General features: G+C 42.5%; 8 protein-coding genes and 1 pseudogene across 14 annotated transcripts; 2 read left to right on the forward strand and 7 right to left on the reverse strand.

Annotated features, from left to right (window-relative positions):
- Window positions 1-32,128: 32,128 nt before the first annotated feature.
- On the reverse strand, window positions 32,129-40,182 carry egln3 (egl-9 family hypoxia-inducible factor 3). Its single transcript, XM_014194431.3, has 5 exons — window positions 39,537-40,182; window positions 34,327-34,446; window positions 33,741-33,877; window positions 33,563-33,636; window positions 32,129-33,382 (listed from the first exon to the last, which is right to left on the reverse strand). The coding sequence occupies exons 1-5, from the start codon at window positions 39,900-39,902 to the stop codon at window positions 33,348-33,350; spliced, it is 732 nt and encodes a 243-aa protein (XP_014049906.1). The 5' UTR covers window positions 39,903-40,182; the 3' UTR covers window positions 32,129-33,347.
- Window positions 40,183-90,039: 49,857 nt separating this feature from the next.
- On the reverse strand, window positions 90,040-94,921 carry eapp (e2f-associated phosphoprotein). The gene is made up of 6 exons (XM_014194442.3): window positions 94,732-94,921; window positions 94,096-94,283; window positions 93,229-93,339; window positions 92,964-93,081; window positions 90,758-90,883; window positions 90,040-90,600 (listed from the first exon to the last, which is right to left on the reverse strand). Exons 1-6 carry the CDS (start codon window positions 94,800-94,802, stop codon window positions 90,288-90,290), a joined length of 927 nt encoding a protein of 308 aa, XP_014049917.2. The 5' UTR covers window positions 94,803-94,921; the 3' UTR covers window positions 90,040-90,287.
- A 199-nt stretch (window positions 94,922-95,120) lies between these two features.
- LOC106602024 (sorting nexin-6) lies at window positions 95,121-116,494 on the reverse strand. 2 transcript variants are annotated; one of them, XM_014194473.3, is made up of 14 exons: window positions 116,433-116,494; window positions 116,237-116,287; window positions 108,455-108,559; window positions 107,720-107,830; window positions 107,299-107,420; window positions 106,958-107,081; window positions 99,257-99,352; window positions 98,646-98,751; window positions 97,681-97,756; window positions 97,524-97,563; window positions 97,224-97,310; window positions 96,910-97,069; window positions 96,470-96,555; window positions 95,121-96,207 (listed from the first exon to the last, which is right to left on the reverse strand). In XM_014194473.3, exons 1-14 carry the CDS (start codon window positions 116,436-116,438, stop codon window positions 96,154-96,156), a joined length of 1,224 nt encoding a protein of 407 aa, XP_014049948.1. In that variant the 5' UTR covers window positions 116,439-116,494; the 3' UTR covers window positions 95,121-96,153. The 2 variants fall into 2 exon arrangements, with proteins under 2 accessions (XP_014049948.1, XP_045573612.1); XM_045717656.1 differs by lacking the exons at window positions 116,237-116,287; window positions 116,433-116,494 and adding an exon at window positions 115,187-115,292.
- Window positions 116,495-122,862: 6,368 nt separating this feature from the next.
- Window positions 122,863-126,316, reverse strand: LOC106602033 (cofilin-2). Its single transcript, XM_014194484.3, has 4 exons — window positions 126,160-126,316; window positions 124,664-124,971; window positions 124,409-124,485; window positions 122,863-124,018 (listed from the first exon to the last, which is right to left on the reverse strand). The coding sequence occupies exons 1-4, from the start codon at window positions 126,160-126,162 to the stop codon at window positions 123,906-123,908; spliced, it is 501 nt and encodes a 166-aa protein (XP_014049959.1). The 5' UTR covers window positions 126,163-126,316; the 3' UTR covers window positions 122,863-123,905.
- A 205-nt stretch (window positions 126,317-126,521) lies between these two features.
- Window positions 126,522-173,242, reverse strand: LOC106602003 (bromodomain adjacent to zinc finger domain protein 1A). Of its 3 annotated transcripts, none has more exons than XM_014194462.3 (26): window positions 173,102-173,242; window positions 172,636-172,785; window positions 170,828-171,106; window positions 161,423-161,563; window positions 161,111-161,209; window positions 160,841-160,928; window positions 160,537-160,671; window positions 160,187-160,259; window positions 158,301-158,446; window positions 158,068-158,163; window positions 155,189-155,327; window positions 154,857-155,003; window positions 154,574-154,669; window positions 153,708-153,932; window positions 153,218-153,586; window positions 152,382-152,978; window positions 151,180-151,352; window positions 146,664-146,809; window positions 143,624-143,790; window positions 143,066-143,140; window positions 140,406-140,653; window positions 132,708-132,898; window positions 132,245-132,585; window positions 129,788-129,966; window positions 127,808-127,895; window positions 126,522-127,624 (listed from the first exon to the last, which is right to left on the reverse strand). In XM_014194462.3, the coding sequence occupies exons 2-26, from the start codon at window positions 172,746-172,748 to the stop codon at window positions 127,452-127,454; spliced, it is 4,524 nt and encodes a 1,507-aa protein (XP_014049937.2). In that variant the 5' UTR covers window positions 172,749-172,785; window positions 173,102-173,242; the 3' UTR covers window positions 126,522-127,451. The 3 variants fall into 3 exon arrangements, with proteins under 3 accessions (XP_014049937.2, XP_014049923.2, XP_014049931.2); XM_014194448.3 differs by having other exon boundaries at window positions 129,788-129,969; XM_014194456.3 differs by having other exon boundaries at window positions 129,788-129,969; window positions 172,636-172,781; window positions 173,102-173,239.
- A 1,362-nt stretch (window positions 173,243-174,604) lies between these two features.
- LOC106602748 (uncharacterized) lies at window positions 174,605-177,294 on the reverse strand (annotated as a pseudogene).
- An 8,683-nt stretch (window positions 177,295-185,977) lies between these two features.
- On the forward strand, window positions 185,978-197,544 carry LOC106602043 (signal recognition particle subunit SRP54). Of its 3 annotated transcripts, none has more exons than XM_014194520.3 (17): window positions 185,978-186,002; window positions 186,441-186,551; window positions 186,639-186,736; window positions 186,897-186,988; window positions 187,098-187,182; window positions 187,810-187,914; window positions 188,027-188,093; window positions 188,190-188,247; window positions 188,375-188,525; window positions 188,721-188,869; window positions 188,996-189,096; window positions 189,206-189,292; window positions 189,456-189,529; window positions 191,167-191,275; window positions 196,114-196,284; window positions 196,573-196,668; window positions 196,980-197,544. In XM_014194520.3, the coding sequence occupies exons 3-17, from the start codon at window positions 186,659-186,661 to the stop codon at window positions 197,069-197,071; spliced, it is 1,515 nt and encodes a 504-aa protein (XP_014049995.1). In that variant the 5' UTR covers window positions 185,978-186,002; window positions 186,441-186,551; window positions 186,639-186,658; the 3' UTR covers window positions 197,072-197,544. The 3 variants fall into 3 exon arrangements, with proteins under 3 accessions (XP_014049995.1, XP_014049969.1, XP_014049981.1); XM_014194494.2 differs by having other exon boundaries at window positions 185,982-186,136; XM_014194506.3 differs by having other exon boundaries at window positions 185,999-186,136; window positions 186,446-186,551.
- Window positions 197,545-198,390: 846 nt separating this feature from the next.
- Window positions 198,391-225,941, forward strand: LOC106602077 (Sec23 homolog A, COPII coat complex component). Of its 2 annotated transcripts, XM_045717665.2 has the most exons (19): window positions 198,391-198,714; window positions 199,449-199,468; window positions 199,948-200,183; window positions 200,478-200,622; window positions 200,905-201,221; window positions 201,339-201,483; window positions 202,578-202,736; window positions 203,026-203,141; window positions 203,434-203,557; window positions 206,803-206,883; window positions 211,163-211,252; window positions 215,619-215,725; window positions 216,515-216,668; window positions 216,816-216,893; window positions 218,526-218,687; window positions 223,472-223,558; window positions 224,144-224,299; window positions 224,388-224,453; window positions 224,980-225,941. In XM_045717665.2, exons 3-19 carry the CDS (start codon window positions 199,963-199,965, stop codon window positions 225,067-225,069), a joined length of 2,298 nt encoding a protein of 765 aa, XP_045573621.1. In that variant the 5' UTR covers window positions 198,391-198,714; window positions 199,449-199,468; window positions 199,948-199,962; the 3' UTR covers window positions 225,070-225,941. The 2 variants fall into 2 exon arrangements, with proteins under 2 accessions (XP_045573621.1, XP_014050031.1); XM_014194556.3 differs by lacking the exon at window positions 199,449-199,468 and having other exon boundaries at window positions 198,393-198,714.
- Window positions 211,743-214,733, reverse strand: LOC106602099 (adenosine receptor A3). The gene is made up of 3 exons (XM_014194567.3): window positions 214,040-214,733; window positions 213,120-213,273; window positions 211,743-212,487 (listed from the first exon to the last, which is right to left on the reverse strand). Exons 1-3 carry the CDS (start codon window positions 214,731-214,733, stop codon window positions 212,211-212,213), a joined length of 1,125 nt encoding a protein of 374 aa, XP_014050042.3. The 3' UTR covers window positions 211,743-212,210.
- Window positions 225,942-271,651: the final 45,710 nt, after the last annotated feature.

A 271,651-nucleotide genomic window follows, 5' to 3' on the forward strand; every position in this document is an offset into this window, starting at 1 on the left:
TGATTGATCACATCGTTATATGATTCAGCAGAGGGTCAATCAGAGTGCAGCTAGTACTGTTTGTTGAAACATACAGTATGATGTTAGCTCACCCACGGACAGACAATACTGTGATAATGACCGAAAGACTGTTTAACAACAAGACAAATGAAGCGACTATCATCACATGGAATAACACTCACACACACATCATTATCTTGGACAGACAATCTGACTATCTTGTCAATGTCACTGTGGTGTAATACCAGTTTAAAGCTGAAACTGTCTTTCAAACTAGCTATATCCTCTACAATGTTTTTGTCTCATTTTGTTTGACCATTAGGCCTATCATGCCTAGAGAGAAATGCAGCTAGTGGAAATGCATTGAAAACACTGACGTCTTATTGAATGCCATAGTTATCCGGAGATACTGTATGTTTGATCCGAGTAATGAGACAACCAGACTAAGCGGCAGAAAATAAATGTGTAGAACATTTTAAACACTTTCCCCAGTTATTGCCGACAAGGCCTGTCTAGAAAAAGGATGCCCATGTCATCAACTGTCTCTCCATTGGTGATTTTGTAATGAGCATAATCTGTTGATATCATTTTTCATATTAAATGTGATAAATTACTAACGACATCTGTAATAAATGCAGTAAATGGTATGAACATTTTGAGTGCTTCTTTTATCTCAACTGGTGTTTCGAAAATCTGGAAACAGTTTTTTAGGTGTTACACCTGGTAAATGAAAAGGCCCCCTATGAGAACAGCAAGACTGATGTTGGCCCCATGATCATTTGAATGTGAGACCCCTGGCTTAAAGGTTGTTTAATACTGAACCCGTTTTGATATACAAATGCATGGGCAGAGGATCGTTGTAAATATATTTGTTGAATCTATCAATTGACAGCCATATCCCTTGATTAGCACCATGTTGCAAAGCTATATGGACAATGAGTCTGTCAATCTGTTCTCTATGATATTTGTCGGTCTGTATGTCAAGCACAAACTGCTGCCCATCTGTCAATCTTCCTGCCATGATTTCAGGCAGCGGTGAGGAGAAGAGGTCATATCATAGCAGAAGCCCGAAAAGGCAATCCAGCCCATTTTAAATATTTTACACTATTTTAAATGAGGGTTATGAATGATAGATCACAGGGCAGAGAGAAACTATGAACCTGAAGATTCTCTAATGACCTCAAGCTGTCCATCTCAGAACTCATCCAACCAGTCCAGGCTTCTGATTCTGATTTAGAATCTCACAGTGTTCTGTTTGTACACTAGAAAGATCACCCATTAGACTGATAGAGCAACCCTTTCAACGAGCAGAGAAAATCACTGCACAAACAGGAGAGGCTTAAAACGAAGTTCATTTTCATTAGTTTCATTACAATTTCATTGCTTTGCCCTTGGTTACATTTTGTATATTTCGGTCAAAGTTATGAAACTCTCCTTGCATTATTCACAACCATCAAGGAAAATTGCACACACGCATAAAACATGAACCCATAACTATCAGGGCCGACTCCAGGCATAAGCGACATAAGCATTTATTTTTTATTTTTTATTATAACTCAGTCGGGGTCTCAACTTACTGTTGAGAGTTAGAATAGTAGAAAATGTGGTTGTGCATCAGCAGTTGTTCTCTTGTTATGTCAGTCACTGATAGTCACTCAATTACCCATGTCAGGTAACCCTTTCTAGATTGTTAAGTTAGTCTATCTATAATAATCACGGCCAAGTACCGACCGGGCACGCAGATATCATTAACATGGCATAAGTCGTGGCAAAAACTGTAGAATTGCAGGAAATTAGCTTTAAAACCAAATCTCACTTACGGGCCCCCAAAAGTCTGAAACAGGTGGAAACATGTATCAAATTGTTTGAATTTGATTTCTGAAAATAAATACTCAAACACTGTTGGTGCCAGTTTACAATATGCAATTTATATGGTAGGCTAGTTACCCTAGATGTATTTCATTATACTTTTTAGAACACTCAGTTAGCTCATTTGAGAGCTTAAAGGGCAATTTCACCCCTTTTCAACCAAATTGTCATTATCTCCAGCACAATACCAGTGTCTACATGTGTGAAAAATGTGTACATACACTATACTGTAAGTAAGACCAACACTAGACAATTCAATCAATATTGGTAATACAGGGATAATTTATATATTTCAGTAAATTCATGCATCTCACAGAATGAATGTTTGAATTAATGCAGGTCTACTGTTGAGATTATTTTTATTGCATTCTTTCAGCGCACGTAGGGGGTAATTCAGACCAGTTACGTGCACGTAAGTTTAACTTTATTCCCTTTTTATGCAGTTCTCTCTCTACCCGTATTCTGACCGTGAATTTAAGCATGAGGTAACGCATGTGACAGCCAGCTATTCATTTCTTTGGGGTGGAGATCATAGAAATGGAGGTATGGCAGAGTTGTGTCTCCAGACATGCCGTATTCTGACCTTTACTTAATCCCCTCATAATTCCTCCACCTTTACGTACAAGGAAACCATGAATAAAGTTGAGCACCTGTCGGTTTCAAGTGGAAAAACATCTACTATTTCCAATAGAAATAACACAATTTTACATGTGCTGGAATCTATAAATTGATAGGAGCTAGGTAAATGAGTAATCTGTTTGGAAAAGGAAATTGTCAATACAAATAGAAATTGTTTTAGATGATTTTTCCTTATGATCCCTGGAGACGAATGTGAAACCAGCCATATGGAAGCAAACTGAAAATCATATCAACATGGCATGTATTTCAGCCCCTTTTACACAGTGATGTAGGCTATAAATAGCTGTGCCGTTATTCCAAATTTTAATTGTATGTCCTCATAATTTGTGGGGATGAAATTTGGAGCACCAAGCTTCTGTAGCCCCGAACCTGGTAACAAAGTTTATTTATGTGCTGTTTTACCCACTTTATGTGTATAACAAAGATATAAACGGAACATGCAACAATTTCAACGACTTTACTGAGTTACAGTTCATATAAGGAAATTAGTCAATTTAAATAAATTCATTACACCCTAATCTATGGATTTCACATGACTGGGCAGGGGTGCAACCATGGGTGGGCCTGGGAGGGCATAGGCCCACCCACTGGGAGGGCATAGGCCCACTCACTGGGGAGCCAGGTCCAGCAAATCAGAATAAGTTTTTAGAATAAGGGCTTTATTACAGACAGAAATACTCATTGGTTTCATCAGCTGTCCGGGTGGCTGTTCTCTGACGATCCCGCAGGTGAAGAAGCCCAATGTGGAGGACCTGGGATGGCGTGGTAACACGTGGTCTGCTGGCTGTGAGGCCGGTTGAACATACTGCAAAATTCTCTAAAACGAAGTTGGAGGCGGCATATGGTAGAGACATTAACAGTCAATTATCTGGCAACAGCTCTGTTTGACATTCCTGCAGTCAACATGCCAGTTGCACACTCCCTCATAACTTGAGACATCTGTGGCATTGTGTGACAAAACTGCACATTTTAGAGTGGCCTTTTATTGTCCCCAGCACAAGGTGCACCTGTGTAATGATCATGCTGTTTATTCAGCTTCTTGATATGCCACACCTGTCAGGTAGATGGATTATCTTGGCAAAGGAGAAATGCTCACTAACAGGGATGTAAACAAATTTGTGCACAACAAATTGAGTGAAATAAGCTTTTTGTGCGTATGCAACATTTCTGGGATCTTTTATTTCAGCTCATGTTTTTGTTCAGTATACTGTATTCTAGTCATGGCTCATCCTATATACAGTAACTACTGCTGTTTACACCTTTTCTATTCATATACTGTCCATATTGTCTATACACACCATTTTATATATATTTATATTCCAGACGCTGACATTGCTCGTTCTGATATTTCTTTATATTTTACTTTTTGGATTATGTGTGTATTGTTTTGTATTGCTCGGCACTGTTGGAGCTAGAAACAAAAGCCTTTCACTGCACCTGCGATAATGTCTTCAAATCTGTGTATGCGACCAATAACCTGTGATTTGATTTTGATTTGATTATTATGAGCGGTCCTCCCCTCAGCAGCCTCCAGTGGTACGGGTCAGGGTGTGCTTATGGCTAGGGTCATGGTTGAACCAGGGTGTGGACATGAAGCTAGGATTAGGTAAGGAGAATGATGTATGTTACCCACCTTTGTTCCCAAGAGATTTCTCCCATCGTTCCCCGGCATCAGAAATAGCTCAGTCTCAAGAAAATTTAATATTTTCAGGTTGTAGGTTATAATTAATCTTGATAGAAGGGTGATACACATTCAGAGGCCTTTTCTCATTTGGGAAAAAGTCCATCCTCTGTCCTCTCTCCTCTGTGAACCCGAAACCAATAAGTGGTCGGTCAAATGGTCGAGGAGTGTGTTAATTCGTTAGTAAGTAAACGGAAGACGGTCCTCCCCTCCTCGATAGCGTCCTTTTGGCGAGAAACCACAAGTGTATCCTACCGCAGAATAGTTTTGATATCTGCCACACCCCTTTGAATCAGCTGTTTTCTCTCTTATTTTGGGATCCACCCATGTAAACTGATGCGCGAGTGGAGAAGGAGCTTCTCATTTCATAGAAGCTAATTTTCATCCTGTTTAATCTCCCTGCTGCCTCTCCTCGATTACCTTTGACCTTTCTCAAAAGAATGTGAGAGAGGACAGAGGACGCAGGAGTTGAGCAAATCTAATTGAGAAAAGGCCACAGTGTCTATAAAATCCTCCAAATCCACCACTGGGTGGCACCAAATTCTTCTTCTGAGCTTACCCATCTGAGTACCCGACACCTGCAAGTAATGTTTGGAATCAAACTCAAAATCATTGTCCATTAATCCCAACTCGAGGAGAGAGAGGATAGCCTCAGCCGGTCTAGGGTCTGGGTATTTTTGGAAGACTTGTCTAACTGCTTTCAGGCCTAACTGTGTCAATGTTGGCATACAATGAATCTTGTCGTATGAAGAGAAATTATAGATAAAACGTCTCGGTGCTCGTCGTGAACATAACACAACAGGTTGGAAATTGTAAATTCAACAATGAGTGTTTTGGAAGGAATCAGTGGCAAACTGCAAGCGTTGCAAGCAATCACTAGCCTGCTATTCAGTGGAGTGGGTGTGTGGTCCAAGTCTGGGTTTAAGGGTCTCTTTTCCAAGCTTAAAGGGATAAATATTCACATGAAACAACATGGGCCAGAAAAGGTTGAATTCAGCGAATTCAGGTTGAATTAGTTATTTACATCTTTGTTAATTTACCGTAAAAACATTTGTATTCATTGTGGACGGGCTCCCTGTTTGAAAGGGGAAACTCTTTTGACGCAATGCAGGTGAGCGTCACAGTTATTACCTCAGCTTAAGGACAGAGAATAAGACAGCTGGCTGTTTCAACCCCTGGGCAAAACGCAGGACAGAGGAGATATGCACTGTGGCGGGGGGTTGTGGATCAAATTAGTTTGTTAAAAGAGGTGAGTTTGGGTTTTGCATTGTAGGCTAAGATAATGTTGGCACAAGCATGTTAAGACAACAACGGAGCTATGACGGTTTGTTTAGGCTAATATTAGCGTAAAAGGTTGAATACTTTGGCCATGCTGTCAATCCAGCATGACTTCTGCAGCGTTCAAAACAACTGGAAACTCGGAACTGGGAAATCTCAGACTTCAGTGAGTTAAAAAACTCGCTCCAACTGGGAAAAATACGTTTTGAAAGGTCATCCAACTCGGACTTCCAAGTCGGGAACTCAGGCCTCTTTCTAGAGCTCCGACCTGAAGATCACTGATGTCATTATTCTACCTTGTTTTTTTTTCGAGTTCCTAGTTGTCTTGAAAGCACCATCAACCAGAGAATGTCAGACTTTGATGACAAAATTTTCCCTCAAGAAGGACCGCCGCGCCACCTTCCTGTTCAAATGAGCACAGCACAACAAGGTGAGTCCAAAAATGTATTGGATGCTGTTGCATAAATGATCAAATCAAATCAAAAATTCAAATCAAATTTATTTATATAGCCCTTCGTACATCAGCTGATATCTCAAAGTGCTGTACAGAAACCCAGCCTAAAACCCCAAACAGCAAGCAAAGCATGTGAAAGAAGCACGGTGGCTAGGAAAAACTCCCTAGGAAAAACTCCCTAGAAAGGCCAAAAACCTAGGAAGAAACCTAGAGAGGAACCAGGCTATGAGGCGTGGCCAGTCCTCTTCTGGCTGTGCAGGGTGGATATTATAACAGAACATGGTCAAGATGTTAAAATGTTCATAAATGACCAGCATGGTCAAATAATAATAATCATAGTAGTTGTCGAGGGTGCAACAAGCACGTCCGGTGAACAGGTCAGGGTTCCATAGCCGCAGGCAGAACAGTTGAAACTGGAGCAGCAGCACGGCCAGGTGGACTGGGGACAGCAAGGAGTCATCATACCAGGTAGTCCTGAGGCATGGTCCTAGGGCTCAGGTCCTCCGAGAGAAACACAGAAAGAGAGAAAGAGAGAAAGAGAGAATTAGAGAGAGCATATTTAAATTCACACAGGACACCGGATAAGACAAGAGAAATACTCCAGATGTAACAGACTGACCCTAGCCCCCCGACACATAAACTACTGCAGCATAAATACTGGAGGCTGAGACAGGAGGGATCAGAAGACACTGTGGCCCCATCCGATGATACCCCCGGACAGGGCCAAACAGGCAGGATATAACCCCACCCACTTTGCCAAAGCACAGCCCCCACACCACTAGAGGGATGTCTCCAACCACCAACTTACCGTCCTAAGACAAGGCCGAGTATAGCCCACAACGATCTCCGCCATGGCACAACCCAAGGGGGGGCGCCAACCCAGACAGGAAGACCACGTCAGTGACTCAACCCACTCAAGTGACGCACCCCTCCCATGGACGGCATGGAAGAACACCAGTAAGCCAGTGACTCAGCCCCTGTAAAAGGGTTAGAGGCAGAGAATCCCAGTGGAAAGAGGGGAACCGGCAAGGCAGAGACAGCAAGGGCGGTTCGTTGCTCCAGCCTTTCCGTTCACCTTCACACTCCTGGGCCAGACTATACTTAATTAATCATAGGACCTACTGAAGAGATATGTCTTCAGTAAAGACTTAAAGGTTGAGACTGAGTCTGCGTCTCTCACATTGGTAGGCAGACCATTCCATAAAAATGGAGCTCTATAGGAGAAAGCCCTACCTCCAGCCGTTTGCTTAGAAATTCTAGGGAATGATGTAATATGCCAGGGAGATATGTATACTGTAGCTAAGAGAATAATAGTAAGTGTATGTTGTGTAGTAAGCCCATGTGCCTGATGATAATTTGATCCCTTTCCCCCTCATAATTTAGCCTACTGTTCTGACTTGGTGGTGCACATGTAGCGTATAAACTGTTTTAGAGAAATATATTCATTGAATATTGTAAGATCTTTCTTTGTCTGCTTATATGCCCCCTTTATTTACAATGCATTCGGAAAGTATTCAGACCCCATGACTTTTTCCACATTTTGTTACATCGCAGCCTTATTCTAAAAAATGGATGAAAATGGATGACATTTTTTCCTCATCAATCTACACACAATACCCTATAATGACAAAGGAAAAACAGGTTTGTATCAATTCTTTTATAAAAAAATGAAAGAAACTGAAATATCACATTTGCATATGTATTCAGACCCTTTACTCAGTACTTTGTTGAAGCATCTTCGGCAGTGATTACAGCCTCAAGTCTTCTTGGGTATGACGCTACAAGCTTGGCACACCTGTATTTGGGGAGTTCTCCTATAATTCTCTGCAGAACCTCTAAAGCTCTGTCAGGTTGGATGGGGAGCCACTCTGTCAGGTTGGCTGGGCCACTCAAGGACTTTGAGAGACTTGTCCCGAAGACACGTTGTCTTGGCTGTGTGCTTAGGGTCATTGTCCTATTGGAATGTGAACCGTCGCCCCCCTTGGAGGTCCCTAGCTCTCTGGAGCAGGTTTTCATCAAGGATCTCTCTGTACTTTCCCTCGATCCTGACTAGTCTCCCAGTCCCTGCCGCTGAAAAACATCCCCACAGCATGATGATGCCACCACCATGCTTCACAGAAAGGATGGTGCCAGGTTTCCTCAAGACGTGACGCTTGGCATTCAGGCCAAAGAGTACAATCTTAATTTCATCAAACCAGAGAATCTTGTTTCTCATGGTGTGATTCCTTTAGGTGCCTTTTGTCAAACTCCTAGCGGGCTGTCATGTGCCTTTTACTGAGGAGTGGCTTCCGTCTGGCCATTCTACCATAAAGGCTTGATTGTTGGAGTGCTGCAGAGAGGGTTGTCCTTCTGGAAGGTTCTATCATTTCCACAAAGGAACTCTGGAGCTCGGTAAAAGGGGTCATTGGGTTCTTGGTCACCTCCCTGACCAAGGCCATTCCCCGCCGATTGCTCAGTTTGGCCGGGTGGCCAGCTCTACGAAGAATCTTGGTGGTTCCAAACTTCTTCCATTTAAGAATGATGGAGGCCGCTGTGTTCTTGGGGACCTTCAATACTGCAGAAATGTTTTGGTACCCTTTCCTCAGATCTGTGCCTCGACACAATCCTGTCTCTGAGCCCTACGGACATTTCCTTTGACCTCACGGCTTGGTTTTTGCTCTGACATGCACTGTTAACTGTGGCACCTTATATAGACAGGTGTGTGCCTTTCCAAATCATGTCCAATCAATTGAATTTACCACAGGTGAACTCCAATCAAGTTGTAGAAACATCTCAAGGATGATCACCTGAGATCAATGTTGAGTCTCATAGCAAAGGGTCTGAATACTTACGTAAATAAGGTATTTCTGTTTTCTAAAAACCTGTTTTCGCTTTGTCATTATGGGGTATTGTGTGTAGATTGGTGAGGGCAAAAATGTATTTAATCCATTTTAGAATAAGGCTGTAACGTAACAAATGTGGAAAAAGTGATGGGGTACACTTTTCAAATGCACTGTATCCTATGGTCCTGACTTGGTGTACAGAGAGAATACTGTAAGAACGGCCCATGTTCTGAATTCTGTAGCTGTATATTTCAAAAGTGCTGAATAAATAGTTATATTCACGATGTCCGTCCTAGCTTGCTCATTAATGTCTTAATAGAAATTACGGATTGCCTCTTATCCGCTAGTCGTCCCCTTATGCCATAGTTTGTACATCTCAATTGTCAGTAGAAACCACATTTGTTTAAGCAAGTCAGCCATATCAGCTATGTTTTTTTTTAAGGCAGTAAATGAAGCTGATGATCTGTTTTGCTGCCAGACAAGGCTTCACTGATAGCCTGGTGTAGCAGTGGTAAGGATCCACTCCAGTTGGAACAACTTTATATAGGCCCTAACAGTTTGTGGGCACCGTTTGTCATCATTATAATGCAATTAATGTATTGTTTAGTGTAGTGGCTTTGTTGGCATGCATCTAAAAATATATATATATATATATATTTTTTGCCCCACCAAGATTTACATGCTAAAATCGCCACTGTCTTAAGAACACATTCTTATTTTCAATGACGGCCTAGGAACGGTGGGTTAACTGCCTTGTTCAGGGGCAGAACGACAGATTTTTACCTTGTCAGCTCAGGGATTCAAACTTGCAACCTTACGGTTAACTAGTCCAACGCTCTAACCACTTGCTTTACATTGTACTCCACGAGGAGCCTGCCTGTTATGCGAATGCAGTAAGAAGCCAAGGTAAGTTGCTAGCTAGCATTAAACTTATCTTATAAAAAACAATCAATCAATCATAATCACTAGTTAACTACACATGGTTGATGATATTACTAGTTTATCTAGCTTGTCCTGCGTTGCATATAATCACTTAGGTACACGTTGCTCCAACCATAAACATCAATGCCTTTCTTAAAATCAATACACAAGTATATATTTTTAAACCTGCATATTTAGTTAATATTGCCTGCTAACATGAATTTCTTTTAACTAGGGAAAATGTGTCACTTCTCTTGCAAACAGAGTCAGGGTATATGCAGCAGTTTGGGCCGCCTGGCTCGTTGCGAACTGTGAAGACTGTTTCTTCCTAACAAAGACAGTCGACTTCGCCAAACGGGGGATGATTTAACAAAAGCGCATTAGCGAAAAAAGCACAATCGTTGCACGACGGTACCTAACCATAAACATCAATGCCTTTCTTAAAATCAATACACAGAAGTATATATTTTTAAACCTGCATATTTAGCTAAAAGAAATCCAGGTTAGCAGGCAATATTAACCAGGTGAAATTGTGTCATTTCGCGTTCATTGCACGCAGAGTCAGGGTATATGCAACAGTTTGGGCCGCCTGGCTCGTTGCGAACTAATTTGCCAGAATTTTACGTAATTATGACATAACATTTAAGGTTGTGCAATGTAACAGGAATAACGTTTTGTTTTCGCGATGATAGTTTCCGGATTCGACCATATTAATGACCTAAGGCTCGTGTTTCTGTGTGTTATTGTGTTATAATAAAGTCTATGATTTGATAGAGCAGTCTGACTGAGGGATGGTAGGCAGCAGCAGGCTCGTAAGCATTCATTCAAAATAGCACTTTTGTGCGTTTTGCCAGAAGCCCTTCGCAATGCATTGCGCTGTTTATGACTTCAAGCCTGTCAACTCCCAAGATTAGACTGGTGTAACCGATGTGAAATGGCTAGCTAGTTAGCCGGGTGCGTGCTAATAGCGTTTCAAACGTCACTCGCTCTGAGACTTGGAGTAGTTGTTTCCCCTTGCTCTACATGGGTAACGCTGCTTCGAGAGTGGCTTTTGTCGATGTGTTCCTGGTTCAAGCCCAGGTAGGAGCGAGGAGAGGGACGGAAGCTATACTGTTACACTGGCAATACTAAAGTGCCTATAAGAACATCCAATAGTCAAAGGTATATGAAATACAAATCAATCGTATAGAGAGAAATAGTCCTATAATTCCTATAATAACTACAACCTAAAACATCTTACCTGGGTATATTGAAGACTCATGTTAAAAGGAACCACCAGTTTTCATATGTTCTCATGTTCTGAGCAAGGAACTTAAACGTTAGCTTTTTTACATGGCACATATTGCACTTTTACTTTCTTCTCCAACACTTTGTTTTTGCATTATTTAAACCAAATTGAACATGTTTCATTATTCATTTGAGGCTAAATAGATTTTATTGATGTATTATATTAAGTTAAAATAAGTGTTCATTCAGTATTGTTGTAATTGTCATTATTACAAATAAATTGCGAAAAATCGGCCGGTTAATCGGCACCGGCTTTTTTTTGGCCCTCCAATAATCGGTATCAGTATCGGCGTTGAAAAATCATAATCGGTCGACCTCTAGCACTCACGTCTGTAGCCATGAAGTGCTTTGAAAGGTTGGTAATGGCTCACATCAACACCATTATCCCAGAAACCCTAGACCCACTCCAATTTGCATACCGCCCAAACAGATCCACAGATGATGCAATCTCTATTGCCTCCACACTGCCCCTTCCCACCTGGACAAAAGGAAAACTAATGTGAGAATGCTATTCATTGACTACAGCTCAGCGTTCAACACCATAGTACCCTCAAAGCTCATCATTAAGCTAAGAATCCTGGGACTAAACACCTCCCTCTGCAAATGGATCCTGGACTTCCTGACGGGCCGCCCCCAGGTGGTGAGGGTAGGTAGCAACACATCTGCCACGCTGATCCTCAACACTGGAGCTCCCCAGGGGTGCGTGCTCAGTCCCCTCCTGTACTCCCTGTTCACCCACAACTCTATGGCCAGGCATGACTCCAACACCATCATTAAGTTTGCAGATGACACAACAGTGGTAGGCCTGATCACCGACAACGACGAGACAGCCTATAGGGAGGAAGTCAGAGACCTGGCCGGGTGGTACCAAAATAACAACCTATCCCTCAACATAACCAAGACTAAGGAGATTATTGTGGACTACAGGAAAAGGTGGACCGAGCACGCCCCCATTCTCATCGACGGGGCTGTAGTGGAGCAGGTTGAGAGCTTCAAATTCCTTGGTGTCCACATCAACAACAAACTAGAATGGTTCAAACACACCAAGACAGTTGTGAAGAGGGCACGACAAAGCCTATTCCCCCTCAGGAAACTAAAAAGATTTGGCATGGGTCCTGAGATCCTCAAAAGGTTCTACAGCTGCAACATCGAGAGCATCCTGACCGGTTGCATCACTGCCTGGTACGGCAATTGCTCGGCCTCTGACCGCAAGGCACTACAGAGGGTAGTGCGTACGGCCCAGTACATCACTGGGGCTAAGCTTCCTGCCATCCAGGACCTCTATACCAGGCGGTGTCAGAGGAAGGCCCTAAGAATTGTCAAAGACCCCAGCCACCCCAGTCATAGACTGTTCTCTCTACTACCGCATGGCAAGCGGTACCGGAGTGCCAAGTCTAAGACAAAAAGGTTTCTCAAAAGTTTTTACCCACAAGCCATAAGACTCCTGAACAGGTAATCAAATGGCTACCCAGACTATTTGCATTGTGTGCCCCCCCAACCCCTCTTTTTACGCTGCTGCTACTCTCTGTTTGTCATATATGCATAGCCACTTTAACTACACATTCATGTACATACTACCTCAATTGGGCCGACCAACCAGTGCTCACGCACATTGGCTAACCGGGCTATCTGCATTGTGTCCCACCCACCACCCCCTCTTTTACGCTACTGCTACTCTCTGTTCATTAAATATGCATAGTCACTTTAACCATATCTACATGTACATACTACCTCAATCAGCCTGATTAACCGGTGTCTGTATGGAGCCTCGCTACTTTTATAGCCTCGCTACTGTATATAGCCTGTCTTTTTACTGTTGTTTTATTTCTTTACCTACCTATTGTTCACCTAATACCTTTTTTGCACTATTGGTTAGAGCCTGTAAGTAAGCATTTCACTGTAAGGTCTACACCTGTTGTATTCAGCGCACGTGACAAATAAACTTTGATTTGATTTGATTAAGGGCTCAAGCCTTTCGTACGCACTTCTCATTAGTTGGTTTTCAGAGTTACACTACCGTTCAAAAGTTTGGGGTCACTTAGAAATGTCCTTGTTTTTGAAAGAAAAGCAAATTTTTTGTCTATTAAAATAACATCACATTGATCAGAAATACAGTGTAGACATTGTTGATGTTGTAAATGACTATTGTAGCTGGAAACGGCGAATTCTTCATGGAATATCTACATAGACGTACAGAGGCCCATTATCAGCAACCATCACTGCTGTGTTCCAATGGCACGTTGTGCTAGCTAATCCAAGTTTATCATTTTAAAAGGCTATCTGATCATTAGAAAACCCTTTTGCAATTATGTTAGCACAGCTGAAAACTGTTGTTTTGATTAAAGAAGCAATAAAACTGGCCTTCTTTAGCCTCTCCAGCGTCTCATCCCGTCAGCGGGATCAAAATCCAGCGAAAAATCATATCGCCAATTAGCATTAAAAAAAATCATAATAAAAAAAAAATATATATATATATATATATATATATATATATATATATATATATTTTTTTTTTTATAGATACACCTCTCCTGAATCGACCCACGTCGTCCGATTTCAAAAAGGTTTTACAGGAAAAGCAAATCATTAGATTATGTTAGATGAGTCCATCGTAAAAAGCAGCTTCATAGCCATTTTCCGACCAACCACTTGCATCACATATAATCAAAAAACAGCTAAATGCAGCACTAACCTTTTACAAACTTCATCAGATGACACACCTAGGACATCATGTTATACAATGCATGCATTCTTTTGTTCAATAAAGGTCATATTTATATATAAAAACAGCATTTTACATCGGCGTCTGACGTCGACTAAATAATTTCCCCTCAAATGCGTCCCGGTAAACAATGCTACAATTCCCTAAATTACTATCCGATAACGATTTTTTTAATTTATATTGTCAATCTAACATTTATAGATGAATATCTCTTGAGAACACCTGTCATACCAGATTTTAAATTAACTTTACTGGGTAATCACACTTTGCGATAAAAGGAGATGCGATACTCAGAAAATGAGCTAATATACAGAGCTCGGCGCCATCTTGGAACAATCGCATGTCACATCTCATCTTGTATAATATTGTCAATAATCGCCTACCTTTAGTTGTCTTCATCAGAAAGCATCCCAGGTCCACAACAGATGTATTTTCGGTCGAAAAAGTCCATACTTCACGTTCCATTAGCCTGCTGTTGGTAGCGCGTCCTAGGGCTCTCTCCAAGCGCAGGGCTGAAGTTCCGGATAAAATGAGATTCTCCCGCCTGTAGGTTCGTTCAAACATGTCAAACGTTGTAAAACATTAATCTTCAGGGCCTGTAACACCAAGAGAGCCAATAAGATTCGAGGGGGATGATTTCATTGCCTTTAAAACCGTTTCCAAAGGTGGGGGTAGACATGGCCGCCGGCGTCATAATGGTGATGGCCCATCCCCTGTGACCAATTTCCAATGACTCTCATTCACTGAGTTTCGACTGTATAAGGCTCAAACCACTGTGAAAAGACTGGCGACATCTAGTGGAAGCAATAGGAAGTGCTCACTGAACCATGGTTAACGGTGTGATTTATAGGGAAAGATGAGAAGTCGAGTCCACAATTCTGAATTCCACTTCCTGTTTCAATCGGTCTCGGGGTTTTGACTGCCATTTGAGTTCTGTTATACTCACAGACACCATTCAAACAGTTTTAGAAACTTTAGGGTGTTTTCTATCCATATATAATAAGTATATGCATGCCCTAGCTTCTGAGTTTGATTAGTAGGCCGTTGAAAATGGGAACGATTTTTTTTCAAAATGCGCTGTGGCGCCCCCTATCCTAGGGTATCCTCAAGAGGCTTAGACTAGTTGAGTATCTGGAGCATCAGCATTTGTGGATTCGATTACAGGCTCAAAATGACCAGAAACAAATAACTTTCTTCTGAAACTCGTCAGTCTATTCTTGTTCTGAGAAATGAAGGCTATTGCATGCGAGAAATTGCCAAGAAACTGAAGATCTCGTACAAGGCTGTATACTACTCCCTTCACAGAACAGCACAAACTGGCTCTAACTAGAATAGAAAGAGAAGTGGGAGGCCCCAGTGCACAACTGAGCAAGAGGGCAAGTACATTAGAGGGTCTAGTTTGAGAAACAGACCCCTCACATGTCCTCAACTGACAGCTTCATTAAATAGTACCCGCAAAACACCAGTCTTAAAGTCAAGAAGGCCAGCATCCTGGAGTCGCCTATTAACTGTTGACGTTGAGACTGGTGTAACGGTGATCTGTGCGACTGAGCGCACAGATCCCTCACCCCCCAAACCCAACTCAGGGGAGCGGCCTAGGGCGATCATAGCGTGCTTTCATCCTTACTAAGACAAGGAAAGTGCAATGTGCTGGGCGAGGGAGCATCAACCAACAGTTCTGTGGCAAAGATATACAATTCTACCCAGACCTGAGTGCCAATCTCTTGAAGAAAATAGCTGAATTCAAGGACATCAAAACCTCTCTACAAAAAGGGGATAACGTTTCAGCTCCTACACCCTTCACATCTTCATTTATTTTATGAGGGAGAGACCCTAGTTTTTGACACACTGGCCGAGGCTAAAGCATTCTATGTCCGGCGCCTAGAGTAAAGTTGATAGAGGAAGCGGCCCAGCTGGCTAGCCATGGCGGGAGGAATATGTGGCTGGCTACTTTGCGAGCTGGCAACGGACTGATTTTCATGACATCCACTTGGATATTACTTTTCACATGAAAACAATGTTGTTTTTCTCATTCCGGGAGCACCCGATGACATCTTTATTTAATTTTGTTTTATTTGACTGAGATTAGTGGCAACGTTAGCTAATACATCATAATCAGATTGGCTGGAAAGCGGGAGCTGGCTGGACACACTTGACTGTTTACAATCTAGCTGGCTAGTTAACGCCACATTTAAAATATTAAAATATTTATATATATTCATACATGGCAACAAGATGAATGCTTAACTCTAGGAGCACACAAGGATATCTGTATTACATCTATACTTGGCTGAGAAGACTTTCAGAACATTGGCCTGACTTGCTAGCTTGGCTAGCTACGCCCATCAAAACCCGGAGTGCTCAAGCACTGACTGGGATACTTGAATATGGCGGTGGATTTACAGTGAGGGAAAAAAGTATTTGATCCTCTGCTGATTTTGTACGTTTGCCCACTGACAAAGAAATGATCAGTCTATAATTTTAATGGTAGGTTTATTTGAATAGTGAGAGACAGAATAACAACAAAAAAATCAAGAAAAACGCATGTCAAAAATGATATAAATTGATTTGCATTTTAATGAGGGAAATAAGTATTTGACCCCCCTCTCAATCAGAAATATTTCTGGCTCCCAGGTGTCTTTTATACAGGTAACGAGCTGAGATTAGGAGCACACTCTTAAAGGGAGTGATTGTGAGGTGCATTCCCTGCTGTAGTCTTTGTGGTCATGCTGCGCCTGAGTATCATTTTTACTCCTGTCACGACTTCTGCCGAAGTCAATGCCCCTCCTTGCTCGGGTGGTGCTCGGCAGTCGACGTCACCGGTCTTCTAGCCATCATCGATCAGTTTTTCATTTTCCATTGGTTTTGTCTTGTCTTCCTACACACCTGTTTCCAATCCAATTAAATCATGTTGTGTATTTAACCCTCTGTTTCCCCTCATGTCCTTGTCGGTGATTGTTTGTGATGTTATGTTACGTGGGTTTGTGTATCGGTGTGCGACGGGTATACTTTACCCATTTATTTTGTACTTTGGTTTTGAAGTTGTTTTTTTAATTAAATACTCCATATTAACCAATTTGGTTTCTCCTGCGCCTGACTTCCCTGCTACCTACATACACGAACATGACAACTCCCTGTGGTTGTGGACACAGTTGCGTGGTGAGGCTGCGGGAGCGTGGCGTGGAGTGCGCCCCTAACACAACCCATGGGCTGAATTCTTGACCAACAAAAGCATATTATTTGGCTATGGCTATTTCACTATGGGAAAGGGGCCACAATACATGTCATGTTAATATTTGCTTCCATATGGCTAGTTTCCAGTGGTGGAAAAAGTACTAAATTCTCATACTTGAGTAAAAGTAAAGATACCTTAGTAGAAAGTGACTAATGTAAAAGTGAAAGTCATCCAGTGAAATAATACTTCTGTAAAAGTCCAAAAGTATTTGGTTTTAAATATACTTAAGTATCAAAAGTAAATGTAGTTGCTAAAATATACTTAAGTATCAAACGTAAAAGTATGAATAATAAAAAATTCCTTATATTAAGCAAACCAGTTGGCACAATTGCTTGTGTTTTTTAAATTTACGGATAGCCAGGGTCACACTCCAACACTCAGACATAATTTACAAGGAAAGCATTTGTGTTTAGTGAGTCCGCCAGATCAGAGTCAGTAGGGATGACCATGGATGTTCTCTTGATAAGTGTGCGAATTGGAAAAAATGTTGCCCTGCTAAGCATTCAAAATGTAACGAGTACTTTTGGGTGTCAGGGAAAATGTATGTAATTTTCTTTAGGAATGTAGTGAAGTAAAAGTAAACTTGTCAAAAACATGAATAGTAAAGTAAAGTACAGATACCCCCAAAAAAACAACTACCACTGCTGGTTTCACATTCATGTCCAGGGATCATAATGAAAAATCTTCTTCTTCTCAAACAATTGCTATGTGTATTTACAACCCTGTTCTCCAAGCGGATGACCATTTTACCTAGCTCCTATCAATAGCTCGTAACTATTTGCATAAAAATAATATTCTATTGGTAAAAAGAAAGTTGATGCTTTTTCCACTTAGAACTGGCAGGTTTGCTTGACCTTATTCATGGTTTCCTCCTGTGTAAAGGTAGTGGAATTATGAGGGAATTAAGTCAAGATCAGAATACAGTTTATCTATAGAAACACCTCAGCCACACCTTCAATTCTTAAAACTTTGCTGGGAACTAACAGCAGGTGAATAGCATGCTATTCTCATTGGCCCCGATTCCGACTCGAGTTATTAAGCACCATTAAATAGAACTTTATTCCCTTTTTATGCACTTTTCTCTTTATGCATATTCTGACCTTGAACGTAAGCATGAGAATAGCATGCTATTCACCCCGCTATTCATTAGGGGTGAGGATCTAAGAAATTAAGGTGTGGCTGAGGTATGTATTCTGACCTTGACTTAATCTGTTGGCCAGCAAGTGGGAGGGTTTTCATTAGTTGAATTATATTTATTCAGCAAGCGCAAGGGAACCACACTTGCAAAACCTGTTATGCACCTTCATAAGGTAAGTCTGATTACCAACTACTGAGAAGTGCATAGGAAAGGTGTGTATAAGAAAGGCGTAATGTCCTAAGTTGGAATCGGGCCCATTCTTAAATTATAGGTCAGAATAGGCATAGAGAGGAAAGTGCACAAAACGGGAGTAACATTCCATTTAGGCGTGCTTAAATCGGGTCGGAATCAGGGCCTAAATTTGTTTACAAACTTGAAGGTCTGACATAATTCTGAGATTGGGATTTAGAAAGGAGTCAATATACTCTGCCTCAACATGACTCACTTCCACAATCTGAAACAATTGGTCGACTGGTGGGAACGTCAAGAGGGGTCGTCCATATACTGTATTTTACTTAACAGATAAAACTTTCTGGCTCTGGGCAGGTCAGGACCATAAAGATACATTTTTTTGTTTAGAGGATATGCACTTTTCTTTATATAATTTCTCTACAATTTCCCAAATCCTTCTCTGGGTTTTCAGCTGTAAGGAATGTGGTAAAGGCATATAGGGGCCGATTCCAACTTAGAAATGAACGCCTTTCCTACACACGCTTTCCTACGCATTTCTCAGTATTTGGTATTCAGACTACCCTTAATCAGTTGCGTTAGCTCTGCTGCTGAAAACCCTCCCACTTGCTGGCCAACAGATTTTCTCATGGAGTTTTCATCATTCAATATGATTTTCAGTAAAGATATCTTCAGCCATACTGTCACAAGCATCGATGAAAGGTGACCAAACCACAGCGGGTATAGTGCTCATCTTCATGTATTTATTTAAAGAGAGTGAACACTTAAACAAAATAACAAACGACAAGCAACAGTTCTGTAAGGTACATAGACTATACAGAAAGCAACCACCCACAAACCCAAAGGAAAAAACAGGCTGCCTAAGTATGGCTTCCAATCAGAGACAACGAAAAACACCTGCCTCTGATTGGAAACCATACTCGGCCAAACACGGAAAAAGAAACATAGAAATAGAAAACTAGAACCAAAATTCCCTAGAACCAAAAAAAAACAAAACACACAAAAGAAACACCCTCTGCCACGCCCTGACCATACTACAATAACAAATGACCCTTTTACTGGTCAGGACGTGACACATACCTTTAAATGCGGTGTACCTTTTAGTTTGAATTTTGGCAATAGACTAGAGAGAATAGGTTTCAGAAAATTAGGTGATCAATGAAAGAAAATAAATACATTCCATATTCATCGCTGTTTCAGCACCAAAAATATTCTGATTTTGTAGATTATTTAGGTTTAGGAAAGTATTTATGAATCACAAAAAAAATAGTTTGGAGAGCCTTTACACACGAAAGAAAGAAAACGGATTAATTCTGAAAATGGCCACATTCAGTTCTTCAACCCATGGTAATGTTGGAATATTAGTGTACATAGAATTGTAATAGGGAGGATAGTCTATTCGTGTATTATTCCCGGCACTAACCATGGAACTGTATTTGTATTTGTATTTATTATGGATCCCCATTAGTTCCTGCCAAGGCAGCAGCTACTCTTCCTGGGGTCCAGCAAAGTTAAGGCAGTTTATACTATTTTAAAAACAGATTTCACAACACACTGTGTGCCCTCAGGCCCCTACTCCACCACTACCACATATCTACAGTACAAAATCCATCTGTACGTGTGTGTATAGTGTGTGTGTTATCGTGCATGTGTCTGTGCTCATGTTTGTGTTGCCTCACAGTCCCCGCTGTTCCATAAGGTGTATTTTTATCTGGGGTTTTTTTGTCTAATTTTATTGCTGGCATCAGTTACTTGATGTGGAATAGAGTTCCATGTAGTCATGGCTCTATGTAGTGCTGTGCACCTCCCATAGTCTGTTCTGGACTTAGGTACTGTGAAGAGACCTCTTGTGGCATGTGGGGTGTGCATGGGTGTCCGAGCTGTGCGCCAGTAGTTCAAACAGACAGCTCGGTGCATTCAACATGTCAATACCTCTCATAAATACAATAAGTGATGAAGTTAATCTCGCCTCCATTTTGAGCCAGGAGAGATTGCCATGCATATTATTAATATTAGCTCTCTGTGTACATCCTAGGGCCAGCTGTGCTCCCCTGTTCTGAGCCAATTGCAATTTTCCTAAGTCCATTTTTGTGGCACCTGACCACACGACTGAACAGTAGTCCAGGTGCGACAAAACTAGGGCCTGTAGGACCTGCCTTGTTGATAGTGCTGTTAAGAAGGTAGAGCAGCGCTTTACTATGGACAGACTTCTCCCCATCATAGCTACTGTTGTATCAATATACACTGCTCAAAAAAATAAACACAATGTAACTCCAAGTCAATCACACATCTGTGAAATCAAACTGTCCACTTAGGAAGCAACACTGATTGACAATAAATTTCACATGCTGTTGTGCAAATGGAATAGACAACAGGTGGAAATTTCTGCTGCCTGCAACATCCTCCAGCATGACCGGTTTGGTGGTGGGTCAGTCATGGTGTGGGGTGGCATTTCTTTGGGGGGGGGGCGCACAGCCCTCCATGTGCTCGCCAGAGGTAGCCTGACTGCCATTAGGTACCGAGATGAGATCCTCAGACCCCTTGTGAGACCATATGCTGGTGCGGTTGGCCCTGGGTTCCTCCTAATGCAAGACAATGCTAGACCTCATGTGGCTGGAGTGTGTCAGCAGTTCCTGGAAGGCATTGATGCTATGGACTGGCCCGCCCGTTCCCCAGACCTGAATCCAATTGAGCACATCTGGGACATCATGTCTCGCTCCATCCACCAACGCCACGTTGCACCACAGACTGTCCAGGAGTTGGTGGATGCTTAAGTCCAGTTCTGGGAGGAGATCCCTCAGGAGACCATCCGCCACCTCATCAGGAGCATGCCCAGGCGTTGTAGGGAGGTCATACAGGCACGTGGAGGCCACACACACTACTGAGCCTCATTTTGACTTGTTTTAAGGACATTACATCAAAGTTGGATCAGCCTGTAGTGTGGTTTTCCACTTTAATTTTGAGTGTGACTCCAAATCCAGACCTCCATGGGTTGATAAATTGGATTTCCATTGATTATTTTTGTGTGATTTTGTTGTCAGCACATTCATCTATGTAAAGAAAAAAGTATTTAATAAGATTATTTCATTCATTCAGATCTAGGATGTGTTATTTTAGTGTTCCCTTTATTTTTTTGAGCAGTGTATTTTGACCATGTGTAAGGGCTGTCGTGGGAGAGAGTAGACCAAGGTGCAGTGGAGTTAGTGTTCATCATTGAATATTTAATCACAGAAAGAACACTATACAAACAAAACAAGAACACTGACAGCCAAACAGTCCTGTCAGGTGCAAACACTAACAGAAACAATTACCCACAAAACCCCAACGGAAAAACATGCACTTATGTGTGACTCCCAATCAACCACAACGAACTTCAGCTGTGCCTGATTGGGATCCACACACGGCCCAAAACAAAGAAATACAAAAACATAGAAAAAGAACATAGAACGCCCACCCAATGTAACACCCTGGCCTAACCAAAATAAAGAACAAAAAACCCCTCTCTATGGCCAGGGTGTTACACCATGACAGTTTACAATCCAGGGTTACTCCAAGCAGTTTAGTCACCTCAACTTGCTCAATTTCCAGATGATTTATTACAAGATTTAGTTTAGGTTTAGGGTTTAGTGAATGATTTGTCCCAAATACAATGCTTTTAGTTTTAGAAATATTTAGGACTAACTTATTCCTTGCCACGCACTCTGAAACTAACTGCAGCTCAACTGTGTGATGACACGGCCAAGTATTACACCATGTGTTGGGTTCAAACTGTTACGGCTTGGTCTGTGCTCCGCTCTATAACTATTTAATTAGCCTACATGCATTTCTTTATATTATCAACTGTTACTAATGATCCTCAGCAACAACCACACAGCCGTGACAGCGTTTACAGGGGAAGCAAATGAAGGCAAACTAAACAATGTAATTAAATGGAATGATAATGTAGGCTATACCAACCGAAGGGAACTGACAGTAAATTGGCAATTGAATATGTGTGGTTATTAGGATTACTGAGGGTTGATACTGATAGTGTCTAATATTTAACATGCTAGAAATAGGAGACAGAGAAAGTCGGGGGTAGCCTACAATTAAGACATTCGAGAGTGCCCATCCCTGCAAATGAAAAGGCTGTGCAATTTAAATTCTGCATAATGGCCCAGCATTTTATAAACTTTACTGTGGGAAAGTTGATATGTTGATACGTTTCAGTTTGCTGCCATATGACTGGTTTCACATTTGTCTCTAGTGATTATGAGGTCAAATATAGCTTTAAAGGTCCTGCTCTTTCTCAAGACTCTTCCTCTTTCTCAATTTTCAAACAACAATGGACTGGTTTCACATTCGTTTCCAGGGATCATAAGGAAAAATCATCTAAAACAATTTCTATTTGTATTTACAATTTCCTTTTCCAAACAGATTACTCATTTACCTAGCTCCTATCAATTTATAGATTCCAGCGCATGGAAAATTGTGTTATTTTGGAAATAGTAGATGTTTTACCACTTGAAACCGACAGGTGCTATGTGTATTTACAATCCCGTCCTCATTTATCTAGGTTTTATCAATAGCTCTTATCAATTTATAAATTACAGTACATGGAGATTCTATCTGAAAAAATAAAGTCAATGCTTTTTCCTCTTGGAACCGATAGGTGTTTAGCACCATAACCCGTGGTGTAAAGTACTTAAGTAAAATACTTTTAAGTATTACTTAATACTTATCTGTACTGTATTTTACTACTTATATTTTTGACAACTTTTACTTTTACTTCACTACATTCCTGTCACGCACTGATCTGTTTCACCTGTCCCTGTGATTGTCTCCACCCCCTCCAGGTGTCGCTTATTTTCCCCAGTGTATTTCTCCCTGTGTTTCCTGTCTCTCTGTGCCAGTTCGTCTTGTGTTTAGTCAAGTCAACCAGCGTGTTTTTCCCCATATTCCTTTTCTATTCTCTTTTGCTAGTCCTCCTGGTTTTGACCACTGCCTGACCCTGGACTACTTTCCCACCTGCCTGATCATCCTGCCTGCCCTGACCTTGAATCTTCCTGCCCTTCGGTACCTATTGGACTCTGAACTGGTTTTGACCTTTAGCCTGTACACAACCATTCTCTTGCCTACCCCTTTTGGATTAATAAACATTGTAAGACTCCAACCATCTGCCTCCTGTGTCTGCATCTGTGTCTCGCCTTGTGCCTTGATACATTCCTTAAGAAATAATGTACTTTTTACTCCATACATTATCCCCGACACCCAAAAGTACTTGTTACATTTTGAATGCTTAGCAGGACAGGAAAATTGTCCAATTCTGTCAGGCGGTGGGTTTAGCTGGTGCATGAAGTCAGGCGCAGGAGAGCAGAGATGAGTGAACAACGCACTTTACTTAATAAATAGCACAAAGTAAACATACCAATGTGCGAACAATAACGGTTGGCACAAAACACGGGTGAACACAGCACCCGGAAAAAAACTGCCGGAAACATACCAACCTGAACAATAAACAATCACACACAAAGACATGGGGGAAACAGAGGGTTAAATACATGACCAGTAATTGGGAAATGAAAACCAGGTGTGTGGGAAACAAAGACAAAACCAATGGAAAATGAAAAGTGGATCGGCGATGGCTAGAAGACCAGTGACGTCGACCGCCGAGCGCCGCCCGAACAAGGAGAGGAACCGACTTTGGCGGAAGTTGTGACAAATTCACGCACTTATCAATTGAACATCCCTGGTAATCCCTACTGCCTCTGATCTGGCGGACTCACTAAACACAAATGCTTAGTTTGTAAATTATGTCTGAGTGTTGGAGTGTCCCCCTGGCTATCGATAAATAAAACAAATACTAAAATTGTGCCGTCTGGTTGGATTAATATAAGTAATTTTAAATGATTTATACTTTTGATACTTAAGTATAATTTTGCAATTATATTTACTTTTGATACTTAAGTATATTTAAAACCAAATACTTTTAGACTTTTACTGAAGTTGTATTTTACTGGGTGACTAACTTTTAATTGGGTCATTTTCTATTACTGTATCTTTACTTCTACTCAAGTATGACTATTGGGAACTTTTTACACCACTGACCATACCCCACAATCCCACATACACGTCACACAATATTCAAAATGAAATCATAGTGCTCATGAGTGGGGCGTCCACAGCTAGAGTTGAAGTTGGAAGTTTACATACACGTAGGTTGGAGTCATTAAAACTTGTTTTTCAACCACTCCACAAATTTGTTGTTAACAAACTATAGTTTTGGCAAGTCGGTTAGGACATCTACTTTGTGCATGACACAAGTAATTTTTCCAACAATTGTTTACAGACAGATTATTCACTGTATCACAATTCCAGTGGGTCAGAAATGTAGGTCTTTGAGGGCCGTCGTGGAATCGGCTTGAGGGGGAATATACAGGGCTGGGACTATAACCGAAAATAATTATCTTGGGAGGTAATACGATCGACACTTTGTATTCAGGACAAAAAGTTAATTGCTTTGCCAAATTTCTTGCAGTATTACTTTAGTGCCTTGTTGCAAACAGAAAGCATGTTTAGGAATATTTTTATTCTGTATTTTCACTCTGTCAATTAGGTTAATATTGTGGAGTAACTACAATGCTGTTGATCCATCCTCAGTTTTCTCCTATCACAGCCAATAAACTATGTAACTGTTTTAAAGTCACCATTGGCCTCATGGTGAAATCCCTGAGCGGTTTCCTTCCTCTCCTGCAACTGAGTTAGAAGGACGCCTGTATCTTTGTAGTGACTGGGTGTATTGATGTACCATCCAAAGTGTAATTAATTACTTCACCATGCTCAAAGGGATATTCAATGTCTGCTTTCTTTTTACCCGTCTACCAAGGTAAAAAATATCTGTCATTCTGCCCCCGAGCAAGTCAATTAACCCACTGTTCCCCGGGCTCCGAAGACGTCAATTATGGCAGCCCCCCGCACCTCTCTGATTCAGAGGGGTTGGGTTAAATGCAGAAGACACATTTCAGTTGAAAGCATTCAGTTGCACAACTGACTAGGTATCCACCTTTCGAAAATAGGTGCCCTTCTTTGAAAGGCATTGGAAAACCTCCCTGGTCTTTGTAGTTGAAATGCACTGCTCAACTGAGGGACCTTACAGATTTTTTTACCTTTATTTAACTAGGTAAGTCAGTTAAGAACAAATTCTTATTTACAATGACAGCCTACCAGGGAACAGTGGATTAACTGCCTTGTTCAAGGGCAGAACAACAGATTTTTACCTTGTCAGCTCAGTGATTTGACCCAGCAACCTTTCAGTTACTGGCCAACGCTCTAACCACTAGGCTACCTGCCAATTGTATGTGTGGGGTACAGAGATAAGGTAGTCATTCAAAAATCATGTTAAACACTATTATTGCACATAGATTGAGTCCATGCAACATATTATGTGACTTGTTAAGCACAGTTTTACTACTGAACTTATTTTGGTTTGCCATAACAAAGGGGTTGAATACTTATTGACTAAAGAAATTTCAGCTTTTCATTTGTAATTAATTTGTACACATTTCTAGAAACATAATTCCACTTTGATATTACGGGGTATTGTGTGTTGGCCAGTGACAAAAAAATCAAAAAATCTATTCAGGCTGTAAAACAACAAAATGTGGAAAAAGTCAAGATGTGCGAATACTTTCTCAAGGCACTGTAGGCTACAGATTTTGCCCCAGCCTGTCACTTCAAAAGCACTCAATCAATGGTCTCGGAGTCTCTGCATTTGAACTTTGTGTTTATTGTGGTATAGCGTGATATCAGCAGAATTCAATATAATTACAATGCAAGAAACCCCCAAAATTGTGGCCCCTCACCGATTTTAACTGCCCCCTTAGTCACTTTATCCTGGCACCAGGTCTGGCTTGGAACTATACGGTTCTACCCGCATTTTTGTAAAAAAAAAAATGTTATTGACATAGCCTTGTTTTGTTCAATGTTCTCTACATACGGTATATAGTACTCTGTGGCTGCCTATATAGTCCCAAGCTCTCGATTTACTCACAGGTGGTATAGGTACTAAATCAATCTGGTCTAAACCCTACATTGGGGGTCGAGCTTTACATGGGGTCGAGTGAGGCGGGGTGTCTTTCAAGATTCCCAGTTCAAAGTCAACATTTTCCAATGAGCCCACGGCTGGAGCGCAAGGAGTTGTTAAGAGGCTAGGGCCAAGGCTGGAGTTAGAGCCAACATACTTGCTGTGACTATCTGCAGGGTTAGGGTTAGCATTAAGGGTCTGGAGTGAGCTAGATTCCCCTGAGTGGTAAAGATGAAGTGATGGCGCCGTAGGGGAAGGTTGCCGTTTCATCGGCTCTTAACCAACCATGCTATTTTGTTTGTTTTTGTAACTTGTTTTGTACATAATGTTGCTACTACCGTCTCTTATGACCGAAAAGAGCTTCTGGACATCAGAAGTTCGATTGCTCACATCAAACTGGACAAGGAGTTCTTCTTCAATGAGACGGGAGACGGGAGGGATATAATACAGACACCCGACCAGGCCCAGATGCCTGTTATTCGCTGGAGAAGGAAACCTTGTGAGAATCAGGCGACGAATGGCCCTTGCCTTCCGTCCTGCTAGCTAACGTTAAATCGCTGTAAAATAATTAGAACAAACTGAAAGCATGTTAATCCTACCAACGGGACATAAAAAATTGTAATATCTTATGTTTCACCGAGTCGTGGCTGAACGACGACATTAAGAACATATAGCTGGCGGGTTATACACTCTATCAGCAGGACAGAACAGCAGCCGAAGACACGGGGCAGGGGGCCTATGCATTTATGTAAACAACATCTGGTGCACGATATCTAAGGAGTCTCAAGCCATTGCTCCCCTGAGGTAGAGTATCTCATGATAACCTGTAGACCACACTATCTACCTAGAGATTTTTCATCTGTATTTTTCGTAGCTGTCTACATACCACCACAGACCGATGCTGGCACTAAAACCGCACTCAATGAGCTGTATACCGCCATAAGCAAACAGGAAAACGCTCATCCACAGGCGGCACTCCTAGTGGCCGGGGACTTTAATGTAGGGAAACTTAAATCAGTTTTACCTAACTTCTATCAGCATGTTAAATGTGCAACCAGAGGGAAAAAAACTCTGGACCACCTTTACGCCACACACAGAGACGCATACAAAGCTCTCCCTCGCCCTCCATTTGGTAAATCTGACCATAATTCTATCCTCCTGATTACTGTTTACAAGCACAAATTAAAGCAGGAAGCACCAGTGACTCAGCCTATAAAAAAAGTGGTCAGATGAAGCAGATGCTAAACTATAGGACTGTTTTGCTAGCACGGACTAGAATATTTTCCAGGATTCTTCCGATGGCATTGAGGAGTACACCAGATCAGCCATTGGCTTTATCAATAAGTGCATTGAGGACGTCGTCCCCACAGTGATTGTACATACATACCCCAACCAGAAGCCATGGATTACAGGCAACATTCGCACTGAGCTAAAGGGTAGAGCTACCGCTTTCAAGGAGCGGGACTCTAACCCGGAAGCTTATGAGAAATCTTGCTATGCCCTCCGATGAACCATCAAACAGGCAAAGCATCAATACAGTACTAAGATCGAATCATACTACACCGGCTCCGACGCTCGTTGGATGTGGCAGGGTCTGCAAACTATTACAGACTACAAAGGGAAGCACAGCCCAGAGCTGACCAGTGACACGAGCCTACCAGACGAGCTAAATAACTTCTATGCTCGCTTCGAGGCAAGTAACACTGAAACATGCATGAGAGCATCAGCTGTTCCGGACGACTGTGTGATCACGCTCTCCACAGCCGATGTGAGTAAGACCTTTAAACAGGCCGCAGGGCCAGACGGATTACCAGGACGTGTACTCTGAGCATGTGCTGACCAACTGGCAAGTGTCTTCACTGACATTTTCAACCTCTCCCTGTCTGAGTCCGTAATACCAACATGTTTCAAGCAGACCACCATAGGCCCTGTGCCCAAGAACACTAAGGTAACCTGCCTAAATGACTACCGACCCATAGCACTCACGTCTGTAGACATGAAATGCTTTGAAAGGCTGGTCATGGCTCACATCAACACCATTATCCCAGAAACCCTAAACGCACTCTAATTTGCATACCGCCCCAACAAATCCACAGATGATGCAATCTCCATTGCACTCCACACTGCCCTTTCACACCTGGACAAAAGGAACACCTATGTGAGAATGCTATTCATTGACTACAGCTCAGCGTTCAACACCATAGTGCCCTCAAAGCTCATCACTAAGCTAAGGACCCTGGGACTAAACACCTCCCTCTGCAACTGGATCCTGGACTTCCTGACGGGCCGCCCCAGGTGGTAAGGGTAGGTAACAACACATCCGCAACGCTGATCCTCAACACGGGGGCCCCTCAGGGGTGCGTGCTCAATCCCCTCCTGTACTCTCTGTTCACTCATGACTGCATGGCCAGGCACAACTCCAACACCATCATTAAATTTGCTGATGGCACAACAGTGGTAGGCCTGATCACCGACAACGTTGAGACAGCCTATAGGTAGGAGGTCAGAGACCTGACCGTGTGGTGCAAGGACAACAACCTCTCCCTCAACGTGATCAAGACAAAGGAGATGATTGTGGACTACAGGAAAAGGAGGACCGAGCAAGCCTCCATACTCAACAACGTGGCTGTAGTGAAGCAGGTTGAGAGCTTCAAGTTCCTTGGCGTCCACATCACCAACAAACTAACATGGTCCAAGCACATCAAGACCCCCCCCCCCCCCCCCCCCCGGAACGCTGCTGCTACTCTGTTATTATCTATGCATAGTCACTTTAATAACTCTACCTACATGTACCTCAATTACCTCACACATTGACTCTGTACCAGTACCCCCTGTACATAGCCCCGCTATTGTTATTTACTGCTGCTCTTTAATCATTTGTTATTCTTATCTCTTACTTTTTTTAGGTATTTTCTTAAAACTGCATTGTTGGTTAAGGGCTTGTAAGTAAGCATTTCACTGTGTCTACACCTCATGTGACAAATAACATTTGATTTGATTTGACAGTGCTCACTAAGGGGTTCTGGTCAGGACTATCTGCAGGGTTATGATCAAGTGCCTGGAGTGATCTAGTTTCCCCTGAGTTGTTAAGGTTAGGATTAGGGTGAGGGACACGGTTCACTAAGGGGTTCTGGTAGGAGTCAGAGCTGAGGGCCAGTTTGGTGCTGAGGAGTAAGAGGCAGGGCAAGTGTTAAGTTCAAAGTCTATGTTAGGGTTAGGCTCAGCCAAATGATTGGGTTTAAGAGGATGCAATGTCATGTCTATGGTCATTGGAAGGCTTGTGACTTTGGTCAGGGTCTGAGACCCCATGGCAAGGCCCAGGACAGGGGTCTAAGATAGAGTCAGAGACCAGAACCACTTCAGTAACAGGGACTGAGACAGAGACAGAGCCATGCTGGAATGGTACCGTTCCGGTTCTCCCACCTCCACCTGTACCGTCTGCCTCACCACCAGCTTCAATAGCACTGCATCATAACTGGTTCCAGGGGTGTGCTGTTTGTGCTGTTTGTTTAACCCCTGGTCTAGATGCCACTGTGGCAGGGTTGGTCTCAGGGGTAAATGGTGTACCTTAGTGAGGCCCTGCTGTGTTGGCTATAGCTGGGGGCTGGGGGCCAATGGCGCTACCAGACTCCCTCACTCTGGAGAAGAATTTCCAACCAGTGATTTTAGTGTAGTAATGGAGGAGGGGGTCAGCTTCTGTTTACATCTGGACCTTCCCCAGACAATAGGCGTATCCATGGCCTGTAGATCAACAGAAGTCAGTTATCTAGGGCAACAGAAATCACTGAGTCATAGTGTTCATTCAAAATGTGAATGTTGGTTTGCATCCATTGTTCTGTATTGAGTTTTACCTACTGGAAGGTCTCAGGGTTAGGTGACCATGGTTTGTATAAATGTGGTGAGCTTAGTCACCTGTCTGACCATGCCTGTCGGAAAAGAAGTGGAAGCTATGACTCAACAATCAACAATCTAAATGCTGTATGGCTTGTAACAATTTAAAGAGATTCTCTGGTACTTTTGTATACTTTTTAGCCAGTAGTTCTGAAAGTAGCACTTATGAGCCAAAAGTGGTCCCCTAAAATTGCATACTATGTCACATATGCGCAGATATGTGCACCACGTCATTGCTCTCTCGCTCTCTCTATGCTGTGTCCACTGAACCGTTGGGCCGGCTGAGAGGCTGAAGCCTAAAGCTCATTGGCCAGAACTCGAATTGCTAGGGTCGCCAAAGTACCAGAGCATGTCTTTAAAATATCCCTTAGCTACTTTCTGCCCTGTTGGCTGTACTGATAACCTATACTGTCTGTGTTGTCTATTTGTTAACTCACCCTCTGGTGGGAGGTCAGCCAGTGGCTGGAAACAGTTATTCCAGGCCATACTAGCTCATAGTCAAAGAAGTAAAAAATACTGCCCTTTTAAAGTATCCAGAGGGGGGGAAAGGAGGGGGAAGAGGAGCAGGGGAGGGAAAGGGAGAAACAGATATACCCTACACCTCAAATCTAAAACTATAACCCCAACCCTAACCTCAACATCGTATCCATACCCCAGATTCATCTTTAACCCTAGCTTCATGTCCACACCCAGGTTCAACCCTAACCCTAGCCAAACGCCTAACCCTTACACTCACCATAACCCTACACTCTTAGAAAAATGGGTTCCAAAACAGTTATTCAGCTGTCCTCATAGAACCCTTTTTGGTTCCAGGTAGAACCCTCTATGGAAAGGTTGTACATGGAACCCAAAAGGGTTCTACCTGGAACCAAAAAAAGGTTATCCTATGGGGACAGGCGACAAACCCTTTCAGGTTCTAGAACCATCATTAAATTTGCCGATGACACAACAGTGGTAGGCCTGATCACCGACAACAACGAGACAGCCTATAGGGAGGAGGTCAGAGACCGGGCCGTGTGGTACCAGGACAACAACCTCTCCCTCAACGTGATCAAGACAAAGGAGATGATTGTGGGCTACAGGAAAAAGAGGACCATGCACGCCCACATTCTCATCGATGGGGCTGCAGTGGAGCAGGTTGAAAGCTTCAAGTTCCTTGGTGTCCACATCACCAACAAACTAATATGGTCCAAGCACACCATGACAGTCGTGAAGAGGGCACAACAAAAGCTATTCCTCCTCAGGAGACTGAAAAGATTTGACATGGGTCCTCAGATCAGCTGCACCATTGAAAGCATCCTGACTGGTTGCATCACTGCCTGGTATGGCAACTGCTCGGCCTCCAACCGCAAGGCACTACAGAGGATAGTGCGAACGGCAGTACATCACTGGGGCCAAGCTTCCTGCCAACCAGAACCTCTATACCAGGCGGTGTCAGAGAAAGGCCCTAAAAATTGTCAAAGACTCCAGCCACCTTAGTCATAGACTGTTCTCTCTGCTACCGCACAGCAAGCGGTACCGGAGCGCCAAGTCTAGGTCCAAGAGGCTTCTAAACAGCTTCTACCCCCAAGCCATAAGACTCCTGAACATCTAGTCAAATGGCTACCCAGACTATTCGCATTGCCCCCCCCCCCCCCCGCCACTCTGTTGTCATCGATGCATAGTCACTTTAATTAACTCTACCTACATGTACATACTACCTCAACTAACCGGCACCCCCTGTATATATTTTTTTACTGCTGCTCTTTAATTACTTGTTACTTTTAGCTCTTATTCGTAGTTTTTGAAACTGCACTGTCAGTTAGGGGCTCGTAAGTAAGCATTTCACTGTAAGGTCTACACCTGTTGTATTCAGTGCATGTGACTAATACAATTTGACTTGAAAGCACCTTTTTTCTAGGAGTGTAAGCTTAAGATACAAATATAGAACAGTGACAATATTCAGGTGAAAAAATATTTTATTTTGTTTGAAACAAACATTTACAAAACCACTCTTATTCACCATACTGTAGGCTATATCCACCAGCATACAAGCTGATTTTAAGCACTAACATCGTTTAAAGCCAACAATACAGTGCTGTAGATCTGTGAAGCGTTGAAAGTTGCATCAATCATTGATTTCTTCTCACAAGGTGTATACAGAAGCTTCTCAAACAACCTGCAGTTATTGTCGAAGACATCTGCTCAGAGAGACCAATAATGACAGAAGTGCTGGGAGTCACTCATAACTACTCTCAACTAGTTTATAACTATTGTTGACATGTAGTAAATTGGTAAGGATTTGGATGATCTAAAACCCTCTGTCAAAAGGGCATGTGGTCAAAAGTCATGTACCACATAGGAAGTAGGTCACCATTTGAGATGCACCCTTGAGTACTCCAGATATTATTACCAACTTAAAACAAGATATACGATATGACAATGTCTTTGAGCCACAACAGGTGGCCATTTTGATTTTGTGCTTTTCAACATGACACTGTCAGCTCAATTCATCTTTACATGCACACATTTTAATTACAGATGAGCCAAATTGTATAATTAAAACTTGAGTAATACATTTTATATTATTTGCAACAAGAACAAATCTAGGGGGAAAATGTATTGGACCCGTGCCTGTAAAAGAGTCTATAGAAGTGGCCTATTTTAGAATGTTGGGCGTTGTCTAAAGCCTCTACAGTAGGTGAAAAACATTTTGAAAATCCAACAAGAAAAAGTTAAAAAGTCCCACCCCCAAACATGTGATATCATTGAAAAGCCCAGAATGTCCTCTCAAAGTTACAGCAGGACTTAACACAGTGGCATGTACGGCCTCAGAGATACAGATCAACAACTACTGTCCATTAGAGTGGACAAAAATGAATTGCTGGGTCTCAGGAGGATGAAGACATTTCAAGAAGTAGTACAGTGTTACTTGGGTTGATCCAGGACACTTGGGTTTAAAAACAGTAATGAGTACCCTGGTTATTGAAAGAGCAGCAAATAATTTAATAGAAAAATAATGTACAACGCCATCAAGCACACGTCTTTGTAGCTTTTAGAAGAGATACCAAAATCCAAACAGTGATTAGATCAAAGTGTGAAAACTCTCAGTCAGCACGAAGGATTTGGGATTCATTGTTCTATTGCGTCACACAAGATGGAGTCTCAAAAGTTCACAGTTTACAGGGTGCTTCTGTCCTGGTCCTGAGTGGAGGCTGAAACAGACAGATGAATGCCATTAATGATTAGGATACAAGTTGTAACCTAACGTCAGTACTATATAACTACAATTTATTACTGCACAGGAATAAGAGCAACTTAATGTAAAGCGTTAGCAGAGGTTTTTGTTTACACATAGATGTAACGTAGTTAATTGATCCAATGGAGAAATGTACCTGTTAAGTCTCTGAACCGTCTCTTTGCCTCTGCTCTTTCTTCTGAATCAAAATACCACACTGTTATAGCATATCTGAAACATAGCAAAATTCAAAATGATTAATACATAATTACATTGCATCTTTATCATTTTATGAAAACATGTATAATAATAACAGTGTGATGCATCAAACAGACCTTGTTGCATATGACGGGAGCACCGCGTGTGGATTCCTTCTATCTGACCAGAAGAACAACAGTCTGTCAAACAGGGGCTCGACATCTGCAACGTAGGATTTGCCCTCAGGAAAAATCCTAAGAATTCCTCCATGCTCCTGCAAAATAACAAATACATATTGTTGACTTCAGCTTTACAGAATAAGAAGTAAAGCTATAAGAGGCTTGGTATGTATTTTACAAAGATCAGAAGCCAAAGGGGGTCTTCCAACAAATGGTGGGCGTACTATTTTTATGGCAATATCTCACATTTACATAGTCTAAAAATAAACCATGCTTAAATATAATGACAATCGTTCATTATGTTATAGCGGAAAAACAATCGAAAAATACAAGAGTGACTTTCTTGAAAATGGCATTTAAAATGATTGGCGTTGATTGCACCTAAATTATTTTATAATAGGTGACAATAAATACATGTAATAAGAATGTGTAAGAAATTGATATGTGTAATACATATTCAATAAATATGTTTAAAATATATGTAGTTCATTTAATGATCATTTAATGATTATGGAATGCATATGTAATGAATGTGTTACTCCACCTCTGCCTTCCAGTTCTTGTTCAGGTAGTAGATACAGGTGACACAGCGACCATCAGCGTTGGGATTGTCCACATGTTTCACATATCCGGTCCCATTTCCTGGATAGCACGCCACCATCGCCTGAAATAGACAAACACAAAACATAAATTCTCAGTCCATTCCATATTATATTTAGTATACTCGCTAATAATCATTAGATAATATGTAACAAACAGACTGTAGTGTACCCTACTACAGAAGCCTTCGTGTGGGAAAGTATTTGTGTATTTTTCAGTGGCCTTGGAATATTCTAAGAACACAGAAATAGCTTCTGCATTTCAGAGACAAAAATAGAACAAGAACAGATTTATGGGTAAATACCTTGGTTGCAAAAATTTCCTGTAAGCATTGCGTGGAGAGGGTGCGTTGTGGTTTCAGAAGGACTGGCCTACGTGCATTCAGTTAGCAGTCCAAGGAAGCACAATTAACCAAACTCTGGTCATTTATCTTGTGATAAGAAAGCCAAGGAAAGCCCTCAAAGCAATGCTAATGAAGATGCTTGCGGTCAAGAGGCCAAGAGTGGACACATTGGATCAGATAGAAGGTTTGCTAGAGGCTACATTTTGTCAAATGATATTTGATTTTGGCAACTTGCGATATTTTGCATGTGTGATACAGTGCAGATGCAAAGGAACAGGATTGGATCCAAATATTTTGTTGAAACATGATAAGATCACAATCAGATATTGGGATTCCACAATATGCGGCAGGTAGCTTAGCGGTTAGAGCATTGGGCCAGTAAGCGAAAGGTTGTTAGTTTGAATCCCCGAGCCAACGAAAAAAAAATAATAATAATCTGCCGATCTCTCCTTGAGGATGGAACTTAACCCTAACATTTCCATTTCACCAAACAATATAAGCAACTCTTATTTGACCTTGTGGTTGTACAGCCCTATTCTTTCAGCCTAACAAAACAGCTGTACCTTCCAAACCCTCAGGAAACAGGAGGTCCTGTTCGTGCCTATAGAGGTTTGACCTTTGACCCTCACATTACAGAAAAAGGTCACTGGAGTCAGACTGTCTATACATTGAATTCAGCCACTGCGTTGCCTAACAAGTGACTTCCCTGAAGCTGGTGTGACAAGCACAGCGGTGGCTAAAAAAAACCTATGCATTTCCTTTCCAGTTGCTAGGATACAATGCAAAGGGACAAATCTGTGGTCTCATTTCAGGGAAAATTACATTTACAATCAACCTTTACACATGCATCATATAAATCAAACTTTTCTCTCTCCTTTGATTACTGAATGAATGATGCATGCATACACCTACGTAATAAATCTGCAATAAAATCATTCTTTAGAAGAAACATCACAAGGGCCTTATCTGATCAAGTGATCCTTTAGTTTATTTGCACAGCGTCATATCTTAGCACGTGCTGAGGAAAGGAGTGTTATGACGCAGCCCGTGTTTACTGTCCACAGTGGGGGAACGTATGCACGTACGCACAGTGTTGTCAACGAACAGTGAAAACACGTGAAACAAGAGAGAAAGGAAGAGAGCGAGGAAGAGGAAGTCCACACACAGAGCAAAGCTGGCAGGCTGCCAGGATGTTGAAGGTTTAATGACAGAGCTACGTGTGGAACGTGAGCCAGCAGACTCCACATGTAGTACTGCTAGGTCTACCTACCTCTCCCCCCCCCCCCCCCCGCTCTTCCCCTCCCTCTATACATCCATTGACTTAGATCTATAAATCCTTTTAGAGATGTCAGATTTTTTTTTCTCTTCTTATTAATTTCAAATCAAGGTAAACAACAGCTAGCTTTTGTAGTTACTTTTTATAATCAGTCCATCTGATCAATGGGTTGTCTACATAAGGTTGGGAGCAGGATCCAGGCATGTGCGAAAGAGAGAAGGGTGGTGGGATGTAAAGTGTCCCGACCCCCCCCCCCCCCCCCCATCTCAGTCCCCAGCATCTATGCTGCAATAGTCTGGGGGGCTAGGGTCAGTGCTGGGGGGCTAGGGTCAGTCTGTCCTATCTGGTGTAATTATCTTGTATTATATGTGGGGTCATGTGTGAACTTAGAAATTAGAGGTGACATACCTCTCTCGGTCTGTCGGTGTCTGTCTGATTGGCTAGGTCCGCTACGCTATGAATCCACACACTATTACAGAGACTTTGATATTACCGGCCGCAATTGATATGGGGAAAACAATGTGTGGGGAATCAGAGGCACAGAAACTCACATTAATATCTTTCTCAGACAACACTGTTAAAACAAATAATGTATGATATTGCTAGCAATCAAGATGAAACTGACTGAACACCTCAAACTCCCCAGCTTATGCTCTCCAAATGGATGTTAGCTGTGAGGAGCGAGATTGCCATGCATTGACTTTTGTTCGCTATACATGTCACGGGATGCTATTCACAAGGACATATTGTTATTTCTCATGATTCCCAAGAATGAAACGGCATATGGGATGTTCAGTGTGTTGCGTGGCTATATTGTGATAAAACTGATTCCATATGGGATCGAACGGTGGGCTTTTGCACAGATGGGCTCTATCGGTCACGGGGACGGTGGGTAGGCCAAAGGGACTAAAAGAAAATACCCTGCAGTCTCCCTCTGAGCATTAATGCCTGACATGGGAACTCTGAAATCTCAGACTTCCGAGCGTTCAATACAACTGGGAGCTCGGAAAGAAAACGAGCTCCGACTGGGAAAGATCGGTTTGAACCATCATCTAACTCGGAATTCCAACTTTGGAACCCAGGCCTCTTTCTGGAGCTCAGATTTTCCGACCTAAAGATCACTGAAATCATGATTTGATATCTTATTTTTCCAAGTTCCCAGTTGTCTTGAAAGCACCATAAAACTTATGGTAGGCTACCCTTCGCCAGCGCATATCTGTGTGAACCTGGATTCAGTACACTCGTCTGCATTAAAACCAAATATCGATCCAGGTTGGATGTGACAGCTGAGATGAGGTGCGCACTGTGGACCACACCCCCTGACTGAGAAGCTTCGACGCGACATGCATCAAGCACACCCATCTCATTAGTGGTGGTGAGATAAGATACATTATGTTAGACACATTTGCAATTGACTGCCCCCACATTAAAAGTATGTGATTGTGAGTTGAGAAGACAATCAGAAATACTGTTAGAATGTTTTTCAATTCACTGCCATAGCCCCAAATAAAAAAGTAAACATTGGCTGTTAATTATATAACTATTTTCACATGGGTGGGGTTGCGAGAATTTTCAGATATCAAAATGGGGTCTTGGCCCAAAAAAATTTGCGAACTCTGTCTTAGAGACACACAATTATTATAAATGCATGAGGATAAAAAGGGGAGTAGTAAATACACAAAATGGTGGTTATCCAAAGTTCACTGACAACATTTAAATCAAAGACAGTACAGTATGAAGATGGGCTAAAACTGCTTCTCCGATAGAAATCCCCGATCACACTTGTAGGGGATGTCAGCTAAGCTCATGCGTAGTAGAAACACATCATCGGGTCTAATGGTCGTCTCATGCCGAACTGCGGAGGCCGTAAAAATAAAAAGGCCCTCCATCGATAGTTATTTTTGTACGAAAATGAAAACATGTCAGTTTGTCACTTTCACAAGTTTGGAGTAGTAAGATGTTCAACTACTTATGGCATTGGCTCAAATCTAGGTTTTGCCTTTAGATTTAAAGAATTAATAACTTAAGGAAGAATGTCTCACTTCTCTCATTTACTTCTCAAACCCCGGCCTGGCCTGTTTTGCAAGCGTTCCTGGATGTCTTGCGATGTTGTGCCTCTGGGTTTAGAAACTCTGTGATAAAGTTCTTGTCACTTGCCAGCCAGCCAACTTCAGCTAACTCAGACACATCAAACATTCATTTTTGTCAAAAACATACATACATGCATACATACATACAGGCCATTAAATCAAAGGCACTCCTTCGAGATAGATAGATAGATAGATAGATAGATAGATAGATAGATAGATAGATAGATAGATAGATAGATAGATAGATAGATAGATAGATAGATAGATAGATAGATAGATATTGTGCCTTTGATTTAATGGCCTGCACATGCGCAGTTCGGTGCAACACAATCGTTAGGCTCGATTATGAGTTTCTATGCATGAGCTTAGCTAGCCAAGTCGATTTCTATTGGAGAAGCAGTTTTTGCGTATCTTCAAACTGTACTGTCTTTGACTTATCCAGCCTGCGTAGCAACCATTTTGTTTAGACCTGATGACCAGTCCTTTTGCATAGCAACATGACCAACTATATCTTCTGGTGGAAGAATGACATTTTAATGAATCAAAATAAAATTGTAATGAATCAAAATAAAATTGTAATTAATCAAAATAACGTTAATGAAAATATATAATTAATTGTTATTTTAGAATGTAGGTAACAGTTTTTATAAAAGCAGTAAGACACAAGGTAGTGCTGTATCATGAATACAGTCACAGGTAAATGGGTTGACTGGTCCATCGCCTCGGGCCACACAACGCCATTTACCTGCGACTGTATTCATGATACAGCACTGCCTCCGGTGCCTTAATGCTTAATTATACCATGGCATTGTTGAACACCAGTTTCTGATTGGCTTGAAGGGCATTCTAGAGCGTGCATTATTTACCTATAATGCATGGTAATATTCAATGGTTATGAAGTTCATTCTTACATGTTCTATGTTTGAGCTGCTTTTGAAAGCAAAAGTCAAATTGAAAACATTATTGGGGTTGTTGAATTCGATTTTCATAATAACAAGCTATGAGGATGGTTTCTTAGCTAGCAAGTCTGGTCAATGGTTACGTCCAAGGCAACTAACGTTACTGTAGCTATCTAGTAAACTTCCTAACTAGCTACTTCAGTTGGTGTTAAACACATTTGCTGCTAGAAATGTGTTCAATCACAGCCGTGGTATAAGCGGGATAGTCTCGGTGCTCCATGCGTTCTCTGTTAAAAAAAGCAACTCGGTCGAAGGTTAGTGCCACTCCGCTACTCGTCGTGGGACACACCTTCCACAGTGTGCATTATTTTCCATTTAATGCATAGCCCCTCGTTGATTATCCCTTAAATATCGTTCAACATTCACAGCTCTAGCTACTATATTAACATAATCAAATAGAATATAAGGACAAAGTGATCACAATTTTTTTCCACCTTCAAACCACGGAAATACACGCAATTTATGCACAATTGTCGCACAACTTACCTTTGATCTTTCTCGAATAATACTTTTCCCAAGTCGGCCGATGCAATGAGAAACCAACTTATCGATTAATGTAAGGAGGATGTTAATAGCCTCGCACCCCCTTTCAACTCCACTGACCCAGGCTATCTTGTCACCCCGAATGTTCCTTTTGGAAATCCCACAACTCCGGCCAGGACCAGCCAGCTGTCCGTCCTGTAGAACTCCAGAGTTGTGCAGCTCTTTCACTTGGTCCAAAACAAAGTGTCCAACCTGGTCTCCAAGAAAGTTATCCACGTAAAAGAATCCTTGGTCAAGTAGGGACGGGACAATCAGGTCCAGGGCTAACCGCTCCAAGTCTGTGTCCAATGCATGTTGCAGAAGAGGCATTTTCGCAATTTATGAAGAATTTAACACTATGCTTCTAAAGTTATGTTACTGAAACTGCCACGATAGTATGTGTCAGTGCGTTAGGCTCACTGATATATATGTTTCAATAATTCAGCCTTTCTCACTCTGCAGAAACGACTACAATATATTCTTAAGAGACGCAATTTCACAAGAGTTCTGTTCTGTTCTGTTCTGTTCTGTAGCAAATCTAAACTCACACCAAAGTGTAAAGAAGCAGCGAATGAGAGGCACCTGCATATAAATACGGAACGTGCTGGATGTGTTGTTGCACTAGAGGGGCGGAGGCAAGGACTTTCATTAATTGATATAACCTTCTGCATAGTTCACGCTTTCAATTTGTCGTTTTCATTAGGGATGATAAAATACAAATGTTTACAATTATTTTGGGGGTAATTGACCTCTGCAATTTATTAAAAAAAATAACACATGTTTATTTCTGTGCAAGTGTGATGCCGCCATTGATGACTCCACCAGGCGCATGTAGCCCTCGAAGCCGCTTGATCGCTGCACGTCCTCTCCGCAGACAAAGATTTTTCTAACTAACCCAAGATAGACCAAAGCCGGTAGCTTCCAAGAGGAGCAAATTAATCATAACCGGCAGAACAAGCAAAGAGATGGCAGAGCCATGCACGAGCTTGCGAGATCCTATTGGCGAGTTCTAATCTAGATTTGCATATTTCCGTTAGGGAACGCCTACTCTGTGAAGTGTGTGCAATAACTCAATTCGCCCTTGTAGTCCTTTTAAACAACGCATTTTTTTATTTTATTACTTTGGCTCATGGTAAAGTCTACACAACTTTATCCACTCTGTCCTGTTCCTAATAGATTCTAGTTTTGGGAACAGGAACATTTATTGAGCGCAAATGTTCGGCTTCCTCTCATCACCATATTTGGTGGTGAGTAGAAACGCCAAGAGGATGCTTCAGATTTATACATCCTGTGAAACATCTGGCTCATTGTTCTAGCTGTGCTACAGAAGTTAACATGACCATAGTTCATGAGCCGGGGGGGGGGTCGGTCGGGTCGACGATGTCTCATGGTAACTTATTTAAATGTTTATGTCCCTAGAGTTGGAAAATGTGTGATAGCAGTGCAGCAATTGTAACTTTCTGTGTATAACTCTTCTTTCATCCCTCCATCCATAAAATGTTATATGACAAACAATGTCAGTATACAACAAGTTATTGCTTACTTATATCCTTTAATCATATATCATTGGAAAGCTTAGAGTCACAGCTATCCATTAGACACATTTTCAGAATGTTCAGGTCAACAGAACTTTGACCTCTAGGGTAGGCTACATATCAGAATTACCTGTATTAATGGCTGATACATTTTATGTGGTTCTAAAAGGTCATGAAATTAGCTTTCAAATTATATTTAATATAACCAACTTTGAAAGCACCAGCTACAAATATTGTTTAAAAATATCTAATTCTGTGCCTTGACATTAGAATGTTGGAAGCTTAGCCATATAATTCCATGTAATGGCATACTACAATTTAGAGCTGGAATGATAAACCGAAAATCACTGACTCCAACATTGCCTTCCTCTAACCGAAGCATTTTGCTTATGTCGGTCATTTCCGGTGATTTGGTACACAACGTTCCTGGAGATTGTTCTAAAATCATTATTTGGTCAACAGTAACAGCCTATGCATTATGTTGATTCCTGCTATGAAAGTATCTGCCTGTCCCTGTTTTGCTATCGGCTACTGACACTCTCTCCCTCTCCCCACTGTGCGCAAGGAGGAGGGAGAGATGCATTCTGAGAAGCACAAGCATGACCATTGATCAAAATGCTATTGAGGGAAAAATACAGTTTTAAAAGCAAATACTGTTGTTCTAGTTACAGAAAGGAGAGTCACAGCTTTAAGTGAGTACAGTTGAAGTCGGAAGTTTACATTGGAGTCATTAAAACTCGTTTTTCAACCACTCCACACATTTCTTGTTAACAAACTATAGTTTTGGCAAGTTGGTTAGGACATCTACTTTGTGCATGACACAAGTCATTTTTCCAACAATTGTTTACAGACAGATTATTTCACTTATAATTCACTGTATCACAATTCCAGTGGGCCAGAAGTTTACATATACTAAGTTGACTGTGCCTTTAAACAGATTGGAAAATTACAGAAAATGATGTCATGGCTTTAGAAGCTTCTGATAGGCTAATTGACATCATTTGTACCTGTGGATGTATTTCAAGGCCTACCTTCAAACTCAGTGCCTCTTTGCTTGACATCATGGGAAAATCAAAAGAAATCAGCCAAGACCTCAGAAAAAAATTGTAGACCTCCACAAGTCTGGTTCATCCTTGGGAGCAATTTCCAAATGCCTGAAGGTACCATGTTCATCTGTACAAACAATAGTACGCAAGTATTAACACCATGGGACCACACAGCCGTCATACCGCTCAGGAAGGAGATGCGTTCTGTCTCCTAGAGATGAATGTACTTTGGTGCGAAATGTGCAAATCAATCCCAGAACAACAGCAAAAGACCTTGTGAAGATGCTGGAGGAAACCGGTACAAAAGTATCTATATCCACAATAAAACAAGTCCTATATCGATAACCTGAAAGGCCACTATGCAAGAAAGAAGCCACTGCTCCAAAACCGCCATTAAAAAAGCCAGACTACGGTTTGCAACTGCACATGGGGACAAAGATCGTACTTTTTGGAGAAATGTCCTCTCGTCTGATGAAACAAAAATAGAACTGTTTGGCCATAATCACCATCGTTATGTTTGGAGGATAAAGGGGGAGGCTTGCAAGCCGAAGAACACCATCCCAACGATGAAGCACGGGGTTGGCAGCATCATGTTGTGGGGGTGCTTTGCTGCAGGAGGACTGGTGCACTTCACAAAATATATGGCATCATGAAGATGGAAAATTATGTGGATATATTGAAGCAACATCTCAAGACATCAGTCAGGAAGTTAAAGCTTGGGCGCAAATGGGTCTTCCAAATGGACAATGACCCCAAGCATACTTCCAATGTTGTGGCAAAATGGCTTAAAGACCACAAAGTCAAGGTATTGGAGTGGCCATCACAAAACCCTGACCTCAATCCTATAGAAAATTTGTGGGCAGAAGTGAAAAAGCGTGTACGAGCAAGGAGGCCTACAAACCTGACTCAGTTACACCAGCTCTGTCAGGAGGAATGAGCCAAAATTCACCCAACTTATTGGGGGAAGCTTGTGGAAGGCTACCCGAAACGTTTGACCCAAGTTAAACAATTTAAAGGCAATGCTACCAAATACTAATTGAGTGTATGTAAACTTCTGACCCACTGGGAATGTGATGAAAGAAATAAAAGCTGAAATAAATAATTCTCTCTACTATTATTCTGACATTTCACATTTTTAAATAAAGTGGTGATCCTAACTGACCTAAGACAGGGAATATTTACTAGGATTAAATGTCAGGAACTGTGAAAAACTGAGTTTAAATGTATTTGGTTAAGGTGTATGTAAACTTCCGACTTCAACTGTATATCATGTATTTCTCACCTTTTAATATTGAGTTCATGGCACCACTTTACAACCGGAGTAGTTGTAGCCTAGGTCCATCACTGAAATGTTTGTGTAGGACATTAACTTACATTTACTGATACATTTACAAATTAGCCTACATGGCTATCTAGCAACAATATCATATTTGGAGTTAGCAATCTAGCTAAATGTTTTGAGTTTGCACTTCCTCAGGTGGTGAATAGCCTATAGGCCAATATGCATAAAGATGTCTGCAAATTCTCTGAAGAGCCACAAATAAATCTCACAATGCTGGATCCTATTTTGACAGATTGCACATCAAAATATCAATCATGCATTTCCTGGATATGATACAGTAGATTAAATAACTCACTTTTTGAATCATAGGCTACCATCTCAGTTTTCTTACTTGGCACTGGAAAAAATGTGTCTAGAGCCCTGCCGCGAATGTAATGTAATTGTCCATTAAACATTTTTTGTTGCTATCGAGCAAAATAGTTACATTTATCGCAATATGACCTTTTGTCCATATCGCCCAGCTCAAGCACCTCTTTTATGAATTCCCTGCCGGTGACTGTTATCAGCACCTCACAACCCTGAGCTGCACACTCCACCCCTTCACCCACGACCAGAGCCTGAGAGTCTAGGGAGTACCATAAACCTGCCTCTCAAACTCTCTTTTTCCTGCATGACCTGCTGGACATCTGCCAAACCTCTTGACTATACAGGTCACTCAATACTTGCAGTCTCCCTCAGTCAGTGGCAGAGAGCAACATCTCTGTCTCTGCCCATCAACAACTGATCTCATTTATATCTCTGGACTTGTGGGATGGTATGCATGCCCAAAAACCACTACCTTTCCAACTTTCATGTGTGTTAACTCTTGGACTGCTTTATTCCCCTCTAACCAGGGGCGGTGTCAGTGGGTCAAAAACCAGTAAAATACGTTGAGCCGGGTCGCTCTCTTTCAATCTCCCCCCAAAATAATTTCTTGCAATTTGTTGCTGATTTATAGTTATTACAATAAAATGGGTCAATTTATCGCAATATGCATTTTTGTCCATATCACCCATCTCTACTACAATGTATTTCATACTGGTATTGGCCACGCGAAATTGCCCAATATGGAGACCATATTGGGCATATGGATATATGTATCTACACATAAAACCCTGCTCTGGCTAGGTGTGCAATGTGGTGCCTCTAGTTACAATCCCAAATCATAACTGCCCCATGGCTAAGCTCCCAACATTATAATGTCAATGGCACAATATGGGCGATTGTTTTTATAATAGTGCTGGTTCTTTCAAAGTTGGTTATATTATATGTTATTTGAAAGGTAATGTCATGACCTTTTAGAACCACTTGTCAAACAAAGCTTAAAAAGCATCAGGGTTTCCTTTTTAAAGCCATTTATACAGGTAATTCTGATATGTACCCTAGAGGTCACAGGTCAAAGTTCTGTTGACCTGAACATTCCGAAAATGTGTCTGATGGATAGCTGTGAATCTAAGCTTTCCAGTGATATATGATTAAAAGGGTATAAGGGAGCAAGAACTTGTTGTATACTGACACTGTTTGTTATGGGGAAATATTAATTGGATGGAGGGATGAAATAAAGAGTGATAACACACAGAAATCTACCATTGCTGCACTGCTATCACACATTTTCCAACTATAGACCTTCAAGAAATCGCTGAGACATCGTTGGCCCAAGTGAGCTTGACAGCCCAGATTTTGGAGTCTGGCTCATGTCAATGTGATTGACAAACTCTGACTGTTTCAATGATGTATATAAATCATTGGACTGTTCCCATTCCCATGAAAAAATCATGAATAATAGTGCCTGTATTATTAGGCATATTATTAGTTATTAGTATTGAACTATTAATATGAGACCAAAGACAGAGCAGGTCAATTGAATCAAATAGATGAAATAATAGATTATAGTTTTTTTCACCCGTTGCCCTTGTAGGGAATAGGTTCCCTTTCAGTCAGTCAATAGGTATAACATACTATGGGGAGTCAACAAACAATCATATTCACTTGAAGAAAACTGAAATCAAGTCCAACCGGCCAATGGATGCCGAGCGCACCCTCAGAAGCCCTGCATTCCTGGCTATAATACAGGGGCTCGCATTAATTTCCTAAATTCTTTACTTGTCAGCTCGCCTGAAGGAAGAACGTGTCATGCAATTTACAAACTTTTGAAGAACACGAAGACTACGAGATTTGGCTTGGACTTAGGTGTCTGTTATTGGGGAGAGAGTACTCGTCTCCCTACATGTTGCGAGTTTTGGGTCTTGGTATCGTTTTTTGTGTTTGCTAAAAGCTAACTACTTTCTCCTCTGCTTGTGTAGCTAATGCTGCCTTGCTTGGGTAGGATTTATGTTTGATAAAAACCCCAAAAATGTTCTGCTCTGCTTGTGTAGCCAGGGCTTCCTTGCTCGAGTAAAATGGCCAGTGGTAAATTCAAAAAGGCTAACCAGGCTGAGGATGTGTCGGCCTTGTCGTTAAATGGGGTCACAATGCTGCAGATGTATCATATCGATGTGCTGCAGGAGCTGAATAAGACTTCTCAACAAAATCCGTGCTTCGGCTGATTTTGTGCAGCGTCTGTTCCGCTGTACTATCCTGGCTGTGGGGAAAAGTATGGAGGTGACGGTAGTGGCTTAGCGGGTCTCTCCTCCCTAAGCATTTGCTGTGGTAACAGTGCTCCCAAGTGGCTTGGTCAATGGGGGAAAGTTACTGGTTGTCAAAGTCCCTGAACCCGGTGTGGGCCGTGGTGTTCAGTGGTATTGAAAGTGCGGTATCCTCCAGGTGTGGGCATAATAAAACAATTCCTTCCCCAAATTCAGACACATGGTTGTCAAGAGTGGTGGCTATGAAAACAAACATGACATAACAAAATAATTATCCCAGTCCTCAGGATGGTCTCTGCTCCTTCAGGAGATAATGTATGGGAGACTGGCAGCGTGTTCCGTCCATTGGAGAGCATGCACAGTTTCACAATGGGTGATGAGGACGGTGATGAGGCGGTACGGTCTGCAGTTCGCTGTGCGTCTTCCTCCTTTTCGTTGCGTCATTACATCAATGGTCCCCGAGGTCCTAACACCTGTCTTGAGAGAGGAGATTTCCTCTCTTCGTCAAAAGCTGGCTATTCGGATGGTCCCTGTGTCAGAAGGACAGAGCGGTTGGTACAGCTGGTACTTCTTAGTTCCCAAGAGCGATGGAACGTTGTGTCCCATCCTGGGCTTGCGTATTTTCAACAAGCACCTCAAGGTTTGCAAGTTCAAAATGCTGACACTTGGCCGGTTTTTGCAGTCGGTGCGTCCCAGCGATTGGTTCATGTCCATAGATCTGAAGGATTTATTTTTTCATGTGGCTATTTATCTTCCCCACAGAAAGTTTATGAGGTTTCCTTTAGAATGTGTGGCCTACAAGTTTCTGGTCCTGCCTCTAGGCCTCTCCCTATCGACCCGCACCTTTTCTATGGTGGTAGAGACAGCTTTGGCAACATTGTGGTGCAAGGGGATCAGTGGCATATCTGGACGATTGGCTGGTTGTAGTGGAGTCAAGGGACAGGTGGAGCTCCACACTGCCACGCGGGTTTCTTATTAGGTCTCTGGGGGGGGTTCATAGTGAATCACAAGAAAAGTTGTTTGTCTCCTGCACAGCACATTCCGTTTCGGGGTCTCATTCTGGACTCGGTTCTGTTTTTTTCCCAACAGAGGAGGGTCGCAACATTTAGGCTCTGTCTGGCACAGTTTCAACTGCGGCACTCGGTGCCTTTTTGCTTGTGCCAGTGATGTTTTTGATCTGATGGCCTCTATGATAGCTGTGGTGCCTCTGGGACTTCTGTTGGTGTGTCTGTTTCAGCGCTGGGTGATTGCTATGGATCTGGACGCATTTCGCCATTGCCATTGGTTGCTCAAGGTATCCCTATCGTTCCTAAGGGCGTTGACTCCTTGGAGGGACCCGCAACTGCTTTTGCAGGGGGTTTTCATGGGCAGATTGATCACGACAGTCGCATCATTACTAGAATGGCGTCGGAGGGGATGGCTGCCGTTTTACAGGCTTCTAGCCAATTGTGCTATTTTCTGAGTTTTTTCGCAATGTTTGTAACTTATTTTGTAAATAATGTTGATGCTACCGTCTCTTAGCGATTACTCACCTCGAACTGGACAAAGATTTTTTCTTTAATAAATCTGACGCAAAGGTTATAATGTTGCTCCCAGACAAACCCTAAATCCCCGTCATTTGCATGAAAAAAATGAGGAAATACAGGGGGCACAGATCAGGGTGCCTTGTGAGAATTCGTCGGTAAGTGGGTAACCCGCCTCTACCGTCCGTTCTATTGGCCAAATTGCAATCACTGGAGAATAAACTGGATGAGCTCCGTTCGAGACTATCCTACCAACAGGACATTAAAAACTGTAATAGTCGTGGCTGTCGTGACTGAACGACGACGCGGATAATATACAGTTGGCTGGGTTTTCCGTGTATCGGCAGGACAGAACAGCTACATCTGGTAAGACGAGGGGTGGGGGTGTGTGTCCATTTGTCAATAACAGCTGGTGCGTGATGTCTAATATTAAGGTAGTCTCAAGGTATTGCTCGCCTGAGGTAGAGTACCTCACGATAAGCTGTAGACCACACTATCTAACAAGAGAGTTTTATCTATATTTGTTGCAGCTGTCTATTTACCACCATAGACTGACGCTGGCATAAAGACTGCACTCAACAAGCTGTATAAGGCCATAAGCAAACAAGAAAATGCTCATCCAGAAGAGGCACACCTAGTGGCCCGGGGACTTTAATGCAGGCAAACTTAAATCCGTTTTACCTCATTTCTACCAGCATGTCACATGTGCAACCAGAGGGAAAAAAAAGTCTAGACCACCTGTACTGCACACACAAAGACACATACAAAGCTCTCCCTCACCCTCCATTTGGCAAATCTGACCATAATTCTATCTTCCTGATTCCTGTTTACAAGCAAAAACTAAAGCAGGAAGTACTAGTGACTCGCTCAATACAGAAGTGGTCAGATGACGCGGATGCTACGCTACAGGATTGTTTTCCTAGCACAGACTGGAATATGTTCCGGGATTCATCCAATGGCATTGAAGAGTGTACCACTTCAGTCATCGGCTTCATCAATAAATGCATCGACAACATCATCCCCACAGTTACCGTACGTACATATCTCTACCAGAATCATGGATTACAGGCAACATCTACACCAAGCTAAAGGCTAGAGCTGCTGCTTTCAAGGAGTGGGACACTAATCCGGACGCTTTTAAGAAATCCCGCTATGCCCTCAGACGAACCATCAAAGACGCAAATCGTAAATACAGGACTAAGATTGAAACACTGGCTCTGACGCTCGTCAGAAGAGGCAGGGCTTGCAAACTATTACGGACTGTAAAGGGAAACCCAGGTGTGAGCTGCCCAGTGACGCTAGCCTACGAGATGTGCTAAATGCCTTTTATGCTCACTTCGAGGCAAGCAACACTGAAGCATGCATGAGAGTGCCAGCTGTTCCAGACGACTGTGTGATCATGCTCTCCGTAGCCGATGTAAGCACGACTTTTAAACAAGTCAACATTCACAAGGCCGCGGGGCCAGATGGATTACCAGGACGTGTACTCAGAGCATGAACGGACCAACTGGCAAGTGTCTTCACTGACATTTTCAACCTCTCCCTGACCGAGTCTGTAATACCTATATGTTTTAAGCAGACCACCATAGTCCCTGTATCCAAGAAAGAGAAGGTAACGTGCCTAAATGACTACCACCCCGTAGCACTCACATCGGTAGACATGAAGTGTTTTGAAAGGTTGGTCATGGCTCACATCAACACCATCTCCCCGGAAACGCTAGACCCACTCCAATTCGCATACCACCCCAACAGATCCACAGATGACGCAATCTCAATCACACTCCACGCTGCCCTTTCCCACTTGGATGAAAGGAACACCTACGTGAGAATGCTTTTCATTGACTACAGCTCAGCGTTCAACACCATAGTGCCCACAAAGCTCTTTACTAAGCTAAGGACCCTAAGACTAAACACCTCCCTCCGCAACTGGATCCTGGACTTCCTGACGGGCTGCCCCCAGGTGGAAAGGGTAGGCAACAACACATCTGCCACGCTGATCCTCAACACGGGGGCCCCTCGGGGGTGCGTACTCCCTGTTCACCCACGACTGCGTGGCCAAGCATGACTGCAACACCTTCATTAAGTTTGCTGATAACACAATGGTGGTAAGCCTGATCACCAACAGCCTATAGGGAGGAGGTCAGAGACCTCGCAGTCTGGTGCCAGGACAACAACCTCTCCCTCAACGTGAGCAAGACAAAGGAGATGATTGTGGACTACAGGAAAAGGAGGGTCGAACACGCCTCCATTCACATCGACTTTTTTAACCTTTATTTAACTAAGTCTGTTAAGAACACATTCTTATTTACAATGATGACCTACCAAAAGGCAAAAGGCCTGCTGCGGTATAGGTGCTAGGATTAAAAATAAAAATAAAAATATAGGACAAAACACACATAACAACAAGAGAGACACCACAACACTACATTAAGAGAGACCGAAGACAAAAACACATCATGGCAGCAACACATGACAACACAGAACTCATGACAACAACACGGTATCAACACAACATGGCAGCAGCACAACATGGTAGCGGCACAAAACATGGTACAAACATTATTGGGCACAGACAATAGCACAAAGGGCAAGAAGGTAGAGACAACAATACATCATGTGAAGCAGCTACAAGTGTCAGTAAGAATGTCCATGATTGAGTCTTTGAATGAAGAGATAGAGATTAAACTGTCCATTTTTATTGTTTTCTACAGCTCGTTCCAGTCGCTAGCTGCAGCAAACTGAAAAGAGGAGCGACCCAGGGATGTGTGTGCTTTGGGGACCTTTATCAGATTGTGACTGGCAGAATGGGTGTTGTATGTGGAGGATGAGGGTTCCAGTAGGTATCTCAGATAGTGGGGAGTGAGGCCTAAGAGGGTTTTATAAATAAGCATCAACCAGTGGGTCTTTTGCGACTGGTATACAGAGATGACCAGTTTACAGAGGAGTATAGAGTGCAGTAATGTGTCCTATAAGGAGCAGTGGTAGCAAAGCTGATGGTCGAATGGTAAAGAACATCTAGCCGCTCGAGAGCACCCTTACCTGCCGATCTATAAATTTAGTGTCTGTAATCTAGCATGGGTCTGAATCAGGGTTAGTTTGGCAGCTGGGGTGAAAGAGGAGTAAATAAATAAAAAAATAACAAAAATAAAGGATGCACCATGGCTGCCTTCCAAGCAATGGGAACCTCCCCAGGGAGGAGAGACAGGTTCAAAAGGTCAGAGATAGACTCAGAGCGATGATAAGGGCTGCAACCTTAACCCAGATGTTTTTTGGGGGTCAAGTTTAAGGATCTCCTTTGACACCTCAGACGCAGTGACCGCCTGCAGGGAGAAACTTTGTAGCGGGGTAGGAGAAGGAATATCGGGGCTAGTCGCATTAGAAGGGCTGGGAGCTGAGGAAATGTTGGACAGGCAAGGAGGCATGGCTGAGTCAAATAGGAATCCTGACTTAATGAAGTGGTGATTAAAGACGGGGCTGTAGTGGAGCGGGTCGAGTTCCTTGGTGTCCACATCACCAAAAAACTATCATGGTCCAAACACACCAAGAAAGTTGTGAAGTTGGCACAACACGTCCCCAGATCCTCAAAGAGTTCTACAGCTCACCATCGAGAGCATCCTGACCGCCTGCATCACCCCCTGGTATGGCAACTGCTCGGCATCTGACCGTAGGCACTACAGAGGGTAGTGCGTACGGCCCAGTACATCACTGGGGCCAAGCTTCCTGCCATCCAGGACCTACAGTATATACTAGGCGGTGTCAGTAGAATGCCCAAAAAATTGTCAAAGACTCCAGTCACCCGTCATAGACTGTTCTCTCTGCTACCACACGGCAAGTGGTACCGGAGCACCAAGTCTAGGTCCAAAAGGCTCCTTAACAGCTACTTCCTCCAAGCCGTAAGACTGCTGAACAATTAATCAAATGGCCCCCCCTTTGTTTTGACACTGCTGCTACTCGCTGTTTATTATCTAGGCATAGTCACTTTACCCCTACCTACATGTACAAATTACCTCGACTAACCTGTGCCTCCACACATTGACTCGGTACCAGTACCTCCTGTATATAGCCTCATTATTGTTATTTTATTGTGTTACTTTTTTTAGTTTATTTAGTAAATATTTTCTTAACTATATTTTCTTAAAACTGCATTGTTGGTTAAGGTAAGTAAGCATTTCACGGTAAGGTCTACACCTGTTGCATTCGGTGCATGTGACAAATTAAAATGGATTTGATTTGATCAATTACCTAGAGCTACTGACTGTTTTGATATCGCGGAGGCGTTTCCTTCCAATGTTGGAGGGGCAGCATGTGTTGAAAAGGTCCGACAACAGGATAGGGGGGACGTGGTCTCTCTCTCTCCTAAACCTGTCCCATTATCTGCTCGTATGGAGCAGTGAGCGTTTACTGTCGCTCAGGGTGACTTATCTTCTAGGATCTCTCAATGTGGGTGCAGAACTACTTTCCAGGGGGAGTCCTGAAATGTCACATATGAAGTGTTCCAAAAACACATTTTCACATGTTAAATGTCACGTGAAGTGTTCCAAAAACACACTTTCACATGATTTCACATGTGAAATGTCACATTGGAAGTGTTCCAAAAAAACACAAATCATGTGATTTTACACATGTGAAATAATGTGGTTCAACATGTGATAACATGAATCTACACAGTTAGCCATTGTTGTTAATTTTGTGGAAAATGTTTGTCATTTTATGGTAAATGTCTACATTAATAGACATTTATGTACATTTATGACATTTATGTATTAGTTAATAGACATTAATAGACATTTATGTATTAGTGTTTTGCTATATATTTACTGTAAATCGCCATGCACTTGGGTAGGCTACTTTTTGGCCAGTCCTGCAAATTAACTTGGCATGCCTCACTTCCATTTAATCTTATAGGATACTTTAGATGTGCTTATTATTTTATAGCAAGTTACCGGCTACTGAGTTGCTTTTAATATGTTTCTAGAGCTGAACTGTATTTTGTCAGTAAATATACAACAACGAACCATATTCAGGAAGTACAAAGAAATTCCAATTCTAATTCAATACATTTTCAATGCTTTTGAATACCGGAAAATTACGAAGTGGAATTTGGTTTACTTTCTGAATTGACAAGAATTTAAATGAAATTGACCTCCACAGTGGTTAGCCCACTTGGGACACAACCACACCTGGGATGTGAACTCACCACAGGAGGTTGGTGGCACTTTAATTGGGGAGGACAGGCTCCTGGTAATGGCTAGAGCGGAATAGGTGGAATATGTGGAATTCCATTCACTCCATTCCAGCCACTATTATGAGCCGTTCTCCCCTCAGCAGCTTCCACTGGAACTCACAACCTCTTAGATGACAGCGACCTGAATTTTCTGCTTTGCCACCTGGTCTGTGGCCATGACAGAGATTGACCACAAATGTATTGGCAAGAATATATTTCTGCACTTTGCTAAAAGTTGCCCAGAATCAAGTCAATAATTGTGCGATTATCTGACAACACCAATGAAAAAGTAGCAGTGCTCAGGGGCACTTGACAGGTCTAGATCTCAAGCGTAAACAAGTGATAGCATTGTCAGAGGTGTTACTGATAGAATAATTTGTATGTTTAAGATAATGACTACCCTGAAACCATATAATTGTATGAAATGTGTTAGAGTCATAATTCAATAATGTGTGTGACTAGGCCATTGTGTTACTATTTCGCAATATGAGCTGGGTATAATTGAGACACTCAAGGCCAACTGAACTGTCGACTTGTGAGAACTCTGAAACCATTAACAGGAAAGGGGCCTCCCCAACCTAGATAGGGGAGTAACTGTTAGAAATGGCTAGACTTGCAGAAGATAATGAGAAACTATGTGTTAGTATTGTGGAAAAATACAGCCCACCTAAAGAGAGGTGGAGTTGCTACTGATGTGAGTTCATTTGTGTGTGTGTATGTTATAAAAGGATTGTGTTGTCATTTTGAAGTCAGAGTACTCTCTGAATAAAGTATTGATCTATTGCAGAATCTGAGACTTTGTCTAATTCTTTATTAAACCGGAGATTTACGACCTCTGGGGAAAGCTTGAGTGATAGTTGAGTTCAACCATTGGGATAAGAATTCTCGTGACAGTTACTGCGTTACAGGACAGTGTTATTCCCTGGGGTACAAAAAGGTCAAAGGTACCTTCAGATGTAAACATAGATACTGTAAACATTATGATACTGGTCGGTACCTTTTAGGGTACATGTGCGGACAATCTAGTATAATGGTAAATTTTTCTACTCAATATATTCATGCTGCGTTCGTAACCATGTGGGATGTGTGAATTTACAGTGTGAAGTTCTAAATACCAGTTGGATGCATTCACGCGCTTTGAACACGTTCGCTGATTGGCTCATGGCCAATTAGGTGCATAAACCATAAATTAAAAGTACAGCTATCATGCTTGTAAGCAAATTATAGCGTTCAAACCCATATTAATAGATTGCTTTTTATTAATACAATTTTCTTAATGTTTCGAAAATTCTGTTATAAAGATAATTTCCTTAGTAGGGGATGTCAGAGGTCAGCATGTGGGAGAAGTGGGAGCTCAGGATGATAGACGAGTTTCCCACTAGTAATTACCAGTTGGAGGGCCGTTTAAGTGGATTTTTCCCAGTTGTATGTGGTTACGAACGCAGGGTTATGCTGTGTTCATGTGCTAGTTGAACTAGGAAATGTCCGACTTGCTAACTGGTTGTGGTTAAACACGTGCCGCGTTCAACGAATTAGTAAGTTCTGACTAGCATGTGAAAGTGTCTATTCTAGTGATGTTTTGTTTGATACCGGAGCTCGAGGCATGCAAAATCATTAAACAGCTAACTTCAAAGCAGTGTGCTGATGCGTGTATCACTTTATCAGAAGTACGTAATCAATGACATCCAAAGCTTTGTTTGATCCCGTGCTTTTTCAAACTGTGTGTTGCAAAATGCGAGATCCCACTGATTTCGCTGTGGTTCCGGTGCGTTCTTCGATTTCAAGCTGCTTTCAAACACTGACCTCTACTGGAAACCGTACTTACAAATATAGTTAGGATTCTGTACATGTGGTTTCACCTGACCGTTAGTTAGCGGGTAGAAGTAGGGAACTGTGGAACATACAGGGATGTGAGGGTATGAGGTTGAATCCTGTTGACGGCACACTATTTTGAAAATTGTTTAATGTAAATGGCCACTTTCTGCACTGTTGTTCAAATAATTTGTTATATTTAGTATAGTATACACTTCTGTCTTAAGCATCTTAAATAATGCCATTGATTCTGTTTTTGAAAAATATTCAACTTGAAGGCCAAAAAGGGAAGCATGATGTAAGATACTGATGCCCACCTTCCTCCAGTGTCACACCCTGACCTGTTTCACCTGTCCTTGTGATTGTCTCCACCCCCTCCAGGTGTCGCTTATTATCCCGGTGTATATATCCCTGTGTTTCCTGTCTCTCTGTGCCAGTTTGCCTTGTTTTCCAACACAACCAGCGGTTTTCCTTGCGCCTATTTTTTCCCAGTCTCTTTTGGTTCTAGTCCTCCTGGTTTCGACCCTTGTCTGTCCTGACTGTCTTTAAGCCTGCCTATCCCCTTGTACTGTTTGGACTCTGATCTGGTGACTGAACCCCTGCCTGGCCTGACCTCGAGACTGCCCTTCTCTGGTACTGTTTTGGACTCTGACCCGGTTTATGAACTCTCGCCTGTCCCTGACCTACCTTTTTCCTACCCGTTGGATTAATAAATATTGGAGCTCAACCATCTGCTTCCTGTGTCTGCATTTGGGTCTCGCCTTGGATCCTTATATCCAAACGTGACGCTTGGCATTCAGGCCAAAGAGTTCAATCTTTGTTTCATCAGACTAGAGAATCTTGTTTCTCATGGTCTAAGAGTCCTTTAGATGCCTTTTGGCAAACTCCAAGCGGGCTGTCATGTGCCTTTTACTGAGGAGTGGCTTCCATAAAGGACTGATTGGTGGAGTGATGCAGAGAGGGTTGTCCTTCTGGAAGGTTCTCCCATCTCGACAGAAGAGCTCTGGAGCTCTATACAAGTGACCATCGGGTGTTCTCATTTCCAGCGCCAACAGAGATGGCCGCCTTGCTTCGCGTTACTAGGAAAGTATGCAGTATTTTGTTTTTTTTATGTGTTATTTCTTACATTGTTACCCCAGGAAATCTTAGGTTTTATTACATATAGTCGGGAGGAACAATTGGATATAAGAGCAACGTCAACTGACCAACATTACGACCAGGAATATGACTTTCCTGAAGCGGATCCTCTGTTTGGCCCACCACCCAGGACAATGGATCAGATCCCAGCCGGCGACCCAAAACAATAGCACCGCAGAAGAAGCGGTCTTCTGGTCAGGCTCCGTAGACGGGCACATCGCGCACCGCTCCCGAGCATACTACTCGCCAATGTCCAGTCTCTTGACAACAAGGTAGACGAAATCCGAGCAAGGGTTGCCTTCCAGAGAGACATTAGAGACTGTAACGTTCTTTGTTTCACGGAAACATGGCTCACTCGAGACACGCTATCGGAGTCGGTACAGCCACCTGGTTTCTTCACTCATCGCGCCGACAGAAACAAGCATCTCTCTGGTAAGAAGAAGGGTATGCCTTATGATTAACGAGACGTGGTGTGATCATAACAACATACAGGAACTCAAGTCCTTTTGTTCACCTGACTTAGAATTCCTCACAATCAAATGCCGACCGCATTATCTACCAAGAGAATTCTCTTCGATCATAATCACAGTCGTGTATATTCCCCCCCCAAGCAGAAACATCGACGGCCCTGAAAGAACTTCATTCGACTCTATGTAAACTGGAAACCACATATCCTGAGGCTGCATTTATTGTAGCTGGGGATTTCAACAAGGCTAATCTGAAAACAAGGCTCCCTAAATTCTATCAGCATATCGATTGCGCTACCCGGGCTGGCAAAACCCTGGATCATTGTTATTCTAACTTCCGCGATGCATATAAGGCCCTCCCTCGCCCTCCTTTCAGAAAAGCTGACCACAACTCCATTTTGATGCTCCCAGCCTATAGACAGAAACTAAAACAGGAAGCACCCACGCTCAGGTCTGTTCAACGCTGGTCCGACCAATCAGATTCCACGCTTCAGGATTGCTTCGATCACATGGACTGGGATATGTTCCGCATAGCGTCGAACAACAACATTGATGAATACGCTGATTCGGTGAGCAAGTTTATTAGCGAGTGCATCGGTGATGTTGTACCCACAGCGTCTATTAAAACATTCCCCAACCAGAAACCGTGGATTGATGGCAGCATTCGTGCAAAACTGAAAGCGCAAACCACTGCTTTTAATCCGGAAACATGGCCGAATACAAACAGTGTAGCTATTCCCTCCGCAAGGCAATCAAACAAACTAAGCGCCAGTATAGAGACAAAGTAGAGTCGCAATTCAACGGCTCAGACACGAGAGGTATGTGGCAGGGTCTACAGTCAATCACGGACTACAAAAGAAAAACCAGCCCCGTCGCAGACCACAATGTCTTGCTCCAAGACAGACTAAACAACTTCTTTGCTCGCTTTGAGGACAATACAGTGCCATTGACACGGCCCGCTACCAAAACCTGCAGGCTTTCTTTCACTGCAACCAACGTGAGTAAAACATTGAAACGTGTTAACCCTCACAAGGCCGCAGGCCCAGACGGCATCCCCAGCTGCGTCCTCAGAGCATGTACAGACCAGCTGGCTGGTGTGGTTACGGACATATTCAATCAATCCTTATCCCACTCTGCTGTTCCCACATGCTTCAAGAGGGCCACCATTGTTCCTGTTCCCAAGAAAGCTAAGGTAACTGAGTTAAATGACTACCGCCCCGTAGCACTCACTTCCGTCATCATGAAGTGCTATGAGAGACTAGTCAAGGACCATATCACCTCCACCCTACCTGACACCCTAGACCCACTCCAATTTGCTTACCGCCCCAATAGGTCCACAGACGATGCAATCGCAATCACACTGCACACTGCCCTAACCCATCTGTACAAGAGGAATACCTATATAAGAATGCTGTTCATCGACTACAGCTCAGCATTTAACACCATAATACCCTCCAAACTCGTCATTAAGCTCCCTGGGTCTCGACCCCGCCCTGTGCAACTGGGTCCTGGACTTCCTGACGGGCCGCCCCCAGGTGGTGAGGGTAGGTAACAGCATCTCCACCCCGCTGATCCTCAACACTGGGGCCACACAAGGGTGCGTTCTCAGCCCTCTCCTGTACTCCCTGTTCACCCACGACTGCGTGGCCATGCTCGCCTCCAACTCAATCATCAAGTTTGCAGACGACACTACAGTGGTAGGCTTGATTACCAACAATGACGAGACGGCCTACAGGGAGGAAGTGAGAGCCCTCGGAGTGTGGTGTCAGGAAAATAACCTCACACTCAGTGTCAACAAAACAAAGGAAATGATCGTGGACTTCAGGAAACAGCAGAGGGAGCAGCCCCCTATCCACATCGATGGGACAGTAGTAGAGAGGGTCACATCACGGACAAACTGAAATGGTCCACCCACACAGACAGCATGGTGAAGAAGGCGCAGCAGCGCCTCTTCAACCTCAGGAGGCTGAAGAAATTCAGCTTGTCACCTAAAACGCTCACAAACTTTTACAGATGTACAATCGAGAGCATCCTGTCGGGCTGTATCACCGCCTGGTACGGCAACTGCTCCGCCCATAACCGTAAGGCTCTCCAGAGGGTAGTGAGGTCTGCACAACGCATCACCGGGGGCAAACTACCTGCCCTCCAGGACACCTACACCACCCGATGTCACAGGAAGGCCAAACAGATCATCAAGGACAACAACCACCCGAGCCACTGCCTGTTCACCCTGCTATCATCCAGAAGGCGAGGTCATTACAAGTGCATCAAGGTGGGGACCGAGAGACTGAAAAACAGCTCCTATCTCAAGGCCATCAGACTGTTAAACAGCCATCACTAACATTGAGTGGCTGCTGCCAACATACTGACTCAACTCTAGCCACTTTAAACAATGCCACTTTATATAATGTTTACATACCCTACATTACTCATCTCATAGGTATATACTGTACTCTATACCATCTACTGCATCTTGCCTATGCCGTTCGGCCATCACTCATTCATATATTTTTATGTACATATTCTCATTCATTCCTTTACACTTGTGTGTATAAGGTAGTTGTTGTGAAATTGTTAGGTTAGATTACTTGTTAGATATTGCTGCATGGTCAGAACTAGAAGCACAAGCATTTCGCTACACTCGCATTAACATCTGCTAACCATGTGTATGTGACAAATAACATTTGATTTGATTTGATTCTTGGTCACCTCCCTGACCAAGACCCTTCTCCCCCAATTGCTCAGTTTGGATGGGCGGCCAGATCTAGGAAGAGTCTTAGTGCTTCCAAACTTCTTCCATTCAACAATGATGGAGGCCACTGTGTTCTTGGGGACCTTCAATGCTACAGAAATGTTTTGGTACCCTTCCCCAGATCTGTGCCTCGACACGATCCTGTCGCGGAGCTCTACGGACAATCCCTTCGACCTCATGGCTTGGTTTTTGCTCTGACATGCACTGTCAACTGTGGGATCTTATATAGAGATGCGTGTGCCTTTCCAAACCATGTCCAATCAATTGAATTTACCACAGGTGGACTCCAATCAAGTTGCAGAAACATCTCAAGGATGATCAATGGAAACAGGATGCACTTGAGCAACATTTTTAATCTCATAGCAAAGGGTCTGAATACTTATGTAAATGAAAATGTACTTTGTCATTATGTGGTATTGTGTGTAGATAAGGAAAAATGTGTATTTAATACATTTTAGAATAAAGGCTCAGTTAAGCCTCAAAATATGCTTAACTCGTGTTTTTATGAATTTCTCATGCATTTAAATGGCTAGACAATTAGACGGCTAATGTAACGATCTAGCAAGGCTAATGTAGATAACTAGCTAAGCATGTGCCTTCAGAAAGTATTCACACCCCTTGACTTTTTCCACATTTTGTTGTGTTACAACCTGAATTAAAAATTGATTAAATTGAGATACATTTTTGTCACTGGCCTACACACATTACCCCATAATGTCAAAGTGGAATTATGTTTTTTTTTATAATTTTATAAATTTATAAAATATGTAAACTGAAATGTCTTGAGTCAATAAGTATTTATGGCAAGCCTAAATAAGTTTTACATTGACATTTAAGTCATTTAGCAGACGCTCTTATCCAGAGCGACTTACAAAATGGTGCATTCACCTTGTGATATCCAGTGGAACAACCACTTTACAATAGTGCATCTAAATCTTTTAAGGGGGGGGGGGGGGGGGGGGGTTAGAAGGATTACTTTATCCTATCCCAGGTATTCCTTAAAGAGGTGGGGTTTCAGGTGTCTCCGGAAGGTGGTGATTGACTCCGCTGTCCTGGCGTCGTGAGGGAGCTTGTTCCACCATTGGGGTGCCAGAGCAGCGAACAGTTTTGACTGGGCTGAGCGGGAACTGTGCTTCCTCAGAGGTAGGGGGGCCAGCAGGCCAGAGGTGGATGAACGCAGTGCCCTTGTTTGGGTGTAGGGCCTGATCAGAGCCTGAAGGTATGGAGGTGCCGTTCCCTTCACAGCTCCGTAGGCAAACAAGTTCAGGAGTAAAAATTTGCTTAATAAGTTCCATAATGTTTAACATGATTTTTGAATGACTACCTCATCTCGGTACTTCACACATACAAGATCCCTTAGTCGAGCAGTGATTCTCAAACACAGATTCAACCACAAAGACTAGGGAAGTTTTTCAATGTGCACCTATTAGTAGATGGGTTAAAAAAAAGGAGACATTGAATATCCCTTTGAGCATGGTAAATTTATTAATAACATGAATACAGGCCAGGCAGCAGGCTGTTAGCCAGCCTGCCAGCTTAGTGGAGTCTGCCACTAGCACAGTCAGCGTAGTCAGCTCAGCTTTCCCCATTGAGACCGTGTCTGTGCCTCGATCTAGGTTGGGCAAAATTAAAAAGGGCGGTGTTCGCTTTAGCAATCTCACTAGTATAAAGACCTCCTCCATTCCTGCCATTATTGAAAGAGATTGTGATACCTCACATCTCAAAATTGGGTTACTTAATGTTAGATCCCTCACTTCCAAGGCAGTTATAGTCAATGAACTAATCACTGATCATAATCTTGATGTGATTGGCCTGACTGAAACATGGCTTAAGCCTGATGAATTTACTGTGTTAAATGAGGCCTCACCCCCTGGTTACACTAGTGACCATACCCCCCGTGCATCCGGCAAAGGCGGAGGTGTTGCTAACATTTATGATAGCAAATTTCAATTTACAAAAAAAAAACAATGACGTTTTCGTCTTTTGAGCTTCTAGTCATGAAATCTATGCAGCCTACTCACTCACTTTTTATAGCTACTGTTTACAGGCCTCCTGGGCCATATGCAGTGTTCCTCACTGAGTTCCCTGAATTCCTATCGGATCTTGTAGTCATAGCAGATAATATTCTAATTTTTGGTGACTTTAACATTCACATGGAAAAGTCCACAGACCCACTCCAAAAGGCTTTCGGAGCCATCATCGACTCAGTGGGTTTTGTCCAACATGTCTCTGGACCTACTCACTGCCACAGTCATACTCTGGACCTAGTTTTGTCCCATGGAATAAATGTTGTGGATCTTAATGTTTTTCCTCATAATCCTGGACTATCGGACCACCATTTTATTACGTTTGCAATCGCAACAAATAATCTGCTCAGACCCCAACCAAGGAGCATTAAAAGTCGTGCTATAAATTCTCAGACAACCCAAAGATTCCTTGATGCCCTTCCAGACTGCCTCTGCCTACCCAAGGACGTCAGAGGACAAAAATCAGTTAACCACCTAACCGAGGAACTCAATTTAACCTTGTGCAATACCCTAGATGCAGTCGCACCCCTAAAAACTAAAAACATCTGTCATAAGAAACTAGCTCCCTGGTATACAGAAAATACACGAGCTCTGAAGCAAGCTTCCAGAAAATTGGAACGGAAATGGCGCCACACCAAACTGGAAGTCTTCCATTTCCATTTACATTTTAGTCATTTAGCAGACGCTCTTATCCAGAGCGACTTACAAATTGGTGCATTCACCTATAATATCCAGTGGAACAACCACTTTACAATAGTGCATCTAAATCTTTTAAGGGGGGGGTTAGAAGGATTACTTTATCCTATCCCAGGTATTCCTTAAAGAGGTGGGGTTTCAGGTGTCTCCGGAAGGTGGTGATTGACTCCGCTGTCCTGGCGTCGTGAGGGAGCTTGTTCCACCATTGGGGTGCCAGAGCAGCGAACAGTTTTGACTGGGCTGAGCGGGAACTGTGCTTCCTCAGAGGTAGGGAGGCGAGCAGGCCAGAGGTGGATGAACGGAGTGCCCTTGTTTGGGTGTAGGGCCTGATCAGAGCCTGAAGGTATGGAGGTGCCGTTCCCCTCACAGCTCCGTAGGCAAGCACCATGGTCTTGTAGCGGATGCGAGCTTCGACTGGAAGCCAGTGGAGAGAGCGGAGGAGCGGGGTGACGTGAGAGAACTTGGGAAGGTTGAACACCAGACGGGCTGCGGCGTTCTGGATGAGTTGTAGGGGTTTAATGGCACAGGCAGGGAGCCCAGCCAACAGCGAGTTGCAATAATCCAGACGGGAGATGACAAGTGCCTGGATTAGGACCTGCGCCGCTTCCTGTGTGAGGCAGGGTCGTACTCTGCGAATGTTGTAGAGCATGAACCTACAGGATCGGGTCACCGCCTTGATGTTGGTGGAGAACGACAGGGTGTTGTCCAGGGTCACGCCAAGGCTCTTAGCACTCTGGGAGGAGGACACAAGGGAGTTGTCAACCGTGATGGCGAGATCATGGAACGGGCAGTCCTTCCCCGGGAGGAAGAGCAGCTCCGTCTTGCCGAGGTTCAGCTTGAGGTGGTGATCCGTCATCCACACTGATATGTCTGCCAGACATGCAGAGATGCGATTCGCCACCTGGTTGTCAGAAGGGGGAAAGGAGAAGATTAATTGTGTGTCATCTGCATAGCAATGATATGAGAGACCATGTGAGGATATGACAGAGCCAAGTGACTTGGTGTATAGCGAGAATAGGAGTGGGCCAAGAACAGAGCCCTGGGGGACACCAGTGGTGAGAGCTCGTGGTGCGGAGACAGATTCTCGCCACGCCACCTGGTAGGAGCGACCTGTCAGGTAGGACGCAATCCAAGCGTGCGCGGTGCCGGAGATGCCCAGCTCGGAGAGGGTGGAGAGGAGGATCTGATGGTTCACGGTATCAAAGGCAGCAGATAGGTCTAGAAGGATGAGAGCAGAGGAGAGAGAGTTAGCTTTAGCAGTGCGGAGAGCCTCCGTGACACAGAGAAGAGCAGTCTCAGTTGAATGCCCAGTCTTGAAACCTGACTGATTAGGATCAAGAAGGTCATTCTGAGAGAGATAGCAAGAGAGCTGGCCAAGGACGGCGCGTTCAAGAGTTTTGGAGAGAAAAGAAAGAAGGGATACTGGTCTGTAGTTGTTGACATCGGAGGGATCGAGTGTAGGTTTTTTCAGAAGGGGTGCAACTCTCGCTCTCTTGAAGACGGAAGGGACGTAGCCAGCGGTCAAGGATGCGTTGATGAGCGAGGTGAGGTAGGGGAGAAGGTCTCCGGAAATGGTCTGGAGAAGAGAGGAGGGGATAGGGTCAAGTGGGCAGGTTGTTGGGCGGCCGGCCGTCACAAGACGCGAGATTTCATCTGGAGAGAGAGGGGAGAAAGAGGTCAAAGCACAGGGTAGGGCAGTGTGAGCAGGACCAGCAGTGTCGTTTGACTTAGCAAACGAGGATCGGATGTCGTCAACCTTCTTTTCAAAATGGTTGACGAAGTCATCCGCAGAGAGGGAGGAGGGGGGGGGGAGGGGGAGGAGGATTCAGGAGGGAGGAGAAGGTAGCAAAGAGCTTCCTAGGGTTAGAGGCAGATGCTTGGAGTTTAGAGTGGTAGAAAGTGGCTTTAGCAGCAGAGACAGAAGAGGAAAATGTAGAGAGGAGGGAGTGAAAGGATGCCAGGTCCGCAGGGAGGCGAGTTTTCCTCCATTTCCGCTCGGCTGCCCGGAGCCCTGTTCTGTGAGCTCGCAGTGAGTCGTCGAGCCACGGAGCAGGAGGGGAGGACCGAGCCGGCCTGGAGGATAGGGGACAGAGGAAATCAAAGGATGCAGAGAGGGAGGAGAGGAGGGTTGAGGAGGCAGAATCAGGAGATAGGTTGGAGAAGGTTTGAGCAGAGGGAAGAGATGATAGGATGGAAGAGGAGAGAGTAGCGGGAGAGAGAGAGCGAAGGTTGGGACGGCGCAATACCATCCGAGTAGGGGGAGAGTGAGAAGTGTTGGATGAGAGCGAGAGGGAAAAGGATACAAGGTAGTGGTCGGAGACTTGGAGGGGAGTTGCAATGAGATTAGTGGAAGAACAGCATCTAGTAAAGATGAGGTCAAGCGTATTGCCTGCCTTGTGAGTAGGGGGGGAAGGTGAGAGGGTGAGGTCGAAAGAGGAGAGGAGTGGAAAGAAGGAGGCAGAGAGGAATGAGTCGAAGGTAGACGTGGGGAGGTTAAAGTCACCCAGAACTGTGAGAGGTGAGCCATCCTCAGGAAAGGAACTTATCAAGGCGTCAAGCTCATTGATGAACTCTCCAAGGGAACCTGGAGGGCGATAAATGATAAGGATGTTAAGCTTGAAAGGGCTGGTAACTGTGACAGCATGGAATTCAAATGAGGAGATAGACAGATGGGTCAGGGGAGAAAGAGAGAATGTCCACTTGGGAGAGATGAGGATTCCAGTGCCACCACCCCGCTGGCTCGATGCTCTAGGGGTATGCGAGAACACGTAGTCAGACGAGGAGAGAGCAGTAGGAGTAGCAGTGTTATCTGTGGTGATCCATGTTTCCGTCAGCGCCAGGAAGTCTAGGGACTGGAGGGTAGCATAGGCTGAGATGAACTCAGCCTTGTTGGCCGCAGACCGGCAGTTCCAGAGGCTGCCGGAGACCTGGAACTCCACGTGGGTCGTGCGCGCTGGGACCAGCAGGTTAGAGTGGCAGCGGCCACGCGGTGTGGAGCGTTTGTATGGCCTGTGCAGAGGAGAGAGAACAGGGGTAGGCAGACACATAGTAGACAAGCTACAGAAGAGGCTACGCTAATGCAAATGAGATTGGAGTGACAAGTGGACTACACGTCTCGAATGTTCAGGAAGTTAAGCTTACGTTGCAAAAATGTTATTGACTAAAATGATACAGTACTGCTGGCTGGTGGAGTAGGCTAGCTAGCAGTGGCTGCGTTGTTGACTTTGAACGTGTAGCTGGCTAGGTAACCTCGGTAGTTTCAGTACTACACCTTGTCATGATACAAAGCAACTTTGTAGCTAGCTAGCTAACATAACACTAATCAAGACGTTCCTTGTAGTGTATTTAGTTTCAACAATGCTGCTCGTCGGTAATAGTTGGCTAGTTGGCTAGGTTAGGAAAAATGGCGTCGCGGGGGACGGAAATAGCTGGCTAGCTAACCTCGATGGCTGGCTAGCTAACAATTATCAATTAACAATTATCAAGCTATGACAAAGACAACTAGGTAGCTAGCTAGGTAACACTGCACTAGTCAAATCGTTCCGTTGTAAAGTATTAGTAACTACAGCGCTGCTAGTCGGTAACGGTTGGCTAGCTGGCAGTGGGTTAATGATGACTAGGTGTGTTGAGTAAGTCTGGCGCCGCGTCGCGGCTGGCTAGCACACCTCGATAATACTCAAACTCAAACTACACAATTATCTTAGATACAGAGACAGCAAAGACAACTATGTAGCTGGCTAACTAACACTAACGCCACACTAATCAAGTCGTTGCGTTGTAATGTAATAGTTTCTGCGGTGCTGCTAGTCGGTAGAAGTTGGCTAGCTAACAGTGATGACTAGCTAGCTAGCAGCTAGCAGTGTTGACTACGTTAGGAGGACGAAGATAGCTAGCCTCGATAATTACTCAGTTACTCTAAACTACACAATTATCTTTGATACAAAGACGGCTATGTAGCTAGCTAAGAAGAATTGCTCAGATCAAACAAATCAAGCCGTTGTAATGTAGCGAAGTGTAATATTACCTGTGGAGCGAAGCGTGGTGCGACTGCTCGCTCCAAACCGACTAGCTTGGAAAGACAGTACCGTGCAGTATCGAAGAGCCCTCACTGCTGCTCGATCATCCTATTTTTCCAACTTAATTGAGGAAAATAAGAACAATCCGAAATTTCTTTTTGATACTGTCGCAAAGCTAACTAAAAAGCAGCCTTCGCAAATGGAGGATGGCTTTCACTTCAGCAGTAATACATTTATGAACTTCTTTGAGGAAAAGATCATGATCATTAGAAAGCAAATTACAGACTCCTCTTTAAATCTGGGTATTCCTCCAAAGCTCCATTGTCCTGAGTCTACACAACTCTGCCAGGACCTAGGATCAAGGGAGATACTAAAGTGTTTTAGTACTATATCTCTTGACACAATGATGAAAATAATCATGGCCTCCAAACCCTCAAGCTGCATACTGGACCCTATTCCAACTAAACTACTGAAAGAGCTGCTTCCTGTGCTTGGCCCTCCTATGTTGAACATAATAAACGGCTCTCTATCCACCGGATGTGTACCAAGCTCACTAAAAGTGGCAGTAATAAAGCCTCTCTTGAAAAAGCCGAATCTTGATCCAGAAATTATAAAAAACTATCGGCCTATATCGAATCTTCCATTCCTCTCAAAAATTTTAGAAAAAGCTGTTGCACAGCAACTCACTGCCTTCCTGAAGACAAACAATGTATACGAAACGCTTCAGTCTGGTTTTAGACCCCATCATAGCACTGAGACTGCACTTGTGAAGGTGGTAAATGACCTTTTAATGACGTCAGACCGAGGCTCTGCATCTGTCCTCGTGCTCCTAGATCTTAGTGCCGCTTTTGATACCATCGATCACCACATTCTTTTGGAGAGATTGGAAACCCAAATTGGTCTACATGGACAAGTTCTGGCCTGGTTTAGATCTTATCTGTCGGAAAGATATCAGTTTGTCTCTGTGAATGGTTTGTCCTCTGACAAATCAATGGTAAATTTCGGTGTTCCTCAAGGTTCCGTTTTAGGACCACTATTGTTTTCACTATATATTTTACCTCTTGGGGATGTCATTCGAAAACATAATGTTAAATTTCACTGCTATGCGGACGACACACAGCTGTACATTTCAATGAAACATGGTGAAGCCCCAAAATTGCCCTCGCTAGAAGCCTGTGTTTCAGACATAAAGAAGTGGATGGCTGCAAACTTTCTACTTTTAAACTCGGACAAAACAGAGATGCTTGTTCTAGGTCCCAAGAAACAAAGAGATCTTCTATTGAATCTGACAATTAATCTGGATGGTTGTACAGTCGTCTCAAATAAAACTGTGAAGGACCACGGCGTTACTCTGGACCCTGATCTCTCTTTTGAAGAACATATCAAGACTGTTTCAAGGACAGCTTTTTTCCATCTACGTAACATTGCAAAAATCAGAAACTTTCTGTCCAAAAATGACGCAGAAAAATTAATCCATGCTTTTGTTACTTCTAGGCTGGACTACTGCAATGCTCTACTTTCTGGCTATCCGGATAAAGCACTAAACAAACTTCAGTTAGTGCTAAATACGGCTGCTAGAATCCTGACTAGAACCAAAAAATGTGATCATATTACTCCAGTGCTAGCCTCCCTACACTGGCTTCCTGTTAAGGCAAGGGCTGATTTCAAGGTTTTATTGCTAACCTACAAAGCATTACATGGGCTTGCTCCTACCTATCTTTCCGATTTGGTCCTGCCGTGCATACCTACACGTACGCTACGGTCACAAGACGCAGGCCTCCTAATTGTCCCTAGAATTTCTAAGCAAACGGCTGGAGGTAGGGCTTTCTCCTATAGAGCTCCATTTTTATGGAATGGTCTGCCTACCAATGTGAGAGACGCAGACTCAGTCTCAACCTTTAAGTCTTTACTGAAGACTTATCTCTTCAGTAGGTCCTATGATTAAGTATAGTCTGGCCCAGGAGTGTGAAGGTGAACGGAAAGGCTGGAGCAACGAACCGCCCTTGCTGTCTCTGCCTTGCCGGTTCCCCTCTTTCCACTGGGATTCTCTGCCTCTAACCATTTTACAGGGGCTGAGTCACTGGCTTACTGGTGTTCTTCCATGCCGTCCATGGGAGGGGTGCGTCACTTGAGTGGGTTGGATCACTGACGTGGTCAGCCTGTCTGGGTTGGCGCCCCCCCTTGGGTTGTGCCATGGCGGAGATCGTTGTGGGCTATATTCGGCCTTGTCTTAGGACGGTAAGTTGGTGGTTGGAGACATCCCTCTAGTGGTGTGGGGGCTGTGCTTTGGCAAAGTGGGTGGGGTTATATCCTGCCTGTTTGGCCCTGTCCGGGGGTATCATCGGATGGGGCCACAGTGTCTTCTGATCCCTCCTGTCTCAGCCTCCAGTATTTATGCTGCAGTAGTTTATGTGTCGGGGGGCTAGGGTCAGTCTGTTACATCTGGAGTATTTCTCTTGTCTTATCCGGTTTCCTGTGTGAATTTAAATATGCTCTCTCTAATTCTCTCTTTCTCTCTTTCTCTCTTTCTGTGTTTCTCTCGGAGGACCTGAGCCCTAGGACCATGCCTCAGGACTACCTGGTATGATGACTCCTTGCTGTCCCCAGTCCACCTGGCCGTGCTGCTGCTCCAGTTTCAACTGTTCTGCCTGCGGCTATAGAACCCTGACCTGTTCACCGGACGTGCTTGTTGCACCCTCGACAACTACTATGATTATTATTATTTGACCATGCTGGTCATTTATGAACATTTTAACATCTTGACCATGTTCTGTTATAATATCCACCCTGCACAGCCAGAAGAGGACTGGCCACCCCTCATAGCCTGGTTCCTCTCTAGGTTTCTTCCTAGGTTTTTGTCCTTTCTAGGGAGTTTTTCCTAGGGAGTTTTTCCTAGCCACCGTGCTTCTTTCACATGCTTTGCTTGCTGTTTGGGGTTTTAGGCTGGGTTTCTGTACAGCACTTTGAGATATCAGCTGATGTACGAAGGGCTTTTTAAATAAATTTGATTTGATGATTTGATTTACACCCAGTCACTACAAAGATACAGGCGTCCTTTCTATCTCAGTTGCCGGAGAGTAAGGAAACCGTTCAGGGATTTCACCATGAGGGGACTTTAAAACAGTTACAGAGTTTAATGGCTAACCTAATTGACAGAGTGAAAAGAAGGAAGCCTGTAAAGAATAAACATATTCCAAAACATGCATCCTGTTTGCAACAAGGCACTAAAGTAATACTGCAAAACATGTGGCAAAGCAATTCACTTTTTGTCCTGAATACAAAGTGTTAACTTTAAACCTAACCACACTGCTAATCTGATGCCTAACCATAACCATAAATTAAGACCAAAAGCACAATTTTGTTTTCATGAATTTTTACGATATCACCAATTTTGATTTTGTGGCTGTAGTAACTAGTGGAAACCTGTTTACCGTGAATGCAGTCTCAACTAACATGGGAACGTTGCCTTTAAATTTTAATCACACTGTAACGCTGAACTTTCACGATACGGCTTGAATATGGTTGTCACCACTGAGCTATAATAAGAACCGTTGTCACTGCTTAGGAATACCACAGCCACAAAGTCAAAATTGCCACTATCGTAAATTTTTTAATTTAAGGTTTTAAACCTTAATTTAAGGTTAGGGTTAGGGTTAGGCATAAAATTAGCAGGGTGTTTAAGGTTACGATTAGGGTTAAGGCTAGGTTTAAAATCAGGTTTTTGGGTAGAAATAGGGGAGTTTATGACTTTGTGGGTGTGGTAACCAAGGGGCCAGGTCTAGAAGCACGGTTTTGACTACTCCTACTGTTTGGCTTTGGTACTGCAGTTTCACTGACATCCGGCCCAGAAAGACAATTTCCATAGACGGCCACATAGAAAATTCAGATTTAGAAAATTCTGAAAAAAACACTTTAGTCATCACCTTTGTGCACAAAACATCCATTGAATTGTTCTAATAATTGTCACTAACTACATTTCCATCCACCGTTTCTAAGCAAGTAAAGTCATTTTCAAAAAATGATGTATTTATTTGTTTTATATAGCCCCCAGCAAGAATAGCTGTTGCATGTGCAGTAGCTAGCGAGGATCCTAATAAACTGAAATAAAATAAACAACCCGCACTGTATCTGCTAGCTGCTGGCTAGAGCACAGGTGCCAAGACCAGAGTAGGCACATTTGCTATTTAACGCAACCCTTTTTGTGACAAAACTATCCGTAGAGTTGAAAATGCGATGGAAGCACAAACTTTTTTTAAATTCAGTACATGAAAACCGGACACAACCCAAATATAGATGGTCCATGAAATGGTGTAAACGAACGTGAGTAGTTTATCTTGAAAACAACGGTCGACATCTCCAGTTCTTATTTTACCTCAGTGGTGGGAACTAGTGATGACCATTGACTACAGTCCGGATGATAAAGCATCACAGATTAGCCATTATATTTACCTGATACCCTAGTGACCGCTCTAACAATGAAAATAAATGTCTTCAAAAATTGAAGTCCGTCTGGAGGAGGCAAGATCAGATGGGATCATTCTAGCCAATGAGAGGGCAGATTAGAGCTTTGATGGCCCGACATTATACATTGGGTTAGGGCCGGGTAGGGCCTGTTTTTTCAACAATTACTAGGTTACGGGTAGGGCTTAGGTATCACTAAATTGATCAGTAATATTTTGAAGCTGAGCCATTTGCTCGTGCTCTGCTGCGCAGCTCAGTCATATCTGTCTAAGATCATAACATGGCGTCAGAAGTCTTTCAACCTCATCAAATATAAAACAGGAGAGATTATTTCACAGTTTGTGCACTCAGCACAAGTTTGTTGGAGTTTAGAGTGATGAAAGTGTAACAGCTCACTGATCTCTCATGTCTCTTCATTGAGCAGAGCAGCCCAAGCAGAGCCATTGATATGAATACTCACCAATTCAGAGCTGCCATGACCAGAGTGCATGCACACAGGGAGCGAGTGACTGACAGAGAGGAGCAATTTATGGATTTACTAGTGGAGAAAGTGGTTTCGGGCAGGGCTGTGCTTTAATTTTGGCAGAAGCAATCGGGCCTGGGTAGGGTAGGGAGTGAATGTTGTGGGCATGGGTAGGGCTCGGGCTTACAATTCATCCCAGTGAAGAGAAATTGAAGAAAAAGGCAGGTTTTATGATTTTGTGACTGTGGTAACTAGTGACGACCAGGCACAATTCCGGTATGGTGTTTTTCTCAAAGTTGCAGGGCAGTCACGTGTCCTACTTACAGTTGAAGTCGGAAGTTTACATACACCTTAGCAAATACATTTAAACTCAGTTTTTCACAATTCCTGACATTTAATCCTAGTAAAAATTCCCTGTTTTAGGTCAGTTAGGATCACCACTGTCATAATAATAGTAGAGAGAAGGATTTATTTCAGCTTTTATTTCTATTAATCACATTCCTAGTGGGTCAGAAGTTTACATACACTCAATTAGTATTTGGTAGCATTGCCTTTAAATTGTTTAACTTGGATCAAACGTTTTGGGTAGCCTTCCACAAGCTTCCCACAATAAGTTGGGTGAATCTTGGCCCATTCCTCCTGACGGAGCTGGTGTAACTGAGTCAGGTTTGTAGGCCTCCTTGCACGCACACACTTTTTCAGTTCTGCCCACAAATGTTCTATGGGATTGAGGTCAGGGCTTTGTGATGCCCACTACAATACCTTGACTTTGTTGTCCTTCAGCCATTTTGCCACAACTTTGGAAGTATGCTTGGGGTCATTGTCCATTTGGAAGACCAATTTGCGAACAAGCTTTAACTTTCTGACTGATGTCTTGAGATGTTGCTTCAATATATCCTCAATCTTCCTTCCTCATGATCCCATCTATTTTGTGAAGTGCACCAGTCCCTCCTGCAGCAAAGCACCCCCACAACATGATGCTGCCACCCCCATGCTTCACGGTTGGGATGGTGTTCTTCGGCTTGCAAGCGTCCCCCTTTTTCCTCCAAACATAACGATGGTCATTATGGCCAAACAGTTCTATTTTTGTTTCCTCAGACCAGAGGACACTGCTCCAAAAAGTGCAATCTTTGTCCCCATGTGCAGTTGCAAACCGTAGTCTGGCTTTTTTAATGGCGGTTTTTGGAGCAGTGGTTTCATCCTTGCTGAGCGGCCTTTCAGGTTACGTCGATATAGGACTTGTTTTACTGTGGATATAGATACTTTTGTACCGGTTTCCTCCTGCATCTTCACAAGGTCCTTTGCTGTTGTTCTGGGATTTATTTGCACTTTTCGCACCAAAGTACGCTCATCTCTAGGAGACAGAACACATCTCCTTCCTGAGCGGTATGACGGCTGCGTGGTCCCATGGTGTTTATACTTGCGTACTATTGTTTGTACAGATGAACGTGGTACCTTCAGGTGTTTGGAAATTGCTCCCAAGGATGAACCAGACTTGTGGAGGTCTACAATTTTTTTTTCTGAGGTCTTGGCTGATTTCCTTTGATTTTCCCATGATGTCAGGCAAAGAGGCACTGAGTTTGAAGGTAGGCCTTGAAATACATCCACAGGTGCACCTCCAGTTGACTCAAATTATGTCAATTAGCCTATCAGAAGCTTCTAAAGCCATGACATCATTTTCTGTAATTTTCCAATCTGTTTAAAGGCACAGTCAACTTAGTGAATGTAAACTTCTGGCCCACTGGAATTGTGATACAGTGAATTATAAGTGAAATAATCTGTCTGTAAACAATTGTTGGAAAGATTACTTGTGTCATGCACAAAGTAGATGTCCTAACCGACTTGCCAAAACTATAGTTTGTTAACAACAAATTTGTGGAGTGGTTGAAAAACGCGTTTTAATGACTCCAACCTAAGTGTATGTAAACTTCCGACTTCAACTGTATATCAGTACACTCGTAACACAGGCATTTGATTTCCATAGGGGGATTTTTTTTCACCAGAATCTATATGTTGTGCATGTGCTTGCACAGCATATATTTGGCTCCCGAGTTGCGCAGAGGTCTAAAGCACTGCATCTCAGTGCTAGAGGCGTCACTACAGACACCCTGGTTCGAATCCAGGTTGTATCACAACCAGCTGTGACTGGGAGTCCCATTTGGCTCAGCGTTGTCTGGGTTTAGCCGGTGTAAGCTGTCATTGTAAATAAGAATTTGTTCTTAACTGAATTGCCTAGTTAAAAAAAATTATAAATTAGTATATGTCATGCAAATTTGTAACATATCATACAAATTGTAATTCCAAACATATCATACAAAATGGATGAAGGACATCCATAAATTAATACATACCATACAAAATGTAACATATACTAATTTGCATGTCACAGATTTACATTTGCTATGTTATGTCTACCCATGAGTCCAGGTTGGCCTAATGTGCATGACTAAGAAAGTTCCAGCACAACCTTATAGGTTACGGTCACATTTGAAGGCTCTGGCCAACAGCTGTGTCAGTGAAGTGAGTCCGTATGGATTCTGCTGAGAAGCAACAGAACAGGGTTGTGTTCAGTAGGACACACCGTAGCAGAACGTTTTGCAACAAAAACTGTGTTCCGTTGCAAAACAGTAACTTTGTTAAGAAATTGGTTTCTTCTGCCTACTGAACATGACCTTACACGACCCAAGAGAGGGATGTAATGTGAAGGGTGAACAGGTTTTGTTTTACACCAGCCTCCCTCCCTGTCCCTCCCTCACCAACAGCTGAACTGCTGCTTTAGCTCACAGGGAGCTTAATTCTAATTGCAACACTGGCAGGCTGAGCACTCCATTTACACTAGACCTGAGAGTTATAGTACAAACTCCATGTACCGTGCAGAGTGTGTACGTGAGAACATCCTCATCCGCCAAGTTTAAAAAGTAACCAGCTGCTATTTTCATTTTGAGCCTGTGTCAGTGTTGAATTTGGTCATTGGTTATTCATTTACTATAGCCACTCCCACCAACCTTTTGATTGACGTCTGAGTGGACAACACAATATGCTGTAGGCATATTATGTATATTGCTATATTGTAATTATTTCGCCACTATGGCCTATTTATTGCCTTACCTCCCTTATCCTACCTCATTTGCACACACTGTATATAGACCTTTTCTATTGTGTTATTGACTGTATGTTTGTTTATTCCATGTGTAACTGTGTGTTGTTGTTTGTGTTGCACTGCTTTGCTTTATCTTGGCCAGGTCGCAGTTGTAATGAGAACTTGTTCTCAACTCGCCTACCTGGTTAAATAAAGGTGAAATAAACAATATAAAAAATAAAATTGGCATAGAAGACAGAAACTAAATACTGTTATCTCATTGCCTTCAAATTATTCATGAGGAATTATCTTTCGCAAAAAAACAGATGACAGAGACACAGGTAAATGCTCAATGGAATCGTGGATGAATGCCATGAACTGTATTCATTCTCCTAGGCTGTTAACTTTACTAATTTCATACTCAATACTTTTCTAGATGTACAGGAAATGACTAAGCAAGTTGGAGCCTTAAAATTCCCCACACTAAATACAGATTTATTTTAGAGTATGTGTCCACCGAAATGACACTTCTGAAACATTAACGTTAAAAAAAATAGTTTATGAGATTTAGGACTCAGAATACAGACATTTGGTCATTTTTGTTACATATATTAAAGCTAAGAGAATATCATAGTAAGATTCAGTAGTACTCCCAAAACGTGGTTTTCCAGCCTGGGACTGCTCAGTTGCAAAACAAATATAACATTATCGCTAGCCAACATATCAACTCGAAAACTGTACAGATATGTATACAATCTCATACAATCTTATATACACATACGTGAGAAAATATGCCATCTGGGCCACAATTGCAGGAGAGATTTTAGATTGCCATTAAATAGATTTATGAAAAGGTACAGTTAATAATAAGGATATCTGTACAATAGCAAACAAAACCGTTACATTTGCTGTGCAAACTGCAAAGCAACTCAGAATACAACAATGGTTTCATGTCCCAGAACATCAGATGTGTCACACCCCTCTTGAAATTATGTAATAGTAGAATGTACAAGGTGCAATTTCTAAATTGGGTAGTGCATCATCAGTTCCTCTTGTCATGTTAGTCATTATATACCTTAGAGAGATATTTATAACTTGTCTGAAATGTACAGCTCAACTAGCCCATGTCAGCTAACGTTTTTATATTTAGGTTTCTTAGCCCATAGATATTGCTGTCATTTTTTGGTCATTCAAATATCACATGAATACACATTAGACATGACAAAATGTATAGAATTGCAGGAAATAAGCTTTAAGCCTGCTAAATTCTCTCCACCAATAAGAGGGGAGTGAACAATTTGTCATGAACAGTGCTTGTGCCCATAGAAGTAGATGTTGCTCGCAGGGCAGTGGGGGGTCTCTGCTGCTCCAAATGTAATCAATAGTTGGTTATTTTGTTCATTAAACAGACAAGACACACCCCATCAGTCAACACCACAGGAGGTTGGTGGCCCCTTAATTGTGGAGGATGGGCTCATGGTAATATCTGGAGTGGAATTAGTGGAATGGTATCAAATACATCAAACACCTGGTGCATGCGCAGACCAGCTGGCTGGAGTGTTTACGGACATATTCAATCTCTCCCTATCCCAGTCTGCTGTCCCCACTTGCTTCAAGATGTCCAGGATTGTTCCTGTACTCAAGAAAGCTAAGGTAACTGAACTAAATGACTATCGCCCCGTAGCACTCACTTCTGTCATCATGAAGTGCGTCGAAAGGCTAGTTAAGGATCATATCACCTCTACCTTACCTGACACCCTAGACCCATTTCAATTTGCTTACCGCCTCAATAGATCCACAGACGATGCAATCACCATTGCACTGCCCTATCCCATCTGGACAAGAGGAATACCTATGTAAGAATGCTGTTCATTGACTACAGCTCAGCATTCAACATCAAGCTCATCATTAAGCTTGAGGCCCTGGGTCTGAACCCTGCCCTGTGCAACTGGTTCCTGGACTTCCTGACGGGCTGCCTCCAGGTGGTGAAGATAGGAAATAACACCTCCACTTCATTGATCCTCAACACTGGGGCCCCACAAGGGTGAGTGCTCAGCCCCCTCCTGTACTCCCTGTTCACCCGTGACTGCGTGGTCATGCACGCCTCCAACTCAATCATCAAGTTTGCAGACGACACAACAGTAGTAGTCCTGATTACCAACAATGAAGAGACAGCCTACAGGGAGGAGGTGAGGGCTCTGGGAGTGTGGTGCCTGGAAAATAACCTCTCACTCATCATCAACAAAACAAAGGAGATGATCGTGGACTTCAGGAAACAGCAGAGGGAGCACCCCTCTATCCACATCGATGGGACCACAATGGAGAAGGTGAAAAACGTCAAGTTCCTCGGCTTACACATCCCTGACAAACTGAAATGGTCCACCCACACAGACAGTGTGGTGAAGAAGGCACAACAGCACATCTTCAACCTCAGGAGACTGAGGTTGAAAAAATTTGGCTTGGCACCTAAAACACTCACAAACTTTTACAGAGGCACAATTGAGAGCATCCTGTCGGGCTGTATCACCGCCTGGTACGGCAACTGCACCGACCACAAACACAGGGCTCTCCAGAAGGTGGTGCGGTCTGCCCAACACATCACCAGGGGCAAAGTACCTGCCCTCCAGGACACCTATAGCACCTGATGTCACAGGAAGGCCAAAAAGATCATCAAGGACAACAACCACCCAAGCCACTGCCTGTTCATCCCGCTATCATCCAGAAGGCGAATTCAGTATAGGTGCATCAAAGCTGGGACCGAGAGACTGAAAAACAGCTTCTATCTCAAGGCCATCAGACTGTTAAATAGCCATCACTAGCACATTAGAGGCTGCTACCCTATATACATAGACTTGAAATCACTGGCCACTTTAATAGTGTTTACATATTTTGCATTACTCCTCTCATATGTATATACTGTATTCTATGGTATCTTAGTCTATGCCACTCTGACATTGCTCGTTCCAAATATTTCTATTTTCTTAATTCCAAATCAAATGTTCTTACTTCGCTACACACACAATAACACCTGCTAAACATGTGTATGTGACCAATAACATTTCATTTGAAATACATGTTTGTACACAATGAGATGAGATTTTGTAACATTTTTGAATGGGTAATTGTATCAAATATATTTTCATCACTGCCCTGTATACCCATTCTTGTAAGTTGGAGCTAATGTACATGATTGTCCGGGGCTGCTGTACAGAGAAGTCGGTCAGCTCATGGTCAGCTCCTAAAAGCTCATGTAGTCTTTCTGGGGGTTTATCCCTAAGGCCCGGGTTCGAGCACGTGACAAGACGTTGACATTTCTGGGTATGTCTCGCCTGTAACATAATAATAATGATGATTATGATAATAATACAAATCTGTCAATCAACCAAATGTATTTCTTAAAACCCAGTTTTGCATCAGCAGTTGTCACAAAGTGTTTTACAGATACCCAGTCTAAAAACCTAAGACCAATCAATGCATTTGCCGAAGCTCAGCATCTAGGAAACACTCCCTAGATGCCATAAAACTAGGATTAAAATGAGAGAGGAACCATATTCCGAGGGCTGTGCTGAGTGCACATTTAAGAGTGCATGTGCCCCTTATTGTTATTCAAGATGTTCTAATGTTCGTAGATGACCAGCAGGGTCAGATAATAACCAGGGTGGCTATAGAGTGGGCAAAAGTTCAACACTCAGGGGTCAATGTCATGTCATAGGCCCAGAGAGAGAGAGAGAGAGAGAGAGAGAGAGACAGAGGATCTATTACATAAAGTTATGTAACACATTACAGTGGGAAGAAAAATAATGTGAACCCTTTAGATATACCTGGATTTCTGCATCAAATCGGATCTTCATCTAAGTCACTACAATAGACAAACACAGTCTGCTTAAACGAATAACACACAAACAATTATAATTTTTCATCTCTTTATTGATCACACTGAGTAAACATTCACAGTGCAGGTTGGAAAAAGGATGTGAACCCTTGGATTTAATAACTGGTTGACCCTCCTTTGGAAGCAATAACCACAACCAAACATTTTCTGTAGTTGCGGATCAGACCTGCACAACGGTCAGGAGGAATTTTGGACCATTCCTCTTTAGAAAACTGTTTCAGTTCCACAATATTCTCGGGATGTCTGGTGTGAACCGGTCTCGAGGTCATGCCACAGCATCTCAATCGGGTTGAGGTCAGGACTGACTGGGCCACTCCAGAAGGCGTATTTTCTTCTGTTCAAGCCATTCTCTTGATTTACATCTGAATAATGGGTTGTTTTCCTGTTGCATCACCTAACTTCTGTTGAGCTTCAATTGCCGGACAGATACATTCTCCTGCAAAATGTCTTGATAAACTTGGGAATTCATTTTTGCATCGATGATAGCAAGCTGTCCAGACCCTGAGACAGCCCCAAACCATTATGCTCCCTCCACCATAGTTTACAGTTGGGATGAGGTTTTGATGTTGGTGTGCTGTGCCTTTTTTTCTCCACATATTGTTGTGTGTTCCTTCCAACACAACTTTAGTTTCATCTGTCACAGAATATTTTGCCAGTAGCGCTGTGGAACATCCAGGCGTTTTTCTGCAAACTTCAGACGTGCAGCAATGTTTTTTTTGGACAGCAGTGGCTTCTTCCATGGTGTCCTCCCATGAACACCATTTTTGTGTAGTGTTTTACGTATAGTAGACTCGTTAACAAAGATGTTAGCATCTTCCAGAGATTTCTGTAAGTCTTTAGCTGACACTCTAGGATTCTTCTTAACCTCATTGAGCATTCTGCGCTGTGCTCTTGCAGTCATCTTTGCAGGATGGCCACTCCTAGGGAGAGTAGCAACAGTGCTGAACTTTCTCCATTTATGGTGCCTTACAAAAGTATTCATCCCCCTTGGCGTTTTTCCTATTTTGTTGCATTACAACCTGTAATTTAAATAGATTTTTATTTGGATTTCATGTAATGGATATGCACAAAATAGTCCAAATTGGTGAAGTGAAAAAAAACTGAAAAGTGGTACGTGCATATGTAGTCACCCCCTTTGCTGTGAAGCCCCTAAATAAGATCTGGTGCAACCAATTACCTTCAGAAGTCACATAATTAGTTAAATAGTCCACCTGTGTGCAATCTAAGTGTCACATGATCTGTCACATTATCTCAGTATATATACACACCTGTTCTGAAAGGCCCCAGAGTCTGCAACACCACTAAGCAAGCGGCACCATGAAGACCAAGGAGCTCTCCAAACAGGTCAGGGACAAAATTGTGGAGAAGTACAGATCAGGGTTGGGTTATAAAAAAATATCCGAAACTTTAAACATCCCACGGAGCACCATTAAATCCATTATTAAAAAATGGAAAGAAAATGGCACCACCACAAACCTGCCAAGAGAGGGCCGCCCACCAAAACTCACAGATCAGGCAAGGAGGGCATTAATCAGAGAGGCAAAAATGAGACCAAAGATAACCCTGAAGGAGCTGCAAAGCTCCACAGCGGAGATTGGAGTATGTCCATAGGACCACTTTAAACCGTACACTCCACAGAGCTGGGCTTTATGGAAGAGTGGACAGAAAAAAAGCCATTGCTTAAATAAACAAATAAGCAAACATGTTTGATGTTCGCCAAAAAGCATGTGGGAGACAATCCAAACATATGGATGAAGGTACTCTGGTCAGATGAGACTAAAAGGAAAACGCTATGTCTGGCACAAACCCAACACATCTCATCACCCCAAGAACATCAACCCCACAGTGAAGCATGGTGGTGTCAGAATCATGCTGTGGGGATGTTTTTCTTTGGCAGGGACTGGGAAACTGGTCAGAATTGAAGGAATGATGGATGGCGCTAAATAGGAAAATTCTTGCGGGAAACCTGTTTCAGTCTTCCAGACATTTGAGACTGGGACGGAGGTTCACCTTCCAGCAGGACAATAAACCTAAGCATTCTGCTAAACACTCGAGTGGTTTAAGGGGAAACATTTAAATGTCTTGGAATGGCCTAGTCAAAGCCCAGACCTCAATCCAATTGAGAATCTGTGGTATGACTTAAAGATTGCTGTACACCAACGGAACCCATCCAACTTGAAGGAGCTGGAGCAGTTTTGCCTTGAAGAATAGGCAAAAATCCCAGTGGCTAGATGTGCCAAGCTTATGGAGACATACCCCAAGAGACTTGCAGCTGTAATTACTGCAAAAGGTGGCTCTACAAAGTATTGACTTTGGGGGGGTGGGGGGGTGAATAGTTATGCATGCCCAAGTTCTGTAAATAAAAAATAAATAAAAAATAGTTTGCATCTTCAAAGTGGTAGGCATGTTGTGTAAATCAAATGATACAACCCCCCCCCACCCCACAAATGTTTTATTTTATTTCTAGGTAGTAAGGCAACAAACAAAAAATGCCAAGGGGGTTGAATACTTTTGCAAGCCACTGTATAGACTATTTGTCTTACCGTGGACTGATGAACATCAAGGCCTTTAGGGATAATTTTGTAACCCTTTCCAGCTTTATGCAAGTCAACAAATCTTAATCTTAGGTCTTCTGAGATCTTTTGTTCGAGGCATGGTTCACATCAGGCAATGCTTCTTGTGAATAGCAAAATCTAATTTTGTAAGTGTTTTTAAAGGGCAAGGCAGCTCTAACCAACATCTCCAATCTCATCTCATTGATTGGACTCCGGGTTAGTTGACTCCTGACTCCAATTAGCTTTTGGAGAAGTCATTAGCCTAGGGGTTCACATACTTTTTCCAACCTACACTGTGAATGTGTAAATTATGTATTCAATATAGGCAAGAAAAATACAATAATTAGTTTGTAATTAGTTTAAGCACACTGTGTTTTGTAAGTCGCTCTGGATAAGAGCGTCTGCTAAATGACTTAAATGTAAATGTAAATGTGTTTGGTTATTGTTGTGACTTAGATGAAGATCAGATCAAATTTTATGTCAAATGTATGTAGAAATCCAGGTAATTCCAAAGGGTTCACATATTTTTTCTTGCCACTGCATATCAATAATTCCCCAAAAATTGGATGTCATTGTCTTTCAGAACTGTTGCAATACAAAACATTGAAATGTTGTTAAATATGTGTTAATTTGGTACACATTGAGAGAGCTAGTAGAAAGAGAGAGAGAGTAATATTACACAGTTAAATGAAAGGTAATCACTCACACACAGAGACATGGTTTCATAGTTGGCCAAAGTTTCTAATCCTAGTTTCTAGTCTGAAAGGGTTTGATATAATAAGAGGGTCAAATAGAACCTAAGAGGGCAGGAGCTATTGTCTACAAACCGTATGAATAAAAACAATGGCCACTGCTCAATGGATAAATAGCCTTCATTTTTTTTAAACACAATGAAAACAATTAATACAGATCAGTCTTAAATAATATATATCTATATACAAACAACACATTGAATATTCAACTCATCTTCAAAAAGCTCCATGAGGAAGAAAGAATTCCCAGACTATCTTTTAGACGGATGTTCTGGGATGATGGCTGTTGGAGAGGAGAGGGGCAGTTCAGTGAGCTGGGGCCTTTTATGGCCCTGCCTCTGGGAGCATGTCAGCTTGTGACATGATGAGAGAGTGAGAGAGGGCCTACCTGTAAGATATTTTGTGCTACAAACATACTTTTATTTGAATGGGTTTTTGGACCTAATCTCAAACACTCGTGAAAACATTAAACAATTATTGTCTACACAAAAGACTGAATTTGGTCATAAAAATGCTTTTTGACAAGTTATATGCATGAAAATAAAGATGCTTAAAAAAAATTGACATTTTGGAGAGTTTTGGACACTATAGGGGCAGCCTAGGCCTTGTTAATGATAAATGTCTATAAAGATAGATTGGTATAAGATATCTGATCCATTTTTGGGGCACATGTTGACAAGGTGTTGGGGAATCACTGGGAGGGGAATATTGACCAACTGAGCATCTCAGTGTACAGCTCAATAAACACAATAGGCGTTTTGTTACATTTCAGCCTTCTGTGATGTATTTAAAGTGTCATATTGGGATGCAAAGTCAAAAATGAATACATTTAAACTATATCTGACATGCTAATGGTGTCTTCTTTTTTAAGCCCATAGCCATGTGTGGTGTATACAGTCGAAGTCGGAAGTTTCATTGGAGTCATTAAAACGCATTTTTCAACCACTCCACTAATTTATTGTTAACAAACTATAGTTTTGGCAAGTCGGTTAGGACATCTACTTTGTGCATGACACAAGTAATTTTTCCAACAATTGTTTACAGACAGATTATTTCATTTATAATTCACTGTATCACAATTCCAGTGGGTCAGAAGTTTACATACACTAAGTTGACTGTGCCTTTAAACAGCATGGAAAATTCCAGAAAATGATGTCATGGCTTTAGAAGCTTCTGATAGGCTAATTGACATAATTTAAGTCAATTGGAGGTGTACCTGTGGATGTTTTTCAAGGCCTACCTTCAAACTCAGTGCCTCTTTGCTTGACATCATGGGAAAATCAAAAGAAATCAGCCAAGCCCTCAGAAAAATAAATTGTAGACCTCCACAAGTCTGGTTCATCCTTGGGAGCAATTTCCAAACGCCTGCAGGTACCACGTTCATCTATACAAACAATAGTACGCAAGTATAAACACCATGGGACCACACAGCCATCATACCGCTCGGGACGAAGATGCCTTCTGTCTCCTAGAGATGAACGTGGAAATCAATCCCAGAACAACAGGAAAGGACCTTGTGAAGATGCTAGTGGAAACGGGTACAAAAGTATCTATATCCACAGTAAAACAAGTCCTATATCGACATACCCTGAAAGGCCGCTCTGCAAGGATGAAGCCACTGCTCCAAAACCGCCATAAAAAAGCCATACTACGGTTTGCAACTGCACGTGGGGACAAAGATTGCACTTTTTGGAGAAATGTCCTCTGGTCTGAGGAAACAAAAATAGAACTGTTCGGCCATAATGACCATTGTTATGTTTGGAGGAAAAAGGGGGAGGCTTGCAAGCTGAAGAACACCATCCCAACCGTGAAGCATGGGGGTGGCAGCATCATGTTGTGGGGGTGCTTTGCTGCAGGAGGACTAGTGTACTTCACAAAATAGATGGCATCATGAGGGAGGAAAATTATGTGGATATATTGAAGCAGCATCTCAAGACATCAGTCAGGAAGTTAAAGCTTGGTCGCAAATGGGTCTTCCGAAAGGACAATGACCCATGCATACTTCCAAAGTTGTGGCAAAATGGCTTAAGGACAACAAAGTCAAGGTATTTGAGTGGCCATCACAAAACCCTGACCTCAATCCCAAAGAAAGATTGTGGGCAGAACTGAAAAAGTGTGTGCGAGCAAAGAAGCCTACAAACCTGACTCAGTTACACCAGCTCTGTCAGGAGGAATGGGCCAAAATTCACCCAACTTATTGTGGGAAGCTTGTGGAAGGCTACCCGAAATGTTTGACCCAAGTTAAACAATTTAAAGGCAATGCTACCAAATAAATGTAAACTTCTGCCCCACTGGGTATGTGATGAAAGAAATAAAAGCTGAAATAAATCATTCTCTCTACTATTATTCTGACATTTCACATTCTTAAAATAAAGTGGTGATCCTAACTGACCTAAGTCAGGAAATTTTTACTAGGATTAAATGTCAGGAATTGTGAAAAACTGAGTTTAAATGTATTTGGCTAAGGTGTATGTAAACTTCCGACATCAACTGTACTTGGTTTCACAGTAGATTTGTTTGCCTACCAAGAAACACTCTGCATGCCCCTGATTAAGCCCACTGCTTAAGAAGTCAAGTATATGGCCCATCTTAAAGAGTATAATGACCCTTTCAAAGAGGAGGGAGTTTGGCCTCTGAAGTTATTTTTTTTTTTGATTGACTGAGACATCCACCGGCATCCCCCCGGACATACCCGGACATTCCCCGGACATACCCGGACATTCCCCGGACATACCCGGACGCCCCCCCTGACATACCCGGACAGCCCCCCAGGCATCCCCGGACTTCCCCCGGACATCCCCGGACGCCCCCCCCCAGGAACTATTTTTAAAAGGGTAAAGGTGAAACAGTTGTAAAGCAGTTGTTTCAAAGACACCTGGGGATCCACTTGTGTACATATAGTTCCCTTGTGTGTACGGGACCCCCTAGATTAGCAACCTATTGACCATTAAATCTGGATAGCTGAGAACTCTTTTTAAAATAATTCAGGTGTAAACGAGGTGCATCAAAACTTTCCACACCCAAACACATCCCAAGAACTCAATGGCTCTTGTGTTGAGAGAGAGAGAGAAGCAGATCGGGGAGACAGACAGAGAGAGACAGAGATTTCGTTAAAGGTAAATTACATTTTCTTTACAACCTATTTTTTTCAAAATTTTTAGTACAGAAATGCATACATATTACAATTATTAAAAGTTTACTATGCAATATTAAACTATAACACTGTTTTTTACTAAACCTTTATATATGTCACAGGTTATGTCGTGGTGTTGAAGAGAGGACCAAAATGCAGCAGAGTTGTGGATACTCATTTTCTTTTAATGAGACACACGCAAAGCATCCACAGTGAAAAAACAAAACAATAAATGATACTCACGACAGCAACAGTTTTGCAGGCTATACAAAACGCAGTGCAAAAACAACAACCCACAACCCCAAAGAAAAACACACACCACTATATAGGACTCCCAATCAAAGGCAACTCAACACACCTGCCTTCAATTGGGAGTCTAATCACCAACACAAACCCCTTAACATACAAAAAACCTGCCACATCCTGACCCAAAACTGATACCGTACCTCCCTCTGCTGGTCAGGACGTGACAGTACCCCCCCCCCCCCCCCCTCAAGGTGCAGACCCCGGAATGCACCTAACAACAGAAAATACAAAAAAAAATGTAACCCCAACAAAACCAATAAACAATAACCCCTAAACAATAAGGGAGGGAAGGGAGGGTGGCTGCCGTCAACGACGGCACTGTGCTACACCCTCCCTCCCCAACCCACCTATCCTGGAGGTGGCTCAGGTGCAGGACGTGGACCTCGCTCCACCTTCGGCGTCGCTCACTTCGGTGGCGCTGATAGCTGCGCCGGGCAGACGGGCCACTCGGGCTGACCCTGGCAGACGGACCACTCGGGCTGGGCCGGAGGACAGGCGGGCCACTCGGGCCGGGCCGGAGGACAGGAGGGCCACTCGGGCCGGGCCGGACGACAGGAGGGCCACTCGGGCCGGAGGGCCACTCGGGCCGGGCCGGAGGGCCACTCGGGCCGGGCCGGAGGACAGGCGGGCCACTCGGGCCGGGCCGGAGGACAGGAGGGCCACTCGGGCCGGGCCTGAGGGCAGGCGGGCCACTCGGGCCGGGACGGAGGGCAGGCGGGCCACTCGGGCCGGGCCGGAGGGCAGGAGGGCCACTCGGGCCGGGCCGGAGGGCAGGAGGGCCACTCTGGCGGCTCCGGGCAGTCGGGCCACTCTGGCGGCTCCTGACTAGCGGGCGGCTCCTGACTGGCGGGCAGCTCTGGCGGCTCCTGACTGGCGGGCAGCTCTGGCGACTCCTGACTGGCGGGCAGCTCTGGCGACTCCTGACTGGCGGGAAGCTCTGGCGACTCACGACTGGCGGGCAGCTCTGGCGACTCACGACTGGCGGGCAGCTCTGGCGACTCACGACTGGCGGGCAGCTCTGGCGACTCACGACTGGCGGGCAGCTCTGGCGACTCACGACTGGCGGGCAGCTCTGGCGACTCACGACTGGCGGGCAGCTCTGGCGACTTACGACTGGCGGGCAGCTCTGGTGACTGTTGACTGGCGAGGCTGGGCTGACGCACTAGACTCCTAATGCGTGGGGCTGGTACTGGACGTGCCAGCCTGGAGAAACGCACCTCCATGCTAGTGCGTTTAGCGGGAAACACCGGACCGTAGAGGCGCACTGGCGGTCTTGAGCGCAGGGTTGGCATCACCCCTTCCGGCTCGATGCCTACTTCACCCTGGCACATGCGGGGCGCTGGTACTGTGCCTACCGGCCTGAAAATCCCAGGCCTCACCACAGCCCCAACCCCAAAGCACGGGACCTGTCCAGTCTGCCCTACAAGGGTACGGGGAGCTGGCCTGGGGCTCCAATCTCGCCCCGCCAAATAGCCCTTGTGCCCCCCCCTAAAAAATTCTTGGGGCTGCCTCTCGGGTTCTACCTGCCTCCCAGGCAGGTTGTCACAGTGGACCCGCAACTGCTCCCATGTCCAGTCAATCCTTTCCGTCAATACTTCCAGCGACCAGGAATCCATCACCGCCCGAGCGCGCTGCTTCCAACTATATAGGACTCCCAATCAAAGGCAACTCAACACACCTGCCTTCAATTGGGAGTCTAATCACCAACACAAACCCCTTAACATACAAAAAACCTGCCACACGTGACAATATAGATCATACATATTATTATTAGTACACAACACTAAACCTTTACATGTATCATACATATTATTATTGCACAATACTACACTTTACTACACATTATTTTGTTGGAAAGTATTGTTTCTTAGAAAAGAAGGCCTTGAGCAGGGCCCTCGTCTGCTTGTAACCCTACAAGCAGAGCAGGACCCTCGTCTGCCTGTGCCATTCGGGACTCCCGAGTGGCACAGCGGTGTAAGGCACTGCATCTCAGTGCTTGAGGCGTCACTACAGACACCCTGGTTCGAATCCAGGCTGTATCACAACTGGCCGTGATTTGAGTTCCATAGGGAGGTTCACAATTAGCCCAGCGTCATCTGGGTTTGGCTGGTGTAGGCCGACATTGTAAATAAGAATTTGTTCTCAACTGACTTGCCTAGTTAAATAAAGGTTAAATGTACTTTTAAAAAAATATGTAAACCCAATTTTAAATAAAGGTTAAATGTACTTTAAAACATTTTTAAACCCATAGCTTGTAACCTGACACCACGCCTGCAACCAAGCCCCACACACACATGCAAGGGGAAAGACGAGAGAGCTTTATTTAATTGAAGGTAAATGCAATTTTCCTTCAAACCTTTTTATTTTCTTCTAAAACTTTAGTAAAGACATTTAAACATAGATATTACAATTATTAAAAGTTACTATGCAATATTTAACTATATCACCGTTTTTTTCATAAACCTTTATATAAATCATACATATTATTATTACACAATACTACACTTTAATACCCTATAAATGTTTGTATAATAATTTTTTGTAGGAAAGAGTTCTTTGTAAAAATTTATTTTTCTTCGAAAATAATGCCTTGAGCATGGCCCTCGTCTACTTGTAACACCCACAGCTTGACATCACCCCATGCAACCAGGCCCCACACACACCCACCCAACGTGAGACTGTAATTCATTGAAGATAAATAACATTTTCTTCAAAACCTTTAGTACAGACATTTAAACATACATATTACAATGATTAAAGTGTACTATGCAATATTAAACTATGACACTGTTTATTATTAAACCTTTATATAGACCATACATGTTATTACACATTACATGTTTCTTTTGTTGAAAAAAAAAAACGTTTTTAAAGTAGAATGAGCATTTTCCTCCTTTTCAGGGGCCTATCGTAACCTGACACCAACCCCATCAGTCTCCAAATCCCCGTCTTCAAGCGGTGAGGACATCAGACATCGTCTCTTCCATGCAGGCTCTCCATGGTCTGCTAGGCTTCGTATGTTCTCTTTTTGATGATAGATCAACCTTCTTGCCTTCAAAGCCAAGTTTTGTCTTGATGACAGAAGGGACCATTTTCGTAAACGTTCACGATGGTGGAAAGATTGTTGCACTCGTTTAATCATATCAAGCACTTTAAACCAATCTTGCCACCTGAAGCTAAAGACAGGCACAGAGTAGTTGACCTCTGTGCAAATGTTTGAAAATACATACAAACTAACAGATTTGGAGGCATATGCGCTATTGAATTCAGAACAACCTAAAACTGTCACTTTGGAGTCTGGACTATACGCTACTGAAGAGATTCATATTGCCTTCACTCATATCAATCACACCATTAAAACAATCAGGTGCATCACACAGAATGTCATCAATAGTTTTGTTATTGTGGCCCAGACATGATACACCTGTTTTCTGTAGTTTTCTGTGGTTTATCTCTCGAGGCTTCTTCTCTGTCATAATGTTCACAGGACAAGTCTAAGACTTACCTGTAACTCAGGCAGACCTACCGAGAAATGACTTTTTCCCGTTCATTCTACAAGGGGTCACAAGATCACTACACAGCAGCTCCGTAAGTTCACTACAAAAATTCCCAACTGTTTCAAATGTTCAAACACATTTTCTTTAAGTTCAACAAGGTCACTAGACGACACATCAATCACCAAGCCATTACTTTTTCTTTCAAACATGTGCTTTACTTCAAAGAAACAGCTTCACTATCAAGTTACATAAGCAAACACTACATGTCGTGAGAACATCCGGACAGGATGTCATTAACAGCCCAAACACAGGAACAACTCACTTTTTGACAGCAACCGTCTACTATAGTCTCTCTGGCACCGTTAGCTAGTTAACATTTGCCTTTTACATCTAGCTACATATTGAACTTCCATCTTCTCAGGCCAGGGGCACAACAATGTATGAATGAATGGTTGGATCAGAATCGCCATTATAATCATTGGCCAGTACGCAGAATTAAGTAAAACCACAATTCCTAATCCTTATCTCCATCCATGGCTAATGTAGCCATCTGGCTAGCTAGCCACCGGAGGACAACACAATAAGAGTTTTTCTGTCAATGACATATTCTCTCAAGGGGATTTGAAAGGAGTGACGCCAAAATCCAAGGTGGCTTCCCTTTATTTGGTGCGCCAAGACGATTCACAGTTGAGCTTGCTCAGTTCACCCCAATGCTGGTTGGCAAATTTGTTATATATATTTTTTTTTATCAAGGGAGGCCAGATGCTCGCTGGCTTTGCTTGCCTTCAATGCTACGGGCGGCAACAATATCATACTCGTTTGGACCAGACAGAATCAGATAGATGGCCTACAGATACAGAGTGGTGCTGTTTCGCTTGCTCTGATGTTTTCTCCTGTGAGATACATACAGCCTCGGGAATTAAAGGAAAATTATGAAACACACGAAAGATAAAACAATTTGTTTAGAATTTTTTTAATTGGTAAATTTTTTGGGGGAGCCTGGCTTCCCTTGGCATCCATGAATACACACCACTGCTTATCAGGGCTATGAAAGGGATAAAATCATTCTTATCAGGCCTATGAAAGGGATAAAATCATTCTTATCAGGCCTTTGAAAGGGATAAAATCATTCTTCAGTCATAATTGTTCAGTGATGTGATCAACAGTAGCCTAATTTGATAGTCATATCTTCCTCGCCTCTTTTTGACCAGTTTCCAACTTACTTGAGTAGCCTAACATATCAAATCAGTCTACACCAATGACTGTAGGCTATATGAGGTCTACACATGCACTTTTTATGCCAGATTAAGCTGATTAAAATAATCATTTTGATGACATTTTGAAAGGTCATCCAACTCGGAAACTCTGGCATCTTTCTAGAGCTCCCCCTTTACGACCTGATAACTGACATCGGGATTTGACCTCGATTTGACCAAGTGGAAAACCCTGGCCTCATCTTTCTACAACGAGTTTTTATGTCGGATATTACCGAGTTGTCTTGAATGCACCAACAGTAGGCTACACTGTGTCCACCTAAGCTAGTAGCTATAGCCTACTGTTATCGTTTCATAGTCTATTGTTCAGCAATAAAGGTTAACCAACAAATAGGCTACTTGCTAACTATTCGAAATTACAAGGCAAGGGGTTGTAGTTAGTTACCTATCCAGCTAAAATACCCAGTAGCCTAGTTATTTTCAAACCATTCTGGAACCAAAAAAGATACTGCAGATGGTTCTCTCCCAAGGCTTCAACATGTATAAAGCCGTGACGAGAATATACTGGTAACACAAGCAGGATATTTTCTTCATAACTTGAAGTTGTATTTATTGTATTTTTTTGTGATTGCCGATTATTTCTTGGTAGATAAAGCGTTTTTCAAAAGCAATCACTTTGCATGTGAAATCACAGAATCGACTCTTACTCAACATGCCAATTACGTCCCTTTTGTTTTGAGCCAAATATCCCTGTTGGCTTAGAACAGGGCACCTGGCTCACATCCAGGAGGCAGCCCGTTTCCAAAACGAATGCAATCATCTGTCAACAGGTGCAGATTAATCCCCCCAGTGATGTTTAACAGCTTTCTTTCTCAACTAATCTCGAATCACATGAAAAAGTGACGCGCAAAGGGCAGTTTCCACTTCCTGTCCCGACTCTAATCAGATTTCCAAACGGTTATTGCTATCCGGAATCCTTGGGACGTCCATACCCTAACCAAAGACAGTAAAGTATGAAGATATACAAATCTTTGGTTTAACAAAAAAAAAAAATATATATATATATATATTTAAAAAAATACCATTGGGGTAAACTTAATAAAATGTTGGCAGACAATGGCTGTAATCAAATCTTTACATGATAATACACCCCTGTCTAATACCATAAAAAGATGTACATTCAGAAACCAAAAGTCTTATCAGGGATATCACAAAGGTCATATCAACAGTGGCTGGCGAGGATGTTAAAAAAGTGGTAGACCTCGTCCTTATCGAACACTGCCACCTCAGTGGAGCACTCCGTACACTGAACAGGATGGTAGATCTCCTCTCCGCCCATCCCCAACACCGCTCCTGAATCTGTGGCTTCCATTGTGGTTGTGGTTGACGCTGTTGGCTCTGGTTGATGCCCTTTCCTCCTCTTTCTGCTCCTCAGATTTTTCTCATTGAGCGTTTTGTACCGTAAAATCTCCTCTTTGTTTACTGTACAATTCATGACAAACATGGCTCTGTATTGGGTCCTGTATTTGTCATGCCTGTAGACAAAAAACAAACAAGAGGTCGATTGAGACAAATCCTTTCTAGAATTGTTCAACCTTTACAATTGTAGTGGGTGTAATGTTTGGCTGTGTAAAATGCTGTGAGTTCAGTTCAAAATGATATTCATAGCCAAATTAACTCTTTATTTCCTACCTTTGACAGTCGAGGCACAGCGTGGTCATGCATGCTGGGCAGTTAAGGACAGCGTCGCTGCTTGGAAGCCCCTGGGACTGCCCTCTTCTGTTTCGTGAAGATTGCAATCTTCTCTTTTCGTTGTACCTGATCAAATAGGCAATAGGGGAACATAGTTGACATACAGTGCACTCAGTATTCAGACTTTTCCACATTTTGTTAGGTTACAGACATTCTAAAATTGATTAAATCGTTTTTTTCTTCATCAATCTACACACAATACCACATAATGACAAAGCAATAACAGTTTTATCAATTTTTGCAAATGTATAAAAAATAAAATAAAATGAATACATAAGTATTCAGACCCTTTACTCAGTACTTTGTTGAAGCACCTTTGGCAGCGATTATAGCCTTGAGTCTTCTTGGATATGACGCTACAAGCTTGGCACACCTGTATTTGGGGAGTTTCTCCCATTCTTCTCTGAAGATCCTCTCAAGCTCTGTCAGGTTGGATGGGGAGCGTTGCTGCACAACTATTTTCAGGTCTCTCCAGGGATGTTCGATCAGGTTCAAGTCCAGGCTCTGGCTGGGCCCCTCAAGGACATTCAGAGACTTGTCCCGAATCCACTCCTGCGTTGTTTTGGCTGTGTGCCTAGGGTCATTGTCCTGTTGGAAGGTGAACCTTTGCCTCAGTCTGAGGTCCTGAGCGCTCTGGAGCAGGTTTTCATCAAGGATCTCTCTGTACTTTGCTCCGTTCATCGTTGCCTCGATCCTGACTAGTCTCCCAGTCCCTGCCGCTGAAAAACATCCCCACAGCATGCTGCTGCCACCACCATGCTTCATCGTAGGGATGGTGCGAGGTTTCCTCCAGACGTAACGCTTGGCATTCAGGCCAAAGAGTTCAATCTTGGTTTCATCAGACCAGAGAATCTTGTTTCTCATGGTCTGAGAGTCTTTAGGTGCCTTTTGGCAAACTCCAAGCAGGCAGTCATGTCCCTTTAACTGAGAAGTGGCTTCCGTCTGACCACTCTACCATAAAGGCCCAATTGGTGGAGTGCTGCAGAGATGGTTGTCCTTCTGGAAGGTTCTCCCATCTCCACAGAGGAACTCTAAAGCTCTGTTTGAGTTTATTTTATTTTTTACAGGGACAGTGCACATTAATCAACGTTTCAGTAAAAGTGCTGGTTTTAGCCAGCCGGCTAATTTTCAACCACAGTCCCTGGGCAGGTTATTAAAAACAATTACAATATAGACAATCATTGAGCAGTGAGCACACGCAGAGCAACATAGGACAAGCAAGACATAGCATGCAGATAGAAGCAAAAGCAACAAGACAAAATCCATAAAAGCAACAAAGTGTTTCCACACCACACAAGCTACAGACAACATGGAAAGTGGCAATGTCAGAGTGACCATCGGGTTCTTGCTCACCTCCCTGACCAAGGTCCTTCTCCCCCGATTGCTCAGTTTGGCCGGTTGACCAGCTCTAGGAAGAGTTTTGATGGTTCCAAACTTCTTCCATTCATGAATAATGGAGGACACTGTTCTTGGGGACCTTCAACGCTGCCAAAATGTTTTGGTAACCTTCCCCAGAGCTGTGTCTCGACACAATCCTGTCTCGGAGCTCTACTGACAATTCCTTCGATTTCATGGCTTGGTTTTTGCTCTGACATGCACTGTCAACTGTGGGACCTTATATAAACAGGTACGTGCCATTCCAAATCATGTCCAATCAATTGAATTTTCCACAGGTGGACTCCAATCAAGTTGTAGAAACATGTATGATCAATGGAAACAGTTAAATTTTTGAGTCTCATAGCAAAGAGTCTGAATAATTATGTAAATAAGGTATTTCTGTTTTTTGGTTTTAATAAATTTGCTAAAATTTCTATGAACCTGTTTTCGTTTTGTCATTATGGGGTATTGTGTGTAGATTTCTGAGGAAATTGTTTTATTTAATCCATTTTAGAATAAGGCTGTAACGTAACAAAATTTAGAAAACCTCAAGGGGTCTGAATACTTTCCGAAGGCACTGTATGTGACTACAACCAACCCTACTCATGGACTAAAAAGCACTATCAATGGAAATTCTCCACTGAGCATGCTTTACTAATCTGGGTCTGAGAAACCAACCTTAAATATTTGGATATTCTTTCAAACTTCACCCTGTTATTACATAGAAAAACACTTTTGTAACATTTTGTATGATGGATGCATTGCTTACCTCCTCCTCTTGGCGTCCACCCATGCCTGATCCCGGTCATCCTCATCCGGGTCGTACAGTAGTTCATCGTTGGTGGGGATGGATCGCTGTTTCCTGTGTCTCTGACCCGAGGAACTGCCTGCAGAAGAGGATCAAACAATCGTGTTTCGTATTGCATCATCTGTACAACAATAGGACTCTGTCCTTTTAAGTCCAAGGTTAGGGCTTAATCTATGCCCTCAGAGTCAATGTTTGGTTTACAGATGAATTCTAGCTACACACTTACTTGGAGCAGTTTCCTCCTCGTCTGAATCAGAGTCAAAATAAACATTGTCATAAAGCTCTGGCTGTGGTAACCCAGGCGTTGCAGCATTGTCATTGGTACCCAAAGCCTCTCCTGGGATGGACAGATGGACACTGTTATTAATGAGTAGAGCAGTACAATATTATTAATAGACAGGGGCGCAACTTTCACTGGGGACAGGGGGGGACATGACCCCCCACATTCTGAAATATAATTTTTGTCCCCCCCCAGTTATATCATTGCATTGTAATACAAAAAGAGGCATTGGTGTTCTGTGCTTTAGGACCATGCAGGGGCCTCAGCGCGGTAGGGTAGGCTGTTTGGTGGTTTCAGCCGGTTTGATATAGGAATGCGTGGACACCACAGTGTGCGCGAACAGAGGCAGCTATTGTTTGTGTGTGTTGTGTGTTTTTTGCCCCCGAGTTGTAAAAGCAAGCTGAGCAAAAACTGGCTACTCTTTATTTGACTGAATGAGCTGGAAATGTAACTGCTCTTTGACTTAACAGAAAAAAGTCATTTATTCCCAGTGCTGAGCTAGTAGTGTAACTGACATGTAACGTTAGCTAGTGTTTCATCCAGACTCGACTGACGTTCTGTCTGAAGTGAATGAACTAGCAGCTACCACAGCCAGTTCAGCTCTAGCCTCTAGCGATCTGTCAGGTAGCAGTATCTAACAGATTTCGTGTTGATAGAAATGTTTTGTAACTTTTGTTTCTTCCCGTTTCAAATGCAGGAAATTAGCTTTAGATGCCCCCAGACCCCCGGCCAGTAAATGCAGCTGAATTGTTATCCCTACTGCCGCCAGCCAAAAACACACAAACATCTATTGATGCTAGAAGAAAACTCCACCTGCTGGTGCTGTAGGTGGCGCCCATTTGCACTCCATAGTCTTGATGGTGGTGCTGAGCTCTGCCTCCATCTCTTTCTCAAACTCATCCCCACTGGAGGACTCACTCTCCCCAGTCAAGTATTCTCGGATGAGCTTCCTCTTCTGATCTGGGGTCCCGTTCAAGAGCACATCCAGCTCATCCTCAGAGCTGGAAATACAGCAACAAATTAGGAGGGTCTTGATGACATACCGTTTTCATATTGGACAGTCATTGGTCAGATCCTGTTTGAACAACACTCACAACTTTGCGCCCTAATAGTAAAGTACTTCTTTATAACAGGACTGGGGTCAATTATATTTCAATCCAGTCACTTGTTGAAATGGAATTGACCCCAACCCTGCTTCAGAGCCAAACCCTGCTTCACAGGGCCCAAGTAACGTTAATATTGAACGTTAAGGCCTTCAAGTAAATCAAGCTATAGAATATGGAAACTGTACCCAAACATTTAACATTGAAACCGGTTTACATGTTACTGTTCGGCTACTAGGTAGATAGCATCACCAGCAACCATGCTCGCATTGGACGACCAGCTTGCGTTCTTAGTGTGTTAGCTAGCCAAACGCTACCTAACGTCAAATCATGCAACCACAATTACCTGTCTTCGGCTCTTTCTTCATCACTTGGCTCCTCTATCTCATATGAATCATACTCTGCTTGTCTGTTCATTTTTATTTTATGAATTCTAGCTAGCAAATTAAGTTACGAAAACGGTCGAGGTAAACAAAGGTGGAAACTTGGTAAAGCTTCGTCGCCAGGACCTTCTAGCTTACTTCCTGATATTTCACGACTTCCGATTTGCACTTTTCAAAGTAAAAGTCCCAGAAGTTCAATACTAGTAGGCAACTGTAGATTGGGAATTGCTCAAATACAGAGCCTTGTGTAAGTATTCACCCCCTTCCATTTATGAAATGTAGATTCCCCCACACCAATCTACAAAACATAATCCACACTTTCAAGATGAAAGAAACAACCTAGTACAAGCAGTTTAAAAAGTGGCCATCATCTTTTTATTCAACCATAATACGAACAGTCGAAATGGAGTTTAATATGATATTGAAGGTATTGGCTTCCCCTGGCTTTTCTTCCATGTTTCTCAGAGTCATAAAAGATACAAAATTAAAAATGTTTACAACTAGATAGATGGACAACAAATAGCCTAGTCAAAACATTTCATGAAATATGTTCAGGACGGTTCTAAGGTAAACAGTATCATTTATTATTCATATTTTCATAATCATTTTAATCTTCATCAGTACAACGATTTGTTTCAGCATTTCCCCATCTAAATAAATGGAAGCTTTGGTCACAGAAGGAAAAAAACATTCATATACAGAGCACATAAAAAATAAAAAAACTGGGGAAAAACAAAAACTTATCCATTTGTTTTCTTTTTTTTACAATACTTGATAGGCTTACTCTACATTAAGGCAAACATATTGAAGCATTACTTGTCTGGAATGAAAAAAAGAACAGAACTTGTATGAAATTACTGAAAAACAAAAGTATTAGTAAAGATTAAAACAATCATTAGCAGTACAGTGAGAACTAATACAACATGTACAAGGCTTTTAGTGACAATACACTTCAATAATAGTAAGAATGAGCTCAACTTGAACAAAGTAACTGAGCAGCATCACTTAAAAAAGTTTTACTGAAACTATTGGCCTCAAAGATTACACTAAGCAAAATAATAACAAATAATCAATCTGGACAGACATGACGTGATATAGATTGGGAGAAGATTCCCATGGAAAATTATGATTGTTGTTAACAATAAAAAAGTTGACGTGATTTAACAACGTTATAGGTTCTTGTGCTGTGTGGATATTGCAGGTATTCCACCGCGGCTTCCTCACGTTTGAAGGGGGGTTGTGGGTGGAGTTCGGTGTCTCTGGTGATGACTACGAACAGACATCCTGAAAACAAACTGACCCCAGATATGCTCTCTTTTCCATCTTCTCAGTGAAGACCAGACCAAAGCGGGGAAAGCTCTGTACAGTGAACCTAAAGTAAAGATCTAAGTGTCTCCTTTGAGGACCCCGACACAGCTTTGCAATAATTGTAAATTACCCTGTGGAGAAGTAGCGAGAAAGAGGATTAGCCTAAACCTGGGGAAAAAGCAGTTTTGAAAGTCATAATTATTTTATTTAAAAAAATGTAACTAGGCACGTCCGTTAAAAACAAATTCTTATTTAAAATGACGGCCTACACCGGCCAAACCCGGAAGTTGCTGGGCCAATTGTGCGCCACCCTATGGGACTCCCAATCACGGCCGGTTGTGATACAGCCTTGATAGAATCGCTAATAGACAACCATGTATAATAAAAAATGACCTTAGCATGTTTGAGTTCCAGTTCGGCAAGTTCCACCAAGTTCTTTCTGAAGGCTGCTACTCGTCTCGTCTTGAAGTCTATAAGCTCTATTCCGGAATGGCAGAACATTATCAGATTTACCCCTCTACATCCCTAATCTGGTTAAGCTTCTCTTACATGCAAAACTTGGGACTCTGATTTCATTTTCAACAGGGAGGGATACTTTTTGGAAAAGTATGAAATGCCTTGAATTATTAATACTGCTAAAAAGGTCCAATGCAGCAGTTTTTATCTCAATATCAAATAATTTCTGGGTAGCAATTAAGTACTTTACCGTGACGGTTTTAAATTAAAATTGTCAAAAAGAAACAAAAATAGTTTCTTAGCAAAGATCAATTTCTCAAGCAAGAATTTAGCCAGGACTGTGAAAAAAATATATGTAAAGAAAGTGGATAAAGTACCTTGCTTTGCGGACTCTGTGATTTTCTCAAACTTCTGACAGCACACCTGCTGGCTGGTCTCTGCCTGAAGCACATCTTTGTTCTTTGCCCTGGCTTTGTCCAGAGCTTTGTTTGCGTTCTCGTAATCTACCAGGGCCCTCCCTCGTCTGTACAATAGATCCTGAAGAAAAGCAGATTCCATAGAGCACATTAATACTAATCTAAACACTACAACACTGTCTGATGAAAATGCTCAGATAATACCTCTGATAACTGACCAGGGTATCTAATCATAATTGATTGATGATTAAGAAAAGCAGGGTCGAGTTATGTACCTTAGCAGCTTGAGACTCCCTGAGATAATACTTCAGTAAGTCGGCAAGTTTCAGGTCCTCATCTGCAGCCACTCGAGCCTCTATTTTCTGTAGAGGAAGGGACACCAGCAGAAACTTGTGAACTTTAGACAAGATCTACATTGCGACCAATAGATAGCTCATCACCACATGTCTAGATTTTGGCTATAATGTACATAGTTACTGACCATAGCCTATGCTTCGGTGTTCATAGCTGGTACACAACAAATTGACAAAATTGTGTCACACATTGAACACAATATTAAAAATAAATCAACGTACCCGTGTTTTCTCAAACAGCTCAGAAACTTTCAAGAAAAATCTGAAAAACAGTAAATTGCATTTGAGTTACTATAGTTTCTAGATTATATTTTGGAGTTATTATAGATTATTGGCAGCAGACAATGTATGGAGAGAAAAGGGGAAACTTTTTGCATACTTGCACACATCTGTGGAGTCCTGGGTTCCTAAAGTGTACAGTGTGGAGGCGATTCTATTGATATCATCTGCAGCACCTTCAACAGAGGAACTCCTATTAGATGACATTACATTTCAAATAACAGCTCAACCCCCATACTCACACACACATAGATGGTCAGTCAATCATGTACAAAATATATCAATAAAATGCAAGCAAACATCTTTTAGAAAATAAACTACAATGATAAAACATCTGCAGCAGGACAATTTCAAATATGCAGGGAGTCACTTTTCAAACACAGTATCATTTTTTAATGCTGTGGAAATGAGGTAACAAACATACATAGTAGTTCCTACACAAAGCTGAGGACATGACAGATGTATTGTCTGATTCTTGGGAATGACAGAGGACTAGATTTCTGAGGGGAATTTGTTTCCTGAAGCTGTCAAAGCAGGATTGAGGTGTGAAAAAACTAGCAGAACATTTTATTTCTTCAAAAGATTAAAGGGAACCTCATGGCTCTTACCTGTTAAGATATACAAATCTGGACAAAAAAAATATGCCTACAAAAAAATACAGATAATTTACAAGTTATTGTGCTCATCCCAAAATTTTTTTAGGAACATGACAAGGAATTGAGTCGGCTGTCATCCCCAACATTTTAAGACTGACTGACCCAACTACAAATAAACAAACAACTTACCCATTTCCATATTTGTCAGCGAATTAATATAAAACAGAAAATAGACGTAAAATACAACGCACATCACAAGGACAAACAGGCTGGTTTCCACAAACATTAAAACATGATACCAAAGTGACTCAGAACCCACTCAGCAACAGTTCACAGCAAAAATGGCATTTCAATACTTTCAATTGGAATTACTCAAATCAATCTCATTCTCAATAACTGATTAAAATCCATTTATATAGCAGAAAGCTTACCTAGCACGTGGAGATTACGAGACAGTGAGGAGACTTACTTTTGTGAGACCTGATCATTCTATCAGATTTGGAGGAGGCATCTTTGACACGATTATGGTACTCTAAAAGGAATGTCTTCTCATGCTCAAAGAAATCATCTACATCCTGAAATCCAAAAGACAATTATGTCAAACTTTATACACGTACTAATTGTTAAAGAATAAATACAAATCTGAAGATACAGATTTTGACAACGGCATTTATAGAAATGTGAGCAGCATTCATGATGCTAAACAATGTTTTTCGACCAATGCGTAAGTCGCAAAATACTTATGTTGTGATTTCATTCAAATATAAAACTCAAAGCAAGTTCAATGCCCATTTACTTGGCTGAATGGATTTATACCGAAAAGAGTGGAGGAATGGTTGACACCGAAAAGAGTGGAGGAATGGTTGACACCGAAAAGAGTGGAGGAATGGTTGACACCGAAAAGAGTGGAGGAATGGTTGACACAGAAAAGAGTGGAGGAATGGTTGACACAGAAAAGAGTGGAGGAATGGTTGACACAGAAAAGAGTGGAGGAATGGTTGACACAGAAAAGAGTGGAGGAATGGTTGACACAGAAAAGAGTGGAGGAATGGTTGACACAGAAAAGCAAACCCAACTCACCTTCACCCCTGCCACTAACACGCCGTCTGCTGACTTCACCACATTCTTGAAGAAATCTTCCATCTTCTCCCTCTTGTTTTTGCCTCGTACACTCAGCTGTGAACAAAAGAGGTCAAGTAAGGACAAACTGACAATGATAAAACTAAGATAAGGTAAGGAAATGGCATATGCTTTCAGGCACATTCGACTAGCCTTTTGAGTTATCTAAAGTTAAAAGAAATGAGAGAGAGAGAGAGCTTGTCTAATAACATTTCCACAGCTACAATCGTCACCAAAATACAGTCAGGTTAAAAATGATTGGCACCCTTCATAAAGATGAGTAAAAAAGACTGTATAAATCCCTTGCATGGATAACGGCACTGAGCCTTTTTCTAAAATGTTGTAAGAGATTAGAGTACATATTGGGAGGTATCTTAGACCATTCCTCCATACAGAATCTTTCCAGATCCTTGATATCCTTCTTCTGAGCGTATGGACTGCCCTCTTCAATTCAAACCACAGTTTTCAATGGGATTCAAGTTCAGAGACTGAGATGCCCATTGCAAAATGTTGATTTGTGAATTTTGATGTGTGTTTGTGGTTATTGGCTTGCTGGAAGATCCATTTTCTGCCGACTAGCAGAGGCAGACAGATTTTTGACTAAAATGTCCTGGTACTGGGTGTTCTCCAAACAGCTTCCATCTCAAGGCCATCAGACTGTTAAATAGCCATCACTAGCCAGCTACCACCCGATTGCTCAACCCTGCACCTTAGAGTCTGCTTCCCTATATACATAGACATGGAATCACTGGTCACTTTAATAATGTTTACAGACTGCTTTACTCATCTCATATGTACAGTTGAAGTCGAAAGTTTACATACACCTTAGCCAAATACATTTAAACTCTGTTTCACAATTCCTGACATTTAATCCTAGTAAAAATTCCCTGTCTTAGGTCCGTTAGGATCACCACTTTATTGTAAGAATGTGAAATGTCAGATTTAATTATTTATTTCAGCTTTTCTTTCATCACATTCCCAGTGGGTCAGAAGTTTACATACACTCAATTAGTATTTGGTAGCATTGCCGTTAAATCTGGGTCAAACGTTTCAGGTAGCCTTCCACAAGCTTCCCACAATAAGTTGGGTGAATTTTGGCCCATTCCTCCTGACAGAGCTGGTGTAACTGAGTCAGGTTTGTAGGCTTCTTTGCTCGCACACGCTTTTTCAGTTCTGCCCACACATTTTCTATGGGATTGAGATCAGGGCTTTGTGATGGCCACTCAAATACCTTGACTTTGTTGTCCTTAAGCCATTTTGCCACAACTTTGGAAGTATGCTTGGGTCATTGTCCATTTGGAAGACCCATTTGCGACCAAGCTTTAACTTCCTGACTGATGTCTTGAGATGTTGCTTCAATATATCCACATCATTTTCCATCTTCACGATGTCATCTATTTTGTGAAGTGCACCAGTCCTCCTGCAGCAAAGCACCTCCACAACATGATGCTGCCACTCTCGTGCTTCACGGTTGGGATGGTAATCTTCGGCTTGCAAGCCTCCCCCTTTTTCATCCAAACACAACGATGGTCATCGTGGCCAAACAGTTGTATTTTTGTTTCAGCAGACCAGAGGACAAGTCTCCAAAAAGTGCAATCTTTGTCCCCATGTGCAGTTGCAAACAGTAGTCTGGCTTTTTTATGGTGGTTTTGGAGCAGTGGCTTTTTCCTTGCTGAGTGGCCTTTCAGGTTATGTCGCTATAGGACTCGTTTTACTGTGGATATAGATACTTTTGTACCTGTTTCCTCCAGCATCTTCACAAGGTCCTTTGCTGTTGTTCTGGGATTGATTTGCACTTTTCGCACCAAAGTACGTTCATCTCTGGAGACAGAATGAGTCTCCTTCCTGAGCGGTATGACGACTGCGTGGTCCCATGGTGTTTATACTTGCGTACTATTGTTTGTACAGATGAACGTGGTACCTTCAGGTGTTTGAAAAATGCCCTCAAGGATGAACCAGACTTGTGGAGGTCTACAATTTTCTTCTGAGGTTTTAGCTGATTTCTTTTGATTTTCCCATGATGTCAAGCAAAGAGGCACTGAGTAGGTAGGCCTTGAAATACATCCACAGCTACACCTCCAATTGACTCAAATGATGTCAATTACCCTATCAGAAGCTTCTAAAGCCATGACATCGTTTTCTGGAATTCTCCAAGCTATTTAAATGCACAGTCAACTTAGTGTATGTAATCTTCTGACCCACTGGAACTGTGATACAGTGTATTATAAGTGAAATGTTCTGTCTGTAAACAATTGTTGGAAAAATGACTTGTGTCATGCACAAAGTAGATGTCCTAACCGACTTGCCAAAACTATAGTTAGTTAACAAGAAATGTGTGGAGTGGTTGAAAAAGTTTTAATGACTCCAACCTAAGTGTATGTAAACTTCCGACTTCAACTGTATATACTGTATTCTATTCTACTATATTTTAGTCAGTGCCACTCCGACATTGCCCGTCCTAATATTTATACATTTATTTTACTTTTAGATGTGTGTATTGTTGTGAATTGTTAAGATACTATTGCACTGTTGGAGCTAGGAACACAAGCATTTCGCTACACCCACAATACCATCCGCTAAATATGCGTATGCGACCAATAAAATTTGATTTGAATTAATGATGATGTCGTTGACCTTAAAAAGCGCCCCACGACCAGTGGAAGCAAAATAGCCCCATAAAATCAAAGATCCACCAACTTATTGTATAGTTGGTTCTGGGGTTATTTTCGCATATGCATCCTTCTTCAACAACAAACCCACCCCTGGTGTGCGTGGCTAAATAGCTCTATTTTCATGTCATCTGATCATAGCACCGGTTTTAATCCAAGTGCCAATGCTGTTTAGAAAACTCCAGGAGTTTATATTTGTTAGATGAATTGAAAATAGAGCTCTTGGGCCACGCACACCGGGGGTGGGTTTGGTGTTCACACACCGCTTGCCCATATGACAACATACATGTGGTCTGCGGCTGTGAGGCCGGTTGGATGTACCGCTAAAATCTCTAAAACAATGTTGAAGGCGGCTTATGGTAGAGAAATGAACATTAAATTCTCTGGCAACAGCTCTGGTGGACAGAGCTTAGTCAACATGCCAATTGCACGCTCCGTAAAAACTCGAGACATCTGTGGCATGGTGTTGTGTGACAAAACTACACATTTTATTGTCTCTAGCACAAGGTGCACCTGCGTAATGACCATGCTGTTTAATCAGCTTGTTAATCATGCCACACCTGTCAGGTGGATGGATTATCTTGGCAAAGGAGAAATGCGCACTAACAGGGATGTAAACAAATTTGTGTTTATTTTTTTTTTGAGAAATAAGCTTTTGTGAGTATGGTACATTTCTGAGATCTTTTATTTCAGTTCATGAAACATGGGACCAACGCTTTACATGTTGTGTTTCCATTTTTGTTCAGTGTACATGCTTTTACTGGTTGGTTCTCCTCTGTGTCTTTCCCACTTAAACACCCACACGCTCAGCAACACACAGCCCCCAAATACCACCCCCTTCCATTTTAACTGTTGGATTTTCAAATACAAACAACCAGAGGTCACAACAAAATAAACACTTGAGAGAACCAATCAATGCCTCTCCTCAATTTCTAAGCGAATATTGCATTTACAATGCTCTCCTGTCCAAGATCAGTGTGCCACAACTCTCCCTGCACTGTGAGTCATGTCAGCCAAGCTAGGTAAAACCACAAGTGGATCTTCCAGCAAGCCAATAACCCCAAGCACACATCAAAACCACAAAGAAATGGTTAATTGACCACAAAATCAACATTTTGCAATGGCCATCTCAGTCTCCGAACTTGAATCCCTTTCAAAACCTGTGGTTTAAATTGTAGAGGGCAGTCAGTCCATAAGCACAAATGAAAAATATCAAGGATCTGTATGGAGGAATGGTCGAATATCCCTTTCAATGTGTTCTCCAATCACATCAAACATTTCAGAAAAAGGCTCAGTGCAGTTACCCTCGCAAAGGGAGGGTGCCAGAGTATTGAAATCAGACGTGCCAATAATTTTGACCCATATCTTCTTTAGAAAAAAAGATTACTTGTTAAACAAAATCTCTTTCTCTGAGCAATTTAGGATTTACCCAATGTCGCAGGAGAGGATGGCTGCCGTTTTACGGGCTCCTAACCAACTGTGCTATTTTGTTTGTTTTTAACTTATTTTGTACATGTTGCTGCTACTGTCTCTTATGACAGAAAAGAGCTTCTGGATATCAGAACATTGATTACTCACGTCGAACTGGACAAAGATTTTTTATTTAATAAGTCCGACGAGAAGGATATACTGCTTCCCCGGGACCAGGCCCAAATCCCCGTCATTTGCGTGAAGAAAAGACGGAAATACAGGGGGCGGAGATCGGGGTGCCTTGTGAGAATTTGTCGATGAGTGGGAAACCCGCCTGCCATCCATTCTATCGACCAACGTGCAATCACCGTTCGAGATCGTCCTACCAACGAGACATTAAAAACTGTAATATCTTATGTTTCATCGAGTCGTGGAGGAACGACGACACTGATAATATAGAGCTGGCTGGGTTTTCCGTGCATCAGCAGAACAGAACAGCTAAGTCTGGTAAGATGAGGGGTGGAGGTGTGTGTCCATTTGTCAATAACACCTGGTGCGCGATGTCTAATATTAATGAAGTCTCAAGGTATTGCACGCCTGAGGTAGAGTACCTCATGATAAGCTGTAGACCACACTCAACGAGCTGTATAAGGCTATAAGCAATCAAGAAAATGCTCATCCAGAAGCGTGGCGCACCTAATGGCCGGGAACTTCAATGCAGGTCAACTTTAATCCATTTTACATCATTTCTACCAGCATGTCACGTGCAATCAGAGGGAAAAAAATTACTCTAGACCACCTTTACTCCACACACAGAGATGTATGCAAAGCTCTCCCTCGCCCTCCATTTGGCAAATCTGACCATAATTCTATCCTCCTGATTCGTGCATACAAGCAAAAACTAAAGCAGGTACCAGTGACTCGCTCAATACAGAAGTGGTCAGATGATGCGGATGCTACAGGACTGTTTTGCTAGCAGAGACTGGCATATGTTCCAGGATTCATCCAATGGCATTGAGGATTATACCACCTCAATCATCAGCTTCATCAATAAGTGCATCGACGACGTCGTCCACAGTGACCGTGCGTACATATCCAAACTAGAAGCCATGGATTACAGGCAACATCCGCACCGAGCTAAAGGCTAAAGCTGCCACTTTCAAGCAGCGGAACACTAATCCGGACGGTTTTAAGAAATCATGCTATGCCCTCAAACAGGCAAAGCGTCAATACAGGACTAAGATTGAATCCTATTACACCGGCTCTGATGCTTGTCAGATGTGGCAGGGCTTGCAAACTATTATGGACTAGAAAGGGAAACCCAGCCGCGAACTGCCCAGTGACGCGAGCCTACCAGATGAGCTAAATGACTTTTATGTTCGCATCGAGGCAAGCAACACTGAAGCATACATGAGCACCAGCTGTTCCGGACTACTGTGTGATCACGCTCTCCGATGTGAGCAAGACCTTTAAACAGGTAAACATTCACAAGGCCGCGGGGCCAGACGGATTACCAGGATGTGTACTCAGAGCATGCGCAGACCAACTGGCAAGTGTCTTCACTGACATTTTCAACCTCTCCCTGACCAAGTCTGTAATACCTACATGTTTCAAGTAGACCACAATAGTCACTGTGCCCAAGAAAGTGAAGGTAACCGCCCTGTAGCACTCACATCGGTAGCCATGAAGTGCTTTAAAAGGCTGGTCATCAACACCGTCATCCAGGAAACTCTAGACCCACTCTCACTCACATACCACCCCAACAGATCCACAGATGACGCAATCTCAATCGCACTCCACACTGCCCTTTCCCACCTGGACAAAAGGAACACCTACAGTACCGGTCAAAAGTTTGGACACGCATACTCATTCTAGGGTTTTTCTTTATTCTTACTATTTTCTACATTGTAGAATAATAGTGAAGACATCAAAACTCCTTCAAGACAGTTGGAAAAGCATTCCAGGTGAAGCTGGTTGAGAGAATGCCAAGAGTGTGCAAAGCTGTCATCAAGGCAAAGGGTGGCTACTTTGAAGAATCGCAAATATATTTTGATTTGTTTAACACTTTTTTTGTTACTACATGATTCCATATGTGTTATTTCATAGTTCTGATGTCTTCTCTATTATTCTACAACATAGAAGAAAAAAAACTTTAATGAGTAGGGGTGTCCAAACTTTAGACTGGTACTGTATGTGAGAATGCTTTTATTGGCTACAGCTCAACATTCAACACCATAGTGCCCACAAAGTTCATCACTAAGCTAAGGACCCTAGGACTAAACACCTCCCTCTGCAACTGGATCCTGGACTTCCTGACGGGCCGTCCCCAGGTGGTAAGGGTAGGCAACAACACATCTGCCACACTGATCCTCAACACTGGGGCCCCTTAGGGGTGCGTGCTTAGTCCCCTCTTGTTCAAACACGACTGCGTGGCCAAGCACGACTCCAACACCATCAGTAAGTTTGCTGACGATACAACAGTGGTAGGGCTGATCACCGACAACGACGAGACAGCCTATAGGGAGGTCAGCCACCTGACAGTGTGGTGAGCAAGACAAAGGAGCTGATCGTGGACTACAGGAAAAGGAGGGCTGAACAGGCCCCCATTAACATCGACAAGGCTGTAGTGGAGCGGGTCTGGAGCTTCAAGTTCCTTGGTGTCCACATCACCAACAAACTATCATAGTCCAAACACACCAAGACAGTCATGAAGTGGGCACGACACCTTTCCCCCTCAGGAGACTGAAAAGATTTGGCATAGGTCCCCAGATCCTCAAAAAGTTCTACATCTGCACCATTGAGAGCATCCTGACTGGTTGCATCACCGCCTGGTATGGCAACTGCTCGGCATCCGACCGTAAGGCGCTACACATGGTAGGGCGTACGGCCCAGTACATCACTGGGGCCAAGCTTCCTGCCATCCAGGACATATATACTAGGCGGTGTCAGAGGAAGGCCAAAAAAATTGTCCAGTCACCCAAGTCATAGTTCTCTCTGCTACTGCACAGCAAGCGGTACTGAATCGCCAAGTCTAGGTCCAAAAGGCTTCTTAACAGCTTCTACCCCCAAGCCATAAGACTGCTGAACAATTAATGAAATGACCGCCCGGACTATTTACATCAACCCCCCCACCCCTTGCTTTACACTGCTGCTACTTGCTGTTTATTATCTATGCATAGTCACCTTACCCCTGCACATTGACTCGGTACCGGTACCCCCTGTATATAGCCTCGTTATTGTTATTTTATTGTGTTACTTTTTATTACATTTTTTACTTTATCTATTAAGTAAATATTTTCTGAACTCTATTTCTTGAACTGCATTGTTGGTTAAGGGCTTGTAAGTAAGCATTTCACGGTAAGGTCTACACCTGTTGTATTCGGCTCATGTGACAAATACAAATCAAATCAAATTGTATTCGTTTAAAATAACAATTTCAAAAACATTGGAGCATGCAATATAGCTCAGTATTTGTATTATTTATTTTAAACAGTCTTTTTTACTCATCTTTATCAAGGGAGACAATACTTTTGGACCTGACTGGAAATCTAAATCCTAAATTGGTAATCTCAACCCCACTTACGTCTTGGTTGTACTCTAAAAAGACATGGAAGTTCATGTCTTTCCTTAAGACAGGATGGGCAGCCACACGGCAAAGAAACACTTCATGCATCGCCACGGTCTTCTTGAAGATAGCCAAGTATTCGCTGAAACACAGATATAGCCAAAGATATGAACCAATGGCATTCAGTGCATCCATGTAACCCAACCAAACCATTATAATGAAACACAAAAACAATGTCAGAGCAACATGGGTCGTGTCAAGTAGGCACGAAAGGTTATAAAACACAGAGAGCATGCAATGAGGTTGTACTATCCTAATTCTTTTTTAATGTGACCTAATGAACATGACCATGAACTCACGCTTCAAGTTCCTGTTTCATTTTGGTGAACTCTTCCTTGGTCATGGAACCTTCACCTTCCCCCAGTTTCTGTAACTTCTCTCTGGAAGCATCGAAGTCGGGTCTTGGTGGGGCAGGGGGAATCTACAATTCAACAAATCACAGTTAAATCAGCAGTTTCTTGAAAATGAACATCAAGCTAAGTTCATTACTCCATGACACCAGACAGTTTTAATGAGAAAGGGAATTGACAATGAATAATTTAGTTGTTTTCTAAAACCCTGAAGTTTATTAGCCAATCCTAAAAGCCAAAACAGTCATCTCCCAAATCGCACCCTATTCCCATATAGTGCACTACTTGTCAAAAGTAGTGCACTATATAGGGAATAGGGTGCCATTTGGGGGACACACACAGAGTACCGTGGATGGCGCTCAGTACTTACAATGTAGCCTGCATACTCCTCATTCTCCACAAAGGAGTCATGGAGCCAGATGAACTCCTCATGCTGCCTTACCACTGAAAACTCATTCTGCTTGAAGTTAGGAAGAGTGCTCTGGAAGGTAAAACAAAATAATAGGAATCAGACGTCAATCATAGAACACATTATACTTAAAAACAGAGCCAAATACAGAATAGAGTATTTCTCTATGGCTCTTTTGAAAATATCTTCCTGACAATTAGAATGTGCAGCTCATTTTTAAATAAAAGGGGGGAAAACAGGACCTGATCATCTCAAGACAGTGACCAACCCCTTTGAATCATGATCGAATTCCTTCCTTCACAAGAGTCCTTGAAACATTATAAAAGCAGCCGTAAAAACAAATAAACCCATGACATTATGAGGTTATACTTTGACAGTGACAGGAAATGAATGACTATTGGAATTCTCTCTGCATAGAAAATGAAGTGGAGTGGAATGCCATCATGCAGTTTCTTAACCTTAGATCTTCATTTGCGTTCCATGAAATCAACAAAGCTTATTTTGCATACATGCACACTTATTTTCAGAAGACATCATGAATGTGGAGATAAGACGACTGCTGAGGAGGAACATAATTGCAAGTCATGTGACGAGTCTCGATTCACACAGCCATAAAAATGCACATTATTGGCCTTTCATTTGCCAAGTGCCAGGGCAAACAGGAATAAATATTGACAGGTAGCTAAACTCTCCTACCTTAGTATGGACAGTAAACTTAACCTTGTCCCGCTCACTCAATGCATCAGAAATGTCCACTTGAAGTGTTGCATCAGTTTGGAGGTCAACATTGACTGCCCTAGGCTGCAAAATATTGTAACGGATGTTGTATTTAGTGACAAGCAAATGACAAAATCACCATTCCCCACTAGCTAGCTCTGTCAAATAACATCTTGGCTAGTCTGATTAATCAGGCTGTAATGCAAAATCATGTAAATATTCCTTAAAAGCCAGAATGTTAAATAAAATGTTATATAAACTTCCTCTACTGGTTGTCTGTGCGGTTTGTTTGTAGATCGCTGCTCTAAATTTTAGACCGAATATCCACAGGAAAGTATTGTTTACCCAACTTTATAGGAGAGCCGGTAGGTATATGGTTCAGAATGCCAAGCGAAACCAGGCAACGCTCATCACCTGGCCAATACCATCCCTATAGTGAAGCATGGTGGCGGCTGCATCATGCTGTGGGGAAGTTTTTCAGCGGCAGGGACTGGGAGACTAGTCAAGGTCAAGGGACCTGAATACTTTCCAAATGCACTGTAAAACATTTACATTTACGTCATTTAGCAGACGCTCTTATCCAGAGCGACTTACAAAGTGAAGGTAGAAATATGCTATATCTTTCTTATGCATATTTGGGTATTATTCTACACACTGGCTATTATTGTAATGAGTTCCGCCTCTAAACAAGACCATATTTGGTTGGTCCGGACCAGACCAAATCTGAAATAATAATAGACGTCTATGTTTCACAAGTTTGGACATCACAGCACAGTACAATACAGAACACTATACTATACTCTAGTGTGCTTTACTGTACTCTTTACTGTAATGTACTGTTCTCTACTGTACTGTGCTGTTCAAACTTGTGAAACATAGACGTCTATGGTTGGTTCATATTTGGTCCGGCCAGGGCGGACTGACCAAATTTCAACATCCATGGACGTACGGTGTTGGTTGGTGCTCAGTGGGTCAGGATACCTGTTACAGTAAATGGAAAGAGGGTTGGTGGTAGGTGCAGTTAGAGCAGGGAGAGGTGACGTTAATGAGAGAGGGAGGGGTTGTCCAGACTTTTCACAGTCCTTCTTTGACCAACAGATGACGGAAAGAGAAAGAAAAAAAAACGTATGAGCTGAACATAACAGTATGCCAGCGGAAGGGAGGACAGCAGCAGTTATCCCAACTGTGGTTTGTGACTACTATGATTTTTACATTGTAGCCAAATCAATTGCCGCAATTCTGTTCCGTTTAAATCACTTAATAATTCATGATCAAACTTGATATCAGTAAAAACACTAAATTACTAGATCTAACTTTAATTGTCATTTCTGTGAACTTTCATTATCCTCCCTCATGAGGAAGAGAAATTAGAAAATATCTTAAAGATGTGGGTTTTGGTTACGGAATTACAAAGCAGAAGGCAAATTTTCTTACACTACCGTTCAAAAGTTTGGGGTCACTTAGAAATGTCCTTGTTTTTGAAAGAAAAGCTCATTTTTTGTCCATTAAAATAACATCAAATTTATCAGAAATACAGTGTAGACATTGTTAATGTTGTAAATGACTATTGTAGCCGGAAACGGCAGATTTTTTACAGAATATCTACATTGGCGTACAGAGGCCCATTATCAGCAACTATCACTCCTGTGTTCCAATGGCACGTTGTGTTAGCTAATCCAAGTTTATCATTTTAAAAGGCTAATTGATCATTAGAAAACCCTTTTGCAATTGTGTTAGCACAGCTGAAAACTGTTGTTCTGATTAAAGAAGCAATAAAACTGTCGTTCTTTAGACTAGTTGAGTATCTAGAGCATCAGCATTTGTGGGTTCGATTACAGGCTCAAAATGGCTAGGAACAAATAACTTTCTTCTGTAACTCTTCAGTCTATTCTTGTTCTGAGAAATGAAGGCTATTCCATGCGAGAAATTGCTGAAGATCTCGTACAATGCTGTGTACTACTCCCTTCACAGAACAGCGCAAACGGGCTCTAACCAGAATAGAAAGAGGAGTGGGAGGCCCCGGTGCACAACTGAGCAAGAGGACAATTACATTAGTGTCTAGTTTGAGAAACAGACACCTCACAAGTCCTCAACTTGCAGCTTCATTAAATAGTACCTGCAAAACACCAGTCTCAACGTCAACAGTGAAGAGGCGATTCCGGGATGCTGGCCTTCTAGGTAGAGTTGCAAAGAAAAAGCCATATCTCTGGCCAATAAAAAGAAAAGATCAAGATGGGCATAATAACACAGACATTGGACAGGAACTCTGCCTAGAAGTCCAGCACCCCGGAGTCGCCTCTTCACTGTTGACGTTGAGACTGGTGTTTTGCTTTTCTTTCAAAAACAAGGACATTTCTAAGTGACCCCAAACTTTGGTAGTGTACATTAGGAAAACTAATTCTCCAAAACGAAATATAAAAGTGTTCATATTAGTAGGCAGGGGTCTTAACTTTAACATGATTGTGTTTTTAATATCGTTTAAGACTTTCTGTTAGACGTTTTCTAAGACCCTATTCTATCTGTTTGACCAGAAATCAAAGCCTTAATCCTAATTTTTAGGATGGAAAATGGTTTACAGATTTATATATGCCTTAATATCTAAAAAATAAAGTCTCTTCGCTTTCATTTGACATCCTCCTATGAACTTAACATGTTGGTGAACATACGTCCTTTTAGATGGAAATGCCATTTTATATTGGATAGTCGGTCTCATCTCATCAATAGCTATTGAGCCAAGCAAGCCATGACAATATAAATATGCACTGAGTGTAGAAAACATTATGAACACCTGCTCTTTCCATGGCATAGACTGACCAGGCGAATCCGGGTGAAAGCTATGATCCCTTAATCATGTCACTTGTTAAATTCACTTCAATCAGTGTAGATGAAGGGGAGAGGACAAGTTAAAGATGTATTTTTAAGCCTTGAGACAAATGAGACGTGGATTGTGTATGTGTGCCATTTAGAGGGTGAATGGGCAAGAAAGTATTTAAGTGCCTTTGAACGGGCTATGGTAGTAGGTGCTGGGTTTTTCACACAACAGATTTCTTGATACACACAGGATGGACCACCACCCAAAGGTCATCCAGCCAACTTGACACAACTGTGGAAAGCATTGGAGTCAACATGGGCCAGCATCCCTGTTTAACGCTTTTGACACCTTGTAGAGTCCATGCCCTGACAACTTGAGGCTGTTCTTAATGATTTGTACACTCCAATACAGACCACTTGACTTTTTCCACATTTTGTTAAGTTAAAGCCTTATTCTAAAATGGATTAAATATACCATTTCCTCAGCAATCTACACACAATACCCCATAATGACAAAGTGAAAACAGTTTTTTAGGAATTTTAGCAAATGTATTAAAATTGTAAAACAGAAATACTTTATTTACACAAGTATCAGACCTGTGAGACTGGAAATTGAGCGCAGGTGTCCTGTTTCCATTGATCATCCTTGAGATGTTTCTACAACTTGATTGGAGTCCACATTCAAGTAATTGGACATGATTTGGAAAGGCATACATCTGTCTATATAAGGTCCCACAGTTGACAGTGCATGTCAGAGCAAAAAGCAAGCCATGAGGTCAAAGGAATTGTCCGTAGAGGTCCGAGACAAGATTGTGTCGAGGCACAGATCTGGGGAAGGGTACCAAAACATTTCTGCAGCATTGAAGTTCCCCAAAAACACAGTGGCCTCCATCATTCTTAAATGGAAGAAGTTTGGAACCACCAAGACTCTTCCTAGAGCTGGCCGCCTGGCCAAAATGAGCAATCAGGGGAGAAGGGCCTTGGTCAGGGAGGTGACCAAGAACCTGATGGTCACTCTGATAAAGCTCTAGAGTTCCTCTGTGGAGATGGGAGACACTTCCAGAAGGACAACCATCTCTGCAGCACTCCACCAATTAGGCCTTTATGGTAGAGTGGTCAGACGGAAGCCACTCCTCAGTAAAAGGCACATGACAGCCCGCTTGGAGTTTTCCAAAAGGCACATAAAGACTTTCAGACCATGAAAAACAAGATTCTCTGATCTGATGAAATCAAGATTGCACTCTTCGGCCAAAATGCCAAGCATCACATCTGGAAGAAACCTGGCACCATTCCTACGGTGAAGCATAGTGCTGTGGGGATGTTTTTCAGCGGCAGGGACTGGGAGACTAGTCAGGATCGAGGCAAAGATGAACGGAGAAAAGTACAGGGAGATCGTTGATGAAGTCCTGAGCGCTCTGGAGAAGGTTCTCAGACTAGGGCGAAGGTTCACCTTCCAACAGGACAACAACCCTACGCACAAAGCCAAGACAACACAGGAGTTGCTTCGGGACAAGTCTCTGAATGTCCTTGAGTGGCCCAGCCAGAACCCAGACTTGAACCCGAACGAACATCTCTGGAGAGACCTGAAAATAGCTGTGCAGCAACGCTCCCAATCCAACATGACAGAGCTTGAGAGGATTTGTAGGGAAGAATGGGAGAAACTCCCCAAATACAGGTGTGCCAAGCTTGTAGCGTCATACCCAAGAAGACTCGATGCTGTAAATCGCTGCCAAAGGTGCTTCAACAAAGTATTGAGCAAAGGGTCTGAATACTTATGTAAATGTGATATTTCAATTTTGTATTTGTAGCTAACGGTAGCAAGCTATTCAACAAATTTGACATCTGTTGTTAGCCACGGCTGTCACCTGTCTAACAGCTGATCAGATCATGCAATAAGGAATTACTGCAGAATACCAATAATACAAATAGCTGTCAAAGGTGCTTCAACAAAGTACTGAGTAAAGGGTCTGAATACTTCCAGTACCAAGTTGACACACCTACTCATTTAAGGGTTTTTCTTTATTTTTACTAATTTCTACAATGTATAATAATAGCGAAGACATCAAAACTATGAAACAACACATAGAATCATGTAGTAACCAAAAAAAGTTAAATCAAAATATATTTATATTGAGAATCTTCAAAGTAGCCACCCTTTGCCTTGATGACAGCTTTGCACTCTTGGAATTCCCTCAACCAGTTTCACCTGGAATGCTCGAGATCCCACATATGCTGAGCACTTGTTGGCTGCTTTTCCTCTAATCTGCGGTCCAACTCATCCCAAACCATCTCAATTGGGTTGAGGTCGGGTGATTGTGGAGGCCAGGCCATCTATTGCAGCACTCCATCACTCTCCTTCTTGGTCAAATAGCTCTTACACAGCCTGGAGGTGTGTTGGGTCATTGTCCTGTTGAAAAACAAATGATAGTCCCACTAAGCGCAAACCTTGAGGGGATGGCGTATCGGTGCAGAATGCTAATGAAATCCTCTGCAGCAGAGGTAACTCTGGTTCTTCCTTTCCTGTGGCGGTCCTCATGAAAGCCAGTTTCATCATAGGGCTTAATGGTTTTTGCGACTGTACTTGAAGAAAATGTTTAAGTTCTTGAAATTTTCCGAATTGACTGACATTCATGTCTTAAAGTAAGGATGGACTGTCATTTCTCTTTGCTTATTTCAGCTGTTCTTGCCATAATATGGACTTGGTCTTTTACCAAATAGGGGTACCTACCTTGTTACAACACAACTGATTGGCTCAAACGCATTAACAAGGAAAGAAATGCCATAAATTAACAAGGCACACCTGGTAATTGAAATGCATTCCAGGTGGCTACCTCATGAAGCTGGTTGAGAGAATACCAAGAGTGTGCAAAGCTGTCATCGAGGCAAAGGGTGGCTACTTTGAAGAATCTCAAACATTAAATATATTTTGATTTGTTAAACTTTTTTTTTGGTTACTACATGATTCCATATGTGTTATTTCATAGTTTTGATATCTTCACTGTTATTCTACAATGTAGAAAATAGTAAAAATAAAGAAAAACTATTGAATGAGTAGGTGTGTTCAAACTTTTGACTGGTACTGTATGTTGACGTGATATTTCAGTTTTGTATTTGTAATAAATGTGCAAACATTTTTAAAAACCTATTATTGTTTTTTCATTATGGGGTATTGTGTATACAATTCAATACATTTTAGAATAAGCCTATAACGTAACAAAATGTGGAAAAAGTCAAGGGGCCTGAATACTTTCCGAAGGCACTGTGCATGAATTGGATTTAAATCTTAAGAAAAATCTAAAATTCACACAAAAAAGGTATCGCTTGTTCTTCATCCTCCCCTGATTAAGAACCTAAAATGTTCATGTCATGCATGGCACGCTTGGGTCAATAGCTATTGACGAGAGACAACCGAATATCCAATAAAACTAACTTTACCTCGGTGCCAAACCAAACCATAAACCTACCGGCTCTCTAAGAAGTTGGGTAAACAATACTTTGTCTTAAATTTTGAGCAGCTGAAGGACAAATCGCACAGACAACCGGTAAGTTTCAATGTCATTTTATTCAACATTCTGGCTTGTAAGGAACATATACATGGTTTTGTAGGCATGGATGTCTAGCTGTATACCAAATTATTGTGTATCACAGCCTGATTAATCAGACTATGTATTGGCTTACTAGCCAACTCAGAAGCTGTGCACGTCCTAGCCCATTCATAGATGCTAACTACCTTTAGTGCCTATTGATGAAGGTATCTTCTTCCCCAGAACTTTTGTTAAGAGCCCCGAGGCATGCTCTAAACATGAACACGTATCGCTTGCGGTATGGTTTTGGAAACATATCTTTCATATCAGCAAGAACTCATAATAAAAATGAAACAAAAGTTCAATTACTACACACCTTTAATAGGGTTAGGATTAGTGTTCCCACACGGCATGTTTAAGGAAAGACGGGAAGGAACAGGCGACCACCTCTGCTAGTTAGCTATCTAGCATGCTCCGAACACCTGTGTGAAACGGAAGAAGGCCGCCAGAAACTTGTAACTGAAAAATACTGTCCGCTGCAACTGTGATAAAGCCGGCTAAAACAGTAAGTGTATATTTTGCATGTGTGAAAATACCATTATGAAAAAGATTGCAGTCAGAGTGCAGTATGCTTCAAATACTGCATAAAAAATAACCTTTTTTTTTTACTACAGTAATTTTTCAGTGTAACTGCAGTTACAATGCAGTTCAACTGCTGTGCATTGCGGTTATTCTGCAATTACTGCATCCAAAATACCACAGTTGACTGCACTTTCAAAACTGCGAATATTTTTGGTAAGGGTTTGATGTGATATGAAAGTAAAGAGCTTTATGTTTCTAGAACCGTATCGCAATTGATAATCGATTCACGTTTAGATGGAGGTTTTGGCTGCCAGAGCCGGTCTACCGTTGAAAATAACATAAGGTATGACACTCTAACAAGGTATGAGTAACTTATGCACTTCCTAGCTTAGCTAGCAAGCTAGCCTGCAAAACAATAACAGAAATCTAATAAATGTGCATAGGTACATGGGTCTGTTACTAGTTAGCAATGGTAATAGAGTTAATCATACAGTGAGCAGTTAAAAGAAGCTTATGTTCATTGTTAACAAGAGGTAACTAACGTAAGCTAGCTAGCTAATGGATTGTAACGGTTGCCAGCTAGCTGGCCAGCTAGTAGGAAGTCAACTGACTCCTGATGTGGTCAAGCTGGCTAGCTTAGCTAAAGTAGCTAGCTATTCAACAAATTTGACGTCTGTTGTTAGGCACTGCTGTCACTTGTCTAACAGCTGATCAAATCGTGCAATAAGGAGTTACTGCAGAATACAAATAATATAAATAACTGATCGAACTGTTAAGACCCAAATACAAATAAGATAAATATTTGTATTTAAAATCAAAGAGAAAAAAAAAAAAATAAACTTACTCCTCTGTCCTCCTCGGAGAGGAAATCGGGACCATCGTCCAGCCCTTCTTGCTAGGTAAACAAAAGACAGGATGCATTAGCCACATTAACTTTCAATGGGCAAATCATCGTTTATTGATGAATGTGTCAGATGATTGCGACATATAAAATAATAAGGTGCGCTAGCTAGCTAGAGTAAATTGTGTGTAACACCTACCATCATGGCTGCTGCGGGTGGAATAGTGAGGAAGTCGTGTGACGGTGGGATCTGAGAAGGTGGAGCCAAAGTCAGTAAATAGTGTGGTGGAGCTTTCAATTCAAACTTTCAAGTGGGGTCAAGAGTAGCCACTTCACTAGTGCTACTAGGCTAGGCCCTTCCAAATATTTTTACTCACAATTTCATCCCAACACATTCACAAAACTATTTAAAAAGTTGAAACATTGTCTATACCCTTCATGGATAGATCCATCCAAGTGGGTTATTTGTCCTTTGGGGATTAGATTTGCATTTGCAGCACAAACCACCAATTTGTGACCTTGGTTAACCCCCTGAATCTGTAGGTAAGCTATCATGTGATCTAGATGAGCCCATTGATTCAGAATCAACAGCAAAAGGCATTCCATAATTCTTTGAATTGCATTACTTTTTCCCTAATTTAATTGTGTGTGTGTTTCCCCTCCATTCAACCAGGTCGTCAGGTGTATTAAGAAAACCTGTATTCAGAGGGTTTATTGTAGTCTTTCGTCAGTGTGGTACATTACCATAGCTCATATATATCAATTGACCTAATATACTGTACTGTATTTTGTAAGAATAGAATTGAATAGACATAAATCTTCTGGCTACTGATCTGCCTCTCTGCCTACCACCCCGCAGAATATGAACTGAACAATGTGTGTTGGTTAGAAACATCAATCTGACTGTCCAGAACAGCTAACCCCAAGTTATATCAGTTCTGTTGTGTTTGTTATAGAAGAAGCTGGGTGTGGGAAGGGGGAAAACAGAATCAAAGAGCTATACTCTCAGTCTTAAGCGAAGGGGGAAAGAGGCTTGTGCTGGACCCTGTCGGCACACTTGAAGGCCGCGTTGAGACAATTAATTATCCGTGACCCAAGCCCTGCTCAGATAATCCCTACCATTGTGTCGCTGAGTTGTCGTAGTGCAGCTGCAAATGTACATTGTCCCAGGGGTGTCAGCAGTCATAATGTAAGTAACCTAATTTATGTTCCTCGAACTCCCTTGAATGCCTCTTTCAATCCAACATTCATATACTGACTATCTCTGAAACTCACTTAGATAACACCTTTTATGATACAGTGGTAGCAGAACATGGTTATACCATCTCTAGAAGAGACAGGAATGCCAATGGAGGAAGTGTTTCTGTTTATATTCAGAGTCATAGAGTATCTCATGCCAAATGCTGTTGAAGTAATATGGCTACAGGTTCACCTGCCTCACCTAAAGCCTATTCTGGTGGGAAGTTGCTATAGACTACCATGTGCTAACAGTCAGTATCTGGATAATATGTGTGAAATGCTTCGTAATGTATCTGATATCAAGAGCGAGGTATATTTTGTGGGTGACCAAAATATTGATTGGCTTTCATCAAGCTGTCCACTCAAGAAAAAGCTTCAAACTATAACCGGTGCCTGCAACCTGGTTCAGGTTATCAGTCAACCTACCAGGGTAGTTACAAACAGCACAGGAATGAAATCATCCACATGTATTGATCACAACTTTACTAATGCTGCAGAAATCGGCTCTAAACCAGTATCCACATCCATCGGATGTAGTGATAATAATATAGTATCCATATCTAGGAAAACCAAAGTTCCAAAGGCTGGGCCTAGTGTAGTGTATAAGAGATCATACAAGAGGTTTTGTAGTGATTCCTATGTTGAAGATGATGAGAAACTGAAAAATTATATGGTTGAGCGGGATGAGGCAAAAGGAATGGCAAATAAGTCTGGCTGAACGGCAAACATACTGTAAATTGAGTAAACATGTGACTAAACTAAAATAAGATACTGTACTATGAAACAAAGATAAATTATATAAAGAATGATAGTAAAAAGCTTTGAAGCACCTTAAATAACATTTTTGGGAAAAAGGCAAACTCAACTCCAATATTCATTGAATCAGATGATTCATTAATCACAAAACCCACTGATATTGCCAACTGCTTTAAGGATTTTTCCCCTTTGTAAGATTAACAAACTTAGGCATTGCATTCCAACAACAAATTATGAACCTTCCCACCATGCATAACTGACCAAATTATGAAAGACAAGCATTGTTATTTAGATTTCCGTAAAGTGGGTGTGGAAAAGCTGAAAGAATTATTGTTGTATATCAACTTGGATAGAAAATGACTGAGGATGATAGCGGACTGTATTGCCACTCCTATTGGCCATCTCTTCAATCTAAGCCTACAGGAAAGTGTGTGCCCTCAGGCCTGGAGGGAAGCAAAAGTCATTCCGCTACCCAAGAATAGCAAAGCACCCTTTGCTGGCTCAAACAGCTGACCAATCAGCTTGCTACCAACCCTTAGTAAACTTTTTTTTTTAAATGGTGTTTGACCATATACAATGCTATTTCACAGTAAACAAATTATCAAATTATTTTCAACACGCTTATAGGGAAGGGCACTCAATATGTACGGCGCTTGCACAAATGACTGATGATTGGCTCAATATTATACCCGTCCGCTACCACAGCAAGTGAAATCACTGCAACACTTAGAGCTGCAGTCAGTCTTACAATGGGTGGTAAGTAGTAAGCTACCCCTAAGTATTTCAAAAACTAAAAGCATTTTTTTTCATACAAATCATTCACAAAACCCTAAACCTCAACTAAATCTTGTAATGAATAATGTGGAAATTGAGAAAGTTGAGGTGACTAAACTGCTTGGTGTAACCCTGGATTATAAACTGTCATGGTCAAAACATATTGACACAACGGTAGCTAAGATGGGGAGAGGTCTGTCTGTAATAAAGAGCTGCTCTCCTTTCTTCACATCGCTATCAACAAAACAAGTCCTACAGGCCCTAGTTTTATCGCACCTGGACTTCTGCCCAGTCATACGGTCAAGGGCCATAAAGAGAGACATAAGCAATAAAGCAGCACGGCTGGCCCTTAAATGTACTCTGAGAGCCAACATCAATGGCATGCATGTCAACCTCTCCTGGATCAAAGTAGAGGAGAGATTGATTGCATCACTACTTGTCTTTGTGAGAGATATTGACATGCTGAAAGCACTGAGCTGTCTGTTCAAATGACTAGCACACAGCTCAGACACCCATGCAAAACCCACAAGACATGCCACCAGGGGTCTCTTCACAGTCCCCATGTCCAGAACGGACTCTGGAAAACGCAGAGTATTACCGGTACATGGAACTCATGCAGTAAAATCAGATTAAAAAAAAAACCCTGATAAACTACACCTTATTGAATAATGCAGACTGTGAGACACACAGGCATATGCATACAGACACACATGCCAGCAAACACACTCTACACATGTATGTATGGTGGTGTTATTAATGTTGTATGTTGTAATGTTATATGTAGTTTTATTGAATTTTTGCCTTATTTGTTTGGACTCCAGGATGATTGATGGGAATCCTTAATAAATACAAATACTCCTTCTCTTGGAGCTATATCGTTGTGGTATGATTTTTGGTCTGTGTGCTGTTTCCATTGGATTTAAATACATAAAGCCTGGTGTGTATATATAACGAACACTAGACGGCACTAAACTCACACAATGATAATAATCTTTGATTAACAGTCTATGTGCAAATTATGGGTTGGTGACGCCATGGTATTACCATGTAATAAACTAAAAATATATTTTAGCTTTCTTACCTTGAAAGTAATATTTGAAATATTCATTATATTAAAGGGGCAATCAGCAGTTTCTACATTCATTGATTCTTAAAGAAAATAACTTCTAAATGCCTCATCAGTTTAGTTTAACTGTCGTACTCCATCTGAGTCCAAAATATCAGCTTGTTTTATTCCAGTGTTTGACAACAAAGTAAATGTAAACAGTGTTTAGCCATAAAAACATTTTTAACTGTAATTTGTATATCATGGATGGTTAGTCTTGGATCCATAGCTCTGTCTAGGAATTTGAGAGTGATTACATTTCTCCCGCCCCATCCCTCAGCTTTTTACTTAAACAGTGGCGGGGAACCGCTTTGTTATTGTTTAAAGTGCTGATTGACCCTTTAACTTTCTGTGATGCAATTATACAAAACAACCCCAATGTAATGAATCAAATCAATTCTAGACTTGAGTGTAACTTAATCACAGCATCAACATGGCTTGTTGTTTTGACATAGTGCAGAACTGTGACAACACTAATTGTTGCTTCATAACGATACATAACAGTTTCACCTCCACAACTAGTCATATTACTATTATTACTACTTTCTATTACTTGGTAATATTTAGATTTTGTCATCTAGATTGTATACATGTACTGTACTGTTAAGGAGAGCTTGCAAGTAAGCATGTCACTGTACTGTTTACACCTGCAAGATCCTTTGCAGGTGACAAATAAACTTTGATTTGATCCACACACCTAGATACTGCAGGCCCTTTCATCATTACATCCCTGATGTTGTTTGACTATAATGATGTATGACTGTATCATATGATCATAACTCTGAATGACAAGCTACATGCGCTGGCTGGCTGTGCTCATCTTGTTAGTATGGAGAATCTTGTTGAGAGCAAGGAGAGGTCACTTGTTTATTTTCATCTTACTTGTCCAGGCACATATTCTGAGTTGACATGAATGACAGGCACTTTGTTTAACATGTGCATGAGGGTATATGGGCTTACATGTACTGTAGGTGTCTACATGAAGTGCTATGATAGAGACCACATTCTCAATTCAACACAGTATCTTTCATAGAGAGACACAGTAGGGAAACGTTAATGGAATTTTCCACTGAAGAGGAAAATAGTTATGATTTCATCTTTAATTGGCTCATTGACAAATGTATTGGATATATTGATTAGACTACTTAAAACTATTTTTAGACTAGTTAAGACCAACATAAATGATATGCCTGAGCATAGGATGCAGGGCTGGTTCCACAAGGCTATAGGATGCACTTGATGTGGCAGTGTGTAGAAGTTGAAAGTTCAACAAAAAGTCACAAAGTAAAATGAATAACCTGTATTGACCTTCCTGATAATATCCTCATACATCTTTATTTTATTATCGGCCCATTCACCACCCTCCCTCTTCGGAGGACAAAAGTAACTTAGTTACCCAATAGACATGTTTGTGTGACTTGCCCGTATAAGTTATACAGCAGTAGCCTTCAGACCAGTTTCATAACATTATTAAACGTTTAGTCCTTTAGCAGACGCTCTTATCCAGAGTGACTTACAGAAGCAATTAGGATTGCCTTGCTCAAGGGCATATGGCCAGATTTTCAACCTAGTCGGCTCGGGGATTCAAACCAGTGACCTTCTGGTTACTGGCCCAACGCTCTTAACCACTAGGTTACCTAACCATGACTAGTAGACTACAATGTTCTAGACACTGGGGACACCATTGGGTAATACTTGTTGCTCACTAAGTTGTAGCGTAGTCAGTCCAGACGGAGATACAATCAAGAGTTTGTTCGAAGTCTATTTGGTGTGACACCAACGCCAACCTACACCATATATTTCAGCTGTCACAGGACTGGGCCATCTGTTGCGTTAGATACTTCCCATAAGCAGGGGTTTACAACATCTTATAATAATACATCAAGGATTTGTGTTTTTTTCCATTCCCTTCTTTCCTATTCTGTTCCTTGAGTGTGAAAAGCATTCTTGGTAGCAAGCGGCAAGCGTGTGTACTTTAACTTGCTACTCTCCTCCTCTACCAGGGCTTCCCTTTCGTTGCTCTTTGGAAGCTTGTCCAGTTTTGCCATTTGTGGACAACGATGACAAGACACAAAAGCATGTGTTGGCCATAAATAGCTCTGACCAGCAGAGGATTGCTCACTGCCTGCAGATCAAATTCTCTACAGGCAGAAGGCAGCAGGCCTGGCCCCCAGCCCAGTTGCAGTAGAAGACAAACCACTCGCTCTTTCCTAGAAACACTTGGCCCTGTTCAAATGAAGGGACAAGGGCAGACCGGCGTGGCTGTTCATTGAAACTTAGATGGAGAGTATAAAAAGGTGCTTTGATTAATTTGGGAAACTGCAGTTCTCTAAGTTAAGGTTGAAAGAGCATTACATAAAAATATGATTGTCTATAAATATTTAAATGACATGTTTACAGTTCTCCAATTCACAATGACATACAGTATGATCAGAGGTTGGTCATTAAAGATTTGCTGTACTACAACAGAAATAGCCTTACTAGCTTGGCTTCACGCACAACAGTCTAGATATTAGATTTAAAAGCATCAGGGAAAAAACCTTATTAACATTTGGAGTTTCACACAGAAAATATAAATGTATAGAGCTGAAATTATTCCCAATTGTACACAATATATTTATACCAGAATGTTTCGTTAAGTTGTAGCTGCCCTCCTGAACAGAGCCCAGAAGATTGTCACTCACTAACTGCACCTGGTTTAATTGAATAAAACACTAACCAAGGCAATATAGCATAACATAGCATATAGACCAGATCTTTCTATTTCCTGTTAGAGGAAATCATTAATGTATCTCTTTATTGCGTCTCAGCCCTCCTAATGAACAGATACACTCAGACAGACAACCCAGAACAGAAGACACTTCTTTCTATTATCTGCCACAAGGTTTTATTGCAAAGTGGCAACCTCCTCGCCCGATCTCAAAAACAATGTTCCACTTAATGCTCCAAATGCACATATTGCCATCTTTACTGATATTTTTGAATTATTTTGTTTAGTGTTTAAAAAAAAAACTGCAACCACCACCCCTCCTTTTTACGGTGGTGTACTGTACATTCAAATGAAAGTAAGGCGGCAATTGAACAGTCAAATACTCATCTGTTCTTGTCCATATGCATAACAGGAATGAAAACTGAGGTAACATCTCTAGTTGACATAAATATAGATATTCTTTATAGTTATTCGAAACTTTTTTGTCTCAACTCGTAGTGTATAAACAAAAAAGTGCTTCATATATGCATAGTCTATTACGTGTTTTGCCAGGTCGAATAACATATTGGATACGATAGAACACTTCAAATAAATAAGTCAGTCATATGAAAAACCTAATAATTGCAAAATACTTGCTTTTAGCTGTAACCTGGGCAGTGAATATGACTGTCAAGGCATTATAGAAAGCGTTCACATTTTCCTACTCTACTGAGCATCTAGTCATCACTGTTTAGGCGGCAAAGAATGCAAAAACAGTGCTAAACTTTGTTTTGGGAGTGTTATTAATCTCAGGTAGTGTGGTGCTGCTGTACATATTTGTTTGGCAAAACACCTGATGAGTGAACATTCCTCGAAGGTAAAAAAAAAAAAAAAAACTACCAGGATTTTTTTTTGAAGAAGTCAGCTGGCAAAATAAACTTGTAGGCTTTTGCATATGTTAATGAGATCTCCTTTGTGCGAAAAAAATAATAATAATAAAAACTGAAAAAAATACAAGCCTACAGCTTATTCCTTTAGGATCAAATTACATAGACACAACTGCTAAGGTGAAAGCGTCTGGAATCCAGATGGCACGTAGTATTTCCCGTTTACAATGGTAACCCTTCGAGTGATACCACCACGTTTCCCCCCAACTTGTCTGCCAGGGTGGCGCGGTCCTGGATGTCGTCTAATCCGTTGACTTGCCATTCGTGTTTGATACCTGAAAGAAAGGGATGTATAGAGCTGATTGCCATCCATTTTATACTGTGTCGTGTTGAATACTAACAAGGCCCTTTCAATAATTGCAGGGGTGTCGGAGGGAATTTTGTTTTGACACCACACATTTTCTAAACTTTCTATGGGGTTCAAATTGAATGGGGTTTTGAATAAGTTCAAAAGCTATAGCCATGAAACTTTTATAGAACATAGATAGGGAAAGACAACTTATTTCGGTTTTTAAAAAAAAGTCTAAATAGTTCTAACAAGATAGTTGACTATAAGTTAACCGTTTAGACTATGCTAATTCACCTGAACAAATGACTGAGCACGATCATACAGTATCAGGTCAAACATACAGGAATAGCAGTTTGATATAGCCATTGTCACTCACCTGTGAACTTCTTTTTAATGGCATCTTTAGAGCTAGCGTAGATCATCTTGCTTTTCAAGGGAGCACCCTCAGGTGCCCTGGAAGGAGGGAAACAATTTAATAAGACTAATAACGTCCTTATTCCATTGTAATCCATACCACACAAATGAAAGTAGCAGTTATTTTACCCAAAGTCCAAGACCGTGCTTCTCAAACTTTTTTATACCTGGGGCCACCGAGCTATGGTTCTCCTTACATTACAACACTCAAACGTACCAAAATATAAATACCAGGTCTTCTTTCTTGGATTCTTTTGTTTCGTATGTGGCATCGTATAAGCCGTATCTGCAATCGTTGAGAGGTAGAAGCTTGACGAAGCATGCGTATGGGTCGTCCACCGACTCCCCAATGTCACCAACCAGAATCCACTTGCCCTCTTCCACAACAATCTTCTTCTTGTCATCGCTGAGGCAAAACAGCACAGCCTTTTTACGTTTTTTTACATCTTCGGTAGAGGATGACTTCCTGACTTTCATGTCATTGAAGACCTTGATGACTTCATCGTTGACAGTGACACCAGAGGCCTGCGGAAAGAGGGGGGAATGAAATGGCAGCCTTCAATATGGTCGTGCCCTGTTCAATAGCTAGTAAACACAGGGCACAATGCTGCTAAGACGCTACAGTTATTGTCATGTCCCTTTATTATGTGGACATTGAATCTAGACCCATAGCTAAACAGCATGGGGATGAGAAATACTTTCCCTGGGGGTCTTTATTAGAAGGTATAAGAAAAGCAAACATTTACACATACAGTATGTAGCTATAGCATTAGCTACCGATACGAGTCATGCAGACAGAATAACAAGTGACTGCAGCATTGATCATAGCCTTCCTTTCCGTTGACACTCATTTACAATGAATCAACACTACCTGCCAGCACACCTGCTGAGTCATTTTGCATGCCACATAGGCTATGTCAGCTGGCCAAAGTGTTCCATCAATAGCGATGATAATTCGACCAGAAAATCAATCCATGGCAATTGGACATTCCAACACTGTGGTGTACTGACTATTAACCCTCTATCACAAAAGTGCACGAGACTCGCTGACCACTGAGTGACCACCGCACTAGCAACTGTCAGAGAATAAGACCTGAAACTAGCCAGCACTGTGTCCAGCAACCTTTTGCATGTGTCAAGGCCCACTGCAGCAAACTAGCTAGTATGGGAACACACGCGTGGAAATCCGCATGGGCGCATTATTAGCTTGACTCGAGTGCAATCAAACAGCACAGGAGCCATGTAAGACCATTTCAAGTTACCTAGTTCTAATAACCAGCTAGCTACAGAAGAAGCTTATAGCGTAGAAATTATGATTGCCAGCAGGTTTGGTTTTAACGTTAGCTAGAAGCCAACTTGTCTTCAATAGCTGAAAGTTTAGCTAACGGGCAGTAGAGCGATTACCGTTAGACAGAGGACTGCGCTATAATTAAATTAAAATGGCCGCCTTAGGCTGCAGGCCTTGCAGCAATCCTAAACTGGAACTGATTTTAGAAATTAAATAACAGTATATTATTTAACTTGAAACAAACTTAGTAGCTACAGCTAATCACTATGGAATGTCCAAAGCAACTATAACCAGCAATCAAACATTGGTATGCAAGCAAGCAACGTTTTTCGAAAACAGCCCAGTGGAACAAAGTTACAAAAAGTTATATCTACACCGAACTAGAAAACTACCTAACATCTAGCTAGAAAAGTAAAGGATTTTACCATGTTGTCCGATCGTCGGTCCTGTGATTATGTGGGTAAATAGATATGGTAATGTTTGGACGAGCCGACCGGGTGTGTGGGACTGGGAGAGCGGGGGAGAAAGGTGTTGGTAAGGGGCGCGCCGGTATGAGCCAGTGCACTTGCAGCGGGCGGGATCAGGAATGGGATAGGAGGAATTCATCCTGTGACATACTGATGACAATGAAGCTCAGCAAGGACTTGCGGACTTCTACACTCAACTCAGGCAGCGTTATAAGTTATTTTTCTAACCCTACTAAAAAAATGTACACCTACCCTAAAAACAATACGGCTCACAATTATTTAGAAGACATTGGCAACAAAAGTGAGAGATGACCAAGAAATATTAAACAAAGCCAATTTATTTTTATATATAGGAAAATGTACACGATAGCAAATACAAAGTAGAGGTGACAGTTAGGGGGACAACACTCAGTATTTAGACCCTATCCCAAACAGTTTCTAAAGACTCAACATAAAACTAGGCCATAATTCTTTACAAAAACATGTTCTATAGAAATATTATAAATAAAGTTATTGCATTCAAAACTAAATAAATAACCAATGAATGATAAGAAATAAGGGACATATTGGTTTCCAGTGTAGTGTTTCACTGAAAGATGGGAACCTGAAACAGCTGATGTAAAATATGTTCAATATTATGAAACTAAAATTAAACTGTCCATATTAAGTTTCAATACTTAATTCACCTAAATCAACTGAAGTAGTCACATACAAAAAAGTATGTGCACAAAAATAGTAGTCTAGGAATGCTGCCAATATACAAAAAATAAATGCACTGTTGAAACCTGGTTTCAAACGACAATTTGTTTACCCTGAGTGAATACGAATAGATAGGCTTTGTTTTGAAATTTTCAGTGCAAATACTTTCACAGCGATATAGTTGTTCCTGCCTTATCTTGAGAGGGTATGATATTAACACTTCCAAAATGGTTTGGGACTGTTCAGACTTTACAATGCATGGTCATACTCACTAGAAACAAAATGGAAGAAAACAGAACGAAACGGAGGGACTACCTGAATTATGACCATGTATTTATATTGATGTGTGTATTTTCTGTCATTCAGGGCTCATCTGTAAAAGAGACCTTGGTCTCAGCATGACTCCCTGATAAAATAAAGGTTTGAAAAAAGAAGAAAAGAAAAAAAGAAGAAAAGTTTCCAATAACAAAACTTAGTTTTTTGTCGCAAAACTAATGAAACGCTTGCAGCGGTGTGCATGAATACGTCTCAGTAGTTTCAGTCAGTCAGCTTTACATCCGGGGCCGCTTCTGTGGAGGAGTGGTCCGGTCTGCCAGCCCCAGATTAGAGACTTCTGAGTTGAAGAAGGCTTGGAGCCTTGCTCCTGCTTTAGCTTCATTCGTGTGCCGAGGGTTGTATTGTAAACAGTTGGCAAACATGAGCTCCACGTCCTCAATGTACTCCGCTGTGAGATAGGAGGGGGAAAATGATGATCAGAAATCATTTCAAATCTGGTGTGCAGGACCATGACCGCATAAAACTTGTTTTCCATGTTGATACATTTTTTTATTCAATATACAGTAAACAAGGAGATGGTTCAAGCCTTTTAATTTGTGTTGGTTTAGGTAAAAGCAAAACATCAACTTACAAGCTGTTTTATATTCACAGTTGTTGACCTTTTCTCTGATAGTGCTCAGAGCTATGGGTCTTTTGATAATGTCGAAGTAGTCTGGAACCTGCAGAAGTGAGGACAGATAAATCAGAGGGGTATACAAGTAACCGCCCGACTAATCAAATAAACATTTATTTGTCACGTGCCCGCAAATATAGAAAATACGCTGTAGTTAAATTTTTTGTGTGTCTTTTTTGCCTCAGTGGATCAACGTGAACTTTTTCTGCCCAAGTTTCCAAAAGCATTAGGGAGATTGATGTGCATTTGCTGCCCGTACAGTTAATTCCAGTGTCTACCTGCCAGCAAAAAATCTTTTCCACTGTGTGTGCACGTGCGTAGGCTACCTGCCCCTCCCGAAGCATAGTCTACTAGCCTACTATTGACGTTACAAACCTGATTCAGTTTTAATTAAACAATGGATTAACTTTTTCAACACTAGTTAAGGATACTATAGTTATGTTTCACATAAGATGTATTAACTACAAAAAGGTAAGACATGTTTAAAGGTGTATATGTAGAAATCGCCCTGCCATTTCCTGGTTGATAAAATTCTAATTCCAGTTTATGTGACAAAACAAGCATGTATAATGTAGAGTCATTGTACCATAACCAAAAATATTATATTTCCTGCTGTTTGAAGCTGGGGTAGAAAACCGGGTTGCCTAAAAAAAAAGGTGATCGCAGCTTTAGTTCTGGTGCCGCTCTGCACACTCAAGCTTGTTAGCTTGCTAGTTTTGGGCCAACATTAAACTAACACTGAAGACATTCAAAGTTCCTTCATAGAAGCCAGTCCTCCGTAGGTATAATTCTACGGGCCTATTTCAGATAATGCATGTCATAACAATAAGATGCCCAGCGCTTCATAGCAGGCCTTCTCCCTCAAACTTTCTCACTTTCTCCCCACCTGCTTTAGTCTGTTACCTCTTCTGCCCCATACTAGCATGTAAACTATAACTTTGGCCCACAGCATAAAAAAACTGCTCTATTCACAGTACTTGGTGAAGTAATTTAATGTCAAGCTAAATGTTGTTTCAAAAGGAAGGTTTCAAAAGGAACTTCATACTTTATTTTGCTGGTTGGAAAAGTGGAATGAAAAAAGATATATATATATATATATTCTGTTCCGAACGAAACGACTGGAAAATACATTTGGTTCCAACACCTGCTACATAGTAAGATCAATGCCAGGCAGCTAACTTACCAAAATATAGTGAAATAACTAAATGTTTTAGATGAGCATGAAATGGGAATGGTCTAATTGACCCAACAACTAGGACCTTCCCTCAAATACATAAAAAAATACATAACACGGTTTTAAAAATATATACATTTGGGATTGTTTATACAGATCTATAAGGATGCATAAATAGAAACGCGCAGTAAGATGCCAGAAGACAACTGATGCATATGGGGATATTTTGTATTTCTCTCTGACATTCAGAAACTGACCTACGGACCTATAGTCGAGGAATCAAAGAAATTGGACTTGGCTTGGGAAGTAATCTTATACAATGCGTGACTCTCGCCATCAATTGATCTATTCACTTTTAGTAAAAGACAATATGAATAATTAAATTGAGGGTCCATATAAATGATAGAACATTTGGTAGCGGAATAACATTTGGGGAAATGGGGTCTAGATTTATTTTCCTTATCCATTATTATATCATTGAATAGCCTAAATATAAGATGTCATGATTCTTGTTAAACTACATTGAATTCTGTTTAAAAACAAACAATTACAATGTGGAAAAAAGGGGGGCCCTGGGAAAAAAGATTGGAAACCCCTGAGTTAGATAGTAGGCGTCCCTAGTGAGGTAGCTAGTTGTATTCCAAGTGTATTCATAGGAGTGCTGCCTGTGTGTGGGTGTGTCTTTAAATGCATGCGCGCATATGCGTTTCTCTGTGAGCCAGGCTGGAACGGATAGAAATGTACCTTTAAAAGTCATGCATTACCTGTATCCTGGACACCAGCTTCATGAAGGGCCAGCTGTCTTCATGTCTGACAAGCTCTACGGTCAGGTGCTCGCAGGCAGACAGTTCATGGACTCCCAGGTTCCTCCCTGAGCTGCGGCGACTGGACGAAGAACCTGAGACCGAGGGAGTCAGGACCAGCTTGGGCTTGGGGGAGACCTCTGCTGGAGAAACAGAGAAGATGTAGCCGATTGTGAATATCAAAGATGTGCACTGTGTGAGAAAAACAGAAAATGACTCAACTAGAAGGAAGTTGTGTAACTTAAAACACCCCCTGAGGATTTTCAAGCGCTACAGCGCCTTCAGAAAGTATTCACACCCCTTAACCTTTCACATTTTGTTGTGTTACAGCCTGAATTTGTTAAATGGAGATTATGTGTAAACCAGTGAGACAATATCCCATAACGTAAAATTAATCCCATAATATAAATTAATAAAAAATGAACAGCTAAAATGTCTAGAGTTGATAAGTATTCAACCTCTGTTATGGCAAGCCTAAATAAGTCCAGGAGTGAAAACATAAGTTGCATGGACTCAGTGTACGACTACCTCATCCCTGTACCCCAAATATACAATTATCTGTAAGGTCCCTCAGTCAAAACATGAATTTCAACCAAAGGCCAGGCAAAGAGCACCTATCGGTAAATTAGATAAGATAAAATGAATTACATTTTGGACAGTGCATTAACACACCCAGTCACTACAATGATGCAGGCGTCCTTCCTAACTCCGTTGACGGAGAGGAGGAATTTCAGGGATTTCAACATGAGGCCAATGGTGACTTTAAAACAGTTAGTTTATTGGCTGTGATAGGAGGGGGAAAAAAACAACGTTTAACGTTCGAGTGGCCTTAGTTTTTACTTAAAATCGTCTTAAAGATCAATGGCGACATGAAAATTGCATCCAGGTGTGCAAAGCACTTAGACTAAACCAGAAAGACTCACAGCTATAATTGCTGCCAAATGTGATTCTAACATGTATTGACCCAGGTGTGTGAATTAAGGCGATATATTGAATGAATTCAAATGTATGTTTTTGTGCGATATTCCAAATGCCTGTATTGCAATAGTAACGTTTTTAGTTTTGTTTTTATGAGTGTTTATGTCCGCTAGTTCTTATGTCTTTTTGGTCGTCTCCTTCGCTCCTTCTGTTCGCCTTCTCATTTACACCAGATATCTGTATATAATGACAAGATGCCCATGTCTCTCCATAGCAATGGGAGCCATTGTTCCAGAGGCGGGAAGGTAGGTGACAAGCTTAGGGCCAAAATAAACCTATAGAAACACATTGGGATTTTAGCTAGAGTGAACTATTTCGCTTCGCTTCTTGCTCTCCGTACACACAGTAAGAGAAGTTAACCTTTCTAACAAAAGCCTTTGAATTGCTCAGATTGCGCACAGCAGACACTCCTAAAACAGGAGTATATTAATGAACATTGATTCTGGAAAATATATGTTGTTGGTGCGTCACACTGTGGTACCACCTACCGCTAGCAGCATTTTAGCCAAAGACTTATACTAGCTGTGTTTTATAAAATGTGCAATAAGCATAAAACAAATAGAAGGAATTGGCAACTCTCGCATTCTGAGAAATAAGGTAGGCAGCTTGATTTCAACATCTGAACAAAGTGGACAGGCTAGCATGCTGTTCAAATAGTTGGAGAATGACAGAAGGGTGTGTTCATAATTAAAACTGTAAATAGCTAGCAAATTGATCCAAGATGGCTAAACTTGAAATAAAGATTCCTATAAAGATTAGCTGGATACTCACTAGCACGTGGGCTTGTTCTTAAGAGACTGTTTATGAGACCTGTGTTCATTTTCTATTATGCCTGCTACAAGAAGTGAATGTGCATTATGCATGGTTCTGGTTAAATCTGTAACAAAAAGGACATTTTCATAGATATGAAAGCCTGATTGATCAGTGATTGCAAAAAAGCAGGTTAAACTATTTTGATAAAATAATTAGTCTTTTGACTGCGGAAGGCTTATATTAAGCACAAGTATAATTTCACAAGCCATGTATTCATTACACTGCATTTCAGTCAGAAATAATATATCTGACCTTTAATTGTACAACAAAGCTTACTTGGAGAAAAATAAATAAATTGTGAAAATCGGCCATAAGTTGTAAAAAAAATTCAACAAATATGATTTAGGCCATATCGGCAGCCCTATTGTGAATACTTATGTAACAGATTTCTGAATTTCATTTTTAATACATTTGCAAATATTTCTAAAAACACATTGACTTAGTCATTGTGGGGTAATTTGTGTAGAGGTGAGACATTTTTTATATTTAACCCATTTTGAATTCAGGCTGTAAAGCCACAAAATATGGAATAAGTCAAGGGGTATGAATACTTTCTGAAGGCACTATACATGACAAAATTAACATTCAATACTTCTGTACAGAAACATTTGGCAGAACCGGTCTTACCGGAGATGGATCTTCTACGAGAGTCTGCCTGAGAGGGAGATGGAGTAGGCTGGCTGCTTGTCCTGCTGGAGGTACCGCTGGAGGCCAGTATCTCGTGACTGAGCCGAGAGCTGACTCTGCTGCCTGGCCGTGGTGGGCGTCTGCCGTTGGAGACTGGGGTGGGCTTCTTCCCTGAGGACTTGGCGGAGGCTCCCTTCCCGGCCGAGAGGGCCTGTTTGGGGGTAGTCTGCTGGCTCCGGGGAGTGGAATGACTTGAGCTGCTGGTGGTCCTGCTATTTGACCGACTGCCTTTGGTAGTAGGCACAGGAGGTTTCACAGCAGTCCGGCCCTTTTTAGTGACACTATAGGAGAAGAGGGAGACTGAATTGAGGAAGGGAAACTTCAGATATGAATACGCAATGTTTTGGTTTTAAGGTAATTTACTATCAACACAATTACAAGTATAGTGACGCTCAAAACGCACCTCTTCTCTTCTTCCTCGGTCTCCTCCTCCGATTCCTCTTCCTCCGATTCTTCTTCCACTTCATCCTCAGACTCCTCCTCTTCCTCCACTTCTTCCTCAGAGTCGACAGAGGAGCGTTGGCGGGAGGTGAGGCGGTTGGCTCGCCGTTTGGGACGGCACTCCGGGCAGAACCAGTCCCCTTCTGGGACAGCCTGGACAACATAGATAGAGAGCAAAGGAGAGGTTTAGATATGTAACTATCAGGACATTTTTAACAATATATCGTATCGACAATGTCGCAATATTATTTTGGCCCTAGTTGGCTGTACCTGCACCCAAACTCCACTTTTTTACTTCATAGCTTGTCTTCCATCTTTTTAAATAGAGATGGAATTTGTTTGGCACTTATTTCGATGACTGACCAAAACGTAACGTTATGACTAACTATTATTGCCTTTCAGTCAGTCAACTTCGGTAAAACATACTATGGGGATCCGAACTCGCACGACTTCGGTTGAAGGCTCTACAATCACGCCTGACAAGGCCGATGAAACCCGTGCCTCGCTGGATGTGCCGCCTTCCACGAGCGAAAAGCGCGAGGCTCAGTTTCATTCCTTTAATTTAAGGCCCCTCTTCACCAAGCCCAGGAATGGGTGGTGCGGGACCAAAACAGGTGTTGTACCTTGTTTCCCTCCTTCAGGGAACCATAGTTATAGTCATAACATTACATTCTCTCTGTCAGTCAACTTCAGTACAACATACTACGGGGAAATAGTCACCCCCCAAGCCAACCCCAACTGATACTAAATTAAACGGCCCATGGCAGACAACCCAGACCTGACCACGCGAGATGCGGGTATAGTGATTATGGAGCGCTGCCTTGTGACTTTCCCCTGACCCAGCTGTAAACACACTGTGCTTTACTGGGAGCAGTGACATCCAAGCGACAAAACCTCAAAAGTGTGCAGTGATGCTCAAAAATAACTCCGATAGTTGACCCTTTAAAACAACGACCACAACGCTGCCAGACCCATGGTGGAGAGGGCGCGTACACCGCTAGGTAATGCTTGCCTCTTGCTGCTATATGCCATCGAGATAGCCGCCACAATCCACTATCCAGCTGGAGAGACGCTGCTTAGAGAACGCCCTTCCACAAACTGAGTACAGGAAGGGTGTACGGATAACGCAGAGGTTCCCAATATGTTTGGCCGAGGCCAAAGCCATGAGCAGGTAGGTTTTGTTGTAGGGGATCTTCAGATCCACCGACTTCAGAGGCTCAAAGGGGGCCCGCACAATGCCTCCAAAACCAGCGAGACCGGTCAGAGATCACACACACACACACACTTCAGGAACCGCACCACCAGGAAGCGCCCAGTGAGGCCCAATTCCCACATGACACTCAGACAGCAGCCATGTACACGTAAAGCAGAGAATGCTTGAAAAGGTCATGTAGAAACATAAGGATGCCCCTTATAAAGCACCGAAAAGGAACAAGTCCTTTATCTTGGCACCAGAGTTCAAATGCTGGCCACTTATACCCATACAGTCCTCTCGTGGGGGGTGCCCTTGTAGACGGAATGGTAGCAATAACCTCCGGAGGTAAACCTCTAGCCCAAAGGAACAAAATCTCTGGCATCGCTTGCCAATCCTGCCCGGGCGCCTGGGACAACAGGCGGGGGAGCATTAAACATGGACAAGCTTCCAACATGTGTTGTGCTGCCATGAGACTATAGCCTGCATGAAGCCCGGCCCCTTTACGGGCACAGGGGGCTCTGGCAATGGCTGACGTAGTATCCCGTTGGTCAAACGTGGGGGAACTTGTCACAGTAGTGTTTTTGCGGAGGGACGCACTTGTCAATCAGATATGTGCCAAGGTAATAGCTAACTCGCCTCGGCAAATTAGCCAACCTGGCTAGCATGCTTTGCAGCGCTCGTTTAGCTAGCCCGATCTCGAAAGTCGATGTAGGACCAGATCACCGAGGTGGGACCGGATCCTTCATCAACAAGTCTGGGAAGAGAAATAAGTTGTGCTTGACCGAGGCAGACAGGTGGCGGGGGTTACCCACCGAACCTGGCCGCTCTCACTCTTCAAAAAAACCTCCCGGAACTGGCCACAGAGCACACATTGCCAGGGTTGGGCGCGGGCAGCCACTCCATGCCCCACGCGCAGGCAGACAAGACATTTGCGCTGACCACCCCATCGGTCCCTGAAAAGGAAAGCCGAAGAATTCTACACGTCTTTCCAGGGAGTTTGTACACAGTATGTGGCAATGTGCACACGGACTGGTTCGAGCGAGAGCCGCCTGAGCGTCCTCCAAGCAGAGAAACTACACAGAGCGTGAGTATCTTTCAGAAAAATGCTATAACCCTGACAGGGGGCATGACCCCAAACCCGGCTTAGCCATCGTCGTCTGTCAATTTCTTAGCCATCTTACTCATTGCACTAACAAACTGAAGAATAACAACAACAAAAATGATTACAAAACAAGTACAAGCTTCAGCACACAACATCCATGGGGTGAGCACAACCTACCACTATGGGACAGTTTAGTTGCAGCAATGCAAGACAGTCGTTTTCCATTTGTTTGTTTTAGCAGCGTGAATAGTTACTGTAAACAAGGTAAAGAGCGAAATAATTGAAGGAATGAATCTGAGCCTCACGCTTATCACCTGTGGAAGGCGGGGCTTCCAGCGAGGAGTGGATTTCATTGTCCTTGTCAGGCGTAATTGTAGATCATTCAACCGAAGTCTCGAGAGTGCCACTCCCCATAGTATGTTGTACCGAAGTTGACTGAGTGAAAGAACTCGTTTTCTCATGGCTCCTGTCTCTCTGCAGCAGACTTTTTTTAAAAGCTCTTTTTTCTCCCCAATTTTGTGGTATCCAATTGGTAGTAGTTACAGTCTTGTCTCATCGCTGCAACTTCCGTACGGACTCGGGAGAGGTGGAGGTCGAGAGCCATGCGTCCTCCGAAACAACCCAACCAAGCCGCACTGCTTCTTTTACATTTTTTTAAACATTTTTAGTCATTTAGAAGACGCTCTTATCCAGAGTGACTTACAGTAGTGAATGCATACATTTTTTTTCTTCTTCCTGTACTGGTCCCCCGTGGGAATCGAACCCACAATCCTGGCGTTGCAAACACCATGCTCTACCAACTGAGCCACACGGGCTCTTCTTGACACAATGCCCACATACATTTTAAAAGAAATTTCAAAAAGCCTACATATCAATACATACTGGTGGTGTAACGGACCATAGTTGATCACCCCCCGCGGTTCACCATGCATGTGAACCGCGGATCAATTGCAAAGTTCAACCATCATGGTGTGAAACACTTTTTAAAGTAATAATTCCCTAAATCTCAATGCAGAGTTGCACTGAAAAGATAAAGACAGATGCGTGCTGTGTTTTATTCTGAAGCCTGAAGGTTGATTTGAATTTTTTTTTTATAAAACAGTTGTGTGAACTGTTCTTGAGAACGGGGCATGTTGAATCCCAACGAATCAATCCTGGATGCTCGTGTTGCAAAAAGCAAAGAAAAAAGAGCAGTGACAGACATGGTTAGCGGAGGAGCTGAAGAACTGGAAAAACCTCCCGCTTCATTTAAGTCTCATGTATGGGATCACCATATTGAATCTGCAACCTGGGCTGGCAGCATTCTGGATCATCTAACTTCCGCGACGCATACAAAGCCCTCCCTCGCCCTCCTTTCAGCAAATCTGACCACGACTCCATTTTGTTGCTCCCAGCACATAGACAGAAACTAAAACAGGAAACGCCCCTGCTCAGGTCTGTTGAACGCTGGTCCGACCGATCGGATTCCATGCTTCAAGATTGCTTCGATCACGTGGACTGGGATATGTTCCGGATAGCCTCAGACAGCAACATTGATGTATACGCTGATTCGGTGAACGAGTTTATTAGCAAGTGCATCGGTGAAGTTGTACCCACGGTGACCATTAAAACCTTCCCCAACCAGAAACCGTGGATTGATGGCAGCATTCGCGCAAAACTGAAAGTGCGAACCACTGATTTTAATCATGGCAAGGTGACCGGAAACATGACCGAATACAAACAGTGTAGCTATTCCCTTCGCAAGGCAATCAAACAAGCTAAGCGTCAGTATAGAGACAAAGTAGAGTTGCAATTCAACGGCTCAGACACGAGACGTATGTGGCAGGGTCTACAGACAACCACGGATTACTAAAAGAAAACCAGCCCCATCGCGGACACCGACGTCTTGCAGACCTGAGTTTATAACTTCAAATTATTTTTCAAAAAGATGAGGATGTCTACATTGTTTGTGGAGAGGGTATCACTATTTCCTCTACCGTGGAGAACACCCTCTCGCTAGGAACTGAAGTGCCAGATAAATTAAACAACTTCTTTGCTCGCTTTGAGGACAATACAGTGCCACTGACACAGCCTGCTACCAAAACCTGCAGGCTCGCCTTCACCGTGGGCAATGTGAGTGAAACATTTAAATGTGCTAACCCTCGCAAGGCTGCCGGCCCAGACGGAATCCCTAGCCGCGTCCTCAGAGCATGCGCAGACGAGCTGGCTGGTGTGTTTACGGACATATTCAATCAATCCTTATCCCAGTCTGTTGTTCCCACATGCTTCAAGAGGGCCACCGTTGTTCCTGTTCCCAAGAATGCCAAGGTAACTGAGCTAAACGACTATCGCCCTGTAGTCATCATGAAGTGCTTTGAGAGACTAGTCAAGGATCATATCATCTTCACTCTACCTGACACCCTAGACCCACACCAATAGGTCCGCAGACGACACAGTCACACTGCCCTACCACCCAGGCAAGAGGAATGCCTATATGAGAATGCTGTTCATCGATTACAGCTCAGCATTTAACACCATAGTACCCTCCCTCCAAACTCATCATTAAGCTCGAGACCCTGGGTCTCGACACCGCCCTGTGCAACTGCGTCCTGGACTTCCTGACGAGCTGCCCCTAGGTGGTGAGGATAGGAAACAACATCTCCACCATGCTGATCCTCAACACTGGGGCGCCACAAGGGTGCGTTCTCAGCCCTCTCCTGTACTCCCTGTTCACCCACGACTGAGTGACCATGCACACCTACAACTCAATCATCAAGTTTGCAGACGACACAACAGTAGTGGGCTTGATTACCAACAACGAGACAGCCTACAGGGAGGAGGTGAGGGCCCTAGGACTGTGGTGTCAGGAAAACCGAGAGACTGAAAAACAGCTCCTATCTCAAGGCCATCAGACTGTTAAACAGCCATCACTAACATTGAGTGGCTGCTGCCAACATAGTGACTCAAATCTCTAGCCACTTAATTAAAAATTGGATGTAATAAATGTATCACTCGTCACTTTAAACAATGCCACTTGATATGTTTACATACCCTAAATTACTCATCTCATATGTATATACTATACCATCTACTGCATCTTGCCTATGTCGCACGGCCATTGCTCATCCATATATTTATATGTACATATTCTTATTAATTCCGTCACACTTGTGTGGTAGTTGTTGTGAAATTGTTAGATATTACTGCACGGTCGGAACTTGAAGCACAAGCATTTCGCTACACTCGCATTAACATCTGCTAACCATGTGTATGTGACCAATAAAATGTGATTTGATTTTAATTCTACCTCTGAAAACAAGGATTCTACAATCCATGGCCCCAAGTGAGGAAGACTGCACCATCACTAGAGATGTCAAGGCTGCCATTAGAGAGGACTGAACCCCAGATAACCCCCTAATTTACAGGACTACTTTCATAGATCTACTGCACTGGATCCAAGGTTCAAGTCCCTGTCTCACCTAGTCCCTGCCCTACACCGGAGGACATACAGTGAGCTCACCACCGAGATTGTGGCCACTGAAGAGGTGTGTAAAATTTTTTTTTTTAAAGTGAATTACTTAAATAATAAATATACTGCAGTCTAATCGTCATCTATGCTATTGCTATTAGAATCATCCATTTTTGACTTGGAATAATGGTATTGCCACAATTATAGTTCTATGAAATATGATAATAAATAATTTGTTTAATAGATCAAGTAATTTTTTCTGCAGGGTTGACCCTGCAGGGTTGGCCACAGAACCGACACAGACTCAGAGGCACCTCCTCCACAAAATAATTTGGCCATGAAGGAGCGTTTCGGGGAGACCTTTGTGAGCAAGGACACAGGCAAGACGTTTTCCAACACCATCAAAGAGGAGGCATCCCAGTGGATGGTGATCCACTGGCATGGTGGAAAAGCAATGAGTGTAAATACCTTCATATTGCCATGATGGCGAGACGCTACCTGGCACTTCAGTTCCTAGCGAGAGGGTGTTCTCCAAGGCAGGGGACATAGTGACTGCAAAGAGGTCTCCCCTCTCCCCAGACAATGTAGACTTTCTCATCTTTTTGAAAAAGATTTTGAAGTTATAAGTTCAAGTCTGCTTTGCTTCCTTTTTTTGATGTGGACACAGGCAATTTTCTTTTATTCACTATTGTTCAAAGGAAGAAGGTATCATGCCTCATATTGCACTTTAATTTAACAATTGAGTATTTTATATATTTTAAGATTTTATTTATTTAAACATTGAAAACTTCCTTGCTTTAAGTGTTTTTCAAGTAATAAATGGAAAGCAAAGTTAGACTCCCTTTTTTTGCTAACCCGAAAAACAAATCAGATCCATGACTCAAAGCCGTGATCTGATCCGTGAGTTGTGATCGTTGCACCACTAATACATACACAAACTATCTAGGTCAAATAGGGGAAAGGTGTTGATTGTAACTGTTTCTTAAAACCAGGTTTGCTGTTCACTTGAGAAATATGAGAAAGAAAGGAGTACCATGCAATGTGTGGTGTAAAAGATAGATTTTTCTAACGAGTAGTTTGAACAAACCTTACAGTGGAGCAAACCTTAATGCGTGCTTCCCTCCTTGCCGTTGGGAACAAACAATCCTACTAATTAAAATAGCCTACCAATGCATTAAGACAAGTTAAAGTTACGAAGAGTATTTCCCAAATAGGCCATTCTAATAAAGTGTTTAATGTCCTAAAGTTGCAGCTTTCAAAATAGAACAATTGTGAAAGTCTGTCTATAAGGCGATTCTCTAGCACAGCTTGATTTAGAATGACATTGCAGGCAACAAGTGAAATTGACTAAACAATATCGAAATGGAAAAAAATCGAATGAGAAAGTACAGCTGAGCAAATCTTAAGAAATGTGTAGAAGAGGGCCATTTCCATAGCTAATCATTAGCAATGTAGGCTTCAACCCACCTACAATATATAGCCTAGGCCTAATAAGAGAGGAAGATGCAAACCATTGAATATTATCTAGTTCTGGGGACAGCAGAGTTGCATGCTCTGCAGCTGGCGCCTTCATAATTGTCCAACTCATCACGCTACAGTCAGACACCAACCTCATTCATGCCACAGCTCCAACAGAGGAAAATGCTATAAAAAAATAAAAGGATCCAAAATATATTTTGCCATGATTCCCCTCGTCCTTCCTGTAGCATGCTAGTTTGCGCTAGCTGTCCATTTCAAATCATTAAAAAAAAAAAAAAAATATTGTAAAAAAAAACAAAAAATCAGAACTGGTTGACCAACGGGGCGATACCATCGTATATCTAAATGTTTTATGGGTACCTAAGCACCATAGCACAAAGGTTGACGTCATCCAACCCTGCAGGCCATGTGTGAACAAAAGCATAATCCATCCTACCTTGAGTTTGGGGCGGACACAGTGGATGTGGTGTCCTCTGTCGCAACTGTCACACAGCAGCATGTTTTCTGCATCTCCCTTCCTGCGACAGACCTTACAACGGGCGTTGAGCAGAGACTTGGCCCAGATGACACTGCGCTCCAGTGTGGAGAGGTGGAGGAAGACCTGAGACAGGCTGGAACAGCCCAGCAGAGACTCCCTCCAACGCTCCTGGACAGTCTTCACCACCCGACCACTGTCACTACCTCCTGATGGGGTCAGAAACACAGTCAAACATCCTCCATTCCTCTCCATCATCTACAACACAAGTCAACACAGTCTTCACCAACCCACCACTGTCAAAGCCACCTGAGGGGAGGGGAGACAGTCTGTCAGATCAAGACTGAGTGTACAAAACATTAGGAACACCGGCTCTTTCCATGACAGACTGTCCAGGTGAAAGCCATGATCCCTTATTGATGTCACTTGTAAATCCTCTTCAAAACTAGTGAAGATGACGGGTTAAAAGAAGGATTTAAGCCTCGAGACCATTAACGTGGGTTGTGTATGGGCTCCATTCAGAAGGTGAATAGGCAAGACAAACGGAGTATGGTAGTAGGTGCCAGGCGCACCGGTTTGAGTGCGTCAAGAACTGCAGCGCTGCCTGGTTTTTCATTCCCAACAGTTTCCCTTGTGTATCAAGAATGGTTCACCACCCACAGTAAGCAATAAAAAAATTTTAAAAAATACATTTAACCTTTATTTACTAGGCAAGTCAGTTAAAAACAAATTATTCTCTACAATGACGGCCTATACGAGCCAAACCCGGACGACGCTCAGCCAATTGTGCGCCGCCCTATGGGATAACCAATCACAGCCGGTTGTGATCAAGCCCGGATTGGAGTCAACATGGGCCAGCATCCCTGTGGAACGCTTTCGGCACCTTGCAGAGTCCATGCCCCGACGAATTGGGGCTTTTGAGGGCAAAATGGGGTGCAACTCAATATTAGAAAGGTGTTCCTAATGTTTTGTACACAGTGTACATATTTTACTGTTATCTTATTTCAGATTGGTATCATTAAGATAATATACAGTACCAGTCAAGTTGACACCTACTCATTCAAGGGTTTCTTCCTTTTTACTATTTTCTACATTGTAGAATCAAAACCATGAAATAACACAGTAAACAAAATATATACATTTTATGTTTGAGATTCTGCAAAGTAGCCACCCTTTGCCTTGATTACAGCTTTGCACTCTTGGCATTCTCTCAAATCAGCTTCACCTGGAATGCTTTTCCAACCATCTTGAAGGAGTTCCCACATATCACACTCTAAGGTCCAACTCATCCCAAACCATCTCATTTGGTTTGAGGTTGGGTGATTGTGGAGGCCAGGTCACCTGATGCAGCACTCCATCACTCTCCTTCTTGGTCAAATAGCCCTTACACAGCCTGAAAGTGTGTTGAGTCATTGTCATGTTGAAAACAAATGATAGTCCCACTAAGCGCAAACCTTGATGGGATGGCGTATCGCTGCAGAATGCTGTGGTAGACATGCCTTGAATTATAAATAATTGACCAACAGTGTCACCATTAAAGTGCCCCAACACCATCACACCACCTCCATGCTTCACCGTGGGAACCACACACGCAGCGATCATCCGTTCACATACTCTGCGTTTCACAAAGACACGGCGGTTGAAACCAAAAATCTCATCAGACCAAAGGACAGATTTACACAGGTCTAATGTCCATTGCCTGTGTTTCTTGGCCCAAGCAAGTCTCTTCTCATTGGTGTCCTTTAGTAGTGGTTTCTTTGCAGCAATTCGACCATGAAGGCCTGATTCACACAGTCTCCTCTGAACAGTTGATGTTGAGATGTGTCTGTTACTTGAACTCTGTGAAGCATTTATTTGGGTTGCAATTTCTGAGGCTGGTAACTCGAATGAACTTATCCTCTGCAGCAGTGGTAACTCTGGGTCTTCCTTTCCTGTGGCGGTCCTCATGAGAGCCAGTTTCATCATAGTGCTTGATGGTTTTTGCGACTGCACTTGAAGAAACTTTCAAAGTTTTTGAAATATTCCAGATTGACTGACCTTCATGTCTAAAAGTAATGGACTGTCGTTTCTCTTTGCTTATTTTAGCTGTTCTTGCCATAATATGGACTTGGTCTTTTAAAGAAATAGGGCTCTCTTCTGTATACCACCCCTACCTTGTCACAATGCAACTGATTGGCTCAAACGCATTAAAGGTAAGAAATTCCACAAATTGACTTTTAACAAGGCACACCTGTTAAATGAAATGCATTCCAGGTGACTACCTCGAAGCTAGTTGAGAGAATGCAAAGCTGTCAAGGCAAAGGGTGACTACTTTGAAGAATCTCAAATAAATAGATTTTGATTTGTTTAACACTTTTTGGGTTACCCCGTGTTATTTCATAGTTTTGATATCATCACTACAATATCATCTCTACAACGTAGAAAATAGAAAAAATAAACCTTGACTGAGTAGGTAGCCAAACTTTTGACTGGTACTGTGTGTGTGTGATATATAAATAGACAAGCTCTTTTTCCCCAAGCATGACGGATTTTATATATCTCAAATCCGTCATGCTTGGGGAAAAAGAGCTTTTCAATTTCATAGTGCTGATTTTGCCTTCCTTTCTTGCCATCATCCTTACCTTCACTGTTTTGATCCTCATCTTTCTTCTTGTCTCTCTTCTTTGCCTTCTGGTCCTTTTTAGAGTCTTCATCTCCTGTTGAGGGGATAACAAAGATGAGGCACCGTTTGCCATGACAGTCCACAAGATACATTTGAACGTCAAACATATCATTAACAGCTCTAAACACAAATGCAATAAGCATGGACCTTTCTAATGACCAGTTTAGTGTGTGAAAAATACAGGTCTGAGCAGACATTAAATCACAGGTGGCACTTATTCCCTGCCTGTCTGGCAGTTAAGGTCTGTTAGATGCTCTGATAAAGGTCTCTGTGACCAAAAGCTTGACCTAAACAGCATTTTAATAGAGATTCTCAATTGACATTTTTTAATCCAGGAAATGCCTTAATCTGCAGCTCAAAGTTAATACAATTCACAATGATTTAAGTGCACACCGCGCCCAAAATGGCACCCTATTCCCTATGTGCTCCGGTCAAAAGTAGTGCACTACAAAGGGAATAGGGTGCAATAAGGACAATACCAGTTCTCTACGGAAACTTCTGAGTTTTGCTGGCCTACCCAGTGGAGCCTTGAGGAACTTCCTCTCGATGCCCTGTTGGATGTGGGCCAGGGCCTGAGCCAGGTAGTGGACTGTGTTGTTGACCAGCTGAGGGGTGCTGGGGCTGGAGGCAACATTGATACTCTCCCCCTTTAGCTCCTGTATCCTGAACAATGACACCTGTAAACTGGAACATGGAGCAGACAGAGAGATGGTGTTCAACTGTGGGTGTCAACAAAGATCTTCCTCTGGGTGTCAAAGATACAGTGGGGATGAAAGAATGAGTAAAGAAAATACAAAAAGCTATGTGGAATTTGAAACTCTTATTGAACCAGCTGTTGCCATTTGAGGACATGAGCTTCTCTATTCAAACCGTATGAAAAACAAGTTCAACATCAAATTTGTACTTGTCTGGTACCCAGGCCTTTTCTTAATTAACTCAATGTAACCATATTTCTATCTAGCTAACCTCTTGGTCTCTCCCTTCAGCTCCTGGAACCTGACCAATGAAATATTCAACCTGCACATGCTTTTTTACTGATCCTATGCTCTCGCCTCTGGGAGTCAATAAAATATATATACACCACATGAACAAAAGTACGTGGACACCTGCTCGTCAAACGTCTCATTCCAAAATCATGGGGATTAATATGGAGTTGGTCCCCCCTTTGCTGCTATAACAGCATCCACTCTTCTGGGAAGGCTTTCCACTAGATGTTGGCACATTGCTGCAGGGACTTTCTTCCATTCACAAGAGCATTACTGAGGTCTGGCACTGATGTTGGGCGATTAGGCCTGGCTCGCAGTCTGCGTTCCAATTCATCCCAAAGGTGTTCGATGGGGTTGAGGTCAGGGCTCTGTGCAGGCCAGCTAGTTCTTCCACACCAATCTTGACAAACCATTTCTCTATGGACCTCGTGTTGTTCACAGGGGAATTGTCATGCTGAAACAGGAAAGATCCTTCCCCAAACTGTCGCCACAAAGTTGGAAGCACAGAATCATCTAGAATGTCATTGTATGCTGTAGCGTTAAGATTTCCCTTCACAGGAACAAAGGGACCTAGCCCAAACCATGAAAAACAGCCCTGGGCCAGTATTCCTCCTCCACCAAAGTCTACAGTTGGCACTACGCATTGGGGCAAGTAGCGTTCTCCTGGCATCCGCCAAACCCAGATTGGACCGTATGACAGCCAGATGGTAAAGCGCAAGCCATCACTCCAGAGAATGCATTTCCACTGCTCCAGAGTCAACTGGCAGTGAGCTTTACAACCACTCCAGCCGATGCTAGGCATTGTGATCTTAGGCTTGTGTGCAGCTACTCGGCCATGGAAACCCATTTCATGAAGCTCCCAACAAACAGTTATTGTGCTGACATTGCTTCCCGAGGTAGTTTGTAACTCGGTAGGGAGTGTTTTTACGTGTTACGCGCTTCAACACTGGGCGGTCCCGTTCTGTAAGCTTGTGTGGACTACCACTTCGCGGCTGAGCCATTGTTGCTCCTAGACGTCTCCACTTCACAACCACAGCACTTACAGTTGACAGGGGCAGCTCTAGGAGGGCAGAAATTTAACTTGCTGGAAAGATGGAATCCTATGATGGTGCCAAGTTGAAAGTCACTGAGCATTCTACTGCCAATGTTTGTCTATGGAGATTGCATGGCTGTGTGCTTGATTTAACACCTGTCAGCAACGGGTGTGGCTAAAATTGCCGAATCCACTAATTTGAAGGGGTGTCCAGATACTTTTTTAAATGCAGTGCATTTGGATAGAATTCAGACACCTTGACTTTTTCTACATTTTGTTATGTTACAGCCTTAATCTAAAAATGATATTAAATGTTGTTTTTCCCCACAATCTACACAATACCCCATAATGACAAGGCGAAAACCAGTTTAGACATTTTTGTTAATTTATATATAAAAAAAATATATAAAAAAATAAAAACAGGGCCTCACGAATGGCGCAGTGGTCTAAGGCACTGCATCGGTGTCACTACAGCCGGGGGTTCGATACCAAGCTGTGTCACAACCGGCCATGACCGGGAGTCCCAAAGGGTGGCGCACAATTGGCACAGCATCGCCTGGGTTAGGGGAGGATTTGGCCATGGGGGGAGGGGGGGGCTTTACTTCGCTCATTGCGCTCTAGTGACTCATTGTGGCAGGCCAGATGCATGCAGCCTGACTTCGGTCATCAGTTGAACAGTGTTTCCTCCGACGCATTGGTGCAGCTGGATTTCGGGTTAAGCAAGCGGGTGTTAAGAAGCACGGCATGGGGGGGGGGTCATGTTTCAGAGGACGTATGACTCGACCTTTGCCTCTCTTGAGCTCGTTGGGGAGTTGCAGATTTGAGACAAGATTGTAATCACAAAATTTGGAAGAAAAAGGGGGATAAAAAATATAAAATACCAAATTTACATAAGTATTCAGACCCTTTTGCTATCAGACTCAAAATTGCGCTCCAGTGCATGCTGATCTAACATCTCTGGAGAGAACTTAAAATAGCTGTGCAGCGACGCTCCCAATCCAACCTGACAGAGCTTGAGAGGATCTGCAGAGAAGAATGGGAGAAACCCACCCCAAATACAGGTGTGACAAGCTTCTAGCATCATACCCAAGAAGACTCGAGGCTGTAATGCTGCCCAAGGTGCTTCAACAAAGTACTGAGTAAAGGGTCTGAATACTTAAGCAACCATGATTTCAGTTTATTCATAAATTGCAAAAATGTCTAAAAACCTGTTTTTGCTTTGTCATTATCGGGTAGTGTGTGTAGATTGATGGAAAACACCAAATAATCAATTTTAGAATAAGGCTGTAATGTAATAAACTGTAAAAAGTCAAGGGGTCTGAATACTTTCCCAAAGTACTGTATAGTGTACTTTGCAGATAAAATATATATTGTGAACAAACACCTAACTCATTTAAGTATATGGTAGCCGTCTTTTTATCAGACATAAGGACAATTCATCAATGTAACCATTCATTATATCTAGCTAACCTCTTGGTGCACAATTTGACAGACAGTAGCACAAAATTCAGACCATGTGGTGGATGTACAGCATTTACCCGTCTTTTTTCAAGTTATCATTTATTTCCATTTTCTCCACGTCACCGTTCTCTCCTTTCCCAAAACCATTCTCCTTCAACTCGGGGCTCAGCAGTTCATAGTGGCCTTCCTCCAGTGCTTTCCTCCATTCACTCCTCTCCATCACCTACAATACATGACCAACCAGAGATGTCATCAAATCAATGTTTTCATTCCCTGAAAAATACATGTTCATTTTTAAAGTTTGGGAGGAAAATTGGAAAGCATTCAGATTCAATTCATAACTCTGCCTACCACTGTATATAAAAAATAAACAATTCATAGTCCCTCATAACAGCTCATTCATTATGTTGTCAAATACCTAATCATTACTAACAATGAAGAACAGATTTTTTGCTGCATATCATATCAAATTTGGTGTAGACCTTACCGTGAAATGCTTACTTACAAGCCCTTAACCAACAACGCAGTCCAATAAAGTAAAAAATGAAAAGTAACAATAACGAGGCTATATACAGGAGGTACCGGTACCTAGTCAATGTGCAGGGGTACGGGTTAGTCGAGGTCATTTGTACATGTAGGTAGGGGTAAGGTGACTATGGATAGATAATAAACAGCAAGTAGCAGCAGTGTAAAACAGGGGGGGGGGGGGGGTTCGAGGTAAATAGTCCGGGTGGCCATTTCATTAATTGTTCAGCAGTCTTATGGCTTGGGGGTAGAAGCTGTTAAGAAGCCTTTTGGACCTAGACTTGGCGATTCAGTACCGCTTGCTGGTGCAGTAGCAGAGAGAACTATGACTTGGGTGACTGGACAATTGTTAAGGCCTTCCTCTGACACTGCCTAGTATATATGTCCTGGATGGCAGGAAGCTTGGCCCCAGTGATGTACTGGGCCGTACGCCCTACCATGTGTAGCGCCTTGCGGTCGGATGCCGAGCAGTTGCCATACCAGGCGGTGAAGCAACGGTGCAGCTGTATTAGTATGTGAAATAAAGCAATTAATCAGAAAAAGAGCTATTGACCAACCAGAGCATCATAACATTGCCCCTTTGCACCATGGTACACATACAGATTATACACAGAGGGTTTTACAGTTCATTAAGAGGATAGGAAGAGGGATCTCTGGCAAGAACAAAGACGGAAGGGCTCTACCTTATGACCAATATCAAGTGGTGTGACGGGGGAAATCTACAGGAATTTCTGTTCACCCGACTTGGAATACATGGTCATCAAATTTCGCCCTTTTTACCTCCCGAGAGAAATCAGGGATTATCGCCACAGCTGTGTACATCCCGCCCCAAGCAGACACCAAAAATATATAAAAAGATCTTCATTGGACCCTGAACAAGCTGGAGACCACGTACCCAGAGGCAGCATTCATTGTCAAGGGGGACTTCAACAAAAGTATAAACGCAACATACAACAATTACAAAAGTTACAGTTCATAAGGAAATCCAACAATTTAAATAAATTCATTAGACTCTAATCTATGGATTTCACATGACTGGGAAAAAAGATATGCATCTGTTGGTCAGATACCTTAAAACAAAAATGGGCCTCAGGATCTCGTCAGTATTTCTGTGCATTCAAATTACCATCAATAAAATGCAATTTTGTTGTTTGTCTGTAGCTTATGCATGCCCCTACCATTACCCCACCGCCGCCATGGGGCACGCTCTTCACAATGTTGACATCAGCAAACAGCTCACCCACACAACGACATACACGTGGTCTGCAGTTGTGAGGTCGGTTGGATGTACTACCGAATTCTCTCAAACCCTGTTGAGGCGGCTTATGGTAGAGAAATTAACATGCAATACTCTGGCAACAGCTCTGGTAGACATTCCGGCAGGCTCCCTCAAAACTTGAGACATCTGTGGCATTGTGTGACAAATTGCATATTTTAGAGTGGTCTTTTATTGTCCCCAGCACAAGGTGCACCTGTGTAATGATCATGCTGTTTCATCAGCTTCTTGATATACCACACCAGTCAGGTGGATGGATTACCTTGGCAAAGGAGAAATGCTCACTAACAGGGACGAAAACAAATTTGTACACAACATTTGAGAGAAATAAGCTTTTTGTGTGATTGCAACATTTCTGGGATCTTTTATTTCAGCTCATGAAACATGGGACCAACACTTTACATTTTGCGTTTATACACAAAAGTATGTGGTCACCCCTTCAAATGACTGGATTTGGTTATTTAAGACACACGTTGCTTACAGGTGTAGACAATCGAGCACAGCCATGCAATCTCTATAGACAGACATTGGCAGTAGAATGGCCTTACTGAAGAGGTCAGTAACTTTGAATGTAGAAGTACTGTTATTGTGAAGTGGAAACACCTAGGAGCAACAACGGCTCAGCCGCGAAGTGGTAGGCCACACAAGCTCAGAACGGGAACGCCAAGTTCTGAAATGCATAAAGATTGTCTGTCATCTGTTGCAACACTCACTACCAAGTTCCAAACTGCCTCAAAGCAACATCAGTACAAGAACTGTTCGTTGGGAGCTTCATGAAAGGGGTTTCCATGGCAGAGCAGCCGCACACAAGCCTAATATCACCATGCGCAATGCCAAGCGTCGGCTATAGTGGTGTAAAGCTTGCCTCAATTGGACTCTGGCGCAGTGGAAACGGGTTCTCTGGAGTGATGAATCACGCTTCACCATCTGATAGTCCGACAGACAAATATGGGTTTGGAGGATGCCAGGAGAACGCTACCTGCCCAAATACATAGTGCCAACTGTAAAGTTTGGTGGAAGAGGAATAATGGTCTGGGGCTGTTTTTCATGGTTTGGGCTAGGCCCCTTAGTTCTAGTGAAAGGAAATCTTAAAGCTACAGCATACAATGACATTCTAAACAACTGTGCTTCCAATTTTGTGGCAACAGTTTGGGAAAGGCCCTTTCCTGTTTCAGCATGACAATGCCCCTGTGCCCAAAGCGAGGTCCACACAGAAATGGTTTGTCGAGATCGGTGTGGAAGAACTTGACTGGCCTGCACAGAGCCCCGACCTCAACCCCATCGAACATCTTTGGGATGAATTGGAACGCCGACTGCAAGCCAGGCCTAATTGCCCAACATCAGTGCCCGACCTCAGTAATGCGCTTGTGGCTGAATGGAAGCAACTCCATGACTTAATTTTACTCCATCCCAAGTACAAACAAAGACTCAAGAGGGAAGTTCTGGCGGTCAGGTCTGCACAGCACTGGTCTGACCAACCAGAATCCATTCTCCAAGAATGTTTTGATCACATGGAATATGTTCCAGGTCATCTATGGGGATAACATCAATAAATATGCAGACTCAGTCACCAGACTCATAAACAAAAAAAAGCATTGATGTATGTTGTAGGGCCTTATATGATCATAGATTACAAAAAGAAAGCCAGTCAAGTCGCGGATAACAAAGCCGCCCATACCGCACGAGCTAAACACCTTTTTCCTCACGCTTCACAACTGAGCTGCTGAGGAAAGTCTCCTGAGGACGAGGGCTACGTGCTTGTTAAACGTTGCAAGGATGCCAACCCTAACGGCATCCTCAGAGCACATGCAGACCAGCTAGCGGTTGTGTTTTCCCACATCTTCAATCTCAGGCCGTTATCCCCACCTGCTTCAAGATGTCCACCATCATCCCCATGCCCAAGGAAAGCAACTGAACGATTACCGAGCCATAGAACTCACCTCCGTCATCATGTAGTGCTTCGAGAGGCTAGTCAAAGACTACATCACCTCAACACACTCGACCCTCTCCAATTCACCTATCGCCCTGACATTCCATAGACAAACTACAGGCACGAGGTATGCACTGACGGTGTGGTGCCAGGTAAACAACCTCTCCCACAATGTCAGCAAAACAAAAAAAAGGAGTGGATTGTGGACTTCAGGAGTAACCAGGCTGGGCACGCCCCCATCTTCATCAACGGGCGTCAAACCACATGGCCACTGGTGAAGGCACGACAGCGACACTAACCTCAGGAGGCTGAAGAAATTTGGCCTGTCCCCAAGAATCCCTCAGTGTTCTACAGGAGAGCCATCGAGACCATACTGTCTGGTCGGGTTGCATCACAGCCTGGTACGGCATCTACACCGCCGCTGACCCCAAGGTACTACAGAGGGTGGTATGCTCAGACGAACGCACCATTGGGCGTACACTGCCTGCCCTCCAGAACACCTACAACACCAGGTGTTGCAGGAAGGCCAAGAAGATCAGGGACCTCAGACACCCGAGCCATAGCCCGTTCTCCATAGCCCGTTCTCCATAGCCCGTTCTCCATAGCCCGTTCTCCATAGCCCGTTCTCCATAGCCTGTTCACTTCCATTACTCAGACACAGCAGTAAAGGCGCATCATGGCTAAAAGTAACAGATTGACCAATAGCTTCTACCCCCAGACCATCAGCCTGCTGAATAGCCACCACTAGTTAGGTACCTGCCCCCCCCCCCCCCCCCCACAACATTTTCACCCCCTCAGACATCTACCCTGCCCCCACCCTATTGGACATTTATCATGCCGAACAGCCACCACTACTCCTAACCTTGATTTGACCCAGTGTACCCTGGTAGATGCGGTCCTCTATATCTAGCAGCAGGTCTCTCAGCCGGTTGCCCATGAACTTCTCAGCAGGAGCCGCTGTGCCTTCTGGTAGAGCAGGGGCAGCCTTGGACCTGGCCGAGACCACTTTGCTACCACCAGCCTCTGGTTTAATATCTGCAAACAAACAAAACTACAGGCAAAACAGTGCATATCCCAAACATACAGTAGGAACACTTGAATTGAAAATCATCCCTCACTCATTCACTCCAGAAGTGATTCTCTGCTGAAGTGCAGTGAGACAAACCAGTGGACCAGAGTCTATATGGAGTCAGTGACAACTGGGCTATGTTTACACAGTCAGCCAAATTCGGATATTTTTCCAACTAAAGCCTAGTTCACGTCGGCAGTTTGAAGTGACTCAAATCCCAATTTTTTGCATATCCGAGTCGAAACAGTTATTTTTCATTCAGTCTGAACAGCCAGAAAAGGACAGAATCTGATATTTCAAGCTACATTTCTAGCCACCTTCTTAGGTGGTTTACAAATCAGATTCCTGGCAATGCAACAGGCCTTGCTAGCTACTCTGTTGACAATTTGAGAAGAACATGTGGTAGCTAACTAGCTTGTTAATTGCCAGAAAGCTAAAACAGCTACCTAGCTAGCTAGTTGACTGCTGTGGCTAGCCTAAATGGAGTAATTTTGAAAGTTGGATCATCTGATCCTTTGAGGCTTTAAAAAAGTGTACTTACACTATGCTTTTGAACATTCTAAGCAACTGGGAAGCGTTGTCACTTTAACTTGCCACATAACTCCTGAGTGATAAGAAGCAGAAGCACCACATCACTATGACAACTATCGTAGCCATGTCAGCAAATGACTTCGGTCTGAAGACAAATCTGATTTGGTCACGTGTAACTTTCTGTTTGGACAGTCGGTTTTCCAAAACAGATTAGAAAAACAAAACTGATTTGATCATTAAGGCCTACAGTGTGAACAAGGCTTAATTGGTCTTTAGACCAATAACATCAGATCTTTCGCAGATCTGATTGGTCAAAAGAAACATTAGTGGGGGAAAAATATCAAAATTGGGCTGCCTGTGTAAATGCAGCCCTGTTGATGTTAGAAAGAGATTGGCCATTTGGATCAAGTTGCTATAGCCAGAGGCCTCTCCTCTATAGTCTGGTAGACTGCAGTAATCAGTACCTGTGCGGTTGTAGCGATCAGCTGCTGCAGCGGTATCGAGTAGCTGCGCAATGCGTTCTTTCTCCTGCACCAGGGCCTCCTTCAAGCTGCTCTCCCTGTGGCCCCGTGGGTTCAGGGCCTCAATCAGCATTTCTACCTCCTGGGGACTGCTGTAGAAGGCCCACTGGTTAGGACGGTTCACTGGGGGAGCAGAGCTGCTCTGGACAAGGGCTGGGAGGACAGGTTTGGAGACAGGGCCTGGGGTACAGCCTGTCTGGGAGAGGTCCTCTGGTTCTCTGGCCTCGTTCGGAGACACCTCCATCCCCTCAGCCTTGGCTGGCTCCTGGGTCGGTTCCTGGGGTTCCAGCATGTCCTCTGTCAGGCCGAAGTAGTCGTCCTCCACGAAGAGGGCTGGTGTGGAGGGGAAGAGCCAGTAGCGGCGGTAGAGGCGGTCACGCCCCAGGGGGAGGATATAGGTGCAGGCTGCAGCCTTCTGAATCCTCTCCTGGAGCTCCTTCTCCCTCTGCTGCTGCTGAGCAAGCTCCTCTGGGCTCAGGCCTGGGCTCACCTCTTTATGCTCGTCTTTAGGCTGCTTCTCCTTGGGACTGCACTCTTTCTCTATGGGTGAAATCAAATGTCTATGTTAGAACGGCAATAACAAGACTAACCAGAGGGGAAAATAGTTAACTGCATATTGACCTGGACCACACAACTATGTTGAACATTCCAGTTCCAAAACACTCGCATTAATTTTACTGTTCACCACAACAATTGATCGAGTCACACTACGTGAAAGCCTTCTAGGATTGCTAGTAGTATGTACATCTAGGGTAAGAGGACTGAAGGCTATTACTTACGCTTCTTAGTCTTGCTGTTGGTTGTCTGCTCCTCTTCATCCTCGGTCTTCTCTTCCCAATGGCTCTCAGTGCTGGTGTTCATCTCCTCAGTCTTCATGTAGCCATTTCTTCCTTCGTCTTCCATCAGCTTCTCATGTTTCTCTTTCAGCTCTTTCAGTTTCATCTCCTGTTCTTTCAACTTCTCCTCCTTCCTCTTGCGGACTCGGAAGGCAGCCTCCTCCCTCTCTCTGCGGTGCTGCTCAGCCTTCAGTTCCCTGAGCTCCTGCTTGGCCTGTCTCTGCTCGTCAGCGCTGTCCTCTATGAAGTCCCTGGTAGACACCAGGGTCAGCAGCTTACCACACAACGCATGGAGGATCTTCAGCTTCTCACCTGGGACAGAACACCACAGATCCATTAAACTCATGCTACACTCAAGGCGTTACCCTGTATGATCACTCCAGTGTTTCCCCAAGTCATGTGGCTTCAATCGGTGTGTCTCTCTCAGTCTCACCTGGCAGCAGGTCATAGACAGCAGTGCAGGAAAGCCTCTTGATCAGAGCCGGGTTGGCCAGTCTCAGCTCAACACAGGGGTCGTCTGTAGAGCCGAAGCCTCCCTGTTTCTGGTAGCGGAACTTTGTGTTAGCGGAGTTACAGTCGGCCCCCGATGCCAGGATGTGCAGCCTCAGGATCTCGGACAGAGTACAGCTGTCCAGGTCCAACTGCTTCAGACTGCAGCCTACAGACACCGACAGAGTCATGTACTGTATAGTTATTGTTTATACTACTGTATATAGTTAAAGACTGCATCCTATGGAGACCGAGTCATGTGCAGTTAGAGCAGGGGCTCCCACACTTTATCACTCGGGGCCCCCCTCACAGCACTGGGGAACATCCTGCACGCGCCACTTTCTATGGGCACAAACACAGTTCATAAACTGTTTACACCCCTCTTGTTGGAGAGAATTTTGCAGGTTTCAAGCTTATTTTCATGCAATACATTTTGCCGTGTCTAATGTGTATTCACGTGATATTTGAGAATTAAAAATTACAATATCTATGGGCAAAAAGAATGTTCTAAAACGGTAGCTGACATGGGCTAGTTGATCTGGACATTTCTGACAAGTTATAAATAGCTCTAAGACAAGAGGAACTGATACACTACCCAATTGAGAAATTGCACCTTCTGTATTCTACTATTACAACTTCCAAGAGTAAGTTTAAAGCCAGACAGTCGTACCCCCTCCCGTAATGACCCCTCATGCCCCCCCCGGGGGTGCACCCCAGTTTGGGAGCCAGGCTCTCAGTACAAAATAAACAAATGCACAAATAGTTGTATATGAACATTGACTATATCAAAGACTGTTGTCCTTCTCTCACCTTGGTGCAGCTGAGGCCAGGCAGCAGCCAGAGAAGCCACAGCACTGATGGCTGACTGGGTGGGGTCCGCATCATCATCCAGGGCCTCACTCAGATCTGCCAACAAGGAAGATGGTTTACCTCAATGAAACCGAAGATTTTACCATGATGCTAAAAGTCAGTCAATCCTACATCCTGGATGAAATGTCGCCATTGATAACATCCAGAGTCTATTTGGTGACCAATCAATGGGTTAACTAGTTGATACTAAACAAGCGTTGTCGAGGCCCGTTTCTATCCCTACCTTTGGCGTCCGCCTCAGCCACCTGGTCACGGGCCACCTCCTCCTGCTCCTCAGCTAGGGCCTGGAATATGGCCGACAGGAAGAAGAAGAGCAGCTCACACAGCGGCCCCTCAGGGTCCGACCCTACCAGGGCCTCCTCCAGCACCTCTGGAACACAGAGACAAGGGCCCCACAGTCATAAAACTCTTCACACACAACCAGACGGTCACTGTACCAGCGTACTTTCACACAAGCAATGACAAACTATACTCAAAAAGCAAACATGGGTGATAAAACTAAAAGGTGCAGGACCAGTGATTGTAAAAATACAACGTTTTGCCAGTGTTTCTCACCGAGTGTGATGCCTTCTGGAAACTCATCCTTCAGGTCAAAGAGCTCTCCGAAAGCTTTGAGGAATTCCAGTACCATGAGGGCGTCTCCAAATAGCTCTGCATGCAGACGGGTCTTCACTGGGACCGGGGCTGGGAGATTCTGGACATGAAGCCATAAAGGAGAGTGAGTCAGAAGCCTAAATATTCTTTACTTAACTAGTAATTCATTGAGAACAAGTCATTTAACAATAATGGTTATACCATTCAGTCAATCCCATAAACCAATTTAAAGATAACATTTATGACAATGTTTCCCAAACTTGATTGTGTCCCAACCCCCTCAAAAACTAGCACGGTCCCAGACAATGTTCCCTCTAAGCAGTGTGCATGCGCCTATCTCCCCGGGACTGCCATGCAGAATAAATACCAGCCCACGCAGAAAAGCACCAGATTGATAGTGTTAACTGGGAAAACTCAAAGTCTCTTTACTGTGGGAATTGTGATCGAATCAATGCAATATTGGCCACTTTTAATCCAACGTACAGTACTTAGTATGTAAAACTAACTACGCAAGACATTATTGTATGCAGAACACGTCAAAGTAGGATTCTATTGCAATGACATGCAAGATTCAGCCTGTACTCTACACAGACCGGTGCGGCATAACCAATCAGAGCTGTAGTAGGCCTATATGCAAATAGACTATTGTCATTTTGTATTGGTATTTTATTAGGATCCCCATTAGCCGTTGCAAAAGCAGCAGCCACTCTTCCTGGGGTCCACACAAAACAGGTGTTGCTCGATCTGTTTTTTGAAACCAGGTTTGCTGTTTATTTGAGCAATATGAGATGGAAGTTCCATGCAATAAGGGCTCTATATAATACTGTACACTTCCTTGAATTTGTTCTGGATTTGGGGACTATGAAAAGACCCCTGGTGGCATGTCAGGTGGGATAAGTGTGTGTGTCAGAGCTGTGTGTAAGTTGACTTTGGGATTGTCAACACAATGTTTCTTATAAAAAGTAGTGATGCAGTCAGTCTTTCCTCAACTCAAAGCCAAGAGAGACTAGCATGCATAGTATTTATATCAGCCCTCTGATTACAATGAAGAGCAGAACGTGCCGCTCTGTTCTGGGCCAGCTGCAGATTAACTAAGTATTTCCTTGCAACACTGGACCACACGCCTGAACAATAATCAAGATTAGACAAAACTAGAGCCTGCAGCAATTGCTTTTTGGAGCGTGGTGTCAAAAAAGCAGACTTGTGAGGCGTCTGTTTCTCAAACTAGACACTAATGAACTTGTCCTCTTGCTCAGTTGTGCACCGGGGCCTCCCACTCCTCTTTCTATTCTGGTTAGAGACAGTTTGCACTGTTCTGTGAAGGGAGTAGTACACAGAAAAGTACGAGATCCTCAGTTTCTTGGCAATTTCTCACATGGAATAGCCTTCATTTCACAGAACAAGAATAGACTGACGAGTTTCAGAAGAAAGGTCTTTGTTTCTGGCCATTTTGAGCCTGAAATCGAACCCACAAATGCTGATGCTCTAGATACTCAACTAGTCTAAAAGAAGGACAGTTTTATTGCTTCTTTAATCAAAACAATAATCTTCAGCTGTGCTAACACAATTGCAAAAGGGTTTTCTAATGATCAATTAGCCTTTTAAAATGATAAACTTGGATTAGCTAACACAACGTGCCATTGGAACACAGGAGTGATGGTTGCTGATAATGGGCCTCTGTACGCCTACGTAGATATTCCATTAGAAATCAGCAGTTTTCAGCTACAATAGTCATTTAAACTTTAACAATGTCTACACTAAGTTTGTTCAATGATGTTATTTTAAAAACGGACCAAAACATTTAAAAAAAGTGCTTTTCTTTCAAAAACAAGGACATTTCTAAGTGATCCCAAACTTTTGAATGGTAGTGTACATTCAGCAGTCCATTAATCAATTGGTGTGTGTGCGCGCTCGCTATACGGGGATGAAGCTACGAACTGTGTTTAAAGCATGTAGATGCTCTTGTTTTGAGATCAAAGCGAGAGTAGCCACATGTGCACATTTGTTCATATCCTTTGCTAGTTAGTGACTTCTTACCCCAGTTATAGATATTGTGTAGTCAGCAATGGGGGGAGTGATTGCTTCCTACAAGAGCACAAAACATGTACATTTCTAGCAGTCTTGGAAAAGTGAGTCAGGTAAAGAGCTTTTTGTCTTAAAGAGGCAGTATTATATTTTGAGACATGCTTGAATAAACCAAGTGACCAATATGCAAAGGGTAGGATAATTAATCTGATTCTCTGTAATAATGGTATTGGAATAATAATGCATTGTATTTTGTAAAGTAGTTTCTTACATAAAACATTGTCACCTGCTTGTCTGAAGGACAAGTTGATAAACAGGTCAAGCCCTGCATGTTTTTTTCAAAAGTCTCATGGAATGTAGGCCTACATTAAACATCACACATTGACTGCTATTGTAGGCTGAATGATAGAACAGCTATTTCCATGTTAATATGTTAAGGGATGCATTTTCTCCATTGTTTTTGATGGTAGGCCACTCTGGTAGGCCTACATTACGATCAAATTGCCACAGTAGCCTACTCAGTGTTCACAGTAACGGCGCGCTGGAAGTTGCACCGAATTTTCACAACGTCCAAGTTTGCGCTCAGTAGAGCTGAAATTTGCTCAGTGCCGAACATTTGAGGGAACATTGGTCCCAGGTGCGTTTGTGCTGTATAGCTAACTCATACAGACTATATGAACTGTAGATACAGCACAAACATCTCTGGGCCCAGGAAAACAAGACTTTATTGTATTAAATAGAAAAAGTAAATATGTTTCAACTATGGAGGATGAGGCCAAATAAAGACAAGCTTAGGATGTTCTGGGGCTGCTCACCTTCAGGTCCTCACACTCCAAGTCTTCTCTGGGTTTGCTCCATATCTTCAGTCGCTCTGCATATTGCTTCTTCTCCTCCTTCAGCTTCTCCCTCTCCTGCAATACAGTATAATGATATATACAGTATAATCTATATTAAGTAAAATGAGACATGAGAAGAAGTATGGTGCACAAATCAAATGTCAATTAAACAATGAAATTGATCAAAAAATAAGTTCCTCATATCGACTCACTTTTTCCTTCTCCACTTTCTTCCTCTGCTTCTCCTCTTCAAACATCTTCTTCATCTCTTCTCTCTTCTTTTCTTTGTCCTCCTTCTCTTTCTTTTTGGCTTCCAAATTATCTTCTTTCTCCCTCTTCAGCTTGGCCTTTTCATGCGCTGAACATAACAGATATTGTTGTAACTAAAGCATATTGATTTCATGTGATGGTTCTGGAATTTTCTGGAAACACAGCGCATTCGGAAAGTATTCAGAACCCTTGACATTGTTACATTAGCCTAGTTTTTCCCCCCTAAACAAGCTACACACACAACACCCAAAAATGACAAAGCAAAAACAGGTTTAGATGTTTCTGTAAATGTATATAAAAAAATATATATATATCACATTCACATAAGTATTCAGACCCTTTACTCAGTACTTTGTTGAAGGACCTTTGACAGCGATTACAGCCTCAAGTCTTCTTGGGTATGACGCTAAAAGCTTGGCACACCTGTATTTGGGGAGTTTCTCCCATTCTTCTCTGCAGATCCTCTCAAGCTCTGTCAGGTTGGATGGGGAGTGTTGCTGCACAGCTATTTTTCAGGTCTCTCCAGAGATGTTCATGTTTGGGCTCTGGCTGTGCCCCTCAAGGACATTCAGAGACTTATCCCGAAGCCACTCCTGCGTTGTCTTGGCTGTGTGCTTAGGGTCGTTGTCCTGTTGGAAGGTGAATCTTCATCCCAGTCTGAGGTCCTGAACGCTCTCAGGCAGGTTTTCATCAAGGACCTCTGAAATTTGCTCCATTTATCTTTCTCTCAATCCTGACTAGTTTCCTAGTCCCTGCCGCTGAAAAACATTCCCACAGCATGAGGCTACCACAATGCTTAACTGTAGGGATGGTGCCAGGTTACCTCCAGATGTGACGCTTGGCATTCAGGCAAAATACTTCAATCTTGGTTTCATCAGACCAGAGAATATTGTTTCTCATTGTCAGAGTCCTTTAGGTACCTTTCGGCAAACTCCAAGCAGGCTGTCATGTGCCTTTTAATGAGGAGTGGCTTCCGGCTGGTCACTAACATAAAGGCCTAATTGATGGAGTGCTGCAGAGATGGTTGTCCTTCTGGAAGGTTCTCCCATCTCCACAGAGGAACACTGGAGCTCTGTAAGAGTGACCATCGGGTTCTTGGGGTTCACCTCCCTGACCAAGGACCTTCTCCCCGATTGCTGAGTTTGGCTGGGCAGCCAGCTCTAGGAAGTCTTGATTGTTCCAAACTTCTGTTCTTGGGCACCTTCAACGCTGCAGAAATGTTTTGGTACCCTTCCCCAGACCTGTGCCTCGACACAATCCTGTCTCGGAGCTCTATGGACAATTCTTTCGAACTCCTGGCTTGGTTGTGCTTTACCATGCACTGTCAACTGTGGGATCTTAGAAACACAGGTGTGTACCTTTCCATATCATGTCGAATCAACTGAATTTACCACAGGTGGACTCCAATCAAGTTGTAGAAACATCTCAATGATGATCAATAGAAACAGCGTGCACTTGAGCTCAAGTTTGAGTCTCATAGCAAAGGGTCTGAGTACTTATGTAAATAAGGTATTTTTTGTATTACTTTAAATACACTACCAAAAATGTCTAAAAACCTGTCTTCGCTTTGTCATTACTGGTTATTATGAGTAGATTGATGAGGGGAAAAAATTATTTAATACATTTTAGAATAAGGCTGTAACGTAACAAAATGTGGAAAAAGTCAAGGGGTCTGAATACTTTACGAATGCACTGTATACATGGCAGCCAAATTGTGGGATCATTCTTACATATCTTGGGACGGTCTCATTAGAACTTACATGACAACAGTGCACCAGTTTTTGCACTTACATGCTAACTATTATCAACTATAATATACTGGACTCACCTGTAGCCATCATCTCCTCTTTCTGCTGCATCAGACGAAGCTTCTCTGCTGCTTTCAGTAAGTTGTATCCCATCTAAAAGGAAATTATGAAAACGCTATTGAGTCCTGAGACGCTTTACAATTCATAGAGGTCTTTACTGACAAGTCTACTGGACAAAACCATTATGGAAGTCAAATTATAACAGTTATCATTACAATGTAATAAAATGGTTATCTTCACTGAGTAATGCTTGACAACGGGTCTACATATGGCATGTGTCCCAAATGGCAGCCTATTCCCTATACAGTGCAGAACTTTTGACCAAGACCCACGCATAGGCCCATTTGGGATGAACATTGCCAATCCTCACCTCTCCAGGAGAAGAAACACTCTTGGGTTTGCCCCGCCCTTTAGGAGGGGGACTAAAGACAAACACAGGGGGCTCGTCAGGGAAGAACTGGGAGAAGTGCTGTTCTGCCAACTTGTACTTAGAAACAGTTGATGCCTAAGTGTGAAACACAAACAAGAAACAGTTAGCAACACAAGAGAAAAATGACAGTTACTGGATTCAAATGAATGTGACAAGACAATCCTGTTATCCACGGTTTAAATGGTTTTTGCTTAAAAAGGAACACCAAATGACATTTCATTAAAACTCTAGTGTTAAATCATACCTTGAGCACAATGACGCCATTCTGTGGTTCACAGTGCTGTTTGAGCAGCAGCTTTAATCTGTCCCGTGAAAACGTGTTCTTCTTACGGCTAAAATAAGTGCGAAAGAGAGAAGGTATAACCCTTAGTTATATTTAAAAAGAAGAGGGGATTGACTGTCGAATAACAATATAAGCTGCTTAGCAGGAAGGCAAATGTATTGTGAAATCTACCACAATAGTAACAGTGCATGGACGGTCAGTCAGTGGACGTAGTTAAGTCTCACGACTCACCTCATCTGACCAGCCTTTGTGAATATTGCCTCACTGCCTCCCTTGATGGGCTGCACTTTGTACTTGAACACAGAAGGGTTGACAGATTTCTTCTTCTTCCTTTAGACATAAGGGGAGAAGAGCCAAAAGTTTTTTATCAAAGCCAAAATGGACATAGATAAAGAATGTGTGCATTCGCAATGGCACCCTAGTCCCTACATAGTACACTACTTTTGACCAGGGTCGGGGGTCTCTGGTCAGAAGTAGTGCACTATATACGGAATAGGGTGACATTTCAGAGGCAGCTTTGAATTGCGAATCTTACGGACTGACCCATTGGCCTTTGATTTGGGGATATCCTCGTCACTGTCACTGATGACTATGGAGTCCCCGTCCATCTGAAGTTTGGCGTGCCCATTGACCGGCTTGTTGGAATGGTGGGGAGACTGTACATCCAGGATTTCACATGGCTGCCTGTAGGAAAGATCCCAAACACATTTAATGGAATGAAAAACACTAAAGCCAAACCAATATGGGATTTTTGGGTCCAATACCAGCTTTTGGGGAGGCAAAAGTCACTGATTACCGACATACAGCACATACTCAGACCCAGACTTTCCCCCCAAAAAATGTACATTAGTCTAATTCTAAAATAGTTTCCCCCCCAATTTACACACAACAATCCATAATGACAAAGCAAAACCCGTTTTGAATTTAACATTTATTCAAAGTATAACACTGAAATACACTTACAGAAGTATTCAGACACTTTACTCAGTACTTCGTTGAAGCACCTTTGACAGCGATTACAGCCTCAAATCAAATTTTATTAGTCACATGCGCCGAATACAACAGTGAAATGCTTACTTACAAGCCCCTAACCAACACAGTTTTTAAAAATACAGATAAGAATAAGAGGCAAAAGTAACAAGTAATTAAGGAGCAGCAGTAAAATAATAGCGAGACTATATACGGGGGGGGTACCGATACAGTCAATGTGAGGGGGCACCGGTTATTTGAGGTAGTATGTACATGTAGATAGAGATATTACAGTGACTATGCATAGATTAAAACAGAGAGAAGCAGTGGTATAAAGAGGGGGTGAGGGGGCACTGCAAATAGTCTGGGTGGCCATTTGACTAGATGTTCAGGAGTCTTATGGATTGGGGGTAGAAGCTGTTTAGAAGCCTCTTGAACCTAGACTTGGCGCTACGGTACCGCTTGCCGTGCGGTAGCAGAGAGAACACTATGACTAGGGCGGCTAGAGTCTTCGACAACCTTTAGGGCCTTCCTCTGAAACCTCCTGGTATACAGGACCTGGATGGCAGGAAGCTTGGCCCCAGTGATGTACTGCCATTCGCCATACCCTCTGTAGTGCCTTGCGGTCGGAGGCCAAGCAGTTGCCATACCAGGCAGCGGTGCAACCAGTGAGGATGCTCTCGATGGTGCAGCTGTAGAACTTTGAGGATCTGAGGAGCCATGCCAAATCTTTAGTCTCCTGAGGGGGAAAAGTGTTGTCGCAGCCGCTTCACAACTGTCTTGGTGTTCTGGAGCATGTTAGTTTGTTGGTGATGTGGACACCAAGGAACTTGAAGCTCTCAACCTGCTCCACAGCAGCCTCGTCGATGAGAATGAGGCTTGCTCTGTCCTCTTTTTCCTTCAGTCCACAATCACCTCCTTTGTCTTGATCACGTTGAGGGAGAGGTTGTTGTCCTGGCATCACCGTCAACGTTGTTGTCCTGGCACCACACCTCCCTATAGGCAGTCCCGTCATTGTCGGTGATCAGGCCTACCAACTGTGAAATCGGCATATTTAATGATGGTGTTGGAGTCGTGCAGTCATGAGTGAACAGGGAGTACAGCAGGGGACTGATCACGCACCCCTGAGGGGCCCCTGTGTTGAGGATCAGAGCGGCGGATGTGTTGTTACCTACCCTTACCACCTGGTGGCAGCCTGCCAGGAAGTCCAGGATCCAGTTGCATTGGGAGGTGTTAGGTCTCAGGGTCCTTAGCTTATTGAAGAGCTTTGAGGGCACTATGGTGTCGAACGCAGAGCTGTAGTCAATGAATAGCATTCTCACATAGGTGTTCCTTTTGTCCAGGTGGGAAAGGGCAGTGTGGAGTGCAATGGAGATCGCGTCATCTGTGGAACTGCTGGGGAGGTAAAAAAATGTGAGTGTGTCAAGGGTTTCTGGGATGATGGTGTTGATGTGAGCCATGACCAGCCTGTTAAAGCACTTCATGGCTACAGACTTGAGTACTACGTGTCGGTAGTCATTTAGGCAGGTTACTTTAGTGTTCTTGGGCACAGGGAAAATTGTGGTCTGCTTAAAACATGTTGGTATTAAAAACTCGGACAGGGAGAGGTTGAAAATGTCAGTGAAGACACTTGCCAGTTGTGTACTGTGAGCATGCTCTGACCGTCCTGGTAATCCATCTGGCCCTGCGGCCTTGTGAATGCTGATGTCTTACTCACATCGGCTGCGGGGAGCGTGATCACAGTCATCAGGAACAGCTGGTGCTCTCATGCATGTTTCAGTGTTATTTGCCTCAAAGCGAGCATAGAAGTAGTTTAGCTCGTCTGGTAGGCTCATATCACTGGGCAGCTCTTGGCTGTGCTTCCCCTTGTAGTCTGTATTGGTTTGCAAACTCTGCCACATAAGACGAGCATCAGAGCCGGTGTAGTACAATTCGATCTTAGTCCTGAATTGATGCTTTGCTTATTTGATGGTTCGTCAGAGGGCATAGCGGGATTTCTTATAAGCTTCCGGGTTAGAGTCCCGCTCCTTGAATGCGGCAGCTCTAGCCTTTAGCTCAGTGAGGATGCTGCCTGTAATCCATGGCTCCTGTTTGGGGTATGTACGTACGGTCACTGTTGGGACGACGTCGTCGACGCACTTATTGATGAGGCCAATGACTGATGTGGTGTACTCCTCAATGCCATCGGAGGAATCCCGGAAGATATTCCAGTCTGTGCTAGCAAAACAGTCCTATAGCTTAGCATCTGCTTCATCTGAGCACTTTTTTATTGATCTAGTGACTTGTGTTTCCTTCTTTAATTTTTGCTTGTAAGCAGGAATCATGAGGATAGAATTATGGTCAGATTTGCCAAATTTAAGAGCTTTGTCTCTGTGTGTCCAGGTTTTTTCCCCCCTCTGATAGAAATTAGATAAAGCGGATGTAAGTTTCCCTGCATTAAAGTCCCCGGCTACTAGGAGCGCCGCCTCTGGGTGAGCGTTTTCTTGTTTGCTTTTGGCGGAATACAGCTCATTGAATGCTGTCTTAGTGCCAGCCTCTAACTGTGGTGGTATGTAAACAGCTACGAAGAAAACAGATGAAACTCTCTTAGCAGGTAGTGTGGTCGACAGTTTATCATGAGATACTCTACCTCAGGCGAGCAATAGCTTGAGACTTCCTTAGATATCATGCATCTGCTGCTATTTACAAAAATACATAGACCGCCGCCCCTTGTGTTACCAGACGCTGCTGTTCTATCCTGCCGGTACATCGTATAACCAGCCAGTTGTATGTTGATGTTGTCATCTTTCAGCCACAACTCTGAAGCATAAGATGTTACAGTTAATGTCCCGTTGGTAGTTCAATCTTCCGCGTAACTTGTCGATTTTATTGTCCAAAGATTGCACGTTTACTAGCAGAATGGAGGGAAGTAGGGGTTTACTTGATCACCTGCTAATTCTCAGAAGGCAGCCGGACCTTCGGCCCCTCTTTCTCCGCCTCCCTTTCACGCAGATCACAGGGATCTGTTCCCGAGTAAGCAGCATATCCTTCGCGTCAGGCTCGTCAGAGTTGTGGGGGTTTCTGCTAGTCCGTGGTGACCAATTGCAGTCCTGATGTCTAGAAGTTATTTTCGGTCACAAGAGACGGTAGTGGCAAAATCATGTACAAAATTACGTTAAACGCAAATAAGCCTACATAAAAAAATTATAATCGGCGGGGGCACGTAAAACGTCTGCCATCTTCTCCGGCACCATTTTATTCAGTCTTTGCCCCAGTCTGAGGTTTTCACCAAGGATCTCTCTGTACTTTCCCCTGTTTATCTTTCCCTTAATCCTGACTAGTCTCCCAGTCCCTGAAAAACATCCCCACAGCATGATGCTGCCACCACCATGCGTCAACATAGGGATGGTGCCAGGTTTCTTCCAGATGTGACGCTTGGCATTCAGGCCAAAGAGTTCAATCTTGTTTTCATCAGACCAGAGAAACTTGTTTCTTACGGTCTGAGTCTTTTGGCAAAATTAAAGCGTGCTGAGGAGTGGCTTCCCGTCTAACAAGTCCACCATCAAGGCCTGATTGGTGGCTTGCTGCAGAAATGGGAGAACCTTCCAGAAGGACAACCATCTCCACAGAAGAACTATAGAGCTCTGAGCGTGACCATCAGGTTCTTGGTCACCTCCCTGACCAAGGCCCTTCTCCCATGACTGCTCAGTTTGGCCGGGCGGCCAGCTCTGGGAAGAGTCTTCGTGGTTCCAAACTTCTTTCATTTAAGAATGATGGAGGCCACTGTGTTCTTTGGGACCTTGAATGCTGCAAAACATTTTTGGTACCCATCCCCAGATATGTGCCTTGACAAACCCGTCTCGGAGATCTACGGACAATTCCTACGCCCTCACAGCTTGGTTTTTGCTCTGACATGCACTGTCAACTGTGGGACCTTACATAGACAGGTGCGTGCCTTTCCAAATCATGTCCAATCAATTGAATTCACAGGAGAACTAGAAATGTCTCAAGGATGATCAAGGAAACAGGATGTACCTGAAGTCTGACAGCAAAGGGTCTGAATACTTTGTTTTTTGCAACAACAAAAAAACATTAACTTTGTCATTGTTGGGTATTGTGTGTAGATTGACGAGGAAAACATTTCAATTGATCAATTTTAGAGTAAGGCTGTAATGTAACAGAATGTGGAAAAAAGGTAAGGGTCTGAATATTTTCCGAAAGCCGAGTATGTTTACTTTGAGGTAAAATGAAAGACCTTTTCCCCCCCAAACGTTGTTCCAAAGAATTAACAGAGAATCTAAATTATGATTTCTTAACTAAATATTAAAATTATTATTCAAGAACATTTTATTTGTGGTTTACATAACCACCTAAAAGCAACTGCATCCTCTATAAATATGAAAGTAAATACCAAACACTTGTTTAGTTTACCTTCTTAGGTACCACTTAGAGATTTGTCCATCTAGCCATGGCAGTGGATAAGAACGCAGACGTGTTTGTACTGAAGCACAACAAGTACACTAATAAACAAGGGCTGAATGAATTAAACTGTCTCAAAGTAAATCTGAAACTGCACTTCTCAAAAGATCAAACTACGCAGGCAAATCCTGTAACATGCAGTTCATAATGTCAACACTTTCAAAATCAAGCCTTATTTATAATGCACATTTCAGACAAAAGTAGATTCACTAAAGTGCTTTACAACAGTATTTTTATTTATTTATTTAACTAAGCAAGTCAGTTAAGAACGAATTCTTATTTTCAATGACGGCCTAGGAACAGTGGGTTAACTGGCTTGTTTAGGGGCAGAACGACAGATTTTTACCTTGTCAGCTCTGAGATTCGATCTCGCAACCTTTCGGTTACTGGCCCAACGCTCTAACCACTAGGCTGCCATAGAAATACTATGGTAATCTCGCAAGGAGAGGTTGTTCAGAGATACTTTTGAGGAGATGGGAAACGTCATTGGAATCGTATTCACACCCATTGTGTACGTTTCCAATGCATCATCAATGGACCGCGCAGTGCATTCTGGGCGACTCTGACAAGGAGAGCTCTTCTTCACAGAGTGTATGGGCGTCAATGGGGCACTACCTCAAAAACACATGAATTTCATTAACAAGTACAACATTGCAAATATTTTCAGAAATGTCAGCTAATTAGCTTGTTCTGTAATATTGTATAGCTCTGGAATCGCGACAGAGAAAAATGGGCAGGTAGACTCATTCTATGACTTTGAGAAGAGATTGCATGACGATTACCTTAGCAACCTCGTGACGCAACATGACAACGTGAACGCGATTGGTCGACCGTCTGCGGCATTACACAGTCCTCCATTCATTTCCCAATGGGATTTCCATCTGCTCTTCTCTCTATCTCTGACTTGTGATCACAATGTACTGTCTGCTATGACAAGCACACGCTAGCTGTTAATTACGAAAATGTTCTTACTTAAACCATAATGTAAATTACACTTACTCAATACAAAATGTATTGGCTATACATCTCAACTGCAAATGGCAGGCAGGCGCTGATGACAAAACATTAAAGGAAAATGCCTGCCGCACTGGTTTTAGTCACACTTTCCAATTTAGCTAATCTTCTCATCATGAATAAAACACATGGACTGAACGATAGATCAGCGCCAACTAAATAAACCCAATAACATAACACTGTTACTGTCTGGGCCTATTGTTTGTATGAAGGATGAGTCAGTGTTGACTTTTGCACCAGTCCAGGGTCACACATAAGTAACACAGACTGCTTGCTGGCTAAATAGAGCCTAACTACATTGCTGGTTAGCTAGTCAGCTAATGTTAACCAAGTGAGCATGCGCTGAGGACAGGGCTGCTTGCTTGCTTAAGTGTACTTTTGATGACTTAATTATTCAAATATACTGTCGTTGGCAAGCTGCTCACTGTGAAATCACTATGCCCACTGACTCTCACGTCGTGATTTACGGACTGAATGATGTTCAATGAGCAGCTCGTCTTCAGGCAACCATTGAACATTTCTAAAAATGACAAATTAGCACACGTATTTGTTCATTCTATGTACATAATATTGGTGTTTTACCGGTGGAATAAAGCCCGATACAAATATTTCTGTTAGGTTAATATCGGCCGATAAATAGGTCAACCGATTTATCGGTCAGGCTCTAAAAAAAAACCCACATCCAATCTTGAATGAAATAAGCGAGTAACTACTAGTAACTGTACTTGCAACAATAATCATGGTATTAGAATTGAAAGAATAGTCATTGGTAGATGCCCGGACTTTAACAAGGGTATTTGTAACTTGAGACATGCCCTCACTAATACCTAATCCACTGGCCTAACCCAAAAACACTGAACCTGCTTTCAGGCATTTAACTTAAGCACATCAGGCTAAGCACTCAAGTCAGAAACAACTGACAAGAGCGTGTTGGCTGAGTAAATCCCTCAGAGCCCAGCCCAGCCAGAAGCCACATGGCAATTGTCCCTGCATGCGCCTGCTTCCCCTGCGCCTTCTCCCTCCCTCCTCCCCTGCTGTGGGTCCATGTTTCTTCTTGTCTGGCTGGCTGCCTCTCTGCGCTGCCTACCACCAAGCCATGATGAGGTGATGTCTGGGACAACTCCTTGTGCTGGCTTAGCCAACCACAGCACCCGCCTTAGCTCCACCCACTCACTTCTGTTGTGTTATCTCCAAATAGCAAGGTCAGCTCATGATGGCTGACTGATCTCCTCTCAGAATACAGAAGAGGGCCCTTTATAGTGATTTTATCCATATGCTCAGTAGATTCTATAACCTAACAGCCAAAGGATTACAAACTGGTGGTATGAGGGTTAATGGTTAGAGTTTTGGGACTCTTGCTAAATAAGCATGACCTGTGGGTATTGTACAGACAAAGCTGGCAGATATGAGGGAGGGACAGAGAAGTCATTGGACCACACCCAGTCATCAGTTCTCCTCTGGTGCCCATCTCCAAACAGCTCATGGCCAACTCAGCCATGTATATGTTTACTACAGAGCACATGATTCCACTGCCAAAGAGCTGGGATCTACTGTCACAGAGGTAATGCTAGTGAACATAAAACATTTAATGAATTCTCCTTCGGCTAAATAGGGAAACCATCAGTGGCTCATAAGGAGACAGTAAAAGGCATTGAACTCTTTCAGGAAGATGATTTAAAACCAAATGGTGAAAAGAGAAACTGATGACACTGGATGAGGTCATACAGTGCCTTGCGAAAGTATTCGGCCCCCTTGAACTTTGACCTTTTGCCACATTTCAGGCTTCAAACATAAAGATATAAAACTAATTTTTTGTGAAGAATCAACAACAAGTGGGACACAATTATGAAGTGGAACGGAATTTATTGGATATTTCAAACTTTTTTAACAAATAAAAAACTGAAAAATTGGCCGTGCAAAATTATTCAGCCCCTTTACTTTCAGTGCAGCAAACTCTCTCCAGAAGTTCAGTGAGGATCTCTGAATGATCCAATGTTGACCTAAATGACTAATGATGATAAATAGAATCCACCTGTGTGTAATCAAGTCTCCGTATAAATGCACCTGCTCTGTGATAGTCTCAGAGGTCCGTTTAAAGCGCAGAGAGCATCATGAAGAACAAGGAACACAGCAGGCAGGTCCGAGATACTGTTGTGGAGAAGTTTAAAGCCGGATTTGGATACAAAAAGATTTCCCAAGCTTTAAACATCCCAAGGAGCACTGTGCAAGCGATAATATTGAAATGGAAGGAGTATCAGACCACTGCAAATCTACGAAGACCCGGCCGTCCCTCTAAACTTTCAGCTCATACAAGAAGACTGATCAGAGATGCAGCCAAGAGGCCCATGATCACTCTGGATGAACTGCAGAGATCTACAGCTGAGTTGGGAGACTCTGTCCATAGGACAACAATCAGTCATATACTGCACAAATCTGGCCTTTATGGAAGAGTGGCAAGAAGAAAGCCATTTCTTAAAGATATCCATAAAAAGTGTTGTTTAAAGTTTGCCACTAGCCACCTGGGAGACACACCAAACATGTGGAAGAAGGTGCTCTGGTCAGATGAAACCAAAATCGAACTTTTTGGCAACAATGCAAAACGTTATGTTTGGCGTAAAAGCAACAGCGCTCATCACCCTGAACACACCATCCCCACTGTCAAACATGGTGGTGGCAGCATCATGGTTTGGGCCTGCTTTTCTTCAGCAGGGGCAGGGAAGATGGTTAAAATTGATGGGAAGATGGATGAAGCTAAATACAGGACCATTCTGGCAGAAAACCTGATGGAGTCTGCAAAAGACCTGAGACTGGGACGGAGATTTGTCTTCCAACAAGACAATGATCCAAAACATAAAGCAAAATCTACAATGGAATGGTTCACAAATAAACATATCCAGGTGTTAGAATGGCCAAGTCAAAGTCCAGACCTGAATCCAATCGAGAATCTGTGGAAAGAACTGAAAACTGCTGTTCACAAACGCTCTCCATCCAACCTCACTGAGCTCAAGCTGTTTTGCAAGGAGGAATGGGCAAAAATTTCAGTCTCTCGATGTGCAAAACTGATAGAGACATACCCCAAGCGACTTACAGCTGTAATCGCAGCAAAAGGTGGCGCTACAAAGTATTAACTTAAGGGGGCTGAATAATTTTGCACGCCCAATTTTTCCGTTTTTTATTTGTTAAAAAAGTTTGATTGTGTCCCACTTGTTGTTGATTCTTCACAAAAAATGACAGTTTTATATCTTTATGTTTGAAGCCTGAAATGTGGCAAAAGATCAAAGTTCAAGGGGGCCGAATACTTTCGCAAGGCACTGCATGTGTAAAATAAAGTAAAACTGAAGATGCTAGGTGTGGTCATATGGATAAAACCAACACTTGTGATGAGGGTAGGTGAGATCATCATATGGATAAAATCACTACCTGACACTGGTGTGACTAAGAACACCCAGAGTACAGTAAAGTAAAGCTGATGCTAGGTGAGGTCATATGGATAAATCAACACTTTACCTGGTACCGGAGCGGTTCACAACATCCACGATCTCCCCAGGAAAAAACCTCTCCCTGGCATAAGAATACACATCATCACAGATCTCGTGGAGCCGGGTACGGAATGTGAGGGCTGTGAGGTGCAGCAAGGGGACCACCAGGGCTGAGGGGAAGCTCTGCAGGCTACGACGGCCCCTCTTCTCACTCTCCAGGGCTTCCAGGTAGGTCAGGCCAGGCTTGCCTGTCACCGCACAACTCCACACCAAGCTGTTGCATAAGATGGTCCTCTCAAAGAACTCACTGTGGGGAGACAGGGTGGTTCTGGTCATTGCATATTCCCTAATGTGTACTACTGTGGAGGCTGGTGGGAGGAGCTATAGAAGGACAGGCTCATTGTAATGGCTGGAATGGTATTAATGGAACGGAGTCAAACATGTGGTTTCCTTGAGTGCAATGTGTTTGATACCGTTCCATTGATTCCACTCTGGCCATTACAATGAGCCTGTCCTCTTATAGCTCCTCCCACCAGCCTCCACTGGTGTACTACTTTCAACCAGGGCCCTAATGTGTGACAGCATGAAATGAAAGTGTTCACCAATTTTGCTGGACAGAGGCAAAATATTGCTGCCCACACAATCACTGGAGGCCAGGAAAACCCATGCTCCCCAGATCACTATTGAAAACATTGTTGCATACAATTTATGCCTTGCTTATCTCTGTATACTGTAAACTTTAGGCTTTTCAAAGGTCTCTGCACATAGACAGGATCTTGAAAAACCTCAGTCCTGAAGTTTCTTTAGTCATGTTGATAGATCTGTCACATGAGTAAATACAATTCCAAAGAAACCATACCTCGAAAATATTTTTAACAAAAACAATCTAATATAAAATAGTTTTTAAATAATAAAAACAACTAAGATGTCCATCACTGTACTAAATTTGCAATAAAAACATGCCATGGCCAACTTGTGGTTTGTCTGGAATATATGGATCTGGGTGCCATTGTTTACTTTTTTTTTTGTCAGAGTTTGTTATTCGTTGGTAAGTCAAAAATGTGTCGTCGTCTATGCTTAACAATTTGCCCCCAAAAATATTCACTATCAACTACATAACAGTTAGCATTTTGATTCCTAGTTAGCTAGCTACAATAAACAATCACACAACAATACAATAGCCCCGACCACGTTTCTCACGCTAACCGAGACAGAAAAGTTGTGAGGAGCAGATCTGCCCTCATCCTTCGACTTATGTGAGCAGAGAACCGTCCCATAACTTTCAACAAGATTGGTTTACTACACCAGCATGTTATTCGACAGATATTACAATACATTGTGGCAATAACAACCTGAACTCTAATTAAAGTCGACTCAAGTTGAATAGTTTGCAGGGCTAGCTTCCAGCTGGCTAGCAGGCCCAACTAAATACTTGGTTAGCTCGGCTGGTAGAGGTAACGTTAGCTACTCGCTTCAACACTAGTAGCCGCTTGGCTAGCTAGTTAGCAATGATTTAGTTAGCTAGCTAACGTTACACCTAACAAACAACAATGACAACTGAACTGGATATAAATTGCAGTTCTGACCAATTTCATCTGATGGCTAGTTAAGTAGGTGCCAGTCAGAAAATACATTAAAGATATTCAAACTAGTTTATAATAGTAAGTACTTTGTCGCTCTTCCTACATTGCAGTTGATTTTAGCTAAGTAACGTTACCTAACGTTTGCTGTCACTTCGGTTTAACTTTTCTCACTCGAGTTGAAACAATATTTGATGGTGATTTTCTATAATGATTCTGAAATTGTAATTAAGTTATTCGTTTGGACTTCACGTACTCATAAGTCCTGAAGATTTCATGCGTGACTTTGCAAAGGAATACTTCTTCATCTGGTTTTAGGTCCGCTGGGGGCTTCTGTCTGACGAAAGGCTTTCTGTGGAGAAGCGGCATCTTTCTTTATCTTCGTCTTCTCTTGATCGGTCCCTGACTTTCAAAAAAAGAGGGAAAAAGAAGGCCAGAAAGACTTATTTAAAAGTTTTAACAGCAAACATTGGCAATAAACAAAGTGCAATGACCCGAATATTGTAAAAATGTACGACAATTTAAGAGGAAATCCAGCCTTTGTTAATGACACATGCTTCCCAGTCAGTCTCACACACAAAAGTGAAGCTATTCCAACCAACCACATGAAAATGTGCTCAACGACTGACAATCTATTTCTGATATTATCAATAAAAACGTCGATGTTCAAACCACCGGATAACAATGTTGCATACTAGAGGAAGAATCCAAAAGAGGTTTACCGGTTCGGTTGTGTATCGTTGATACGATAATACGCGGGAGAAATATACAAAAAGTCCGCGGACTGCCCCACTTCTCCGGCGGACCGACACCGTGTTGACGACAAGTTTGATCAGCTCTAGTTGTTCACAGACAAGGAAGCGTTTGGGGTGGGGGTGGGGGGGTAGCCTGAGTGAAGACTCTTATTGGTTGTTTGTCCCGCCACTCGCATCATCACCACCAATCACGTTTATGTTCATTGAACATCAAAGGAGTGAAGAAGCCATATTTTGTACTACTGAACCAGAGCATACAACATTTTTACAGATCTAAGTGAAAGTCATCATAATCAGTTCCAACATTATAGCAGATAAACAGAATATTGAGGGTTATTGAAGACCTATATTCAAGATGGTGTCTACTGCTTGTTTAGCACAACATGATGCCTGTCTGATGTAGGTACAGAGCTATATAACCAAGGTGCCAAATCCTCCAAGGTGGTTGTAATTACAATGGCCACAGAGTCCAAATGAAGCACTATTAAATCTCTGCAAAAATGATGGGTTTCAGTGATTGAGAGACAAGGCCATGCTGTTGGAGGGGAAAACTGAATTTCCGTACAGCTGGTGCCAGTTAAAAGCCACTTTCTGCACAATTATGCTACCCTCCCATGAATTCACTGAATTGTAAAGTACATGACATTATCCCAGTGATAGTTTGGATTTCCTGTCACAGATCACTTGGTCATCTTGATAGATTTTTATTCCTTGAACATGATATGATAAGGCACAGTCCTATACGAAAGCGTATCTGCATTGCAGCAGAAAGTCAATTTCCAAGGGACAGAAAGTCTGAAGGGATGTTTGGTCTTCACTCGGGGTCACAGATCCTATAAAGGTGTATCTCTTTGAATGCGTCCGGGCCACCGTCCTTCCCCAGATAGACGTTGTAATCCAGAGGTACATTATCTACTCACTGGCTAAGGTTGATCCCTCCCTGAAGGACGAGCACAGGACAGCATTAGGAGTGTGCATTATGCTTGATGTGACACATCATAGAAACATTACATTCTCAAAGTGTGGAAAACAAAAATGTTCAGTATTTACCTGAAGTTTTTTTATTAACCTTTATTTAACTAGGCAAGTCAGTTAAGAACAAATTCTTATTTTCAATCCCAGCCTAGGAACAGTGGGTTAACTGCCTTGTTCAGGGGCAGAACGACATATTTTTACCTTGTCAGCTCGGGGATTCAATCTTGCAACCTTTCAGTTACTAGTCCAACACTCTAACCACTAGGCTAACTGCCGCTCCAAGTAAGTAATGAATTAACGAAAGTGCTTCCTGGAGGCTTGAAACTATAATCAATAGAGCACAAGTGGAGTACTTTCATGGTGGTCTGGGTCATCATTTTTTTTTAAACGAACTGAAAGAATGAGGGACTACTTAGACTTGTCCAATAAGAAACACTAATTTCTGTTATCAGTTGCAAACAGTGTGCCCAAATGAATACACCCCAGGTAATGGTGTCTAATGCTTACCTACTTCATTTGATCATTGGGCTGTAGAAAGTACTCAAACACATTGTTCATGATGAGACAATATGAATTCTGTAACAGGGAATCCTGAGTCATGTTATCTGCATGGATGACCTGGGGAAATGTGAGACAATGAGAGAAAGCTGTGGCACTTATATTCTTCAAAAATATAAGACAAAGATAAGTTCAAGAGACAAACTCAAATCAAATTGTATTTGTCAAATGCACAGAATACAACAGGTGTAGACCTCACAGTGAAATGCTTACTGAAAAGCCCTTAACACTTTTTTTCTTAAAACTGCATTGTTGGTTAAGTATTTATTAAAATAAACTGCAGTAAAAAAATTAGAAATAACATTTAAAAACGTTGTTGAAAAATAACAAATAATTAAGGAGCAACAATAAAATAACAGTTGCGAGGCAATATACAGGGGGTACTAATGATCACTTTATCTGTATTCGGTCACTGAAGCCATACTTCTCCACAGCCATATTCTGAAGCCTGATAAACTCTGCACTGATCTCTACCCCAACAAGCCGTGCTGCAGAGCTGTACAGGTACCCCTGAAGCACAAACAGATGACTGGAAGAGTAAATACTTTTGTGCCAAAGCATTCATGAAACTGATTTTCCTGCAATATTGTCCACCACTAGTCTCCCAGTCACTGGTAGGACATACTGGAACAGGAACTGGAGCTCCAGTATGGAAGAGTGAGAGATGAACTCAGAATAGAAACATAAAAAAATAGACATTCATTTTGACACAATGCTGCTATATGAGGTTTATAACCCGACCCTCATCTTACACATCTACTAATTATTGATAGGCCACTGTAACTCAAGTAAGTACAATAGTTGGCTATGCAAGGCAACAAACCTGCCCAGGGGAGCTGTTCTGTGAGAGCCACATTTCAGGCAGTAGTTGCGGCTCATCTTGCCCTCCTCACAGAGTGTATCTACTGTCTCCACGACATACAGGAAAGCATCCTCATGCAGTGTGGGCTGGGGGTTCTGCTGGGTCTGAGTAATCAATTAATGCTAAACAGAATTAGTTTTGTTGAAACCTGTAAGCAGGAAGTCATTCCGCTGTAGTTTGTTTTATTTGATTCCTCACTGAAAATAAAAAGGTACACACACCTCGCACCAAGTACAAGAACCCAGCTAGTAAATCTGGTGTAAAAGTGTTGGTTGTATCATGAAAGCAATTACTGTTACACACCTTCTGAATAGCCAAGGACTCCAAAAGAAGACATACCCTGAGATCCTATGAAGTACTTTGAAGTATAACCTTTTGATTGTCAACCAACTCATCATCCAATTTATCTGCAAGAAACAAAACGGACTAGCTAAATTTATACAGTTGAGTCAATATTATCCAACATGATCATGGTATGGTTGATTTCAGTTGCGGCCCGTCATTCAGGGAAGGTGGGGCAGAGCCCCATCTGTTTTGAGCCCCACCTGTTTTGCTTAAAATTAAAATTAAATAGAAATCAGTCTGTTTTTTTAATTCTGGCATTAATTCGTGTCACATATCAGTTTGTAAACAATGTCAAAAATATCTAAATATCCTTGAGTTAATAAAGCTGCATACAAACATGGTCTCTTTCTTGAGTGAGTCAGCCAAGCTCAATGCTTTCTGTGTTGGAGGGGCAGCCAGCGAAAGCACAGAGCATAGGCGTTGGTAATGTTCTCTAGTTGCACCGTGATTGGCTCAGTGTTTTGTCACTCATGGGGACACTACCTCACCACAGAATCTACAGGGAGAGCTAGGCAGTTCAAGCCCCTTTGGGTTCTGCCATGTATTTACAGCAGAAGTGCCCATCAAAGAAGGCTCAAGGTCCTAGAGTATGCCGAGTTTCGTGTAGGCTTCCCATGGCATGACGTTTTGATATCCATGTAAATCTCTCTCGGACAAGGTGACCTTTATCAATATATTCACCTGTATTTACCCCCCCCCTCCCCCCAAAAAATGAACCGCTAATTAGCTGCTAATGTGGCTATCATAAAGAACTACAAATGCAATGTTGATCTGGACAAGACTGCTGAATCGAGGCAAAGGTAAGAATCGTTTAACTATCTAATGTTAGCTAAATGTAGTAATGAATAAATTGGCAACATTTCTTTAAATTGACAATTCTGTGAACTGTCTTGTGCAAGTTTTAAATTGACACAATACCTGTTAGCAAAGGTGTCAGCCTATAGATGAAGTGCTGGAGCTTGCAGGGATTTGCAGTTTTGTATGATATCTATTTTGATGCTAATTAGCATTTTCGAATCCGAGAGTAAATAGAATCGAATATATTGATAAAAGTTACCTTGTCCGAGAGAGATTTACATGCTTATCAAAACGTCACGCCAGGGTAAGCCTACATGAAACACAGCAGACTCTATGACCTTGAGAGCCTTCTTGGACGGGCACTTCTGCTGTAATTCTATTACTAAAATCTGTTTCTAAAATCTTCAATGGGAAAAATAAATGGTGGAAAAACCAATGGAACCATTTCCCTGTTTGACCGCTAGGTTTTATGGGTATTATTATGACAGTGGGGCTCTACTGGCCACAGATAAAAGAATGTCAAATCACGTTATGTCTACCATAGCTTTGATTGGACTGATCATGTCAACATTATATATTCAAAATCTTAGCTAGCAAGCTAGCTACCTAGACAAGAAGTCATCACTACGAATCACGTCGACAATCTACTGCAAAATCCTTTTCAATCCTTGCCATATGAAGAGAAATGATAGATATATCATTTCGGGTGCTCATCTGCCATTGGACATAAACATTACACTACATGGTCGGAAATCGATAATTCAACAATGAGTGCGTAAATTCAACAATAAGTGGTTTGGAAGGAATCAGTGGCTAACTGGGAGCGCTGCAAAGCGATCACTATTTTGCTCCCCCTACCTGCTATTAGATGGAGAGGGTTCGTGGTAATGACTGAAGCAGAATAAGTGGAATCAGAGTCTGGGTTTAAGCGTTTAAAACATCTGTCTGAAAGGGTCTCTTTTCCAGGCTTCAAAACATTCACACGCAACACCTTGGGCTAGAAAAGGTATAATAGATTGGCCAAGCTGTCAATCCAGCATGACTCCATCCAGAGAATGCCAGGCTTTGATGACAAAGTTTGATGACAAAGTTTACCCACAAGGACCGCTTCGCCACCTTCTTGTTCAAGTTTGCACAACAACTGTGAGTCCAAAAATATTTATTGTATGCTGCTGCATAAATGCTGTAATATGCCAGGGAGATATGTATACTGTAGCTAACAAAGTAATACTAAGTGTTTGTTGTGTAGTAAACTGTTAGTAGCCCATGTGTGTCACCCAGGGTTGCCAGATCTAGTTGAAATGTATAGCCCAGTGACCTCTCAAATCCCACCCACAAGGCCTGAAAAGTATTCCAAAATGGGTTTTTTCAGCAGCAAGAGAGGAGTCGACACATTTATCCAATAAACCCCTGCTCTGTCTCCATGACTCAGCTGCCTGCTGCAGCGCTCTCTCAACCAGTGCTCAACACACACACACCCAACATATAAACAAAAATATAAACACAACATGCAACAATTTCAAAGATTTTACTGATTTAGAGTAAATTAATTAGGCCCTAATCTATGGATTTCACATGACTGGGAATACAGATATGCATCTGTTGGTCACAGATACCTTAAAAATAATTGGCCTCACAATGGTCCTCAGGATCCCGTCACAGTATTTCTTTGCATTCAAATTTCCATCAATAAAAGAACTGTGTTTTGTTGTCCGTAGCTTATGCCTGTCCATACCATAACCCCACCACCACTATGGGGCACTCTGTTCACAACGTTGACATCAGGAAACTGCTCGCCCACACGACGCCATACACATGGTCTGTGGTTGTGAGGCCAGTTGGACGTACTGCCAAATTCTCTAAAACGAAGTTTGTCGCTTATGGTAGAGAAATGAACATTAAATTCTCTGGCAACAGCTCTGGTGGACATTCCTGCAGTCAGCATACCAATTGCACTCTCCCTCAAAACTTGAGACATCTGTGGCATTGTGTTGTGTGACAAACCCCCACATTTTAAAGTGGCCTTTTATTGTCCCCGGCACAAGGTGCACCTGTGTAATGATCAGACTGTTTAATCAGATTCTTGATATGCCACAACTGTCAGGTGGATGGATTATCTTGGCAAATAAGAAATGTTCACTAACAGGGGTGTAAACAAATTTGTAAACAAAATTTGAGAAAAATAAGCTTTTTGTGTGTATAGAACATTTCTGCGCCAACACTTTACATGTTGCGTTTACATACACCTTAGCCAAATACATGTAAACTCAGTTTTTCACAATTCCTGACATTTAATCCTAGTAAAAATTCCCTGTCTTGGGTCAGTTAGGATCACCACTTTATTTTAAGAATGTGAAATGTCAGAATAATAGTAGAGAGTGATTTATTTCAGCTTTTATTTCTTTCATCACATTCCCAGTAGGTCAGAAGTTTGCATACACTCAATTAGTATTTAGTAGCTTTGCCTTTAAATTGTTTAACTTGGTCAAATGTTTCGGGTAGCATTCCATAAGCTTCCCACGTTTCCCTGTGGCTCAGTTGGTAGAGCATGGTGTTTGCAACGCCAGGGTTGTGGGTTCGATTCCCACGGGGGGGCAGCACAGAAAAAAAATGTATGAAATTGTATGAAATGTATGCATTCACTACTGTAAGTCGCTCTGGATAAGAGCGTCTGCTAAATGACTAAAATGTAAATGTAATAAGTTTGGTGAATTTTGGCCCATTCCTCCTGACAGAGCTGGTGTAACTGAGTCAGGTTTCTATGCCTCCTTGCTCGCACACACTTTTTCAGTTCTTCCCACAAATTTTCTATGGGATTGAGGTCAGGGCTTTGTGATGCCCACTACAATACCTTGACTTTGTTGTCCTTAAGCCATTTTGCCACAACTTGGGAAGTATGCTTGGGGTCATTGTCCATTTGGAAGACCCATTTGCAACCAAGCTTTAACTTCCTGACTGATGTCTTGAGATGTTGCTTTAATATATCCACATAATTTTCCTGCCTCATGATGCCATCTATTTTGTGAAGTGCAACAGTCCTTCCTGCAGCAAAGCACCCCCACAACATGATGCTGCCACCCCCGTGCTTCACGGTTTGGATGGTGTTCTTCGGCTTACAAGCCTCCCCCTTTTTCCTCCAAACATAACAATGGTCATTATGGCCAAACTGTTCTATTTTTGTTTCATCAGACCAGAGCACATTTCTCCAAGAAGTACAATCTTTGTCCCCGTGTGCAGTTGGAAACCATAGTCTGGCTTTTTTATGGCGGTTTAGGAGCAGTGGATTCTTTCTTGCTGAGCGGCCTTTCAGGTTATGTTGATATAGGACTCGTTTCACTGTGGCTATAGATACTTTTGTACCTGTTTCCTCCAGCATCTTCACAACGTCCTTTGCTGTTGTTCTGGGATTGATTAGCAGTTTTCGCACCAAAGTACGTTCATCTCTAGGAGACAGAATGCGTCTCCTTCCTGAGCGGTATGACGGCTGCGTGGGTCCCATGGTGTTTATACTTGCGTACTATTGTTTGTACAGATGAACGTGGTACCTTCAGGCGTTTGGAAATTGCTTCCAAGGATAAACCAGACTTGTGGAGTTCTACAAAAAAAAATTATGTGGTCTTGGCTGATTTTTGATTTTCCCATGATGTCAAGCAAAGAGGCACTGAGTTTGAAGTTAGGCCTTGAAATACATCCGCAGGTACACCTCCAACTGACTCAAATGACGTTAATTAGCCTATCAGAAACTTCAAAAGTCATGACATAAATTTCTGGAGTTATCCAAGCTGTTTAAAGGCACAGTCAACTTAGTGTATGTAAACTTTTGACCCACTGGAGATCATCAAATCAAAAATCAAATCAAATTTATTTATATAGCCCTTCGTACATCAGCTGATATCTCAAAGTGCTGTACAGAAACCCAGCCTAAAACCCCAAACAGCAAGCAATGCATGTGAAAGAAGCACGGTGGCTAGGAAAAACTCCCTAGGAAAAACTCCCTAGAAAGGCCAAAAACCTAGGAAGAAACCTAGAGAGGAACCAGGCTATGAGGGGTGGCCAGTCCTCTTCTGGCTGTGCAGGGTGGATATTATAACAGAACATGGTCAAGATGTTAAAATGTTCATAAATGACCAGCATGGTCAAATAATAATAATCATAGTAGTTAATCAAGCACGTCCGGTGAACAGGTCAGGGTTCCAGAGCCACAGGCAGAACAGTTGAAACTGGAGCAGCAGCACGGCCAGGTGGACTGGGGACAGCAAGGAGTCATCATACCAGGTAGTCCTGAGGCATGGTCCTAGGGCTCAGGTCCTCCGAGAGAAAGACAGAAAGAGAGAATTAGAGAGAGCATATTTAAATTCACACAGGACACTGGATAAGACAAGAGAAATACTCCAGATGTAACAGACTGACCCTAGCCCCCCGACACATAAACTACTGCAGCATAAATACTGGAGGCTGAGACAGGAGGGATCAGAAGACACTGTGGCCCCATCCGATGATACCCCCGGACAGGGCCAAACAGGCAGGATATAACCCCACCCACTTTGCCAAAGCACAGCCCCCACACCACCAGAGGGATGTCTCCAACCACCAACTTGTGATATATGATATAGTGAATTATAAATGAAATAATCTGTCTGTAATCAATTGTTGGAACAATTACTTGTGTCATGCACAAAGTATATTTCCTAACCGACTTGCCAAAACTATAGTTTGTTAACAAGAAATTTGTGGAGTGGTTGAAAAACGAGTTTTAATGACTCCAACCTAAGTGTATGTAAACTTCTGACTTCAACTGTATATATACAGTACCAGTCAAAAGTTTGGACAAACCTACTCATTCAAGGGTTTTTCTTTATTTTTACTAATTTCTACATTGTAGAATAATAGTGAAGATATCAAAACTATGAAATAACACATATGGAATCATGTAGTAACCAAAAAAGTGTTAAACAAATTTTATAGTTGATATTTGAGATTCTTCAAAGTCGCCACCCTTTGCCTTGATGACAGCTTTGCACTCCCGGCATTCTTCTGACCAACTTCACCTGGAATGCTTTTCCAACGGTCTTGGAGTTCCCACATATGCTGAGCACTTGTTGGCTGCTTTTCCTTCGCTTTACGGTCCAACACATTCCAAACTATCGTTGAGGTCAGGTGATTTGTGGAGGCCAGATCATCTGATGCAGCACTTCATCACTCTCCTTTTTGGTCAAATAGCCCTTACACAGCCTGAAAGTGTGTTAGGTCATTGTCCTGTTGAAAAACAAATGATAGTCCCACTAAGAGCAAACCTGATGGGATGGCGTATCGCTGCAGAATGCTGTGGTAGCCATGCTGGTTAAGTGTGCCTTGAATTCTAAATAAATCACAGACAATGCCACCAGCAAAGCAACCCCACACTTTCCATGCTTCACGGTGGGAACGACCCGTGGAGATCATCCGTTCACTTACTCGGCGTCTCACAAAGACACGGCAGTTGGAACCAAAAATCTCAAATTTGGACTCATTAGACCACCGGTCTAATGTCCATTGCTCGTGTTTCTTGGCCAAAGCAAGTCTCTTATTTTTATTGGTGTCCTTTAGTAGTGGTTTCTTTGCAGCAATTCGACCATGAAGGCCTGATTTACGCAGTCTCCTCTGAACAGTTGATGTTGAGATGTGTCTGTTACTTGAACTCTGTGAAGCATTTAATTGGGCTGTAATTTCTGAGGCTGGTAACTCTAATGAACTTATCCTCTGCAGCAGTGGTAACTCTGGGTCTTCCTTTCCTGTGGCGGTCCTCATGAGAACTAGTTTCATCATAGCACTTGATGGTTTTTGCGACTGCACTTGAAGAAACTTTCAAAGTTTTTGAAATATTCCAGATTGACTGACCTTCATGTCTAAAAGTAATTATGGATTGTCGTTTCTCTTTGCTTATTTGAGCTGTTCTTGCCATAATATTGACTTGGTCTTTTACCAAATAGAGCCCTACTAACTATTACTAGTTAGTAGGGCTCTTTTTTCCCCTCAGACGTACGTAGGATTTAGACAACCGTGAGTGCCCACACTTCAGCACAGTTGGTAGCGGCACGCACCTTTAACGTTTGCGGACCGCCATCATGTCAAATATGAAGGAACAACCCGCAGACACTGCCTCCCGTGGAATGAGTGACAAATCTGTGGGCACCATTTGTCACCATTATAGTCCAATTGATGTATTGTGGCTTCGCTGGCATACATGAGCCGTCAGAAAAATATTTTGCCCCGTTAAGATTTACATGCTAAAATCGCTTTTGGTTGATTTAGGCTCAATATAGCCCATTCATAGAAGGTAATGCTAGTGCTTTAGTGTCTATTCACTTATACATCTGCTGTAAGGGAAATGCTCCGACACCACACAAACACGCTGTCTAAATGTTAATACACCTCGATTGGGATACGATTTTGTAAACATTTGGAGTTGAACTTTCAATCTGAGAGAAAATTGTTCAAATACAATAGAGCCACTTACTGTGGGCAGTTCAGCAAATCTTCACGCGAATGTTTTGAATACCACATGTTCCCATATGGAAATGTCAAATGGCTCATTAGAAATGGAAGCGAGAGGTAAAAGTATGTGTAATACCTTGGCTGGAGGCTGGAGGCTGCGTTACTGAAAACACAGGTTGCAACTTTGCTAATGTGTCCTGTTAGTGTATTTTTTGTATTTGCAAAGGATATCTGACAACCATGGTAAAATAACATTTTGGACAAGGATTATTAAACATTTCTAAACCATAACGTCAAGATTGTAGTTCACATTGAGGCAGCTGCGGTTCACTTTCAACTGAGTGGCCTACAGCAGTTGCACGACCAGCATGGTCTGAGCAAGGTGATTTAAGAAAAATTAGAAATGTAAAGCTAATGTCATGCTACCCTTACCATGAGGCTGAGAGAACGTTGCCGTTGAAGCCAATTTCCAGCAACTGTACACACACTGCATTCAGAAAGTATCCAAACCCCTCGACTTCTCCCACATTTTGTTAGCCTTATTCTACAATGTATATTTTTTTAAAGTGTCAAGCTACACAATGACAATGCAAAAACAGGTTTAGAAATGTCAAATGTTTTCAAAATTACTGAAATATCACATGTACATACAGTAAGTATTCAGACCCTTTACTCAGTACTTTGTGGAAGCACCATTGGCAGCAATTACAGCCGTGGGTCTTCTTGGGTATGAAGCTACAAACTTAGCACATCTGTATAAAGGGGGGGTTTCTCCCATTCTTCTCTGCCAGGTTGGATGGGGAGCGTCGCTGCACAGCTATTTTCAGGTCTCTTGAGAGATGTGCAATTGGTTTCAAGTCCAGGTTCTGGCTGGGCCACTCAAGGACATTCTGAGACTGCGTTGTCTTGGCTGTGTGCTTAAGGTCGTTGTCCTGTTGGAAGGTGAACCTTCACCCCAATCGGAGGTCCTGAGCACGCTGGAACAGGTTTTCATCAAGGATCTCTACTTTGCTCAGTTTAGCTTTCCCTCAATCCAGACTAGTTTCCTAGTCCCTGCTGCTGAAAAACATCCCCACAGCATGCTGCTGCCAGGTTTCTTCCAGAAGGGACACTTTGCATTCAGGCCAAAGAGTTCAAACTTGGTTTCATCAGACCAGAGAATCTTGTTTCTCATGGTCTGAGAGTGGGCTGTCTTGTGCCTTTTACTGAGGAGTGGCTTCTGTCTGGCCAATCTACCATAAAGGCCTAATTGGTGGAGTGCTGCAGAGATGGTTGTCCTTCTGGAAGGTTCTCCCAGCTCCACAGAGGAAATCAAGAGCTCGGTCAGAGTGACAATACAGTGCTTGGTCACCTCACTGACCAAGGCTCTTCTCCCCCGATTGCTCAATTTGGCTGGGCAGCCAGAGATAGTAAGTGTCTTGGTGGTTCCAAACTTCCATTTAAGAAAAATGAAGGCCACTGTTCTTGTGGACCTTCACCGCTGTCAAAATGTTTCGGTACCCTTCCCCCAGAGCTCTGTCTCAGCGCTCTACAGACAATTCCTTCAACCTCATGGCTTGGTTTTTGCTCTGACATGCACTGTCAACTGTGGGACCTTATATAGACAGGCGTGTGCTTTTCCAAATCATGTCCAATCAATTGAATTTATCACAGGTGGACTCCAATCAAGCTGTAGCAACATCTCAAGGATGATCAATGGAAACAGAATGCACCTGAGCTCAATTGCGAGTACATAGCAAAGGGTCTGAAGAATTATGTAAATAAGGTAATTCTGTTTTTTATTTGAGAGAAATGTGTAGTTGTATAGCTAATCTCATGCTATTCTACACATTTTACAATGAGGCTGAGATAATTTAGCATTTTTAAAGCAAATTTCCTGCTATTCTTCACATTTGCCATGAGGCTGAGAGAACATTTAGCAGTTTTACAGCAAATTCCCTGTAATTCTATTTTTTTTGTTGCCATGGCTTATGACCTGTTCATATGCTATCTGGGAGGGGGACTGCCTTGCGGGGCGTGTTGTACACCAGTGATTGAGAACCCAAGAGATGACTAAATGCCCCCTTGGGTTCTCGAGAGCTAGACTCAAGAATCTATCTAATGTTGGGGTTAAATCAGAGGAGGCTGATGGGAGGAGCTATAGGAGGACGGGCTCATTGTAATGGTTGGAATGGAATCAATGGAACGGTTCCAAACATATGGAAACCATGTTTGACTTTGTTCCATTTACCATGATTTCCCAAACCTGTCCTCAAGACCCCAAGGGATGCACTTTTTATTTTTTGCCCTAGCACTACACAGCTGATTCAAATAATAAACTAATCATCAGGCTCTGATCATTTTTATCAGCTGTATATTGTTGGGGTCCCGAGGATCGACTTTGAGAAATGCTGAATGCAATTCCATTCGTCCTTCTATAGTTCCTCCAACCAGCCTTAAATACCAGTTTTTGCATCCAGTCAATCAGCTTCGTCAGGTCCTTGGAATTAACTGTGGAGAGTCATTGTAGGATTTCATTTTTATTTATGTTTTGCGTCTAAAAAGTTATTCAACAAATATTTTGCCACATACAATTGCTCATGACTGAGGTAAATAGTTGCTCACGCTTACATTTTCGTAACGCATGTGTCGAAAATTCCAGATACGTATTTGAAGAGGTACGAGAATTTGCAAACTATTATTATTGGTGAAAATTTAGTGGGTTTCGTATATGTTATTTAGTTCATGTAACTTATTTTAGAAAATATTGATTTAAAAATAAAAAATTGACAAAGGAAATGGACCCGTATTGCACTATTTTAAAATTCAGGGGTCACAAAGAAGTAAACATGAACCCGGAAGTAGATAGGAACGGGGGTAATTTGGATTTTAGATTGTAGATGACGCTCATTTTTATTACTTTTTTTCCGTGTTAGTTTTCTCAAGCCAGTTAGTAAACCTGATGTAACGATCTTTGTTTATAAGAATTCTAATGTAGTAGTCGACTACTGGTTTGTAAATATTTAAATGCTATATATCGAATGAAATTATAATGCTGTCGGGGTCCATATGCTTGGCGAATCCCTGCCTCATCACTGCAGCTGTGGATGCGAACGTTAGCTAGTTAACTGGCAATTTAGCTAGCTTTACAAGCGGTGTCGATGCTATGGCTCAATAAATGTCTACTTGCAAGTGTTGTATTTTGGTAGTTAATTGTGACTTTAGATCCTGCCATACTGTCTTAGCCATCTGTTTACTAACGTTAGCTAGGTAACGGAGTTAGCTTGTCACACATTGTTTTCGTTCTCTGCTCAGTTTAGGAAGTCAACCACGGACGTTTGATCACAAATAAGAGGCAGTGAAAGAAACGTGTGGAGACAAAGGGGTTCCCCCTCAGTATTGAGGCCGTATTTCTCAACTGATTTTGTAAGGCCCTTTCCCCGAAAATATTATTATCCAGTAGTTGTTGGCAGTATGACAGAACAAGCTTACTATTCCAAATATTTTTTCCAGGTTACACAAGAACTGCCAATATGGTGTTAGCCGACTTGGGAAGAAAAATAACCTCGGCGTTGCGATCACTGAGCAATGCCACCATCATCAATGAGGAGGTATATCATATCAGAAATCTTGTTTTTGGTAAAACTTTTGGCAATTAAAAAAAAGTGTGTGTGTATGTGTATACACACACACACACAACAATTTTGCAAAGACAGGTTTCACCCACGCCAGACCGTATGTATTCCCATAGATTGTGTTATTTTTCTCTAGGTATTAAATGCAATGCTGAAGGAAGTATGTGCTGCCCTCCTAGAAGCTGATGTCAACATCAAATTGGTGAAGCAGCTCAGAGAAAATGTCAAGTGGGTAACAATATTCAGGCACACACTTATGTAGTAGATAAAGCTGAATTCTGTTTTAAAAAACTTAAATTCAAAATGTTTTCTACTAATGTAATTCTTCTGACCACAGGTCAGCCATCGACCTGGAGGAGATGGCCTCTGGGCTGAACAAGAGGCGAATGATTCAGCATTCTGTGTTCAAGGAGCTGGTCAAGGTCTGTCTCATTCTGACAATTCTTAATTCAATGTTTGTCATTTAATGTTGTGTGGGACTTAGAATAACTCTGTACATTATTGGTTCAATGATGGTCCAGTATGAAGTAACTGAAGGAGTTAAGGTTTGATAGAAAACTTGGGTAGACTGCCACCAGGCTGTTGGTGGGACTTCCTGGATATTTCCATAGTGGTGGTTTTCAAGTCATGTGGTCTATTGCTATTCTGAGGTGTTTTGAATGAGTCAACTATAACATAAGTAATCGGTTTTGGTTATTTACTGTACAGTCAAACCAGTCATTCCCCCTCAAACAATTAGCTTAATTCAGCAAAGGACTCAAATAGCTGTATTTTAACGTTTTGATCACTTAGCTATACATCCTTAGTTAGGGAAGGCCTACTCTTGGATATAGATACTATCAGTTTGTTTCATATGGGTCACAGATCAGATGGCTTGTTTACACTTTTTTTTTATTTATTTTATTTTTAAGAAGCTTATGTGGTTGAGTGAGACGCACCCCTACATTCTCACTTCACACCTTTGACAAAGATGCAATGCTTATGTGCTAGTCACATTGGATGGGAGTGTTTGTTTATTTGTCTAAGATTTTGCTCTTATTGTCTCTCAGCTGGTGGATCCAGGTGTCAAGGCTTGGACACCCACAAAGGGAAAGAACAATGTCATCATGTTTGTGGGTCTTCAGGGCAGTGGGAAAACCACAACATGTTCCAAGGTGAGCCATTCCTGGATATCAGCCTAAAGATAAGGTAATTCAGTTGGCCATTTGTCCAAAATATAGTATACCTTTGATCATTTCACTAATGTATTGAATACTGTTTCCACAGCTGGCGTACTACTACCAAAGAAAAGGGTGGAAAACCTGTTTGATATGCGCTGACACTTTTAGAGCTGGTGAAGTTTCATTATCTTAATCTATCTGTTTAATAGTCCATCTGGAAAGAAATGAGCAATAACAACTAAGTCTACAGCCTTTTTGTGTGTACGCAGGTGCCTTTGATCAGTTGAAGCAAAATGCAACAAAAGCCAGAATTCCATTCTATGGAAGGTATGACATGCTTTGCATTTGGTTGCTTCTCAGCTGTGTGTGATCCATCTCAAGTCATTTTTTGTTGTGATATTAGATTTTCATGCTAATGCTTGCATATACAGTACACTAACTTTGTTATATCCAGTTACACAGAGATGGACCCTGTCGTCATAGCTGCGGAAGGTGTGGAAAAGTTTAAGAATGAGAGCTTTGAAATAATTATTGTTGATACTAGTGGTCGACACAAGCAAGAAGATTCCCTTTTTGAGGAGATGTTGCAGGTTTCCAATGCAGTGGTAGGTAACAATCTGCAAACTATCCAGAGTCCTTCAATGTCATCAATACAGTAAACTAATGCAAAACTTAATTTCTGGGGACATTTTGATTTCTCTGCCAGCCTAAGCTTTTGTATTGTCATTATAAAATGTAATGCTCCAAAAAAAATGTACTAATGCATGGTTTCACCCCAAGCATGCATCTCTTTCCTCCAGCAACCCGACAACATTGTGTACGTGATGGATGCCTCCATTGGTCAAGCTTGTGAAGCACAGGCTAAAGCCTTCAAAGACAAAGTAGAAGTTGCCTCAGTTATAGTGACAAAGCTAGATGGTCACGCCAAAGGTGGTGGTGCTCTTAGTGCGTACGTAAATAGTGATCTTTGCTTAAACAATTTAACCACGTTATGGTGAACTGAGTTTCCTTTACTACTGCAGAGTTCATAATCTCAATGCTAACCTGGACATTTTGTGCTCATGATGCCTTTTAGAGTGGCTGCTACGAAGAGTCCCATCATTTTCATTGGTACTGGTGAACACATTGATGACTTGGAGCCATTTAAGACCCAACCCTTCATCAGCAAGCTACTGGGTAAGCTGTGAACCCTTTTGAATAAAGTGTCATCATAAGAGGTCACATGGCATGTCGTTTTTTTTCCCTGTTTTGTACAACCTCTTGAGTTGTATATTTTTGTCCTCAGGCATGGGAGACATTGAAGGTTTGATAGACAAAGTCAACGAACTCAAGCTGGATGACAATGAGGAGTTGATTGACAAGCTGAAACATGGTGAGAATGAGCTCATCAGCTGACATGTAATACAGGCCCCATATTATAACTGACATAGGGTATGCTTATGCTCTGCAGTCCATAACAGTTGTACATTGTCATGTGGTATGATTGTTGGGTCACATTGTTTATAAGCATCTTCTAATCACCATTTGTGCCACAGGTCAGTTCACTCTTAGAGACATGTACGAGCAGTTTCAGAACATCATGAAGATGGGACCGTTTGGCCAGATCATGGTAAATAAACGGCAACCTGAATACCTATTTAAATAATGATCAGCGCAACACTGTAAAGCTTATTTCTTATAGGGCTTCATGCTATAGATAAAACCAGACTGTCAATGTTTCAGCACAAAGGCCTTTCGAAACGGTCAACTGTATCCCTTGTTTTTCATTTGCCCTGATTATGGTTAATAATGGCTACCTAAAAGTTTTGGTGCCTTCAGAAAGTATTGATACCCCCTTGACTTATTTCACATTTTGCATTATAGCCTGATTTCAAAATGGATTCAACAGATATGTTTTTTAACCATCTACAAACGATACCCCATAATGACAGTGAATTTTTAATTTTTATTTTTTTGGGGAAAATGTATTGAAAAGTCTAAGACCTTTCCACACCTGGATTGTGTAACATTTTCTCTATTCTTCATGCTCTGTCAAATTGGTTGTTCCTCATTGCTAGAAAACCGTTTTCAGGTCTTGCCATAGCTTTTCAAGTAGATTTAAGTTAAAACTGTAACTTGGCCACTGAGGAACATTCACTGTCTTCTTGGTAAGCAACTTCAGTGTAGATTTGGCCTTGTGTTTTAGGTTATTGTCCTGCTGAATGGTGAATTAATCTCCCAGTGTCTGGTGGAAAGCAGACTGAACCAGGTTATCCTCTAGGATTTTGCCTGTGCTTAGCTCCATCCCATTTTATTTTTTATCCTGAAACTCTCCCCAGTCGTAGCATAACCATTACATTATGCAGCCACCACTGCTTGAAAATATGGAGAGCGATACTCAGTTGTATTGGATTTGCCTCAAACATAACACTTTACAAAAAGTTAATTGCTTAGCCACATTTCTTTGCAGTTATACGTTTGTGCCTTTTTGCAAACAGGATTCATGCTTTGCAATATTTTTATTCTGTACATGCTGCTTTTCATTCTGTCAATTAGGTTGGTGTTGAGTAACTACAATGTTGATCTGTCCTCAGTTTTCTCCTATCACAGCCAATAAACTTCGTAACTGTTTAAAAGTCACCTTTGGCCTCATGGTGAAATCCCTGAGTGGTTTCCTTCCTCTCTGGCAAGAGAGTTTGGAAGGATGGCTGTATCTTTGTATTGATACACCATACAAAGTGTAATTAATAACTTCACCATGCTCAAAGGGATATTCAATATCTGCTTTTTTAATTTTTTTACCCATCTACCAGTAGGTGCCCTTTGAGCCAATGGAAAACCTCCCTGGTCTTTGCTTGACTCTGTTTGAAATGCACTGCTCGACTGAGGGACCTTACAGATAATTGTAGGGTACAGATATTCAGTAGTCATGTTAAACACTATTGCTCACACTGAACCCATGCAACTTATGTGACTTAAGCAAATCTTTACTACTGAACTTATTTTGGCTTGGCATAACAAAGGGGTTGAATACTTATTGACTCAAGACATTTTTATTTTTTTCATTTATTAATTTGTGTGTATGTGTATAAGAATTCCACTGACATTATGGGGTTGTGAGTGTAGGCCAGTGAAAAATCTCAATTTAAAGTTCAGGCTGTAACAACAATGTGGAAAATCTAAGTGTGTGTGTGACTACTTTCTGAAGGCACTGTATATTATTCTAATCACATAAGATGCTCATCTTACTTCTGTTATTGTCACAAGGGTATGATCCCAGGTTTTGGAACGGACTTCATGAGCAAAGGTAACGAGCAGGAGTCCATGGCCAGGTTGAAGAAACTCATGACAATTATGGACAGCATGAATGACCAAGGTAAATACACTGAGTGTACAAAACATTAGGAACCTGCTCTTTCCATGACAGACTGACCTGGTGTATCCAGGTGAAAGCTATGATCCCTTATATTTGTCACCTGTTAAATCCACTTCAATCAGTTTAGATGAAGGGGAGGAGACGGGTGACTAGGGCTGGGAATGTCAATACAATCAAATTAGAAAGGGCAATGATCACAAGTCATAACGTGGCTAATAGGCCAGCACACACAAGTGACTCTAAATTAGTTGAGTCATTTAGTTTAAGTTACAGCCTGATGCGGTCACTTTGGTGACTTCCACTTCAAATGCGCTGCTTTCGTGTGTCCCATTTACAGCGGAGTGAAAGTGTAAAGACGCATGCCACAGTCTTAGCTAGGCTGCTAAAGTATTGTGGTCTGGCTTTGGTTTTTAAAGCTTGACAATGAATAACCAAAAAACACAATGCAAAAGAGGAACATAGACCTATTACAGCAACATTTTGTTGGCTACTACAATACATGGCATTCTGAAAGAATTCAGACCCATTTTTCTACATTTATGTTACAACCTGATTCTAAAATGGATAATTTATTTCCCTTATCAATCCACATACACTATACCCCATAATGACAAAGTGAAAACAGTTTTCTTTAGAAATGTTTTACAAGTTAAACACTTTATTTACGTAAGTATTCAGACCCTTTGCTATGAGACTCTACATTGAGTGCATCCATTGTTTCTACAACTTGATTCGAGTCCACCTGTGTTAAATTGATTGGACATGATTTGGAAAGGCACACACCTGTCTATGTAAGGTCCCACAGTTGACAGTGCATGTCATTGCAAAAAGCAAGCCATGAGGTCGACGGAATTGTCGGTAGCGCTCCGAGGCAGGATTGTGTTGAGGTGCAGCTCTGGGGAAGGCTACCAAAAAAGTGTCTACAAGATCACAGTGGCCTCTGTCATCCTTAAATGGAAGAAGTTTGGAACCATCAACTCTTCCTAGAGCTGGCAATCAGGGGAGAAGGGCCTTGGTCCGGAAGGTGACCAAGAACCTGATGGTCACTGACAGAGCTCCGGAGTTCCTTTTGTAGAGATGGGAGAACCTTCCAGAAGGACAACCATCTCTGCAGCACTCCACCAATAAGGCCTTATGGTAGTGTGGCCAGACGGAAGCCACTCGTCAGTAAAAGGCACATGACAGCCCGCTTGGAGTTTGCCAAAAGGCACCTAAAGGACTCTCAAATCAAAGTTTATTTGGCACGTGTGCTGAATTCAACAGGTCACCTTAGAGTGAAATGCTTACTGACAGGCCCTAACAGTGCCAATTAGTAAGTGAAAAATAGGTATTAGGTGAACAATACATAAGGTAATAAAACAACGGTGAAATGAGTGGCGACGCTATATACAGGCACCAGTTAGTCGGGCTAATTGAAGTAGTATGTACATGAATGTATAGTTAAAGTGACTATGCATATGTGATAAACAGAGTAGCAGCAGTGTAAGTGGGGGGGGGACACAATGCAAATAGTCTGGGTAGCCATTTGATTAGCTGTGCAGGTGTCTTATGGCTTGGAGGTAAAAGCTAAAGCCTTTTGGTCCTGGACTTGGTGCTCCGGTACCCAAGAACTGTGCCAAAGAACACTATGGTGGTCTGCTTGAAACATGTTGGTATTACAGACTCAAAGCAGGGACATGTTGAAAATGTCAATGACGACACCTGCCAGTTGGTGAGCACACGTCCTGGTACTCCGTCTAGCCCCGCAGCCTTGTGAATGTTGACCTGTTTTAAAGGTCTTACTCACGTCAGCTACGGAGAGCGTGATCACACAGTCGTCCAGAACAGCTGACGCTGTCATGCATTCCTCAGTGTTGCTTGCCTTGAAGCGAGCATAGAAGTGATTCAGCTTGTCTGGTATGCTTGTGTCACTGGGCAGCTCGTGGCTGTGCTTCCCTTTGTAGTCTGTAATAGTTTGCAAGCCCTGCCACATAAGACGAGCGTTGGAGCCGTTGTAGTACGATTCAATCTTAGTCCTGTATTGGCGCTTTGCCTGTTTGATGGTTCGTCGGAGGGCATAGCAGGATTTCTTAAGCTTCCGGTTTAGAGTCCCGCACCTTGAAAGCGGCAGCTCTACCCTTTTAGCTCAGTAGAATGTTGCCTGTAATCCATGGCTACTGGTTGGTATGTACAGTCACTGTGGGGACGACGTCCTCGACGCACTTATTGATGAAGCCTTTTTTGACTGCGTCACTGGTGCTTCCTGCTTTAGTTTTTGCTTGTAAACAGGAATCGGGAGGATAGACTTGTGGTCAGCTTTACCAAACAGAGGGCGTGGGAGTGCTTTGTTCGCTTCTGTGTGGAGTACAGGTGATCTAGAATTATATATATATATATTTTTTTTTAAATCCCTCTGGTTGCACATTTTAACAGCGATTAGGTAAAACGGATTCCAGTTTCCCTGCATTAAAGTCTCTGGCCACTAAGAGCGCCGCCTCTGCGTGAGCAGGTTCCTGTTTGCTTACTTCCTTTGTGCCAGCATCCGTCTGTGGTAGTAAATAAACAGCCACAAAAAGTATAAAGTAATAGTGTGGTCTACAGTTTAAGATATTCTAATTTTATGTGAGCAAAATCCAGAGACTTCCTTAGATTTCGTGCACCAGCCGTTGACAAATATGCACAGCCCCCCCCCCCCCCCAATCTTACCAGAGGGTGCTGTTCTACCTAGCCAGTGCAGTGTATATCCCGCTAGCTGAATCTCCATGTCTGCATTCAGCCACGATTCCTTGACACGTAAGATGTTACAGTTTTTGATGTCCCGTTGGTAGGATATTCGTGATCGTACCTCGTCTAATTTACAATCAATGATTGTACGTTGGCGGGTAATATTGATGGTAACGGCACCTTTCCCACTCACCTTCTGCGGATGCTTATGAGGCACCCCGCTCTGTGTCCTCTGTACCTGCATCGCTTTCTCTTGCCAATAACGGGGATGTTGGCTTGTCGGATGTTAGCAGTATATCCTGTGCGTCCTGCTTGTTGAAGAAAAAATCTTTGTCTAATCCGAGGTGGGTGATCGCTGCCCTGATATCCAGAAGCTCTTTTTTGCCGTAAGATACGGTTGCAGAAACATTATGTACAAAATAAGGTACAAATGACGCGAAAAACACATTTGCACAATTGGCTAGGCGCCCGTAAAACTGCTGCCATTTCTTCCGGCGCCAAGATTCTCTGGTCTGATTTAAACCAACATTGAACTCTTTGGCCTGAATGCCAAGCGTCACGTCTGGAGGGAACATGGTACCATCCCTACGGTGAAGCGTGGTGGCAGCATCATGCTGTGGAGATTTCTTTTCAGCAGCAGGGACTGGGAAACTAGTCAGGATTGAGGGAAAGATTTAACGGGGTGAAGTACAGCGTGATCCTTGACGAAAACCTGCTCAGGACCTCAAACTGTGGCGACGGTTCACCTTCTAACAGGACGTTGACCCTCAGCACACAGCCAAAACAACGCAGGAGTTGCTTCGGGACAAGTCCTTGAGTGGCCCAGCCGGAGCCCGGACTTGAACCCAATCGAACATCTCTAGAGAGACCTGAAAATGGTTGTGCAGCGACGCTCCCCATCCAACCTGACATAGCTTGAGGCTCTGCAGCGAAGAATGGGAGTAACTCCCCAAATACAGGCGTGCCAATCTTGTAGCATCATACCCAAGAAGAATGATGGAGGCTGCTGTGGTCTTGGGGGACCTTCAATACTGCATTCATGTTTTGGTACCCTTCCCCAGATCTGTGCCTCAACACAAACCTGTCTCGGAGTTCTACGGACAATTCCTTCGACCTCCATGGCTTGGTTTTTGCTCTGACATGCCCTGTCAACTGTGGGACCTTTTTATATAGACCGGTGGGAGCCTTTCCAAATCATGTTGAATTTACCACAGGTGGACTCAAATCAAGTTGTAGAAACATCTCGTGGATGATCAATGGAAATGGGATGAACCTGAGCTCAATTTCGAGTCTCATGGCAAAAGGTCTGAATACTTATGTAAATAAGGTATTTTTAATATGGCAACATTTTGTAAACCTGTTTTTGCTTTGTCATTATTGGGTGTAGATTGCTGAGGATTATTTATTTCATCCATTTTTAAAATAATGCTGTAATTGTGGAAAACGTCAAGGGGTTTGAATACTTCCGAAGGCACTGTAGTGCTGATTGGCTATGGTGTACCGGTCTGCGTAGACTACGGTCTTGGTCAATTTTATTTACTGCAGTATCTATTAATTGTCCAAACACATGGCCGCTTTCCCACTGTATTGCTTTTTAATTTTCACAAATGCCTTACAATGTTTGGGAATGATGTAAAGTATGACAATGTGGACATGACCATATCTAAGTGCTTGCTTGTCAGAAAATGCTCCAAAAATTGTAATTCTTTTTGTAGATGTATGTGAACATATTTCAATAAGATTTGATGTTGCTGAAATGGTGTTAGTTCCATTTTAATTGCCTTTCGAACGGGCTATAGCTGTGACAGGCACACGGGTTTGTCAAGAACTGCAACGCTGCAGGGTTTTTCAAGCTAAACAGTTTCTCATGTGTATCAAGAATGGTCCACCACCCAAAGGACATCCTGTGAACTTGGTGCAACTGTGGGTATGATTTTGGTTAACATGGGCCAGCATCCCTGTGGAACGCTTTTGACACCTTGAGTCCATACCCTGATGAATTCAGGCTGTTCTGAGGACAAAGGAGTGTGCAACTCAGTATTGTATCTAACGTCAATAAACAGTAAATTACAAACGAAAGGGTTATACAAGATATGTAATTGTTTTCCAAACCATGGATTCTTTGTTCTTTGCAGAACTTGACAACAAAGACGGTGCAAAGCTCTTCACCAAGCAGCCGAACCGAATTGCCCGAGTTGCGCGGGGTTCTGGGGTTGCCACCAGGGACGTCCAGGAGCTGCTCACACAATACACAAAGTTCGCCCAGATGGTGAAGAAGATGGGTGGCATCAAGGGCCTGTTTAAAGGTATGCACTTCTTGGATGCATATTAACATTACTAGCTGTCAAATCCTTGCTTCCTCCATTTTCCCCCTTCCCCTCTCAAAGCACATTGGAAGAGGTCTGAGGGAAGGGCCTTGGATCTTCTCAACTGCACTTTGTGAGCAGAGGAAACGAGAACAGAAGAAGCAAGGATTTCATGGCTAGTCACGTTTTCAGACACAGCCCTGAAACTGAAGCACTGGTCCACTAACACAATTTTGCTTTCTTCAAGTAGTAGGCTATGTCTCAAAATAATTTTTGACTTGTTTACAGGGGGTGACATGTCCAAGAATGTCAACCCCTCTCAGATGGCTAAGTTAAACCAACAGATGGCAAAGATGATGGACCCAAGGGTTCTCCACCATATGGGTAGGCCTGACTTTCACTTCCATTTTTGTCATGTCACTTTTCCCAAACTATTCCTTTGTTACTTTGTACTTAGATTAGTTCAGTGATTTGAATATGGTCAGTCCAAACATGATCACATGGATGTTTATATAATGCATATTTGACATAGACTGCATGGATTCCCTGATCTACAAATCACCTTGCACCCCAAATAATCATTTGATTAAGATTAGCTATTCTCACCCTCGCCACCTTGCTGACGAGTTTAACTTATTCCCCCCCCCCCCCCCCCCCCCCCAAGACATGCATGATTTATTTTCTCTCATCTTCAGGTGGGATGGCTGGTCTCCAGTCCATGATGAGACAGTTCCAACAGGGTGCGGCTGGCAACATGAAAGGGATGATGGGATTCAACAACATGTGAACCACTGAGCCTTAACACAGCAAAATAAAAAGGTTGTCATTTGGATTCAGCAAGAAGGTGTGGAAGAAGGAAAGCAGTGTTATTTTTGCCTCATTAATATAATTTATGAACACGTTTGTGTATAAAATGATGCAGAAAGCATATTTACATGTCAGGATAAATAAAACAAGTTCTCAGATTTTTACAGTAATTGTAAATGAGGCCCACAAGATACAGAAATGGTGGGATCAGGAAGCTTGTCCTGGGTTATATTCAATAGGAACCAAATGGAAGAAATTGGAATGAAACTGGGAGGCACTACCTAGACTTGTCCAATAAGATACGCATTTTTTTTTGTTGCAAATATTTTTTATGTTTTGTTGTGCCATAAACACAACCCTTATTTGGAGAGCTGGTGAAGGGTATGCTGATATTAGTTTGAAAATTATTTTTGTCAATGTTATAATAAAATTTGTATTGCAATGTTTTAAAAAGCCTGTCTCCTTTCCTCTCATATTTGATCAATGACTGTCAGTTATCGCCCTATCAATTAAACTCTGCATGACTATTGAAAAATCTGTACTTGTTGGGCCACTGCATTTCAAGGATATTGAGCAGAAAGGATACTTTTACATTAGACATTACTGATTGATATGTTTACCACATCCAGTGAGCTGCCCAAGTAAAGCCTGGGACTAAGTACCAGGCACCTCACATTTTCTATTGTTTGAGTTTCTGCACCATAGACTATTAGCCAGTGGTGTAAAATACTTTAAAGTGCTACTTGTGTAGTTTTTTTTTTTTTGGGGGGGGGGGTCTTTAATATTTATATTTTTGACAACTTTTACTTCACTACATTCCTAAAGAATGAACTACTTTTTACTCTATACATTTCCCTGACACCCAAAAGTACTTGATACATTTTGAATGCTTAGCAGGACCAAAATGGTCCAATTAACACACTTATCAAGAGAACATCCCTGGTCATTTTACTGGATGACTTTTACTTAAGTCATTTCCTATCAAGGGATCTTTACCTTTTCCACCACTGATATTAGCTCAAAGGTTTTGCAGAGTTGTTGCATTTACGTATAAACCCCATCCGCCCAACCTTTTTCAGTCAAGTCGAGCACATCATATTGAATTTATTCAAAAAGAAATATCGAACCAAGAGGCTCACTCTTATCGGTCCAACAAGCAGGACAACTGTTTCATATAGATAATTCTCTGTTGGAATGAAGCCAGACACGTCCAAAAAAAATCACTGTTGGAAAAACATGAACATGTCACCTGATAATTAAACTATTTAGGGTCGATATGATTGGACACGCTTCTTAACGGGTCTAGGCTGGAAGGGATTCAGTTTGTGAAATTGGCGTGAACAATTATTTGTTTTGCTTTTTTGCTACCCCTAAGCCTTTTCCTAACATTGATCTAATTCTCCAAACCTGCTACGTTACTTATCCATACCTGCTGCGTAAATTCTAACCTGCGACAAAAAGTACATTCTGACAAACTGTATCCCTTCTAGCCAAAACCCTCTTGACGTGGCATTGCTTCCCGCAGCCATGTTTTGTTAGCTACGTTGTCATCCTACGTTGTGTGCGGGGCGCTGTTCACTAACTGTCACCAGTAGCAGTGTGGAACTCGTCTGAGGATATCAGGTAGCTAAATATTCTGCTATTTGCTTTAACTGTTGACTTAGCAATATCTTTAATGTATGTGTTTTCACAATTTATTCGTAATTTGAATCTAATTCTTCTTAACTGACAAAGTGTAGTTTGGCTGTCAGTTGAAGCAGGGTGAAAACATGTTTGACACATTGCATTGGCATCGCGGGTGCCGGTGCTTTAGTTAGCGACGTAGCTAGTTAACGTACTGCTTGCTAACATGCCATGGTGAAAACACTTTTGACTTTGGCACATTTTTGTAGTTGTTATAACTAGGATATCCACCCTGAAACATTAGACATTTGGTTTTGGCGTTCCCGTGTTATGTAGTTAGTTAGCTAGCCAGCTACCTACCACGCTAGCTAACTTTAACGTTAACAGTACTTAGCTAGCTACAGTAATGTTGTAGGTGGAGTGACTTGTTGTGTATATTCAATCAAAACAGCTTTGCTTGTAATCCAGCATCAGTTTGTAAAGCCTGTTGATTGATTCACCATTGATTTCATTTGATTCAGGTCAGTTTGCTAGTTAGATAAAAAGCCCAATACAGTCAGTGTTTGAATTTTGAAATACCTTTTTGTTAGCCTAACTACATAAGGATTTGTGATCATTTCCATCTCTGATAATCTCATCTGGTCAAATGTTGTGTCCGGAGAAAGCAAAGGTTCAGGACAATAAGTTTACTTGCCAACTAAACTAACGTTATGTATACCCTTCTATTTATTCAGATTCAGAGTGTGTTTTCAAAGTAAGTTATTTTAAACCGATTTGATCAGTGGGTGAAAAAGTGGGTCACGGTTTAGCCCCAGTTAGACGTAATCCAGAATTCCCCATAGGTTCATATTTGGCTGCATTTTCTCTGCCCCCTTGATATGACACATTCAAATGGTAGTAAGTGTGCTGGAGTGTAACGTTATGCTCAAAGTCCTAAAGGATATCTCAGAACAGATAACTAGGCTAATAAAAACAGCCAAGCCAGGCAATTATAATAATTTATTACATTTGTAAAGTGATTTTCATTATACAGAATAATCTCAAAGTGCATAAAAAATACATAAATAATAATAAATAACAAAAAGGAAGGGGGGGGGGGGGGGAATTGATTAAAGTGCAGTGGACTATTATATAATTCATGCTATGTTGAAATTTCCAATGCAATCATGACCATAAAATGTATTGCCTATTGCAATAACACGCAGACCCACCTTTCCCTCCCTCTGTCTGCAGTTCTCGGAGGGTGCTATGGCAACCTTCCCGGAGTTTATTGCACAGAATGAGGAGCGTGATGGGGTGCGCTTCAGCTGGAATGTCTGGCCCTCTAGTCGTCTGGAGGCCACCCGCATGGTGGTCCCCGTTGCCTCTCTGTTCACCCCCCTGAAAGAGCGGCCAGAACTGCCCCCCATCCAGTATGAGCCTGTGCTGTGTAGCAGGGTGACCTGCCGCGCTGTCCTCAACCCTCTCTGGTAAGTGAGGCAACAATCCTCATTCACTTACTTATACATAGGGTTGCAAAATCTGGGTAACTTCCTGGAAAACCAGGGAATTGGGGGGAAAGTTAAAGCAAATTATTCGCTGTTCTCTCTTCCTCATTCACTTATACTTATGAATTTATAACTGTCGTCGTCAGGTGATTTGTACTGAACATATCCTTAGTCAATCTTCAAAAGGTTCACATGTAACCCACTGATAAAATAATTGTAGCCTAAACTGTTTGGACCTTCTCTCTTTGAACTCTATCAATTGATCTCTCAACCTAGCCAAGTGGATTACAGAGCCAAACTGTGGGCTTGCAACTTCTGCTATCAGAGAAATCAGTTTCCTCCTACCTATGCTGGGATATCAGATGTCAACCAGCCAGCTGAGCTGCTGCCACAATTCTCCACCATTGAATATGTGGTCCAGGTAAGGTTTCCATTTGATCACAGCTACCTAGATAACCAGCCATCACTCAAAATAAGGACATTTTATTTATATATATATATTACAAATACAGTATTTTGATTGAATCTAAATTAGATATAGGCCTTCATTTTGATACATTTTAGTAAAGATTCAACAGCATATCAGATAATTGCATACCTACCTCCATTATCTCTCCTACAGAGATTCATTAGTTCTCATTTAGAACATAAAATCAAGCATGCAATGCCATGGCTCTGAGTTTGCCTTCCCTGGCCCCCACAGAGAGGTCCCCTGATGCCGCTGGTCTTCCTGTATGTGGTGGACACCTGCATGGAGGACGAGGACCTGCAGGCTCTGAAAGAGTCCTTACAGATGTCCCTGTCCCTGCTGCCTCCTACGGCCCTGGTGGGCCTCATCACCTTTGGACGCATGATCCAAGTCCACGAGCTGGGCTGCGAGGGCATCTCCAAGAGCTACGTTTTCAGGGGAACCAAAGACCTCAATGCCAAACAATTGCAGGAGATGCTGGGCTTGACCAAGCCCACTGCTGCACAGGCAGGACGGGGTCCACAAGCTCCACAGGCCCCCCTCTCCAACAGGCAAACCACTCTACATAGCTACAGCATTGTTTTGACTTGGCAGTACATATACTAAAATAATTTGGTGACACAAAAAAGTCTTCATTTAGAACTTATTTCCATTTTGTTGTTGTTTAGATTCCTCCAGCCAATCCAGAATATTGACATGAACCTGACAGACCTGCTTGGAGAGCTGCAGAGAGATCCCTGGCCTGTCACTCAGGGAAAACGGCCCCTCCGCTCGTTAGGATCAGCCATGTCTATCGCTGTTGGCTTGCTGGAGGTAAGACCTGGACAGAAATATAACTTATCTCACTGCAGACCTTGGTTCAAATAGTATTTTAAATATTTCAAACACTTTGGCTTGATTGATTTTGCCTGGCACAATTGCACCAATGGCAGCCTCCCGAGTGGCACAGTGGTGTAAGGCAGTGCCACTAGAGATTCTGGGTTCGAATCCAGGCTCTGTCGCAGCCGGCCGCGACCGGGAGACCCATGGGGCAACAGGTAGCCTAGTGGTTAGAGCGTTGGGCCAGTAACCGAAAGGTTGCTATATCGAATCCCCGAGCTGACAAAGTAAAAATCTGTCGTTTTACCCCTGAACAAGGCAGTTAACCCACTGTTCCTAGGCTGTCATTGTAAATAAGAATTTGTTCTTAACTGACTTGCCTAGTTAAATAAAATAAAATAAAAACTGTCCCAGCGTCGTCCGGGTTTGACCGGCAGGGATGTCCTTGTCCCATCGCGCAGAAGCAACTCCTGTGGCGGGCCGGGCGCAGTGCACGTTGACACGGTCGCCAGGTGTACGGTGTTTCCTCCGACACATTGGTGCGGCTGGCTTCCGGGTTAAGTGGGCATTCAAGAAGCAGTGCGGCTTGGTTGTGTTTCGGAGGACGCACGGCTCTCGACCTTCGCCTCGGGAGTTGCAGCGATGCGACAAGACTGTAACTAACAATTGGATACCACGAAATTGGGGAGAAAAAGGGGTACAAATAAAACATAATATATGTAAAAAGTAGCGAAAGTGCAAACTCTGTCCAACTGGCATCCCAGGCAGACTCAAGCAAGCGCTTTCAAAGTGTTTTAAAGGTTTAGAAAACTATAGGATTTGTGATTAAAATAGAATGGTCCATATTTCAATGACACCATTTTCAATATTACTGTTTTGTCAAATCAGCCTCCCCATACTACTTCAAATTCATATTTCCTTGTGTTCCGCTGTATGAAGTGGGATTTGTAACATTTAAAACTATTACGCTGTGGTAATGGGGTCATGATTACAGGCTTTAGTCAGTGTTTGGTTGATTGTTTACTTAGCTTCATCAAAATGTTTTGTAATAAAGTGTCCCTTTTTTCCACCATCCATTCCTCTTCCAGTGCACCTTCCCTAACACTGGGGCACGCATCATGACCTTCATCGGTGGGCCAGCCACTCAGGGCCCAGGCATGGTGGTAGGAGATGAGCTGAAGGCCCCTATTCGCTCCTGGCATGACATTGAGAAGGACAATGCCAAGTTCATGAAGAAGGGGACCAAAGTAAGTTTGTCTCAACCTTTTGACTTTGCCTGTTATTTAGATGGGTTTACCATGATCTGAACTTTTTTCAGGTCTGTTGCCACTGTCTGTAAATGATGATAAAGGCTCAAGTAGTCTTTTACAGCACATTAAAGTGAGACAACCAGTTAATGGCTAGATGTGTTTTTTTTTTTTTTGCATAAATTACAAACGGGCACTTCTTAATTCTCTATATTATATTGGATCCTCTTTTTGTCCTGCTCCTGTATAAAGTTTGGATATGTGTAAAAACCCTTTTTTTCATTTTCAGCATTACGAGGCGTTGGCGAGCCGTGCTTCCACCAATGGCCACATCATAGACATCTATGCATGCGCTCTGGACCAGACTGGACTGCTGGAAATGAAGTGTTGTTCCAATCACACTGGGTGAGGACTCTTTTTCTGTTTGGTGAACTTGTGTCTGAAATAGCACCCTATTCCCTATGTAGTGCACTACATTTGACCAGGGCTCTGGTCAAAAGTAGCCCACTATATAGGGAATAGAATGCCATTTGGTATGCAGAACACACACGTCAGTCACTGGCTTCTCCCATAGTGAGAGGAGAGTTTGACCTCAGATCTTCTCCTCTGATGCTTTGAGGAGGGAGGAATCAACGAAAAGCTTCTGAGATTCACCCTATGTATCGTTGAACACCTTCGCGTATCTATGTTTTTGCAGAGGCTACATGGTGATGGCAGACTCTTTCACCACCTCACTATTCAAACAAACCTTCCAGAGGGTTTTTACCAAAGATGTGTCTGGAGCCTTCAAGATGGCCTTCGCAGGCACTCTGGAGATAAAGGTAGAACCATTGCACAGACTGGCTCTATCTGAAGTGGTACCCTGCTTATAGAGTGTACTACTCAGTAGTGCACTATACAAATCCTTCAGAAAGTTTTCATACCCCTTGACTTGTTCCACATTTTGTTATAGCCTGAATTCAAAATATATTGAATAAAAATAATTCTCACCCAGCTACACACAATACCCTATAATGACAAACTGAAAACATGTTTAGATATTTTTGCAAATGTATTGAAAATAAATACATAAGTATTCACAACCCTGATTCAATACTTTGTAGATACACCTTTTGCAGCGATTACAGCTTTGATTTGTCTTGGCTATGTCTATCAGCATTTGCAAAAATGTCTAAACATGCTTTCACTTTGTCTTTATAGGGTATTGTGTGTAGATGGGTGAGAGAAAATATCAATTTAACCGATTTTGAATTCAGGCTGTGATGAGCTATGCCTGGTTTTCTCCAGACATAGCGCTCTACATTCAGGCCAAAGAGTATTTTCTGTAGAAGACTACAAAATATTTTGCCTTATGCTTTTGTCTTTCACGTGCCTTTTTCTCAGGAGTGGCTTTGGGCTGGCCACTCCCATAAAGCCCAGATTACAGCACCTCACCAGAGATTGTCCTTCTGGCAGGTTCTCCCATCTCAGGCAAGGAACTCTGTAGTTCTGTCAGTGGTCGTTGGGTACTTGGTCACCTCCCTGACCAAGGTCCTTCTTGTCCGGTTGCACAGATTGGTCGGACGGCCAGCTCTAGGCAGTCTGGGTAGTTTAATATTTGTTCCATTTCCCAATGATGGAGACCACTGTGCTCTTGGAAACTTTCAACACTCTAGAAATTGTTTTATACCCTTCCACAGATATGTCTCATGACAATTCTATTTCTGAGGTCTACGGACAGTTCCTTGGACTTCATGGTATAGTTTCTGCTCTGACATGCACTGTCAACTGTGGGACCTTTTATATAGACAGGTGTTTCTTTCTAAATCATGTCCAAACAATTGAATTGGCCACAAGTGGACTCCAATCCAGTTGTAGTGACATCTCAAGGATGATCAAAGGAAATTGGATGCACCTGAGCTCAATTTGGAGCATCTCATAGCAAAGGGGTGTGAATACTTATGTAAATGAGATATTTCTGTATTTCATTCTCAATACATTTGCAAACATTTCTAAAAACCTGTTTTCACTTTGTCATTATGGGGTCTTGTGTGTAGATTGGTGAGAAACATATTTAATCTATTTTGAATTCAGACTAACAAAACAATGTGGAATAAGTCAAGGGGTATGAATACAAGCATTTCGCTACACCCGCAATAACATCTGCTAAACACGTGTATGTGACCAATATAAATTGATTTGATTTTGATACTTTCTGAAGGCACTGTATAGAGAATAGGGTGCCATTTCAGAAGCCGCCACTGTGTTCCAATATCCACACTAACATACCGCTACAATATATTTATTTTACATAGTGTCTAAGTCTGGATATTGGAACAGAGACACATTGATAGGTGATTTGATCCATTAAACGTTATAGAAAATGTCATATTTCTTAACCTTTTCACCAAATAGAATTGTACGCAAAATGCAAATACAGTTGAAGTCGGAAGTTTACATACACCTTAGCCAAATACATTTAATCTCAGTTTTTCACAATTCCTGACATTTAATCCTAGTAAAAATTATCTGTCTTAGGTCAATTAGGATCACCAGTTTATTTTAAGAATGTGAAATGTCAGAATAATAGTAGAGAGAATTATTTATTACAGCTTTTATTTATTTTATCACATTCCCAGTGGGTCAGAAGTTTACATACACTCAATTAGTATTTGGTAGCATTGCCTTTAAATTGTTTAACTTGGATCAAACGTTTTGGGTAGCCTTCCACAAGCTTCCCACAATAAGTTGGGTGAATTTTGGCCCATTCCTCCTGACAGAGCTGGTGTAACTGAGTCAGGTTTGTAGGCTTCTTTACTCGCACACGCTTTTTCAGTTCTGCCCACCCATTTTCTATGGGATTGAGGTCAGGGCTTTGTGATGGCCACTCCAATACCTTGACTTTGATGTCCTTAAGCCATTTTGCCAGAACTTTGGAAGTATGCTTGGGGTCATTGTCCATTTGGAAGACCCATTTGCGACCAAGCTTTAACTTCCTGACTGGTGTCTTGAGATGTTGCTTCAATATATCCACATACTTTTCCGTCTTCATGATGCCATCAGTTTTGTGAAGTGCACCAGTCCCTCCTGAAGCAAAGCACCCCCACAACATGATGATGCCACGCCCGTGCTTCACGGTTGGGATGGTGTTCTTTGGCTTGCAAGCCTCCCCCTTTTTCCTCCAAACATAACAATGGTCATTATGGCCAAACAGTTGTATTTTTGTTTCATCAGACCAGAGGACATTTCTCCAAGAAGTACGATCTTTGTCCCCATGTGCAGTTGCAAACTGTAGTCTGGCTTTTTTAATGACGGTTTTGGAGCAGTGGCTTCTTCCTTTCAGGTTATGTCGATTATAGGACTCGTTTTACTGTGGATATAGATACTTTTGTACCTGTTTCCTCCAGCATCTTCACAAGGTCCTTTGCTGTTGTTCTGGGATTGATTTGCACTTTTTGCACCAAAGTATGTTAACCTCTAGGAGACAGAACACGTCTCCTTCCTGAGTGGTATGACGGCTGCGTGGTCCCATGGTGTTTATACTGGCGTACTATTGTTTGTACAGATGAATGTGGTACCTTCAGGTGTTTGGAAATTGCTCCCAAGGATGAACCAGACTTGTGGAGGGCTACAATTTATTTTCTGAGGTCTTGGCTGATTTCTTTTGATTTTCCCATGATGTCAAGCAAGAGGCACTGAGTTTGAAGGTAGGCCTTGAAATGCATCCACAGGTACACCTCCAATTGACTCAAATGATGTCAGTTAGCCTATCAGATGCTTCTAAAACCATGACATCATTTTCTGGAATTTTCCAAGCTGTTTAAAGGCACAGTCAACTTAGTGTATGTACATTTCTGACCCACTGGAATTGTGATACAGTGAAATAATCTGTCTGTAAAAAAATTGTTGGAAAAATGACTTGTGTCATGCACAAAGTAGATGTCCTAACCGACTTGCCAAAACTATAGTTGGTTAACAAGAAATTTGGAGTGGTTGAAAAATGCATTTTAATGACTCCAACCTAAGTGTATGTAAACTTCCGACTTCAACTGTATGTTGTAATATCATCGCTCCTTCTTAATTTCAGACATCTCGAGAGATCAAGATTTCAGGAGCCATCGGGCCATGTGTGTCATTAAATGCCAAAGGACCGTGTGTATCTGAAAATGTGAGTCCACGTTAAATACATAGACCAGTGCCCTAATACTCTACAGGGCAATTACACGGTAACGGTACTCTTAATGTATGCCAAACAAAGAATATATATTTTTTTACTTTAGAAAATCAATGTAGAAGGACTACTTTTATTAATTTACACTGAAAATGGTACGAAAACATTTACTGGAAGAACTGTACAGATGCACATTTTAACAGAATTTCTGTTAAATCTCCCTTAGTTTGATCACCTTTCCCCAAAACTCTGTTAAATATCTGCTCTGAATAAAGATGTCTGCAGAAAGAATGGGGTGTCAGCTGACACCTTGACTTTGAAAACCATCTATTTTGGTTATTGAACTACACTGAACAAAAATATAAACACAACATGTAAAGTGTTGGTCCCATGTTTCATGAGCTGAAATAAAAGATTCCAGAAATGTTCCATACGCACAAAAAGCTCATTTATCTCAAATGTTGTGCACAAATTTGTTTACATCCCTGTTAGGGAGCATTTGTCCTTTGCCAAGATAATCCATCCACCTGACAAGTGTGGCATATCAACAAGGTGATTAAGCAGCATGATCATGACACAGGTGCAACTTGTGCTGGGGACAGTAAAAGGCCACTCTAAAATTTGCAGTTGTCACACAGCACAATGCCACTGATGTCTCAAGTTTTTTAGGGAGCGTGCAATTGACATGCTGACTGCAGGAATGTCCACCAGAACTGTTGCCAGAGATTTGAATGTTTTAATTTCTCTACCATAAACTGCCTCCAACGTTGTTTTAGAGAATTTGGCAGTACGTCCAACCGACCTCACAACCTCAGACCAAGTGTATGGCGTCGTGTGGGCGAGTGGTTTGCTGATGGTATGGGCATGCATAAGCTATGGACAACGAGCACAATTGTATTTTATCAATGACAATATGAATGCACAGAGATACCATGACGAGATCCTGAGGCCTATTGTCGTGCTATTCATCCGCCGCCATCACCTCGTGTTTCAGCATGATAATATTGCAAGGATCTGTACACAATTCTTGGAAGCTGAAAATGTCCCAGTTCTTTCATGGGCTGCATCCTCACCAGACATGTCACACATTGAGCACGTTTGGGATGCTCTGGATTGGCATGTACAACAGCGGGTTCCAGTTCCCGCCAATATCCAGCAACTAATGCACAACCGTTGAAGAGGAGTGGAACAACATTCCACAGGCCACAATTAACAGCCTGATCAACTCTATGCGAAGGAGATGTCACGCTGCATGAGGCAAATGGTAGTCACACCACATACTGACTTTTTATTTTTAAGGTTTCTGTGACCAACAGATGCGTATCTGTATTCCCAGTCATATGAAATCCATAGATTAGGGCTTAATTCATTTTTTTCAATTGACTAATTTCCGTATATGAACTGTAACTCAGTAAAATCTTAAATTGTTGCATTTTATATTTTTGTTCAGTATACATTAGGTGAAGTGGATTTACACCCCATGTAATGGAATTTCATCATGGGTCCCTGATCTGTACTACACAGAAATGCATAATTATGGATATGAATGTCTCTTCATGGCGACGTTTCCTAAATAGTCCAAGGGTCACCCACTAAAAGTCTGTTGTTCCGTGACCCAGGAAACCAAACTGAAACGTTTCAACATTGTTATGTTATGAATATGAACACTGTGGTTCAAAACTTGTGAAAGTTGCATATTCATTTATTTTTCCTAGAAGTTCAGATTTTTTGCATCGAAATCATAGCACATCTTTGGGTAATTTCCCAAGCAACGTTCTGACGTTACTATGTTTCACCTTGGTTACATTTGTATAACACTGGCGCACAAAACACAGAACTATTTGTGTGTTCAGTGTTCGTCCTTGCATAAGCAACATATGTTGCCAGTCCTTTACTGATCCAGATGTACCCCTAAATGTTTTAACCATGTACAGTGGTTTTCTTAGTTAATATAAGATGTTTTGGCAGCTGTATTTAGCCTAAAAGGGCCGTCATTGATTTTGCCTGCAAGCCAAACTAAAGACAGCACAAAGTTTACTAGCTAACACAGCCCTCGAAACATTCAAGGCCCCAATAAATAAAGCGCTGTTCTGGCATCTGAGAAAAATACATTTAGTATCTTTCAACAGCTTCTTATCTCGTAATATTTCAAGGCACAAGGAAATGTTTCTTAAACTTACCGAAAGCAGAAAAAATGATCCTAAATATAAATGTTGATATTCGGTGTCAGGGGTCTTTTACGTCAACATTATTGTGTTTTGATGTATTTCTAATACCTTTTTATGATAATGTTTTCTAAGACCCCTTTTCCATCTATTGACAAGAAATCAAAGCCTTTGCTTATTCCAATTTTTTAAGATGGAAATGGTGAAAACATATACAGTGGGGAGAACAAGTATTTGATACACTGCCGATTTTGCAGGTTTCCCTACTTACAAAGCATGTAGAGGTCTGTAATTTTTATCATAGGTACACTTCAACTGTGAGAGAGGGAATCTAAAACACAAATCCAGAAAATCACATTGTATGATTTTTAAGTAATTAATTTGCATTTTATTGCATGACATAAGTATTTGATCACCTACCAACCAGTAAGAATTCCGTCTCTCACAGACCTGTTAGTTTTTCTTTAAGAAGCCCTCCTGTTCTCCACTCATTACCTGTATTAACTGCACCTGTTTTAACTCGTTACCTGTATAAAAGACACCTGTCCACACACTCAATCAAACAAACAGACTCCAACCTCTCCACAATGGCCAAGACCAGAGAGCTGTGTAAGGACATCAGGGATGAAATTGTAGACCTGCACAAGGCTGGGATGGGCTACAGGACAATAGGCAAGCAGCTTGGTGAGAAGGCAACAACTGTTGGCGCAATTATTAGAAAATGGAAGAAGTTCAAGATGGTCAATAACCCTCGGTCTGGGGCTCCATGTAAGATCTCACCTCGTGGGGCATCAATGATCATGAGGAAGGTGAGGGATTAGCCCAGAACTACACGGCAGGACCTGGTCAATGACCTGAAGAGAGCTGGGACCACAGTCTCAAAGAAAACCATTAGTAACACACTACGCCGTCATGGATTAAAATCCTGCAGCGCACGCAAGGTCCCCCTGCTCAAGCCAGCGCATGTCCAGGCCCGTCTGAAGTTTGCCAATGACCATCTGGATGATCCAGAGGAGGAATGGGAGAAGGTCATGTGGTCTGATGAGACAAAAATAGAGCTTTTTGGTCTAAACGCCACTCGCTGTGAAGAAGAAGGATGAGTACAACCCCAAGAACACCATCCCAACCGTGTAGCATGGAGGTGGAAACATCATTCTTTGGGGATGCTTTTCTGCAAAGGGGACAGAACGACTGCACCGTATTGAGGGGAGGATGGATGGGGCCATGTATCGCGAGATCTTGGCCAACAACCTCCTAATCCTCAGAAAGAGCATTGAAGATGGGTCGTGGCTGGGTCTTCCAGCATGACAACGACCCAAAACACACAGCCAGGGCAACTAAGGAGTGGCTCCATAAGAACCATCTCAAGGTCCTGGAGTGGCCTAGCCAGTCTCCAGACCTGAACCCAATAGAAAATCTTTGGAGGGAGCTGAAAGTCCGTATTGCCCAGCGACAGCCCCGAAACCTGAAGGATCTGGAGAAGGTCTGTATGGAGGAGTGGGCCAAAATCCCTACTGCAGTGTGTGCAAACCTGATCAAGAACTACAGGAAACGTATGATCTCTGTAATTGCAAACAAAGGTTTCTGTACCAAATAATAAGTTCTGCTTTTCTGAAGTATCAAATACTTATGTCATGCAATAAAATGCAAATTATTTACTTAAAAATCATACAATGGGATTTTCTGGATTTTTGTTTTAGATTCCGTCTCTCACAGTTGAAGTGTACCTATGATAAAAATTACAGACCTCTACATGCTTTGTAAGTAGGAAACACTGCCGATTTTGCAGGTTATCAAATACTTGTTCTCCCCACTGTATATTCCTTAATTTCTCAAATATACTCTTATTTTACATTTGACATGCTACTATGAACTTCACATGTTGGTGCTCATGGGTCCTTTTCAATGGAAATGACCTACATCCATGAGCAGATATGCAGAACAGTACAGTAATCTTGTTTTGGATAATACCTTTATCCGGTTGAACCTTTTTTGTAAAATAAGTTGTCCAGAATGTTGTGTCCTGAATTTCCACCGAAGGAGATCCCATTCTGATCGCTTCTAGGACAATGTCATTCTGATTATGAAAACTTCTGTCTGTTTCCTAACAGGAAATTGGAACAGGGGGCACCTCTCAATGGAAGATCTGTGGTCTTGATCATAACACCACTCTGGCAGTGTACTTTGAGGTGGTCAATCAGGTATGCGTTCATATTACTCACTCTGAATTGTGATCACTGAGCTACTTGTCAAGTGCCATGTTTTGCATTCTGTTGTGATCAGGAGTGAGAAGGAAGGATCCTGAGTGGTCGTTTTATATCACACAAATCTGAGATTAGGCGGCCCACGGAGCCATGTTTGCCAAGAGCATCTGCTAAATGACTAAAATGCAAATGTTACACTTGTGCTAAAGATTTAGATAATTGAATTGCACCACCAGAGGGCATACTAGCTATTCTATGACTATGATATTCTACTGCTGTACTGGCCAGTTGCATCACTATGCCACCAGATGGTGTGCTCGTATATGAAACCACTATGGCCTCTTTATAAAGTGTACCAACAGTAGCTAGCACAAGATGGTTCTGAAATGTCGTTGAGATGATCACATTCACTCTAACCCAGTATTTTCAGTTATTTTAATCTGGTAGTTAGATGTCAATGATTGTAGACTCAGTGTTGCCCAGGGTATATTCATTAAGGAAGAACACAATTGACATTTTATGAATCAGTATTATTTGTTTTGATTAATATTTATTGACTGTAAACGGAGTGACATCATCTCTGACAGTGTTTGTCTATAAACAGTTTAGCACAGTCGGCAGTGTAATTCAAATATTGTAGTTTAACATTGTAGTTCAAACAGACAGTGTAAGTTGTAAGCGAACTTGTTTCATCTGAAACTGAACACATAGGATAGCTATGTCAGTCTTGGTGTATGGTCACTAAAGATCACAATGACCTCACATTCGTCAAACAGGAGACAGTTGCCTCTTGTCGCCACAGTGATCCTTGGTATAGTCCTCCCTTGTTGATTAGTCCCAACCTTTCATTTAATTCATTGATTTGTATTTATTTAGCCAGGATAGTAACAATTGCCACTGTTTTCCAGAGAGTCCTGGGATCCATAAAATCAAGTATGTAGTTAGTCTAGTAATTTTAACAGATGGTTCCACAGTGACAGACCTGGTCCAGTGTAATGCCCTTACTGTCCCCAGTGTCTTTACTATCCTCCATGGTCACCTTCGACATGGATCTAGTCTCTGGTGAACCTGGCTTGGAGTCATCTGACCAGAGTGATGGCTTGGAGATGGGGTGATTATGGCCCACTACGTCCAGTTGGATGGCGGTGCTCTGTGGGGGGGAGTTCTTCAGCTGCTGCTGACGCAGCTGTCGTATTTTATTCAAGCTTTTCCGCAGAGCCGCTCTGTACCGCCTGAGAGGGATCGAGAGGAATGGAGAGAGCAAGATGTAGAGGGGGGGGGGGGGGAGAAATAGATGGAGATTGAATCAGAGAGAGAGGAAAATAAGCCACCATTAACCATATAGCATCTGTAGTGCAGCCAGAAACAGCTCTGCTCCCATACTGAGAAGCTCATTTCATCATCTCAAGCTCTCAGCTATTTCACCTCTCAGCAGCTTTCATTTAGAAATGTATTGGAGCTAGCTTCTCAATTCGCTCTGACTTTGGTTTCAAGTGGCTATTGAGGGCCTTCATATTATTACGTTATATCATCTGCACAAGATTGAGCCTTATTCTTGAGATATGGAGATATGGGGGGAAATTGGACTAGTCTTAATATTTTTTGAATAAGGGAGAATGACAGTATATTATTGAATGACTGTTTGGGCTATTGGCAATTCCTTATATCTGGCTCATGGAGTTGATCATTAATCAATTCCCTCTGATTTTGGTTTCATGTGGCAATTGATGGGCCACAAGGATATTGAGAGGCTTTATATCGAGGTGTAACAGCTTCATAAGATTGAGCCTGATTCTTCTTGGCATTGAAATGACTCTTTATATTTCTGTGACTGTTTGTTTGGGGCTATTGCTCTATTACTTACGTCTGCGTCATGGAGTTGATCCATGGGTTGAGTGCGGAGGTGAAGAGGACGAGCCAGGTGGCTACGGCTGAGGTTGCTGCCGGCGGTTCATGGCCACTAAACGTCTCATAGAAACAGGTGGCGATGTAAGGCAGCCAGCACACCAGCAGGAACACTGACATGGGAGATTATTAGAGTAATTATGTAAAAAAAATATTATAAGAGCGAGTCAAGAGTAATCTTATTGAAATGCGTTATTAGATTAATTCCGGTAACATTACATGTTGATATGAAGAAGTCTATTTAGTGTGTGTGTTTTTTTTTTTTTTTTTTTTTTGTGTGTGTGTGTAATATTTATTTAAAAAAATAACTAACCTTATTGTAGTGTGTCATGTTATTATAAACTGGGTGGTTTGAGCCCTGAATGCTGATTAGTAGACAGCCATGGTATATCAGACCGTATACCACGGGTATGACAACATGCATTTTTAATCTTCTAATTACATTGGTAACCAGTTTATAATAGCAATAAGGCACTTCGGGGGGTTGTGATATATGGCCAATATACCACGGTTAAGGGCTGTGTCCAGGCACTCCGCGTTGCGTCGTGCTTAAGAACAGCACCTAGCTGTGGTATATTGGCCATATATCACACCCCCTAGGGCCTTATTGTTTTATTATAGCACATTGACAATTTCAAAGAGACTGAATTTGACCAGTTACAAATGTAGCCTACAGAAAAATGTCAATAATAACAGTCACTGATGGACCTTAAAATGTTATCTGCTACATAAAAGGCTTTTAATCTGTGTATCTGCTCAGTGCTCAGAATGGCAATATATCTCAAATGCCTTGCTTTGTCTGAATACAGCAACAAACCGAGAGTTTCACTGTACTATTCACAAGGTTAGAACTGGTATGTAACCACCAATGAGACTCACCCACAGTTGCCACCATCACTATGGAGCTCCTGAAGTAGTTTTTAGCAGGGACATAAAAACAGTGCTGGTCGTTGCAAACAAACGTCCCTCGGTGCACCTGTTTCCTCGCAATATACACAATGTACGCGTACATGGAGCACATGATGAGTATGGGTGCTATGATCCCGACCACGATGAAGAGCAGACTGAAGCCCCTGTAGTCTGGCTGGAAGCTGGGGGCACACAGGAACCTGGTGCTGCTGTAGGTGTAGCGGCCGAAGCCCAGCAGTGGCAAGGCTGCGTTGATCAGGCCGTACAGCCACACCAGGACCAGCACCACCCTGGTCCTCCTGGCCGTGCAGATGGTGCTGTAGCTCAGGGCGAAACAGATCTCTGTGAACTTGTCGATGGTGGCCCAGGTCAAGGAGTGGATGGAGCCCAGCTGAAGGAGCAGGTAGAGGAAGGCGCTGCCCTGGCAGAGGTACCCGTCGCTGGGGTAGCCCTGCGGCCTGAGCAGGCTGTTGTGGGCTCCGAAGGGGATGGTTGAGAGACCCAGGGCGAGGTCACTCAGGCAGAAGCTCAGGGTCAGGGCCCAGGTTTCGGTGTGGAGCTCCTTGTTGAGAAGAACCACCAGAAGTAGAACCACGTTACCACACACAGAGAACAGACTGGACACCACCATCAGAGCTGCGTATACCAGGGCCACCGGCTGCATCCTCCCGACCCCCAGAGAAGTCCTCCCTGGGCTGCCTGGCTGCTCGTTCTCCTCCTGCCTGGTTCAGGCCATGAGCTCCCACTGACCCGACTGGCTGGCTGACTGACTGAGGCTGAAGTGTGAAGTCACGTTATCCTGTGTGTGTCGTGGGCTGGTCCTCGGGGGGGGGCTCCAGGGAACTGGTTGTTGTTGTGTCAGTCTCCCGCTGTGCTCTGGGAGGGGAGGCTCCTCCAAGTCCTCTAGCTGTCCTTCCAAGGGCTGAGCTAGCTCCTCTCTGCCTCACTGTACACCATCTCTACCTCAGATTGAGGCAGGGAGGGTGAAACAGCCCGGCACACCCCTATCTCAAGCAGCAGGACTATGAGAACCGAAATATTCAGCCCTAATGGTGTAAGTACGGAGGCAAACAGTCAAGGAGCTGGTGTGTAGATACGCAGCCTTGTGAGGGAGAGAGAGGGTGTAGAGTTGTGCTGCCTGTGTAAACAGAAGCTTGAGATCCAATATCCTCTCCTCCACTGTAATGGCTGCCGCACAGTTAATGAGCCATTTGACTCTGGAGTGTTGTTGGGGTAATTGGCAAGAAGTGTGCCTCTAATTCAATCTAAGTGCCCAATCATTCATTATTGCCTTTCTGCTTTAAGCCCCCTCATATAACCTAATTCTTTCAATTCTTCTGGAAGTTGTTATTCCTCTCTGGCTGTCCATAAGACCGTAGCAGTTACGCAAATGATTTGAATAAAACTCACCGGCAACAGCCACGTATATTTGCTTATATAGATGGGTAATTTACATTTATGATCATCACAGCATTTTTATAGAATGTGCACTTGTAATGGGATGACTTTCTAATGATTCTTTCCTAACTGTTTTTGTCTCTGTTTGTAGCATAATGCACCTATTCCCCAGGGGGGCCGAGGGGCGGTCCAGTACGTCACACAGTACCAACACTCCAGTGGGCAGAAACGCATCCGAGTCACCACCACCGCCAGAAAGTAAGTGTATGTATGTCACACACACACACACACACACACACTTTACAGATTTGTCTCACTTCAGATCAAAACTTACACAAACATATGGATTTGATTCATCATTAAGAGCACATCTTCTTTTCAAAGTAACTGCTGGACTTTTTAAGGTTTATCTGCCACTTTTCATTCCACTATGGAGCTGCATCTGCAAGCTCACCTTGTTTCCATAGCAACACGGTAGGGGTAAAGTGGTTGTTGTGTTGACTTCTCCCCTGATCAGAGGAGGAGATGGTCTTGGTTGTTAGTGTCAAACGTGTATTTAGAAGACACTGACTGAGCCTTGTCGGTCATGTGACTACTGTAAAGACTCTCAATGGGTTATGATCATTGTTGCACTTCATGTTTGTTAGCATGAGATGTGTTTTATTTATTTTATTTAACCTTTATTTAGCTACAATGCTTAACATGTGACAGGGCAGTAGCGAGATAAAATGTGTGTAGATAGTCTTTCCCAGGCTGTTTTAAAAGATCAGTTCAATTTATCTACACTTAAATTACAGTATGGGATTTCATTTACCGGCTTTATTATGGCAAAGGGCTTTTCAATGCCAAGGCAACCAGAACCGTAACATCTGACGTAATGTCCCTTAACTAATTTCTACATAAAATCTATGGTAGAGATTCTGTTGGTATAACTTTTTCATTGTGGAGGAGAACCTAAACAAAAACATAAGTGTGTCAAATGATCGACAATGCTTATGTAGGTTGTTTCTCTCTTGAGCTCTCTCCTCACTCTCTTCCCCACCTCAGCTGGGCAGATGCAGGTACCCAGATCCAGAGTATTGCAGCATCATTTGACCAGGAGGCCTCAGCCATCCTGATGGCTAGACTGGCTGTGTACCGCGCTGAGACCGAGGAAGGCCCTGACGTGCTTCGCTGGCTGGACAGGCAGCTCATCCGGCTGGTAAGACCAAGACAGAGCAAAGTAGCAATTTCCAGGCTAGCAGGCACATGGAAATTGTGGGATTAAGTGTGACATTTTGAAGTGTGGACTCAGTGGCAGGCAGGGTTTATAATGGGTTTAAATTGCTTTTTTTCCTCTCTGTTCTAGTGTCAGAAGTTTGGAGATTATCATAAGGATGATCCCAACTCTTTCCGCTTCTCAGAAACCTTTTCTCTCTATCCCCAGGTAAGTGATCATGGGCTGAGAGGCTGGTTAGCTCTTTAGTGGAACGACAGTTGTAGCTAGTACACAAATGTATGATAAATATCTTTGAGCTAACATCTTCATTTTAAAGTAATGTTTTGGGCTTAATTTAATAACCTCTTACATCTAGACGTTCCGCTAGCGGAACACCTGCTCCAATATCCAATGATAGGCGTGGCGCGAATTACAAATTCCTCAAAAATACAAAAACTTCAATTTTTCAAACATATGACTATTTTCCAGCATTTTAAAGACGAGACTCTCCTTTATCGAACCACACTGTCCGATTTCAAAAAGGCTTTACAGCGAAAGCAAAACATTAGATTATGTCAGCAGAGTACCCAGCCAGAAATAATCAGACACCCATTTTTCAAGCTAGCATATAATGTCACAAAAACCCAGAAGACAGCTAAATGCAGCACTAACCTTTGATGATCTTCATCAGATGACAACCCTAGGACATTATGTTATACAATACATGCATGTTTTGTTCAATCAAGTTCATATTTATATCAAAAACCAGCTTTTTACATTAGCATGTGACGTTCAGAACTAGCATACCCCCCGCAAACCTCCGGTGAATTTACTAAATTACTCACGATAAACGTTCACAAAAAACATAACAATTATTTTAAGAATTATAGATACAGAACTCCTCTATGCACTCGATATGTCCGATTTTAAAATAGCTTTTCGGTGAAAGCACATTTTACAATATTCTGAGTAGATAGCCCAGCCATCACGGCTAGCTATTTAGACACCCACCAAGTTTAGCCCTGACCAAACTCCGATTTACTATTAGAAAAGTTTGAATCCCTTTGGTGTTCTTCGTCAGAATGCACTCCCAGGACTGCTACTTCAATAACAAATGTTGGTTTGGTTCAAAATAATCCATTGTTATATCCAAATAAAGGCGTTTTGTTCGTGCGTTCAAGACACTATCCGAAGTGTAAATAAGGGTCACGAGCATGGCGCATTTCGTGACAAAAGATTTCTAAATATTCCATTACCGTACTTCGAAGCATGTCAACCGCTGTTTAAAATACATTTTTATGCCATTTTTCTCGTAAAAAAGCAATAATATTCCGACCGGGAATCTGCGTTTAGGTAAACAGACGAAAGAAAATAAAGCATGGGGTCGACTCGGGCACGAGCCTGAGTCTCACAGTACTGTAACCAGCCACTATCCAAACGCGCTACTTTTTTTCAGCCAGAGCCTGCAAAGCCACGATTCAGCTTTTTGCCGCCTTCTGAGAGCCCATGGGAGCCGTAGGAAGTGTCACGTAACAGCAGAGATCCCTTGTAATGGATAGAGATAATCAAGAAGGGCAAGAAATGGTCAGACAGGGCACTTCCTGCATGGAATCTTCTCAGGTTTTGGCCTGCCAAATGAGTTCTGTTATACTCAGACACCATTCAAACAGTTTTAGAAACTTTGGAGTGTTTTCTATCCAAAGCTAATAATTATATGCATATTCTAGTTTCTGGGCAGGAGTAATAATCAGATTAAATCGGGTACGTTTTTTTATCCGGCCGTGAAAATACTGCCCCCTAGCCATAACAGGTTAAAGAGTATTTTAAAAGGCACATTATAGCTTTTCCTTTGTCCCTCAGTTTATGTTCCACCTAAGAAGATCTCCTTTCCTGCAAGTGTTCAACAACAGCCCAGATGAGAGCTCATACTACAGACACCAGTTCATGCGTCAGGACCTGACCCAGTCTCTCATCATGATACAACCCATTCTCTACGCCTACTCCTTCAACGGGCCCCCAGAGGTAAGACCTGACACGCACAGACGGGACGGGGGGGCACAGACGGGACGGGGGGCGCACGGGCACAGACGGGACGGGGGGCACAGACGGGACGGGGGGCACAGACGGGACGGGGGGCGCACGGGCACACAGACGGGGGACACGGACACGAGACGGGGGACACGGGGACAGACACACACACGGAGACACACACATGGGGACGGAGACACACGGGGAGGGGGGGGACACATGGGGATGGGGGAAGACACGGGGGGAGACACGGAGACGGAGACACACAGGGAGGGGGGGACAGACACGGGGACACACAGGGACGGGGGACACGCGGGGACGGGGGGAGACACGGAGACGAACACACGGAGACACATTTTTATTTCTATTGAAAAATGAAATTTGCTTTCCTTCCTCTTTATAAACATAAATCATGGATGCTTTGGCTTACTGTACGAGCTAGTCTTCTTACGTATTAAATGTCAAGACCTCAATCTCTGACTTTCTCGCCTCCCTCCCACTCACATTCTGCAGGCTTAGCTGTGTTGCCTAGGTCAACAGAGTGAGAGCACTAATACCTTGGTCCTTTTCTTACAGATAAGCTTGAGGTTATGTTGTTAATGATGTGAGTGTAGTGTGTGAGTACAGTAGTGTGTTCTGGACCAGCGCTCCTTTCAGTGCAAATATCGACAGTGTGGATTTTAACACCTTACAGACAGACAGCGTAGTACACATCTCTCTGAAAAGGGTAAGTTATTTAAGTGGTTAATCCTTAAGAGTCTAAGCCGGGGGAGAGATCATTTAGCTATTACCAATGATCATTTAGCTATTTGATTTAGAATTTTAGGACCGCTTAAGGTATATAAAAACTAATATATATATATATATATATATATATATATATATATATATATATATATATATATATACTGCTCAAAAAAATAAAGGGAACACTAAAATAACACATCCTAGATCTGAATGAATGAAATAATCTTATTACATACTTTTTTCTTTACATAGTTGAATGTGCTGACAACAAAATCACACAAAAAATAATCAATGGAAATCCAATTTATCAACCCATGGAGGTCTGGATTTGGAGTCACACTCAAAATTAAAGTGGAAAACCACACTACAGGCTGATCCAACTTTGATGTAATGTCCTCAAAACAAGTCAAAATGAGGCTCAGTAGTGTGTGTGTGGCCTCCACGTGCCTGTATGACCTCCCTACAACGCCTGGCCATGCTCCTGATGAGGTGGCGGATGGTCTCCTGAGGGATCTCCTCCCAGACCTGGACTAAAGCATCCGCCAACTCCTGGACAGTCTGTGTTGCAACGTGGCGTTGGTGGATGGAGCGAGACATGATGTCCCAGATGTGCTCAATTGGATTCAGGTCTGGGGAATGGGCGGTCCAGTCCATAGCATCAATGCCTTCCTCTTGCAGGAACTGCTGACACACTCCAGCCACATGAGGTCTAGCATTGTCTTGCATTAGGAGGAACCCAGGGCCAACCGCAGCAGCATATGGTCTCACAAGGGGTCTGAGGATCTCATCTCGCTACCAAATGGCAGTCAGGCTACCTCTGGCGAGCACATGGAGGGCTGTGCAGTCCCCAAAGAAATGCCACCCTACACCATGACTGACCCACCGCCAAACCGGTCATGCTGGAGGATGTTGCAGGCAGCAGAACGTTCTCCACGGCATCTCCAGACTGTCACGTCTGTCACGTGCTCATTGTGAACCTGCTTTCATCTGTGAAGAGCACAGGGCGCCAGTGGCGAATTTGCCAATCTTGGTGTTCTCTGGCAAATGCCAAACGTCCTGCACGGTGTTGGGCTGTAAGCACAACCCCCACCTGTGGACGTCGGGCCCTCATACCACCCTCATGGAGTCTGTTTCTGACCGTTTGAGCAGACACATGCACATTTGTGGCCTGCCGGAGGTCATTTTGCAGGGCTCTGGCAGTGCTCCTCCTGCTCTTCCTTGCACAAAGGCGGAGGTAGCGGTCCTGCTGCTGGGTTGTTGCCCTCCTATGGCCTCCTCCACGTCTCCTGATGTACTGGCCTGTCTCCTGGTAGCGCCTCCATGCTCTGGACACTACGCTGACAGACACAGCAAACCTTCTTGCCACAGCTCGCATTGATGTGCCATCCTGGATGAGCTGCATTACCTGAGCCACTTGTGTGGGTTGTAGACTCCGTCTCATGCTACCACTAGAGTGAACGCACCGCCAGCATTCAAAAGTGACCAAAACATCAGCCAGGAAGCATAGGAACTGAGAAGTGGTCTGTGGTCCCCACCTGCAGAACCACTCCTTTATTGGGGGTGTCTTGCTAATTGCCTATAATTTCCACCTGTTGTCTATTCCATTTGCACAACAGCATGTGAAATATATTGTCAATCAGTGTTGCTTCCTAAGTGGACAGTTTGATTTCACAGAAGTGTGATTGACTTGGAGTTACATTGTGTTGTTTAAGTGTTCCCTTTATTTTTGAGATTATTTATATATATATATATACTACCAATCAAAAGTTTTAGAACGCCTACTCATTCAAGGGTCTTTCTTTGTTTTTACTATTTTCTACATTGTAGAATAATAGTGAAGACATCAAAACTATGAAATAACACCTATGGAATCATTGCTGCAGAATGCTGTGGTAGCTATGCTGGTTAAGTGTCCCTTGAATTATTAATAAATCACAGACGGTGTCACCAGCAAAACACCATCACACATCCTCCACGCTTCATGGTGGGAACCACACATGCGGAGATCATCCGTTCACCTACTCTGCGTCTCACAAAGACACGGCAGTTGGAACCAAAAATCTCACATTTGGACTCATCAGACCAAAAGGACAGATTTCCACCGGTCTAATGTCCATTGCTTGTGTTTCTTGGCCCAAGCAAGTCTTTTCTTCTTATTGGTGTCCTTGAATCTGTCGTTCTGCGCCTGAGCAAGGCAGTTAACCCACTGCCAAAGACACGGATGTCGACTATGGAGGGTTGGGTTAAATGCGGAAGACACATTCAGTTGTACAACTGACTAGGTATCCCCATTTCCTTTTCCTAGTAGTGGTTTCTTTGCAGCAATTCGACCATGAAGGACTGATTAACGCAGTCTCCTCTGAACAGTTGATGTTGAGATGTCTGTTACTTGAACTCACTGAAGCATTTATTTGAGCTGCAATTTCTGAGGCTGGTAACTCGAATGAATTTATCCTCTGCAGCAGTGGTAACTCTGGGTCTTCCTTTCCTGCAGCGGTCCTCATTAGACAGTTTCGTCACCGCGCTTGATTGTTTTTGCGACTGCACTGGAAGAAACTTTCAAAGTTTTAGAAATTTTCCAGATTGACTGACCTTCATGTCTTTAAAGTAACGATGGACTGTCGTTTCTCTTTGCTTATTTGAGCTGTTCTTGCCATAATATGGACTTGGTCTTTTACCAAATAGGGCTATCTTCTGTATACCAACCCTACCTTGTCACAACACAACTGATTGGCTCAAATGCATTAAGAAGGAAAGAAATTCCACAAATGTACTTTTAACAAGGTACACCTGAATGAAAAGGAAACCGCACACTGCTCTTGATATTATCACTGATCTTTAATAACATTACGTATCGGCCTCACGGCCTTCGTCAGAGTTCTGACAATGTACTACAATGTTGAACATAGTACAAATAAAGGAAAACCCCTTGAATGAGTAGGTGTGTCCAAACTTTTGACTGGTACTGCTTGTTGGGGTTGCAGTGCAAAACGGAGAACACCTTCGTGAGAGTCTCATCTTTCCATGACAGAGAGGGGTCATAATAGTTCCGACGGTACAGACGTTTTCATGAGAATACCGATTTTTGGGCTCTATCATGGTCAGACAAACCCACCCTGTGCAACAAAAAAAATATATCTCTAGCTTAAACTGACAGATTTTTTTCATTATGCTAATTCAATTTCGCCGTGGGAGCAGACATCGAGTGTAGGGGGTTAAGTCCCAAATGGCAATCTGATATCTGTAGTCCACTACTTTTGACCAGGGCCAATGGTCCTCTAGTCAAAGATGGTGCGCTATGTTGGAAATAGTGTGCCATTTGGGACTGAGCCTTGTCATCTGGCTCTGTATCAGATGTAATGCATGTAACCAGGAGACACAGTGCTTCAGCTGTTTATTTTTTTTGATTAATAGACGAAAGTGCCTCTCAAATGGCACCTAGTCCCTATACAGTGCACTACTTTTGACCAGGGCCTACCATATGGGATGCCATTTGGGATGCAGTTGTAATGTTTTCAGTCTTGACTCTGTCCGCTCCTGCCTGTTAAACATTGAAAGAGTAATATTCTCCTCCATGTCTTTGCCCCTTGTCAAGCAGATGGCGTCAAGTATAAACAGAGCCACTGTTTCTTTCTGCACTGTTTCTGTGTCCTTTAAAATGGCCACCACACTATAAAAGATAGAAGATATATTTCTACCTGTCTGTCAAGATCATCCATCTTCGTATTTTTTGTACCTGAGTTTGGGGTTGGTGTGTTGTGACCATGAGAGCTTGTTTTGGAAGGAAAAATGCCAATATTGTGACGTTCCTATCAGTGTCTGGGATTAAACCCCCACCCCTCTAATCCTCAACAAACCTGGTTTAATCTTGAAACAGCATTATTGATTGGAGCTGAGTTAGAAGGATACCATATAGTTTGGAGGGCAGTGGTTTAAAACAGTATCTCCTTTCTCGCCTTTTAGCCTGTGTTTAGCATCCTCCTTATTGTAGAATTTGAAGGTGGTGTAAACGTTTTTTTCTTTTCTCCTAGCCTGTGTTGCTGGACAGCAGCAGTATCCTTCCTGATCGCATCCTTCTCATGGACACCTTCTTCCAGATACTCATCTACCATGGAGAGGTACATTCATCAGTCATCAAATCATAAGCAACATGCCCATTCACAGACTACTTCAAAACTGTCCTCATCAGTGACAGGACACGACCCTCCATGTCATCCTCATGGTCTCACCACTCACACAGCTACGATCTATACACTCGGAGAGAGGTGGCTCTCTCTATCAAGTGATTCTATCGTAACACTAGACTGATTTCCTTTCTGGTTGCGGCCAGATACTTTTGTACTTATTTGACATTTGTGAATAAATGGGTGAGCAGCGGGTGAGAGATCAATACAGACAGATCTTCAATGTAATGTCAGAGTGGGGTTCAATGGCCAAGAGTCCAGTGAGACGCACTGTTATGAAGAGAGCGACTGTGTTTCCTATTGAAATCAAATCCTATGTCAGGTATTGCTATTGAAGTCAAGCAAAACCAATCTGCTCCTTTAGACTTGTCTCTAATTTCTCAGCTCTGTAAAGGTCTAAATGTAACTCTTCATGTCTTCAGGACCGCACTGACTGTTCCCGTTCCCTCTCTCGTTCTTTCTCTCCCTCGCCATCCCTCCCCCTGTCTCTCTGTAACCCTTTCTCTGTCTATCCATCAGACTGTCTCTCAGTGGCGTAAGGCAGGCTACCAGGAGTTGCCAGAGTACGAGAACTTCCGCCACCTGCTGCAGGCTCCTGTGGACGACGCCCAGGAGATCCTCCACAGCCGCTTCCCTATGCCCCGCTACATAGACACAGAGCATGGCGGATCACAGGTGTGTACGTACACACACACACATTTCTTAGAATGTCAACTGTGACATCTATTGAACCTCCTGTATTGATGTTCTTGTTGTGTTCTAGGCTCGTTTCCTGCTATCTAAAGTAAACCCATCACAAACCCACAACAATATGTATGCATGGGGCCAGGTAAGACTTCATTTTCTACTGTCATTTGCCCAGGAACTAGAAGATACTGTAAATAAAAAGTACACATTTCTAAGGATGGTGTTATTTGTATGGTTTTATGTTAAGGAAGAGCATTTTGCCTATTTTGAATGGTGTGTATTGTATGTGTGTAATTATGTGTGTGTTAGCACTAATGAGAGAAAGAGTCCCTGCACTTGGTTTTCAAGGCTTACAGCTGCTACTACTGCTTATTAGAGGAGACACACAGAAGGTAGTGGACATGTGGAACCTTCTGGATTGTTACATGGACACAGTCACAGTCACACTTGAGACACACAATTCTACTCTTCTTCTTGACTCATCATTTTTCTACTACTCCTACTTGTTGTCAGTTTAAAGTCGGAACAAATGAGTGTCGTCCTCCCACTTTTTTGTGTGTGGAGAAAGGTGTAACTAGTTTCCAAGATTATATAAGGGAAATTCCAAACCAATGATTGCTGTGGAATTGCCCATAACTGAATCCCACTCTCCTCCTCTCTGTGTGTAGGAGTCAGGTGCTCCGATCCTGACAGATGACGTCAGTCTCCAGGTGTTCATGGACCACCTGAAGAAGCTGGCTGTGTCCAGCGCAGCCTGAGACTCAGACCGACGCCATGTTAACCACTGAGCATCATCAACACAAGTACTATATGAACCCAGTTTTGCTCAACAGTATTCAACTGATGCTATACATGGGAGTGAACAACCAAAAGAGAATACCTCTTTCTCCTTTTTATATTGAAAACCAAGAGCTTTGTACAGGAAAGTGACTATGTGCAGAGAATGATCTGCAGTATAGCCTTTTTATGACACTAGTTGGTCAATTATTGTAAAAACAAAAGAAAACATCAGTTGTTGCCTACTAGCTAAATGTTTGGTCCCAGATCAGTATGAATTGTAAGATCAGTCTGCTATTCATGTACTTTTCCCCCAGAACACTAACTAACCCAACATCTAGTCAGTTATTTTATTGTGATGCCCAATGGAGTTACTTTATATTACATTTTCTGTCTGTTTCTATTTTTTTTTTAAACTATATATGTTTCTTGTATCAGAGAAATATATAATATTATCATCCAGTCAGTCAGACGTCATAGTGGTAGGCTACAGAAAGAGAACAAGTGGGTGTCGTATCGTCGGTGGTACAGATTAGAGAATCCAATACAATGGTATCTAATTAGAGCTAAGTGTTTTTTGTTCTTCTCCCTGCGTACACCACATAATAATGGGTTATTTCAGACCTTTTAGTGTGTGCTGTCTAATTCATGTTAGTCATTCATATCAAACACTCATTGTGGTTAAAAAAAACCCTAAGAAACATGATAGTATACTATACAGACTGGTACTAACATGCTCCACCATACAGAGTATAGCAGGGTATAAAAGCTGCCTTCCCTTTTCTCTGAATCGGATATCATTTCCGAAACAGTGTTGTTTCTGACATTTCTAATAAAATACCTTGTTAAAATACATTTTTGTTTGTTGTAACATTTGCTATCTGGTTTGCTGTGAGTGTTGTTTAACCTAGTAGTTGTATCTGTTTTTATTAACTTGTATGTTTGTACATGCCGCTGTCCTTGAAAATGTAAGGAACAATCACAAACTGAACTGAAGAGAACCACCAAAGAACATGGCAAAATGTTATTTTGTGAATAGTTAAGTCGATTTGAGATTCATTCTCTCAAAGAAAGCATAATAGAACATTGATTCAAAGAAAGCAGGCTAGAACATCCATAGCACTGCTATAGATACAAAGCTAGTCTCTGAGATAACCAACAGAGCACAGCATACCTCACTGAACTCTCAGAGGTTATCTATTTACAGAGGGAGAGCATTCACTGTGTGGCCTTTCAGTTGTACAATAACCACAGCCATTTTGCAATCAGCTTTTCACTGGAGCAGACCAAAATGTATCTATTGTTACTCAATAGAGTCTGGTTTACAAACGCTCAAAATTACACAACCTGAAATTACATTTGAAAATATGAGTCAGCTTTTGCATTAAGCAGCATATTTTCTTGTAAACCTACATAAAGCATTGTTGGTCACATGCTACAGGTGATGGTTCGGATTTCTGAACTTTAAATACACTGCTCAAAAAAATAAAGGGAACACTTAACACAATGTAACTCCAAGTCAATCACACTTCTGTGAAATCAAACTGTCCACTGTTGTCAGCACATTCAACTATGTAAAGAAAAAAGTATTTAATAAGATTATTTCATTCATTCCGATCTAGGATGTGTTATTTTAGTGTTCCCTTTATTTTTTTGAGCAGTATATTATGAATCATCAGTTATGCTAGAGACATATGGGGTGCCATAGTCTAGGGTCTACACAAGAAGTTCATGGTTATCTGTAGGAAGAATGTACAGTTGAAGTCTGAAGTTTACATACACTTCGGTTGGAGTCATTAAAACTCGTTTTTCAACCACTCCACAAATTTCTTGTTAACCAACTATAGTTTTGGCAAGTCGGTTAGGACATCTACTTTGTGCATGACACAAGTCATTTTTCCAACAATTGTTTACAGACAGATTATTTCACTTATAATTCACTGTATCACAATTCCAGTGGGTCAGAAGTTTACATACACTAAGTTGACTGTGCCTTTAAACAGCTTGGAAAATTCCAGAAAATGATGTCATGGCTTTAGAAGCTTCTGATAGGCTAATTGACATAATTTGAGTCAATTGGAGGTGTACCTGTGGATGTATTTCAAGGCCTACCTTCAAACTCAGTGCCTCTTTGCTTGACATCATGGGAAAATCAAAAGAAATCAGCGAAGCCCTCAGAAAAAATAATTGTAGACCTCCACAAGTCTGGTTCATCCTTGAGAGCAATTTCCAAATGCCTGAAGGTACCACATATGTACAAACAATAGTACGCAAGTATAAACACCATGGGACCACACAGCCGTTATACCGCTCAGGATGAACGTACTTTGGTGTGAGAAGTGCAAATCAATCCCAGAACCGCAGCAAAGGACCTTGTGAAGATGCTGGAGGAAACAGGTACAAAAGTATCTATATCCACAGTAAAACGAGTCCTATATCGACATAACCTGAAAGGCCGCTCCGCAAGGAAGAAGCCACTGCTCTAAAACCGCCATAAACAAAGCCAGACAATGGTTTGCAACTGCACATGGGGACAAAGATCATACTTTTTGTAGAAATGTCCTCTGGTCAAAAATAGAACTGTTTGGCCATAATGACCATCATTATGTTTGGAGGAAAAAGAGGGATGCTTACAAGGCAAAGAACACCATCCCAACAGTGAAGCACGGTGGTGGCAGCATCATGTTGTGGGGGTGCTTTGCTGCAGGAGGGACTGGTGCACTTCACAAAATAGATGACATTATGAGAGACGAAAATGATGTGGATATATTGAAGCAACATATCAAGACATCAGTCAGGAAGTTAAAGCTTGGTCGCAAATGGGTTTTCCAAATGGACAATGACCCCAAGCATCAAATCAAAGTTTGTCACGGGCGCCGAATACAACAGGTGTAGACGTTACAGTGAAATGCTTACTTACAGGCTCTAACCAACAGTGCAATAAAGGTATTAGGTGAACAATAGCTAAGTAAAGAAAGAAAAGCAACAATAAAAAAGACTGAAAAATAACAGTAGCGAGGCTATATACAGTAGTGAGGCTACAACAGCAGCGAGGCTATATACGGGCACCGGTTAGTCGGGCTGATTGAGGTAGTATGTACATGTAGATATGGTTAAAGTGATTATGCATATGATAAACAGAGAGTAGCAGTAGCGTAAAAGAGGGGTTGGTGGGTGGTGGGACAGTGCAGACAGCTCAGTTAGCCAATGTTCGGGGACACTGGTTGGTCGGGCCAATTGAGGTCATGTATTCTACATGAATGTATAGTTAAAGTGACTACCACTGTTGTGTCGTCTGCAAACTTAATGATGGTGTTGGAGTCGTGCCTGGCCATGCAGTCGTGGGTGAACAGGGAGTACAGGTGGAGACTGAGCATGCACCCCTGAGGGGCTCCAGTGTTGAGGATCAGCGTGGCAGATGTGTTGCTACCTACCCTCACCACCTGGGGGTGGCCCGTCAGGAAGTCCAGGATCCAGTTGCAGATGGAGGTGTTTAGTCTCAGGATCCTTAGCTTAGTGATGAGCTTTGAGGGTACTATGGTGTTGAACGCTGAGCTGTAGTCAATGAATAGCATTCTCACGTAGGTGTTCCTTTTGTCCAGGTGGGAAAGGACAGTGTGGAGTGCAATAGAGATTGCATCATCTGTGGATCTGTTTGGGCGGTATGCAAATTGGAGTGGGTCTAGCGTTTCTGGGATAATGGTGTTGATGTGAGCCATTACCAGCCTTTCAAAGCACTTCATTGCTACGGATGCGAGTGCTACGGGTCTGTAGTCATTTAGGCAGGTTGCCTTCGTGTTCTTGGCCACAGGGACTATGGTGGTCTGCTTGAAACATGTTGGTATTACAGACTCAAATCAGGGGACATGTTGAAAATGTCAGTGAAGACACCTGCCAGTTGGTCAGCACATGCCCGGAGCACATGTCCTGGTAATCCGTCTGGCCCCGCAGCCTTGTGAATGTTGACCTGTTTAAAGGTCTTACTCACGTCGGCTACGGAGAGCGTGATCACACAATGTTGCTTGCCTCGAAGCGAGCATAGAAGTGATTTAGCTCGTCTGGTAGGCTCGAGTCACTGGGCAGCTCGCGGCTGTGCTTCCCTTTGTAGTCTGTAATAGTTTGCAAGCCCTGCCACATAAGACGAGCATCGGAGCCAGTGTAGTATGACTCAATCTTAGCCCTGTATTGACGCTTTGCCTGTTTGATGGTTTGTCGGAGGGCATAGCAGGATTTCTTATAAGCAACTCTACCCTTTAGCTCAGTGCGAATGTTGCCTGTAATCCATGGCTTCTGGTTGGGGTATGTACGTACAGTTACTGTGGGGACGACGTCCTCGATGCACTTATTGATAAAGCCAGTGACTGATGTGGTGTACTCCTCAATGCCATCGGAAGAATCCCGGAACATGTTCCAGTCTGTGATAGCAAAACAGTCCTGTAGTTAATTTTTACTTGTAAGCAGGAATCAGGAGGATAGAATTGTGGTCGAATTTACCAAATGGAGGGCGAGGGAGAGCTTCGTATGCGTCTCAGTTTGTGGAGTACAGGTGTTCTAGAATTTTTTTTCCCTCTGGTTGCATATTTAACATGTTGATAGAGATTTGGTAGAACTGATTTAAGTTTCCCTGCATTAAAGTCTCCGGCCACTAGGAGCGCCGCCTTTGGTTGAGCGGTTTCCTGTTTGCTTATTTCCTTATACAGCTGACTGAGTGCGGTCTTAGTGCCAGCATGAATTTTATCAGAAGATACTCTACTACAGGCGAGCAAAATCTAGAGACTCCCTTAGATTTCGTGCACCAGCTGTTGTTTACAAATATGCATAGACCGCCCCCCCTCGTCTTACTGGAGTGTGCAGTTCTATCTTGCCGGTGTAGCGTATATCGCACTAGCTGAATATTCATGTCATCATTCAGCCACGATTCCGTGAAACATAAGATATATTAAAATTTTTGATGTCCCGTTTGTAGGATATTCGTGATCGTACCTCGTCTAATTATTGTCCAATGATTGCACGTTGGCGAGTAATATTGACGGTAACGGCATCTTTCCCACTCGCTTTCTGAAAATCCTTACGAGGTACCCCTCTCTGTGTCCTCTTTACCTGTGTCTCTTCCTCTTACCAATAATTGGGATGTTGGCCTTGTCGGGTGTTCGGAGAATGTCCTGTGCGTCCTGTTGTTGAAGAAAAAATCTTTGTCCAATCCGAGGTGAGTGATCACTGTCCTGATATCCAGAAGCTCTTTTTTGCCGTAAGATACGGTTGCAGAAACATTATGTACAAAATAAGTTACAAGTAACACGAAAAAAAACACATATTTTAGTTGGGCGCCCATAAAACTGCTGCCATTTCTTCCGCCGCCATTTTAATAATCAAGCATACTTCCAAAGTTGTGGCAAAATGGCTTAAGGACAACAAAATCAAGGTCTTGGAGTGGCCCTGACCTCAAGCCTATAGAAAATTTGTGGGCAGAATTGAAAAAGCGTATACAAGCAAGGAGGCCTACAAAAGCTGACTCAGTTACACCAGCTCTGTCTGGAGGAATGGGCCAAAATTCACCCAACTTATTGTGGGAAGCTTGTGGAAGGCTACCCGAAACGTTTAACCCAAGTTAAACAATTTAAAGACAATGCTACCAAATACTAATTGAGTGTATGTAAACTTCTGACCCACTGGGAATGTGATGAAAGAAATAAAAGCTGAAATAAATCATTCTCTACTATTATTCTAATATTTCACATTCTTAAAATAAAGTGGTGATCCTAACTGACCTAAGACAGGGAATTTTTACTAGGATTATATGTCAGGAATTGTGAAAAACGGAGTTTAAATGTATTTGGCTAAGGTGTATGTAAACTTCCTACTTCAACTCTATATGGTGGATGCAATTAAGCTTGGAATGTACTGAGTGCAGGGAAGACGATCACATGTTGGCAGGCACTGATGAGGGTGGAGAGCTGTGGATTAGTGATGAAGGGGGTCAAGGTCAGGTCACATTAAGGGAGAAGGAACAGTTTATTGCCCGTGTCACTTAACTTCCTGCCGAGCAATAAAGATGTAATGTTTAGAGAGAAGGAGGAGACCACCCAGATTTGGGTGTATATATATTACCACTGATGGAAATATGTTTTGTCTCATGCAGCTGTATCGACTCAATGGGTGAAAACTTGGTTTGAGCTTTATTAAGCATCCGTGAGTTTTAATAGGTTAATTTAGAACCTAACGCAGGTTATATAGGGCAAATGACTCATAATTCCCTAATACGCTCTTTGTGTACTATTTGTTCAAAGTAAGTAAACGCCACAAAAAACTATTGAAGGACCAATCATCAGACAGACAGGTCGAGTGTCAAATGAGGGAGCCCTTCCCAAATACTAAATAGCCAGTCACCTGCCCTCTGATCATTCTCACCGCTTTTCCTCACAGACTTGATTTGTTTTCCTGTTTAACTCTTCACAGGTGTGCCATTAATCCTGCGCTTGGCGGCATAACCTTATCAGTTCTCGTCTTTTGTATTGGATGACTTTACCGAAAGGAACGTTTTTGATTCGGGTAAGGATTTGCTTCACTGCTTGGAATATAGGGCAGGTAGCTGTTAGAGCATTGGACCAGTAACCGAAAGGTTGCTAGATCGAATCCCTGAGCTGACAAGGTTCTGCCCCTGAACAAGGCATTTAACCCACTGTTCCTAGGCTGTCATTGTAAAATAAGAATAAGACATGCCTAGTTAAATAAAAAAAATAAGCTGCTTTTCTTCCTTTGTCTCCTGTTGTAGCTAGCGTCACACGGCTAGCTGCGGAGACTTGGCTAACATGGCTAGCTCGCTGCAAGGCTAGCTAGCCTACCGACTAGCTTTTCTACCGACTAGCTTTTCTACCGACGGGTAGAATTACTAGACCGACAGTCCTAGCACTGCTGCTTATCGGTTGAGAGCCAGGCTTTTGTTCAATGCAAGACCAACATAGCGCTAGCTTGCTTTGGCTAACTTTGTGCTAACTTCCCACATGGCAAACACTGGCTACGTTGACGTTTTACTTTTACTGCTTTTTCTCCCCAATTGGTAGTTAGTCTTGTCCATCGCTGCAACTCCCCTACAGACTCAGGAGAGGCGAAGGTCGAGAGCCATGCGTACTCTGAAACACGACCCTGCCAAGCCGCACTGCTCACTTAACCCGGAAGCAAGCCGCCCCTATGTGTCGGAGGAAACATCATCCAGCTGGTGACCGTGGTCAGCTTGGAGGCGCCTGGCCCGCCACAAGGAGTGGAAATCCCGGACGGCCAAACCCTCCCCTAACCCGGATGTCACTGGGCCAATTGTGCGCCACCTCATGGTTCTCCCGGTCACAGCCAGCTGTGACAGCCTGGGATCGAACCCGGGTCTGCAGTGACGCCTCAAGCACTGCGATGCATTGCCTTAGACCGCTGCACCACTCAGGAGTACGTTGACATTGTTATAGGATCAGCTTCTCTGGCTTACACTGTGCTAACTAGCTAGGCTACTAGACCCAGTGACGAACGCTGGTAACGTTTGTTTGTACTTGGATTAGCTGTTTCTTGGAGCCATGAAACCTGCTAGCTCTGCCCAGGGGGTACCAAGTAGTGGATGTGAGCGGAGTGGATTTGAAAAATGCTGGAGCGTCTGCCTTCTCTCGCTCCAATTTCGCTCTGGTACTGCTGATCCACGAGCTCTGGGACATGCATTTTTTTATTTCCTTCCTTGTTCTTTTATTAGTCCTATTCTGTTGTATTTATTTAGCCTATTCAACCACTAATGTGCAGAGATGTTATGAGTCGACCAAGAAATAGGTCACACAGCCTGTAACAGTGCTAAAGTTGTCTATCAACTGTAAAATGTGAGCGCAACAGATCCACAGGTGCAACTTAAGTATCTGATCATCAATAGATTATAGAAAAAGCAAGTTGTTTTTTTAACAGTGGCCGCATATCATCAGGTAGGTCCTTGTTTAATAGCCTACTGTTTAATAGCCTGCTTCATAGTCACAAAAGTAGATGGGGTGTTTGTTTAAATTATATTTTTAAACAAAAAGGAATGGAGCAAATTTGCAAGGCAGTTTCTTTTCCTGTAAGGGCAGAACTTTTTTTGTTTAAAAAAGAAGCGATGAGTGGAATATCCGACAGCAAGGCCCCGGCCCCAGCACACCGGTTACTATGCGGGACGACCATTTCGGGCAAGGACACACACTCCCTGTGTGTCGTCTGCCTGGGTGTCAAACACAGCGAAGCAGAGTTCAACGACCCCCGGTCATGCATCCATTGTGTTTTTTTTGTTGCTAACACCCTCCACCAGAGAGTGCAGAGAGCAGCCCAACGTGGTTCGTCTCCCACTCTTAACTCGAGCGGGTAGACTGCCTTGCACCCCCAGCCCTCATGGGCCGATGTCTTGGATGGCTACCGCTAGGACCTTCACCCACTTTTTCAGGGCTTGGCCCCAGAAGAGGGGGGAAAGGGACCTCGTCATCGACGATGGCGAGGGTATGACCAACATCCTCCAGGCAGCGGAGAAAGAAGAGGACAAGGAGATGCAAGCCGCTCGGTTCTCTTCTGCCCTTTGTGGGGTACAACGGGAGAACTCCCCTCTCGCACCGTCCCAGGCAAACAACTTCTCCAAACTTGCGTGGCGGAAGCCAAACTCAATTGGAATGAACTGGCATGCTCCAAACCTGACTATCCGTAAATAAAAAAAACAAGAAAATTATGGTTTGCTTAATATAAGGAATTTGAAATTATTCATACTTTTTCTTTTCAAACTTAAGAATATTTCAGCAATTACATTTACTTTTGATATTTAAGTATATTTAAAGCCAAATACTTTTAGACTTTTACTCAATTCGTATTTTACTGGGTGACTTTTACCTAAGTAATTTGCAATTAAGGTATCTTTACTTTTACTCAAGTATGACAATTGAGTACTTATTCCACCACTGGGGTAGGTCGAGTAGCCACGATTCCCGGGTCACACACACATTTTTCAGATCCCCTAACAGGGGCCAGCATTAGGGAAAAAGGTCCTTCGCTGCAGCCGTTTCGAGGTCCCGCTGATTTCATTCCCCTGTGGGTGCCCAACCTAGGGGTACGCCTCCTGCGGCAGAGAGGGCCAGGCAACAGTTCCCTCCGTGTTCTCTGGCCTGCCTCCTCTCAGGTGGAGCACAGACTCCCCCGATACCGACGGCAGAGAGCCAGCTTGGGTTCTACTCCCAGTACTTCCTGGTTCCCAAAAAAGGGAGTGGGGGTTTGCCCCATTCTAGACCTACGGTTCCTCAACAGCTATCTGATGAAGTTCACATTCTGTATGCTTACACTCAACATGCTGCCTCGCTCTATTCATCAAGGCGACTGGTTCACCTCAGTCAACCTGCAGGATGATTATTTTCACGTAAGCATCCTGCCAGCACACAGGACGTTTCTAAGGTTTGCTTTTCAAGGCACAGCCTACGAATGTCTCACTGTCCCATTCGGGCTAGAACAATCTTCCCAAACGTTCAGCAAGTGTGTAGAGGCTAAGAAACCAGTGGCTGAGAGTCTCTGCCTAAATAAACGATTACCTGCTTTGCTCCCCGACCCGCGAGCATATTTGTAACCCACCTCTCTCAGCTAGGGCTCAAGATCAATCAGAAAAAGAGCTGTTTGGTGCCAACACATAGAACAGAATGTAATGCTGGATTCTCACACTTATCAGTCCCCCCTTTGCTGCTGTAACAGCCTCCACTCTTCTGGTAAGGCTTTCCACTAGATGTTGGAACATTGCTGCGGGGACTTGCTTCCATTCAGCCACGAGCATTAGTGAGGTTGGGCACTGATGCTGGGCGATTAGGTCCTCACTTGTAGTTGGTGTTCATCCCATAGGTGTTCGATAGAGTTGAGGTCAAGGCTCTGTGCAGGCCAGTCAAGTTCTTCCACAGCGATCTCAACAAACCATTTCTGTATGTACCTCGCTTTGTGCATGGGGGCATTGTCATGCTGAAACAGGAAAGGGCCTTAACCAAATTGTTGCCACAATATTGGAAGCACAGAATCGTCTAGAATGTCATTGTATGCTGTAGCTTTAAGATTTCCCTTCACTGGAACTAAGGGGCCTAGCCCGAACTATGAAAAACAGCCCTAGTCCATTATTCCTCTTCCAACAAACTTTACAGTTGGCACTAAGCATTAGGTTATCTAGACGTTCTCCTGGCATCCGCCAAATCCAGATTTGCCAGATGGTGAAGTGTGATTCATTACTCCAGAGAACACGTTTCCACTTCTGCAGTGTCCAATGGCAGCGAGCTTTACACCACTCCAGCCAATGCTTGGCATTGCGCATGGTGAGCTTAGGCTTGTGTGCGGCTGCTCGGCCATGGAAACCCATTTCATGAAGCTCCTGACGAGCAGTTCTTGTGCTGACGTTGCTTCCAGAGGCAGTTTGGAACTCAGTAGCAACCAAGGACAGACGATTTATACGCGCTACACGCTTAAGCACTCGGCGGTCTCGTTCTGTGAACTTGTGTGGCCTACCACTTTGCAGCTGAGCTGTTGTTGCTCCTAGATGTTTCCACTTCACAATAACAGCACATACAGAAGACCAGGGCAGCTCAAGGAGGGCAGAAATGTGATAAACTGACTTGTTGGAAAGGTGTCATCCTATGACGGTGCCACGTTGAAAGTCGCTGAGCTCTTCAGCAAGGCCCTTCTACTGTCAATGTTTGTCTATGGAGATTGCATGGCCGTATGCTCGATTTTATACACCTGTCATCAACGGAAATGGCCGAATCCACTAATTTGAAGAGTTGTCCACATACATTTGTGTATATTTAGTGTTGAACGCTGGTCATACTGTTGTTTAGTCACTGTGAGTATATATGCAGTGCATTCGGAAAGTATTCAGACCTTTTTCCACATTTTGTTATGTTACAGCCTTATTCTAAAATGTATTAAATGGTTTTTTTCCTCATCAATCTACACACAATACCCCATAATGACAAAGCAAAAACAGGTTTTTAGAAATTTTAGCAATTTATAAATAAAAAACTTAAATCACATTTACCTAAGTATTCAAACCCTTTACTCAGTACTTTGTTGAAGCACCTTGGGCAGCAATTACAGCCTTGAGTCTTCTTGGGTATGATGCTAGAAGTTTGGCACAGATGTATTTTGGGAGTTTCTCCCGTTCTTCTCTGCAGATCCTCTCAAGCTTTGTCAGTTTGGATGGGTAGCGTTGCTGCACAGCTATTTTCAGGTCCGGGCTCTGGCTGGGCCACTCAGAGACTTGTCCCGAAGCCACTTCTGCGTTCTCTTGGCTGTGGGCTTAGGGTTGTTGTCCTGTTGGAAGGTGAACCTTCGCCCCAGTAAGATGTCTTGAGCAGATTTTCATCAAGGATCTCTCTGTACTTTGCTCCGTTCATTTTTCCCTCGATCCTGACTAGTCTCTTAGTCCCTGCCGCTGAAAAACATCCCCACAGCATGATTCTGCCACTACCATGCTTCACTGTAGGGATGATATTGTATAAGTGATGAACGGTGCCTGGTTTCCTCCAGACGTGACGCTTGGCCAAAGAGTTCAATCTTGGTTTCATCAGACCAAAGAATCTTGTTTTTCATGGTCTGAGGGTCTTTAGGTGCCTTTTGGCAAACTCCAAGCGGACTGTCATGTGCCTTTTACTGAGTAGTGGCTTCTGGAATGGTCTCCCATCTCCACAGAGGAACTCTGGAGCTCTATCAGAGTGACCATCGGGTTCTTGGTAACCTCCCTGACCAAGGCCCTTCTCCCCCGATTGCTCAGTTTGGCTGTGCGGCCAGCTCTAGGAAGAGTCTTGGTGGTTCCAAACTTCTGCCATTTAAGGATGATGTAGGCCACTGTGTTCTTGGGGACCGTCAATGCTGCAGAAATGTTTTGGTACCCTTGTCCAGATCTGTGCCTTGACACAATCCTGTATCGAAGGTCTACGGGCAATTCCTTTGACATCATGGCTTGTTTTTTTTTTCTCTGACATGCACTGTCAACTGTGGGACCTTATATAGACAGGTGTGTGCCTTTCCAAATCATGTCCAATCAATTTAATTTACCACAGGTGGACTCGAATCAAGTTGTTGGAACATCTCAAGGATGATCAATGGAAACAGGATGCACCTGAGCTCAATTTCAAGTCTCATAGCAAAGGGTCTGAATACTTATGTAAATAAGTATTCGCTTTGTTATTATGGGATATTCTGTGTAGATTGCTGAGGATTTTTTTGTATTTAATCCATTTTAGAATAAGGCTATAACGTAACAAAATGTGGGCAAAATCAAGGGGACTGAATGCTTTCCGAAGGCACTGTACATGATTGACATCGGGAAAAGGGGGTGGGCACTGATCATTGATATTGATGTAAACCTGCTATTTAGCTAGCTCGATTTATTTTACTCGTTGTGATTTCGGTCTTTCTGACTGACTCTGCTACGAGTGTCAGCCAACCAGACTGAATGTTGATGATGTAGGCTAAATCAAGTGTTACTCAGATATTATGCCTCTGTTAATATTTAAACTAGGAAGCTATATCTACACACACTCGACCGGTGACTGCATCTCTCAAGTCATGCATGTCTGGATACCGGGCACGACTAAGGAAAAAGGTGTAACCGGGCGCACACTAGCCGACTGCAATTAGGGGCGTTTTCAGATTTTGGCAGTTCTTGATGTCGAGATACACCCATTGATGCACGTCATTGGTCCGTGGCCGTTTCTTTTGAGTCGGGGACAACAGTTGTTGACAACTGTAGCATTTTAGTTAAGCCTAACCCTAACACTTTTCCTAACCTTAACCTGCCACGCCAATTCACCTAACCTGCCACGTTAGTTATCCCAACCTGCAACGTTAGTTATCCTAACCTGCTAAACAAATCATTTGTGTTGAGAAACCATCAGTCTCATAACACCGGAACGGATCAGCGGCAGGTATCAATGTTCGTTTCCTGATATCAGGGAACACCTACATCAAGAAATGCCTCGAATTGCAGTCTGCAATTACACCATATTCCGCGAGCTCCTTACAGGGCAGATCAACAGGGGCAACCAACCACATGATTACTCACGAGCACTGGGTTCCAAACAACAATGACAAAGAAATGTATAACAAAAAAAAGAAAATTGGAGAATTATACCAACCAGCCAAAATGGTACTTTGGAGATTGGAAAGGCAAAGGGACATGTGCTCTGCACAGGTAGAGCCCTATCTCTGCACGTGCCTGCTTACCAATCCTCTGTATCTGAGGTTTTATGCTGAAGGAAGGCGTTCTCCACTGTTAAGGTCTATCTAGTCGCTATCTCGGTCTGTCATATTTGAAAAGTGGCACTTCGCTTACATCCAGTTCCCAAGCCTTGGGATTTGTCTATTGTGCTTGAGGCTATTTCACAGCAGCCTTTTGAGCCGGAGATGAAATATCTCTCCTTTCAGATACACTTTATATACAAAAGTATGTGGACACCCCTTCAAATTAGTGGATTCGGCTATTTCAGCCACATTCGTTGCTGACAGGTGTATAAAATCGAGCACAGAGCCATGAAATCTCCATAGACAAACATTGGCAGTAGAATGTCCTTAATGCCACCTTTCCAGCAAGTCAGTTCGTCAAACTTCTGCCTTACTAGAGCTGCCCCGGTCAACTGCAAGTGCTGTAAAGCGGAAACGTCTAGGAACAACAACGGCTCAGCTGCGAAGTGGTTGGCCACACAAGCTCACAGAATGGGACCGCTGAAGCGCGCAGTGCATATAAATTGTCTGTCCTCGGTTGCAACACTCACTACCGAGTTCCAAACTGCCTCTGGAAGCAACTTCAGCAAAGCTTGTGGCTTTCCACCCACCCATCTTTCCCTTCTATGGAAGGTGAGCGGCTACATCGTTTGTGTCCAGTACACACATTGCTCATATACTTGGATAGGACGAAAGCTTTTCCCAAGCACAACCAACTTTTTAGGTCCTGGGCACCTCCCTGCAAGGGGAGGCCTCTCTCTCATCAACGATTGTCTTATATTGGATTGTGGAAACTATTATATTTGCCTATAAAAGCAAATTAACCTGTTAGGGACAGACGTTCCGCTAGCGGAACGCCTCACCAATATCCATTGGTAGAGTGTGGCGCGAAATACAAATAGCTCAAAAATGCTATAACTTCCATTTCTCAAACATATGACTATTTTACACCATTTTAAAGACAAGACTCTCGTTAATCTAACCACATTGTCCGATTTCAAAAAGACTTTACAGTGAAAGCAAAACATTAGATTATGTCAGGAGAGTACCCAGCCAAAAATAATTACACAGCCATTTTCAAAGCAAGCATATATGTCACAAAAACCAAAACCACAGCTAAATGCAGCACTAACCTTTGATGACCTTCATCAGATGACACTCCTAGGACATTATGTTATACAATACATGCATGTTTTGTTCAATCAAGTTCATATTTATATCAAAAACCAGCTTTTTACATTAGCATGTGATGTTCAGAACTAGCATACCCACCGCAAACTTCCGGTGAATTTACTAAATTACTCACGATAAACGTTGACAAAATACATAACAATTATTTTAAGAATTATAGATACAGAACTCCTTTATGCAATCGCGGTGTCAGATTTTAAAATAGCTTTTCAGCGAAAGCACATTTTGCAATATTCTGAGTACATAGCCCGGCCATCATGGCTAGCTAATTTGACACCCACCAAGTTTGGCCCTCACGAAACTCCGATTTACTATAAGAAAAATTGGATTACCTTTGCTGTTCTTTGTCAGAATGCACTCCCAGGACTTCTACTTCAACAACAAATGTTGTTTTGGTTCCAAATAATCCATAATTATATTCAAATAGCTCCGTTTTGTTTGTGCGTTCAGGTCAGAATCCGAAGGGTGACGCGCGAGCGCATTTCGTGACAAAAAAATTCAAAATATTCCATTACCGTACTTAGAAGCATGTCAAACGCTGTTTAAAATCAATTTTTACGCTATTTTTCTCGTAAAATAGCGATAATATTTCAACCGGGCGACGTTGTATTCATTCAAAGGCTGAAAGAAAAAATGGAGTAGTCTCGTGGACGCGCATCTCCAGTGTCACTGTTCCCAGCCTGACCACTCACAAATACTCCTGCTGTTCTTCGCCCAGAGACTGCAGACACCCCATTACACTTTCTGGCGCCTTCTGAGAGCCAGTGGAAGCCTTAGAAAATGTCACGTTACAGCACAGATGCTGTATTTTCGATAGAGATGCCACAGAAGGAGAACAAATTGTCAGACAGGGCACTTCCTCTCAGGTTTTGGCCTGCCATATGAGTTCTGTTATACTCACAGACACCATTCAAACAGTTTTAGAAACTTTAGAGTGTTTTCTATCCAAATCTACTAATTATATGCATATTCTAGTTTCTGGGCAGGAGTAGTACCCAGATTAAATCGGGTACGTTTTTTATCCGGCCGTGAAAATACTGCCCCCTATCCCAGGTTAAAGGGAGTGCTCCTAATCTCAGTTTGTTACCTGTATAAAAGACACCTGGGAGCCAGAAGTCTTTCGGATTGAGAGGGGGTCAAATACTTATTTCCCTCATTAAAATGGAAATCAATTTATAACATTTTTGACATGCGTTTTTCAGGATTTTTTTGTTGTTATTCTGTCTCTCACTGTTCAAATAAACCTACCAATAAAATTATAGACTGATCATTTCTTTGTCAGTGGGCAAACGTACAGAATCAGCAGGGGATCAAATACTTTTTTCCCTCAATGTATGCTGGTTAAGCGTGCCTTGAATTCTTAATAAATCATAGACAGTGTCACCAGCAAAACACCATCACACCTCTTCCTCCATGCTTCATGGTGGGAACGACACATGCAGAAATCATCCCAAAGACACAGCGGTTGGAACCAAAAATCTCAAATGTGGACCCATCAGACCAAAGGACAGATTTCCAACGGTTTATTCTCCATTGCTTGTGTTTCTTGGCCCAATCAAGTCTCTTCTTCTTATTGGTGTCCTTTAGTAGTGGTTTCTTTGCAGCAATTCGACCATGAAGGCCTGATTCACGCAGTCTTCTCTGAACAGTTGATGTTGAGATGTGTCTGTTACTTGAACTCTGTGAAGCATTTATTTGGGCTGCAATTTCTGAGGCTGGTAACTCTAATGAACTTATCGTCTGCAGCAGAGGTAACTCTGGGTCTTCCTTTCCTATGGCGGTCCTCATGAGAGCCAGTTTCATCATAGCGCTTGATGGTTTTTGCAATGCTTATTTGAGCTGTTCTTGACATAATATGGACTTGGTCTTTTACCAAATAGGGCTATCTTCTGTATACCAACCCTACCTTGTCACAACACAACTGATGCATTAAGAAGGAAAGAAATTCCACAAATTAACTTTTAACAAGGCTTTATTACAGAGAGAAATTCTCCTCAGTTTCATCAGCAGTCCAGGTGGATGGTCTCAGATGATTCCACAGGTGAAGAAGCCAGATGTGGAGGTCCTGGGCTGGCATGGTTACACATGGTCTGCGGTTGTGAACCCGGTTGGACGTACTGCCAAATTCTCCAAATGGTAGACAGCTCTGGTGGACATTTCATTTTTGCAAACAAATTTGTGCATAACATTTAAGATAAATAAGCTTTTTGTGCACCTGGAATGATTCTGGGATCTTTTATTTCAGCTCATGAAACATGGGACCAACACTTCAGATGTTGCGTTTTATATTTTTGTTCAGAATAATTCTGTGGAAAGATGGCGCTGTCTAAAAGGTGGTGTAACTTAGGCTGTCTGTGTACCACTTCACCGCTTAGTATCAAAGGCACCACTGTGGTAGTAGAAAATGTCAATTACTACCCACTAGATGTGATTGACAACAGACTATTGTCTCTTACTCACTAATTCCACGAAGGGCACCACACAACTGTGGTTACTGTGATGGTTTGTTTTGTTTGTGTGGAACTCTGCTATTATATTGCGGTCAATTAAATGAAACCAGTGTCCCAAATAGCACCCTATTCACTACAGAGGGCACTACTTTTAACCAGAGCTCTATGGGCCCTGGTTAAGAGTAGTGCACTATATAGGGAATAAGGTGACATTTGGGATCCAGTCGAAGTCTCCATAAATTGGTAGTTCTGTCGTTAGTCCATTAACCTGCTGCTATATTTAGGGTGTGAAGGTTCAGCACTAACTGTCACGTCCTGACCAGTAAAAGGGGTTATTTGTCATTGTAGTTTGGTCAGGGCGTGGCAGGGGGTGTTTGTTTTGTGTGTTTCGGTGTTTTTTTGTTTATGTTCTACATTTTCTATTTCTATGTGTATATCTAGTTTTCTATTTCTATGTTGGGTTTTTGGCAATGATCTCCAATTAGAGAAAGCTGGTTGTCGTTGTCTCTAGTTGGAGGCCAAATTTAGTTGGGTTTGTTTTCACTTGTGTTTTGTGAGTGGTTATTTTCTGTATAGCCTGGGAGCCTTATGGAACTGTTATCGTCGTTTGTTTATTTTGTTTTGAGTGTTCTTTAATAAATTAAGAAGATGAGCACTTTACCCACTGCACCTTGGTCCAATCCTTACAACGCCCATGACAGAACCACCCACCAAAAAAGGACCAAGCAGCGAAGGAGCAGCAGGAGAGATATTTGGAGTCATGGACGTGGGAGGAGATCCTTGATGGCAAGGGTCCATGGAGCCAGGCTGGGGAGTACCGGCGACCGAAGGAGGAACTGGAGGCAGCAAAGGCAGAACGACGTTTCTGGGAGAGGAAAGTAAGGGAACAACATGAGGCCGAGAGGCCTCCCCCCAAAACATTTTGGGGGGGGGGGCACACGGCGAGTTGGGCAGAGTCAGAGTGGAGACCTGAGCCAACTCCCCGTGCTTATTATGGAGAGCGACGGATCAAGCAAGCACCTTGTTACGCAGAAATGCGCACAGTCCGGTATGGCCAATAAGCGCTCCGCAGCGTTGCCGGGTGAGAGTTGGTCGGCAGCCAGGAAGAAGTGTGCCGGCACAATGGATCTGGTCTCCAGTGCGTCTCCTCGGCCCAGTTCACCTTGCGCCTGCTCTACGCACGGCAGCCCTCATTCCCCAGCACAGCCCAGTTCGCCCTGTGCCAGCGCTCCGCCCGTGCCGGGCTACAGTGACTATCCAGCCAGGACGGGTTGTGCAGGCCATGCACTCCAGACCTCCAGTGCGTCTCCAAGATCCAGTGTACCCTGTGCCTGTTCCTGCTCTCCGCACTCGCCCTGAGGTGCGTGTTAATAGTCTGGCGCCTCCAAAGCCAGCCCCACGCAGCAGACCTCCAGTACGCCTGCCCAGTCCAGTACGTCCTGTTCCTGCTCCCCGCACGAGCCCTGAGGTGCGTGTTACTAGTCTGGCGCCTCCTGGTCCCACGCATCAGGCCTCCAGCGACGCTCCTCAGCCCTGAGCCTCCAGCGACGCTCCTCAGCCCTGAGCCTCCAGCGACGCTCCTCAGCCCTGAGTCTCCAGCGACGCTCCCCAGCCCCGGAGCCTCCAGCGACGCTCCCCAGCCCCGGAGCCTCCAGCGACGCTCCCCAGCCCCGGAGCCTCCAGCGACGCTCCCCAGCCCCAGAGCGTCCAGCGACGCTCCCCAGCCCAGGGTCTTCTGAACGGGAGCTGTGTCCAGAGCCAGAGCCACCTCCGTAGTGGAAGGATTGGGAAGGGGGGGTGTAGCACAGGGACCGTCGTTGACGGTGGCCACCCTCCCTTCCCTCCCTTTAAGTTTGGGTTTGTTTTTGTGGGCGGGTTTGTTTTTGAGGTGCATTCGGGGTCTCCACCTTTGGGGGGGGGGGGGGGGGGGTACTGTCACGTCCTGACCAGTAAAAGGGGTTATTTCTCATTGTAGTTTGGTCAGGGCGTGGCAGGGGGTGTTTGTTTTGTGTGTTTCGGTGTTTTTGGTTTATGTTCTATTTTCTATGTGTATCTAGTTTTACATTTCTATGTTGGGTTTTTGGCAATGACCTCCAATTAGAGGCAGCTGGTTGTCGTTGTCTCTAATTGGAGGCCATATTTAGTTGGGTTTGTTTCACTTGTGTTTTGTGAGTGGTTATTTTCTGTATAGCCTGGGAGCCTTATGGAACTGTTATCGTCGTTTGTTTATTTTGTTTTGAGTGTTCTTTAATAAATTAAGAAGATGAGCACTTTACCCGCTGCACCTTGGTCCAATCCTTACGACGCCCATGACACTAACTGACAGTTATAGCATAGTTTTCCTTGGCCAATTGGGTTTGGCATATCTATCTTCTTGAGCAATGTGTTCAAAGGGAGTCAAAACAAAATCTACAAACCATCTGAGTTAGATTTTCTTTCATCATTTTTAAAATCTAGCCATGTTTGTGGTGTGATTTCTGTGGGTTTTCTTAATGACAATCCTGATCTACATCATTTGGAGCAATGTGAAGTGATTTCTTTCAGTATGAGGAGTAGATCAAGTTTAAACTTAATGCATCATCTCCTATGATTCACTCTCTTTCTGAGAGTGAATGATTCAGTCCTCATCTGCTCCTCATACTTCAACTGAAAGAAATCACTTCAAATTGCTGCAGAAAATGGTATAAAGCATATGAATAAAGTCACCGAATGCCTTCTTCCTGTAATACTCATCCACGTGGGTTATAGGATACAGCAGAATTAATTATGCTCTCCTTGACTCAGGCCTAATCAAACCTCAAAATATCAATGTAATAGAGTTGCTTTATAAATATACTTCCTTGTTTTCAAAGAGGAAATTCACTATTACGTGGATTAATATCACACTTACTGGCATAATCACATTTGATTGAAATCAGTGTAGGCATGTGTGAAATTTCAGTTGCCTGGTCAACCTCCTACTTATTCACACTCTAAATAATGAGTCACACTATGCACATGAACACTTACCAACAGCCAATGGCAAACACTATAAAACGGTTATAACGTCAAAAGAGAAAGGCATTTACAAAATTCTGTTATCAACCAGCCGAGACATCTCATTTCAATTTTTGGATTTCATAAAACATTTCTTCAAATAGCAAAAACAAGAATGGCCCATTGGTCATATTATTCCACAGAGGAAGGAAGAAGGAACCATGTCTCTCTGCTGCTGCTAGTGGCAATGTAAATTCCCCTTCCCTCTGGAGACCATCAAGGTCATTTCAGTTTAAATCATTGCTATTCATAATCATACTTACAAAGACGAATACCCTTCTGTTGTAACCCTTCTCCAGAAGTACAGTAAAGTCTGTTGTAAAGCCTTAGTCTATTCCCCTCACACTATGGCTTCGTCCCAAATGGCACTAATTTTGACCAGGGCCCCATGAATGTAGTGCGCTATATAAGGAATAGGGTGCCATTGCGGACACAGCATCTGCCTTCCCCAGTGCTTCCCCTTCCCTCAGTCAGTCCTAGCCCTCCCTGTGTCCTGTGCGCCCAAGGTCAGCCTTAATGATGACGGACTCAGCAGGCTGCTGCCATCCCAGCCTGGCTCTCTGTGCCCTGTTATACCCCCTTTACATCACAGCCCAGAGTCACTCAGGGATGCGTCCCAAACGGCACCCTATTCACTATAAAGGGAACAGTGTGCCATTTGGGAAGCAGCCTCAGTGACTACACACAACATTGGCAGCAGCCGACCTTTTTTAAATGTATTTATTTATTTCACCTTTATTTAACCAGGTAGGCTAGTTGAGAACAAGTTCTCATTTACAACTGCGACCTGGCCAAGATAAAGCAAAACAGTTCGACACATACAACAACACAGAGTTACACATGGAATAAACAAACATACAGTCAATAATACAGTAGAAAAAAAAGTATATATACAGTGTGTGCAAATGAGGTAAGAGAATGGAGGTAAGGCAATAAAATAGGCCATAGTGGCGAGGTAATTACGATATAGCAATTAGACACTGGAGTGATAGATGTGCAGAAGATGAATGTGCAAGTAGAGATACTGGAAAGGAGCAAAATAAATAAATAAATACAGTATGGGGATGAGGTGGTTGGATGGGCTATTTACAGATGGGCTATGTACAGGTACAATGACCTGTGAGCTGCTCTGACAGCTGGTGATTGAGTTAGTGAGGGAGATAAGAGTCTCCAGCTTCAGCAATTTTTGCAGTTCGTTCCAGTCATTGGCAGCAGAGAACTGGAAGGAAAGGCGGCCAAATGAGGAATTGGCTTTGGGGGTGTCCAGTGAAATATACCTGCTGGAGCACGTGCTGCGGGTGGGTGCTGCTATGGTGACCAGTGAACTGAGATAAGGCGGGGCTTTAACTAGCAAAGACTTGTAGATGACCTGGAGCCAGTGGGTTTGGCAAGAGTATGAAGCGAGGGCCAGCCAACGAGAGCGTACATGTTGCAGTGGTGGGAAGTATATGGGGCTTTGGTGACAAAACGGATGGCACTGTGATAGACTGCATCCAATTTGTTGAGTAGTGTTGGAGGCTATTTTGTAAATGACATCGCCGAAGTCGAGGATCAGTCGGATAGTCAATTTTACGAGGGTATGTTTGGCAGCATGAGTGAAGGATGCTTTGTTGCGAAATAGGAAGCCGATTCTAGATTTAATTTTGGATTGTAGATGCTTAATGTGGGTCTGGAAGGAGTTTACAGTCTAACCAGACACCTAGGTATTTGTAGTTGTCCACATATTCTAGGTCAGAACCGTCCAGAGTAGTGATGCTGGACAGGCGGGCAGGTGCGGGCAGCGATCGGTTGAAGAGCATGCATTTAGTTTTACTTGCATTTAAGAGCAGTTGGAGGCCACAGAAGGAGAGTTGTATGGCATTGAAGCTCGTCTGGAGGTTAGTTAGCACAGTGTCCAAAGAAGGGCCAGAAGTATACAGAATGGTGTCGTCTGCGTAGAGGTGGATCAGAGAATAACCAATATCTGGTGTAGAGTACACAAAACATTAAGGACACCTAGTCTTTCCATGACAGACTGACCAGGTGAATCCAGGTGAAAGCTATGATCCTTTATTGATGTCACTAGTTAAATCCACGTCAATCAGTGTAGATGAAGGGGAGGAGACAGGTTAAAGAATCATTTTTAAACCTTGAAACATGGATTGTGTACGTGTGCCAATCAGAGGGTGAATGGGCAAGACAAAATATTTAAGTGCCTTTGAATGGGGTATGGTAGTAGGTTCCAGGCACACCGGTTTGTGTCAAGAACTGCAACGCTGCATTTTTTTTAACGCTCAACAGTTTCCCGTGTGTATCAAGAAGGGTCCCCCACCCAAAGGACATCCAGCCAACTTTACAAAACTGTGGGAAGCATTGGAGTCAACATGGGCCAATATCCCTGTAGAATGCTTATAACGCCTTGTAGAGTCCATGCCCTGACGAATTGAGGCTGTTCTGAGGGCAAAAGGGGGAAGTGCAACTCAATATTAGGAAGGTGTTCATAATGTTAGGTATACTCAGTGTATATTCACCCATAGTGTACCTGTTACTAATGTTGAATGCAACGGCATTGTGCTTACTGTTTTATATGTAGCTCAGGTTAGGGTGGGGGTGTCTAAGCAAGTAAGCCATCCAGGCAAACCTAATGCACATTACCCCTGGCAATGAGCGGTTTCCACAGCAGTTGGCTTCATCATCAACCACAACAAGGCAGGAACACATCAATCATACAGCATAATACACAATCAGGTTTAATGTCTGTTTTGGCTAGTAGTGCTGAGGATAAATGCAATATGTCTGTATTGGTTATTACTGAGGATAAATGAGGAAACTTTATAGACGTCAAACTATCATGATTCATCAGTGTTTTTTCAGCTGAGCACTGTAATGACTACCTTGGTGGTTGAGTAAATGCTTGTAAATATTTAGATATGAATAACACCATAAATTTGAATATTCATATTCATATATGAATGCAAAACACTGCTGTGCCGGTAACGTGAATATATTGGCTTACTAATGATTGATTCTTATAGGACAAGTATGCAGCACCAGCTCTCTACAAGGCCTCCTCGCTTCATCTCATTATGACACCTACACTACCGTTCAAAAGTTTGGGCCACTTAGAAATGTCCTTGTTGTTGAAAGAAAAGCAAATTTTTTGTCCATTAAAATAACATCAAATTGATCAGAAATACATTGTAGACATTGTTAATGTTGTAAATGACTATTGTAGCTGGAAACGGCTGATTTTTTATGGAATATCTACATAGGCGTACAGAGGCCCAAGTTTATTATTTTAAAAGGCTAGTTGATCATTAGAAAACCCTTTCGCAATTATGTTATCACAGCTGAAAACGGTTGTCCTGATCAAAGAAGCAATAAATCTGGCCTTCTTTTGGGCTAGTTGAGTATCTGGAGAATCAGCATTTGTATGTTTGATTACAGGCTCAAAATGGCCAGAAACAAAAACTTTCTTCTAAAACTTGTCAGTCTATTCTTGTTCTGTGAAATGAAGCTATTCCATGCGAGAAATTGAAAAGAAACGGAAGATCTCGTACAAATCCCAAATCGCTGTGTACTAATCCCTTCACAGAATAGCACAAACTGGCCCTAACCAGAATAGAAAGAGGAGTGGGAGGCCCCGGTGCACAAATGAGCAAGAGGACAAGTACATTAGTATCTAGTTTGAGAAACAGTCGCCTCACAAGTCCTCAACTGGCAGCTTCATTAAATAGTACACGCAAAACACCAGTCTCAATGTCAACAGTGAAGAGGCGACTCCGAGATGCTGGCCTTCTAGGCAGAGTTCCTCTGTCCAGTGTCTGTGTTCTTTTGCCCATCTTAATCTTTTATTTTTATTGGCCAGTCTGAGATATGGCTTTTTCTTTGCAACTCTGCCTAGAAGGCCAGCGTCCTGGAGTCGCCTCTCCACTGTTTACATTGAGACTGGTGTTTTGCAGTAGTGGTTCGATTCCAGGCTGTATCACAACCGGCCAGGATTGGGAATCCCACAGGGCGGCACACAATTGGCCCAGCATCGTCCGGCTTATGGTTTGGCCGGGGTAGGCCATCATTGTAAATAAGAATTTGTTCTTAACTGAATTTCCTAGTTAAATAAAGGTTACATCAAAATAAAAATAAAAAATATTCAACTTGTGTTGAGCGTTCGTGTATTCATCAGTTATTCTGCGCTCTGGCACAGGTACATCAGACGAGAGATCTCTGAAATCGGAGTACATAGCCAGAGCGAATTTCTGAACGTACCCATATGCCCACATTGAGAACCCACAACGACTACACCACTTAGCTAAACTAAGAATGACGGGAATAATTAAGTCAATAAACGTTGGGTAGTTAGTTAGCATATAGTTAATATACTGGCAAGTTCAATATATTAGTAGCCAACTAACGTTAGGTAGCTAGCTAACATACCAGTACATACTGCTGTAATGGTATGCTATGCGGTTCGTAAGGATAGCATAGCTAACAAATTGTCAGCCAACATAACGTGTAAGGTAAATTATTTGAAAAGTCATTACTTTATTACATTGTTGAACATTTTCTTAACATTTGTTATTATTAGTTAAAGCACTGAATTTGTATCCGCTCTTGTTGAATTTCAGCTGCATATTATTTTCCATTTTCTTCAAATCTGAAAACGTTGTAAAGCAACGCCCATTTTCTGAAGAATTGCATTATGGGCCCTAAAAGCACGGAAATAGTGTCCACTGCTTGTATACTTCGTATTTTGGCGAATGTAGTACGACATCCGGGAACTTTTGGCATACTAACTATATCCATACTATGACCAGTATCCTATATACTATATCCTCAATTTACGTCACAAATAGTATAGTTAGTGAGGTTAGTATGAGTATTCAAACACAGCTCTGGGCTCCTAGTGGCCGGGGACTTTAACGCAGGAAAACTGAAATCTGTTTGACCTCATTTCTACCAGCATGTCATATGTGCAACTAGAGAAAAAAAAATCTAGATCACCTTTACTCCACACACAGAGATGCATACAAAGCTCTCCCTTGCCCTCCATTTGGAAAATCTGACCATAACTCTATCCTCCTGATTCCTGCTTACAAGAAAAACTCAAACAACCAGTAGCAGTGACGGAAGTGGTCAGATGAAGCGGATACTAAGCTACAGGACGGGAATATGTTCCGGGATTCATCCGATGGCATTGAGGGGTATATCACATCAGTCACCGGCTTCATTAATAAGTGCTTTGATGATGTCGTCCCCACAGTGACCGTACGTACATATCCCAACCAGAAGCCATGGAGTACAGGCAACATCCGCACTGAGCTAAAGGCTAGAGATGTCGCTTTCAAGGAGCGGGACACTAATCCGGCCGACGCACCTCTGCCATCCGGCAAGCCCACAGGGGGCCCCCAGGGTGCGGCTGCCCCGTACCCCGTCCCTGCGCGGCCTGCTGCACACACCAAGGCCAGCGTCAACACCAGGCCCCGCCCCAGCAAGGCCCTGGGCACACCCCCCGCACTGCCGGCCCGCGGCCGCCCTCGGGGAGGGGGGCCCTCCCCCGCGTGGGGCCCCTCAGGGGCGGCTCGCCCCTCCTGTACTCCCTGTTCACTCATGACTGTTCTGCCTGCGGCTATGGAACCCTGACCTGTTCACCGGACGTGCTTGTTGCACCCTCGACAACTACTATGATTATTATTATTTGACCATGCTGGTCATTTATGAACATTTTAACATCTTGACCATGTTCTGTTATAATATCCACCCGGCACAGCCAGAAGAGGACTGGCCACCCCTCATAGCCTGGTTCCTCTCTAGGTTTCTTCCTAGGTTTTTGGCCTTTCTAGGGAGTTTTTCCTAGCCACCGTGCTTCTTTCACATGCATTGCTTGCTGTTTGGGGTTTTAGGCTGGGTTTCTGTACAGCACTTTAAGATATCAGCTGATGTACGAAGGGCTATATAAATAAATTTGATTTGATTTGACTGTATGACCAGGCACGACTCCAACACCATCATCAAGTTTGCCGATGACACAACAGTGGTAGGCCTGATCACCGACAACGATGAGACAGCCTATAGGGACAAGGTCAGAGACCTGGTTGTGTGGTGCCAGGACAACAACCTCTCCCTCAACGTGATCAAGACAAAGGAGATGATTGTGGACTACAGGAAAAGCCCCCATTCTCATCAACGAGGCTGCAGTGGAACAGGTTGAGAGCTTCAAGTTCCTTGGCGTCCACATCACCAACAAACTATCACGGTCCAAACACACTAAGACAGTCGTGAAGAGGGCATGACAAATACTATTCCCCCTCAGGAGACAGAAAAGATTTGGCATGGGTCCTCAGATCCTCAAAAGGTTGCGTATGGCCCAGTGTGTATGGCCAAGTACATCACTGGGGTCGAGCTTCCTGCCATCCAGGACCTCTATACCAGGCGGTTTCAGAGGAAGGCACAAATAATTGTCAAAGACTCCAGCCACCCAAGTCATAGACTGTTCTCTATGCGACTGCACGGCAAGCGGTACCGGAATGCCAAGTCTGGGACCAAAAGGTTCCTTAACAGCTTCTACCCCCAAGTCATAAGACTGCTGAACAGTTCATCAAAGACCCCCTTATTTTATTATTATGTTTTGCACTGATTCTCTTTCACAGGCTCTATGTACACTCACTGGACTCTAACCACACACTCACACATACTACACTGACACTCCAACACACACACACACACACACACACGCTGCTGCTACTCTCTGTTTATTATCTATGCATAGTCATTTTACCCCTACCTATATGTACATATTACCTCAATTACCTCGACTAACCCGTACCCCTGCACATTGACTTGTTACCGGTACCCCTTGTATATAGCCTCCTTACTGTTAATTTATTGTTACTAGTTTTCCTTTAGTTTATTTTGTACATTTTTCTTACCAACAATGCAGAATTTTTTTAAAGTAAGTAAGCATTTCAAATATTTTTAGCTGTGCTTGATTGAGCTATACCTGGCACAATGGAACTAAAAGAATAGTCTCAAAAGTGCAAACCCCATCCATCTGGCACTCCAAGCAAGCTCAAGCAAATGCTCAAAGCATTTGAAAGATTGACAATGTTATTTAAACCTATGTCTGGTGACAGGTGACAGCCAGGCCTTTGCTAAGCTGAGTAGGCCTAACAGTAAAATACACAGAAGAGTCCCTGTTAACTCGGTGTGAATGAGATGCAGCACAACTCAAAAGACATGTGACAGTGGTACATCATTTTCCTCTGAAGTGCTTTGAGATGTTCTGTTTTCAGGTGTCTGTCTGTTTAATCAGTTGTAGACTAGTTCTCATGCATAGATGTGCGCCCACGCATACGGCCAGGGTCAAGAACGCTATTTGTGTTGGGGTGCCAAAGACCAGACAACATATATTTTAGCGAACCTTGGGGGTGGCGTACACATGCATCGTAATCCAACCTGGTCTCAGAGAATTTCATATTATTCTTTACATAAATCTATGACACTCCATTTAGTATGATATGTTGCTTTTTGTATAGTATGTATTCAGTTGTGGATGTCCATCTATTTTGTATGATATGTTACAAACTTGCAAAAAGTACAATATATTACAAATTTGTAAAACGTACAATATGTTACAAATTTGCAAAACATATGATAAGTTATGAATTACAATTTGTTGCGGCTAACGTTAGCTAGGTGGCTAACAATACATTTTCTGAGCTAGCTGGCTAACGTTAGAAAGGCTAGGGGTTAGGGTTAAGGTTAGGTTAAAGGGTTAAGGTTAGGGTTAGGCGAAGGGTTAGCTAAAAGGGTTAAGGTTAGCTAACATGCTAAGTGGTTGCAAAGTAGCTAAAAAGTAGTAAGTAGTTGAAAATTTGCTAATTAGCTAAAATGCTAAAGTCCGTGATGAGATTCGAACACGCAACCTTTGGGTTGCTAAACGTTTGCGTTAGAAGCCCAACCACCCTCCTTTTGTTTTTGCTGTAAGTAGCATTCTGAATATGTAACCATACCAAACGTAACATATCATACTAATTTGAATGTCTCGAATTTACGTTTACTATGTTACGTCTAGTCTATTAGACCCAGCTGCGTAATCAATGGAGCCCCAGAATATAAAAGTGTCAGTATGTAAACTGGAGAATGACTGCATTTGTTGTTTGTTTAGGCATTTTCTCAAGGGGTGATATGGGCACTAGCTTTTGTGAGTATAATCACCAGCAGGCTTTCAGCGATGTGAACATTAAACACAGCCTTTGTTTTGTGCAGTTACTGCTCATTACTCAAGGTATCAAAGGTTTCACAAAACACATGGCCATTGCCATAGAGACAGCGAGGCCCTGCGATAAAACTGGAGAATGTTTTGTTTTTCTCTGCATTTTGGATGATGGAGGATCAGTTTCACTATGGCAACAGACACTGATGGAGGTGGAGGTGGCATATTAGTACATGAGAGAAATAACTCATGCATAATATTCCCTTTCTGTCTTAACGGACACACTCTCACTCACAGTATACTCTCACAGTGTATGAATTAACTTATTCTCTTTTAACATAACTTTCAGTTGTAACCCCACAATTACATCTTTATACTGTGGGCCTATATACGCCACTGTTCAGAAATGTTAGCCATTGAGAGGTACTTTCCTCTTGAAAAAATAAAGGTTGTCCTTCAGGTAAAACAATCTTTAAGAAGATGGTTGGCTGCAGCTACTGTATCTGTGGAGATGCTTTTTATCATTGAAAATACTGTGCCTTCGGAAAGTATTCAGACCCCTTTAGACATTACAGCCTTATTCTAAAATGGATCACATTTAAAAAAAAATATCCTTGATGAAAACCTGCTCCAGAGCACTCAGAACCTCAGACTTGGGTGAAGATTCCCTTTCCAACAGGACAACGAACCTAAGCACACAGCCAAGACAAAGAGTGTCCTTGAGTGGCTCAGCCAGAGCCTGGACTTGAACCTGATCTAACATCTCTGGAGACCTGAAAATAGATGTGCAGCAACGCTATCCATCCAAACTGACAAACCTTGAGAGGATCTGCAGAGAAGAATGGGAGAAACTACCCAAATACAGATGTGCCAAGCTTGTAGCGTCATACGCAAGAAGACTTGAGGCTGTAATCGCTGCCAAAGGTGCTTCAACAAAGTACTGTGTAAAGGGTCTGAATACTTATGTAAATGTTATATTTCATTTTTAAAATTTTATTATAAATGAGCAAAAATGTCTAAAAAACAGTTTTTGCTTTGTCATCATGGGGTATTGTGTGTAGATTGATGAAGGGAAAAAACCCTTTCATCCATTTTAGAATAAGGCTGTATCGTAACAAGGTGGAAAAAGTCAAGGGGTCTGAATATTTTCTGAAGAATATCTTCCGACAACATCCATTTATACCATGTTTAAATCCAGGGAACAGCAGAAGTGATCCATTTGGGACGTTCCAGTGGTCATGAATGTCAACCTCATTATTTCAGTTGAATGTCATGTCACCCATGGTCAATGTCATTCCCTTTAGGAGTAGCTTTATATCTTATGCATTGCAGTGAATCGTATTTTAATGCTCACAATGTGCCCCCAACAATTAATGACTTATACAGGAATAGAAAATTGAATCCAAAGCAGGTCGTAATAGATTAAATTAAAGTCATAAATTCATGGAGATCATCCTGTCTTATAATTTTTACTATATACAGTATAACATTTCATTATTGTGCTTAGGCTACTTGAAGAGTGCGGAAATTAAAAGTCAATGTGTAAATCACGAATATTCACATAAACAGTGGAAGTCGCACACCCGCACACTGAAAGCCCCTTCCACATCTGTTGTAAGAATCTTGTTAAGTCGTGCAGTGAATTTGCTGTGATTCTGACACCCATTGCATGAGATGCTATACAAATCTGAGACAAGGTTGTTGAGTTCACCTCATCTCTACAATATGAATTCCCCAAAAACAGAATGTGCAAATAGTTTGGCAGTTGAGGAAAATAAAGGTCTGCAGTGGCACCTCTTCCAGAACTCCTCAAACCCAGCCAAAAAAATTGTGAGAAAATATCCTGTAACTCATTGTTTGCGTCTCAAATGGAACCCTAATCCCTATTTAGTGCACTACTTTTGAGAAGAGCCTCTGGTCAAAAGGAGTACACTATATACGGCCGTCAAATTCAAACATAGACCTTGAAGCCATATTTCCACAACTTTTTCGTTTATTCTTCCCCTCTAATCAAGGACTGATTTATAGACTTGAGACACCAGTTGGGTGCAATCAATTATCAGTTAGGACAGAAATCCAGCAGTACTCTGGACCTCGTAGGGTAATATTTGAATACTCCTGATATAGGGAATAAGGTGCCATTTGGGATGCACACATGACCATGTGGTAAAACTTATTTTGAAAGGCTGCATCAAACCGCTAGAAGTATAGAAGTGGACCAGTGAAGGGTTGCACAGCTACCGGTAATTTACCAAAGTTACCGGAATCTTCTGTAATTTTGGTAATTAATAGAAAATGTATGTCAATCTTTGGTCATTTATACTTGAATAATAAATAAAAAAAATACTCATATATACTAGAATTGTTGTCCATGAGTTTCTAATAAATCAGACTGGTATCATAGACTAGAAGTAACATAGTAAACTTTAATCGTGGACACCCAAATGAATATGATACGTTTGGTATGGTTACATAAAACAGATGTCTAGCAACCCAAAGGTTGCGTGTTCGAATCTCATCACGGACAATTTTAGCAACTTTGCAACTACTTACTAGTTGGGCGTATAGTTCAAACGTCTAGCAACCCATAGGTTATGTGTTCGAATCTCATCACGGACAACTTTAGCATACTTTTTTTGCATGTTAGCTAGCCCTCCCCTTTAAGCTAACTCCTAACCCTAACCCATAGCCAAGCTAACGTTACCCAGCTAGCTAACGTTAGCGTTAGCCACATAGCCACCCCTAGCTAGCGTTAGCCGTAACAAATTGGAATTCGTAACATACTGTACATTTGCAAATCCGTAACATATTGTACGAATTGCTATTCGTAATATATCATACTAATTGTAATTCATACCACATCATAGGAAATGAATGATGGACATCACAAATTAATACATAACATACAGTTGTAACATATCATACTAAATGCAGTGTCGGATTTACACTACAGAACAATATAAAATGCTCTAAGACCACATTGAATAGATAGACCATATGGTTCAAGAGAAAATAGCCTAATTAATGAAATAAGCATCAAATCAACAATGGCATTATTTTCAATTACCTCTGCAACTCGTCCAACTATTGCCTTTTTTCACAACTGCCACCAGTTTGATGACAAAACGTTCACAACAAATCCATAGACATAATAAAATAAAATATAAAGGATATTTAATGCTGAAACCATCATATTAAACACCAATGGTATTCACTAAGTTGATGGTTTATATTTAGGATAATGATTTACATCGTTGTCATTACTTTTTTTATTTTAAAATCATCTTATTTCATTATTTTATAGAGTATTTTACATGTGATGAGGCCAGAGAGGGCCAAATATAATTAGACACCTGTGATAATCTAAAGTTCCCAAAAGAGCCACTAGATGTCTTGTGATAGATTACATAAAATCCTTGAAAGATAACAAAATTCTGGTATTTTACAGGTAAACTTAAAAAATGTCCAGTAATAAACACTCCCTTTGCAACCTTAGACCAAAGTCATTCCTTTGTGGTCTAGGCTCCTGCCTGGATCTCAGGCTGGATGCGGAACAGCATTCTCGGGGCTGAGACAGAGGATAGCAGAATCAAAGAACTACAAACTGGTGGCGTTTATGGTTGCCTTTTTGGTTGTCTTTTCTACCTGTAGAGAGTGACAGAGATCGAGGTGAACAACCACTGTCTACCTTTAATTAAACTTATCCTAAACCCCTCCCCCTTTCTGTATGTATATATATATATATATATATATATATATATATATATATATATAAATAAATAAATAAATAAATAAGGACTAGAGCTGGGCTGACATCTTCTCATCCAGTCTTTTTCATTGTAACACCATCCTTTCTAATTGTTATACAATCCAGTACTGAGACAGAGGATTGTTTTTTTTGTTTTTGTTTTGTTTTTCACCTTTATTTAACCAGGTAGGCCAGTTGAGAACAAGTTCCCATTTACAACTGCGACCTGGCCAAGATAAAGCAGAGCAGTTCGACACATACAACAACACAGAGTTACACATGGAATAAACAACCATAGTCAATAACACAGTAGGAAAAAAAAGAATCTATATACATTGTGTGCAAATGAGGTAAGATAAGGGAGGTAAGGCAATAAATAGGTCATGGTTGTTGGTGGCCATTGTGTCAGAAATGGCACCCTATTCCCTACATAGCCCCATAGGGCTCTGCTCAAAGGTAGTGTAGGCAACTATGTAGGCAATAGGATGCTATGTAGGACACAGCCATGGATTGTGGCTAGAGTCCCTACCATCTCATTAGGGCCTTGTGTCCAGACCTCCACTTGGCACCAGCCCACCACAGGAACTAATCTCAGGATTATCCGTCAGGATTATAGTAGAGCAGTCAATTAAATTAGCATTTTCTCCCCATGTGTATCTGCTGTGTATCTAAAGGTGAAAGTATAGGCTACAGCACATGTTTAATATGTTGTGGAATATGGAAATAAATAGGTAAAGAAAGGAAAGCACTTCCTCCCTCAGCAAAACCCATTCTTTGATGTGAGGAATAAGGAAAACAATGTGTCTGTTTTGATATGCCTTTGACCTTTCTAACCATCGGGGACATTCCATGAATTTCAAAGTCATTCTGTCAGGAAAACTGCCTTTTGATTAATTCCCTCCTCTCAGTATAGTGACAGATAGCAGCTCAGTGAAGGGACTTTCTGATGGTGACTAGGGCAGAATGACAGGCATGCAGCAAGACTTGACAGGAGAGAGGAAGGGAGATGAGGGCTTCTTTCCAGGAAGATAGAGGACACATACAGATGCCACTATAAATTACTGACAAGGATGCGAGTTGACAAAAGTGTAAACATGACACACTTACACAATGTTCTCTTCTATTCTGAAATGTGGCTGCCTGGCCATGTATTATAGCAGTATTATTTATGCAGTCAAATTACTTAGGCAACTGTCCTCTGCTGTCATTGCAATCAAGGGCTTGGAGGATGGAGTAACGGACAAACAGAGGATAAGCCTTCCTGCTCCAGTCCAAAGCAACACCACGTTTAATCCACTGTTAATTAGTTCACAGGAAATGGTTCCAGCCATGAAAATTGCCATTACATGAGGAGGTGAAGCCAAGTTAGTGATTGCTTAATACAGCTGGCACTCACATTGGTAGATTTTTTACATTTATTTTCTACATACAAGTTTTTCTTGAAGTCATATATTTGTTACGCTTTCTCAGGATGAAATGTCAAGAACACACAGGAGAGTATCATGCATGTCAGCCCAAACATCTGCTGAAACTGCTGAATTAATAACAGAAGAAATGCATGAGGGACACTGAAACACATGGTCCTATGATCCTATGGGATTTCAGCTGTAGTAGTAGTAGCTTGCTCAGAGCATCTGCTCTTTTCTGTCCATGAGGAATTGAGTGTTATCATTACATTGTCATACATGGGGCGTATTGAAGAGATAGAATCTTTTGGAAGTAGATCTAAATCAACCACTTCATTTGTGCAAAGTGAGGCACATTGTTTTTGATAATTGTTCTCAGTTTCATTGTGATTGATTTCTCATATTGGATTGATTGAACTCCAGATAAATAATTTGACAGCTTGGGCAATTGAGTTAAATCATGAACACAGATTGACACTACAAAACGTCAAGCTAAAATGCCTATTTACAGCTAAACGGTGAGAGATGTCTCTAACTACAGAAGGCTAAGACTTCAGTCTACACACTGAGTCCGATTCCTATGTCAGTGGTGTGTTGTTCCACCAAAACTGTGGATTTACTCCCAGCCTGCTGTGATAAGCCTGTAAAATAGCATGGCCATTGAAGCACAAAAAAATGTGTACAAATGAGTATGAATATCAAATACAGTATATATTATTTCTCTCCAGACCTATGTTAGTTGTGATGAATGTTTGTGAATGGTTCATTCATTATGTATGGTCAGATGATGAAATATGTACAGCATGGCCTCATAACTCTTCTCAAACTCTTGGTATTATTATAATCAATAAACAAGTGTGCTATCTACATAGAATAGCAATCAAATGCATGTTGAGTGCCTGCAAAGATATCATCGTGTGATGATGTATACTGAACAAAAATAAACACAACACGCAGTGTTGGTCCCATGTTTCTTAAGCTGAAATAAAAGATCCCAGAAATGTCCCATAGGCACACAAACATCTTATTTCTCTAAAATTATGTGCACAAATTTGTTTACATCCTTGTTAGTGAGCATTTCTCCTTTTCCAAGATAATCCATCCACCTGAAAGGTGTGGCATTTCAAGAAGCTGATTAAACAACAAGGTAACAAGGTAAAAATATGTCGTTCTGCCCCTGATCAAGGTAGTTAACCCACTGTTCCTAGGCCGTCATTGAAAATAAGAATTTGTTCTTAATGGACTTGCCTAGTTAAATAAAGGTAAAATAAAATTTTAAAAAACAGAATGATCAATACACAGGTGCACCTTGTGCTGGGGACAATAAAAGGCCACACAATTGAATGCCAGATACAGTGCCTTGCAAAAGTATTCATCCCCCTTGGCATTTTTCCTATCAGGTTGCATTACAACCTGTAATTTAAATGGATTTTTATTTGGATTTCATGTAATGGATATACACAAAATAGTCCAAGTTGGTGAAGTGAAATGAAAAAAAATTACTTGTTTCAAAAAAGTAAAAAAATAAAAAATGTAAACAGAAAAGTGGTGCGTGCATATGTATTCACCCATTTGCTATGAAGCCCCTAAATAATATCTGGTGCAACCAATTACCTTCAGAAGTCGCATAATTAGTTAAATAAAGTCCACCCGTGTGCAATCTAAGTGTCACATGATCTGTCACATGATCTCAGTATATATTTACCTGTTCTGAAAGGCCCCAGAGTCTGCAACACCACTAAGCAAGTGGCACCACCAAGCAAGCGGCACTATGAAGACCAAGGAGCTCTCCAAACAGATTAGGGACAGAATTGTGGAGAAATACAGATTAGGGTTGGGTTATAAAAAAATATCAGGGACTTTGAACATCCCACGGAGCACCATTAAATCCATTATTAAAAAATGGAAAGAATATGGCACCACAACAAACCTGCCAAGAGAGGGCCGCCACCCTAACTCACGGACCAGGCAAGGAGGGCATTAATCAGAGAGACAACAAAGAGACCAAAGATAACCCTGAAGGAGCTGCAAAGCTCCACAGCGCAGATTGGAATATCTGTCCATAGGACCACTTTAAGCCATACACTCCACAGAGCTGGGCTTTACGGAAGAGTGGCCAGAAAAAAAGCCATTGCTTAAAGAAAAAAAATAAGCAAGCACATTTGGTGTTCACCAAAAGGCATGTGGGAGACTCCCCAAACATATGGAAGAATGTACTCTGGTCAGATGAGACTAAAATTGAGCTTTTTGGCCATCAAGGAAAATGCTATGTCTGACGCAAACCCAACACCTCATCACCCCGAGAACATCATCCCACAGTGAAGCATAGTGGTGGCAGCATCATGCTGTGGAGATGTTTTTCATTGGCAGGGACTGGGAAACTGGTCAGAATTGATGGATGGCACTGAATACAGGGAAATTCTTGAGGGAAACCTGTTTCAGTCTTCCAGAGCTTTGAGACTGCGACGGAGGTTCACTTTCCAGCAGGACAATGACCCTAAGCATACTGCTAAAGCAACACTCAAGTGATTTAAGGGGAAACATTTAAATGTATTGGAATGGCCTAGTCAAAGCCCAGACCTCAATTCCAGGTTGTAAGGCAACAAAATAGGAAAAATGTCAAGGGGGGTGAATACTTTCGCAAGCCACTGTAATTGAATGTTAATTTCTATACCATAAGCTGCCTCCAACGTCGCTTTAGCGAATTTGGCAGTACGTACAACCGGCCTAACAACAGCAGACCACGTGTATGGCGTCGCGTGGGCAAGTGGTTTGCTGTTCTCAAAGTTTTGAACAGAGTGCTCCATGCTAGAGGTGGGGTTATGGTATGGGCAGGCATACAGACAACGAACACAACTGCATTTTATCGATGGCAATTTGAATGCACAGCGATACCGTGACGAGATCCTGAGGCCCACTGTTGTGCCATTCATCCGCCGCTATCACCTGATGTTTCAGCATGATAATGCACGGCCCCATTTTACAATGATCTGTACACAATTCCTGGAAGCTGAAAATGTCCCAGTTCTTCCATGGCCTGCATACTCACCTGACACGTCACTCGTTGAACACGTTTGGGATGCTCTGGATTGACAGCGTGTTCCAGTTCCTGCCAATATCCAGCCACTTCGCACAGCCATTGAAGAGGAGTGGGACAACATTCCACAGGCCACAATCAACAGCCTGATCAGGAGATGTGTCCCGCTGTATGAGGCAAATGTTGGTCACACCAGATACTGACTGGTTTTCTGACACAAAAACATAGCTTTTTTTATGGTATCTGTGACCAACAGATGCATATCTGTATTCCCAGTCATGTGAATAGCATAGATTAGGGCCTAATGAATTTTTTCAAATGACTAATTTCCTATGAACTGTAACTCATTTGATATCGTTGAAATTGTTGCATCTTGCGTTTATATTTTTGTTCAGTATATATTTGAGGGCTGCCAGGTCCCCCTCGCAAAAGAGGGTTCTAACCTCAAGGCTATTTCCTGGTTAAATAAAGGTCAAATAAAAAAACACTACATGTGATTGTATGAGGAAGTCTGCATGTGAGCATCTCACTCAGACATCTTCATCAGAGCAGTCATGCGTTTATTATTACTCACCTATCCCGTTGGACCCATAGTACTGATCCAACAGGAGCATTTTATCTGGGACTTTTAAATATCCCCTGCTATGCCAGAGGCTATCTCATTTAATCAATATATTTCTATGATTTAACTGCAGTGATTCAAATCGTATCAGTAATATGACTACATGAAATATAGATACCTAGATCAAAACAGGTTGCGTGTGGTGTGGAATTAATCATTGACATAATGTTTTGTATTGCAAGTTTGCTTGTCATTTCAATTGAGAGCACACTTTATGAAAGCCTTGTGATTTAAACACTGTAGTTGTAACCTCTGTAGTTGTAACCAGACAATGACATCATTCAACCATACCTGAATAGCGGTATTATCTTCTCCAGCACTGAGTCTTTAATGTACTGCAGCCGGGCATGTTCAAACTGTCCAGTTTACTCCATGTTCCTCTCCAACATTACCAATGTCTTCAAATACATGTTATATCAGATCACCATCAGAAAATATTGAGCACCTACCTACACGTACATCTTAGATGCATGGCATGTATGGGAATTCTTGATTCATGTATGATTCATGTATTTGGTAGCATCCTAAATGGCACCCTATTTCCATTATAGTGCACTACATTTGACCATCCTTACTTAGGATGTCTGCTCATGTGTTGTCTCCACGGCCAGCATACATACACAATACATAGGAAAGGATTATCTACTTCAGTGCCTTTTTCATCTACAGACTCCCCATTCTATCTGCTGCTGTTAGTCTATTCTGTTAGAATCTTTTCTTGCATGCTCTTGTCAACTTAAGGTTACTTGCTTAACCCCGGTTCTCTGATATTATGAGTGAGACATCTCACTGTTGGGATTCGAAGGACCAATCATACACTTCTGTCGGAGACAAACAGGGTGAGTGGCGAATGAGAGAGCCCCTCATACTAAAAGAGCCACTCACCTGCCCTCTGATCATTCGCGATCCGAACTTCCTCACACTTTGGCGAGTAGGGGAATGTGGTGAGATGTCTCACTCATGATATCAGAGAACCGGGGTTACGCAAGTAACCTTAAGTTCTCTTTCAATTATTTGCTTCGACGTCTCACTGTGGGATATGACCAACTCCAGTATCACACATGCTCTCTGAAGCCAGACAGTCTCAATATCAACCCTCAGAGGCTCCGACACTGAGGACAGTATGCGCCAATGAAGGCGCAGTGACGTCTAGTCGGTAGAACTTTAAAAGTATGAGGGGATGCCCAACAAGCTGTATTGCAAATCTCCTGCAAAGAGATGCCCTTGAACAGTGCCCAAAGAGGTAGCTATACCTCTGGTGGAGTGAGCCCTTAGGCCTTCCGGAAGATTTAAGAGTGTGCTCCTAATCTCAGCTCGTTACTTTTTATAAAATACACCTGTCCACAAAAGCAATCAATCAATCAGATTCCAAACTCTCCACCATGGCCAAGACCAAAGAGCTCTCCAAAGATGTCAGGGACAAGATTGTAGACCTACACAAGGCTGGAATGGGCTACAAGACCATCGCCAAGCAGCTTGGTGAGAAGGTGACAACATTTGGTGCGATTATTCGCAAATGGAAGAAACACAAAAGAACTGTCAATCTCCCTCGGCCCGGGGCTCCATGCAAGATCTCACCTCGTGGAGTTGCAATGATCATGAGAACGGTGAGGAATCAGCCCAGAACTACATGGGAGGATCTTGTCAATGATCTCAAGGCAGCTGGGACCATAGTCACCAAGAAACAATTGGTAACACACTACGCCGTGAAGGACGTAAATCCTGCAGCGCCCGCAAGGTCCCCCTGCTCAAGAAAGCACATATACATGCCTGTCTGAAGTTTGCCAATGAACATCTGAATAATTCAGAGGACAACTGGGTGAAAGTGTTGTGGTCAGATGACACCAAAATTGAGCTCTTTGGCATCAACTCAACTCGCCGTGTTTGGAGGAGGAGGAATGCTGCCTATGACCCCAAGAACACCATCCCCACCGTCAAACATGGAGGTGGAAACATTATGCTTTGGGGGTGTTTTTCTGCTAAGGGGACAGGACAACTTCACCGCATCAAAGGGACGATGGACGGGGCCATGAACCGTCAAATCTTGGGTGAGAACCTCCTTCCCTCAGCCAGGGCATTGAAAATGGGTCGTAGATGGGTATTCCAGCATGACAATGACCCAAAACACAAGGCCAAGGCAACAAAGGAGTGGCTCAAGAAGAAGCACATTAAGGTCCTGGAGTGGCCTAGCCAGTCTCCAGACCTTAATCCCATAGAAAATCTGTGGAGGGAGCTGAAGGTTCGAGTTGCCAAACGTCAGCCTCGAAACCTTGATGACTTGGAGAAGATCTGCAAAGAGGAGTGGGACAAAATCCCTCCTGAGATGTGTGCAAACCTGGTGGCCAACTACAAGAAACGTCTGACCTCTGTGATTGCCAACAAGGGTTTTGTCACCAAGTACTAAGTCATGTTTTGCGGAGGGGTCAAATACTTATTTCCCTCATTAAAATGCAAATCAACTTATAACATTTTTTACATGTGTTTTTCTGGATTTTTTTGTTGTTATTCTGTCTCTCACTGTTCAAATAAACCTACCATTAAAATTATAGACTGATCATTTCTTTGTCAGTAGGCAAACGTACAAAATCAGCAGGGGATCAAATACTTTTTTCCCTCACTGTAGCTACCACAGCATTCTGCAGTGATACGCCATCCCATCTGGATTTTTTATATTTTTATATTTTTTCACCTTTATTTAACCAGGTAGGCTAGTTGAGAACAAGTTCTCATTTGCAACTGCGACCTGGCCAAGATAAAGCATAGCAATTAGGACGGTAATTTGTTTTGTTTTTCAACAGGACAATGACCCAACACACCTCCAGAGAGAGAACAAATCCAATATGCATTGTACGGATCCCTACTGTATCAACACAAAACTCTTCTGGCAAGACCCACGCAATTTATTAAATGGGAGGTGGGAGTCTCCCAAAAAGCTATGATTCAGATTCTGCTGACTGCATTATCTAATAACACAATATACCTTCCTCTTTTAGACAGTCGGCCCTAGCTTAAATCAGCATAGCCGACATCCACATTTCTTTCCATTGACATTTCTTTCAATAATGGACCGTATAGCATTCTGTCATGGATTACTGCCACAACAGGGCCAAGAGTTTTAAATATAAGCAGATGAATGAATGGCAGTAGAATAGTGGCTATGTCCCAAATGGTATCACATTGCCTTTATAGTGCACAACTTTTGACAAGGGCCTATAGGGTCCTGGCCAAAATAGTGCACTATAAAGGGAATAGGGTGACATTTGGGATATACAACGTGAGTCTTTCTTTGCTCCAGCAGGCTCTGAGAAGAGACGTCACCGGCAAGGCCCTCTACAAATCCTCTCTGTTTAACATAATATTTACAAAGCTTGTTCCCATTCTCTTGGAACCTACAAGGCCACATTCCTAGAAAGAATTAATATTCATGGAATGTCATCTTTGATATAATGTCCTGCCACCAAAAAAAAACAACTAAAACTCTGACATCAGCATGGGATTCAGGTGTGGTTTGGAGAGGTGGTGTGGAAGGTGAGGGCAAAGCACGGGTCATGCAGCCCCAATCTAACAGGGCAGGATATAGAGATCCTGATTATCACTGCACTGTGGTTTGGAGAGGTGGTGGGGATGATGAGGCCAAGGGGTTGATCCAAGAGACAAGTCAGGTTGCATGTTGGAGTCTTTTCTGGTCCCGCAAGCCTAATGCAAATCCATAGCCATTTTGTGCTTCTCAAAAGAGATACTTATATTGCTACTATGTACTTATGTTGATTCAGAATAGTTTGATGTTGAAGTCTCAGGAGAAGGAGATGTGAGCGTCAGAGGGTGGTCTAGGGACTCTCTTCAACAGACAGAACAGCTGTTACATTTTGCATTCCTGCTAGAATTGCCCCGGAAAGCTTTTACATTTTTTATTTTTTTAATCCTAAAAGTGTGAATTGAGATGCTCCAAGGATGCAGTTTACACCATTCTTCGTGTTAATGTGTATGTACAATTGGTCTCTTGAGGCTACAGGGAAATGTGCAACATTCAGCATGCAGTCACAAACAGCAGTAGCATACCAGCTCCAGCAAAGTGGGAGAACACTAGCAGAACTGAAGTGAAATCAGATCCGCTTTCATAGATCTCGATTTCCCATGTACTTTATGTGCAGAATCTATTATTTAAAGATAATGTCCTTGAACCAGACCTTATACAGCCGTATTGATAAATCAACACAGCATCAATAGTTATCATAAATATTGGACCTTTCTGTTGTAGCCCTGTATTGATGTGTTCCTTTTAATGAGGAACATTCATCAGGTTCTTTCATAGCTAGCTAGCTTTAATCATTCTACTGCTGCTCCAAAAGACTGCTGCACTTAGCTTTCCTAAACATATTGTTCCGCTATCTTCTGCTCGACGAAGATGATGCCAAGAAAGATGATTATGATGAATAGTGTACTATTGGATTCAATGATTTTTGAGTTGTTTACAATGAAATAGAGTGGCAAGAAAAAGACTGGAACACTATGGAGGGGCCATCAAGGACATTAGCGGTAGATCAACAACAGTAACTACTTTGGTATTTCAATGAAAATAAGCTTTTACCAGACCATAGTGAACTATTATGGGACAGATAGTTAGGTTGATATTATGGGACAGATAGTTAGATTGATATTATGGGACAGATAATTAGATTGATATTATGGGACAGATAGTTAGATTGATATTATGGGACAGATAGTCAGGTTGATATTATGGGACAGATAGTTAGGTTGATATTATGGGACAGATAGTTAGATTGATATTATGGGACAGATAGTCAGATTGATATTATGGGACAGATAGTCAGGTTGATATTATGGGACAGATAGTCAGATTGATATTATGGGACAGATAATTAGATTGATATTATGGGACAGATAGTTAGGTTGATATTATGGGACAGATAGTTAGGTTGATATTATGGGACAGATAGTCAGGTTGATATTATGGGACAGATAGTTAGATTGATATTATGGGACAGATAGTCAGGTTGATATTATGGGACAGATAGTCAGATTGATATTATGGGACAGATAATTAGATTGATATTATGGGACAGATAGTCAGGTTGATATTATGGGACAGATAGTTAGGTTGATATTATGGGACAGATAATTAGATTGATATTATGGGACAGATAATTAGATTGATATTATGGGACAGATAGTTAGATTGATATTATGGGACAGATAGTCAGGTTGATATTATGGGACAGATAGTCAGATTGATATTATGGGACAGATAGTCAGGTTGATATTATGGGACAGATAGTCAGATTGATATTATGGGACAGATAATTAGATTGATATTATGGGACAGATAGTCAGATTGATATTATGGGACAGATAGTCAGATTGATATTATGGGACAGATAGTCAGATTGATATTATGGGACAGATAGTTAGGTTGATATTATGGGACAGATAGTTAGGTTGATATTATGGGACAGATAGGTAGATTGATATTATGGGACAGATAGTCAGGTTGATATTATGGGACAGATAGTTAGGTTGATATTATGGGACAGATAGTCAGGTTGATATTATGGGACAGATAGTTAGGTTGATATTATGGGACAGATAGTTAGATTGATATTATGGGACAGATAGTCAGATTGATATTATGGGACAGATAATTAGATTGATATTATGGGACAGATAGTTAGATTGATATTATGGGACAGATAGTCAGGTTGATATTATGGGACAGATAGTCAGGTTGATATTATGGGACAGATAATTAGATTGACTGTCGAGAGTACAACATTATTTTCAATCGCTGAAATTAGTGTGCACAATTTTCCAATAGTTGTCAGGTTCAAGGAACAATGTAGAAAAGAAAGCCTGATGGCTGTTGAAATGTAACGATATAACAGTGTAACAATTTCTCCTGCAGGGTGTTTTTCCTGTTAACTACCCCCCAAAAACATATCCAGGAAAAAAGAATTAGTTGAAAACACTTGCAGTCAATGATTAAATTAAGTTTTCACTCTCAATGAAAACCCCTTCGCTGCCTTAATTAAGCTATCTACTAATGAAACTATTGCTCATTATGGCTCATTCAAATACACAACAGGATCCACCTTGTGATCGTCATGCCACACAAATACCATTGTTGTATTTGTATTAGAACAAATCAAGTGATGAAATGTCTTTGACACAAGTTGACAGATGAGTTGTATCATGTAGTACGTGTAGATAGATGTATTGTGTTGTTCTATACTGTATTAACCCGTTATGTTAGTAATGGTACTTGTATTTTGTATTTATTAAGGATCCCCATTACTCTTCCTGGGGTCCAAACACATTAAGGCACTTACATTCCAAAAGATAAAACAGTACATCATATAACATTGTCACACCGCTACATATCTACAACACAAAATGTATAATACCACCATCAATATTACAACGTGCGTGTGTGTAGAGTGCGTGTGCTAGTGTCCGTGTGTGTGTCTCTTAACAGTCCCCGCTCTTCCATAAGGTGTATTTGTATCTGTTTTTTAAAATCTGATTCTACTGCTTGCATCAGTTAACTGATGTGGAATAGAGTTCCATGTAGTCATGGCTCTATGTAGCACTGTGCACCTCCCATAGTCTGTTCTGGACTTGGGGATTGTGAAGAGAACTCTGGTGGCATGTCTTGTGGATTATGCATGGGTGTCAGCTGTGTGCTAGTAGTTTAAACAGACAGCTTGGTGCATTCAGCTTGTCAACACCTCTTACAAAAACAAGTAATGATGAAGTCAATCTCTCCTCTAGATTGACATGCATATCATTAATGTTAGCTCTCCGTGTACATTTAAGGGCCAGCCTCGCTGCCCTGTTCTGAGCCAATTGTAATTTTCCTAAGTCCCTCTTCGTGGCGCCTGACAACACGACTGAACAGTAGTCCAGGTGCGTCAAAACTAGGCAGGCACGTGCACAGATAAGGTCTACCAGTGCCCGAGCACATGCCCCTTTGCCCCTTTAGGCCGGTGTTATTACACATTTAGAATTTTGTGTATTTTTTTTTTGTCGATGTTGTTCAGAACCCATGGCCCGCAAGTCTTGTGCACAGCCCTGTATAAGGAACAAAGCACAAACATCTTCTCTGCTGCTGATGGGGATTTCCCTGTGTTGATATTGACTTTGTTGACCTACTTAGAAATGATGGATCAGATCTGGGATTTCAATTCAGCCCCCTTTTTCAAGACAATAGGAGAAAAAAAACAGGAAACACCTAACTCCATCACACTGTATACCAAGATCCTTCTGCATATCAATGGTCTGCTTTAACCTGGCTGGCATTACTAGTCTATGAAAGTACCTTCAATACTTTGTACCTTTCATTTACCATTTACTTCCCCCAATCCGCTCTGCTGTCAAATCACACTGCAGCAACATCTGTAGTGTTGATTTACACCATTGTGCGACTGTCTGTCAGAGAAACTGTTACTCCCGGGACTAAAAGGTGCGTGTCACTTCTCTATAAATAGAGTACATTTTACATATCACAATTGAAGCCCTGTCATGCTGTATGGCTATGCATCCTCTCCTCGAACCGCTGCTTCAGCTCGTTTTCATGCTGATCAACATCTTTGTGTTTTCCACGTACCCTTTCAGAGCTCTGTTGTTTATCTCCGGCTTTTCACCCAACTACAATCTCTGCATTGATATGGAATCAATGAAGAATTCCCCATCTGATAGTGATCTTCTCTTTGGCAATGCTCCAGCAAAACCACTAAGGCAGAAAAATCCTCTTTGGGTCAGTGGTTCTAGAAGCCCGCAGGAGGTGCAGGATTTTGTTGCATAGCACTAATGCATGATGGCTGTCTAGTTGAATCACAGGTATGTTAGTACTAAGCTGGAAGAAAGGGTCCCTAGGACCAGGATTGAAGAACAAATGTTCTTAGGTTATTTTCCTATATTCAGTACAAGGCATATGGTTGTTAAATGACCATCCCAATTGCATTGGGATAACAGAGCTAACAATAAACAGGTCTTCAACAGGTTTTACATTTCTCTAAATACCTTACTTTCATAAGCAGGCAATTAGCATATGCCTGTAAAAAGAGAGGGGAAGCCAACACATCAGTTTCACCTCAGCGGCGTATTCAATATTGCATCTGTGACATTCATTTCTCATTTGAATGACTCCCTAAAGATGAAATCAAGAGATATTTTCAGCTAAGAGAAATCGCTCCCCCTTGGGATTTGGAAGGGGAATGTTAATCAAAGTAAATATCAGGATCCTCTGTGCCAATGATAATGCTTTATAGTTACAGCTCCTCTCTCTCTTTCCCTCCCACTTTCTTTCTTTTCTTTTCTTTCTTTCTCTCTTTCTCTCTCCCGTTCTCTGTTGCTCTCATTACCTTTCCATCTCTTTCTCTCTCGCTCCCTCTACCCAACAACTCACAAAGCAGGTAGTGAGTCAGAGGACAACAGGGAGAGACAGTAAACTGTAATTAAATATCCAGGGCTAATCCGCATGAGATTGATGTGCGACACCTATAAATAGTCCTTATAGTCATCCTGTCGCCTAGAAATTATGGGTAACTTTTGCTGTCTCGCTCCCTGGGCTGTTTCACAATAGGAAAGAATGGGGGTTGGCCGGGATTTGGCTGCCTGTGGTCTGTGGTGATAACACTACTGCAATAATGGAGCCTCCTGGGGAAAGATGAAACATTTCCTCTCCTTACGAAAATGAAAGGATGTGGCTTTATTGAGAGAGGAGCTGAGAGACGAGTTCCTTTATCACTTCCTTTACAATTACAGACCTGATTTAAAAGAAGAGCAGTTTAGAGATGAGAGAAAGGAGTGTCAAATGGCTGTCTGGTCTAACTATTACTGTGTCAATTCATTTCCTGCACCTCATACTCACCAAGTATCCAATCCTTTCAAGTACTATGTCGAGGACAAAGGATCAATATCTGCTTCAAAATGAAAGCATTTCCCACAGCACTTACATTGGATACATGTGGTTGGACAGAGATGTCAGTTAATCCCAGGTCATACTGTGAACAATGCAGTGGCAAAAGCAAAGCACTGTGTTCTAACAAACGGGAAACTATTTGTACTGCTCAATTGTGATTCAGCAGTAATGTCAGAAAGAAGGTCAGTTGCCATTACCAGTTAGGTTGAAATGTCTGAGGTTCTAAAAAATGTTATGTCCATTTTCTTGTAGATATCTGAGGTCATCCTCAGGTCATACGGTGAACAATATAGTGGAAAAAGCAAGCAAGCTTTCTGATGGACTGAATACTGCACAATCGGAATCCATGCTTTAAGATTGTGTTGATCACGTGGACTGGGTTGTGTTCCGGGTAGCCTCTGAGATAACATAGACGAATACATGGATACGGTGACTGAGTTGATCAGGAAGTGTATAGGAGATGTTGTACCCACTGTGTCTATTAAAATCTACCCAACCAGAAACCATGGATAGATGGCAGCATTCGCGCTAAACTGAAAGCGGAAACCACTGCATTTAACCATGGCAAGGTGACTGGGAATATGGCCGAATACAAACAGTGTAGTTATTCCCTCCATAAGGCAATCAAACAGGCAAAACGTCAGTACAGAGACAAAGTGGAGTCGCAATTCAACGGCTCAGACACGAGACGTATGTGGCAGGGTCTACAGACAATCATGC

The sequence above is a fragment of the Salmo salar genome, chromosome 01 (assembly GCF_965601325.2).
Source record: "Salmo salar chromosome 01, fSalSal1, whole genome shotgun sequence".
Taxonomy (NCBI): domain Eukaryota; kingdom Metazoa; phylum Chordata; class Actinopteri; order Salmoniformes; family Salmonidae; genus Salmo; species Salmo salar.

Excerpts from the sequence above, each read along its gene's own strand:
- egln3 (XM_014194431.3), bottom strand. The coding sequence starts at position 39,902 with ATGCCTCTTCTGCAACATGCATTGGACACAGACTTGGAGCGGTTAGCC. Across the intron at positions 34,447-39,536 it reads TTATTCGAGAAAGATCAAAG|GCGATGGTGGCGTGCTATCC; the intron begins GTAAGTTGTGCG and ends TGTCTATTTCAG. Across the intron at positions 33,383-33,562 it reads ACGGTTCAGAGACTTAACAG|CCTCCACTCAGGACCAGGAC; the intron begins GTACATTTCTCC and ends TGTCTGTTTCAG.
- LOC106602077 (XM_045717665.2), top strand. The coding sequence starts at position 199,963 with ATGGCAACCTTCCCGGAGTTTATTGCACAGAATGAGGAGCGTGATGGG. Across the intron at positions 215,726-216,514 it reads GTCACCACCACCGCCAGAAA|CTGGGCAGATGCAGGTACCC; the intron begins GTAAGTGTATGT and ends TCCCCACCTCAG. Across the intron at positions 224,454-224,979 it reads ATATGTATGCATGGGGCCAG|GAGTCAGGTGCTCCGATCCT; the intron begins GTAAGACTTCAT and ends CTCTGTGTGTAG.
- LOC106602099 (XM_014194567.3), bottom strand. The coding sequence starts at position 214,733 with ATGCAGCCGGTGGCCCTGGTATACGCAGCTCTGATGGTGGTGTCCAGT. Across the intron at positions 213,274-214,039 it reads AGTGATGGTGGCAACTGTGG|TGTTCCTGCTGGTGTGCTGG; the intron begins GTGAGTCTCATT and ends CTCCCATGTCAG. Across the intron at positions 212,488-213,119 it reads ATCAACTCCATGACGCAGAC|GCGGTACAGAGCGGCTCTGC; the intron begins GTAAGTAATAGA and ends GATCCCTCTCAG.
- LOC106602003 (XM_014194448.3), bottom strand. The coding sequence starts at position 172,748 with ATGCCGCTTCTCCACAGAAAGCCTTTCGTCAGACAGAAGCCCCCAGCG. Across the intron at positions 171,107-172,635 it reads GAAATCTTCAGGACTTATGA|TGAGTTCTTTGAGAGGACCA; the intron begins GTACGTGAAGTC and ends GTCTCCCCACAG. Across the intron at positions 153,587-153,707 it reads TGTCTATGACCTGCTGCCAG|GTGAGAAGCTGAAGATCCTC; the intron begins GTGAGACTGAGA and ends GTTCTGTCCCAG.
- eapp (XM_014194442.3), bottom strand. The coding sequence starts at position 94,802 with ATGAACAGACAAGCAGAGTATGATTCATATGAGATAGAGGAGCCAAGT. Across the intron at positions 90,884-92,963 it reads GTGGACGCCAAGAGGAGGAG|GTACAACGAAAAGAGAAGAT; the intron begins GTAAGCAATGCA and ends CTATTTGATCAG. Across the intron at positions 90,601-90,757 it reads CTGTGCCTCGACTGTCAAAG|GCATGACAAATACAGGACCC; the intron begins GTAGGAAATAAA and ends TTTTGTCTACAG.
- LOC106602043 (XM_014194520.3), top strand. The coding sequence starts at position 186,659 with ATGGTGTTAGCCGACTTGGGAAGAAAAATAACCTCGGCGTTGCGATCA. Across the intron at positions 187,915-188,026 it reads AAACCACAACATGTTCCAAG|CTGGCGTACTACTACCAAAG; the intron begins GTGAGCCATTCC and ends CTGTTTCCACAG. Across the intron at positions 189,530-191,166 it reads GACCGTTTGGCCAGATCATG|GGTATGATCCCAGGTTTTGG; the intron begins GTAAATAAACGG and ends TATTGTCACAAG.
- LOC106602024 (XM_014194473.3), bottom strand. Across the intron at positions 98,752-99,256 it reads TGTTAGTGGCAGGGGTGAAG|GATGTAGATGATTTCTTTGA; the intron begins GTGAGTTGGGTT and ends TTTGGATTTCAG. Across the intron at positions 96,208-96,469 it reads TGGAACTCAAACATGCTAAG|GGTAATTTACAATTATTGCA; the intron begins GTCATTTTTTAT and ends ACTTCTCCACAG.
- LOC106602033 (XM_014194484.3), bottom strand. Across the intron at positions 124,486-124,663 it reads GACCTGGTATTTATATTTTG|GGCACCTGAGGGTGCTCCCT; the intron begins GTACGTTTGAGT and ends CCCTCCTTCCAG. Across the intron at positions 124,019-124,408 it reads CATTAAAAAGAAGTTCACAG|GTATCAAACACGAATGGCAA; the intron begins GTGAGTGACAAT and ends CCTTTCTTTCAG.